General features: G+C 39.7%; 8 protein-coding genes across 17 annotated transcripts in view; 6 read left to right on the plus strand and 2 right to left on the minus strand.

Annotated features, from left to right (window-relative positions):
- The window catches only part of LOC116412373 (extracellular calcium-sensing receptor-like), a 7,910-nt gene extending 2,586 nt beyond the window's left edge, over nt 1–5,324 (minus strand). Inside the window, exons 1-4 of the mRNA XM_031906532.1 lie at nt 5,302–5,324; nt 4,749–4,919; nt 3,649–3,940; nt 1,185–1,994 (exon numbers count right to left, since the gene is read on the minus strand). Coding sequence (XP_031762392.1) covers nt 1,185–1,994; nt 3,649–3,940; nt 4,749–4,919; nt 5,302–5,324 — 1,296 coding nt within the window. The remainder of the gene's footprint in view (nt 1–1,184; nt 1,995–3,648; nt 3,941–4,748; nt 4,920–5,301) is intronic.
- Nucleotides 5,325–50,712: 45,388 nt separating this feature from the next.
- On the plus strand, nt 50,713–55,526 carry LOC116412270 (transcription termination factor 4, mitochondrial-like). Its single transcript, XM_031906136.1, has 10 exons — nt 50,713–50,968; nt 51,387–51,458; nt 51,914–52,009; nt 52,873–52,890; nt 52,979–53,059; nt 53,441–53,510; nt 53,831–54,250; nt 54,893–54,910; nt 54,999–55,079; nt 55,461–55,526. Exons 1-7 carry the CDS (start codon nt 50,719–50,721, stop codon nt 54,150–54,152), a joined length of 909 nt encoding a protein of 302 aa, XP_031761996.1. The 5' UTR covers nt 50,713–50,718; the 3' UTR covers nt 54,153–54,250; nt 54,893–54,910; nt 54,999–55,079; nt 55,461–55,526.
- Nucleotides 55,527–58,259: 2,733 nt separating this feature from the next.
- LOC100489703 lies at nt 58,260–113,770 on the plus strand. Of its 5 annotated transcripts, none has more exons than XM_031906388.1 (19): nt 58,260–58,615; nt 66,764–66,847; nt 67,601–68,663; nt 70,182–70,396; nt 70,723–71,860; nt 72,586–72,803; nt 73,550–74,654; nt 77,209–77,310; nt 89,672–89,898; nt 90,995–92,051; nt 93,056–93,133; nt 94,705–94,931; nt 99,084–100,179; nt 102,799–103,025; nt 104,070–105,141; nt 106,026–106,118; nt 109,499–109,612; nt 110,234–110,472; nt 112,168–113,770. In XM_031906388.1, exons 3-19 carry the CDS (start codon nt 67,674–67,676, stop codon nt 113,510–113,512), a joined length of 9,543 nt encoding a protein of 3,180 aa, XP_031762248.1. In that variant the 5' UTR covers nt 58,260–58,615; nt 66,764–66,847; nt 67,601–67,673; the 3' UTR covers nt 113,513–113,770. The 5 variants fall into 5 exon arrangements, with proteins under 5 accessions (XP_031762248.1, XP_031762249.1, XP_012822854.2 ...); XM_031906389.1 differs by having other exon boundaries at nt 58,609–58,691; XM_012967400.3 differs by lacking the exon at nt 58,260–58,615 and adding an exon at nt 58,622–58,754.
- Nucleotides 113,771–124,961: 11,191 nt separating this feature from the next.
- Nucleotides 124,962–153,825, plus strand: zswim9 (zinc finger SWIM-type containing 9). Of its 6 annotated transcripts, none has more exons than XM_004916203.4 (5): nt 124,962–125,515; nt 127,671–127,869; nt 146,601–146,651; nt 148,436–148,677; nt 151,303–153,825. In XM_004916203.4, exons 2-5 carry the CDS (start codon nt 127,783–127,785, stop codon nt 152,699–152,701), a joined length of 1,779 nt encoding a protein of 592 aa, XP_004916260.1. In that variant the 5' UTR covers nt 124,962–125,515; nt 127,671–127,782; the 3' UTR covers nt 152,702–153,825. The 6 variants fall into 6 exon arrangements, with proteins under 6 accessions (XP_004916260.1, XP_004916262.1, XP_031761298.1 ...); XM_031905438.1 differs by lacking the exon at nt 124,962–125,515 and adding an exon at nt 141,936–142,067 and having other exon boundaries at nt 127,783–127,869; XM_004916205.4 differs by lacking the exons at nt 146,601–146,651; nt 148,436–148,677; nt 151,303–153,825 and adding exons at nt 130,860–131,098; nt 133,784–136,005 and having other exon boundaries at nt 124,963–125,515.
- Nucleotides 153,826–156,621: 2,796 nt separating this feature from the next.
- lig1 (ligase I, DNA, ATP-dependent) lies at nt 156,622–181,451 on the plus strand. The gene is made up of 27 exons (XM_002941883.5): nt 156,622–156,734; nt 157,161–157,219; nt 157,566–157,667; nt 158,305–158,527; nt 159,454–159,592; nt 161,227–161,337; nt 161,904–162,317; nt 163,005–163,116; nt 163,325–163,432; nt 165,443–165,499; nt 166,838–167,010; nt 167,541–167,707; nt 168,609–168,685; nt 168,788–168,879; nt 170,356–170,455; nt 171,033–171,118; nt 172,210–172,325; nt 173,002–173,097; nt 175,076–175,186; nt 175,713–175,784; nt 176,182–176,326; nt 176,419–176,501; nt 177,218–177,370; nt 178,090–178,143; nt 178,545–178,688; nt 179,011–179,103; nt 180,280–181,451. Exons 2-27 carry the CDS (start codon nt 157,203–157,205, stop codon nt 180,355–180,357), a joined length of 3,123 nt encoding a protein of 1,040 aa, XP_002941929.1. The 5' UTR covers nt 156,622–156,734; nt 157,161–157,202; the 3' UTR covers nt 180,358–181,451.
- Nucleotides 181,452–182,899: 1,448 nt separating this feature from the next.
- On the minus strand, nt 182,900–189,087 carry atf5.2 (activating transcription factor 5, gene 2). Its single transcript, NM_001006820.1, is given in 3 exon segments — nt 182,900–184,928; nt 185,488–185,766; nt 188,987–189,087. Coding segments are annotated over 2 exon segments (918 nt in total). The 5' UTR covers nt 185,648–185,766; nt 188,987–189,087; the 3' UTR covers nt 182,900–184,170.
- Nucleotides 189,088–217,652: 28,565 nt separating this feature from the next.
- Nucleotides 217,653–224,825, plus strand: atf5 (activating transcription factor 5). The gene is made up of 3 exons (NM_001126567.1): nt 217,653–217,783; nt 221,867–222,166; nt 222,897–224,825. Exons 2-3 carry the CDS (start codon nt 222,007–222,009, stop codon nt 223,652–223,654), a joined length of 918 nt encoding a protein of 305 aa, NP_001120039.1. The 5' UTR covers nt 217,653–217,783; nt 221,867–222,006; the 3' UTR covers nt 223,655–224,825.
- A 19,429-nt stretch (nt 224,826–244,254) lies between these two features.
- Nucleotides 244,255–249,708, plus strand: sbk1l2 (SH3 domain binding kinase 1 like 2). Its single transcript, NM_001113150.1, has 4 exons — nt 244,255–244,291; nt 245,601–245,803; nt 246,465–246,664; nt 247,005–249,708. Exons 2-4 carry the CDS (start codon nt 245,638–245,640, stop codon nt 247,638–247,640), a joined length of 1,002 nt encoding a protein of 333 aa, NP_001106621.1. The 5' UTR covers nt 244,255–244,291; nt 245,601–245,637; the 3' UTR covers nt 247,641–249,708.
- Nucleotides 249,709–255,098: the final 5,390 nt, after the last annotated feature.

Genomic DNA, 255,098 nt, shown 5'->3' on the forward strand with positions numbered 1-255,098 from the left:
TCTGGAATAACATTCACCTGTAGATATCTGTTAGGCTAATGCCACACGCAGCGTAGGGCTGATTTTTTTTCGGCAAGCGGAAAAACGCTTGCCGAAAAATCAGCCCTACGCCTGCTACTTGTGCCTGCACCCGAATGAATGGGATACGCTCGGGTGCAGGCACATGTAGCCGATATACGCACAAAAACGCGTGAGAATGCAAAGTCTCGCGTTTTCTTGCGTATATCGGCTACATGTGCCTGCACCCAAGCGTATTCCATTCATTCGGGTGCAGGCACAAGTAGCAGGCGTAGGGCTGAATTTTCGGCAAGCGTTTATCCGCTTGCTGAAAATTTCAGCCCTACGCCTCGTGTGGCATTAGCCTTACAGCAACACCTGATAGCAGCTTGTATCCAGCCCAGCCCTAGATTTGGTACACATTTAGGCTGATGCCACACGAGGCGTAGGGCTGAAATTTTCGGCAAGCGGAAAAACGCTTGCCGAAAATTCAGCCCTACCCCTGCTACTTGTGCCTGCACCCGAATGGGATACGCTCGGGTGCAGGCACATGTAGCCGATATACGCATGAAAACGCGAGACTTTGCATTCTCACGCGTTTTCGTGCGTATATCGGCTACATGTGCCTGCACCCGATCGTATCCCATTCATTCGGGTGCAGGCACAAGTAGCAGGCGTAGGGCTGAATTTTCAGCAAGCGTTTTTCCGCTTGCCGAAAAAATCAGCCCTACGCCGCGTGTGGCATCAGCCTTAGTGTTATTCTCCTGCTAAAGCTTTACCAAAGGGCAGATGTACATTTATTCATACATTTATATGCTTTTCATCTCTTGCGGCAGTCACCTACCAACACTTGCTTGCAGGGATGCTATCAATCAGAGGAAACTTTAGTAAGGTCATTTCTTGTAGACAGATTTATCTAATGATACCTTCTAAATTCTGTGTTTGTATCTGAAGGAGAGTTCGATTGACTCAACAAAACCATAAAGGGTGCATTATGCCTTAATATCCATAGAGTCGGGCTTGTGCTCATTAACATAACTTAACATCACCTTTTTAGCGAGGTTGTTAACGAGTCCCTGTCTTACATTGGTCCCATTAATCCAGAGACCTGAAGGGAGGATGCACACATAAATGCACATTGGATCTGAACCCAAAAGCCTACATTTTGGCAACCAATAATATCTCACCTTCCATGGCTGAAGCTGGGTGATATTAAAACCTGAGGAGGAAGACTCCCCAGAAATCATGTCATTTATTCCATGGGCAAGAGAATAAACTGCATTATAAATAAGGATGGCATATCTAACGCTCTCCTCGTTGTAGCCCTTTTGTGCTAAAGTTTTAAGGTTTTCCTCCCCTGTGCAGTATGGAAGAGAAGTATTTGCAGATTGATTCTGACTTTGGTTTGACCACAAGCACCCAAAACTTGTTTCCCAGAATGATTTTATAAAGATATCCTCTGGATATAAGGAGGGGTGAATGCTGTAGAGGAAGTTTCCGAATCCTGGAATTCTTATGAATGGAAAGATGAATCCAATGGTTCCATTTAATGTTTTCCAAAATTCTTTATAGGAAAATATTGGAGATGAGATCCAACTAGCATGTGCAACCCAAACCTTGCCAGATGTTTTCTGCTCTGTGGCCACTCGTATAAAAGGGATTACTTCAGGCATGGAGCAGTAGAAGTATACAACATTAGCTGAGGATTTTCTAATGGCCTGCAGTATAGAAAGTGTCTGATATCTGGTGTGCTGTGCAGAGAGCTTCATAAAGAAGGCCACACAGATTCCAGCTGCTTCGATTTGTTTTCTTACCAGTTCACTACTATAGAGACCAAAATCATTATCAGAAACCAGCAGTCCTATCCAAGTCCACCCAAAGTGGAGCATCAAGTTGATAATATAAATGGGTGCTAACTGATCACTTTGAAGTGTACGTAAGAAAGAAGGAAACTGAATTTTATCACGCAGATCTGATAATGCCGATGCATAGGCTATCTGAAATAAACATAGGATGGTTAGCAAAGTTGCTTTCATCATCATTTAGAAGTTATTAGGGTTCATTAATTAAGCAGAGCTGATAATTCAGTTGTCACTAGAGTGATGCTGCCTGCTTGTTCTGCACAGTACAAAGTCAGTAATATTTTAGCCCACTTCAGGCCCTAATCCCGAATCCTGCATCCCAAATGATCACTTGGCTTAATCTGAACTCTGTGATATCAGGGACCATAGGTTGAGGGCTAAAGGGCATATGCAGGGGCTAAAGGGCCTTAATGTATGCCTGTCGAACATTCCCATACTAATTTATACACTAGCCAACGTCTCCTTCAAAGTAGCTGTCCTTTGTAACCCAAACCTGTGCAACCACTAAGACAAGCTTCAAATTAGAAGACTTTTGGGTCGGCCAATCGACTACTTTAAAAGTAAGCAAGCCAGCAGTAAAACAGGTGTAGGGACCCATAGGGTTAATATGTCCCTTCCTTCTTTGTCCTGTTGCTGGGCAGAGGCCCATGTATCTAGTGTGCCGTTAGCATATGTGCCTTATTGGTTAATAGGTAGACCAGTCCCTTGGCACTTCAATATAATGTTTAGCAAAGGGGTGGGTCTTCCTCTTTGGCTGCATCTGCTGACCCAGGTGGAAGTTCAACTGAGCCTGGGATCAACAGGGCCCCAGAAAAGTGATTACCCTAGAGGCTACGAATAACTCGGGGAACAGGGACCATGTGAATGAGGAGTAGTGAGTATCAGGATAATTTAGAAAGAGCACTTTCTAGCAAAGTGAGATAGTGAGATTAGTTAGAAAGAGCAGTTTCTGGCTCCAACCAGGAGAGATTAGCTGGAAGTACTCTTGCCTACAGGCATTGTTGCCTTAGAGCAGGACACGGTTAAGATGCAGGAATCAGGTCAGTTCCTATCCCTGATCCATAGTCAGCTGTGAGGGATCCTTGGCTGCTAAGGGACACCCTGAGGACACAGATACTTGGCCAGGCTACTCTCCACAGGGAGGCCGTGCTGGTTGGTGGTCCTTAATTTCCCCACCCTCGGCTGAGGTGGGCTATATGGGTGGACACCATATTTTTCTACCTTCTGTGCAATTGCCTGATATCTCCTCTGTGTGAGTATTGCTATAACCCTGTGGACCATTGTCTTGGACAATAAACAAGTTAAGTTCTGGTTTATCACAAAGAACCTTCTGGTGCCCATTGTTTCGTTTGCTTGCACACGCCCTAAGTGAGTTGCAGTTGCACTACACCCCAACTTTGTACTTTTTTGGACTTACCACTTGTAAAACATCAATTTACATACATCTGACTTGTAAGGAGTGTATTGGGGTTACACAGGCATAAGAACTTATTACATTTATAAATGTGTGAGCTGCTTATAAAGTAAGTGACACCTTGTTGCATCACACAACCCTTCTTTGGGCAAGCTTTTTGGACTTTGTACTTTTTTGGACTTTGTACCTTGCCCCTTGTAAAACATCCGTTTTTATATATCTGACTTGTAGGGCGTGTATTTTGTTGTTGACGAATTTTAAAACTCAGGACAATTTGTAATTAATGGGATTTTGAAATAAAAAATTTTATGAATTTGAAATGAAAAAAATCTACCAGTGACAACCTACTGCTTGAGGAGCCTATTATTACTGTACCTGGGGAAATCTGTAAAGTCCCAAAATTCTTGCCATTGCAAGGGATGAAGAGGACTGGAGATCTCCAATTATACCAGCTATTTTAAAATTTGACTCACACCTATAATTCGGGGTTGCTTTCTGTATTCCTGATAAAATTCTCATAGATCCCTCCATAGCTTTGGATTCCTTGTAGCAAGAATCATATATGCGGAAACCAAGAGTTACATTTGGTAGAAGACTGGTATCATTATTAATTTCATTTATGGCATATACCATCGCAAGTACTTCTTGGTAACGCAGAGTATAAAATCTGAAACAAAAAATGGAGCTTGGAAGAGAATGTAATGAGACATGTTCAGGTTTATTTTTTTTAACTCATGGAACAGTAAGGGCTGCAGTCAACTTGAAACTACTATTAGGGTTATAGGTGATTTTCAGCTTGGCAGGTAACAAAATGCTTGGAAACAGTTTCATTTGTAATTGCCTGGACTCATAGGTGCTCTCACAGGTCAGGCAATATTGTTTTGGAAATTCTAATTGTTAATTCATGACTGAAAAACATACTGTGTCAGCCAGTGTACGGCTGCCTTTACTTGTCTAGTTAAATGCTAGTATGTAGCAGTGCTTTAAATCAGGTGTCCCCAACCACCGGTCCGGGGACCGGTGCCGGGCCGTGGCCTGTGCTGAACCGGGCCACCTCTGCTCCCAATTACTTGTGATCCCAACTTCAGCCATGACAATAGCTATGCGAAGCCCAGGAAGATTTCTACTGATTACGACAAGGACCAAAGTACTTTATTAAGCTGTATGTAATAATAATATTAATAGTAAAGTGCATAATATAAAATTTAACTAGTACCGCCGCACCCCCCATCCCCGGTCCTTGGAAAAATTGTCTTGCTTGAAACCGGTCTGTGGTGCAAAAAATGTTGGGAACCACTGCTTTAAATTATATGTTATGGGGCTAAATACTTCCCTGCAATAATTTGCCAAGCTATTTCTGCGATCTTCAAACATCTATAACACCTAGTTCACAATACTACATAGAAAATATAGATGTACTAAAGCTATTTATATACAGATATATACAGTATATAAGAAGGGAAATAGGTCATTACTTATCACATTTTGCAGAGTCAGGCTTTTTGGTAAAATTTACATTGATGTTGTCAGGTCTCAGATGCACAGGGACAAGCCCTCCCATTAGAATGTTTCCATCCTTTTCATAGACCTGCAGATTATCCAAAGGCAGCTTGCACACCGATTCAGCCGTCGCTATAGCACTCCAACTAATAAACAGCAGCAAGCTCAAGAAACATTTACTGCAAAGGAATTAGGGCAAAGATTAGAAATTCTCTGTAATAATGACACAGTGCATTGTACTTAATGGTAACTAAGATGCATAAATCCACATTGGTAATAAACAATCCTTATTTAGTGTTTAAAGGATTAAATTACCTATATAGAACCCTAATCAAAATCCAAGCAGCCCTACAATGTTCTCTGTGTATCCTGCTTTAAATGAATATTTTAGCATGTATAATATCATTTGGTTATGTATCTGTGAGGCCCTGAAGCTATAGATGTTTGTCCCTTGTACTATAATAAAAATTTTTTTATTTAAACATAAACTTTGAAACTACAATTTTTAAAAGAAGAGTAAATTATTACCAGGAAAATTCTGAGAGTGGCATGATAGAGAGTATTCCAACTGCAGTAATGCTAATAGCAAGAAGCTGATTTTTATATTGCACTGAATTCTTAGATTTTCTGTGACATCATACAGATACATATGTTGGTTAATTATTAGCTAATTAAACATGTATAATTATCTTTGTCCTCAGGGTCAGTACATAGGATAGAAAAATGGGATAATAATCTTTAGGGCATTTAATGCACATGGTCACTGCCCAAAAGGGACAAGATACTGATCCGGTGGGGGCCAAATTGGTCCCTTTCAGGCATGGGATGGTGGCACTACATCTGCTCATTATTTAATCCTTCCTATTACTTGCATTGAGCCCACTGAAACTTGGGAATACTCATATTTTGCCAGTAGATGAAACGAAAAAAACAAAAACAAAAACCCCATGGTAAGGTCACAGACATAAGCAAGAAACCATTCTCATATCTGAATACCAATCACAATATATTCTTAGTGCAATGCTATGCAAAAGTTCTAAGCCATTACATTGTCTTACATTCCTGATAATAAATTGTTACATCAACTAATCTGTTTATACTTAAAAGAAAGAAAGGTAAAAACTAAGTAAGCTTTATCAGAAAGGTCTATGTAAAAGCAGCCATAAGCACTCACAGAAATGCTGCACTGAGTTCTCTGTCCAAAGATAAAGGATTTCTTGTCTGTTTGTTTTCCTGTGCCAGAGACACACAGCTCCCCCCTCACTCAAGAATGCTAAGAACTCCCTCCCCCCCCCTTAGGAATGTGTGATCTGAGCCAATCAGCAGGAAGCTGACTCATAGGGGCTGATTTACTAAGACACGAATTCGAATCCGAATTGGAAAAATTCCGATTGGAAAACAAACATTTTGCGACTTTTTCGGAAATTGTTGCGACTTTTTCGCTACCAATACAATTTGCGCAAAAAAACGCGAGGTTTTCGTAGCCATTACGACTTGCGCAAAAAAACGCGAGTTTTTCATAGCCATTACGATTCGCTCGTATCTTGTCACGACTTTTTCGTATTGAGCGCTCGTAAGCGGCGGTCGAAACTTTCAGACTTAGCATGATTTTGGAAGCCTCCCATAGGACTCAATGGCACTCTGCAGCTCCAACCCGGCCCAAGGAAAGTCTCCCATAGGGCTCAATGGCACTCTGCAGCTCCAACCTGGCCCAAGGAAAGCCTCCCATAGGGCTCAATGGCACTCTGCAGCTCCAACCCGGCCCAAGGAAAGTCTCCCATAGGACTCAATGGCACCCTGCAGCTCCAACCTGGCCCAAGGAAAGTCTCCCATAGGGCTCAATGGCACCCTGCAGCTCCAACCTGGCCCAAGAAAAGTCACCATACTGAAGCTTGAATGAATCCGAATGTTTCGTACTCGGCGCGAAAGCTGCGATAAAGGCGCGACTTTTCGCTCAAGTTTTAACGCTACGAAATAATCGCAACATTTTGCGCAACTTTCGGAATGGCTACGAAAAAGGCGCAACTTTTCGCGCAAGTTTTAACGCTACGAAAAAATCACCAGATTTTGCACAACATTCGGAATGGCAACGAAAAAGTCGTGGATAATTTTCCGAAAAATCGCCAAATACCAATTATTACGAAAAAAACGCAATCGGACGCATTCGGCCCGTTCGTGAGTAAGTAAATGTGCCCCATAGTCTTACAAACTGTGCATGTACACCGGTCTTGGTCTTGGTGCAGGAGTGAGGCATTATGGGAACTTTCTTTACAGAGATCAGCATTTTTTTTTCCCTATGAGGCTTCTGATCATCTGAACAGAAGAAATATGGGGAGACTTAAGGGCACTATTGAGAGAACTGAAGGTATGCCTGCAGCTTGAGATTAACTCTTTATTAGACTTTCCTTCTCTTTTAAATATGCATGGGTGCTGTATGTTTAGACCTCGATACAGTGCAACACAAATGGTGCTTTGTCAATGAAATGATATACAGTAGCTCTGTAGAAAACACATGCAGGTATGTAGAAAAGTGGTACAGGTATGGGATCCATTATCCAAAAACCTGTTATCCAGAAAGCTCAGAATTATGGAAAGATCATCTTCTCATCTAATTGGGACCTGGGATTTTTGGATAAGGGGTCTTTCTGTAATTTAAATCTCCACAAAATAAGTCTGTTATAAATCATTTAAACATGAAATAAACACAGTAGGATTGTTTGCCGCCAATATGGATTCATACAGCTTAGTTACTATCAAGAACAGGGCACTATTCTATTATTACAGAGAAAAATGAAATCATTTTAATATTAGAATTATTTGCTTTATTTGCTTAAAATGGACTCTATGGAAAAGAGCCTTCCTGTAGTTTCTAGATCCCATACTACATATGCTAGTTTTTTATTGCATATCTACTTTTTTCATCAAAAAAACTCTTCATTTTTTTCCAAGCTGTGTGTGGCATATTTTGGTATATTTTTCATATATACACCTGCCTCACTGTACTCTGCACTCTCATACACTGTGCTCAGCACTGGACTGTAAATTTGGCACAAGTAGCTGAGCATATCACTCCCCCCTACTACAAGTCCCTAGTGCCTTAGTGGTCCCGCACTTGTGCCAGAGGCAGTAGTAAATGACCGCTACTGTAACTAAATTAAATTAGTAAAGGCAAAATAGTATCTTGCAGGGATAGATAGCATCAGCACTTTTTCAAACAGTTTTTATTAAATACCAAAATAACTGACATTACAATATAAATCATTTATACACATTATTTCACTTTACTATGTTTAAAGCCTCTCTTTCCTGTGAGGAATTCCTTATTGTTCATTTCTGGTCTCAGGATTATAATGTAGCACTTGGGGAAAAAAAGTAAAGCCAGGAGTCCACTACATGAACATAAAATAGCAAATATCTCCACTGCCACCGATTCTTTCCCTCTGGTACTGAGGTAGGTGGAGATGAAGGAGATCCAAACCGCCCCAAATATCAGCATACTAAAGGTGATCATTTTAGCTTCATTGAAACTGCCTGGTAAGTTTCTTGAAAAATAAGCAACAACAAAACATAAAGTAGCTAAAAACCCCATATATCCCATCATGCACCAAAAAGCAACTGGAGAACCCTCAACGCACTCAAGAATTGTGACTCCTAACTTTGATGTGATGTCATCATTTTTAAAAGATGGGGAGTGCATTACCCAGACACTACATATAATGAGTTGTATAGTCATGCAAACAATTATTAATGTGTTGGGGATACGAGAATTTAGCCACATTCGTCTGCTACTCTTTGGCTGAGTGGCATTAAAAGCAATAACCACCATGATGGTCTTTCCCAAAACACATGAAACACACAGTACAAAACTGACCCCAAATGTAATTTGTCGAAGGACACAGATTAGGTGTACAGGAGCACCAATGAACATTAAAGAGCAGAGGAAGCACAAAAACAAAGCAAAAAGAAGAAGGTAACTGAGGTTTCTATTATTGGCTTTTACAACTGGAGTTTTTGAGTTTCTTAAAAAAATCCCCAGGATGCTCAGAGGAATAAGAGACCCGACGACTGAAAGAGAAGCTAAAGTTCCACCCAAGGGATCTTCATAAGCAAGATACTCTAAGGATCTAGGGCGGCAGCCATCGTGCTGTTCAGTGGGCCACATCCATTCAGGGCAGTTCTTGCACACTATTGAATCTGTAATTATAAGGTGGGGGGGTTTTAGCAGTTTTCGTTGTTTAGCGAACCCACAGAAATATTTTCATTTTATTGCCTTGCTGTTGGTCCATTGGTCCCCTGCAAAGCATGTTTCATGTACGGAAGGGAAGGAAAGCAATCTACAAATGGAGGCAATGTAAAATCAAGTGTAGGAGACCAACCTGTAGGCATTAAGAGAAATATTTTTCTTAGAAATTAAACTTATATTATTAAGGGAAGCAGAACAAAACTTGACTTGAAAGTGTGAAACAATGCGTAGAAGATGACAGTACAAGTAACTTAAAAATGCAGTGGAAGATAGAGGCTAAGATACAAGAAACTGGAGCGCAAAAGAGCAAAGGAAGAACAGAGTGCAAAGGTGGTGTGGGGAAGAGAAGAATCCTAAACCAAAAACTCACTGAACATTTTGTTTAAATTAAGATAAGGCTGTTTTGAGAATTAGTTAGAATGGGCAAACATGTTCTATATTGCCTTCTTGGTCTTATTTTATGCTTTTGGATGATGATAATAATAATAATAATAATGATAATAATAAGCATAGAACAAGAAAGTTGTGGCCTGTGCATTTTGATTACCTGTTTCATTGCTAAACTCATTATCTGAGCAGGAAATGCAATCAAAGCAGCAGACTGGCTGTCCTTTTCGGGGGGCTTTTCTGTAACCTGGGGGGCATCGCTCACTGCATATGGATAAAGGCACCTACAAAACAGACATTAGCAGAACGAGAATCAAGTGACCAAGCTATGAACCCTACTACTCTACTACAAACATCCCAGCTCACATAATCATTACCATTTTGGTTTTGCTATCATTCCTGCCCATAACATTTTTCCATTTTAATGGGCCTTTTACATTATTTTGTGTATGCCAATAATGTAAACTCTCTCAGTGAAGGAGTGCTATGATGAAAGTTTCTCTTTTTTCTTTGAAAATAAGAGCTTTGATTTCATACTTTGATAATTCGTCCTCAAACAGACCTATTTATCAAAGCATTTACTGCTGTGCCTACTTTTAATTTGTAAGAGTGGTTTTGGCTGCTTTGACCAGTGTAACTCTATTCTTCAAAATGAATAAGATTTCTGGTAAAATTAAATCAATGCTTTTTTTCAAGCCGTAGCTTTGTAACTATTTATGTGTCAGAATATTTTAACCATTACATTGAGAATTGATATATGAGCCCCTTAGTGATGAATTGTGCCACATCTTTAAGTTGATAAAAGCAAGTTGCAATTGTTTTGGTTCCTTTCATATTTCAGTAACAACAGTATGGAACAATCTGAAATTTCCTGATGGCAGCTTACAGAGAGACAGGCAGGGGTGCCTAGCATGGGGTCAGTAAATTCTCTGCCATCCTGCCTTTATACACCATCAGAGTTTAACCCCAATTCTGCAGCTAGAAGCAACAGAAAACAGAAAATACACATGGTTTCTGCTGACCTCTGTGAAGCCTCCACTCCAGAATATAGTAATGTTTTTGCTGGCCTCATCCCACTGAGATCCTTGCATGGCGTTAATAAGTCTGACATATTTTGCGGTTCCATCAGGGAGCGCTTGCCAATTGACAAAGTCTACAGTTGACGGTTGTTCTCCATTAATGTCAAAGTACAATTTCTGGCCAGCGGTATTGTTAAAGTGTACTTTTCTTAAGTAGTGTAATAACTGAGGAAATAGAACAAAGGCAAACACTAACAATGGTTCAAAATATTAACAGCTAAATGATTGTATCTGGAATAACATTCACCTGTAGATATCTGTTACAGCAACACCTGATAGCAGCTTGTATCCAGCCCAGCCCTAGATTTGGTACACATTTAGTGTTATTCTTCTGCTAAAGCTTTACCAAAGGGCAGATGTACATTTATTCATACATTTGTATATGCTTTTCATCTCTTGCAGCAGTCAGCTACCAACACTTGCTTGCAGGGATGCTATTAATTAGAGGAAACTTTAGTAAGGTCATTTCTTGTAGACAGATTTATCTAATGATACCTTCTAAATTCTGTGTTTGTATCTGAAGGAGAGTTCGATTGACTCAACAAAACCTTAAAGGGTGCATTAAGCCTTAATATCCATAGAGTCGGGCTTGTGCTCATTGACATCACTGTGTTCTAATCAGCCTTTCTAGCGAGGTTGTTAATGAGTCCCTGTCTTACATTGGTCCCATTGAAAGAGAGACCTATACTGAAGGGAGGATGCACACATACATGCACATTGGATCTGAACCCACAAGTCAACATTGTTGCAACCAATAATATCTCACCTTCCATGGTTGAAGCTGACTAATATTAAAACCTGAGGAGGAAGACTCCCCAAAAATCATGTCATTTATTCCATGGGCAAGAGAATAAACTGCATTATAAATAAGGATGGCATATCTAACGCTCTCCTCGTTGTAGCCCTTTTGTGCTAAAGTTTTAAGGTTTTCCTCCCCTGTGCAGTATGGAAGAGAAGTATTTGCAGATTGATTTTGGCTTTGGTTTGACCATGAGCACCCAAAACTTGTTTCAAAGAAAGATTCCATAAAGATATCCTCTGGATATAAGGAGGGGTGAATGCTGTAGAGGTAGTTTCCAAATCCTGGAATTCTTATGAATGGAAAGATAAATCCAATGGTTCCATTTAATGTTTTCCAGAAATCTTTATAGGAAAATATTGGAGATGACATCCAGATAGCGTGTGCAACCCAAACCTTGCCAGATAATTTCTGCTCTGTGGCCACTCGTATAAAAGGGATTACCTCAAGCATGGAGCAGTAGAAGTATACAACATTAGCTGAGGATTTTGTGATGTCCTGCAGTATAGAAAGTGTCTGATCTCTGGTGTGCTGTGCAGAGAGCTTCATAAAAAAGGCCACACAGATTCCAGTGGCTTCGATTTCTTTTCTTACCAGTTCACTACTATAGAGACCAAAATCATTATCAGAAACCAGCAGTCCTATCCAAGTCCACTTGAAGTGGAGCATCAAGTTGATAATTAAAAGGGATGTTAACTGATCACCTTGGACTGTACGTAAGAAAGAAGGAAACTGAACTTTATCGCGCAGATCTGATAATGACGATGCATAGCTTATCTGAAATAAACATATGATGGTTAGAAAAACTGCTGGGCTTCATTAATTAAGCAGAGCTGATAATTCAGTTGTCACTAGAGTGATGCTGCCTGCTTGTTCTGAGCAGTACAAAGTCAGTAATATTTCAACCCACTTTAGGCCCCAACCCACAATGACCTGATCCCAAATTATCACTTGGCTTAACCTGAACTCTGTGATATCAGGGGCCACAGGCTGAGGGCTAAAGGGCATATGCAGGGTATAATGTACATAAATGTATGCCTGTCAAACATTTCCCTACCAATTTCTACACCAGCCAACTTCTTCTTGAAAGTTGCTGTCCTTTGCAACCCAACCTCTGCAACCACTAAGACAAGCTTCAAATTAGAAGACTTTGAGGTCGACGTTTGAGGACTCTAAAAGTAAGAAAGCCAGCAGTAACACAGGTATGAGAACATATTATATTTATAAATGAGTGAACTTCTTATAGAGTAAGTGACACCTTGTTGCCTCGGGGGCATCATACAACCCTTCTTGGTGCAAGCTTTGTGCCTATTTTTTGGACTTTGTACCTTGCCACTTGTAAAACATTAATTTATATACATCTGACTTGTAAGGCATGTATTTTGTAGGTAACCAATTTTAAAACTCACAGAATTATGTTATTTGAGAACTCTGGGTCAATTTGTCATTTATGGGATTTTGAAATTAAAAATGTTTATCAATTTGAAATGAAAAAAATCCACCAGTGACAACCTAGTGCTTGAAAAGCCTATTATTACTGTACCTGGGGAAATCTGTAAAGTCCCAAAATTCTTGCCATTGCAAGGGATGAAGAGGACTGGAGATCCCCAATTATTCCAGCTATTTTATAATTTGACTCACATCTGTAATTTGGGGTTGCTTTCTGTATTCCTGATAACATTCTCATAGACCCCTCCATAGCTTGGGATTCCTTGTAGCAAGAATCATATATCCGGAAACCAAGAGTTACATTGGGTAGAAGATTGGTATCATTATTAATTTCATTTATGGCATATACCATCGCAAGCACTTCTTGGTAACGCAGCATATAAAATCTGAAACAAAAATTGAGCTTGGAAGAGAATGTAATGACAACATATTCAGGCTTATTTCTTTTAACTCATGGAACAGTAAGGGCTGCAGTCAACTTGAAGCTACTATTAGAGTAATACATATTGGGTGATTCTAGGAATTGTGTCACCCCAGGTGATTTTCAGCTTGGCAGGTAACAAAATGCTTGGAAACAGCTTCTTTTGTAATTTTCTGGACTCATAGGTGCTCTCACCGGTCAGGCAATATTGTTTTGGAAATTCTAATTGCTAATTGATGGCTGAAAAACATACTGTGTCAGCCAGTGTACGGCTGCCTTTACTCGGGTTAGTTAAATGCTAGTATTTAGCAGTGCTTTAAATGATATGTTGGGGCTAAATACATTCCCACAATAATTTGCCAAGCTATTTCTGCCATCTTCAAACATATATAACACCTAGTTCAGAGTATTACATAGACATATGTAGAATAAAGTTCATATTTATAACATGCGTTAACATGAGTTCATACTGTAGGTTCATAGAATATTAAAGTACATCAATTACATATGCATTATATACACATTACAGACCAACAAACCTCTGGCTTCATACTGAACCATAAATGAATTCATAAATTAAATCGTAATCTGAACTGGAAGAATAATGCAAATCATTTAATTTGTTATAGGAAAGAAAATATATGTGAATTAAACTATATACAGATATATATAAATATAAGAAGGGAAATAGGCCATTACTTGTCACATTTTGCAGAGTCAGGCTTTTTGGTAAAATTTACATTGATGTTGTCAGGTCTCAGATGCACAGGGACAAGCCCTCCCATTAGAATGTCTCCATCCTTTTCATAGACCTGCAGATTATCCAAAGGCAGCTTGCACACCGATTCAGCCGTCGCTATAGCAGTCCAACTAATAAATAGCAGCAAGCTCAAGAAACATTTACTGCAAAGGAATTAGGGCAAAGATTAGAAGTTTCAGCAACAGATATATTTATATACCAGACACTTGTTGCAGAATTCTAGTTATATCTATAAAGTACAGCTGTGGGACCTGTTATCCAGAATACTCAGGACCTGGGGTTTTCTGTAATTGGAATCTCTAAACCTTATATCTTCTAAAAAAAATCATTTAAAATGAATTAAACCCAAAAGGATTGTTTTGCCTCCAATAAGGATTAACTATATCTTAGTTGCAATCAAGTACAACGTTATTTTTTTTCATTACAGTCGCTATAGCAGTCCAACTAATAAACAGCAGCAAGCTCAAGAAACATTTACTGCAAAGGAATTAGGGCAAAGATTAGAAGTTCTCTGTAATAATTAAACAGTGCATTGTACTCAATGGTAACTAAGCTGCATGAATCTACATTGGTAATAAAACAATCTTTAATTAATATTTAAAAGATCCTGTATAGGACCGTAATCAAAATCCAATGAATATTTTAGCATGTATAATCATCTGGTTATGTACATCTGTTAGGCCTGGAAGCTATAGATGTTTGCCCCATGTACTATAGTAGAAATTTTTTTATTTCAACATAAACTTTGAAACTACAATTTCAAAAAAAGAGTAAACTATTACCAGAAAAATTCCGAGAGTGGCATGATGGAGAGTATTCCAACTGCAGTAATGCTAATAGCAAGAAGCTGATATTTATATTGCACTGAATGCTTAGATTTTTCTGTGACATCATACAGATACATATGTTGGTTAATTATTAGCTAATTAAATATGTATTATTATCTTTGTCCTCAGGGTCAGTACGTAGGATAGAAAAATGGGATAATAATTATCTTTAGGGCATTTAATGCACATGGTCACTGCCCAAAAGGGACACCATACTGATTTGGTAGGGGATAAACTGGCCCGCTTCAGGCATGGGATGGTGGCACTACACCTGCTCCTCATTTAATCCTTCCTGTTACTTGCACTGAGCACATTGAAACTTGGAAAATGCAATACACTCATATTTTGCAAGTAGATGGTGATATTGGAACATTTCTAAAAAAAGAACCATGGTATGGTCAAAGACATAAGCAAGAAACCATTCTCAGCATGTCTGAATACCACTCACAATATATTCTTAGTGCAATGCTGTGTGCCATTACTTACATTAGTGATAAAAAATGTTCACATCAACTAAGCTGTTTATATTTAAATATGCATGGGTGCTGTATGTTTGGGCCTCGATACAGTGCAACACAAATGCTGCTTTGTTAATTAAATTAAACCTGTTATCCAGAAAGCTCAGAATTACCGGAAGGCCATCTTCCATAGACTCTGTTTTAATCAAATAATTCAGATTTTTATAAACTATTTCCTTATTTTTTTCTGTAATAATAAAACAGTACCTAAGATATAATTAATCTTAACTAAATGCAAAACAATCTTATTGGGTTTAATTAATGTTTAAGTAATTTTTTAGTAGACTTAAAGAATCGAGATCCATATTATGAAAATATCCCTTATCTAGAAAGCCTCAGATCCCTTATCTGTATAAGAATAGTTCCTAAAAAATGTTTTAACGTAAACCATTCTGGTAATTTTATGACAAAATTGTATCTCATGTTGAGGTCAGTTGTTCTTTGAATTATTTACTGTATGTAACCACTAGAGTTCGTATTTTATTTTATTTACGATTCATTCAAATTTTTGTGGAAAAAAAAGCATGACTTTTCAGAGATTTATTATGCAACAAAAATGAATGCAAAAATACGCCAGATGAAACCTGTCAGGATCATGTAGAAGCCAATGGCAAATATCCCATTTCAATTGGAAGATCTTTCTTACTTTTTCAGTTCAGATCTTTTGATAAATAGCTGACATTCATTGAAATGAGTTTTTTTCAAGGTTTCTTAAAAATAAGAACATCTTCCCCTAGGCATCAAGCAATGGAGTCTGCAAGGAGTTATGTTATGCTGTGCAGTGCAAGCATTTCATATCATTTAGGGTAAATAAGGTATAGGATCGATTATCTGGAATAATTGGGGCCTGGGGTTTTTGGATAAGGTTTATTTCTGTCATTTAGATCTCCATACCAAAAGTCTGTAATAAATCATTTAAACATGAAATAAACCCAATACGGATTCATGCAGCGTTTACTATCAATTACAGGGCACTGTTTTATTATTACAGAGCAAACAGATATCATTTTTAAAAATTAGAATTATTTGCTTTAGTTGCTTAAAATGGATTTCTATGGGAGATGGCCTTCCTGTAGTTTTGAACTTTCTGAGTAATGAATGCCATACCTACATATGGTGGGTTTTTATCGCATATCTTCTTTTTTCATCAGGAAATTCTTAGTTTTTTTCCAAGCTGTGTCTGGCATATTTTGGTATATTTTTTTATGTTAAGTGTTTAGAACAGGGCTGCCTAATACCTGCCGGCACTGTACTCTGCAGCCTCATACACTGTGCTCAGCACGAGACTGTAAATTTGGCACAAGTAGCTGAGTGTAGCACTCCCCTCTACTACAAGCCAAGTAAATGAGTGCCTTAATGGTCCCGCACTTGTGCCAGGGGCAGTAGTAAATTACCCCTACTGCAACTAAATTAAAGTAAATTAATAGATTTTTAATTTGGCACAAGGAGCTATGCGTAGCAGTTCCCCTACTACAAGTCAAAACTAAAGTAAATTAGTAAAAGTAAAATAGTATCTTGCAGGGAAAGATAGAATTCAGCAATTTTTCAACCAATTTTTATTACATACCAAAATAAATCAAGTTACAATATAAATCATTTGCACACATTATTTCACTTTACTATGTTTAAAGCCTCTCTTTCCTGTAAGGAGTTCCTTATTGTTCATTTCTGGTCTCAGGATTATAATGTAGCACTTTGGGAAAAAAAGTAAAGCCAGGAGTCCACTACAGGAACATAAAATGGCAAATATCTCCACTGCCACCGATTCTTTCCCTCTGGTGCTGAGGTAGGTGGGGATGAAGGAGATCCAAACCGCCCCAAATATCAGCATACTAAAGGTGATCAGTTTAGCTTCATTGAAACTGCCCGGCAACTTTCTTGCCAAATAAGCAACAACAAAACATAAAGCAGCTAAAAACCCCATATATCCCATCATGCACCAGAATGCAACTGGTGAACCCTCATCGCACTCCAAAATTGTGACTCCTAACTTTGATGTGATGTCATCATTTTTAAAAGGAGGGGAGTACATAATCCAGACACTACATATAATGAGTTGTATAGTCATGCAAACAATTACTAATGTGTTAGGGATACGAGAATTTAGCCACATTCGTCTGCTGCTCTTTGGCTGAGTGGCATTAAAAGCAATAACCACCATGATGGTTTTTCCCAAGACACATGAAACACACAGTACAAAACTGATCCCAAATGTAATTTGCCGAAGGACACAGATTAGGTTTACAGGAGCACCAATGAACATTAAAGAGCAGAGGAAGCACAAAAACAAAGCAAAAAGAAGAAGGTAACTGAGATTTCTATTATTGGCTTTTACAACTGGAGTTTTTGAGTTTCTTAAAAAAATCCCCAGGATGCTCAGAGGAATAAGAGACCCGACAATTGAAAGAGAAGCTAAAGTTCCACCCAAGGGATCCCCATAAGCAAGATACTCTAAGGATCTAGGGCGGCAGCCATCATGCCGTTCAGTGGGCCACATCCCATCAGGGCAGTTCTTACACACTGTTGAATCTGTAATGAAAAGGTAATATTTTTAAGCCAATTTCATGGTTTAGAGAACCCACAGAAATATCTTCATATTGTTGCCTTGCTGTTGGTTTTAAGAATTAGTTAGAATGGGCAAACGTGTTCTATATTTTCTTTTTGGTCTAATTTTAGTCTTTTGGATAATAATGATGATAATCATAATAAGCATAGAACAAGAAATTGGTGGTCTGTGTATTTTGATTACCTGTTTCATTGCTAAACTCATTATCTGAGCAGGAAATGCAGTCAAAGCAGCAGACTGGCTGTCTTTTTTGGGGGGCTTTTCTGTAACCCGGTGGGCAGCTCTCACTGCATATGGATGTAGGCACCTACAAAACAGATATTAGAATCAAGTGATCAAGCTATGAACTCTACTACATGGAATGCCTGTCCTGTGTGTTTTCCAGTAGGGTGATGATGGAAAAAAATACCCAAGCTACCAGATACCATCCCCGCTATTTTTCAATTTGAATGTGTCTTTTACATACACTTTAACATACATTTATGAAGCACTGGGCAGGTTGCAAGCTGCAAAAACTGGGCCACAAAGCCAAATTCCACAAGACACAAGTGGATCCTAAGGGATGTAATGGGTTCCAACACAAGCCCACTGGATTTCTATATGAGGCCTGTAGTGTTAAGGGTTTCCATTCCTATGTTGTCTCTAATAACAAACATGGAACCATGGCATGTGCAAAACTTTTTCTTTCATCTCTGTTCACCTTGTTATTCCACTGTGCTTGCACATAGCAGCTGCAAGAGATCCCTGAGACAGGCAAGAAGATGGCAATGTAATGCTTATTAACATAGCACCCTGGGTTCGTGTTCAATAGCACCAGTGATAACAAGATAAAGTTCAGTTAGATACAACTGGTAGTATTTACCTTGAATTCAAACTTCAGCTTATTGCTAATGGAGAGTAACCCCCCTTTATATTACACAACAATGTTCCATACAGTATTTCAACACTTCAGGTGACAATTATTTCTTCTATACACATTACACTTGTAATATATTACTTCAATATTATCCATATATAGGAGACAGATATTTTGTGCATTAAGTTACTAAAAAAATGCCCTCCCATTTAACCACTTACCTCCCAAACATGTAGGTACTACAAGCTTTCAGAAAAAGGTCCTAACTGCCAAGCATGTAGTACCTATGTTTATGTAGTGCGTACATTATTTTGCAGACAGAGGTTTCTCTCTGCACTGGCAGCTTCTGCCACCAGGAGCCACTTACATCCTGCTGCATAGCTGCAGACATGGACCTCCAGGATTCCTTCAGCTAAAAGATCCTCCCTTCTGCTTCAAACATGGTAAGTGGCCTTTATTTACACACTTAGGGGCACATTTACTAACCCACGAACGGGCCGAATGCGTCCGATTGCGTTTTTTTCGTAATGATCGGTATTTTGCGATTTTTCCGGAAATTATCGCGACTTTTTCGTTACCAATACGATTTGCGCGAAAAAACGCGAGTTTTTCGTAGCCATTCCGAAAGTTGCGCAAAATCTGGCAATTTTTTCGTAGCGTTAAAACTTGCGCGAAAAGTCGCGATTTTTTCGTAGAGTTAAAACTTGTGTGAAACGTTGCGCCTTTTAAGTTTTAACGCTACAAAAAAGGCGCAACTTTTCGCGCAAGTTTTAACGCTACGAAAAAATCGCCAGATTTTGCGCAACTTTCGGAATGGCTACGAAAAACTCGCGTTTTTTCGCGCAAGTCGTAATGGCTACGAAAAACTTGCGGTTTTTCGCGCAAATCGTATTGGTAACGAAAAAGTCGCGATAATTTCCGAAAAGTCGTAAAGGCGCCGAAAAAATCACGAAAAAGTCGCAAAATGTTCGTTTTCCAATCGGAATTTTTCCAATTCGGATTCGAATTCGTGTCTTAGTAAATCAGCCCCTTACTGTACATAAACCTTTTAGCAAAGTTTGCTTTTTTTTATTTTGTATACTTTTACACACTTATATCCACACTTATCACACAACTTATAGAAGTGTACACACATGTATACACAAACACCCACAAACAGTTTTTTTTACTTATTCATTTTACCCTTTTGTTTTTTGCCTGTTTATATTGACAGGTATTTTAACCACTAATTACTCTGCTGGATTGGTTATTCTGTTATTTTATTGATTTTCAAGATTTTTGTGTTATTTTGCATGTTTTATCCATGCATTATTAGTCCGTATATGTTTTTTAGCATAGCTTTGAAGTTTGGTACTTTGGTGTAGAAAGGCATCTTTACACATATTGGATCCGTCAAAATCTGTACTTTCCAAAAATATATGTTTTCTGGGGTTTCTGTGCAATCAGGGGGTCTCTCAACACATAATACGGGCTCTGTTTGCAAAAGCTGAGTTGCAGGCGAGAAAATCCATACAGTATGCACTATTTTCATTTGGGGCCCGTACATATAAAATACTTTGGTATATCTATGCATATTGGGCATTAAACTGTTCAGTAGACTTCTGGTGTTCATATTTAGGATGATTTGCCTTTGTAAGAAATATGCAAGATAATTTGGCAAATTGCAACATTTTGGGTGATTTTCAGAAATGCCATCAAAACCACACTTTACCTTTGCTGCTAGCAAGTCTGACATATTTTGTGGTTCAATCAGGGAGCACTTGCCAGTTGACATAGTCTGGAATTGTTAGTTGTTCTCCGTTAGTGTCAAAGAACAATTCCTGGCCAGCGGTATTGTTAAAGATTTACCTTTTAGTACTTTGGAGTAAAAGAAATATTTATCCATTTTGGATCCACCAGAATGTGCACTTTCCAAAAATATAGGGTTTTCAGGGGTCACTGTACTTTTTGCGACTTTGCAGCCACACATAAAACTGGCGGTGTGTTTATGAATAAATGTAAATGTAAGCCATTAGTATCCACAAGGTATATTTTAGGTCTCTAAATGCACAAAAGGAAAGCTATCGGTTTGAGTAAAAAGACATGGGTACCCATTTTGAAATAAGGGGAACGTGTATATTCCAAAAACTTAACAGCTTTTTGGGGCAAACTTATTTTTTTGTAGCTTTATCCCACATAAAATGCTGTATATGTGTTCATTGTTTTAATTTTGCAGTAGCTGAAATGACAGAAATGATAGATCATATGAGGTAAATTCATCTTTGAGCTCCTACATGCCACATACCTAGGTAAACCTATGAACATTGGGCATCAAACTGTTCAGTGGACCCCTAGCATTCACATTTAGAATTTATGGGACCTAATGATCTGTGGGAGATAAGATGCTGCAAAGTGGAAGCTTTAAGGTGATTTTTGGAAATGTAGTTAAAATCGATTTTAGGAAAGCTTTATGGCTTGGTACTTTGGAGTAAAAAGACATGTGTACCCATTTTGGATTTGGGGTTTACAACAACATATGGCATTTTGGGGCACATGTACTTTTTTGTAGCTTTACCCAACATGAAATGCTGTAAATGCGGTGATTTTGCAGTAGCTGAAATTATAAAAATGATAGATCATATGTGGTATGTTTATTTTGGGGCCCCTACATGCCACATACTTAGGTAAATCTATACATATTGGGCATCAAACTGTTCAGTTCAGTAGGATGTTGTATCTTGGCACCTAATGGTATGTGTATATAAGATGGTATATAAGATGCTGCAAAGTGTAACCTTTTAGGTAATTTTCACATATTTTTATAAAAACCAGTAACTTTAGGAAAGCATTGAAACCTGGCAGTTTGGAGTAAAAAGACATATTTACCATTTTGTGATTTGTCAGAATCGGTTCTTTCTTAAAATGTATAGTTTTATAGGGTGAACCTACTGTTAGTAGGATTTTTGGCCTTGACAACTAAAGTTTGCATCTTTCTGGAGCAGTGCTTTGGAAATTTGGTAGGGTACTGCTGGGAGTTTTTGACCTATACAAGTGAGAAATTTCCATAAAACTATATATATATATTTGCTATTGGCGCATTCATGGGAAATTAGACTTTTCAATTCAGTTGTATGTTCATGCATAAAATAAATTATATTTCTGAGATATGTGTACATTATAGAAAGATGCCATTTAGAAGCCCATAATTTGTTACAGAAATTGAATTACACCATAATTCTAGCTAATTTGAAAGCTTAAGCTGTCCTGAAAAAAATTACATATTGTTTTCCTGGGTAAACTTTCCATTAAAGGTCTCTAAAATTAAAGAGTACAAAATGTTGAAAGGGTTGAAAGGGTTAAACAAAACAGGAATTTTTTGTGCATATATTGCAAAATATGAACAAACAATCCCTGTTTTTTTTTTTAAAAAAAGGGTGGAGATGTTTTAGTAGCTTAATGCATAAAATGTCCTATATATATTGCTAATGGGTGAGTGCAGAGAACCTCATTGCACCCCTGCCTTATGCACAACTTTTTTTTCCTTTTGAGCTGCTTTGATATGTAATGCATGTAATTTTTCACAGACATAAAAAGTAAGGGGGTGATGTTAGATACTGATGCAGGAACAGAAAAGGCAAAACCAGCACTAAGGGTGAAGACACACTGAGCTCCTAGTAGCTGCTACTTTTTCACATCTACTATGCCAGAACATACCCTGCCATAGACTGTATTGAACATTGCCTCTACTAAAAAACACATAGAGAAAATTATCAGTTAGTGATCAGCATTGTCTATTTAAGTAGCTGTGACAAGTAGCTGCTACTAGTAGCTCTGTGTGTCTTCGCCCTAAGGGGCAATTTAACAGTCATAAAAGTGTTTCAATTGGTAAGAATGTGTGACTGCTTTGACCAGGGAACTCTATTCTGTTTGCGGCAGCATTGAGCTGCAGCACCCTACTGAATCATTAAGCCCTGAGAATTAATAGAATTTGTGGTAAAATTAGTTCAGTGCTCATTTCTAAAGTGTGGCTTTGTAAATATCTTCATGGATCAGAATACCTTACAAAGTGGTAACCACTGCATTAAAAATTGATATATGAGCCACTTAGTGATGAATTGTGCCACATCTTTGATCTGTAAGTTGCAAATGTTCTGCTTACTTTCATATTTTAATGAAAACAGTATTGTTCAATCTGCTATGCTCTTATAGCAGCTTACAGAGAGACAGGCAGGGGTTTCATTTATTATGGAGTGCTAAGCATGTGGCCAGTAAATTCTATGCCATCCTGCCTCTATTTGCCATCAGAGTTCAAATCCAATTATGCAACTAGAAACAACAAAGAACAGAATATGCACATGATTCCTGCTGACCTCTGTGAAGCCTCCACTCCAGAATATAGTGATATTTTTGCTGGCCTCGTCCCACTGAGATCCTTGCTTGCTGCTAGCAAGTCTGACATATTTTGTGGTTCCATCAGGGAGCACTTGCCAGTTGACATAGTCTGGAATTGTTAGTTGTTCTCCGTTAGTGTCAAAGAACAATTCCTGGCCAGCGGTATTGTTAAAGTGTACTTTCCTTATGTAGTGTAATAACTGAGGAAATAGAACCAAGGAAAAAAATTAACAATGGTTCAAAATATTAACAACCAAATGATTTTATTCATCTGAAATAACATTGCACTTATATCTTACACAACTATATTCAGTTTGTATTCAGACCAGCCCTAGATATGCTACTGATTAGTGTGTTATTTGAATAAAGTGTAGATAGTGCACACCGAGATTATACTGGTGAGGTGCAGATCAACAGGAGGCAACTCAGTAACTGGCTCCAGGAAAAAATCAGTAATTGATCAGAAGATCAAATAAGTTTATTTACCAAAAAAGAAAAATTTCATTGCAAAGACAAGCCCTGTTGGTTCAAACCCATAAATGATCTTCATCAGTGGATTAAGTTAAAGCAAGGCTTTTTAATGTTTTACCCCGATGAAGACCAGTAACCGGTCAAAATGCATAGGGTTTGTCTTTTCAATGTAATTTTGCTTTTTTGGTAAATAAACTTATTTACATACATTTATTTATCTTTTTTCTATTGCTTTCACCTACCACTACCTAACACTTGCTTGCAGGGATTCTATCAACCAGTAGAAGTCATTTCTTGTAGACAGACAGGCTCAGGCCTAGGGCAGCACTGGGGTCTAGGTGCACTGAAGATTTCTGCTCGTCCTGTCCCCAGTGCTCCACGTGCGAGACAAATGGATGCATTTCTGCGCAATCCTGGGGAGGGAGTGAGAATGCTCCTGACAGGAGCAGCCTCTGGGCGCCCATTGGCCAAATCAGGAGCTGCAGACAGATTTGATACATACTAAATGCTGTGTTTGTATCAGAATGAGAGCTTGCCGTGACTGACTGAACAAAACTTTCAAGGGTACACTATACCTTAATATTGAGTCGCTGTCTCACATGGATACTATTGATACAGAGACCTATACCGTAAGGAAGATATTGTCCATACCTACTATGCATACATTTCCTGCACACAGGATCTTAACCCACAAGCCAACATTTTTTGCATCTAATAATATCTCACCTTCCATGGCTGAAGCTGACTGATATTAAAACCTGAGGAGGAAGACTTGCCTGAAATCATGTCATTAATTCCATGGGCAAGAGAATAAACTGCATTGTAAATAAGGATGGCATATCTAACGCTCTCCTCGTTGTAGCCCTTTTGTGCTAAAGTTTTAAGGTTTTCCTCCCCTGTGCAGTATGGAAGAGAAGTATTTGCAGATTGATTTTGGCTTTGGTTTGGCCACAAGCACCCAAAACTTGTTTCCCAGAATGATTTCATAAAGATATCCTCTGGATATAAGGAGGGGTGAATGCTGTAGAGGAAGTTTCCGAATCCTGGAATTCTTATGAATGGATAGATGAATCCAATGGTTCCATTTAATGTGTTCCAAAATTCTTTATAGGAAAATATTGGAGATGAGATCCAACTAGCATGTGCAACCCAAACCTTGCCAGATGTTTTCTGCTCTGTGGCCACTCGTATAAAAGGGATTACTTCAGGCATGGAGCAGTAGAAGTATACAACATTAGCTGAGGATTTTCTGATGACCTGCAGTATAGAAAGTGTCTGATCTCTGGTGTGCTGTGCAGAGAGCTTCATAAAAAAAGCAACACAGATTCCAGCTGCTTCAATTTCTTTTCTTACCAGTTCACTACTATAGAGACCAAAATCATTATCAGAAACCAGCAGTCCTATCCAAGTCCACCCGAAGTGGAGCATCAAGTTGATAATATAAACAGGCAATATCTGATCACTTTGGAGCGTACGTAAGAAAGAAGGAAACTGAACTTTATCACGCAGATCTGATAATGCTGATGCATAGGCTATCTGAAATAAACATATGATGGTTAGCAAAGTTGTTTTCATTGTCATTTATAAGGTATTAGGGTTCATTAATTAAGCAGAGCTGATAATTCAGTTGTCCCCAGAGTGATGCTGCCTGCTTGTTCTGCACAGTAGAAAGTCAGAAATATTTTAGCCCACTTCAGGCCCTAACCTGCACTCACTTGATCCCAAATTCTGCATCCCAAATTATCACTTGGCTTAACCTGAACTCTGTGATATCAGTGGCCACAGGTTGAAGGATAAAGGACATATGAAAGGTCTAAAGGGCATAAATGTATGCCTGCTGGCAATTTCTAGACCAGACAACTTCTTGAACCTAAGAAAGAAGCTGCCCTTTGCAACCCAAACTCTCCAACCCCCAAGACAATCTGCAAATTAGAAGACCTTTGCGTCGACCAATTGATCACTACTCTAAAAGTAAGAAAGCCAGCAATAAAACAGGTATGAGACCTAAGTTCATTAATGAGTGAGCTGCTTTTAAGGTAAGTGGCACCTTGTTGCATCACACAATCTTCCATGGGCAACATTTGTGCCCGCTTCTGCACTTTGCCCCTTGTAAATGAACCTTTACACATCTGACTTGTAAGGTGTGTATCTCGTAGGTGACCAGTAGTTGACACAAGATGTAGTTATTATAATTTATGTTATTTCAGAACTATGGGGCCATTGGTCTTACATAATTTTTATTTTGAAAATTAAAATGTTTCTGAATTAAAAATGAAAAAATAAATCTACCAGTGACAAACTTACTGTACCTGGGGAAATCTGTAAAGTCCCAAAATTCTTGCCATTGCAAGGGATGAAGAGGACTGGAGATCTCCAATTATACCAGCTATTTTAACATTTGACTCACACCTATAATTTGGGGTTGCTTTCTGTACTCCTGCTAAAATTCTCATAGATCCCTCCATAGCTTGGGATTCCTTGTAGCAAGAATCATATATCCGGAAACCAAGAGTTACATTGGGTAGAAGACTGGTATCATTATTAATTTCATTTATGGCATATACCATCGCAAGCACTTCTTGGTAACGCAGCGTATAAAATCTGAAACAAAAAATGCAGTATGGAAGAGAAAGTAATGATGACATGATCAGGTTTATTTCTTTTTATTCATGGAACAGTAAGGGCTGCAGTCAACTTGAAACTACTGTTAGAGTAATACATACTGGGTGATTCTAGGAATTCTGTCACCCCAGGTGATTTTCAGCTTGGCAGGTAACAAAATGCTTGGAACCAGTTTAATTTGTAATTGCCTGGACTCATAGGTGCTCTCACAGGTCAGGCAATATTGTTTTGGAAATTCTAATTGCTAACTAAAAAAACATATTATGTCATATAGTATTTAAGTGATAGCAGTGCTTTAAATGATATTTATGGAGCTAATTGTTTTCTTGCGATAATTTGCCATCTAAAAGTTATTTCTACCATATACAAATACATATATAATAACTCCTAGTTTATATTTATAAGATGGTGAGTTAGGAAACTCAAATACAGGTATGGGATCTATTATCGGCAAACCCGTTATCCAGAAAGTTCCAAATTACAGAAAGGTCATTTCCCATAGACTCCATTTTAAGCAAATAATTCAAATTTTTTAAACATGATTTCCTTTTTCTCTGTAATAATAAAACTTGTACTTCAGCCTAACTAAGATATAATTAATGCTTATTGGAGGCAATCAATCCTGCTGGGTTTATTTAATATTTACATGATTTTTAGCAGACAAGTTATGGAGATCCAAATTACGGCAAGATCCCTTATCTGGAAAACCCCAGGTCCCGAGCATTCTGAGTAACAAGTCACATATCTGCACATAAATTACATATGCATTATATACACATCACAGGCCAATGTCTGGGTTTATACAGAACCATAATAATATTAACTGGAAGAAAAATGCTAATTATTCAAGATAGAAGATAAAATATATATGAATTAAAGCTATATACAGTATATAAGAAGGGAAATAGGTCATTACTTGTCACATTTTGCAGAGTCAGGCTTTTTGGTAAAATTTACATTGATGTTGTCAGGTCTCAGATGCACAGGGACAAGCCCTCCCATTAGAATGTCTCCATCCTTTTCATAGACCTGCAGATTATCCAAAGGCAGCTTGCACACCGATTCAGCCGTCGCTATAGCAGTCCAACTAATAAACAGCAGCAAGCTCAAGAAACATTTACTGCAAAGGAATTAGGGCAAAGATTAGAAGTTTCAGCAACAGATATATTTATATACCATACACTTGTTGCAGAATTCTAGTTATATCTATAAAGTACAGGTATGGGACCTGTTATCCAGAATACTCAGGACCTGGGGTTTTCTGTAATTGGAATCTCTATACCTTATGGGGCTGATTTACTAATCCACGAATCCGAATGAGAAAAATTCGGATTGGAAAACGAACATTTTGCGACTTTTTCGTATTTTTTGCGATTTTTTTTGTCGCCGTTACGACTTTCCCGTAAATTGTCACGACTTTTTCGTAACCGGTACGACTTGCGCGAATTTACTTTTTCATAGCCATTACAAATTTCGTGAATTGTCGCGACTTTTTCATTGCCATTATGACTTTCGAGAATTGTCGCGACTTTTTCATTGCCATTATAACTTTCGTGAATTGTCGCGACTTTTTCATAGCCATTACGACTTTCGCGAATTGTCGCAACTTTCGTATTGAGAGCTCGAAAAAGTTGCGACAATTCGCGAAAAAGTCGCAAAGTACCGATCATTACGAAAAAAACGCATTTGGGCACTTTTCGGACGTTCGTGGATTAGTAAATGTGCCCCTATGTCTTCTAAAAAATCATTTAAAATGAATTAAACCCAAAAGGATTGTTTTGCCTCCAATAAGGATTAATTATATCTTGGTTGCAATCAAGTACAAGGTTCTGTTTTATCATTACAGAGAAAAAGGAAACCACTTTTAAAAATATTTGATTAAAATGATGTCTATAGGAAATGATGGCCTATACGTAATTCTGAGCTTTCTGGATAACGGGTTTCCGGATAACAGATCCCATACCTGTACATATAATTTTGAATACATTGCACAAAGTAAAACGGCAGTAACACGGGGCTCTATTATAAACCCAATAGGATTGTTTTGACCCTAATAAGGATTAATTATATCTTAGTTGGGATCAAGTACAAGGAACTGTTTTTTTATTAGAGAAAAAGAAAACAAATTTACAAATTGGAAATATTAGAATAGAGTCAAGGGGAGAAGGCCTTTTTGTTATTCTGAGCTTCTAGATAACTTTGCCCGATATAGGATCCCATACCTGTATAGACTATATTACACTAATATTAATGACAAATATGACACAAAATGTTAATGAAAGTTGGTTGCCTGTATATAACTAAACCTCTTTATTTCTAAATACAATGTTTATATAAATGTATATACAAATATATACATACCAGTTTATTTTTAAGATCCACATGCTGTATCTTGGATGAAAGATTCTTCACTTGTGAAAAAATTGCGGTTTTGGATTGACATTTTATACTGCAATCAGAGTTCATCTGAGCTATGGCGTCACACAGAGAATTCTCCAGGCCATAACCATAACTATATAATTATGTGTCAGAAAAATGCTGCACCATTTCTCCAGTGAATGCAGTTGAAGCAAATTGAGGGGTAAGACAGAAAGTCCTCAATCCAATCAAGATATGACAAAAATAATAAGGGGGGTAATTTACTATGTCCCCAGGCACTAAGGGGCGCAAGTTGTTTTTGTATGTAAACTGTATGTTTGATATACACATCCATTTTTTGTACAGTGCCGCGAAATATGTTGGTGCTTTAAAAAATAAACGTAAATAATAATAAAGTGCAAAAAATCAATGGAACCCTTGAAAAAGTAAGAGACATTGATGAAATGCGCTGGGTTCTGCTGGTCTTTTATCTGATAAGTGATCATTACACTAAAATTGTAAGAGCAATGGATTTTATTTCAATACATTGCCTTTATAGTGATACACAATGGGAGTGTGCCCTTCTTTCTCTGTTATTACTGGTTAAGCATCATATTTAATGCTCGATAAAATCAGTGAGCCCTCGCTCATGTTTTTCTGGCATCAACCAATTTTTTTTCTTTTTGCAGATTTTGTTTTACCCGTGTTTTTCAAAAATTTCACGAAGGAAAGGAAATTCTATCACCATTTACCACTTGTAAATATGACTATCTACATCAAGACCACTACAACTTTTAAATCTACACAGTATTTTATGCTACAATGAGTTCAGCAATTCATGACACAGTGACCCCAGCATTTCAGGACACTATGGTCTCAACAATATATATGTCTTAGTGGCCCCAAAATATATGGCACATCCATCTCCACTGGCACAGTGGCCCTAGCATTGTAAGGTTTGTTGGCCTCATGATACAGAGCATTTCACTGCTGATAAATTTGAAATATTTGATAGATTTATTGGTATTAATGTAAGCTGATTCAGAGTCAAGAAAGGCACATGAGTATTTAATTTCCTCCAGGTACATAGTCAGCTGCAATTGTTACACACAGTCAAGGGGGCTCCCAGAATCCATGTTTCTATGAAGAGGGTAGAAGATCCTTTTTAGAATTCATAGAACTCGCAGTCAGCATTTCAGAGATGTTATTATACTGGCCTTAAGTGTGTACAAAAAGATTTGGTTGTGGAAAAATGCTTGAAATAGTTTTCCCACAGACTTAAAAGGCCATTGAGCTATCAGCAATTGCACAATGATTAGTACTGCTGCCTTGCAATGCTGGGGTTTGTTTCCAGCCAAGGCACTATCTGCAAAAGGTGTATATGTTCCCCCTGTGCCTGGGTGGGGTGGGTGGTGTGGGTGGGGTGGGTTTCCCTCCCCAAAATCTAACAAAAACTTAGGGACAGGGACTGATATACATGGTACCACTTATGCTTGAAAATGGCGATGTTGTGGCGATGCTACTTCCACACCTAGAATTCCAACTGTGCTCTTCAAAATAGCAAATAAAGATTATTTTCAGGTGGTTAAGTGTTGCAGCTATTAAATACCACAGGGAAAGATTGAGTTTAGCAGGGACTCATTCTGGGCTATAAGAGTTTTTTGTTCAAAGACCCTGTAATGTAGGGCTGTTTGAAAGTTATGCTCGTTGCAATATCTGATTCCAGGCCCAGACTGGCAATCTATGGATTGTGGCAAATGCCAGAGGGGCTGCTGTAAGATGCCACAGACATCATCAGATTAGTACATTGGATTTTTTCTGCAAAGCCTGTCAAGTATTGTCTGGCTGGAATTATTTTCTGATAACAGACGAGACAAAGGGCAATGAGACACAGGGAGATTTGAGTTAAAAAAATTGCTACTGAGGATGACAAATCTTCTAGAAAATGCCTTGCCCTACGCTAACATTGAAATCAAAGTAAATTACATTACACACGGCAATTCAGCTTGATCCCAGGAAAAATGTGAAAGCAGGCATTTCCTCACGCTTAAGCTGAATCACCATAGTTTACTTGTAACAATGCCAATGTTAGTGTAGGGCAAGGCTTTTTGGTGGAAATTTGTCACCCATGGTAGCAAAATTATAATGTAAGCAACAGATCACCCCCTGCCTCACTGCCCTAAATGCTTTCAGCTTAATCATCTGTCTTGTGCTAAAGTGCAATCCTGGTCTGGAACTTTCAAAATATCTTAAATATTTTTCACCAAGGTCTCACATGCTTATTATCACAGTGAAGCCTTAACAATTTTAAAAAGTATTACTTCTGAAAGTTAAGTTTACAGACTTGTGTAGTTATTATTGCTATACAGATTTATCATTGTTGCCAACAGTAATGCACACTAACATTATGTGCAGTTTTGGTAGTATAAACTTTTTACATCAGAAGAAAAGAGTGTGCTCAAGCCACACCAGAAATGCAAGCATGCCTCACTTGTGGTCAATACACAATAAAAAAATGTACAATGGTTCTATTGAACAGGTAATTCACCTTTAAGTTAACTCTTAGGGCTCTGGTACACGGGGAGATTAGTCGCCCGCGGCAAAACTCCCTGCTCGCGGGCGACTAATCTCCCCGAGTTGCCTTCCCCCTGCCATCCCACCGGCGAACATGTAAGTCGCCGTCGGGATGGCAGACGCGGCGGGGCGATTTTGGGAAATCGCCGAAAAAGCCTCGCGAGTCTTTTTCGGCGATTTGCGCGAAATCGCGCTGCCGCGTCTGCCATCCCGCCGGCGACTTACATGTTCGCCGGTGGGATGGCAGGGGGAAGGCAACTCGGGGAGATTAGTCGCCCGCGAGCAGGGAGTTTTGCCGCGGGCGACTAATCTCCCCGTGTACCAGAGCCCTTATGGCAGATTTATTTAAGCTTGAGCCTTTGAGCTTAAGCATCAAGTTCCTAAGACCACACATGAGTTCTTAAACTCACGCATGGATTCCGGATCCAAACCCCTTGGCTTGCTACAGATTAGGGTATTTTTTTCCCGACAAAAAAAAAATAAAACACTCATGAGGTTTTAGGTGCTGAGCTTTTTAGTTTTCTGAAAAAACACTGGGGGGGGGAGTTGAACGATCATCAGGAAACCGAGTTATTTGGATGTAGAAACCACATGTGAGTTTAGGAACTCACGCATGGTTTTAGGAACTGAACACTCAAGCCCTGATTAATAAATCTGCCCCCTGATTCTAGAGCAGTTCTGTGATTGTATACCATTGTGTAAGCTTTAAATAGTATCACTACTGAGATTAACTGTCCCCTTCACATTATTTACACCTTAGATGAAGGATCCCCAACCTTTATTACTGGTGAACCACAATCAGATGTAAAAAGTGTAAGTGAGCCAAATAAGGGCTGTGATTGGTTATTTGTTAGCCCTATGTGGCCTGCTAGCCTGCAGGGGGCTCTGCTTGGAGTAAATCTGTGTCTCTGTGCCACAATCATATGTAAAAAGTGTAGGTGAGCCAAATAAGGGCTGTGATTGGTTAATTGGTAGCCCTATGTGGGCTGCTAGCCTGCAGGAGGCTCTGCTTGGAGTAAATCTGTGTCTCTGTGCCTCCAAGCCATAATTGTTGAAATGTTGAGGCCATTAGGAGCAACATCAAAGGGGTTGGAGAGCAACATGTTGCTCACCAGTCACTGTTTGGGGATCACTGCCTTAGATCCAGGCTGTAAGACCCTATATTGTTCACACCTGCTAGTCCCTGAGTTGGTCACACCTATAAGAATTCTATATGCACTGTTCATCTTGGAGTGGCCATGATCAGTTACTTGCGTAGTCTCTGCACTGTCTGCATGTGCCATGTTCTGCCTGCCCTGTCCTAAGTTGCGTGTGTGTGCCATACTCTGCCTGCCCTATGCTGCCTGTGTGTGCCATACTCTGCCTGTCCTATGCTGCCTGTGTGTGCCATACTCTGCCTGCCCTATGCTGCCTGTATGTGCAATAACTCGGTCTGCCCTATGCTGCCTGAGTGTGCCTTACTCTGCCTAACCAATGCTTCCTGTGGGAGGTGAACCTGGTAGGGGTTTGTTAGCATTTGGGTCCCTAAGGTGTGCGATTTGTGTAATTATTATGTGCTGGGAGTTGCAGTGCTATCCACAGGGAAGGATGAGATATATGGATTTAAGAGTGTGGTTTAATATGCCTTAATACACTTTCACATATAAGTGATGGGGGTATATATATGTAGTGAGCACCAGCCATTTGGATTTTTGCTGTGCTACCACCACTAATGTGGGTATAGCCTTAAAAGTTCTTGTGATAACATGGGTGTGGTTTTAAAAAGGGGAGTGGTCAAAACTGGCTTTCATTATCAGCCCACATAGGCCAGATTCCTATTCTAGAATACAAACCAAATAGAACTGTGCATTGAAAATTGTTCAAAGGCTTGCATATTTTTACATCCTAGATGCATAAATGTTCATTTATTAACATTAAGTCTCATCTGCCACTTAACGATTCCATGTTTGACAAGAAACCCAAGCAAGGATGCCAAATCCTGGATGGATTTAATTGTCTTACATACTGTTGTGTCATCGGCAAATAAGGATATATTGCTAACAATGCCCAACCTCTAGCAATCAATGACCACATTAAATAACAGTAGACTCAATATAAAGCCCTGTTATCACCACCAAGAGCCCTACTCCAGTTAGAAAATCCTCCCTCAAAAACCCCAACCTTTTTACCCTTGAGCCACATTCAAATGCAAAAAGAGTTGAGGAGCAACACAAGCATGAAAAATGTACCAAATAAGTTATAGGTTTTGTTTGGCAGTAACCTTGGTTTTTATGCAACCAAAACTTGCCTCCAAGCCAGAAATTCAAAATTAAGCACTTGAGAGCAACATCCATGGGGCTGGTGAGCATCATGTTTCCCCTGAGCCACTGGTTGGGGATCACTGCTCTATATAGTCTTTTAGCCAGTAACAATGCTTTAGAAAAATCCAAGTAAATCCATCTACTGCAACCCCACTGTCCAACCTCCTACTCACTTCATCACAGATGCAATTACATATCTTCAACATGATCTGTCTGTCATAAAGTCATGCAATTGAAATGTCTTCCTTTTTACGACTTCCCTGCCAAGAATCCAAGAGATGACTGAAAAAGTTGTAACTTATACTTTTCCAGGAATAAAGTCTTATTCTTGCCAAGAACTTTATTCTGTTTCATAGATAGCTATAGTTAGGGCTGACACCTTTTCCTAGTTTATGGCCTTGGGGACAGGTTGGTGAAATCATGGGGACAGCGGGTGATGTGACAAGCAAAGGGAATAGGGGTACCAGAGTCAGATGGGGAAGGGCTTCAATGTGCAGGTTGGGTTGCATAATAGCTCAAGAAGGTGAGTACTGAATGGGGATCACAAACTTACTGGTAAGTATATTGCTGGTAGATTCATAATACCAGCCCTGGTTCTAGCTCAGGGATCCCCAACCTTTCTAACTCGTGAGCCACATTCAAATGGAAAAAAAAGTGTTGGGGAGCAACACAAGCATGGAAAAAGTTCCTGGGGGTGCAAATAAGGACTAAAATTGGCTATTTGGTAGCCCCTATGTGGACTGGCAGCCTACAGGAGGCTCTGTTTGGCTTTACACTGGGTTTTATGCAACCAAAAGTTGCCCCCAATCCAGAAATTCAAAAATAAGCACCTACTTTGAAGCCACTGGGAGCAACATCCAAGGGGTTGGAGAGCAACATGTTGCTCACGAGCCACTGGTTGGGGATCACTGCTCTAGCTGGTATAGGCCAGTTGGGTGGCAGCCCTAATTATAGTATCACATATTTAAAGTCAAATAAAATTCTAACAATTTGGTTTTGTATATCTAAATATATAAATTGTCAATTTGATAAAACCTAAACTACACAACTACATTATAGATTACATCATAGATTTGCCAGCATAGAGCTGAGCTAACATTCACATGCCTTATTTCATCATATTCAATAGATTGCATGCTTATCTGTGTCCCCAAGTTACAATCAAATATTATTGTTTGTGTTGTTCATTCAGGGCCATAATTAAAATGTTGTTCCCTCAAGGCTTGACTAACGAAACAAATCTCCTAACCCTATAATCAGCAGCGATGGTTAAGGGAAAAGGTTTTTACAATTGCTTTAACTCCCTATGGTTCGACTGCTAAAAGTGCTTTCTCCATAAGGAATACCTATAATGTATAGTTCCTGTACTAGTTTATCGACTGAATTCTCCACAGAGTCCCTTAAATTCTATATTATTTAGCAGGAAATGTAATCGTATGGTACAAATGCTATTTTTGTTAGTCCCACGATGAGGTTTCCTTCTATGTGTTTTCTTGCTGATAATTACCAACCAGGGTGTGTTGTCTTGATGCTCAGCTATACTATATATATATGTATATTTCTTACTTTAATAATTTTGTGATTTCTTTTTCTTGCTGGTATTAAAGGAACATATGCATACCTGTATACATTAGGGGACATATTTACTAAAACTAACAAGTCCAAAAACTTCTAAAGTTTTGAAGCAAAAGCAGGTCCTTCAGGAAGGGAAGGTGCCATTGACTTCTACATGATCTTGGCAAGTTTTAGCTGGCGAATTGTCGGATTCAGATTTATAGCCGTTTTGATGTATAGTAAATCTTGGAAAAGTTTTAACTTTTCTTGGAATTTTAGAGCTAAAAATCTGGAAGAAAACCAAATGATGTTTAGTAAATAGCCCCCTAATGTTAGATATAATAAAATGGATATGTGGGTTTTAATAATGGTACAAAAACAACAAATTACAGATGGCAAATTACTGTGCATATTTCATATTTATTTTTAAAAAAATAAAGCTCGTCATAGTCCGTCATACTGAAACTCTGCAACTATCTATTAACATATATGGGACTTTCAGGAGTATATTTATAAACGAGTAAAATTCCCATATAAATTATCATTATTGTTTCACCCTTTGATAAATATGCCCCATAGAGCCTTTTAAGACTGACTAATGCTCACAGGTACAACATCTAACTAAGCTCCCCTAGCTTATACAAAGCTTGCAATGTTTTTAAAAAAAATCATTAACCACCATAACAGAGTTCCAGGATTTTTTCAGGTAAAAAATAAGCATTTAACCCAACTCTCCTCCTTACTGGCCTTCAGGCTGGGCTTACAATTCCCTATTTTGGGCCACTGTTCTATGAACCATTAATGCAAACATTAGAGGAGATTGGTCACATGGAAATGTAACCAAACTGCAGTTTCTACAAGAATCTGCTCTTTATCAGGTAGTAATTTAATTCTTTTCTGTGTGTGCAAGCAGATCCATCCATGGAAAGTTCATAGCCCACCACACCGCCCCGCTCAAGAAATTCATATTTTGGCATGTTCCACCAGTTAGTTTGCCAACACCTAATACCCTGAGATATACAATGGCGATAACCCCCACCGTTCCTGGATGACTACCAGAAATGCTTAGGGGTAGATTTATTATGGTGTAAAACGGCAACAAAATCCACCACACATCACCAGGCTTTACTGTGTAAAAAACAGAGTAAAATCAGCATAACTCTGGTTATACCACTAGTTATATCAGTTTGCAACTCAGGATTATTTTCCTTTTTTGAGGAGTATAAACTGGAGTGGAAAACATCACTGAATATACTTTTTTAACTTTCCAAGCCTCAGCTTCTATGTAATCACTTCCTGCCTGACATTCCATTTCCCTTTATTTCTGGAGGCAATATAGTTTGGGTATATTTTATCCTCGGTATGTTGCTGCTGAAGTAAGCCTAGAGCAGGGGTCCCCAACCTTTCTTACTTGTGAGCCTCAGTCAAATGTGAAAAGACTTGGAGAGCAACACAAGCATCATAAAAGTTCATTGAGGTGCCAAATAAGGGCTAAGATTGGCTATTAGGCAGCCTCTATGCACACTATCAGCTTACAGGGGCTTTATTTGGTAGTAAATGTTGTTTTTATTCAACCAAAACGTACCACCAAGTCAGGAATTCAAAAATAACTACCTGGTTTGGGGGCACGGAGAGCAACATCCACGGGGTTGGGGAGCAACATGTTGCTCATGTCAGGGACATTGGCACCACTAGGTGTGCAGGTATTTGTACAGAAAAGCATACATCTTTGGGTAAGATGACTTCTGGAATAAATATGAAAATTGTGTGTGAATATGAATTCTGTGTTGTAGTTTATAATAAAACATATATGATGTACAAAGTGATGTTGAGACAATTTTTGCTTTTTTAAAAATAAAAATTGCCTTTCTGTTCTCTCTCCTTCTCCCATTCCATTGCTGTTCATGCCACTTTTCAGTTGCTAGGGCAAGTAACGGCTAACAAGCATATATCATATAACAGTTTAAACACCAAACAAGAGGGCAGCCTTTCCCCCAGGCAACTTCTCCAAATCAGGTTCAGTGTGACTCTCTGTGTTACTCAATCCATGTATCAAATATCATTTTCAAGGCCCACCTACTCCGTATCCCATAATCCATCTCTTCAACCATGTGACTAATGATAGAGAAAGCCTCTTTAGCAGCCACAGAAATGAGAAAGCCTATATTTTCATATTAGGGATATCTGGATGATTTGTGGATCTGGATTATTTTATGCAGTGATTTACCACACAAATAATCTCAGGCCAGCCCATTCATATAATTAAGGCCCTATGACTCTTTCCCCCTCCTAAACCACAGGACAGGGAGGCTTATTTATCAAAATTCTATTTTTTTTTTTATTTTAGATAAACAATAAATTATGTTCAGTGGGACTACAAACTAGGGTTTTTAGAAGTGCTGTCTGGGTCAAAAATGCCTGCCTGGTTTTCAGAAGGGCTGTCTGGGCCAAAAATGCCTGTCTGGTTTTCAGAAGGGCTGTCTGGACCAAAAATGCCTGTCTGGTTTTCAGAAGGGCTGTCTGGACCAAAAATGCCTGTCTGGTTTTCAGAAGGGCTGTCTGGGCTAAAAATGCCTGTCTGGTTTTCAGAAGGGCTGTCTGGGCTAAAAATGTCTGTCTGGTTTTCAGAAGGGCTGTCTAGGCCAAAAATGCCTGTCTGGTTTTCAGAAAGGCTGTCTGGGCTAAAAATGCCTGTCTGGTTTTCAGAAGGGCTGTCTGGGCCAAAAATGCCTGCCTGGTTTTCAGAAGGGCTGTCTGGGCCAAAAATGCCTGCCTGGTTTTCAGAAAGGCTGTCTGGGCTAAAAATGCCTGTCTGGTTTTCAGAAGGGCTGTCTGGGCCAAAAATGCCTGTCTGGTTTTCAGAAGTGCTGTCTGGGTCGAAAATGCCTGCCTGGTTTTCAGAAGGGCTGTCTGGGCCATAAATGACTGTCTGGTTTATAGAAGGGCTGTCTGGGTCAAAAATGCCTGTCTGGTTTTCCAAATTAGGAAATCCGGACAGGGTTGGCCCCTTTCATTGTCAGACTGCCTAGACAGGGGAAGGAAAGATGGTGTTTAGGGACAGGGTGGTAACATGAGAGGATGGTGTTATGATGCAATGGCTTGTGATTAGCTAAACTAATCCAAAGTGTGGCAAAAGCTGGGGAGCTGGTATCCCAGGAGGGGAGAGACAGCAGGGCTGAGTGAGTAGAATTTGCCCTAAATAAACCTGTGTTTTGCCTAAAGAAGTGGCGTCCCTGTCTCTATGCTTCAGATCCTCTGCATACCTGCCTACCATAGCTAATTTCCTCCCAAAACTACGTGTACAGGCAGTCACAAACTATATTCACAATTATCTGCTAAATGTACTATTTCTTAATGTAGAAGCAACAGAATAGACAAAGACCTGTCCAGTCTGTTATAGGAACAATTGGGGGCGTATCTATTATGCTGTGTAAAACTAATTTGCCGAAAAAACGGAGTAAAAAGCTGTGTAAAATAAATGGAAAAGATCGCCATCTGAACGCCGGATATTATGCGTTATTTTCCATAAGTTCCGGTGGAAGAAAAAATGCTGAAGCTGCACTTGCATGTGTGGGCTGTGGGCTGTTAATATGCCCTGTTCATGTGGCAAAAGCTGATGATAAATCAAGTTGCTGCTAAAACTGTCCGACTACTTCTCTGCTCAGGGTTAGAATGACTTTATTATATGTATATCATCATGGGCACTGCTGCTATGAGGTGAGCTGAGAAACTTGTTCCTGGTAACTTAAAGAGAGATGCTGCCCCCCTCAAGCCACTCCAACACGAAAAAATAAAGCAACTTGGCAACCTCAGCTGTGTGTCATTGAGAAATTGATGTAAGTAGCAATGAATTATGGGGGCTGGAGTTGTTAAGTAGTAATTTGCAGTGTGTGAATCAGAAGTATCTCTCAGCTTCAGCTACAAAATCCCTCCTACCATGTTGGTGATTCAAAGATAACAGTCTGAAAGTGATTTCTAGAGGACAAAACTGTTTAAATGAAGGATTTTACATACCCAAAATAACACCAGTTTTATACAATTAAGTTCATAGCAAAGCACAGAGCCTTTGCATGTTTGAATGACATCCACTTTAATACAGACATCCCTCTTTAGAGGTCGCCAAATGAGTGGATCTTCTCCCAATACGCCCACGTAAGGTGGGTGATATCCAGACCTAGAGCCAAGTCAGGGGGGCTTATACACAGGCAGAATAGCTGCCAAATCAGTCTAAAGGCCTCAAATCAACAGCTTAATTCTGCCTGTGTATGGCCACCTAAAGTCTAACACAGTAGTGCAGTAGAGACAAATGTTGAGACTTTATGCTAGTTCACATACGCTTAAGTAAAGCACATCTTTTGTCCCAATTGCTGGGGAGTGCCTAACATACTGTTCAGCACCCAATAGGTTATGACATACTGACATCTAGTGGTCAATATATAAAATCACATTAACCACTAACTATTTTGAATCCACTATCAACCTCATTCATTTACAGACATTGACAATAAAACATATTCTCTGTTTAAGCCATGGGGCCTTAATGTTTAATGCATCAGACAATTTAGCATCTTTTAATTATTACTGTTTAATTATATGTCTATAATTATCATGTCTTCTGCTGCATAAGCTCTGTAAAACTGAGCCAAAAGCCATAACATGAGCAGTCTGATCCTTTGTTCGAATATTAACAATGGATTTATTTTCTTGCATGTTTTAGTGGACATGTCTAGATGTTTGATCCTTACACATGATGCCATATGAGCACTTAGGGGCCCATTTACTAAGGTTTTCTGAGATTTACGTATGTATTTTTTGGCAGTTTACGATTGTTTTTGGGTTTTTTCTTCACAAATTCTAGATAATTCTGAGTATTTTCTGGAAAAATTTAATTTTTTTTAAAAACCACTGATATTTGAGATTTATAAAACTTCATGTGATTTTTTTTGACTGACAAAAAGTCCACCAGGTTTAAGCTCACGAGAACCATAGAGTCCTATGGAGGCTTACAATAGTAGAGGAATAGAATTAGGGATGCACCGAATCCTGGATTCATTTGGGATTCTGCCTTTTTCAGCAGGATTTGGAGTTTGTCAGATCCATGCTCCTGGCCGAACCAAATCTGAATCCATAAAATCATACGCCTTTTTGTCACATAAACACGGAAGTTGATTTCCAAACTACAGAGCTGCTGAACAAAAAGCTAAAATAATTAAAAAAAAAACAAGAAATAAAAAATAAAGACAAATTGCAAATTGTCTCAGAATATCACAGAACAACCCCTTTAAGTAGAAAAAAGACAATAGCCCATCAAATCCAACCCTTCCAAATTATCCTACACACACACACACATATATATATATATATATATATATATAAAATCACAATCATAGACAGACAGATTTATACAGTAGCATAGATAGATAGATGGTAGTTAGACAGATACAGGTATAGGACCCGTTATCCAGAATGCTCAGGACCAAGGGTATTCCGGATAAGGAGTCGTTCCGTAAATTGGATATCCATAAATCTACTACAAAATCAATAAAACATTAATTAAACCCAATAGGATTGTTTTGTATCCAATAATAATTATTTATAGCTTAGTTGGGATCATGTACAAGGTACAGTGTTATTACTACAGAGAAAAAGGAAATCAGTTTAAAAATTCTGAATTATTTGCTTATAATGGAGTCTATGGGAGACGGGATTTCCGTAATTTGGAGCTTTCTGGATAACAGGTTACGGATAAGAGATCCCATACCTGTACAATATAAAACTTGATCTTGTGATCACAACAGCCTTGGATACTATGCTTGTTCAAGAACTCATCCAGGTCCCTCTTATAGGCACTAACAGAATCTGCCATTACCACATCCCTAGGAAGGGCATTCCCCAACCTCCCTGCCCTCACCGTGGGAAACCACCTAAAAAAGTTCTGTTCCTTTAATCCAAAGGGGTGGCCTCTGGTTCTAAGTTTATTTATATGCAAAAAAAGATCTCCCGCTATCTGTGTGAAGAATAATCATGTCCCCTTGCAAGCGCCTTTTTTCCAGAGAAAACAACCCCAACCTCGACAGTCTAAACTCATAGCTTAAATCTTCCATCCCCTTTACCAGTTTAGGTGCAGTTTCTGCAGTACAGTTTTGGGCCCCAGTGCTTAAAATAGTTAACTGTGCTCTGAAAAGTAATACAAAGTAATATTGTTGCTTTGGTGTTTAAAGAAGAATTAAAGTCAAATTTACTGGGTGCATTAACTTGTTTCATTTGTTCATTTGTTCATTTGACACCCCCAATGACTATAGGTGGTCATACACGGCCCGATTCTAGCTGGCGATATCAGTCCTTTAGAAAAATTTGGCAGCTTATTGGGCCGTGTAGGGGCACTAACGACAGGCCTGCCCGACCGATATCTGGCCTGAAATCGGCCAGATATCGTTTAGGCAGGTCTGATTTTTAGTCTGATCGGAGACCGTATCGGCTCATTGATGCGGTCCCCGAACCGATGGATGCCTATACCCGTCGTTCTAATTTGATCGTTCGGGTGGGTATATCGGGAGAAGATACCCTCGCTTGATGATCTTAGCGTGTATGGCCACCTTAATATTGGTTACCTGTTACCTTTGCTTTTTTTACACTCACAGGTAACTGATTTGAGATACTGGGGGGTTTCTAACAAATTGGCACCAACCAATTATTTTCATATCTTCCCCTTTTAAAAACAGTATGTGTAATAATTATCACACAGATTAGCCCATGTTGCAAAAAGACTAAATGAATTTGGTGCCACTTATATAGAATGGTTTCGTTATTTTGCCCCATTCCTGTAAATATAAAAGCTAATATTTAGTCAGTCAACAAGGGCAGGGAGCCTGGTGCACAGTAATGTATTCTGCCTTGGTGTGAGCTGTGTTAATTGTAAATGTTAATAAAGTTTGATAAAGCAAGGAAGCAGGAGGTGGTGTCAGCTCCACAGGAGAAGGGCAGAGTGAGCTGTACTGGCAGAGAGCCATGCTTCTTACATGCACAGTATTTAAATAAATAAGTTGCTGATACAAGGCCCAGAATCTTATTATTTAGGAGCACAACACATGGTACCAGGAGTGGATCCGCTCAGCAGACAGAGCCTGAACCATGTCAGAACCTGCAAGAGGTACAGAGGATGCCACAAGCCCATCTCAGCCTGTGACTGCAGTCCCTGCACAGCTAAGGACAAACAGTCTCCATCCACCTGCTCCAGTTTAGTTTGTGGGAAATGTTTGGAAAGCATGGAAAATCTTTAAGAACAGACTGTTGTTATACATGAAAGCTACAAACACAATAACATTGCTTAGTTCACAGAAAGTGGCCCTTTTGCTAACAATAGCAGGGGAAGAAGCCTTGCAAATATTCAATTCATTTCAACTTGATGAACATGATAGTGATAATTTTTAAGTGTTTATGGGAAAATGTGAACATTAAGGTACCCCTAAGGTAAATGAGACAGACTTGGATGTTATGACCAAAAGGTGCAAGAAAGATTGTTAAGGGAACATGATCTTACATTAGAAAAAGCTATACGAATTTGTCAAGCAGCTGAGCTCACAAAACAGCAGCTCAAAGTGTCAACAGGAATAAGAGGTGAAGAGAAGGTTTCTCAAGTGAGCAGATTTGCCAAATCCTCAGTCACACAAAGGGCTCACACAAGTAAATCTGATTTTTAAAAAGGCAAAGGTAAAACTGAGGCAACATTTACAAAACACAAAGTATGCAGTAATTGTGGCTACTCTCATGCGTTTAACAACTGCCCTGCTTTTGCTAAACAGTGCAAGGTGAACCTGAATGCAGTAATGGACAGCAGTAGTGAGGACAATCAGGAGGAGATCTATGTGGGTGCTGTCAGTAAATGGAATGGAAGTGAAAAAAGATGGATCATAGACATTGAGACAAATGGCTCCCTTATTTACAAAGTGGACACTGGGACAGAAACAAACATTATCACAGAAAAAATATGGAGAAACCTAAAAGTGAAAGCAAAACTAAAAAGTAAAACATCAGTGCTTAAGGTGTACAATGAGTCTGAAATCCCATCAGTAGGAAAACGCACACTCGCTACAACTTAGAAGGGCAAGGCAAGCAAGAATGAATTTGCAGTAATCTCTGGTAATTATTTTCCCCTATTAGGTGTACAAACATGTGAACAGTTGGGACTGGTAAACAAATTATTTCTTGTGGAAAACTCACAACAAAGCAGCATAGATACACTACTGAGTGAATATTCACAGGTCTTGGGAAACTGCCAGTTACCTTTGATATTTCATTGAAAGCTGATGCAAAACCAGTGGTACAAGCCAAAAGACATGTGCCAGTGGCACTGAGAGAAAGACTTAAACGTGAATTGCACCTGACTGAATTAGATGTAATTGAGCCTATCAGTGAACCTTCAGCTTGGTATATTCCTTAAGGTGGCCATACACAAGCAGATCCGCTCGCTTGGCGATGTCGCCAAGCGAGCGGATCTTCCCCCGATATCCCCACCTACGGGTGGGCGATATCGGGGAGCATTTAGGTAAAAAAAAAATAATCCGATCGTTCGGCCCTGGGGCCAAACGATCGGATTATGTGGGCGGATTATGTGGGCGGCAATGGGTCCCCGATCCGACCAGATTTTCTAACCTGGCCGATCGAGATCTGGCCAATTTCAGGCCAGATATCGGTCGGCCAGGCCGCTCTGCTCTCCCCATATACGGGCCGATTAGCTGCCGAATTGGTCCAAGGGACCGATATCTGCAGCAATAGTCGGCCCGTGTATGGCCACCTTTAGTCATTGTAGAGAAAAAGGATGGATCCCTGAGATTGTGCTTGGATCCCAAGGAGTTAAATGAAAACATAAGGAGAGAACATTTTCATATTCCCACCCGAAATGAAATCCTGGGTGGAATGGCAAATGCAAAATTATTTACAATCCTAGATGCCTCAAATAGATTTTGGCAAATTCCTCTCACTAAGAAAAGTAGCAAATTGTACATTTTTTGGAAGGTATCAATTCAAGCATTTGCCTTTTGGATTAAGTTCAGCCCCAGAGATTTTTCACAGAACAATGCAGCAACTCTTAGAAGAGGTTAAAGGAGTTAAAGTCTACATAGATTATATTTTAATTTGGGGCACCGCAGAAGTGGAACATAACACAAGATTAAAGCGAGTCTTGCAGACAGCAAAGGAAAATGGACTCAAACTAAATCAAGCTAAATGTCAGTTTAGGAAAACTGAAATCCTTTATTTAGGCAAAATAATTTCTCACAGTGGTGTGAAACCAGATCCTGCTAAGGTTTTAGCAATTAAAAGAATGGCCAGTCCCAGTAAAAAAAAAAAGAACTGCAGAGATTCATGGGTACGTTAAACTACCGTAGTAAGTACTAAGTTACTAAAGCATGCTGAGTGAAAATGAACTGAGAAGCAGGAAAATTAGTTTAAATAGCTTTAAGACATTCTTTGCTGTTAACAGACTTTGCAATATTTTGACATATGTCGGCCTTCAAAAATTTCAACAGATGCATCAAAAGATGGAATAGGTGCTGTCCTGCTACAACAGCATGGTAAGAAATCAAAGCCAGTTGCATATGCCTCATGCCCATTCACACAGACAGAGCGTGAATATGCACAAATAGAAAAAGAGACTCTTGGTATTGCTTTTGGATGTGAAGCATTTCATAACTTTGTTTATGGGACAAAATTTGTAGTTGAAACAAATCACAAGCCACCACTTACAATCACACAAAAAGAACTATGGAAAGCTCCGCCATGCATTCAACGTTTGTTATTGAAATTGCAAACATATGACTATACAGTACAATATGCACCAGGTTGGTTTCTGCTAGTTGCAGATGCCTTATCAAGGACATGGAATGAGGACACAGTTGCATCAAGTGAAAAGGAATCAAGTGTGGAAATACATGTTAATAATGTTATGGCTAGGAAAGCAGTGTCAGAAGAAATGTGGAAGAAATATAAAACAAGCACTGTCTCTGACGATCATCTGCAGGAAGTGATAACTGCAATACATTCAACCAGTCCCAGAAAATATCTTCCCAAATCATATCGGCCATATTGTGATGAACTTTCTACATGGGATGGAATATTGCTTAAAGGATCTCAAATTGTAGTGCCCTCATCGCTGCGAAAGGCCATGCTAACTACATGAAGGACATCTTGGAATTCAAAAATGCAAAAGACAAGCAAAAGAATCTTTGTTCTGGCCCTCAATGAATGATGATATTGCTCAAGTGGTAACAAAGTGCAGTACCTGTCAAACCTTTTCTCCAGCACTCCCAAAGGAGCCTCTAATTCAGAGAGAAATGCCATGTGGTCCTTGGGATACAATTGGAGTAGATATATTCACGTTGAAATTAAAAAATAGCACATCATTTGAGGTATGCAAAATATTTAAAATACCTTTTGGCATATATGAAATACCAAGAGAAGTAAGAACAGATAATGGTCCTCAATTCATGGTTAAAGAATTTGTAAGATTCACAAAAGAGTTTGGATTAAAGCATATCACTTCAAGCTTGAGATTCCCACAAAGTAATGGACTTGCTGAGTGTGACATAAAGATTTTGAAACGTTTGTTGAAAAAAGCTGTTCATTCAGGTCAGGACCCTGTGGTGGCACTCTTAAACTACAGAGCAACAGCTCTGGAAGGCGGCAAATCACCAGCAGAATTATTCTTTGCAAGACAACTACAGACAAAATTACCTGCCTTGGAAATTAAGTGTTACCACAATGATAAGACTTCCGGAAATGCAGAACATTCATTGAAATATCTAGGACAGCGGGATGCGCTGGCTGGAGCCGAGCGCTCTGGCTCGTTCTGTGGCTCCTGCTTCTTATTCGGCTCCTCGTACAGCGGCGACAGGCCCTTTTATAAGGTTGCGCCCGTGCGTACGTGTGACGTCACACGTACGCACGGGGCGCAACCTTATAAAAGGGCCTGTCGCTGCCGTAGGAGCCGCATAAGGAGCAAGAGCCACAAGAAGCAGCGTCTATGGGGAGCACTGTCTATTGGAGGTACTCTCTATGGGGGAAATTGGGGGCTACTGTGTATGGGGGCACTGTGTATGGGGGGTACTGTCTATGGGGGCAATTGGGGGTACTGTGTATGGGGGCACTGTGTATGGGGGGTACTGTCTATGGGGGCAATTGGGGGTACTGTGTATGGGGGGCACTGTGTATGGGGGGCACTGTGTATGGGGGTACTGTTTATGGGGGCACTGTGTATGGGGGGTACTGTCTATGGGGGCAATTGGGGGCACTTTCTATGGGGGCATTGTGCATGGGGGGTACTTTCTATAGGGGCACTGTGTATGGGGGCTACTGTCTGTGGGAGCAAATGGGGCACTGTGTATGGGGGCACTGTCTATGGGGGGTACTGTCTATTGGGCCATTGGGGGCACTAGTTCAACTATTTAAAAAATGAATTTCAAAAATGGGGTGTGGTAATTGGGGCGTGGCCACAAAAGTGGGCATGGTTGGGAGGTATGTAAACAGTACAGACAACGTAAACAAAATATGCATGAGAGACAAAAGAGAAACTATGACAAAAGTACAAAACTACTTGAACATTTACACATTGGAGATAAGGTCAGAATTTAGAATGGATCTACCTGGTATGAAAAAGCAGAAGTGCTTCGCCTAGTCTCACCTCGTTCTTATGAGGTTAAAACAAGTGATGGGAAAATATTAAGGAGTAATAGGAGGCATTTATATTAAATACCCAAAACACAAAGCATGATTCAGTCTGATGATCAGTGCCCTAATCAGTCAGAGGAAGCACAAGACAAATCATGGATTCACGTAGAACAACATCTACCAGTAGATGCTTACTGGCCAGACGACATACATGGAAAAGATGCCACTAGCAATAAACAGGCATCAGTAAATAACCGTGAGGAAAACCAGATGGATGCATCAAAATTCTGTCTGAGAGATACTTCTCCCAGCCAAGGAACACACAACCCAAATCATTCCACAGTTCATACACAAAATGCACCTGACCATAACCAGGAGCAAACACTTATTATGGTGTGCAAACACGTTATGGGCGAATTATCGAAAAATCATCAAGTGACATGGTCAGTTTGTTACAGTAATGTAATTACCGCAAATTAGTACTCTGTTACAGTCCTTATAGCAGTTTGTTATTATTACCATCTTTGGTGTTATTCAAAAGTTAAAAATGTGTTGATAATTGTAAATGTTAATAAAGTTTGATAAAGCAAGGAAGCAGGAGGCAGGGTCAGCTTCACAGGAGAAGGGCAGAGTGAGCTGTACTGGTAGAAATGCTTCTTACATGCACAATACAGGTATAGGATCCCTTATCTGGAAACACATCCAGAAGTTCCGAATTATGGAAAGGCCATCTCCCATAGACTCCATTATAAGCTAATAATTCTAATTTTTAAAAATGATTTCCTTTTTCTCTATAATAATAAAACAGAATCTTTAACTTGATCCCAACTAAGATAATTAATCCTTATTGGAGGTAAAACAATCCTATTGCGTTTAAATGATGTTTAAATTATTTTTTAGAAGACTTAGGGGCTGATTTACTAATCCACGAATCCGAATCCCGAATGGTAAAAAATCGGATTGGAAACGAACATTTTGCGATTTTTCGTAAATTGTCGCGACTTTTTCATAGCCATTATGACTTGTTCGTAAATTGTCGCAACTTTTTCATAGCCATTACGACTTGCTCGTAAATTGTCGCGACTTTTTCATAGCCATTACGACTTTTTCGTATTGAGCGCTCGTAAACGGCAGGAAAACCTTTGCGACTTTGCATGATTTTGGAAGCCTCCCATAGGACTCAATGGCACTCTGCAGCTCCAACCCGGCCCAAGGAAAGTCTCCCATAGGGCTCAATGGCACTCTGCAGCTCCAACCTGGCCCAAGGAAAGTCTCCCATAGGGCTCAATGGCACTCTGCAGCTCCAACCTGGCCCAAGGAAAGTCTCCCATAGGGCTCAATGGCACTCTGCAGCTCCAACCCGGCCCAAGGAAAGTCTCCCATAGGGCTCAATGGCACTCTGCAGCTCCAACCCGGCCCAAGGATAGTCTCCCATAGGGCTCAATGGCACTCTGCAGCTCCAACCCGGCCCAAGGAAAGTCTCCCATAGGGCTCAATGGCACTCTGCAGCCCCAACCCGGCCCAAGGAAAGTCTCCCATAGGGCTCAATGGCACTCTGCAGCTCCAACCTGGCCCAAGGAAAGTCTCCCATAGGGCTCAATTGCACTCTGCAGCTCCAACCCGGCCCAAGGAAAGTCTCCCATAGGGCTCAATGGCACTCTGCAGCTCCAACCTGGCCCAAGGAAAGTCTCCCATAGGGCTCAATGGCACTCTGCAGCTCCAACCTGGCCCAAGGAAAGTCTCCCATAGGGCTCAATGGCACTCTGCAGCCCCAACCCGGCCCAAGGAAAGTCTCCCATAGGGCTCAATGGCACTCTGCAGCTCCAACCTGGCCCAAGGAAAGTCTCCCATAGGGCTCAATTGCACTCTGCAGCTCCAACCCGGCCCAAGGAAAGTCTCCCATAGGGCTCAATGGCACTCTGCAGCTCCAACCCGGCCCAAGGAAAGTCTCCCATAGGACTCAATGGCACTCTGCAGCTCCAACCTGGCCCAAGGAAAGTCTCCCATAGGACTCAATGGCACTCTGCAGCTCCAACCTGGCCCAAGGAAAGTCACGATACTGAAGCTTGAATGAATCCGAAACTTTCGTACTCGGCACAACGGCTACGAAAAAGTCACTACTATTTATGAGCAAGTAGTAATAGCTACGAAAAAGTCGCGACAATTTACGATCAAGTCGTAATGGCTACAAAAAAGTCGCAACAATTTACGAAAAAATCGCAAAATACCGATCATTACGAAAAAAACGCATTCGGACGCTTTTCGGACGTTCGTGTATTAGTAAATGTGCCCCTTTAGGTATGGAGATCCAAATTACAGAAAAAAAACCCTTATCCGGAAAGCCCCAGGTCCTGAGCATTCTGGATAACCTATACCTGTATTTAAATAAATAAGTTGCTGAAGGCCCAGAATCTTATTATTTAGGAGCACAACACATGCAGTTTTGGACCCCAGTGCTTAAAATAGTGAGCTGTGCTCTGCTGAAAAGTAATGCAAAGTAATATTGTTGCTTTGGTGTTTAAAGAAGAATTGAATTCAAATTTACTGGGTGTATTAACTTGTTTAATTTGTTTATTTGTTAATTTGACACCCCCAATGACTAATATTGGTTACCTTTTACCTTTCCTTTTTTTACACTCACTGGCGCAAGGTAGAAGGTAAGTGATCTGAGTTATTGGGGGGTTTCTAACATATTGGCACCCACCAATTATTTTCATGTCTTCCCCCTTTTAAAACCAGAACAATTATCAAACAGGTTAGCCCATGTTGTAAAAAGACCAAATGAATTTGATGCCACTTATATAGAAATATAGTCAACAAGGGCAGGGACCCTGGTGCACAGCAATGTATTCTGCCTTGGCGTGAGCACAGTTTTATAGAACATTATGTAGAGTACTCTGTGTACTCTGAGTATTTGAACAAAAAAACATAGTGGATTTTGCAGTAATTCAGGTTAGAGAGAGAGACTAGAGAAATATGGCTGATTGCTTGGGTTGTTTAAAGGTAGAAATTAATTTCTTGCTCACTTAAAGGCCACACACTGGCATAGTGACATCTTAAGAATGAAGAGGGAAGACTGGCCTAAAATAAGACATGTATTTTATATTTGGCTCTAAGAGCCTTTAGAAAGAAATCACTGACTGCAAGTACAAAAGTTGCAGAGTAATTGAACAGCGGGAACCTTTTATGGTTCTGCACTTATTAGGAAACCTGTGTAGGCTCTTTGTGAGCAGCGCTTTTCTTTCCTTAAAATAAGTACTAATATAAAGGTACAGTATTGTGTCCCTGACACAAGAGCCCTTGAATGCCTTAGTGGATAGAGTTCTGCCTCTTAAACATTTCAGTCTAAACTCCTCCAATCTCAGGTTGCTGGCCTCCAACTCCTGTAAGGGTTGCGGATGCCGTTGTGCTAGGTTTGAATAACAATGCGGCTACAATTCTTTTTTGCAAACACACAAAGGCAGCCCTGCCCTAGTGTTGTCAGGATAATCAACCAAACATCTGCAACAACTGTCATTTCAATTTAAATTCTTACATTTTTTTTAATTTTTAAAACCTGCAGCCAATACAGAAAATAGACTACAGCCAATCACAGAGCTTTATTAGGCTGTATTGAAACCTGGAGGTTAATATACAGATACCAGTTTATAACAGAATATAATATCTGCTGAGGACGGCGCTCTATTGATGTTGCACCAATTTCAAGAAAAGTATACCATTCCAGTTATTGGCTTGTACACTTAACAAAAATACATACTGCCTTTGAAATCTGTGCACCTTTGATTTGTATATGAACAAGTGTTTCTGTGTCCTAAGTAAAAATAATATGAGTGAAATAATGTGAGTTTTGATGCCAGTAGAAATAACTAGGGCTGCAACAGCATCAAAGATGCCACTAGTTTTATTTTCAGCTCATTAATACTGCTCACTGCAGCACAACATAAACTGTCAATTATTTTTCTACAGTGGATGAGAGCTGTGGATGCAGCTGTTCAGCTTGTGTGATGTCACAATGCACAGTAGAGTTGTTATGATGTCATAATGTCTGATGAAAGCTGTGTTGTCTGCACCTTAGGGAGTTTTACAGCTACACATCAGTCCAGTGAGAAGTAAAGAGAGAGACAGTATGGCAGTTATCTGCAGACTGTTGATTTCTTTATTCTTTCCTATATTTTCATTTTTTATCCTAATTTTATCAATTCGTGCTAGTTATGGATGCCTTCCCTGTTTGGAGAATGACATTGAATTTCTAAAATATGATGTAAAAATAACATTGAGTAAGATATTTCCCAAAAAGCAAATCACGGAGGCAGATATTAATCTAGTTATTAATACCTTCTACAATGAGAAAGATGATTACAATGTGAAATATATTGGTAAGACTTGTTTCATCTGACATTTATGTCCCAGGCTGTGAACATGTTCTGTATTTAAGTTTAAAAGATAAGAAATCTGCTCTAATGTAGTCATTCATTTCTTTTATGGCAATGATTTAAATGAGGACCACAGTGTTTAATATATTTGTAAGAGATTCCTGATCAGTTATGTAAGATGTCATTATGCATTCTGTATGCAACTTTATCTGCCCCATATACTGAATGCCATATAGAAACATAAAGGAAGGGGACGAGACTAAATGGATATGGGAGGGGAGAAGTATAAGGAGGCTTAGAGATCTCATCACAGTAATCAACTGGCAATAACAATTCCTCATGGGGTCTAGAAAGCAGCCAACATACACAACAGACAATATGCTGTATAGAAGGTACTAATAACCCAATAACTTTGTTTCAGATCGACGGAGTTTAGAAACTGTGAATGATTGGCTTGCGTCAGAGATCCTAGAATTACTGACAAAATATAAAAGTAAGTAATGTCACATTATTCTATTGAGAAATAGAATAACTTGCTGTGCATGGCTGTTACTAGAGCCCCATAAAATATTTTCCCTTTATGTCTCAGTACACAGAGCTGTTGTACTATTTCCAATATGCTGCAGGCATATACTGCTAATATTATAACCCTTATATGTGAAAACTAAAAGATTAAGTCACCTAAAAGATTGCTGATCGGGCAGTCACGGATTAATGGGAAATGATAAAAAAACAAATTAACTACATAACAATTCAGTAATTTCCTTAAAACTGTAAGTTTGTCAATCAGATTTAGTCATGTTTTCAATCCAATATTTCATGCACTGAATGGATACATGCATTTCAGATATACATAAACCATGAATCATAAATCAACCATTAAATGTGCTTATAGTGTACATTGGTATAGATTACAGTTAGTGGTAATTGTTTTTGTTGCTACATTAGGCCTAGACAGCAAAGATCTCCAAAAAGAGTTTACAGCCTTGAAAAAGAATATTCGAGAGTTACTGGTTAATGGCTCACAAAGAACGAATGAATATAGTAAGTATGAGATCATGTTACATAGTTGTATTAATTTGATTGTTTTAAAGGCATATAGGAAACCAAAACATTTTCTTAACAGATGGATTTCTCTACTTTTCACTGATTAGAAGAGTGATAGAAATTTCTACATATTTTTATCTGATTAACACTTCATACATTTCCTAAAGTGTGAAGTGTGTAGAATGCTGAGCTATGCTGCATAGTGTTTATATTAAGGATGAAAATTAAACTTTTGTGGCTCTGATACCAGTAGTAAGGATAGTGGAGAATAATGTCATTTATTCAGGGCTAAAAATATTCTGGTGGCTTTATTATGAGTATCAGAGTCCAACAGAGATACCATTGTAAGATCATGTAAGGATTCGTTGGTCACAACAATCCTCTAATGCAAATGGCCAGCTGTCATCAGACATCAGTCAGCGCCGGATTTCAAATCTACCCGCCCCGAGGCTGTCCCCCATTCGTGCCCCCCCCCCTCCCCGGCGCGCATGCGCGAACAAACCTCCCTGCCGCGCCACGCCAACGCAAGTGCGCATGCACGGCCATTTAAACTTCTATACGGAGCAGTGGGGAGAAGTCCCCATTACTCCGTATGGCCATTAAATGTTAAAATTTCGTTGCGGCGGGGCGGCATGCCGCCCCTAAAATTGTGCCGCCCTAGGCCCGGGCCTTTGTGGCCTCGCCACAAATCCGGGCCTGACATCAGTTGCCTTTAGATAAATCCAGTGCATTACGATTTGTAATGCATCGATACTGAGAGCTATTGCAAAAAGTTGGTATAGGATATAGGATTAATACTTTGTGTACTTATAATGGCAAAGCTCGATCTAACACTCTGTTTTCTTCTCTCTTTTCTGTAGTGTGTGGAGACAAATGTTGTAAGTATCTTTTTGTATTCTAATGCATCACATTACAATATCCTTCAATAAGAAACATAATTCTCAAGACATATTTCTTTTTTTACAGCTGAGGAAGATTATAGTATTATCAACTGTGAAAGCTGCAGTAAAATGAATGTTTCCTGCAAGGAAATACTGTTCTGTAGCAGTAAGTTTACAGTCACTCTTTATTCATTTAGGTGTTGTTAATCTGTATGGGTATTACAGCCAAATTTCCCATTTGCCAAAAAAAATAAATAAATAAATAACTAGGTATCTGATGCATAAAATTGGATTGGATGGTCAGACACACTCACCAAGGGCCACATAAAACAGCCAGGTGGGACGGATTTGGCCCCCGGCCTTGTGTTTGACATATTACAACTGATGTGTTCTGATTTCATAACATTTGACTATTGAACTAAGATTCTCTTCATTAACCATAAATAAATCTTCCCTTAAATTTTACAATATGTTTATCCTTGATAATGCTGTATTCTCTTAAGTTGATAATATGAATGCTTAATTACGTCTCTCATTTTGTCACTAGGATGGGGCTTTCTAGCGATGGTTGTCATTCCACCGGTTGTGGTTTTGGCCCTAATAATCACTTTTGTATGGTGAGTAATAAGATATTTATGGTAAAAAAAGAATAAACCTGTCATCTAATTTATATTATCCTTTTTCTTGTGATGGGCACGGGCAGTAGAAAAGGGTTAGGCAGTTTTCCTATAGCATGTTATTGCCATTCTAAAAAGCTTATAACATTTTATTAAAGACATGCTGTAATAAGAGCCTTTGTTTCATGAAAGGGACTTATTAACCGACTATTGTACCAATATTTATTATTTACAAGTTATAATTCAATATCCTTTAAAGTCACCTATTTCTTTCTACACTTTCTGTGTATATTTACCTTGTGTGCTTGTGACTTCCTCAGGTTTTTGTGCAAGAGAATACGTGCACGCATACAGAGAGAAGCAGCGGACAAAAATAAAAAAAAATCAACAACTAAAAAAGTTGCGGCGCCGGTAAAAGAGGTCAAAATCTCTATTCCTGAATCAGAAGATGAAGAAGGAGAACTAGAAGAAGTGGTAGTAGAAAAAGATAATGATGATGAAGAAGTAGAAGAAGATGATGATGATGATGATGATGATGATGATGATGATGATGATGATGATGATGAAGTAGAAGAAGAGAGCAGTGAAGCCTCAGATGCAGAGGAAGAGGAAACCTCTGAGGGAGAAGTTGAAGAAACATGAAAGCTCATATGAAAATTCCTTATTTCCCTCTGACAGTCATATTGGAATACATATGTGCACAAATGTGAAAAGAAAAAGAAAAAAATAGAGTGTAAAATGTAAGTCCTTGGTTCTTTGCTTTTTAAAATATGTATTAATGACCTGGAGGTGGTCATTAAAAGTAATGCTTCTATCTTTGCTGATAATACTAAATTGTGCAAAACTATAAGTTCCATGCTGCCAGTTTGCAGAGTGATTTGATAAAATTAGAAATCTAGGCAGCAAACTGGAATGTTGATTTGCACTTTGGCAGAAATAAGATGTTAGGTATCCACTAAATTAATAAGTTAATATAAAGATACCAGTTTATAACAGAATATAATATCTGCTGAGGATGGAGCAACTTTTGAAGTTGCACCAATTTCAAGAAAAGTATACCATTCCAGTTATTGGCTTGCACACTTAACAAAAATACATACTGCCTTTGAAATCTGTGCACCTTTGATTTGTATATGTACAAGTGTTTCTGTGTCCTAAATAAAAATAATATGAGTGAAATAATGTGAGTGATGAAAGCTGCAAATAGCCAGCTTTCATCAGACATCAGTTGCCTTTAGATAAATGCAGTGCATTACGATCTGTAATGCATCAATACTGAGAGCTATTGCAAAAAGTTGATATAGGATATAGGATTACTACTTTGTGTACTTATAATGGCAAAGCTCGATCTAACACTCTGTTTTCTTCTCTCTTTTCTGTAGTGTGTGGAGACAAATGTTGTAAGTATCTTTTTGTATTCTAATGCATCACATTACAATATCCTTCAATAAGAAACATAATTCTCAAGACATATTTCTTTTTTTACAGCTGAGGAAGATTATAGTATTATCAACTGTGAAAGCTGCAGTAAAATGAATGTTTCCTGCAAGGAAATACTGTTCTGTAATAGTAAGTTTACAGTCACTCTTTATTCATTTAGGTGTTGTTAATCTGTATAGGTATTACAGCCAAATTTCCCATTTGCCAAAAAAAAAAAAAAAAAAAATAACTAGGTATCTGATGCATAAAATTGGATTGGATGGTCAGACACACTCACCAAGGGCCACATAAAACAGCCAGGTGGGACGGATTTGGCCCCCGGCCTTGTGTTTGACATATTACAACTGATGTGTTCTGATTTCATAACATTTGACTATTGAACTAAGATTCTCTTCATTAACCATAAATAAATCTTCCCTTAAATTTTACAATATGTTTATCCTTGATAATGCTGTATTCTCTTAAGTTGATAATATGAATGCTTAATTACGTCTCTCATTTTGTCACTAGGATGGGGCTTTCTAGCGATGGTTGTCATTCCACCGGTTGTGGTTTTGGCCCTAATAATCACTTTTGTATGGGGAGTAATAAGATATTTATGGTAAAAAAAGAATAAACCTGTCATCTAATTTATATTATCCTTTTTCTTGTGATGGGCACGGGCAGTAGAAAAGGGTTAGGCAGTTTTCCTATAGCATGTTATTGCCATTCTAAAAAGCTTATAACATTTTATTAAAGACATGCTGTAATAAGAGCCTTTGTTTCATGAAAGGGACTTATTAACCGACTATTGTACCAATATTTATTATTTACAAGTTATAATTCAATATCCTTTAAAGTCACCTATTTCTTTCTACACTTTCTGTGTATATTTACCTTGTGTGCTTGTGACTTCCTCAGGTTTTTGTGCAAGAGAATACGTGCACGCATACAGAGAGAAGCAGCGGACAAAAATAAAAAAAAATCAACAACTAAAAAAGTTGCGGCGCCGGTAAAAGAGGTCAAAATCTCTATTCCTGAATCAGAAGATGAAGGAGAACTAGAAGAAGTAGTAGTAGAAGAAGAAGTAGAAGAAGATAATAATGATGAAGAAGTAGAAGAAGATGATGATGATGAAGAAGTAGAAGAAGAGAGCAGTGAAGCCTCAGATGCAGAGGAAGAGGAAACCTCTGAGGGAGAAGTTGAAGAAACATGAAAGCTCATATGAAAATTCCTTATTTTCCTCTGACAGTCATATTGGAATACATATGTGCACAAATGTGAAAATAAAAAGAAAAAATAGAGTGTAAAATGTCAGTCCTTGGTTCTTTGCTTTTTAAAATATTTATTAATGACCTGGAGGTGGGCATTAAAAGTAATGCTTCTATCTTTGCTGATAATACTAAATTGTGCAAAACTATAAGTTCCATGCTGCCAGTTTGCAGAGTGATTTGACAAAATTAGAAATCTAGGCAGCAAACTGGAATGTTGATTTGCAGTTTGGCAGAAATAGGATGTTAGGTATCCACTAAATGGTAGTGTGTTGTGGGTATCCTTAATTGAAAAGGACTGAAGAGGCAGTGTCTTTTGTGGCTACTTATGCAAATAAAGTAGTGAATTCCTTAACAAAGGGCATTCATGCAAGGCATGATGCCTCTTGTAGGTCCCTGGTAAGGCCTCACCTTGAGTATGCAATGCAGTTTTGGGCTTCAGTCCTCACAAAGGATATTAATGAGCTGGAGAGAGTGCAGAGACTGCAACTAAACTGGTAAAGGGGATGGCAGATTTAAACTATGAGGTTAGACTGTCATTTTGGGACTATTTTCTCTGGAAACCAAGATGCTTGTGGAGGGACATGATTATTCTTTCTTAAATTAGAGGGCATTATAAAAAGATAGTGGGAAATATATTCAATGCACCAAAGGCCACACCTTTAGATTAGAGGAATGGAACTTTTGAAGCAGCTCAGGTGGTTCTTCATGGTGAGGGCAGTGAGGTTGGGGAATGCCCTTCTGAGTGATGTTGTGATGGCAGATTCTGTTAATGCCTTTAACATTGGCTTGGATGATTTCTTGAACAAACATAATGTAAAGGCTACTGTGATTCTAAAATCTACAATTAGTATAGGTATACATACTTTATATATCTTAGTGTATAGACAGGTCAGTATGTGTATATTTGTGCACTAGGGTTTGTTTAGAGGGGTTGCACTTGATAGGTTTTTGTTCAATAAAAAAAAGCAAGATAAATCATGTCAGAAACAGTTTAGTGAAAAAAAGAAATCATACAAAAACCTTGTTGCATTAGTGTGCGCACCTCCTAAACTAATACTTGGTTGAAGCAGCTTTTCATTGTATTACAGTGCTGTCTTTTTGGGCAAAAGTCTATCAATTTGGCACATCAGGACTCTGCAATTTTTGCCCACTCCTCCTTGCAAAATTTTCAGTGGACATGTGCTCTTCAATCTAAACTATGTAACTTCCAAACAGGGCCCTCTGATCCTACCTTTTTATTCTGTAATACTGTTTTGTTAAATTATTGTAAGGCCATTGTTCATAATAAATGAATGTAAGGGCTCTGGCACACGGGGAGATTAGTCGCCCGCGAACAGGGAGTTTTGTCACACCAGTGACAATGTAAGTCGCCGGTGGGATGGCAGGTGATGGCAACTCGGGGAGATTAGTCGCCCGCGAACAGGGAGTTTGGTCGCGGGCGACTAATCTCCCCGTGTGCCAGAGCCCTAAATGTTCAGTGTAACTTGCTGAGGCTATATAAACAAATGTTACAGATAAACTGTGTAGTGGGTAAATTAGGATTCAGGTGCAAATTACTGAAAGTGGCAGGGGAAGAGCCTGTTACTGTCATTGAGGGAAGTTAATTGAGGGTGATAAATACAGATGAGAGGACATATCTGAATGAGCCTAGATACCCTACATGTAGCATTTGTCACTATCTCCATCTTTGCTGTTGGAAGTGTGGGACCTAGGGGGAGGCAGGAGTTTAGGGGACCTAAATAAATAGCAATTTCAATATATATATTTATAACTAAAACAAATCACATTCTGGACGTTTTTTGATGGAGTTCAGCTGTGAGGCCCAGGAACATCTTGTTATGGCTTCTGCAAATCAGCAACTAATGAACATGCCTCATTTACCACAAACATTTGAGCAAACCCTTATCACACACTATTCTGTATAAAAAATAAAGTATCTACCACGACGAATTTGAGGGAAACGCACCCCATAACGGCTCGCTGTAACACTAGGGTACATTCCCACAGCCGTAAAGAGCGTGTGCCTGCCAATCCTACACTGCCCACACAACTATCGTTCCACTTCATGGCAAGCGATTTTCGAGCTACAGGTTTGAAACCAATGCCCATATTTGCTGACTACGTTTGCTTACTGTTCAGCGCCATCTAGTGGCCACAAAGCAATAGCGCCAAGACGCCTCTCGGTTGCGTCACGCTAAGCTGCGGGCCCTATTGGTCGGCCACCTTGCTGTGGCAGCAGAGTTTTATTCAACACGTCTTTATTTTACGGAAGCCTAGAGGGCCGAGAAAGGGCGTGCGGTGCAGCGATCATCTCGTCGAAAGCCCATCACTAGCGGCCGAGAGGGCGGGCACCGCAGCGCTCATTACCCGGGCAGTGAGACATTACGGGGCGAAGGAATACACGCATGCGCGGTACGTGACCTCATGCGACTTTAACCGTTTGGGCTCTGGCGGAGGCGGGCGCCGCACAATGGAGTCGGACGGGCGGGTTAGTAGAAATCGCGGAAGGAAGCTTTCGTGCAAGCGGTGCTGCCGTGTGTAACTTACTGAGGTAGCTGCCTGTAACTTTAATGTTAGTGTTAACTCTGTTGGTGCCGGCCGGGCCTCATGTCTTGCTCACAGGCAGCACAACTGAGCGTCACATAGGCCTTGGGGGCAGCGAAAGCGTTACTGAGAGCGGCCAGCCATGTGCTTGCCTTGTGCGGGGCTGCCCTGTGCGCTCCTACTCGCTAATCCGGGGGGATCTAATGCCGGGGATCTATTGCCTGGGATCTAATGCCTGGGATCTATTGCCTGGGATCTAATGCCTGGGACTAGCCGGCTGGGCAGGGCCGCTCACAGGATAGGGAGATCATTTCCCGGGGCCCCTGTGTCACTTGCGCCCCCTGTAGGGTGGGTGGTATGTAGGTATGGCCATACACGGCTTATGTTATACAGTGTAAGTCTGATATATGCCCTACTTACACCAGGGATGCCCTGCCTCATGCCCTCCAGCTGTTTGTGGCGCTGCAACTCGGGGGCAATTGTTAGTTGTACTTGGGGGGGCTGCAGTCTCAACATCCCTCATATATGAAGCCCCCCTTTCCCCCCACATGTTGGGGGCCCCGACCTGCCTGCATTGCTAGAGCCTCCCTCACCTCATCACAGGCACACGGATAATAATAGGTAGGAAGGCAACTCCCAGCAGCTCCCTGAGCTTGCACTTTGCTTGGTTAGCAGGGAGTTGCCATAGTTCCCTTTCTCATCCTGACAGGGGCACAGCTGGGGAGCAACAGGTACAAGATGAATGGGGATTGCTGCACAAGCTGCCTGGGACTAATGCAGTTACTATAATGTATTTATTGGAATGTTATTATAATGTATTTATAGCACCTACATATTCTGCAGCGCTGTACAGTAGAATGGTGTCAACATTTAACAAACCAATACTGACTGATACAGGAGGTAAAAAGGGCCCTGTTTGCTAGAGCTTACAATCTTTCATCATAATATATACTTTGTATAATATAACAAATATATTTTTTGCTATATATGTATATATTATGAATCAAATTGTATTTGGTTAACTATAGCAATCTTCATTTTCTACGGTTGTTGCCTTTTATAGCTTATCTGCCATTAAGGGGAATGCTTGCCTTATATTATTTGCATTGCTCTGTGCCTATATTGCCAAAGTCTTAATATGGATCCGGGCTGAATGCCAGACGCTGCCTGTCTATACTGTGCTTAGTTATCTTTGCTGTTGCTGTGTTTCTGCAGATATTGTTGGAATTGTGTCCCACGTTGGCAGAAGCAGCTGTGGACGGTTGTTTTAGGCTATGGTGTTGGCTCTTGCAGCCTGACATAGGCACAGGGGTCTGCCCGGGCATCAAGGCCGGCTTTACTTTATTTTATGGTTTGATTTTATTGCGGTTCCTCTTTTTATACTGTTTTGCTTCCTTTTTGTTTCTCTATATTATAAGTCTGTGTTTTGTGTTCTCTAAATGATTAGATATGCTGTATGTATCGGTTTATTATGTTGTACCCATGATGTTGATTGTATTTAGTATATCCTGAGTCTTACAGGCACCTGTACTATCTGAGCTTGTTGATGTCATTATTTCAAGTTTTGGCTCTAAAATAGTACTCAGAGTACATAAAACTAATGAGGAAATTGTATGTGATTTGATTTGGGGGATGGAAATATTAACTGAACAAACCTTTTGTTATTTTTTAAATGCCTGTACATTTATTTATAAAAAAGAAGAATTTACACAGGATCACTATATTGATTGAGTCTATCAATATAGACTCAATAAGACTTTTTAAACTATGTAACTATGTTAATCAATTGGGTTCTGCTACATTGTTTCAGCAGTGCAACTCACCAGCAATTGGAAATAATATTTACAAACAACTTTACAACAACTTGAACATTTTAAACGCAGGTATGGGATCTTTTTATATAAAATGCTTGAGACCTGGGGCTTTCTGGATGAGGGGTCTTTTCGTTACTTGGATCTCCATACCTTAAGTCTACAAAAATAATAGTTAAGACATTAAGTAAACCCAATTTTTGGTTGTTTTTCTTACAGTAAGGATTAATTGTATGTTAGTTGGCGTCAAGTACAAGGTACTTTTTTATTATTACAAAGAAAAAGGAAATCACTTTTGAAAATGTAAATAATTTGTTAAAAATGGAGTCTATAGGAGATGGTCTTCCCATTATTCGGAGCTTACTGGATAACGGACCGTATACCTGTAATGTATATTGGAAAGCTATTCAGTATTACATTGTCTTTCATTATGCAAAAATGTCTTTGGGTGGAGATCCCCTTTTAGTGGTGTAAGTTCTGTATTGCAGGTGTGGTTATATTGGTGACAAAATGACAGGAATTTCCCACTGGTTTCTTATTGGTTACTTCAATGAGCATGTTAGTGTGTAAGGGACCATCTTTCTACAACATATGGTAAAAACCAATATCATTTAAGAAGCGAGTTGCCTTCTGCTGATGGTGCTAATGAAAAAGGGAAGCAGTTTGTCGTCTGCATCTGTCTGCAACTCTGAACTACACCTAAGCATATCCCCTGCCAGCAGCAATGTTTATTTTGTGCAGTCTGTTAATTGTCACATTGTGTTTGCAGAGCAGTGTATGGGACACAGGGATATGCCACCTGTCTGTGCAGCTGTTGAACAACTCCTAAGGCGCCGTAAGAAATGTCAGAGTGCCAACAGTTACCAATCCCAATAAATAGAAACCCACTGGAGAACTTTTTGCGGTTTATTTCCTGCCCGTAATGTTAGAGGTGTATTCTTATATAGTGCCTAGTGCAGTATCTGCCTGGAGCTATGTTAGGGTGTGCTATATTCAGGGTCAGCTCTTTTTTTAACATGTGAAACCTTAGAATTGGCCATGATAAACATGAGAGGTCTTGGAGAAAAATGTGGTACAGGTATGGAACCCGTTATCCAGAATGCTTGGGACCTGGTATTTTCTGGATAAGAGGTCTTTCTGTAATTCAGATCTCATACCTTAAGTCTGCTAATAAAATTAGCAGTAAATAAACCCAATAGGATTGTTTTGGCTCCAATAAGGATTAGTTATATCTTAGTTGGAATCTAGTACAAGGTACAGTTTTATTGTTACAGAGCAAAAGGAAACCATTTTTAAAAATGTGAATTATTTGATTAAAATGCAGTCTAGGGGAGATGGCATTTCCGTAATTTGGAACTTTCTGGATAATGGGTTTCCGGATAAGGTGTCCAATACCTGTACTGTGAAGCATGGCCCTCTCACAGCGAACCTTATTTGTACAATCCATTGGGAAGCATAGTGTATTTCAGTTGTGAAATATTATTAAATGGCATCTGCAGTGCATAGATAGGGTTCCTTTTAGTTGGCAATATTTGGATTCCATGATGCTGCATTATTATGAACAATGTTAAATGCTTGAACAGATGTGTAGATATTTTTTATAAAAAGTCTAATTAATAGTGATACTGACACTTTTCAATGGATCATAGAAATCATGTTGGTATAACTGAAACATTTGCTTTTCATTTTGTTTTACAAAATCCACCCCAGTCCAGCACTACTTTAGCAGTAAGATCTACATTGCCAATTTGACAATGACAGCATGATCCTTCTATAGCTCAGAAACACTGAGTACAGCTATGGGACCTGTTATCCAGAATGGTTCGGATAAGGAGTCTTTCTGTCATTTGAATCTTCATACCTCATCTGCTAAAATAGGATTGAGTACAAGATTCTGTTTTATTATTAGAGAAAAAGGAAAAATTAATTTTTAGAATTTTAATTATTTGGTTAAAATGTAGTCTATGGGAACACATAAAAGCCTACTAAATTCTAAAATATATCTGCCTCCAACTTAACACAATGCTACACTATCTAGATTATGCAAACTAAAACCTTTCATAAATGTACATGACTAAAGATATGTTCTGTAATTTTTTTTCACTGTTATATATCTAAAAATGTTTACTACTCTCTGTGCAAGATGTAACTTTGCTCAAATACTCAATAAACTTTGAGTCAAAATGTAGTCTATGGGAGATGGCCTTCCTGTAATTTGTACCTGTACCTCATTGTCAGTCAGTAAGCACAGTCAAGATTCTTATTCATAGTTATGTGGGGTGATTTCAAAGGTTTTATCTCCCCTCTCATGGGCGGAGAGGGGGCAGGCATACACAATTCTGCGTTTGCTTTAGCTACCAATTAAAATGTATAAATCACCAGTATTTTTCATCAGGCTGCATATAAATGGTCATACATACTGTTTAAATCTGACCACAGATTTATTTTTTAGGGCAATGACAGACAGGGGGATTAGTTGCCCGCGGCAAAGATGATCGTCTGTCACTGCCCTTAGGGTGAAGACACACTGAGCTACTAGTAGAAGCTGTTTTTCATGGCTACTAAACGCCATAAAATACCCTTCCATAGACCGTATTAAGAATTGCCTCTGCTAAAACACACATAGAGACAATTATCAGTAAATGATCAGCATTGTCTATTTTAGTAGCCACGACAAGTAACTGCTACTAGTAGCTCTGTGTGTCTTCTCCCTTAAGTGGCAGCCAATTTTCACATATGTGCAAACTGTTTCCCAAGGATATCGAGGAAACCTTCCTCGTATATAGCAAATTGTATTTTGTATTGCTCAAGTTCAAAATGAACATGCAGCACTTCTTGCACTGTAACTGACATTATGGGTAAAATTAAAAAAAAAAGAGGGTTTTTTTTTTCAGTGACAGTAATATTGTTGGTAAGCCCTATTTAGCAAAGCAAACATGCACCACTGACTAAGTTTCCTTCTCTGGTAGACAACCTTAAAATATAGTAGAAGTTTGTGAATCTTTGCATAGTTTACAGTATCTAATGTTTTTCTCTTCTTTCCAAGAGCATAAATGCAAACACAATGTTTGAGATCAGTTTAAGAACAGATACTTCAGAAACAGAAATGTTCAGATCAAGCAAAATATAGAAAGAGAATAATGTATATGTATGGCACACATAAAGATGTAGCCACCAAACATTCCACAGCAAAAAAAAAAAGCAATATGATATAAGGGGGGGAGCTGGAATTTTAAGGGCAAAGAAAGCAAGAATGGAAGTCAAGGCCAGCACAGAAGTGACTGTAAATTTATTTTAGATCGCCTGTTTATTTGTCATCCCCCTGGTAAATTCTTTCTGCAAACTGTGTCCACCTTTGGCTTACATCAGCCACTGCTTCTGAAAATGCTGGCCGTGACATTTGCTGGGGCTTTGCTGTCAGTCCTTGCTGAGTTAAGCTTTCATAGCCAGGTTATTGGGGAAAAACCAATAGTAAGTGAAACATCTCTGTAGACTCTCAGCTCCCTAGTACGGATACAATATATGTGCAACCTTTTCTGAAAAATCCCAAACTGTGGGGCTCACTTTCCACCAGGGGAGCTTACGCTGAAGGATAATTACCCCTATATGTAAACTTGGGCACTAATTTTGCCAAGTAGCAGTAACCTATGGCAACCAATACAATGCTTGCATTTAAACAGGTGACCAGTAAATTCTACCTGTTGATTGGCTGTAATAGGTTACTGCACCAGAGCAAACTTAGGGGATTATAATAAAAAATTTGCCCAGGAGCAGTAACCCATAGCAACCAATCAGGTAGATTTTACTGGTCACCTGTATAAAAGCAATCATCTGTTTGCTCCTGGGCAAACTTAGTGCCTTGTATTACATATGGGGGTTAATGCCTTATTACATAACCCCCTTAGTGCATAAAGTGGGGAGAATGGCCATTTACTATGCTAGATACATCTGAAAGCCCAGGTAGAACCTCAGAGTTGTAGTGAATATGTATTTGCTGATTGATAAATTGCTAGTTTATTTTTTCTGTACCTATTTCATCAGTTAAGGGTACAGGCCTTTACTAAAGGTTGGACCTTCGAAAATTGCTTGAACTGAGAACATTTGACAACAGATGGCTTATCAATAATTTTTCAGTAAATGCATGCACAGCAGAAGTGAACTCCTATATTGATAGGATGCTGTGCCTATGCTTCTGCACAATCGGATTGTGGGCAATTAGCTGCTCTGCATACAGACTTTGTAGTGGACCATATTCTGGAGGGTATCTCTGGTGCTTGGCCATATGTTACTGTAGCTCCATAGGTACCTCCATACACTTAGCAGTGCTACTACTGATACAGGTAGATGAGTATTCCTATAACAAGCCTTCATCGGTACATTTTACTTTCAAAATCGCTAAATTTCTTTGATCTGGATGCCATAACAGAACCAGCAGCCTCTTTTACAGAAGAAGCTTTTTGCAAAAGGAAGTGACAAATTAAATAGTACTCAATCAGTGACCAACCAGTCACATTTTAGCTTTCATTAAGGTGCCCATAAACAAGATGTTATAAACCTGATTTGGTGCCTGTATGGTTGGTTTGAAGGCACCCGCAGATTGGTTGCTATGGGTTACTGCCCAAGTGGAAATTTGCCCAGAAATGCAGAACTAAAAATCCAATGAAAATACATTTTACATCTTCCAGTGAGATCTTACAAATGAGATCAGGGGTCAGAATGCCAGACTAGCTAGTCACAAAGGACAACAACAGTTTTACAAGCAAAAAGAAGTATTCTTCACCAGTGCAATAAAAAATTATGTAAACTACCAAAATAAATGTAAACAGTCAGTGTGGTTATAGGTCAAAATACGTGATCTTTTAGTCACAGTGTGCAGAAACAAATCTTCAACAGAACTAAAAACTATGGGGGTTCTGGCTTCTAATGACCCTAAAATAACCCTCATAATTCAAAATCTGTATTTTTATTGCATAAAAGTGCGTGCTTGTGGTTAGCCTGTATGTACAGCAGGTACTTCTTCCTTAACATATTTCTCCTGCCATTATACAGTTATGGGATCTGTTATCCAGGAAGCTCCAATTTATGGAAAAGCCATGGCCCATAGACTCCATTTTAGTCAAATAATTATCTTTTTTTTTTTTTTAGAAATGATTTATATTTTCCCTGTAATAATAAAACAGTACCTTGTACTTGATGCTAAGATATATTTAATCCTTGATGGAGGCAAAGCAATGCTATTGAGTTTATTTTTTAACAGATTTAAGGTTTGGAGATCCAAATTTCAGGAAGATCTCTTATCCAGCATTCTGGATAACAAGCATTCTGGATAACAGGGCAAATACATGTACTGACTTAAGTCTTGCCGGTAATTTAGGGCACTGACACACAAGGAGTTTAGTTGCCTGCAATAAATCTTCACTACTATGGGCAACTAATCCCCTCGAAATGCCCAAAATTTCCTGTGAGGCGATTCACATTCTTGCCAGTGGGAAGGCATTTCCCAAGAAATTATTTGCCGACGGTAGCGAATATTTATCACTGGATATTAATCTCCCTGTGTGTCAGTGTCCCTAAAAGGGTGCTTAGAAACAGGTGTCACTCACCAGACAGGGGCCATATTGGCTTTGGGAAACTATATAATTTCATTGAACAGGTGCCCCCTGCTGTGGCCTCTCTGAGAAGTGTCACGCCAGGTGCAGACAACCATATCGAATTATGGATCCTGGGTTCAGTTCTTACCAGGACACAGACTGCATGGAGTTTGTATGTTCTTCCATTCTGGGCGCTTACTTTTTTACTCCAAAAACCTACAGGCAGCTTGGTTCGGTATGGGTGTTGCCTTGATGGGGGTTAGGAAGGTTACGTTCCCAATGCCATATCCTATACGAAACATTTCATTTTATGAATTAAGTGATGGCTTTTTTTTAAATAAATATTCAGCAATAAAAGTATATTTAAGTAAAAAGTTCTAATAATCTATATATTGTGTATAGCTTTAAAAATATTAACAGGCTGTAGTTAGACTGTAAGGATCACATCTGTTGGTGTGTTTAGGGTATTCTTTCTATATACAGCAGTCAGCTATGGAATGAATTCATTGTTCTTATTGAGGCTCATCAACCAAAAGTTTATTGCTGTTAATATTGTAAAAGTATTGTTCTGATGCATCAACAGAACTAATGTGTTTATATGTTTTTGCCAACAGGTACTAAAAAATGATCATGTAGTTTCCTGTATATTACTTGCGCATAGTGATTTGCTCCCTTCTCAGCTACCTTCAAAGAATCAGGTAATTAAATTCAATTTAAAAAAATATTTTTTCCAGCTTATTTTATCTGCTGCATAATTAACTTTTGCTACTTAAGTTAACATTTAATATGTTATAAAATTGTTGATTCTAAGCAATTTTTCAGTTGGTCTTTATTTTATTTATTTATTTTTTTATAGTTTTTGAATTCTGTACCAAATGGTAAGAGTCAAATGCTGGTCACCGATGTTGGGAAGCAAATAACTATTGCTTTGTGAAGCTACAATTTTATTTTTATTTTTTTTTACTGTTTATCATCTTCATTCTATTTGGGCCCTCTCCTATTTAGCTTCTAGTCTCTGATTTAAACCATTGCATGGTTGCAAGGGTAATTTAGACCGTAGCAACCAGCCAGGTGCTGACATTTCAAACTGCAGAGCTGCTAAACAAAAAGCTGAATAATCCCAAAACCACAAATAATAAAGAATAAATACCATTGCAGATTGTCTCAGAATATCACCCTCTAGATCATACGACAAGTTCATTTTAGGTTCATTTTAGGGTTTATGGGCATAGGTGCTGCATTTTGACTTCAGGGCTGCTGTGATTTAAGTTCCTAATACATAGTGCACCCCTTATGCACTACAAAATTGTAGATTAAGATATACTTGTGTTAATTTCTTGTAAAGGCTGAAACGGACCATGGGCTTTAATTATATTCACACACAATCCAATATTTATTTAATTTGGCAATTTTGGAAAGCTGTATATTAATTCCCACCCCCTCTTTTGCAGTTTTAAAATTGTGTATATTGAAGATTAAATCCCACTCAAAGCATCCCCACTACAATTGTGTACGCTGCCAAGCATGGCACTCCAGCCAGAGAAGAGAAAAGTCCGGGCTCTAAGCCTTGCAGGCATTGCCCAAATATCCAACGACATCTCCAGGAAGTTTCTCGATCGCAGTGACCTGTCCAGGCTTTCTCGCATCGATCTGCATTCTCCGAAAGACTATGCTCAGGTTCTGAAAGCTTTGGATGATTTTTTTATTTCGGACCCAAATGGCAAAATTAAATTAGTGTTTGTTGAAGATAAAGTTATAGTAAAGAACATTTTTATAATGTCCTCTGCCATGCAAGAACTGGCCCAGAAATATCCCGAACATCTTTACGTGGATATTTTAAAGAACGTTAGCCCTGGCTTCAACCTGTATAGTGTTTCCTGTGAAGATGAAAACTCTGAATGGAAGATTTGTGCCAGCTGTATATCACAGGCAAATAACCCTGATATATTAAGGTTTATCATTGTTTCTGTTCTGCAAAGCATACCAAAAATGAAGGCTCAAATCAAATACATAACAGTACATCCAGGTATAACAGATTCTCTCGACATGGGTACTTTGTTACCAAATGCAACTATAAGGCTTTGCTATTTGTTAGTCTTGCAAATATTGGAGAACAAATTGTCCGAACTGCAGTGTGCTACCCAGACCCAGATCAAAGCAGTCTTGCATATCCTCCTCCACACGCGCTCATTAAAGGTGTACAACCGTTGTCTAAATGAGTTCAAGACCGTTTGTCCCCCAGAAGTTTATCAGTACTACTATGAAACGTGGCATCCAAGCAGAAAATTATGGTGCACCAAGGACAACAAAAGACTTAAAGCTGAGAAAGCCATCTATTCCTACGTTACGTCTCTACATTATACCCTTGCAACAGAAATGGGCAGCTCATTATCACTCAATAATTGCCTGTGTGTGGTTTTCAATGAAAATCGGGAATTAAAGAGTGTTCCAGAATATTTACCTCCAGTGAATCTGCTTCCTGTGCCTGAACCTCCCCCAGCTGTTCTAGAGAAGGTACTATTTATTTTATATTTTTGGTTAAAATGAAGCGAAAAGAGACTTTTATTTTATTTATTATTTACAACCTCTCATAGTTAAAGGGAAAATACAGGGGTCCTTAGAGCAGGAGAGATCAGTCAGTATCAGATTTTGAGGTTAACTTAAAGGAACAGTAACACCAAAAAATGAGTGTTTTAAAGTAATTAAGACACAATGTACTGGTAAAAGTTGTGCATTTGCTTCAGAATCACTACTACAATAAGGTGCTGTAGCCATGGAGGTAGCCATTTAAGCAGGAAAAAAATTAGAAAAGGCACAGGTTACATAGCAGGTAAACTTTGGTGTCCGTTGTTATGTAACCTGGGCCATTTAGCCTTTTTTCAATTTGAATAGCTACCCCCACCGCAACACAGCAGCTTTAAAATAAGCATAGACTTAGTAAGGACACTAATATTCTAAATTTCTAAGAAGAAAAAGTGTCTGACATGTTTGGGCTACCATATATTCACGTGGGCAGAAACGCTTCAAATCACCTTGTGTACCATTATCCTTATAGATTTTGCGATTGCTGGGTAACAGTATATTAAACTATTATGGTATGGTAAAGAAAGGCTAACTAAGCAACTTTTCAATTGGTCTTCTTATTTTCTTTTTTATAGTTTTTGAATTCTTTGCCGCCTTCTTCTTCTTTCCATTTTTCAAATGGAGTTCTGACCCCAGCAACCAAAAAACTATTGCTGTGAGAGGCTACAGTTTTATTGTTGTTGTTACTTTTTATTGCATACCTTTCTATTCATCTTTCAGTCTCTCAGTTTGAAACTGGAGGGCTAAAAAATTCAAGAACCACAAATGATAAAAGATGACCAATTGCAACTTGTTTCACGCTCTACATCTTACCAAAAGTTAATTAAAAATTTGAACAACCCCTTTAAACCCTTTTCCTCTTAGGTGATGAGCTTGTGTGTTAGCGCATTATTAGCTATTCTCTAAAGATGGCCACACACGTGGCGATTTGTTGCACGAAAGATCGTTAAATCCGCCACTAACCATCGGGGCTGAAACGGCAGATAAGGAGGTAGAAACAATAGGATTTCTACCTCCTTCTGCCGATTCAGCCCTGACGGTAGATTTTGCTCAGGCACCTTCTATGGCGCCCGATCAAAATCTTTTAACCTGGCTGATCGGCGAGTCGACTGATATCAGCAGCCTCCTGCGATATTGGTCGACTTGCCATACACGCACAGAATATCGCACGAAAAGAGGTGTTGTACGATATTATCGTTGCGTGTATGGCCAGCTTTAGCTTGAGAGTTTCCCAAGCAGAGTAAGTCTTCATACACATCCTCCGTTTTGCCAGGATGTAGCCATTACTTTCTTCTGTGGGTCTTAGGGACTGATGTCCCTTCACTTTGCTGTAGTTCTCATTTATTTAGGCAAATTGCTTTGTTCTTGTGTGCTTTGTGCCCGACACAAAATTAACTAATAATAACTAGTAATAGTAGAAAGGTGTAAAAGTCTTGCTATCTTACACAGGCACCTGAAGAAATCACAAAGACAAATGGACTGGAAGACATGGAGTTCTCTAGCTGGGAAGAATTCCAATCATTTCTTATTTCCTGGTGCGAAGAACAGAAGATTATTTTTGTAATCCGCAATTCAGTACCACTTGCTGATGAAGATATGAGCCAAGACTTGATTCAGTCTTTAAAGTACAGTACTGTGAACCTTGGATGCAGCAGTTACACAAGGTAAGTGTAAAAATAAGGGTGCCTGCAGTGGTGGTAGGTTAAAAGAATGTGTAGGTATGAGCAGTGGGGAATCAGTAGTATGAAGTAATATGTTCCTTAATCCAGTCATTCGCAGCAATACACTTTTTGTATTTTAACTGCAAATCTAACTGATAGTTGGTTACTATGGCTTTCTATGGCAGGGTAAGTTCTGCCATTATTTACTAAATATTTACTGCAATCCTCTACTCCACCCCATTTCATAATTTAGGTGTTAATAATATACCTTTCTTTTTACATTTTACATATGCCCCTGGGTGTTTTTTTTTTTTTTTTTATCCCCCTAGGAAACGCTGCCCTGCAACAATTCATCTAAAACTGGGCCCAGACAAAGACAAGCTCATTATTACAAAGGCTGACCTCAATCACAGTCATGACTCTGAGATAGACCTGCCATCTCGTTTTACAAGAAAGCCAGCATTATTCGTTGAATTCCCTGTTGGAAAACCAGCTGAAGTTTCTGATAAATTCATGGACAGAAATGAGTTGACAAAGCTCCTCCGTTTACACTTCCCATTTGGTGGGGAATCCCAAATCCTGGATGAACTGGAATCCCTTTTTAACGCTGACCCTTCTGCGAAAATAAAATTCATTTACACTGAAGATAAATTCATTGTTAAGAACATTTTTTTAATGACAAGTGCCATGCAGGGCTTATTGCAGCAGTTTCCTGAAACGATCTACGTCGATCACATCCCTGCCTTAAACCAGGAGTTTGATTTGTATTCTCTCCTTTGTCAAGATGAGAGCTTCAGCTGGCGGGTCTGTGCCCATTGCATTGGGACAAAGGAGGTTTCAGAAACATTAAGGTTTCTTATACAGACTGTCCTGCAAGTGAATCCCAATATAGGCGCCCAAGTAAAGCATTTCACACTCAGTCATGAAATAAGGAATCCTTTAGACACACAGGCCCTGCTTCCTAATGCCTTGGTGAGGTATTGCTCGCCGTTTGTTTTCGACAGCATGCATAATAGCATTTCTTTTCTAAGTCAGATGGAGCAGTCACAGATTAAGAACCTATTAGTTAGCCTCTCCCAAGCTCCGTCAACTGAGGTCTACACAGAACACTTGGGAGATTTAAAGGCAGCATGTCCAGATGAAGTTTTCCAGTACTATTTTGACACTTGGCATCCACATTGGAAATTATGGTGTGAAAAGGATAGCAGGACAAGTGATGTGGATAACTCAATTTTTGCATACGTTAAGTTAAAGCATGATGAACTAAAAGCACATTTGGGATCACTGCCTTCTTTATATCAGTGCCTGCAGGCTATTCTAACGGAAGATCAAGAACCTGTGGAGTCATCAGAATTGAATCATGTGGAAGAGTTAGACAAAAACACACCTACTTTGAAATCACAAAATGCCATGGAAGAACCAAGCGCTGCACTGGAAGAAAATATCCCTCCTCCCGTAGATGATACGGTAACCATTTGACTTTTGTACTTTTTGTTGTTTTTGCATCTGAAACATTTAGTACAGGTTAAGGACCTGTTATGCAGAATGCTTGGGACCTGGGGTTTTCCAGGGGTCCTTACATAATGTGGATCTCCATACCTTAAGTCTACTAAAAAAACATTTAAACATTAAATAAACCCAATAGGATTGTTTTGTTTCCCAATAAGGAAAAACCTTAAATAGACTTATGGAATCTTTTATCCAGAAAGCACAATGGTATTTACATTTATATAAAATACAGTTTGCTTATGCTTTCCTCTTTTTGTGAGGTTCTAGGCAGACAGCCCAATATATACTCCTGTTTTTGTTTACATAAAATCATCACATGTCCGATTGCGATTACAGCATCATGGCCTTAGATTTAAGGTTTAAGCCAGTTGGTATAGAACAATTATGGCTCCATTTTTCTTTTTATAGTTGTCTGAAAGTTTTGGAGTTACCACTCTTTTAATAAAATATCATGCCTGTTCACCACATGTGTTTAGGAGGAGCTTTTGTGTCCTATAGGTATTTTTCACTGCATTTGTTTTGCAAAAATAAAGGGATGTTGGTTATTGTGTGAAATGATACTCTCATTTGATTTAGTCAATTTTGTGCCATGTATTGGACCTGGTTCTGTAGACTGTGCTGCCATCAAATGAAAGTTAAATATGCAATAAGGTTTTTTTTTTTGTTTGTTTTGTTGAAATTAGGCTAATGAAGAAGTAGCAGGAGACACAGATCAACCGAATGGGAAAGAATTCCAGAGCTGGGATGATTTTTGTGGTTACTTGGAAAAATGGAGTAAAGAGAAATTTTTGGTGCGCTTGTCTTCTGCCGCTGTTAGCGACGAGTCAGAAGGTGACAAATGTGTCACTCCTCAGGTGGCGCAGTCCTTAAAGTACAGCTGGGTGCAACTTAACTGCACTTGGTGAGTTTATCCTTTTACCTGGCATTGATTTTACACAAACTCAGATATACATGAGCAATGAAGGCATCATTTCCCAGTTTTTAAGTCTGGTGTTGATTTATAATAGTCTGAGGGTGTAGCTTATATTGTGTCGGAACACTTAAGTTTCTTGCTTCACCTGCTTACGCACAGGTATAAAAAGTCCCTCTAGGCATGTTTCATTAGCAGGACATCTAGGAAACTAACAACATGTATAATCTCATGTCAAATTTCAAAATTAAATTAAAAAAAAAAAATCTGATTTCAGTGCGGGGTTCTGCTGAAGCAGCGCCATTAATTGGTGCATTTTGGGAAAAACATGTATTCACATGACAGTATTTAATTGGTGACATTTATTCTTAAATCCTTCCTTATCCCTGCTGCTCTTTATTCAGTTTGGGGAAGTGGCCCAGTGGAGGGGGCATTCTATAATAGTATTGGGGGCAATACACTAATGATATGTAGCCTCTACCCTCTCTCATACATTTGATGTAAGGATCATGGCGGTGCTTTAGGGGAAAGACTCCATAAATAGGATTTTGAATTTTCACAAACAATCAAACCTAAACTAAATGTGTGTATATTGGAGTGTTATGTCCCCATATTTATCCAAACTTTAACTTAGTACATTATCCTGAGCATAACATTTTGTTTGTCATAAAAAATGTTTGAGAGGTTTGTTTTTAAATTGCATATATATAATATATGGCTTTTTGCCTTATTTTTAGGAAGGAATGTCCAGCTTTTATTGAGCTGACACTGGGACCTAAGAAAGACAAGCTTATTATTACCCAGAGCAACCCCAGTCATGTCCATGAAGCAGAAGAAACTGCCCAACCTCCACCTGCTAAGAAATGCAAGCTGTCCTCTGCTGTAGGGTTACCGGCTCAGGTTGCCAACAATATCTCCAGAAAGTTTCTGGAACCGAGTGATTTGAAAAGGCTTCTGCGGTTTCGCTCCGGAGCGTTTGAAGATCGCACCCAAGTGCTGGCCGAACTGGATTCGCTCTTTATTACAGATCCTGAAGCAAAAGTAAAGCTGGTGTTTGTGGAAGACAAATTGCTTGTGCAGAAAATATTTCTTATGACGTCTTCAATGAGAGAAATCGCTTCGAAATTCCCTGAAAACATTTTTATTGACCTTTTTACAGACTTTAGTCAGAGTTTTGACCTGTACACCATTTATTGTGAAGAAAAGGGAGTAGGTTGGAAGGTGTGTGCTTACTGTATTGCAAAGAAAGGAGTACCGGGTACCTTTGATTTTCTTATCAGTTCAGTTGTTCAGATTAACCCCACTCTAAGTAACCAGGGCAAACACCTAACGGTAAACCCAGAAATCCATGAACCTATCAGTCTAGAAACCCACTTGCCACACGCATCTTTAAGGTACTGCATGCATTTAGTCTTAGATATTCTGTATCGCAAGATCTCCAACCTTGATAACACTGTAGCAGCTCAGATTAAGAATTTCCTTCATATCCTTTCTCAAACGTGTTCCTTGAAAGTCTACGACCGATATCTAAATGATCTGAAGACCATTTGCCCGCCAGAGATATACCAGTACTATTATGATACCTGGCACCCACGGCGTAAAATGTGGGTCAAAAAGGATAATCGGATCGAAGAGGGAGAGAAAAATATATTTGAACTTGTTTCACAAAAGCATGAGAAACTCAAGCAGGCCCTGGGCTCCTACCCTTCTTTGCATCAATGCCTTTGTGCAGTTCTCGGTGACGGCTACAAGAAAACCGACAATAAGTCTCATCTTCAGGAACTCCATTCATTCTGTGAAAATGAAGAATCTCCAGTTATCTCCCCTGCATCAAACGAACAGGTAGGACTAAAACCAGCATCAGTTAACTCAATGTAAAACATTCTGTAATGGATCTTTGGTTTTTGTGGTTTATTATTTGTTTGCACTTTTATTTTATTTTTTTGCAAAATGAAACATTTTACATAGCTGCTGTTGTCAAGCAAAGTTGATTGGTTGCATTTTTATTATTACTATTCTGACCCTCACCAAGTTATTTTTTTTAGAGCATGTTTTGCTGCTTGTTCAGTGATAATGTAGAATGTCCAGTGATATCGGTTACTGTAGATCAGTGCTGTCCAACTGGCGGCCCGCGGGCCTCATGCGGCCTGCGACCCCCCTCTGTGTGGCCCCCCACCTGTCTGGCTGCTTTGATGGCTTACCTTTGAGTAAGCATTAAATGGTATCAGTACTGAGATTAATTTGCCCCCTGCATGGTTCTCACCTCAGATTCAGGCTGTAATCCCTCTGTATTGTTTAAAAATGTAATCCCCTGTGTTGTTCACACCTTTTAATACCTGCATTGTTCACCCCCTGCAGTGTTCACACCTCAGGCTCAGACTGTAATCACTCCCATTGTTCACTTCTTCACACCTCAGACATAGGTACTGTAGGCAGAGTATGGCACATACAGCCAGCATAGGGCAGGTAGAGTATGGCGCACACACAGGCAGCATAGGTCAGGGAGGGTATGGCACATACAGGAAGGGTAGGGCAGGCAGAGTATGGCACACACAGTCAGGGTAGGGCAGGCAGAGTATGGCACACACAGGCAGGGTAGGGCAGGCAGAGTATGGCACACAGAGGCAGCATAGAGAAGGCAGAGTATGGCACACACAGGCAGGGTAGGACAGGCAGAGTATGGCACACACAGACAGCATCGGACAGGCAGAGTGCTGCCTGTGTGTGCCATACTCTGCTTGCCCTATGCTGCTTGTGGGAGGTGAACCTGGCAGGGGTTTGTTGTGGGAGTTTGTTAGCAGTTGGAAATAGCCATTAAATGGTCCTTAAGGTGTGTAATTATGTACTGGGGGTTGCTCTGCTATCCACAGGGGAGGAGGAGGAGGCATATGGAATTTAAGGGTATATCTTAATATGACATAATTCTTTCACATATGAATGATGGTTGATATCCCCACAGTAAGGACCAAGCATTTGGGATTTTGCTGTGCTACCACCATTGTGATAAAATAGGTGTGGTTTGAAGTGGGTGTGGTTTCAAAAAGGGGAGTGGTCAAAACTGGCTTTCATTAGCGGCCCTCCACCATGTATGCTAGAGAAATTCCGGCCCTCTGCACCGTAGAAGTTGGACAGCACTGCTGTAGATAATGACATCAAAGGACCAGTATCACTAATAATATATTTGTATAAAAAATAATGTAACTCCCTGTTCTAAAATATAAAGATTTTAGAAATCACTGAGGAGTTCCATGCCTATATATACTGTAGGCTGAAGGCTGAGTGCTTTCCTCCATAAACAGCTTATCCCTTTAACTGCTGGGTTGGAGCAGGATCTTTATAGAGTAACCTGTAAATTGCAGAATCTTTATTCTACTACTTGCCCTGTACATAAGGTAATTAGACATGATTTTGGTTACAGGCTAAATGTTATCTCATGTTTCATTATTTCCTGTGCAGTCAAATTGTATGGCTTTGAAGGCCTCATGGTTCAACTCATAGCTCCTAGACTCTAATGGGGGAATGTACGATATGTTACAATGGGCAAAATCTTCGATTTGCAACAGTAGGTTTGAGATTTCTATTTTTTTTTTTAGTTTGCGCAAGTGCACAGTGTAATAAAACTTTTTAACTTTCTTCACTTTAAGATTTACACCATCCTCAAGCAGGTGTTAAACAATCGCAGTGTAATAAATGTTAAGTGAACAGTATTACATTGCTAGCAGCGATAAACATTCGCAAAAAAAAAAAAGCATTTTACACACCACTTGCGATTTTCATTACAATCCCCCTTAAGTCTTAAAAGAATACTACTGGTATGGGATTCATTATCCAGAAACCTATTATCCATTTTTCTCTAATTATAATAGTACCTTGTGCTTGATTGCCTCCAATAAAGATTATTTGTAAACAGTCCTATTGGCTTTTTTTCCTGGGAGACAGGTGTGTGCCCTGGTGGTCACAGATATGAACTGACATGCAATATCAGGCCAGTTAGTGACCATACACGGGCCGATAAGCTGCTGAGTCGGTCAAAGACACCTATATCGGCAGCTAGAATCGGCCCGTGTATGGCCACCTTTAGACTCTTTTTGCCTGGCACAAATGCTTGTTTTAGAAATCACTAATAGGTTCATATGAGCACCAGCAAGTTGTTTTGCAAAACAAAACTGCCTTTGTCTGCGTTCAGTACGTTAAAAAAGTGACCAACTGCTAAGGACACGCTGGAAATGATCTCTCGCTCTTTCATTGAGTTAATTTGAGTGTCAGGGGCCGACTTGTCAGAAAGAAAAGTAGCACTGCTTTCAGATATTCAGAATAAGTAAAGTTGGTAGCAGAGGTATAATAGAGATGTCAGCTTTGGCATACTTTTTATTTAGGTATTTTATTTTTATGACAGGATGGTGATCATCCGATGATGGAAGAGGAGGCTGAAATAATTGACTGTAAACCTGACTCGGAAATGATTGATTCTGAAGCTGATCCATCAAAAGACAATGAGGTAATTATCTAACAAACTCTTTTAAAACAGATAGTTGTTGTTCTGATCTATGAAGATGCACCAAATCCATGGATTCAGCCAAAATACCCAATCCTCCACCTTCCAAACATGAGTATTCATATTAAGACTTGAAAACAATAAAATTGTTTTACTTGTTCAGTTTTACAGCGATTTAAATATATGACTTCAGGGGCTTCATGTTTTGGTTCTGCACTTAGGGACAGATTTATAAATATTCATGTAATTGTTTAAAAACGTGTGATTAAATACGATCGCAACTTCCACAACTGTGTGCATATTTCTCCAAAAATCTCAAATGGCTTAATCACTATCATGTTAATAACATTCTACTGCTGCTAGTGAACCCTGCTGGTTGTATCTTACAGCCCTTATGCTTGAGGTTGCAACCTGCTTGTTTAATAGTCTGAGGAGGAGGAATATATAAATATAATCCTCCCGCTCCCCAGTGATTATAATCACTTTCCCAAGACTCCAGATCAGTGCTCCTGTTCGATAAAAACTGCCCCGACCCAGGGTACTACTCTAGGAGCGCCATATCACCATCTTCTTTCTGGATCTTCTCTGGTCCAAGTGCCCATCTGCTGTACAATGAAAAGCCCAATGTAGAAGCAAAAAGCTGGCTGGCAATTATGCACCTTTTTACAGTTGTACAAAACACTGCCTGTAGGTTATGTTAACTCTTTCCCGTAAGATTGGTTTCTGTGAAATATAATGCTAAGCCTTGTGTGTCAGATTTAGGGAACTGTTAAAGGAAAACTATACCCCCAGAATGAATACTTAACCAATGACCTATTAAAGAATCTCAAACTGGAATATATATATCAGTAAATATTGCCCTTTTACATCCTGTTCCTTGATCCACCATTTAGTGATGGGCTGTGTGCTCCCTCAGAGATCAGCTGACAGGAAATAATGCAGCTCTAAGTGTAACAGGAAGCAGTGTGGAAGCATAAAGGAGAACTCTGTCCATTAATTGGCTGATGGGGCCTAGCATGTATGTGTGCCTTGGCTTGTTTGTGTGCACTATGAATCCTATGATCCCAGGAGGTGGCCCTTAATTCTTAAAATGACAATTTTCTCTTTATGATTACCCAGTGGCACATACTACTAAAAAGTATATTTTTATGAAAATGGTTTATTTAGATGCAGCAGGGTTTTACATATGAGCTTGTTTATGCAATATATTTTTAAAGCAACCTACATTGTTTCATTTGGGGTATAGTTTTCCTTTAACAGTCATATCTGGCCCACAAGGCATAGACTGGTTATCAGAGTAAACAATGTTTTTATGTTTTTTTTCCCCACCTTTAATTATTAGTACAATAATTCGGGTCCAACAGTTTAAATGTTATATTAAGTGGTGCTGTGGGATACCTGAAAACATAAGAATGTAAGTTCATTATAACCTGGCTGGTGTAATATACAAGGCAACAGCTAATTTCTCTCTCTGTATATGCTATGGATAATGTAGGTTGTTTTCGCTCTGCCAGGCCCTTGCAGTGTTCAGTAGCTTTCAGCTGGCAACTTCACCAGGCCATGCCTCATGCTGGTTTATTATAAACTGTTCATCAGACTCACTGAAAAGCATTTGGGAGTAGTAATATGGGAATAAGGAGCAGAGAATTGCTGAGAAATATAAGGCACGCCTTGCATTAATGCCTTTATAGAAGCTTATGCAATTTAATAATAAATGTGATCTCCACCTGTTCCGACAGACGCAAACGGACCAAATGTACTAATTGAGTCCTCGTTCGCATCCCGCTCCATCCTCCGCTTGTCGTGTCTTCCTGTTGATCAGCCGCATGTTGATTGGTGCGCCTCCCTCAGCACCTCATCACATTGAGCATCATGTCCATTCTACTGTGATTTTAGTTCCATTCACGGACTTTACCATACATTCAATAGACTGAATCAGTGTGTAAATACAGAACAGCAACAACCTTCTTCTTTTGGAGTGTTTTTATTATTGTTTTGCTTTTTTAATTATTATTTTGTTTTTGTCTTTTTTTTTGTTTTTTTTTGTTTTTTTTTTTTTAAGCTTTGGTGAGGGGTTACATAGTAGGGATTAATTTAGGGCTAATCATGCCAAAACTTTCTATGAGCTGACTTTGAAAAATGTTGTAAAATGCTGTACAAATAGCTTATTTATATGCATACAAGAAATAAATATTCTTTAACAAATATTCTTGTACTATTCACTATTTAATGTCCATAAGCCTTTCTGTAAAGCTGAACTTAAAGAGATTCTAACACAATGTTAAATTGAATGAGAATCTTCAAATGTAATATATAGCCATGAACTGAGAATCACCGCTGGGGGTGTTTTAATCATGAATGATCTAGCCCCCATATGTAATAAGAGACATTAAATTTGCCCACTAGCAGTAATCTATAGCACCCAGTGTTTGCTTTTAAACAGGTGACCAGTAAATGTTACCTCCTGATTGGTTGCTATGGGTTACTGCTCCTGGGCAAACGTTGTTCCTTTTACTGCAAAACCCCATAAATGTCTAATGTAAAACCGTACTGATACATTCCTATAAACACCCATAGGAGCATGTCCGTATTACTAGACTTGAGGTACCAACCACTTTTGCTCACTGACATTGTGACATAGGGAAAAGCAGACAGGAGGGTAAAGGGGTCCCCCCCCCACTGGCAGGTGCTGTTCAGACCAGAATGCATCAGCAGCTGTGACTTTATAAAGGTAAATATATATGGATCCATACATTTTGGCTAATAGATGTATAGGGCAGAGTTATTCAGATTTGCAAATACAATTTGGGTCCTGTTTGGTTACGTCAGTCACGCTGGCCATAGGTGGCACAATCCACAAGTACTTTATTTGTAGTCCAGCCTATGGTAAGATGCTACAGCCCAGCATAATAGAAGGAAAGAGTGCTGATTCTCCAACCCTCTGTCCCCTTCGGCTGGGCTAGGGGCAGCTTGGAGGTATTGGGGAGGCTATTGACAGAATGTTGTTGGTGCCTTAACTACTTTAGTAATACTGACATGTTGCTATGGCTTTTCATAGGAACATGATCACTTTAATATTCTCTAAAATTTTCAGACCCCATACCCTATTTTTCCTTCTAGATGGTTTTCATTTTTTTAAGATGTATTAATCATATATTAGTATAGTTAAGGATTTAAGAGCACTGACATTAAATTTTTATTTTTTAAGAAAAGAGAGTGTTTCTTTTATTTTATGTTGTAAAAGTATGGTTGTTTTTGTTTTGTTTTTCTGTACCTTTTTATCCCATCTACATTAAACATTACCTTCATATTGCTTTTCACAATAACCCATGGATACTACACAACAACATATACACATATTATACACATTCCCTATCAATTTCACTTTTAAAGGCCTTGTTTGTGCACAGAACTGATGCCCATATCCCCCCCCAACACACTACCATTTAGTACATAGCTCGCGTTTATATTACTTCTACCAAAGTGCATTGGCCACATTGAACCTCATTTTCCAGTTTGCTGCCCAGTTTTCCAATTCTGTCAAATCGCTCTGCAAAGCGGCAGCATCCTGCATGGAACTTAATAGTTTTGCACAATTTAGTGTCATCAGCAAAAATAGAAACAGTACTGTCTATGCCCACCTCCAGGTCATTAATAAACAAGTTAAAAAGCAAAGGCCCAAGCACTGACCCCTGCGGTACTCCACTAACCACACTGGTCCAATTAGAAAATGTTCCATTTACCACCACTCTTTGTAATCTATCCTTCAGCCAGTTCTATCCAACTACAAATATGTTGTAGATCAATATTTATCATTAACCTGTGAGGTAAACGCTTTAGCAAAGTCCAAGTAGATGACATCAACTGCCATTCCAGCATCGAGGTTCCTGCTCACCTCCTCATAAAAGGCGACTAAATTAGTCTGGCAAGATCTGTTACGCATAAAACCATGCTGGCACAAACTAATAGTATTGTGAACTGCAGTGTATTCAAGTACCCTGTCCCTTATTACCCCTTCCAAAAGCTTTCCTACTACTGATGTCAGACTAACAGGCCTATAGTTTTCAGGCTGAGAACGGGATCCCTTTTTAAATAACGGCACCACATTAGCAATTTGCCAGTCCCTCGGCACCATGCCAGACCTCAACGGATCCTGAAAAATTTAGCGAAGAGGCTTGCCAATCACAGCACTAAGCTCGATAATACCCTGGGATGAATCCCATCCGGTCCTGGACCTTTATTTACCTTTACATATTCAAGTATCTTTTGAATTTCCTCACCAAGTGACCCATGTGTCAGTAGCTAAATTACTAGAACTGGGCATATTAAAAGGGAAGCCTTCATTAGCTGAATTGTATGCAGGACTAAGCAGGCAGTTTTCCTAGCTTCATCTAGACAATATCGCTTGAAATTATCACCTTCCTTGATGGACAAATCTTTTATGCGATTGTTTCAGGATAAGCTTGGTCCTACGATAACTCCAGTCCTTAAGAAGGATATTAATGAGCTGGAGAGAGTGCAGAGACTGCAACTAAACTGGTAAAGGGGATGGAAGATTTAAACTATGAGGTTAGACTGTTGGGGTTGTTTTCTCTGGAAAAGAGGTGCTTGCGAGGGGACATGATTACTCTGTACAAGTACATTAGAGGGGATTATAGGCAGATAGAGGGTGTTCTTTTTTTCCCATAAAAACAATCAACGCACCAGAGGTCACCCCTATAGATTAGAGGAACGGAGCTTCCATTTGAAGCAGCGTAGGTGGTTTTTCACAGTGAGGTTGGGGAATGCCCTTCCTAGAGATGTGGTAATGGCAGATTCTGTTAATGCCTTTAAGAGGGGCCTGGATGAGTTCTTGAATAATCCGAATATCCAAGGCTATTGTGATACTAATATCTACAGTTAGTATTAGTGGTTGTATATATATATATAGTTTATGTATGTGAGTGTATAGATTGGTAGGTGTGGGTTGTGTGTGCTGGGTTTACTTGGATGGGTTGAACTTGATGGACTCTGGTCTTTTTTCAACCCTATGTAACTATGTAACTAAAAGATCTTTTAAAAATCTTAACGTGTATGGTCAGCTTAAGTCCGTATAGAGGTAAAAAGTTTTAATTCAGTCTCCCCTTTTCATAGTAATGTTGCAGAAGCTACAGGCGTTGAATCACACTGAGAGCACTGTTATGGTTTATTGGGAGGGATGTGTAAGTGTGTAAGGCAGTTTGTCATGGTTATCAAATTGTTGGGTTCACGATACTGCAGCATTTACACCGCTAAGCTCTGTTCGTTTTGCCATTCCAACACCTCCTAGGCAGTTATGCACACTAGTACTGGCGTATGTATATGGCCGCTGGGGTCCCTCTTCTGTGTGGTACTATATCAGCATTTCTCTGGACCATGTATATTTAGAATATTTTTTGTTCTATACAGTATGGCTAAGTAAATGGTTTTAAATTAGACCAATGGATGTTCTATATATAGGTTAGCATATAAGGCTTCATGCACTCAGAAGATCAGAGAGCCTGGTGTGCTGGATAATTCTAGGTTGCACTGGGGACAAAAAACTCAGGAAACAGTAACTAATAGGAAAATATTCAGAAAAGACCAATAGTGCAATATGATAAATTCATTAAAAGGGAAATCTATAAGGACAAAACACAAAGGTGTCTTGTTGTGAAAACAGAACCAAAAAGCAGTATTTGTGTGCAATCCTTTATTGGTTAAACACACAGAAAGGTGTCATAAAATAGCTTTACTGGATTCCCATCCTGAGCATTAACACATTCAATCCCAGGTTTTGGAGTGGCTGGGTATCAAAAAAGTACTATTTAATTATAATCTGTATGTATAGAAAGTCCATCCATATCCAAAATATCAATATATGCAGAAAGAAACTGAATGTAGTGCAGAATACCTTTAATTACATAAATATAAATGGTACCAAGTATCTACCTATAAGTATCTTGGTACAACACACTGGTTAGCAAATACAGGCCAGACTCCTTATGCAGATCGGTGCTGAAAACCAAAAGGAGGGGGTTATTTATCAACACTGGGCAAATTTGCCTGCAATAACACATTGCAACCAATCAAATTGTTGGATTTATTGTTCAACCTGCAGCTGGCTAAAAAGTCAACCACTGGTTGGCTGCTATAGGTTACTCCCCACAAGCAAATTTGCCCAGTGTGACAGCTAAGCCCTATGTTTTGTGAATGCCCACGGCTTCATGGGGAAAAAAAACTCACTTTGTCAGGGGTAGTGTGCCATGCTATATATTCGTGCCTGAAGGTACAAGGTCCGATTAAGTAACATCAAGTCCGTTCATACACATAAAAGACATAAATGATACAACAAATTAATTAAGAACAGATAAGGTACAAACCTACACTATATACATAGTTATTACAAAGTTATGCCTAAAACCTGAAGGCTCCAGATTTGTAAGGACCCATCCCCTCATCTATACAAACATAGGACAGCAGGGGACTTGTTCCGAGCCCAGAAAACATAGCCCTTCCGGATCTTCACTCTTCTACAATATGCATGGACATGCTATGATTCTTGGGGCTTATCAATGTTACTATTTTTTTGCGATTTGAGGGTTTTTTGTGCTAAAAAAAAAAAAAAAAGTTTGAATGATAACTTAAAAAACATTTGTTTTGGATATTTATTAAGCATAAAAAAACGTGAATGTCAAAGCTTGCGAGGTCATGTAGAAGTCAATGGGAGCCGTCCTGGGAAATATGTAAGCTATAATTAAGTTTTTAAAAATGTTGTTTATGGTCTAATGGCCCAATGATCATTAGGGATAAACATATTGGTAAGTCAATTCCAAACAACAGGCAAAATGGAATTATCCAGAACGTATTCAGAGAAATAATTAACAGTAATGATTGGAGGACCAAGGTGCATCAGCAAGCAGAGAGCAGATGTGACTGTGGAGTAGCAAGCTTTCACAATGACTCTAAACCAGGCTCATAAGAACAAGATTAAGACTAATTTATTGAAAAAAGTCTAGTAGAGCTTAAGGTCTTAATAGTCCAGCAGAAAATGAGGACCTTGTGATGAAACAAGTGGATAAGGGTGGTGGTATCATCTGATTAAAGGGGATGTACAGTCAAAATTTTAACTTAGTGTTTATAAATAGCCCTAAGATAGGAAACATGTTGTTCTAAGAAAATTATATACAAAACAGTTAGGGCTCTGGCACACGGGGAGATTAGTCGCCCACGGCAAAACTCCCTGTTCGCGGGCGACTAATCTCCCCGAGTTGCCTACCCCTGCCATCCCACTGGCGAACATGTAAGTCGCCGGCGGGATGGCAGACGCGGCGGGGCGATTTCAGGAAATCGCCGAAAAAGACTCGCAGGTCTTTTTCGGCGATTTGCGCGGGCGACTAATCTCCCCGTGTGCCAGGGCCCTTAAAACACAGCTAACTGTAGCTCTCTATTCCTTAGTGTCAGCAGCAAAATAAGGGGTGGGTGTCTTTCACTCTCTGTTCAAGTTTCACTTATCTTGCGCTTATCAGCAACTGACCAATGACAATCCAGTAAGAAAATGCCTGTGATTTTTTTTTTTTCTGGTATAGGACAGTAAGTGCTTTTTGATACAGAGCAATCCCTGCTTTTTTTATATCAGGACGGCTGCTGGCCCTGTAGGTTTCCAGGAGCTGTGATCAGAACCCATTAGAGGAATAGCATAAGGTGCAAAATGCAAAGGCTTCTAATTAAAAACTGGTAGAGAGAGAGTTCTTAATGGGTTGTTATTGCAAATGTATTTCATTTGGTCTAAATAATACACACAAAGATTATGATTTTCGACTTTACATCCCCTTTAAATAGATATGATTATATTGAAGAAGCCCAGAGGTTGTTATGGGATGTCAGTACTTGTATAAGAGTATCTCACATGTGTTTTAAGTTATTATTTTAGGCTACTGAGAGAGAAATTTCAGTGATAGACTTTACATTTTTGTATAATGAGCTTAATAGATTGGTGTATTTTAGGTAAATAATGTCAACTAGGGATGCACTAACCCACTTTTTGGGTTCAGCCGAACCTCTAAACCCACCCAGCAGGATGTGCCCAAATCCCGAACCGAATCCAAATCCTTATTAGTATATGCTGATTAGAGGTTTGCTTGTGGCGAAAATTTCTTTTCACTGCCAATTTAACCCTTTCCGCATTCTAATTCACATATGCTAATTTGGTTCGGCCAGGACCGCAGATCCGTCCGAAACCGAATCCTTAAGAAAACGCCGGGATTCTTCTGAATCCCGAACCAAATCCGGGATTTGGTGCATCCCTAATGTCAACCTTAAAAAGAAGCCTCCTGGATGTCCTTTTACATTAATGATATAATCAGTCAGGATATTTAGCTGGGAAAAATCTACCTGTACCTATGTGTTGCTTTAGTTTATTGTAGGAGAGCCAGAACAGTAAAAATATTGATGTTCCTACTATATCAGCATAAGAGTGGAGAGTAATTTCATTGGGGCAATTTTGTTTCATTGTTTACATTGTAGTTCTGTAATTTGGTGGTCTGGAAAAAGGAATATTTTAAACAAGGAACTGACTTGCAAAAGTCAGTTCCTGTAGGAGTATTTAAAAAATATATCTTTAAATCTGCCCGGGTGCTAACTTGTATGTAGGACACAAGGATGGATCTGGGCACAAGGATGGATCTTGTCTGTCTATTTTTTAGAACATCATAGTTGAGGTCTGGCAGGGTTGTGATTTGTTTACATGGGGGGGGGTGACAGGATGTTACAACACAAGAGACGTGATTATACCCTTTAACTTTCAGGTATAAATAAGTAATTAGATCTGGTGATATTTAATTAACCCATTTTAGGTGTCTAATGATATATTTAATATTCAAGCCTTATTTTATTGTATTTTAGGCTTATTAGTTTATGCAGAAACATTGTATATGAAAGGGCTTGAAGTTACTGTGCTTTGTGCCTAATGAAGCCTTATGATAGCAGGTTGAAAAATTGCCCCTTGCCACCATGGTTACTAATCCAGTGTATGTAATATATTGTATAGCAGAATACTAAGAGGCTTGAAGAGCAGCACCGAAGCTGTGAGTGATGGCCATCTTGCACAGAGTTTGCCCAGCAGTGTAGGAAGAGGCGACTATTATACACGGAGTGTCAGGAGTTTAGTGCTGGGTACTTTTGAGGTGTAAGAGAGCAGGGAAGCTTTCTTAGGCTAATGCCACACGAGGCATAGGGCGGATATTTTTGGCAAGCAGAAAAGCGTTGCTGAAAATTCCGCCATACGCCTCGTCTGACATTAGCCTTAGAGTGAACTGTGAATTGCCAAAAAAAGTTACAGCTAAAATATGTGGCTCTGAGATGGATGTGTAAAGGAATTCATCCAGGCACTCTGAGATACCTAAATACAGTAAGTGTTGTTTACCTGGATACTGATCCAATATAGATCTTTTAAGATACCTTTAGATTTTTCTTACAGATGTTTATTTTTATAAATGTATCATATTTTCTGTGCGCTTAGCTTTTAATTACTACTACTGCAGCAGTTTTTAGGAGAGCTTTATGGGATAGCTTCCAGAAAGCCCCATGGAGTGATAATGTGGGGTTTGTGGGGAAAGCTTTAGGATATAGCTGGCAGAAAGCACCATAGAGTGATCACATAGGGGTTTGTGAGGAGAGCTTCATGGAATAGCTGCCAGAAAGTACCACAGAGTAATCACACGGGGGGGGGGGTTGTGAGGAGAGCTTCATGGAATAGCTGCCGGAAAGTACCACAGAGTAATCAAGTGTAGGTTGTGAGGAGAGCTTCATGGAATAGCTGCCGGAAAGTACCACAGAGTAATCACATGGGGGTGTTGTGAGGAGAGCTTCATGGAATAGCTGCCAGAAAGTACCACAGAGTGATCATATGGGGGGGGGGGTTGTGAGTAGAGCTTCATGGAATAGCTGCCAGAAAGTACCACAGAGTAATCACATGGGGGGGGGTTGTGAGGAGAGCTTCATGGAATAGCTGCCAGAAAGTACCACAGAGTGATCATATGGGGGGGGGTGGTTGTGAGGAGAGCTTCATGGAATAGCTGCCAGAAAGTACCACAGAGTGATCATATGGGGGGGGGGTTGTGAGGAGAGCTTCATGGAATAGCTGCCAGAAAGTACCACAGAGTGATCATATGGGGGGGGGGTTGTGAGGAGAGCTTCATGGAATAGCTGCCAGAAAGTACCACAGAGTAATCACATGGGGGTTTTAAGGAGAGCTTCACGGGATAGACTGATCTATGCAATTATTTTTCCTGTAGAGCAGTGCTGTCCAACTGGTGGCCCGCGACCCCCCTCTGTGTGGCCCCCCACCTGTCTGGCTGCTTTGATGGCTTACTCTTGTGTAAGCTTTAAATGGTATCAGTACTGTGATTAACTGGCCCCCTGCATGGTTCTCACCTCAGATTCAGGCTGTAATCCCCCTGTATTGTTTAAACATGTAATCCCCTGTGTTGTTCACACCTTTTAATCTCTGCATTGTTCACCCCCTGCAGTGTTCACACCTCAGGCTCAGGCTGTAATCACCCACATTGTTCCCCTGTTCACACCTCAGGAGCAGTAGAAACCCACAAATAATCCCTGCACACTACAAAAAGAACATATACTGAGGTGGTACTTCAATTAAAAAGTTTTTTAATATATAGTTTTTTTGTGCAGACTGTAGGAGCAGTGCCAGCATTGTGTCACTGTAGGCTGCCTGTGTGTGCCATACACACAGGCATCATAGGGCAAGCAGAGTATGGCACACACAGGCAGGGTAGGGAAGGCAGAGTATGGCACACACAGGCAGAGTATGGCACACACAGGCCAAGTATGGCACAAACCAGCCAAGAATGGCAAACACAGTGAAAGTATGGCACACGCAGGCAGGGTAGGGAAGGCAGAGTATGGCACACACAGGCAGGGTAGGGCAGGCAGAGTATGGAACACACAGGCCAAGTATGGCACAAACCAGCCAAGAATGGCACACACAGTGAAAGTATGGCACACAGGCAGGGTAGGGAAGGCAGAGTATGGCACACACAGGCAGGGTAGGGAAGGCAGAGTATGGCACACACAGGCAGGGTAGGGAAGGCAGAGTATGGCACACACAGGCAGGGTAGGGAAGGCAGAGTATGGCACACACAGGCAGGGTAGGGCAGGCAGAGTATGGCACACACAGGCAGGGTAGGGCAGGCAGAGTATGGCACACACAGGCAGGGTAGGGCAGGCAGAGTATGGCACACACAGGCAGGGTAGGGAAGGCAGAGTATGGCACACACAGGCAGGGTAGGGAAGGCAGAGTATGGCACACACAGGCAGGGTAGGGCAGGCAGAGTATGGCACACACAGGCAGGATAGGGCAGGCAGAGTATGGCAGGTTTTTGCTGTACTACAACCATTAATATGGGTATGGTCATGTGATAACATGGGTGTGGTTTCAAGTGGGTGCAGTTTCAAAAAGGGGAGTGGTCAAAACTGGCTTCCATTATCGGCCCTCCACCACGTAGGTCGGAAAAATTCCGGCCCTCGGTACAACAGAAGTTGGACAGCACTGCTGTAGAGGAACTCAGGAGAAGCACTGTTTATGAAACAAACCACCTTTTACCTGCTGTAACTTCTATATTTAATATAAACCAGTATGCACAATATTAGTTATAACAAATGTAATTGGCTGCTGTTTGGGTGATTTGAGCACCCAGTGTTCATCCAACTGTTGGCTTTATATTGTGACCAGCCATCCATCCGATATTCTAGGCCATATTTAACAGGTATGTGACTTGGAATGAACATAATTATAATGCAGTTTGCAAGTTTCACTTTGCATGCATAATAATTAATAAAATAGTCACTCTTAGATTTTGTGAAGGGAGTTTATGCATAATGAGTTTCTACACAAAGTGTACAGTTTATTTAAACTGAAAAAGAAAGAGTGATATAGTCTGAGAAGAGCATATAATGAGAAATAATAGGAAAGACCATTTGAATAAGTTTATGATATTATTAGGGATACAAATCCTATTATGCAATACACCAAGACTTGGGGAATAACAGCATGAACTGTAATGGCTCTTTGCTTGTCAGCCACTTGTCCAGCTTTTTGAAGCCACTGATAGAAGTTCAGTGCATTTAAGATGCAGTTAAATGTTTCAAGGGGCATAAAGCCCTGGGCATTAGGAATGTAATGGGGTGCAGGTGATTTTGTATATAAGACTCAAAGCTATGTTTACTTTGCATTATAATGTACTGTATTGTTGGAAGCTGTGTTATAAACATACATAAAAATGTACTCAGCAATGTGGCTGGTAATAGTATCACCTGGGCAACATATCTGGACTTTGTTTTTGAATAGGAGCACATGGAAAACCCTGGGACTGGCCTAGAGAGGACTGAATTTTACAGCTGGGAAGATTTCTGTTCCTTCCTGGATGGCTGGTGTGAGGAAAAAAAGACCATGTTTGCAGTTCGTCATTCTGTGTTCCTTCAAAAAAGTGAGATTGAAAATTTTCCACATGGGCCAGAGGTGGCAAAGTCTTTAAGATACAGCAGAGTGATTCTGGGATGTAGAAGCTGCCCAAGGTACTCTGCAAGACGCTTGGCTGTGTATGTTAAGCCTATATTGCCTTTATATATCATTTTGTACCAGAATTTTAAAGCTCTGCATCATGCCATCACATATATAATATAAATATCTTATGCATCAATGTATCTCTGCTCCACAGGCTGCAGTTTACTTGGGTGAGACACAATGGGGCCTATGCATTAAAAGGTTCCAGTCTGCTAAGCTAGCAAGTTATATGTTACCTGAGGCCAGTCCAGTAGATTATTATGAGAGTTCAGTAACTAGAGGCATTTCTGCCATGAGGCAAGGAGAGGACCTCTTCTGAGGTGACACCCATGCAGGGGGAGCAAACAGCCACAGGGTAAATTACATGCACTGCCATGGAGAGCATATAACTTTAAGAGTCAGGCCTCCTTTTATTTAAATAGGTTTGGCACTTGTAAACGTAATGTAATGTAAAAGAGGGTTGTAGTTTGGACAAAGCCGACGTCTGGATCAGGTTGGGGTGCAGCAAGAAAACCGTGGATTAGGTGCACCTGCCTGTAAGTACCCACTTATACACACAGGGCTCTGTTTACTCCAAATAGCAGATGCTGCTTTTTGCCCTTGTGCATATGTACAGGCCTTCTATTCAGTCACTATTCCATTGTAGCCCTCTTTCTCTTCTTTTCAGCCTACTGCTGTCAATGTGTTATGCCAGATGAGTAGCAATTGGTACAGGGATCCACTGAGAGTAAACCCCCAGTATGTAAGGAAATGTTGGCATCATATGCTTCAGGAATGGAGCACTCTGTGGCCTATTTAAGAAAAGACTAATTTAAAGGGGAAGCATTATCAGTGTTTTTTAATTTGTTTCTGTTTTATATCAAATGTAACATTAGAGGTTTGCAAAAAATTGCTATCTAGAAAATATTTTGTGGTGAAATATGGGAGTATATTTTCTGACACATCTTAAGAAGCGACTGCAGTCAACTGTTGGCTGCTATAGTTTACTACTACACAATAACCTGTGGTTTTAAAATGAAAACTAGTTTATCCTAAATGTCTTGTCTTGCAGTTATTCATGCACACATGCAGTTGTTCACAATGATTTACCTATTGTTTTATTTCTAGGAATAAATGTACTGCAATGATCGAATTAAAACTTAGTCCTCACATGGACAGGCTGATTGTTTCCGAAAGAAACCTTTGTCATACCCATGACTGGCCAATCCCCACAACCCATATGACATCACAGGACCAATTGCAGGCCACCCAAGAGTGCCAGCTAGCTATGATCACAGATGATGTCTCCAAGAAGTTTTTAGAACACAGTGATATCAAGAATCTTCTCCCCTTTTATCCTGATTCATTGTCAGATCATCATAAAGTTCTGGGTGAATTAAATGCATTTCTAATTGCTGATCCTGGTGCAAAAATTAAGTTGGTTTTTAATGAAAAGGGAGATGTGGTGAAACATGTGTTTATAATGACATCCTGCATGCAAGACCTGGTGCAGAGATTTCCTGATCACATGTTTGTGGATTGTTTACCCCTGATTGGTGGAACCTTTGGCTTGTATACTGTGTTTTGTGAACAAGAGGACAAAAGGTGGACAACATGTGCATACTGCATTGCACAAGAAGATACCTCTGATATATTCAAGTTTATCCTATTATCTCTTGTGCAGAGCATTGCATCCCTTCAAATGCTATTAAAGTTAATAACAGTGAGTCCAGGAATCCAAGGTTGCATGAACGTTGAATCAATATTGCCGAATGCTTTAGCAAGATATTGTAAGATGATGGTCATGGACATTCTCTTTGAACAGTGCTCCCATCTAGATTTTGTCCTGCAAGCGCAAATCAGAAGTTCTATCCAGATGTTAGCTCAGACCAGTTCTCCTAATCTCTACAGTCAACACCTCTTTGAGCTGGCAGCGGCTAGCCCTCCAGCAGTGTTCCAGTGTTACTATAAAAACTGGCACCAATGCAGGAAGCTCTGGGCTAGTGATTCAGTGGCAGAATCCCCCATGTATTCCTGTGTGAAAGCCAAACAGCGAGAGCTAACTTCAAAACTGAAGGATCCTCTATCTTTGTGCCAATGCCTTAAAGTTGTTCTTGATGATGCTCAATTGATTCATGTTACCAGAGAAACTTGCAGTGACGAAGAAGCTAAAGTAATGTATCAGGTCCATTTTACTATTTTTCTTTTCACACCCTTTTTATACCTTTGTGCCTTACATTATGTAGATTGTCCTTCTTTTCTTTTTACCTTGTGTGCCATACATTTTCATGTTTTTTAATTGTCACCAGGTAGATTCATTATTCAGTATTTTCTGAACTACATGTATGCTTAACTCTATAGATATAGGAAGGCCTGCCCTACCATAGTTACTGCTGGAAATTTACGGTATTTGGTGTCCAAAAGTATATACTGTAGGCCAGTGATCCCCAACCAGAAGCTCGCCAGCAACATGTTGCTCAGCAACCCTTTGGATGTTGCTCCCAGTGGCCTCAAAGCAGGTTCTTATTTTTGAATTACTGACTTGGAGACAAGCTATAGTTGCATGAAAACCAGATATAATGCCAAACAGAGCCTCCTGTAGACTATGAGTCTACATACAGCTACCAGTAGCCAATCACATCCTATATTTTGCACCCCCATGAACCTTTTGCATGTTTGTGTTGCTCTCCAACTCCTTTTACATTTAAATGTGGCTCAGAAGTAAAAGTAAAAGATCCCTGCTGTAGGCTGATCAAATCACAAGGAAATCCCAGTTGAAAAGCCTACTCTCTCCTAACTTTCTGTTTGCGTTCACAGGTCGGCCATTGGAAGACTGGCTTTTTTTAAATGAGCGGTGCGCTTGAATTTATTCAGTTCTGTCTCTTTGAAACCTAACATTTAAAATGCAATTTGAGACCCTTGAACCAATAATTAAAAAAATATCTAGCTAGGTTATTTTTCTTTTTTAGACCAGCTATCGGTCAGTTAGGCCGTCTGAGGTCCACTTCAACGTGCCGATGTGCTCCTCATCCCAAATCAGTTTTTAAACCTGCCCAATTGACACTTGGCTGATTTTCGGCCAGATGTCTGTAAGGTAGGCCCAACTAAGGCCACCTTTATGTTTCTTTTCTTTTAATTGTACAGGCTCCATCCATTGCCCTATGTCATATTGCAGTTATATTCTTGCAGATTGCTGAGCAAAGTATTAAAGGCAGAGACAGTTCCAGCCTGCCATCTTCCTTGGTGTCTTCTGCAGTCAACACTGAGGTAATGTATGCTTAGAAGTCATCATTTTCTTTTTAGTAATGTTTAGGTTTTCCTTTATTTCATGCGTATGGCAATTCTTGTTGTTTAGTGACCAGCTGGCTTCAGTTATTTTTACCTTCCTATTTTCATTTTTTATATAGAGTTCTTATTTGTACTGTCATATTAATGATTATTTATCTGTGATCTTGTATATACACAAGATAATGTTATGGTCTGAAAGTGAACAGATGAACATGGAATATGCAAGTATTTCCTTTGTAGACAAAACAAGAACACATTTAAGGGGGTATTTTGCACTATTTCTTCATTGAGAATTTTGCCTAGGGTAATCCATATTCTAGTTTGATGGTATCTTTCATCTATTAGAAAACACAGGGATTTGTCCCAGCTATGGAGAGAGTAAACTCGTGGGCCAGTTTCAGCTGTGACAAAGAACCTCAGACAACAGACACAAGCTCAGGCGCCCTGCTGGCCTCCTAAATAAGATTATAATCCAGTAGAAGGTCTGTGGCAGGTGATATGGAAAATTGGGACAAGATAGCCAGAGATACAAAGATCATTTTATCTTAAGTCTCATAGGGGCATACTAAAGCTGGCCAAACACTATAAGATCAGCTTATTTGGACAAAGAAGCTAAAGTAATGTATCAGGTCCATTTTTTCTTTTCACGCCGTTTTATACCTTTGTGCCTTACATTATGTAGACTGTCCTTCTTTTCTTTTTGTTGTCCTTTTTTCTTTTGTGTACTATAAATTTTTATGTTTTTTTAATTGTCACCAGGTGGATCCATTAATCAGTATTTTCTGAAATACGTGCATGCTTAACCCTATAGTTAAAAGAAGGCCTGCCCTACCATAGTTATTGCTGGAAATTTTTGGTGTCCAAATACTGTAAATGAGCTGATCTTTCCAGGGCTGGATTTAAATTTTTGCCGCCCCCCCTGCCGCTCGCACCCCCTTTACCAATCACACCTCCTCCCTCTGCTGCTCGCACCTCTTCCCCAAGCCACCATCACCCTCTTCTGTTGCTCTAGCTTCCTCCTGCTGGCTCTGCTCTAGTGTTATCTCTAGAGGGCAGCCAGTGGGTGTGCGAGCAACCGATCTTGGCCGCCCTAGGCCCGGGCCCGGGAACTAAAGCTTCTGTACCAACCAAAGGCAATAACAGCCCTTTATTAGCATCATAATCTAATAATCAGCCCTGTAGAATCAGGTAATCCTCATTTTCTGCTTGATGATTTGTGACTTAGCTTCTCAACCGCTGCCCATAGCACACTAGGCATTTGATTGTCCCTAACAAGCTTAACAAAAAGGTTTGCTGCTGTGCTGAACTTTGAAGGTCTATCATTACTAGATCATAGAGATGATAAACCTTTAAGCTGGTGCAGTAAGATCAGTATATGACACCATTTCTAGCCGTTTTGCGGTCAGGTTGGTAAAGGTAGATGTGCCTCTTAGACAAGGAAGTGGGAATTTGCAGATCTTTTCTAAAAATGGAATTGCAAACATAGCAGTCATAATGAATGTAGACCAACTTTTCATTGTTTACCTATGTGAGCTGCTATTTCTCTTAAGGGAAAGGACATGGATTATGACCTCGTTGGGAAGAAATTTACTTCTTGGAATCAGTTTTGCAAATACTTTGATGACTTGTGTGAAAAGAAAAAAGCATGTTATAAAGTTAGCAGTGCAAGTTACTTTGAAAACACTGATAAGAGGGCTGAGATCTACAAATTTCAAAATGTTCGACTTGAATGTCGGCCATTACCAGATGAGATGGATAAAGACACAGACACGCAAAGGTAAGGTTTGGCAGAAAAAAAACCTAAACTGAGGTATGAATTAAAAGAACCATGCTAGCAAATCGGTAAAGGCGCAAAGTAGAATGTTTTATTGAATAAACGGTTTTCATATATGAAATACTATTTGCTAACAAAAATTTGCAAAAATGTTTAAATTCATTCAATAAAAAAAATATAGTTCAAATTTCAGCCTGCTTTATGATACAATTCAACTTTTAAAAGCTTTCATAATGTTAGTCCATCACTCGCTTATCTCTGATTTGGCAATTTCAAGATCAAGAGCTTCATTGTCGATGGACAGCACCAATTACAACTGTTGCATCTTGTGCCCAAAGGTCAGCATGGATCTGTCTAGCAGTTAAAGTTCAAGCTGAACAGAAGAATTTATTATTTATTTATTTAAGAAAGTATTTTGTAACTTTTACCTTCAGATTCTCAAATAAAACATGTGACCCATCTTTCCTTGTTGAGTGTTGCCTGTTGGGTTTTTGTTTGTTTGTTTGTTTGGGCTACATTCTTCTTGTCCAGCACATGAATGTTAATCCAGAAAATGACTTCTAATCCATTTTTTGAAGGAATTGAGTCAATTATGTGAATGCCATAATGCCTCTACTCTTACTGTGAAGAACTCTTTACATATTACTGAAAGTTCCTAAAGTATATTACTAAGTCAAAAGAGATTAAATAAAATGTGTATAGGACAAAGTCTGATTGAGTTTTTAATTGGCACAAAGCCTGTAGGCAAATGAAACAATGCTCTTTTTAAATATTAACAGAAACAGAGTTATATGCCAATTATAGATACCTAAAGTAGGGACTCCACCTTTATGAAGTAACTGTATAAAAGGTTCTTAAATATAATGATCAGTGTTACATTCATGGCTATATGGAGCATGGGGGAAGGTGCATGTAGTTTGGATACAGTGGAAGGCTCACCTTGGCGGAGAAGCTCATACAAGCTGAGATGGCCTGAGCACGAAATTTACACTTGTTTGGTAACTTGTATAGACTGTCAAATGGAAAGCAGGATAAAAAAAGGAAAAAAACAACCTGTGCTGGATCATTAGCCTTCCTGCTTTTTCCTAGCCGTCCGAGTATCCTGTCTGAGTAAGTTCCTACCCTGCTCTTGTTTCTGCAGTCCCTGGTTTTGATCTTGGCCTATTATTTGGACATTATTTTTCTCCTGGAAAAGTTGCGACTTTTTTCCCGCAACTTTTAGTGCTAAAAAGTCTAAATTGTAAATTAAAAAAAAAATCTGACTGTTAGTAAATGGCTCCCTAAGGAGCAGATTTATGGTTGCTTTAGCTTTATGATTGATTTAGCTTTTATGGTTGCCTTAATAAATTGATGGAAATCACAACATGCCCACAAAATCTGTATTTATATAAAGGTAAAGTTACACAAACTGTAACCAGCCTCCAGGCTGATGTGCTAAAGAACTTTTACCCTCAACAGATAAAGAGCCTTTCATAGCTCTACAGGTCTCCTTCTGCATTAGGGAAATACTAGTGTAAGGTACTGTTCAATAACCACAGTATTTGTTGCTGTATAAATCCTATCTTTGCTAAAAATACAATTCATTGAATGGCCAATGTTCGCTAGAATATCCAGATATTTACACACACCAGCAATATTTGCTGAGAGGTTTGTGGTCAGCACCACCCAATGTGGGGTATCAACAGTACCCCATATCTTGCTATTGGGAACCTTGGAATTTAATGCTATGATTAGGTATGATCATGATCTAGGTCAGGGCTGTCCAACTGGAGGCCCACAGGCTGGATGTGGCTCTCCAAAGGATTTTTAAGGCACCCAGTCTGCTCAAAGGCTCCAGACTTCACTGTATGACATCATTATTTTAATTTAATCCAGGCCTTGGACATGCTGTGTAAGAAATATTGAGCCCGCTACATGTAATAAGTTGGACAGCACTGATCTAGGTAATAAAAACTAAGTTGTCTGGGCTAGGTTATTATTATTTATCAATTACCTGAGCTTAGTCTTTAAAGGAGAAGGCAAGTCATTTTGGAATTTTACTGCCAATAAATTCACCATATTAGTGCCACCTAGAAAACTATATTTATTTTGCAGAAAACATTACTATACCTGAGTAAAGTAGAAGCTCCCTCAGCTCAGATCACACTAGAAGCTCTAGCTCAGATCACACTTTCCTAATGGAGGGGGGAGCAGGAGAGAGGAGAGAACTGCCCAGACTCCGGCCCCGGGAATGAAGGATTTTTCTCAGAGAGACAGTCTGATACCAAAGAAGATGTTTACAAAAACAGAGACAAGAAATCCTGTGTTTCTTTTGATAGAGAACTCAGTACAGTGTTTCTGTGAGTGCTTATTGCTGTATTTACATAGACCTTTCTGATAAAGCTTTATTAGTTTTTACCTTTCCTTCTCCTTTAAGGTTTAATTATGTTATAAACAACAGTGAGGCATTTGTAATCAGGAAAAATGTCTTTTTTCACTTTGCTTTGTGTGATCTTTTTCTTTACTGCATCATTGTTTTCATTGTTTCTCTTCAAAAATCTCACTTTCTTCCCATTTGTATTATTTCTGTTCTTCCGTTCTCCCACCTCGCTTATTGTCTTTCATTTTATTTACATAATATCTGTTTTTCAATTTAATCCACTCAGTTTTGTATAAGCCTTAAATATTAACAATAAAATTATACAATTTTGAACCATCTACGGTTTAAAGAAAAGTATTGTTTCTCCGGATAAAATGTCTCCCACCCTCCCAAAGAGGATCTAAAGCCTCTGAGAGATTGGTCATTCTAAGGTTATTGCATCTTTAAATTATTACAATCAGCTGTATCACCTGGTTTTTACTGGAAGGCAGAGTTGGTTGCACAAGTACAGTATCGCTGGCTATTATATGTTAACTTTTCTTTTCAAGAATCAAGAGGCACTTATTTATTAATGGTGGGAGCAAATGCTGTGGGCACTAATAGATGATAAAGAGCTTCCGTCTGATAGAGCATAATTGTATGAGCCTTGTATGCAATGGAGTTCAAGAGAGCACAAATGGAGGCCCAATAGACCAAGCATAACTACAGGATTCCTAAAGCTTTCTAGCACCTGTAAAATGGCACATTAGTAAAGGGGTGGGCTTGTGGAAACCCACGGGCCTATCATAAGAATGTAGAAAAGGATTAACTGGATACACATTATGAAGAGAAAATATACCCTAATATTTAGTAAGGTTATCATGTTGGGAAAATGCAGTCTTCTACTGATATTGACTTGTTCAGATTTTTAAGAATGTTGGTAGCTTTTAATTAAACCCTAGTAGAGTATCACAGACCAATGATAATAAAAAAGGGGCATAATTAGCTCATTACCCATAAGTCCTGCATGACTACAACTTTGTTTACAAGAAATTAACCTATTGGGGTTTCAGTTACCCTTTTTATTTCTTTTAATATAAGGGGATAGGGATACAGAAAGTAAGAATGGGGGAAGGGAAGGTGAGGGTATAACGCAATAATGCAATACAATCACAGCATTTAAACATTTGGGTAATGTCCCACAAAGAAATTAGTCTCTTGCAATAGATCTCTGCTACCGTGGGCGACTATTCCCCCCTGAAAAGCCTTTCCACCGGCAACAAAGGGAATCGCTGGTAGAAAGGCCTATGCATTGCTTCGGTTTTCCGAAGTCATGCAATGTTTCCTCCTGCAGGCAACTTTGCACAACTTCGGAAAACCATAGCGATGCATAGGCCTTTCCACTAGCAATTCCCTTTATTGTCATTGGAAAGGCTTGTCACGGTAGTACAGATTTATCGTGGGCAAATAATCTCCCTATGGGACATTACCTTTACACAATCACAAGATGCATATGAAACTAGGGCAATAGATGGATAACCTCTTGCCCACAAATAAATCACAGACATTGCTAGGCCCTAGCAAGCATTTTTCAGGGGACAGAATTGGAGGATGGGGTGAAGTCTCCACATTTATGTCTATTAACCATTTTCCAGTATCGGCATATAAGTGGACATGTCCATACTATACAGTAAGCTAGATTGAGTTGATATTGTATTTTAATAACAAATTTAGATTTCCATCAAAATGTTAAATCATTTTCATCTAAAACTTTTCAGCAAACTATTTATATTTCTTCCTTATTTTCACATTTATAGAAAAACCGACCAATTGTCTTGCCCAGCTTCTGTGTTCTTGCAATTTTGTAAGGAAGACAGCTGCCTGGTGGTGACACATGCACAAACGGATCACAATCACAAAACAGACTTTCAAAAATTCACAAACTTTTTCAATCTCTGTAGCCTATCCTCCTACATGCGCTTCTCCACCCTGGCCAGTAATATGGCTCAGAAATTCATTACTCCACAGGACATAAAAGATTTGATGTACTGGAAGAAAATATTAGAAAGTTCGATTTTGGATCTTCTTCAATCACTAAGGACACTTTTGTCTAAGGACCCATTGGCTAAAGTAAGGCTACGATTTACGCCAGAAGTAATGCAAATTGATTATGTGTTTCTCATGACTTCTCAAATGGGTTCCTTAATACAGAAATTTCCTTCTGTCCTCTTTATTGCCAGGCCCCTGGCTTTTTTTGATAACTATGAACTATACACAGCAATGTGTGAGGATAATGATAACACGAGTAGCATTTTTGCTTATTTTTTCACCCATAAAGGAAATCCAGCCCCATTCTGTAAGATGGTAGAGTCTATTCTTCAGAGCATTCCTGAGCTGAATATTAATTCCATTTTGCTGCAAGCAGATATTACAAAGATGAATTCTGTGCGTGATCTTGTACCTTCTTGCTCTGTGCACATAAGTCCAGCATACATGCTTGAGGTCCTACATCATCATCTAAAAGAACACGAACCTTCAAACGAGGAGAAGGTAAAAGGCTTGCTCTGTAATTTAATCAAATATCAAAACTCCTCTGAACTTTACTCCACCTACTTTACAGATCTTAAACAATCCTCTTCAGATCACTTTCTTCAATACTTTCTGCAAAACTGGAACTGTTGTAAGGAAGACTGGTGTCATGGCATAAAAGAAGAACACTTCCTGGAGTGTGCAGCCAGACAGGAAGAAGAGTTGAAGCCTATAGTGATTACTAAAGGTTCACTAGGATCTTCCATCCAAGCTATTGTAAAGGTGTTAGTGGACAGTGATAACAATGCAACTGTTGATGATGATGATGATGATTATGATGAAGGACCTGTACTAATGGAAATTTCAGATGCTAACAATGAAAAGGTAATAGTCCAAAATAATAATTTTATGTACAATTTTATGTACATTTAAGGTACATTTTAAAATTCAGAGTAACTGTGATAATGACAGTTACTTAGCAGTGCTAATGGGAGAAGATGAATGGACATTTATTAGTATGTAAGCAAATATTTTGCATCAATTTTTTACTTTAAAGGAGAAGGAAAGTAATTTGGGCATTTTACTGCCAATATATTTGTCACATTAATTCCACCTATAACAATATATTTATTCTGCAGAAACCATTACCATACCTGAGTAAACAGCTTAAGAAGCTTTCTCCGTTTGCTTAAGATAGCAGCTGCCTGCAGTCTAAACGTTTTAGCTCAGATCACACATTCCTAAGGGAGGGGGGATGGAGTTCTTAGCATTCTGGTGAGAGAGCAGAGAACTGCACAGACTCTCGCCACGGAAATTAAGGATGTTTCTGAGAGAGAAAGTCAGACACTGGAACATAATGTTTACAAAAAAAGAGACAAGAAATCCTGTGTTTCTTTTGATAGAGGACTCAGTGCAGCATTTACATAGACCTTTCTGATAAAGCTTACTTAGTTTTTACCTTTCCTCCTCCTTTAAAGGGATAATATACATATCTAATTAAAGTGTTCGTGAACTATATGCCTTTATTAATTAAGTTGTTAATTTTAATGTCAAAACAAATACCTGATTGAATTATTCATTGTTTGTATAAATGCATTTATTCATATACTTGGAGTTAGGATTTTTCTTGCCTTGACTGAGGCATGGACAACAAGCAATAGTGAAATGAGTTCTGTTGATGACCACTATGGGTGCTGCTTCTTTGCATTGTTAAATACTGTTTTCAAAGAATGATAACGAACTCCTAGAACCTAAGGTGTGTGCAGTTGCTGACAGAGGGAAAAGAAGCAGGTACAGGTTGGGTGCGGGTCCTACAGTGGCAACATTTTTCAGGTTACGGTTGGGTGCGGGTTGAGCATTTCCTGACCTTACATCACTACTGTAGTTATAGTGCCTTATTTATGTAACAAATCTTGTAACACAAGATACTATAAAGCATAATTGCTCCCTTAGTTTTTCAATTGATTTGTAATGCTAAGAAAAACATTGTTAAAGGTGTGGCAATATAGGGATGTGCTTTCATGTTATGTATATGCTGAGAAAATGCAGCAACTGTGGTATTAAGTACCCACAAAGCTTTATGGGTGCAAAACTGTGTGTTGGGATTGCACAATGTGGCACTTATAAATAAGCCCCATTATTCCCTTAAATTCACCTTTGAGTTAACTTTTAGTATGGTGTAGAGAGTAATATTCTGAGACAATTTGCATTTGGTCTTCATTTTTCATTATTTGTAGTTTTTTAAGTTATTTTAGTTTTAGTTCAGGAGCTTCTAGTTTGAAGTTTTGGCGGCTATTTGGTTGCAAGGGTCCAAGTTACCTTAGCAACCAGGGAGTGGTTGAGATGAGAGACTGATATATAAATAAGAGAGGACCTGAACAGAAAAGAAAGTTACAAAAAGTAACAATAACAATAAAACTGTAGCCTATTAGAGCAATAGTTCTGCTGCCATGAAAAAACTGCAAATGGTTTGAAGAAGGCAAATAATTCAAAAACTATAACAAATAAATAATGAAGACCAATTAAAAAGTTGCTTAGAATTGCCATTCTATAACATACTAAAAGTTAACTTAAAGGTTAACCACCCCTTTTTATGCATCATATCAAAGTTTTCCATGGTCAGAAGCCTCAGTACTTTGCCAGAGAAATTGACTGATCACTGACAGAAATGTAACCAAATGTAAAAGGCAATTAAGATTAAGGTAATTAAGTGAGCAAAATTGTTGTCCTGGGCTCATTTGGGCTAAGTAATCATAGATCTTGCATTACTGCTATGTTTTGACAAGTAGTTCTGCTTAGTTTACAAGTGTGTTGCATTTTCTCTTATAATGTCAATGCAAATATACAAACTACAGATTAAAGGAACAGTAACACCAAAAAATGTATATATTTCAAAAAAATTAAACTATAATGTACTGCTGCCCTGCACTGGTAAAAGTTTTGTGTTTGCTTCATAAACATTACTAGAGTTTATATAAACCCTGGTGTGTAGCCATGGGGGCAGCCATTTAAAAGAAGAAAAGGCACAGGTTATATAGCAGCTAACAGATAAACCCTTTAGAATACAATGGTGTCTTATCTGTTATCTGCTATGTAACCTGTGCCTTTTCTCCTTTTTTCCAGCTTGAATGGCTGCCCCCATGGCTACACAGCAGCTTATTTATATAAACTATAGTAGAGTTCCTGAAGCAATCACCCCAGTTTTACCAGTGCAGGGCCACAGTACATTATATTTCAATTACTTTAAAACGCTTTCATATTTTGGTGTTACTGTTCCTTTAACTGTTACATTCTAGGTTTCAGTGTAGCAGTTTTTTGGTGGAATCAGGGCAGCCAACAAGACAGCATTGACATAACTAAGCCTTAGTATAGTGGCACGCAGGACCCCTCATTTACAAACCATTCTGTCACCAAAACATTACAACTCTTACAATGATTTTACAGTTGGAATGCATAAAGATTCAATCAAACTCCTACTTACCTGTATAATCTATGTGTTTTTAGCTAACCATTAAGTCTTCTGATCTCAATGGCATGATTTTCCAAAGCTGGAATGAATTCAGTGAGTTTTTTGATTCCTGGTGTGAAGAAAAAAAAACCCTGTTTAAGATAACAAGTGTTCTTCCCTTGGAGAATGTGGCAGAGGATGATCTGAAGCACCTGCGATACCAGCTAGTTCAATTTGTGTGCAAGGGAACTGGTGAATGGCTGCAACACAGAGATAAGTTAAGGTAATGTCCGGCATTGTATATTTACACAGTAACATTTTATTTTACAGTAGCTTTAAAGATGTTCTTGAGACTGTTCCTAAATAGAGAAATCCAAAGCTTCCCATGTCTAACACAAGCTCACTAAACCAGCACTATAGTTGCAGGCTTCTAACAAGAATTAACTTAATCCAATAAAGCTATGCTATGTGGCCTAGTTGTCAAAACGTGTGCCCCAGAGGATATTAGTAGCTACTGCAGTTGGCTGGAAATAGGTTCCTTTGTTTTCTTTAAAGGAGAAGGAAAGGTAAATATCACTGGGGGTGCCAAAATTTTAGGCACCCCCCAGTGATTGTAATCGCTTACCTAATACCACGGGCTGGTACCCCATATGAATAGCCTAACGCATTTTATGCTTAACGTGTTTTGTACGTACCCCATATAAATAGCCTAATGTGTTTCATGCTTACCTGTTTTGGAGCCTATGATTAAGTGCTGGGTAAGCATGAAACGCGTTAAGGCTATTCAAAAGGGGTTTTAATGTTTTTAATGGATTGAAATAAATCATTTGTAATGATTGTGGAATATTAGAAGTTTATACTTGGTATTAGCCCTTTTTTGGTCACTAGTGGTTCTTCTGATATCTATTTTATATATATTCTGTTTGCTGAAGAATGAAAATTCCCTGTTCCTGTCTTTATTCATTAAATGAATAGGCACATGTTTAAGCACAACTACTTTTAAAGTATAGCATCAGTATGTGCAGCACTCACGGCTGCATAAAGTAGCTCCAATATCTCACCTTCTTTTCGGTTACTTATCTTTCTGTTATCAAATATATAACCCTGTCATTTTTTTTTCTAAAAGTGCCCCCCAATTTGTAACTTTCTACTCATCTTCTAGCATTTTCAGTAAAGGTTTGTCATGCCCACCATCCTGGGTTGAGAATGGCCAACAAACTAATTCTGGTTTGTGGAAGGGTTGGGTGTGCTAAATGAACCAACATGACTTTTGTGAGGACTTTTTGAAAAATTTTTGCTTACATTTTTTTTTATGTATTTCCACCAGCACAACCAATTCATCTTGCCCAGTTTTCCTTACTGTGAGGCATATGGAAGAGAAGAATTGTCTAGAGATTAATCATTCACAACATCTGCATAATCACACAATAGACCAAGAAGAATTTGGTGCTTACTTTCAGTACTGTCGACTCTCATCATGGCCCCGGTTTGCTTCACTGACCAGCAGTGTTGGAAACTGTTTTGTCACTCAACAGCATCTTAAGGATATCCTGAACTGGAGTATGTTTCTAGAAAATGATACTCTGGATCTGCTCAAAGAACTTGACTTTCTGTTCTTAGAAGATCCCAAAGTCAAGCTGAAGTTATCATTTTGTTCAGAAACGCTGGCTCTAGAGAGTGTGTTTATCATGGTATCACATTCAAAGCATTTACTGGAAGCGTTCTCGTCACTACTCTTTTTGGGTCAGTCGCTAACTCTTAATGAAAATTTTGACCTGTACACGGTGCTTTGTGAAGATGACAACAGTAATGGCAGAGAGGTTGCATACTTGATCACAAGGAAGGAATGTGCTGCTCCTGTCGTGTCTCTTGTGGTTTCCCTTATCCAAAGCATTCCTCAAATAAAGGAAAGACTTGAAGGGATGGTACTTCAGACAGATCTGACCCAGCTTGATCTTATTCAGGATCTTCTACCTTCCTGCTGTGTGCGTATGAGTCAAACACATGCTCTAGATACATTATGTTACCAGATGAGAATGGAAGACCCGGCCACTCAGGAGGAGTTGAAGCAAATCATTTATAATTTAGTTCATTCTCAAACATCTTCGCTTTACAACATATATTTTAAAGAGCTGGAAAGAGCAGCTACTAAAGGTTTCTTCCAATACTTTTTGAATACATGGCACATACGTAAGGAGGACTGGGTTGAAAGCTGGGGCCACAGGATGAAGGATGGGAATTTCATAGAGTTTACAGCCTGGCATACAAATGAGCTACGTTCTATGCTAAGCTTTCCTAGTTCACTGGCATCCTGCATTGCAGTCTTGTTAAAAATGATAAGGTCTTCTGGGGAATATACATCACAGAACTACAGCCCCCCTGATATTGATAATAAAGAGGTAAGTAAGTGTAAGCATACACCTTAAAAAGGCCAAACCATTTGTTAAGATTTGCTGTGTGTGTGAGTCTCTATTAGTGTATTATCGACAGAGTGTATCAGTGTGGTGAATTAGTACTGTTATACAGTATATCTATAATGCTTTCCTATGTAAGAGATCTCTGCTTCTGTGGAACCTGCAGTTAAATGCATGAACTATCGTACAGAAGAGTTACTGCCGACCTGTTTGTGGCATGCCTTTCCTGCTTCCCTTTCTCTAGGTGATATTTCTTGTAAAAGTTTCCACCAAATGGCTGTATTATTAGTGAATCCTAGGTACTAAATAGGACCAGTGCAGTTGCCCAAAGCAACCAATCAGCAATAAGTTTTGAAAAGTCTACTTACAGAAGATGAAAGCAAAGACCTGATTGGTTGAAATCTTGAAAAATTAGCCCCCTATGTTCTAAACTCTCTTTCTTGTTACCATGCCTTGTTTATCCAGGACACAGTGTGTGATGCCTGTATTCTTGAGGACATAATTTACATGTCAACACAATCAAATGACTTTCTGTAGTCAATAAAGCACATGTTACTTTGTCTATTCCTTGTTTTTTTTCTGTTTATCAAAATTTGATATCATGGCAGTTCTCTTTCAGTATAGTGCTCTGCTCATTGAATTAACATTAGCATAATCTTACTGGCATCTAATATAAAGGAAAGTCATATATTAATTAGAGAAAGATTTAAAACATTTACATACATCAGTTTAGAATATCAAGTTTCCATAGCCAGAGCAAATCTTTATGTTGCCTGCCACCAGCAACAAGTGTGTGGATGGATGTTATTTAAATTAAGTTGTATACTACCTCATGTATTTTTTTTGTATAATAATTTGTCTATTTTTAGAGTGAAAATGTTTACTCAAGCAAAGTTAGTGTGGACCACAATCCGTGGCCTGTAGTTTCCACTTTGGGGAGTACTGACTGTGTTACAGATGAGGTAAGTCCTTCTGTACTGTAGACTCATGTGCTTTAGCATGTGCCCTTTATCAAGATCTAAACTTAATACATGTGGTCCAGTCATTAAAATAGTAAGTGAGGCAGATTTTATGAGTGAGAATAAGTGATATAAGTTTTTAAGACATAGACATCTGATTTGAAAAGTGTGTTGCACTGCAGTGCAGGCTTCAGTATGATTAAAGAACAGTGGCACAGCTTTTATGAATGGCTGACAAAACAGCAACACATCCATATTGATCCAATGGTCTAATGGCTCAGATAGCATCCTAATGTGCTGACTGGCATATTCACTGGTCTTATTTGGCTGCTGGCAGCAACTGTACTCTATCTATTCTTCTCTTTGCCACAAGCACCCTACCATCTGAGCCCTTGGTGTTTATCCCGGCCATGCACTTCCATGCCACATTGTGACATTATGGCATCACCATGATCCAAACAGAACTTTGCTGGCCAGACTAAGGTATTATAAGAGAGGGGTGCCCAGCTGCTGATGAATACATGGGGTGCATAACTTGTAGGGAACCAGAAGAAAAACCTCTAGGCCCCATGTACACTGTAGTGGACTTTTGATGAATTTGTGGCAGTGTTATTGAATGCTTATTAAGTCAGAAGGTATAGTGCTAACGTTTTTCTATCCTTCAGAATCTCTTGAAACTTGATATTTGTATTCATTTGAGATTTTTCATCTTAACCCCAAGGGTCAATATAAATGAATTTTAAATATGACAGTCACTTTTGTTTCTAGCCATAAAGAGGCAAAATGTTTAAAAAGCAGAATCAAGTTAATCACATTAAAATCCAAGTAAATTTATAGATGATCAGATCCCTTGCTGCCCAATGCAAACTGACTGTGAAATTAAAGCACTGGCAAAGTCAGTGCATCTCACAAAGGAGGACATCTATACAGAGCTCTGACTGAACAACTGGGAATGCATTCGAGCACAGCTCATCAACCACAGTTAGCCAATGACACTGCTGAAATCAATAGAGTTTTTAAGGAAAGCATACTAAATTTTAAATTAAATTCTATTTTAACTTGTAATGCAATATATGAGGATATAATCCCAATGTTTATGCTGTTTTAAAAATACACATTTTTTTCACAAGAGATCTCGGTGTTGTTGGTTATTTCTACAGTATATATTTTATATATATATATATACAAAATCAAAATATAGATGCACACCAGGTATTTTTAGTAAGAAAAAAACTTAACTTTTAATTAGTATCATTAAAAAGAAAACAGGCCAACGTTTTGGTCCCCACAGGCCGAAGTTTCTTACTAAATATACCTGGTGTGCATCTATATTTTGATTTTGTGTATTACTAAGCTTGGATAGCACCCAGGTTTAATGCTTTTTTGTTTGGTGTGCTTGAACTTTCAGACTATATAAATATATAGAGAGAGAGAGAGAGAGAAAGAGAATTTGAAAGGCAGCACACTTAGGGCTCTGGTACACGGGGAGATTAGTCGCCCGCGGCAAAACTCCCTGCTGGCGGGCGACTAATCTCTTTTTCGGCGATTTCCCGATATCGCGCCGCCGCGTCTGCCATCCCGCCGGCGACTTACATGTTCGCCGGTGGGATGGCAGGGGGAAGGCAACTCGGGGAGATTAGTCGCCCGCGAGCAGGGAGTTTTGCCGCGGGTGACTAATCTCCCCGTGTACCAGAGCCCTTAAAGGCAAGAAAGGCCCAGCATGTAGAATACAGAGCACTTATTGGACTTAAATTATGTGCAAAAATGTAATGTTTCAGTCCTACACAGAGGACCTTTACCAAAACATCACAAACAGTTCCCCAAACTGAAATAGTCAGTAGTGGCTGAAAATAGACACCAAGGACCTAGTCCCATAATATAATAGGTGTAGATTGTTAAGCTGATGATCAAAGGGAGATTCGAGTAGGTAAAATAACAATGAGTATATTCAAAACGATCCCTTTGATCATCATTTTAACAATCTACACACAGTGATGTAATCTACAGTGTACACTTTACACCTATTATGTCAAAGGACTGGGTCCTTGGTGTCAGTTTTCAGCCACCACTGACTATTTCAGTTTGCTTGTGGAACTGTTTGTGATGTCTTGATAAAGGTCCTCTGTGTAGAGATGGCCATACACGGGCCGATTGTAGCTGCCGATATCTGTCCCTTAGACCAATTCGACAGCTTATCGGCCTGTGTAGGAGCAGCAACTACGGGCATGGCTTGACCATTATCTGGCCTGAAATTGGCCAGATGTCGATCAGGCAGGTTAAAAGAACTGACTGCGCCCATTGCTGTTGTTATAATTCGATCGTTTGTCCCCAGGTCCCCTGGGGATATCGAGAGAAGATCCGCTCACTTAGTGACCTCGCCAAACAAGCAGATCTTAACCTGTATGGCCACCTTAGATCTGAAACATTGATTTAATTACATTGCAGATAATTTAAGTCTCATGAGTTATCTTTATTTATATATATATATATGTTATACACAAGAGCCAGGAATATCCTGTATATTCTTATAAACAATGCTTAGTAATGTATGTGTCATATGATTCACGGAAACTAAAAAATAATGTATCCCCTATTCCCTGTTTAATATGAGCAATCAAATAGCTGCTGAAACTCCTGAAGAAAAAGCTACATCATTTAAAAATAGCACAAAAAAATCAAAATAAGGACCAATGGCATGTTCAGCATTGATAATGGTTATTGTTACTATTTATTTTGTTTTTTTTCAATGCACATGGCAAACACTAAAACTGGAAGTAAAGCCACATTCTACAAGTGCTTCCTGTTCATACGAGCACAATCAAAACAAATTACTAGTCCACTGAGAATCTTGTATGAAGAGGAAGCAGAATGTGACTTTTCATTGAATTGTATGCTTTGTCCTGTTTAGTGTAAGAAAAATAATAGAAAACGTAGATTTCTATTCTAATCTTACACCTAGCAGCATGCCATCAGTCAGTAGATGTAGACTTTGTTGTACATTTTTCCCTTTCTCAGGTTGAGGCAAGACAGTTACTAAAAGCCTCATTAGAAAGACTGATGTGCAAGGTGCCTTTCTACAATTAGGGGTGTATCTATTAACATTGGAGACAAACATTACATCCCATCAACATCATGTTGCCATTTGTAAGCAATCAGATTTTTACTTTTGTTCTCTAACTTTTAAGTGACCGTCCAAATCTAATTGCTGATTGGTTGCTATGTCTCCAGTGTTAAGAAATATGCCCCTTAGTGGTTTGTAATGCCTCAAAGCAAAATTTCGGGCCCTCAGGGTTTGTGTTCTAAAGAAATATATTAAATAACTCATAAGCAAATGGAGTTTAAATTTATTTTAAAATGTATTGTGTCATCTCGTTTAATTCAAGATGTCTGAAAGTCACATGAATGGGATTAATAATAATCTACCACAAAGCTATGAAAGCTCCAAGCTGTCAGCATCTATATTAGAAGAGATCTCTCATTCCATCCTGAGAGATGAGGTAAGTTGCAACTCTTAATTACAACCTTTATTTGTAACTGAGCCTTATAATTCCAAGGCAGTAAAAGAATAACCTATTGTAAGTTATTGAGCATCTCATGATCACCTCATCTTAGGCTTCATGTTATGGTGAATTCAAAACACAATGGGCTCATTTATCAACACTGGGCAAATTTGCCCATGGGCAGTAACCTATAGCAACCAATCAGTGATTGGCTTTTCTCAGCTAGATGCAGGAAGAACAATGAATGCAACAATTTGACTGGTTGCCATAGGTTACTGCCCATTGGCAAATTTGCCCAGTGTTAATAAATTAACCCCACTGTGTCATAAGACATATAGGGGCAGATTTATCAAAGGTCAAGATGCAAATTTGATTCCCAGTTTGGCCAAAAAATGCATTTTTTGTATTTGTTGGTTTTTTTTAGGTCTTCTCACTGCTGTTTAATCATCTAAAAAATGTGGCTGCTCAACCCTACTAAGATCTATTCAAACCAATGGGCAGCAACTTTTGTTTGAATGAAACTATTTTTGTTACTTGCAAAATCCCAAGTTTGCTTATGGCACTGCGACCCACACCTTTCTGAACAAAAAAACATCACAATCTATTACTTTTTTCTAGAAACCAACAAGCCTGAACATTCTAGAAGGAAAGGAATTCTTAAGCTGGATGGAGTTTCGGACTTTCTTTGACCGATGGTGTGAAAGAAACATGTATCTATTTAAGATAAGATGTTACAGGCCATTGTGCAGAGCAGACTCGACTACTGGCAAAATAATGGCAGTGCTAAAATACAGCTTTATACATCTGGTGTGCAAGTATTCCGTTGTTAACCAGTGTTCAGTAAGGGCCTCCCCTGGGTATGTATGCGCTGCACTATATTTACAATAACACACTACATTTATAAACACAAGTTTGCCAGAATACTTTTGTAGTGACTAAAATTTAAAAGCATTCAGTTACAATCATGATTTACATGTAATTCCTTTTTTCCATATTTCTGGGTTTTTCCCATGCTGGTTCTCTTTGTGCTCTTCCCCATCCCGGTAATCCAATCTTTTGTCCTTCTTGAGGACACATAGAAACTTGGCTCAGGGAGTTTCCAATCCAAATAAACTTAAAATTTTACCAAATGCAAATGTTTGCTTGTTTATTTAAAAACATATTATATAAAGGACTCGGTTGAATTAAACCATGAAAAAAAAATTTGAATGCATAAAATTTGCATTCTTCTCATCATTTTTATTTTATCTACAAACCCTTAGAAAAATCTGAAAAACAGCATACATTTTTAGGACGACTCCCACTGGTTTTAACTACATAACCATCCAAGCTTTTAGGTGCTAAAATTTTGCATCCACATTTTTCAAAATTTTTAAGCCTAATAAATATTAAACATTCGAGATTTCGAAACCATAATTCAAATGTATCCAAAAAAATAATTGGAATTGCTAAAAAAATTGACTTTGAATGTTGATAAATCAGCCCCTTGCTCAGGAGCAACATGTTGCTCACCAACCCTTTGGATGTTGCTCCCAGTAGCCTCAAAGTAGGTGCTTATTTTTGAATTTCTGGTTAGGAGGCAAGTTTTGTTGCATAAAAACCCACTGTACTTGCCAAACAGAGCCTTCTGTAGGCTGCCAGTCCACATAGGGGCTACCAAATAAAATAGCCAATTACAGCTCTTATTGCCCCCCCCAGAAACTTTTTTCATGCTTGTGTTGCTCTCCAAAACTTTTTCAATTTGAATGTGGCTCACTGGTATAAAAGGTTGGGGATCCCTGGATTAGAGTCTATAGCTGAGAGTTCTACAAGTCCTGTAATTTCATGTAACAATATTTATGCAAAGAAAAACCCTCAGTACAGGTCATTATAATTTTTTCTATCCATTAATTTAATTTTCCACTTGTGTTTTAATTAAGGGTACTTAATGTAAGTTCTTTTACTAAAGAGTCTGCTTTTTGTGGGTTTTTTTAAACTGAAACTCACATATCTTGAATGTGTGCTAATTTAATAAAAAACTCACAGTTCAAAATTCAATAGATTAAAAACCTGAGAAAAAACTGCAAGTTTAACAAAATCGCATTACCATTTTCAACGAGTCTACCAACTTTAAAAAAAATTCAAAAGACTCGAATTGAAAAAAACACTTACATTTTACCTAGGAGAACTCCCACTGATTTTTATATGAACACCCAATAGCACAGTTTTTTGCAATTATTAAATCTTAAACATTCCAGTTTCAAAAACCCTAATTCAAGTTTAGTGCAAAAAAATTGATTCATATTAAAAACTTGAATTCTAATGTTAATTAGAAAAGAGGTTTCGTTTTTGCAACTAGGCACCATCAAAATAGCATGTACTGCAATTTGTGTACCGTTTACAGATGCAAATGCACATTAGTATGCTTGTTGATAAATTGGGGTCAAGTTGTTGTTTGCAATTTTCCAGTGTCAGTGTGAAATGTATGATCAGGAACACTGTTGGGGCTATAGATATGTGTAAATAATGCCTATTATCATGTCTGTATTTCTTTATTCTTGTTTCTTATTTAGAGAGCTACCTGCCCCCTGCCAAGCAAATATCATAGTTGAAGCTGGGCAACACAATAACTGTCTGATAGTGACACATGCTGAACTGAATCACAATCATGGAATAGTGGAAGAGGAGTTTGAACGTTTATTTCCAAGGTTCATGCTAAGAGCAAAGCCCTTCCTTTTCTTGGAAATGACTAAAGCTATCTCCAAACAGTTTCTTTTGTTGAAGGACTTGCAGGATCTAGTGTGCCAAAGCTGCGATGAGGAAACCTCCTTAAGAGATCTCCTGGATGAATTGACTGTTATTTTTTGTAAAGATCCCAAGGTCAAGATCAAGCTGTTATTTTACCCTGATATTGCAGAGGTAGAAGGGATCTTTCTGATGACAGCCACCATGAAAAATTTACTCCAACGCTTCCCATCTGTGCTCTGCATTGAAAAAACGATGCCAATTAATAATGACTTTTACCTGTACACTGCTGTCTGTGAAGATGCTGACCAAAGAGGTCGGGCCTGTGCATACTTCATCACTCGTAAGGAAAGCCAAACTCCAGTCAGATTCATGGTGGTGTCATTAATGCAAAGCATTTCAGACTTTGTGAAACCCATGATCAAATCTATGTTGCTACAGGCCCCTTTTGAAGAAATTGAATTGGTGCAGGGTCTCCTTCCAAAAAGAGAAGTGATTATGAGCCAGGCGTTTGCTCTTCAACTGTTACATACTAGGATTGAAGAGGAAGCACTGTCAGTGCAAGTCAGTATTAAGAACATAGTGGGTGACCTTGTTCATTCAAACTCTGCTGAAATATACAAGCAAAATCTCAAAGTGCTGAAAGCAGCAGCAAATACTGCCTTTTTAGATTATTTCCTCAATCATTGGCACATGAACAAAAAGAGATGGGTGGCTTGTTGGGGCCTGCCTGAACCGCATCGCATTAGATTTGATAACCACCTCAGGACAAATCTGCAGTCTCTAGAGTCACTCAGTCTAAGTACTTCACTGGCTTGCAGTGTTAATGAACTTCTTAAACTGCAGAGTCTGAAGGCACTGACCTGTACTCTTGATGAGAATAAGATCACCGACTTTTACAAAAAACTATGCCATCCACCTGTCTTAAAATCCTTGCAAGAGGAGATCGCCCTCACAAATTATGGGCACTTTGATATCAGTGAACTTGATGATGGATTTGTACTTAATGATGGAACATGCTCATTCCTAGTGGACAAATCTCTTTTACAATGCAACTGCTCAATTTTTAAGGCAAGACAATTGCCATGCCGGCATATATTTACTGCACGCGTCTGGACTGGTGAAACAGTGCTGGACAATAAATTAGTACAAGCAGACACAGCTGATATATAACATTAACTGTTTTTATATATATATATTTTTACACTGACAAAAGAACTGCTTTCTCTATAACATTCAGCAGATGTTGTAGTTAAGACTTAGAAACTGACTTCATGAGCTGGCCTCCAGTCTTGGTATCTGTAAAAGAAAAGCCTCTGAACTGAGGAAAGAAGATAAAGTAGACTTGTTTGAAATACACTATGCAGGGTGTGCCTTCTTAATAAATCATGTTAAGCTATTTCTGACTTAACATATATTGAATTAACCACATATTCCTGTGTGGCAACTTATTTGCTTTCATGACTTAAAGATAGCTTCTAATAGAAACATTATTAAGTTATATAAATGTGTTTCTTTTTGTTTAAAAGTGATCATTTTTAACTATATACTGTAGGATCACTGTCTCACAATTAATTTTATAAGTGCATAATGCAAGGTTTGTATTTAGCCTAGCATAAAAATTCAGGTAGAAATTATGATTAATGTTACCACTTATTTGATGTGGTAAATTTTTTGGTATTTCAAAACTCAAAGGAATTCTGGGAATTTGCCATATTCTTTGATACTTAAGTTTCTATTACATTTGTTATAAACAGTACTTAAAGAATGTTGGTAATTTTGTAACCCAAAGCACCTTGTCACAAAACAAGACTCTGAGACAAGGTTCTCTCAGAAAGCCTGAGTTAGACAGACAAAATACAAGTCTTGTAGACGCAGTCTCTGCAACACATACAATCGGAGGCAGCAAGTTGTGATAAGAGAGGCTTCAAATAACACAACAGTGGTACGTGGTTTTATAGGTAACATATACATGACGGTTTACATCAAAGAGCACAACCTTGCAATGATTTCCATAAAAGGCAAAATCATTTTGTAGCTTGTGGTTTTTCCTGTGAATTGCAGGCCTAGCACTGTAACTAACCGTCACACTATTGTGATGGGGGCATCTGCTATGTGTGTAACAATATCTTTTGACATTTTTCTTATTTAGACAGAAACCCCTTCCCCCTCCTTGCCTTAGGTTGCCCTTATTAGGGACACAAATTGGGGCTATTGATCTAAGATTGGGGCAGTGTCTCACCACAGGTCTTACCCGTCTTCGGAGGGCATCTCCAATCTTTTTTACCATCAGGAAGGCTGGTGTACTCAGTGTTGTCTGTTACCTACTTGCTATTGCATGTATCTCTGGGAGCAAAAGAATCTTCCCACTAAAAAGTATTTGAAGGAAATGCTTTTTCTAAATGATTTAACCCTTTAAGTGCCAACGGGATTCCACATTTCAGTTTCACAAAACACCAGACCTTTTTTGAACATTTGGTGCACTCTCATTTTAGGTGCATTTCCTGGGTGGGGTGGGTAGCTTAGGTAGGAAAACTATACATAATTTTTTTCTGAAGAACCTGAGCTTTCTAAATCGGCTAAATAGTAAGTAACTTCTCAACAGAGACGGCGCAGGGCCGGAGGAAAGGGAGGAAGCCCCCCCTTTCAGGCCACCCACGCTGCAGGACGACCCAGGTACCTGGACGGAGACGGGTGGGAAAGGGGAAGAAGGCGTCCCCAGGCCCTTCGACCCCCCAACCCACCCTGGGCAGTTTAAAGACTCTGCCCCCGCCACAGCTGGGGCGCAGGAGGAGGACGCAGCGGGTCCATGCCACCTGTAAACAGTTATAGATTCGTAGACCAATGACCCGGAGAGCACAATGTATCTTTATGCTTTATAGTAGTAGTATTTGTGGAGACATCATTGCATTACATATTTGGGAATAACAGCCTTCCGCAGGCAGTTTTTGTGTATTTCCACTTCTGAAACTTTATACACAAAACATTTAGTTACCACCAACATAAAATTTCCTAAATATGAATGCCAATCGTCTACTAAATAGGTTGATGCCCAATATGCATAGATTTACCAAACTATGTGGCATGCAGAGGCATCCAAATATATTTTTCACCCAGTGTAATCTGCTCACAGAATCACAGTTTGAATACTTTGGCTTGGCCAAATTAGTTTTACTGACAAAATCAAGAAAACAACATCTATGCCGAACTGCAAATGCAATAAAATGGCAAAAAATGCAAAATAACATACAAATGGTATTGTGCAGGCGGAAAAAAAATACGATGTGATAAAACAAAAAATCCACAAATTGTGTGCACTTGCAAAATCCGTTTTATGTGCATATGCACACATGCAAGTATGTGTGAGTGCATACTTGTGTAAAAGTCCCCCAATGCCCAAAAAATGTGTGTGTGTATTAATATAATAAGTGTGTGTGTTGTTTTAACACTAATCTGGCAGGCAGGCAGATTGTCCTGGAGGAGTTGGAACTTTAGCAGTAACTGGAGGATGCCTCTTCTTGCCCTGATCCGGTGAGTAGGTGGCACTGGGGGGGGGGGGTAAGATAAGCAGGAAACAGCAGGTACATAGTTTACAAGTGTCTGATGTTTCCAATGGAGTCTCTGGGCGATCGCACCCCAGGGGACACCCGTTCCCCGCCTCTGCTAATTGCCTAGGGGCTGAAAAATGAGTGGGGAGCAAAGGAGTTGCTTTATAAGCTACTCCTCCACTGCCAAATCCAGAAGTGCTGTAACACATAGAATCTACAATCTGTGGCACTTAGGTACTTTTATCCACAGAACTTAGATTCTACCTTCTGTGAAACTTAAAGAGTTAAAGCACTGCTGTCAAACACAGACTGCATATGGTTCAGATGTTGAATAGCCAAGTAAATGTATCCATGTTTATGACAGAAGCAAAAGTTACAATTGCTGAGGGGTGCCAAAAGCACCTTCCAGTGATTGTATTCACTTACCTGATACTCTGGGCATATAATCTCCTGTTAGTAGAAAACTGTGCTGGCCTAGGGCTCTTCCAGCGAGCACCATGAACTCATTATTTCCTTCTGCTTCTTCTTCCTACCTTGGGGCCAGCACATTCACAGTAGAGTAAAAAATGTCCCCTCTTAACTGTACTGAAGCAGGAAAGAAGCAGGAAAAGGAACTCTCTGTGGTGCCCGCTGGAAGAATCTCTGGGCTGGTGTAGTTTTCTGCTAACAGGAGCACTGGCTCAGGGTATCAGGTAAGTGAATACAATCGCTGGGAGGTATCTAACTTTTGGCACCCCCAAGTGATTGTAACATGATGTGTTCCTATATTGGTCTGGTATGCATCTTTGTAGAGTCGTTTGGTTGCTTTCCATTAATTTTTTCCCTGTATGTATGTATGTATGTATGTATGTACATATGCTAGCTGTCTAAAGATACTTTGCTGTAACCACTAAAAACTGGTAACTATCAAGTTTTAAATCTTTTTTTTCTTGTTTTTTCTTATATTGAGGTAAGATATTTTATAATTTATTTTTTATCTATAATACTTTTTATGTTTTGGTTTTAGGAAGTCTTCTTTTTGGGTTTCTCATTTTGCAAATGGTGTTCTTCATGTGCAGTTGAAACATATTTAGGTTAGGGGCCAAAAGTGAATATGTTGCATACACTTTCTACTGAATATTAGACTCCTAGGTGGCACAGCTTATAGCACCCAGATAGTTGACCTTCCTCAGTATTTATTCTACTATGAACTTTTTAAACTAGTAATTAAGAAAGGCTACTACTCCCAAACCCCTAGTCCTTCTAAGATATATCTTACCAAAGAGGCTGGGCATAACTTATTTGCCTGCATGTATCTGCTTTTAACAATACCCCATTGTTTAAATGTGATCCATTTGCTACTATAAAGCCATTCTGAACTCAACAATTGCTATATTCTCCTTTACTAACCTTCTGCCTTACTTAGGTATTTTGTGGCACAAGCAGAAGCAGCATTTAGTAAAAACAATGGCAGCGAAACACATATTCATCTTAATGGGCCAAACAGAGCCCTTAACATTGTAATCAGGAATAAGGACTGTGAGAAAAACACACAAGCTTTCAAGGTGGACCCCTTCTTTAGGTAAACCTGATTAATAGGTCCTTTGCAACAGCTTGTGTTTTTTTCAGACTTAGCTAATACAATGTATGGGGCTCTATTTGGCCCACCAAGATTAATCTGTGTGCCTCTAGTACTTTAGTGAATTTCTACTTGGAGAAGCTTTTGGGGGTGGTAAGCACCATTGCTTCATAATAAATGTTACAGTATGAGCAAGAAAGTATTATATTGTGTCCTAAGCACAAGCCTCATCTAATCACTAGCTCGCCCATTCTAAAGCATACTTGTGTGTGGAGACAAAGAAGTAAAAAATGTAAGCGAACAAGTCACATGCAGAGACTAGGAACCATGTTCCTTGCCTTCTTTTAAAGCAATTAAACCTGCATCAGCAGAGTTATCAACATCTATAAATGAGATGTCAGGTTCCATGTCCCAGGTTTCTCCACAAAACACATCTACTTCATTGGAGGTAATGACCAAACTCTTGCATTCAGTATATACCTTTATGTGGTTATTTAACATTCTGACTTTTTTTACGGGCACCCTATGCTATGCACCCATCAGAACCCTCACATTATGTACCAGATTTTATTGACAGGACTAGCCTCACTCTGCCATACAGTACCATAGCACCCAATTACCTAATTTTCCTTTAGCTTTTCTTTAGGTTTCAGCTAGAGCAAAGTAATACAGAGGACCCTGAATATTCTGTAAATTATATCTTTATAAAAGGTGCTTAGTGATGTAATTTCTGTCAAAAGACTGAGTGAATTGTGTATTATAATAAATAATGTATCCCCTGCTGTAAAATATGAGGGTTTTAGAAGTCACCTCGGAGACCCATAATCTGCAAAAAAGCAATTAGCCTTTAGTCTGATGCTTTTATATGGTCATGGTACTCCTCAGTGAATATCCTTATTTATTTACCATACTTTTAAGTCCTGTGAGTGCACTGCTTTATATGACGTTCTGCATTACTGCATGGTATATATATAAAAGCAAAAAATATATAATGAAAATATAAATATATGTAAATAAAAGTTATAGCACTCAGTATAAATATATATATAAAAGCAAAAAGGTATATCACTCAGAAGGACTTGAGAATAAAGCAAAAGGGTTTATCTAGTATAAGTAAATCTAGAGCAACTGGACCTGTTGAGTAATCATTGAAGACATTTCACTGCTCATTTTAGCAGCTTCTTTCATTTTAAAGTTACCAGAGGCAGATTTTTGCCGCCCCTGATAACTGGCCACTCCCTGACGCCTAATGGCAGGAGCAGCCTTGATAGTAGGGTTGCCACCTGTTCTGTTTTGACCCAAACAGTTCTGTGTTTCTTAGGGATGTCTGCGTCTCCCAAAATGCACAAACACCCCCAAATGTCATGACCCACCCCAAATGTCATGACCCCACCCCCATGCCACTGCTCTGTTCCTGATATCATCTCTCCCTCTTGTACAGTTTTTACTGAGGTCAAAGGTGGCAACCCTACTAGGTAGCCCATTGGCTTCATTACCTCCATATATTTTATAAAATTTGTTTTTGTTAGTGCCGACTTGTGAGCTAGTACTAGTGATGAATAGTGTTGGGTCAGTTCTCTTACCTACTTTAATCAAGGCTTTTTACTGGCAGTTTAATGTATTTTAGAAATTGTTTGGTATAAAAAGTGGATGAAGGAGCTATGAATAAGTGCTGCAAAAGGCACAAAACACTGTAGGCTTATCTGTTGTCCTAAATAAATAATTTTTTAATTTAACTTTCATTATTTTTTCTTTTTATTATTTGGGGAACCCACACTTCTTTTTGATGAAGGAGCTATGCTTTGCTTAGTGACATTGTACAAGTGCTCTTTAATTCGATGGCCACATTCAGATATAAAATTATTCCACAACTGCTTGTTGTAAAGATACAGACCAGTAGATTAACTAATATTTCTATTAAGAACAAGGTAAAATGTTGCCAAAAAGTATTTTTGTTGTATTATTTTATGTTGGTATGATTCTATTAAACTAAGCACTGAATGTGCAACATCTGCAGTTAAGTGTTGTACAACATGTGATTTATAGTTTTAGTTCCTCAACAGAAATATTTTGGAATACTTGAATTTCTGGGCTAGTGAATGACACTGTTGGTAAAGCTATTCTACATGTATTTTATGTAACCCAAAAGGGTTATTTACTTACCATATCACAGTTGCGCTTGACTGCAGTTGTGTGAAAAATCACATTCATTAAAAGGTACTTGCATCAACATGCATTCCTTTTACTTCCTGCATTCTGTGCCACTGTCTTCTCTCGGTTTCAAATTGATTGGATTTGGACCGATTGATAAAAATTAATAGTATTGTTTGGCTTATTGTCCTTTAAATAAGAACTATGTGTTTGAAGCAGGAAGATAAATAAAATTACACTACAGAACACAAAAATAAGTAAACTCCTGTCTCTAAGATATCGCCTACAATAGGAGGCAAAGTACAAGGTTCAAATGCAGCACATATAAAATAAGATAATACATGATCATTTTCCAGTTTAGTGCTGGGTGGTAGGCACTGTTACAAGTGGCAATAGAACACTTTAAGATGAGAAAATTATTGCACACAAGGCTGCCATCAGGGGTCCAGTTGAAAAAGAGGGCCTATACTGCCAAAAAAGGAGCCGACTTTCCACCATAGAGGTGGGTAGATCATGGGCAGTGTGTGCAATTTGGGCAAAGTTAAAGTGGTTCAGCGGTAAGGTAATGCAGGCCTATGACTACATATCTATGTAACTATTATCACAGCAAACGAGAACTGCATTCATGCGGTTTAGATACTTCAAATCAGTTCATTCTATTCAGAGTTCAAACTTTTTACAACTTCTGTTCTTATCTCTTGTGTGATTTGTTCATTTTAGTACCTTGGCTTCCTGGCGATTGCCGTTTTTGCTCTGAACATAAATAAAAGCTCAGCACCTTAAATCTGCTGAGCTTTTAATTTTTTTTAAAAAAATACGTGAGAGAGAGAGGAAGCCAAGGTATTTGAATAAGGAAACCATGCGAGAGTTTAGAAACTCTCACGTGGTTTTAGTAGCCAAAGGCTTGAGCATTCGTAAATAAGCCCCTATGTTAAGTTCTGGGTGCAGGCTTATGAAGCTTATTTTTGCCCAAAATATGCTCCACATGCATGCACCCATGCTGATGCAATGGCTCTGGGTGCAGGCATAGGGAAAGGCTGATGCCAGCATAGAAGCTGACTCAGCTCCATCTGGGTGGCAGTAAAGAAACAATGGTCATTAGTACATTATAATATATAAAATAAGATTGCAGGATGCCCTGCTTCCACAACATACTTAGTAACTAGGGCTTGCATCAAGTTCAGATTTGGTTCTTTTAATATTAACATACTGCGCATCTGAAGGTGCAACCTTTTCTCGATATGATGCAATAAAATCTTTTTTTAACTTCAATATGCAAAATAGCTTTTTTGTGTTTAGTATTCAACATCATATAGGAAGATTCATTATTCAGCTGCTGTTTTGACGCGCAGAGACCCACAGCAATTCAAAAAGAGTGGAAGGCAATGTGCTAAAAAAAATGGCAGATTGCTCACAGTTTTTGCACATCCTTCCAGTCATAATGACCCCTATTGTTTTCTGTCTGTGGCCAGAGAAGAGATGCATAGCTCCTCCTCAGTAACACGTTACCAGTCCACATATCAAAAAAGATACTTATCTTATGTAGCAAGAGGGTCAGCCTGGCCTGATTATAAAGCAAGGCACCCCCCTTGGTTTCAGATACCAGACTATTTTCTGAAACTATAATATCCTAATTCACCTGAGGTTTTCTCTATAATAACTGGAAACATCTGTGTATTCTTATATAAAGGGGGTGTTAGAATAAGGCAAAAATGAGAATGTTATAACTTTCACAAGATTAAAGGTGGCCATACACACTAAGATCTGCTCGCTTGGCAAGGTCGCCAAGCGAGTGGACCTTCTCCCGATATCCCCACCTATGGGTGGATAATATCGGGCCAATTTGGTCGTTTGGCCCTGGGACCAAACAATCGAATTAAAACGACTGGTATAAGCGTCCGTCGGTTCGAGCTGATGTGGTCCCTGATCTAATTATTAAACCTGCCTGATTGAGATCTGCCCAATTTCAGGCCAGATGTTGGTCGGGCAGGCCCGTCGTTAGTGCCCATACACGGGCCAATAAGCTGCCGAATCGGTCTAAGGGACCTATTTCGGCAGCTAAAATTGGCCCGTATATGGCCACCTTTAGTTTCAAATGTAATTATCTGTTTGCCCTAATGGAGGCACTAGAAACGTGTTAATAAATTGTATTTTGCAAGACCTGTGGGTGGTGATGCACTTCTCTTTATGGAATGAAGGCATGCATTCATACCTCTCTGCTGCCGTTGCTCTCATGTACTTAACTAGCATGGCAGATTTTAAGATATCTGATCTCAGACGATTGCAGCAAAGAACTGAGTTTAGTACTGAGTTTACAACAGTGAGTATATAAGTTTAGAATAGAAGAAAATAATAGAATATTAATGCTAAATGAGTGGAAAATATGTAAAGTTCCAAATGATGCCTTAAATGTCGATGTGCGCTTTCCCAGCTTTTGTATGGATTAACACATTGATTTGTATGAACTGTGAAAAATATGTAATAAAAATGAAAAATAAATGAATGCTTTGCTGAAATTATTCTAACCACAAGAGCTGCCTGGGCCAGGAAACGCAGGAACATATGCCCCCAAACTGATTCAAATTTATTTAATCAAGGTCACACAGGTTAGGAATGGAGTCAGTCAGTTCATTAACAGAGGTGTCTGGGCTTTGGGCTGTTTATTTCCTATAATTTGTGTTTTTAATATTTCAAGGTACTTTTAGGGGCACATTTACTAATCCACGAATCCGAATCACGAATGGGAAAAAAATCGTATTGAACAAAAATTTCGGAAGATCGCAAATATCACGAAAATGCTTACGAAAAAATCGTATTAGTCACGATAATATCGTATTGGCGATCCGAAAGTCACGAAATGTTCGTACCAAACAATTGTAAACAGCGGTAAAACTTTTCCGATTTTTTCGTGCAAACGTCCGAAAAAGTTGTGTGCCGTACGAAAAAGTTGTGCACCGTACGAAAAAGTCGTGCAGACGCCCGAAAAAATCGGCGAAAATACGCTCGGAACGTTCGCATGAACGCTCGAGCGTTCGTGCTTTTGTAAATGTGCCCCCTAGTGTAAGATTGCTGTCAGCCAGAAGGTGTAATTATTATTACTGTACATGAATGCTCCAAAAAGAACACAATGCAGCACAGCCCAGAGCAGGCAGTAAACATAATGTAGTAACATGCAATTATATTGCAGATTCACCTCTAATTTAACGCAAATTTGTCAATAGTTTACTAAAACAATCTGCACTTAATCTTCCTTTGTGGTCTCCTTGACTTAAGGATTTTTTTTGTCTTAAAATCAATAGTTTAGCATTTGAACTGATCTTTGGTTATTAATACCTTTGACCCTACTAAACAGGCGGCAGTTTGCATATCAGAGCTAAACATCATTTAAAGACTGCTAATAATTAGGCAAATAAAAATGCAGGTCAGCTTTAAAGCTGTTTAGATGAGGTACATCTAAAACCACTGGAGGCAAGCTTTCTCTTTAAAGGAAAAAAGAAAGGTAAAAACTAAGTAAGCTTTATCAGAAAGGTCTATGTAAAAGCAGCCATAAGCACTCACAGAAACGCTGCACTGAGTCTGAAAAAAGATTAGTTGTGTCTGTAATTCCTGTGCCAGAGACAGGCAGCTTTCTGTTCTCTGCTCTTTCCTGCTCCCCCCTCCCTCAAGAATGCTAAGAACTCACTCCCCTCCCCCCCCATAGAAATGTTGATCTGAGCCAATCAGCAGGAAGCTGACTCATAGTCTAACTAACTGAGTGTGTACACTTGGTCTGGGTGTCTGTGCAGGAGTGAGGCATTATGGGAACTTTCTTTACACAGCTCAACGTTTTTACTTACTGTTTGGCTTCTGATCTTCTGAACAGGTGAAATATGGGGAGACTTAAGGGCACTATTGAGACAATTGAAGGTATGCCTGCAGCTTGAGATTAACTCTTTACTAGCATTTCCTTCTCCTTTAAATTGGTAATTTAAGTGATGCGCTGGCTCACCTTCTTTGAAAGAGTTATATTGGCAATGATGTCAAGTAGGAAATTGGATAGGTGTGGGTCCAGCTTATAAATATTTCTTCAACCTACACTTTATCAATTAAATATTATGATTTTGCTTTTTTGGTGTGCCACATTCATGGCTATTGTTCTATACAGCCTGAAAGACTTTTAAGGAGACATTTCATATAAAATTATGAATGTACCAGTGAATTATTTTCCTCTAAATACAGAAGGGTTGTTTTAAAAAAAGTTGTGCCCATCTGTTCCACTTCCTGCTGCTGGATGTGCAGGGGAGCTGGCGGCCCTCAGTACACTTGCACTGTAGGATAGGAACCAATCAGCAGCTAGGCTGACCTGATAGGGAACTGAAGTCTGTCTTTGATTGTGTGAGTGCAGGGCTGATTGGCTATCCCCCTCCTGCTGTGCTTCTGGCAGGGACTGTTCATTTGAAACACGGACAGAGAACTGATAGGATCTATAGGGAGCTCCAATAAAGGGGCCATTTTTACAGATAGGATTAATGTTTATCCCAAAGTGAAACCAGCACCATATATCATTAATTGCCTAGAAAATTAGGGTTTTTTCCATTTATCCAATATGTCTCCCTTAACAAACCAGCCGTGATAAAATTGCAGAATGGAGTCCTTTTCTTGATTCACTCAGATGTGGGCATCTCTGTCTCTCTCAACTCCTCCAGTTACATGGGAGTAGGAAAACAATAAGTTACCTGAAAGCAGTTCTAATGTGTAGCGCTGGCTCCTTCTGAAAGCTTAGACTCAGGCACAATGCACTGAGATGGCGCCTACACACCAATATTACAACTAACAAAAAATGTTTGTTCAAAAACAGTGCAATTTAGAAATTATTAATAACATTTGTATCATGCACCATTTTTACTAGCCAGGCCTGCAAACTACCAGCCAAATGCCAACCCTAGAGCTAAGCCTGGTTCCTATTTGCCGCTTTCCCATTTGGGCCTACACACGCACACAACTTTTTGGCCCCCTGTGCCAAAGTTTTAAAGTACCAATGAATCCAGGCACCAGCAATTGATGGACACCATGCCATTCAGGAAATGGGTTTGAGACAAACTTGGAAAATTTTTGAATAATTTTTTCTTCATCCTTTTAAAGTAAAGCATTCCCTAGAGTCCTGCACTGTATGGCAGGCAGTCACTGAGCCTACAGTTTAGGCCCATGCCCATATTGGCGCAATAACACTGCAAGCTTTTGTGGCGCTACTTGAACAGTGAGGCAATTGGCACAAACCCAACTAGAACGCCATCCCAATACGTCTCAATACGTCCCGAAACACAACAGGAGACGCCTGGGCGGCGCCACAAACCCGGAAGTAAACACACACACACACCTACATACGTGAGGCAGTCACAGCCTCATCATAGCGCCTATTGGCAGAACATTTCTCTCATTTGTAACACACGTAATGAATATACGAGACCATTCTACTAACTGAGAGTTTTATTTCACTAGCATTGTAGCAATGTGACTTGGCCTTGCTGGGAGCCATGGGCGCCAGGGCAGAGTGAGGGGGCAGGGCCAAAGTTAGCGGGAAGGGCCCCGGGCACTGCTAGGAGGCTAGGGCCCCAATCCGAGGGGGAATAGACCTATAGCGGAACAGTATTGCCGCTCAGAGCCGCTCTGCCCAGATAAGCTCCGTGCCCGGCTCTTGTATCCAGCAGCTGGGGGCGTTCCTGTCTGCGGACAACAAAGCCTCTTCCCTTCTTCTTTAAGGCCGTGAAATTAAAGGGATGGCGAGGCGGCTGGAATGAGGCTGTGTGTATGGGGGATGGGCACAGGCTAAGATGGCTGAGCTGGGGCTAGTGAGCCTTTCTTCAGTTGGCTGAAAGTTTGCAAGAGCTGCCCGGCCCGGAGCGAACACCCCAGCGCCGCGGGTTCCTGCTGCTTGGGAAGGTGAGAGCTGACGGCCGGGTATGGGGAGCCGGAAAGGCCGGACAAAGGGACAGCTCAGGGGCTCTCCCAGGGCTGACAAAAACAGCCTTGTGACAGGAGGAGCAAACATGTCGGAATGGGGACAGTACTGCTAGGCTTCATGGGAAGGGACACTACACGTGTAACGCAAGGAATGGTGGGGCTACTGGGGTGCAAAATACATCTTCATAAATATGTGGGACTGTGGGTGCACCGCCTGTTATTGGTGGCCTGAGAGATCGGGTGAGAATTGTGGGAGGGGGGTCAGTGGGCGAAACCGCAGTTCTGGGTCACTGAGTAATCAAGAAGGAGGCATTTGAGAGAGACCTTGTTAGTTGTGAGTGGGGGTGTGAGGGAGACTAGGAGTCTGTGAATAGGGGATGGGGCATGAAGGGAGTCTTATGGCCAGTGAGTTAGGGACCTGAGGGCGAATATCCACCAATGGGTTGAGGAGGGGTCACTGGGGGCAGATTTGGGGCCTATATGCTGATGAGGGGTCACTGGGGGCAGATTTGGGGCCTATATGCTGAGGAGGGGTCACTGGGGGCAGATTTGGGGCCTATATGCTGAGGAGGGGTCACTGGGGACAGATTTGGGGCTATATGCTGAGGAGGGGGTCACTGGGGGAAGATTTGGGGCCTATATGCGGAAGAGGGGTCACCGGGGGCAGATTTGGGGCCTATATGCGGAAGAGGGGTCACTGGGGGCAGATTTGGGGCCTATATGCTGAGGAGGGGTCACTGGGGGCAGATTTGGGGCCTATATGCGGAAGAGGGGTCACTGGGGGCAGATTTGGGGCCTATATGCGGAAGAGGGGTCACTGGGGGCAGATTTGGGGCCTATATGAGGAAGAGGGGTCACTGGGGGCAGATTTGGGGCCTATATGCGGAAGAGGGGTCACTGGGGGCAGATTTGGGGCCTATATGCGGAGGAGTGGTCACTGGGGGCAGATTTGGGGCCTATATGCGGAGGAGTGGTCACTGGGGGCAGATTTGGGGCCTATATGCGGAAGAGGGGTCACTAGGGGCAGATTTGGGGCCTATATGCGGAAGAGGGGTCACTGGGGGCAGATTTGGGGCCTATATGCGGAGGAGTGGTCACTGGGGGCAGATTTGGGGCCTATATGCGGAGGAGTGGTCACTGGGGGCAGATTTGGGGCCTATATGCGGAAGAGGGGTCACTGGGGGCAGATTTGGGGCCTATATGCGGAAGAGGGGTCACTGGGGGCAGATTTGGGGCCTATATGCTGAGGAGGGGGTCACTGGGGCAGATTTGGGGCCTATATGCTGAGGAGTGGCCACTGGAGTCAGATTTGGCACCTATGGGTTGAGGAGGGAGCAATGAGGGAGACTAGAAGACCGTAGGTTGAGATGGGGTTACTGAGGTCAGATTTGGTGCCTGTAGGTTGAGGAGAGGACAATGTGTGAGATTAGGGGTGTGTGGATAGGGGGGGGGGGGGGGGGGACTACAGGCCTCTGAGTTTAGGAAGGGTCATTGGGGGCAGATTTGGGGCTTATGTGTTTAAGAAGGGGGCACTTGGGGATACTGGGCTACTACTGCAAGCTGCCTTTGTACAGACAGCTTATTAGAAGCCAATTCCCAGATAATTTCTAGAATTCCCCCATACTGTGTCTGTTTTACTAAAGCAATAGGCACATTTTTACTTCTCACACACGGACATGACTTTTTCCGCAGTAGCACAGCATGTTTTATTTTTATATCATCAATACCCAGGGCTCTCGTGTCTGAGCTTGCCATTGTGCTCTGTCAAGACTCTGCCCAGTTCACTTGGTGCCCACGTTACACTGCTTGTAAGAATCATTGTAGATGGAGATCAATGTAGCCCCTACTGCAATTTATAAAGATATTGGACATACTTTATATAGGTTACATAACTCTGAGGTGACTCTGACAGCAGCCCCCATTTGTTGCCTGGGGCTACTGTCAGCTACGGTGGTCTTGTGTGCAAAACAAGTAGGGACGTTCACACATGAGCATCTCGCTATGCTGTTATGTATGCATGTGTGCCAGTATGAATATGATGCCTCTTTTACCTTTTTTTGTTTTCTTTGTTTTTTTTTAACTTATTTTGTGTGTTTTGTTAATTTGTTTGTGTACTTTATTTTCTACTGCATAGGTGAAGAGTGAGTGACTTTGTGACACAAATAACTGGTGACCATCACCAACTGTCTTTGGTGCCCTGTCTTCTGGAGCAGCTGATAATTTTAGGGCACCAACATCACTGAATAATGGACACAGCTTTTGAAGAGAGTGGAAAAATACCAGGATTGGAACAGCCAATGTCGCAGAGCTTTCCTCATTGCACAATGACGCAGGTAGGTTTTAACTATGACCTCTCTGCAGGGGAATGTAAGATGCGCAAGGTTGGGGGCTCATAATAGTACCCTCTTACATTCCCAACCACAGTAGCTTAGTTTCTGTATTGGTGGTTAATTGTCTTAGCCACAGATCAGATGGTCTTGGTGATGTGGAGTAAAAACATCATGTAGATTTTTTGGCTAAGCTTGCAAGTGAGAGCATGAGTGCAAAAGCTGATATTTGGAATAGACAAAAAGTAATGTTAATTAGTGAACTGACATATTATATATTATATATATATATATATATATATTCGAGTATAAGCCGATCCGAATATAAGCCGAGGTACCTAATTTTACCTAAGAAAACTGGAAAAACTTATTGACTCGAGTATAAGCCTAGGGTGGGAAATGCAGCAGCTACTGCTAAGTTTTAATATTTCAAAGAAAAACAGTAAACTAGCTCTGTAAGCGGAGAAGAGGGTCAACAAAAACAATATGAGTACAATCTCACGCTCATTGCACACTGGCAAACTGGCAGCAGACCCAGTCCTGGAGGGATGTAAAGGGAAATAAGTATTGCTAGTGGGAGCCTAAGCCAGGGCACTGGAGGGTCTGGTTGCAGGTGGCCTAATTTGCACACAAAGGAGAGAGGGTGCTAGTCTAGAGGGACCCATGGCACCCGACTCGAGTATAAGCCGAGGGTGACTTTTTTCACATTTTGGGTGCTGAAAAACTAGGCTTATACTTGAGTATATACAGTATTTATACTATTAATATTGTTCATCCAGAGTCTGCTCTTTTTTTTTTTTTGCCCCTTTTTTATGTGTGTCATACTCTGAATCAAGTAGATCAAACTAGGATTTACTAGAGCAGAAGGTTGAACTACTATGACTTGACTACTATGATATCATAGATTTTCATAAGAAAATTGAATCAGCTTGTGCTAAGCCAAATAAATATAGCAACTTGAAGTCTATGTAAAGGATATATGATTATACTTTAAGAAAATTGTACAAGCGTGTTTCGGCACTGGATGCAATCTTATTAATAACATTGAATGTTATCAGTTACTATAGTTGAGCTACAACATAATTTGTCTGGCCATGGGGTAATGAACTTCTGCATGTATACTTCTCCATATGCACATATACTGATGTATACATCAATATCACTGTCTTCTGAAAAGAATGAAGAGTTTCTTTGCCATGAATAGGGAGCTTAAAAAGTGGAGCATAATAAGATAAGAGGCTGCCTACATGTATTAGAGTGGCTAGGAAGTAAACCAATTGAATAATTGTTTTTTTTTTTTTCTTTTACTGCTATATTTTCGATTCCTTAATATATGTGCCCAGCTCAGTGGCGGAACTACTGGAGGTGTGGAAGGTGTGATCGCACCCTGGCCCACACCCCCTTGGGGCCCACTTGATGCTCGCACCAGTGCAAATTAGGCACAAAAAAGTGTCCATAGGGAGGTTGGGGGGCCTGGCTGCATGCCTAGTTTCGTTACTGGCCCAGCTCACAGAACTTTGCATTAATGTTATAGTGACTGAGCTGTCTTGTACCCTTTGTTCAGCTTCAATGTTTATATACTCATGACTTGGATTAAATGGTAAATTTGTTAAAGAAGTACTGTCATGGGAAAACACATCAGTTAATAGAGCTTCTCAGCAGAATTCTGCATTGAAATCTGTTTTTCAAAAATGCAAACAGATTTTTTTTATATTTAATTTTGAAGTTTCACATGAGGCTAGCCATATTCTTCATTTCCCAGGGTGCCACAGCCATGTGACCTGTGCTCTGATAAACTTTAATCACACTTTACTGCTTTCCCCTCCCAGCAGCTGATCAGCAGAACAATGGGAAGGTAGCAAGATAGCAGCTCCCAGTAGATATCAGAACAGCACTCAATAGTAAGGGATCCAAGTCCAGCTTGGGACTCCTCCAGTTACATGGAAGTAGGAGAAACTAGGTTACCTGAAAGCAGCTCTAACGTGTAGCGCTGGCTCCTTCTGAAACCTCAGACTCAGGCACAATGCATTGAGATGGCGCCTACACACCATTATTACAGCTAAAAAATACATTTGTTGGTTCAAGAATAAAAATTTAAATCGTACAGTGTATTATTTGCTATGTAAACAGTATGATTTAGAAAAAAAAAGTATACCATAAAAATCGTGACAATATCCCTTTAAGCTCATTTTCAGAAAATCTGCTTGTGTCCGATTTAAAGGGGATCTTGAATGTGCTGTAATATGTATTTTAATAAATATTCCATTTAGTATTTGTGTTGCTGCTTTTTTCATATTTTTTACATAAGGGTGTCTTATCATGTGATATGTTTGTGGTCATCTATACTATTTACTGCAAGAAAATTGTGTCTTGCAATCCCGCAGCTGAACATGTCAGCAGGCTAAAGCAAAATCCCCTCTCCCCTCCTGTACTGGAATACATAATTGGAGGGTTTAAGATGGGCATATGCAGAGAGATCCACTTGTTTGGCAAGTTTGCCAAATAAACAGATCTTTGCCTGATGTGGCCACTGGCAAGTAGGGTCAGATTGGGTTGTCCGATTGTTTGACCTGCAGGCAATAGATGAGAACATAGCTGGGTCTGTTAAGAGAACCAGCAACACACCGACATTGTTCTTACCCATCTGGATTTTCAAATTTTTCTGATGTTTTTTTTGGCAGATTTTTGCCTACATAACTAATGTGTGGGCACCATGCATTGGCCTACATACCAATGACTCTTGAGTGGCTGAATCAGCAGCTTTTATCACTGAATGAGTTCTGCACATCAAATCAAAAGTAACGTTTCCATAGGACAAAATGTAATTTATAGAGTGTTTTTCTAAAGTAAATGATTGCAGTTTTTTAAAAAATAAATTAAGTTGGTTTTTCCAGAAAAGAAGGGAATTGCGTTTTCGTGGGCAATATTTGGGCTTAAAATTTGCAGATGAAATAATAGAAGGGTGGCGTTTATGTGTGTTGTATTTCTTTTTTCAGAAACCTGTAGGTATTAATAATTTAGGAAGAAAGGAATTTTTAAGCTGGGCAGAGTTCCGAGATGTGTTTGACCGATGGTGTAAAAAAAACAAGTATCTATTTAAGATCAAATGCTACAAGACATTGTCCAGAACGGACTCAACTTCTGGCAAGAATACGAAAGGAGTAAAATACAGCTTTATACAGCTGGTGTGCAAGTATTCCGTTGTTAACCAGTGTTCATTGCGGAGCTCCAGTGGGTAAGTATGACTGTTAACAATGAGTAGAATGTGCAGTATTTACCCCAAGTAATACATATATCATTTTTTTTTTAATCACTACAATACCATTAAAGACATCAGGGAAGTTATGTCCATTTATGCTTTGTAGTTCAGTGATTAGGGTCTCTCTCCAGTTTGTTTTGGTATATTTTTGTGTATCACAGGGTTCACAGCCTGAAGTTATAAGATGAATTATTGACTGAAAGATTATGAATTCATACAAAATCAAAAGAATTAGTAAGATTGAGAAAGAAAACCTAAGATGTATCTCACTGAAAGGTCCTGAAAATACCATACAATAATTTAACACATTATTCAGTGAGAAACACAACCATTTATTGGCTCAGAATTTAAATACAAAATTAAAAAAAAACAAACAAAACATACTATACCAAATGGAAGGTACATCCCATGCTACCTGGCAGAGAGGGTGCCAGGTAGCATGGGATGTACCTTCCATTTGGTATAGTATGTTTTGTTTTTGTTTTTTGAATTTTGTATTTAAATTCTGAGCCAATAAATGGTTGTGTTTCTCACTGAATAATGTGTTAAATTAAAATCAAAAGAATAAATTTATATTTTAGGGGCTATAAAAACCTATAAGAAAACACATTCTTTACCAGGTAGATGCTATGTTTATTCTGGCTCTTTTCTGCCATCAGAATCATGTTTGTGTTTTATAGACAAAATTCTATTGAAGCATTTTAAATTAAATCACTTTTATGAGCTAATTATAATAGCTATTTTTTGTAGAAAATATATAGTCCTTTGAGTACAGCTTATCGTTTGTTGTGACTGGATTTCTGGAGAATGTGCTCTGCACCCAGCTTACTGTCTTGCTACAGAACGCGAGTGCCTACTTTCCATATGATCCAGAAAGCTCAGAAATATGGTTATTCCGTTTATTACAGAGTCCTATATAAACAATTCTTACATTTTTGACTGGCTTTTTTTTTTTTTTTTGTAGTAGAAGTAAGACAGTACCTTTTTACATGATGCTAATTAAACTAGTAGAAATTTATGTTGGATGGAAAACCTTTATCATTCCAGTGACTTCATAAATAGGGGCAGTATTGTTCAGTTTTACTCTGGTTTATGTAGCCTGCACAAATATGCACTAGCTTTAGATTTTTCTGATAAGAAAACACCTTCCTACCCATGCTAATTTACCCAGACATTATCGGCATTTCCTTGTGGAAAAACACACACCCTAAACAGTTAAAGTTTCCATTAATGCATTTATGTAGGGCATTTTGATCTAATTGGGATCTAGATTTATCAGCAAAAGAGAATTCATTATGTGTTAGCTTATCTCATAGGTTAGACAGTCTTTCGGTTAGCGACTAGTCTCCCCATGTGCCAGAGCCCTTAGGGCTCTGGCACACGGGGAGATTAGTCGCCCGCGACAAATCTCCCTGTTCGCGGGTGACTAATCTCCCCGAGTTGCCATCCCACCGGCGAACATGTAAGTCGCCGGGGGGATGGCACACGCGACGGCGCGGTTTTGGCAAATCGGCGAAAATGCCTTGCGAGGCAACTTCGGCGATTTGCCGAAATCGCCTGCGCAGCGTGTACCATCCCACCGGCGACTTACATGTTTGCCGGTGGGATGGTAGTTCGGGGAGATTAGTCGCCTGTGACAAGGGATATTTGTCGCGGGCGACTAATCTCCCCGTGTGCCAGAGCCCTTAACGTGAAACAATTAAGAAGAACTTCAATTGTGTGGTCACAGTATCTCCTTTCAAGATTTCACCATTTCTGTTCTGATGGCAATGTTTGTTCGTTTGACCTCGAGTTAAAGAGCTATTCCTTATCATAATGGTTTTAAAACATTGCCTTTTTACTGGAAAAAACAAAAATGAATTCCATGCTTAGCAATGTATTATTTTCCAGGATCCCACTATGTGAGTAACACATATTAAGTATTGCAGTGAGGGCCACATTGATCAAAATCATTTTTGCTTGTAAGTTGCAAGTTATCTCCCTTGTGCTGATCAATATACTAATCTTAAATTTCTTCAAGTTTAAATGAAAATGGTTAAGCTTTTTCCAGTTCAATCAAATAAATCTGTACTCAGATGTTTCAGTGTAAATTTTTTTTTTAAATTCTAGCTTTCCTTGCAGTCTCTGGCCATTTAAAGAGTCAGGAGACATTTCAAAATTTACAGGTTTTCGAGTTCTTAAGAAACAAACAAAATTCAAATATCCAGTTCCTGATATCAGAACATCCAATTCCTGTTGATTTGCTGGTATCTGTGTAGGTCTGAACTTACGATTGATTTAAATACTTTGTCCTTCATATCTCGAATATCTGGATCATCTTAAATTATTTACCGCTAACCAATGCTGTGCGATTTATTAATCAATGGGAAACTTGATTGCTTTACTCTTAATAAAAACAAATCTCCGACCTCAACCTTTAATGAATGTGTCCCTTAATTTATGTTGTGCAGCGTTCTTTGCAAAATTGAATACTTTCCAGTGTAATTATAGATATGAGCAGTACTGTGGCCTGAAGCTGACATTCTAAATATTAAAAACATTGATTTTTAGATAAATTTATTTGGTGCAGAATATTTAAATAAATCATATGTATATAAAATAGAAAACAATTCCACTTCCTTTTTAAGTGGACTGTTTTATTTTTGTGTTTTCTTATTATAGTGAGCTGCTTCCTCCGTGCCAAGCCAATATCATAGTTCAAGCTGGACCGCAACATGATCGCCTGATAGTCATACACTCTGAACTGGATCACAATCATGAAATAGTGGAAGAGGCGTTTGAACAATTATTTCCACGGTTCATGCTAAAAGCAAAACCCTTCCTGTTCTTGGAAATGGCTAGCAATATTTCTAAACAGTTTCTGACACTAAACGACTTGCAGGAACTAGTTCAGGAAAGCTACGATGAGGAAGCCTCCTTAAGAGATCTTCTGGATGAACTGACTCTTATTTTTGGTAAAGATCCCAAGGTCAAGATTAAGCTGTTATTTTACCCAGATACTGCAGAGGTAGAAGGGATCTTTCTGATGACATCTGCAATGCGAAATTTACTTCATCGTTTCCCATCTGTCCTCTACATTTACCAAACAATGATATTAAATGATGACTTTTACTTGTACACTGCCATATGTGAAGATGGCAACCAAAAGGGACGAACATGCGGATATTTCATCACTCGGAAGGAAAGTCAAACTCCAGCTAGATTCATGGTGGTGTCTTTAATGCAGAGCATTCCAGAGTTTGTTAAATACTCTATAAAAACAGTGGTGCTGCATGCCAATTTGGATGAGCTTGATTTAGTTGAGACTCTTCTTCCAAATACAACTATATTAATGAGCCAAGCCCATGCCCTTAAACTTCTACAGAGCAGGATTAGAGAGGAGAAGCGCTCTGTTCAGCTGAAAATGAAAAAGATCATTTGTAACTTAGTTTTTTCAAGCACTAATGAAAAGTACAAGCGTAATCTCAGGTTGCTGAAAGCAACAGCCTCTGCTTCTTTTTTAGATTATTACCTTAATGAATGGCACTTGCACAAAGAGAGCTGGGTGGCTTGTTGGGGACTGCAAGATCCACGTATGAGATTTGATAACCATGTCAAAACACACATGCAGTCTTTGGAACCAATTTACATAAGTACATCTCTGACCTCTAGTATTATTGGTCTCATGAATCATCTTCAGAGTTTCAAAGTCCTGACCTCTACACTTGATGAAAATTTGATCACTGACTTTTACCACAAGCTCTGCGATCCTGCATATTTAAAGTTGATACAAGAAGAGTTTTCTCCCATAAAAAAAGGCTTTTACAGTATTGGTGAAACTGTTGGAGGTTTTTCAGTACATGATGGTGTGTGTGAATTTGTAGTGGACAGACTCCAGTTACAATGCAGTTGTCCCATTTTCAGTTTAAGAGGATTACCATGCCGACATATATTTGCTGCACGCCTTTGGAATGGAGAAACTGTGCTGGATAAAAAATTTATACAAAAAGATAATAGCTAATTTTTTTCAGTAAATTGCTTGGTTTCTTGAAAAAACAGGAAAGGGCTTTCCCCAGGCTGATGCTACAAAGTAGGAAGTATGTAATTCCTTTCACTGGAACCAGGGGCCCTAACCCAAACCATAAATAGCTTCATTATTCCTTACAGTTGGCATTATGCATTCTGGCAGGTGTTTTTCTCCAGGCTTCTGCCAAACTTGGACTCATTTGTCAGAAGTTGCCGTTCAGTTAATCCCTCCAGTGAATGTGTTTCTTCTGCTCCAGAGTCCTCCTAACATTTGAATATTAAAAAGTGGGTTACTTATAGGCTGTAAACCACTTCCACACCCAGCTATGCCCAGACCCAGACAGACCCTGACCCAGTGTACTTAAAACCAGACCTACTGCAATTTTGGGACTATCCTTAATTGGTACCATTAAAAGAAATGCAATAGCAGCAACCTTTACACCACACAAGCCAAATCTTGTTCATGCTGATGTTTGGCTGGTGTGTGCAACTTATATTGTTAAGCTCCTAACAAATAGTTTGTGTGTTTACAGGTACAACAGTAACCAATGCTGCATATACATTAGAGCAAGAAAATAATGGATGCTTAAGGATAACTTGCTAGCCATACTATGCGTTATCAGTTACAAGCACTGTAGTCTACCAGGATTCAACAACTTCATAACTTTTTTTTTTTTTATTTGACGTTTTGGTGTATAAAACACCTTCCTCAGACAAACATTGTGGAATTGTGGGTGATCTCTTAAAAAGAGGTTTGTTAGAGATTCATTACCTTGTGTTTTTTTTAATGTTTCTTGTATGCTTACTGTAAATATATTCATTTTTTGTTAGTGTCCATCTTCTGTATTCACTTAATCTAAAGGTGACACTAGAGTATGTATTATTTCTTGTAGTTATCTCTTATGCATGGATGTGGATTTTACTTGCACTACAGGTTTGTCTGAGCAAGATATGTTATACACACAGGGGCACATTTACTAATCCACGAACGTCCGAATGCGGTTTTTCCGTAATCGTTTTTTTTCGACGCCGTCACAACTTTTTCACGAATTGTTGCGACTTTTTCGCCGCCGTTGCGAAACAATCGGACAATCGCGCAAAATACAAAAAAAATGCGACGGTGACGAAAAAGTCGCAAAATTTTCTTTCCAATCCGATTTTTTTCCCATTCGGATTTGTGAATTAGTAAATGTGCCCCCTAATGTCACGTAACATATTGTCTCCAGCAGTGGATTCCATTAAGCACTGAGCTATTTTTTGTTACATAGGTTGCATGTGGGTTATTCCATTTACACTATAACAGATGAGGTTGAGCAGTAGGTTGACTTAACCCCGTTAGCGACTGTACAACTCTATAAAGAGCTCAAGACCAAACAATCTGAATAATGGTGCTATTTAAATAAAGAGTAATATGTATATCTGTGTGAATGAACTCTGTCAGAGTACTGTGTGGTTAAAAAATTCCAAGTGGGTTGAGGATTTGTAGTCAACCTACTACAAAAAGCAACATTTTATGCAAAATCTGTCAAAAAAGGGAGAGAAGGTACAAGCTATTTTTAAATGGAAAGCCAAGGTTGAATCTGCACTAAATAAAGAGGACTGAGGTAATAAATTGGGAAAATATGTGAGGACTACTTGGAAGGCAGTGCATACCCCTGACTTACCAGCAATGCAAAAGAAGTGTAAAACATGAGTTGCCATGGAAGTGATGCCAGCAGCCATGTGGGACACAGAGGAAAGCTGGAAGTAAACACCAAGGAACAGACATACCGGCAGAGGGTGCCATTTCTAGATGTCAGCATGGGATTGAGCCTTCCAGCAGTGGGTCAGAAGCTCCACTAGTGACTACATGCTCAGTAGCAGCAAAGAAAGAAAAGACACCAAACTTGAAAATGAAAATCCAAAAGCATGCAAACATGGACAGCAGTGCCAAGATGTGTGGTTATTAAACATTCCAGATCCCTCACTGACGGTGAGTTACGTGTTTTATCTAGTAGGCTGGCATTTACTTCTACTGCTCACTTTAACCTTTTTGCCTTGGAAATTGAACTTTTTAAAATCTGAACGGAAATGAGCTCAAAATGCACTTTTAAGCAGCGTTACCTCTCATGCTTGTGTGTCCCTCAGTTCCTTTACATCAGTTAAGACTGTAAGATTTGACTAGATATAATATTATATTATTCACCCCTCTTACTAGGGTCACGGTTCTTTTGAGAAGCAGACAAATAATCCACACCAATAAGTGTATATAAAATTAATATATTGAATAACAAATGAATCGGTTGTTACAGTTAAGTGATGTTTTGTTTTAAATAAATATATTTTATATTTACAGTTAGACCTTTATCAGCATGGATAAAGAGTGAAACCTCGGGGGCTGCTAAAATCCTAACTAAGAGCAATTTGAGCAAGGCTATATATTCTGCACTGAAATCAGTGCTTATTATTCAGCCTGCTCATAAAGGGAGTGTGGGATTGTCCCTATGGATTTTTTTTTTTTTTTTTTAAATGAGAGACCATCTATTTATTATGAGCTTGAGGGAGCATACTAAGGATTCACAAACTGTAGAGAGTTTATAGGTGTACATATTGACTGGATCTTATAGGCTACTGTAGATCTGGTAGATAGGAGACCTTTTTTTTCCTTTATTTGTATTTTTAACAAATTAGACAAATGATCGCAATTCTGTAGATTGCTAAAGTAAAAAGAAAAGGGAGGAAAGAAGGTTCAGGAGCAAAGTAAAGAGAAAGAAGAAGGAAAGTGAAAAGGCTGGCACAAGAAGGAAAGAAAGAACAAAAGTCATATAAACAAAATCTCAAGAATTTTGAATTGACATTTAAATTTAGGCCCAGGGGTGAGTTTCTGCTTTATCCAAAGTAGATTTGATAGAGGGGGTGTTAGCTCCAGGTAAGTCAGGCTCGCAGATTTAAGGCTGGTTAGAAATTTCTCCATTTAGAGTGGACTGGACTTAGATGTGCTGCGGAATATGTTGGCCCTTTATAAATAAATGTTAATAATAATAATTTTACAATACGTCGATCGCGGTCCACTAGTCAATCCCTTGTGGTGGACCTAGTAAAATCCAATTTTCCCCTCTGTTTGAGTTTACCAAGGTTTCTTTCTTTTTTAAAGTTGATGATTAGAATGTGATTCAAGTTTGTTGCGTTATTTTTTTTTTCCCACTTTTAAATTATCAAGTTTTCAAGATCTGAGTTGTTCAATAAATAACTGCGCATTCAACAGTTTTGGATGAAAAATTAAATTATGCAGATGTGAAATTAGATTTTGTTGATTTATGTTTCCCCCTTGTTTTAAGATAAAAAAAAATTACTACTGTATGCAGTTCAATGCAATGGGAATTTCAGTATCTTGTCCTATTCAAATTCTGTGTTGGATACCTTGAGAAACAATTTCAATAACTTTAACTTTTTATTAATTTTTTAAACTCTGTTATTTGAAACTTGATGCTCTTGGTTTCCATCTTCTAGTTGTCCAGAATTGCCTGCAATTCAGATAGAATGTTAAGGGTACAAAGACTACATACATCCTAAGGATAGTGACCATAACCTAGAGGCTATAAGGCAAACATTTTTATAGACAAATACTATTGTAGCAATGTTTAAAAATCAACCAAATTTATAGCTTGCTTTATGTGAACTAAACAAGAGTCCAGACCACTCTTTATTCAATATTACGATGTGACAGGTATGGATAGGTTTTTTTATTTTGGAGTGGTTAAAAAGAGACCATTATTTCTTTAATATGACAGGTCACACCATAAGAAAAATACTTCTTAAACTGATCTTGGTGAGAAATCTACAAAATAAACATTTGCTTTTATCTATAAAACTGGGTTGCAACTATAGGGGTACATTATTCCCTATATGGTGCGTGAAACTTTTTTGCACCTGCACATTAGTGAGAGTCAAGATTGCAGGTTACTTTATTTGTCTGGCGCACTTTGTGTATACCTCTTGTACTTCTCCTGTTTTTTAGATTTATGTAGTTATAACAGATCCTTTAAAGATAGGATTCAACGAGCATAAATGTGCAATAAAAGATAGGCCTGGAGCAAGCACAAAATGAACATGATGGGAATGATGTTCCAGTGGTGTTGACTTTTGTAGAAATGTCACCAAGCATGGTGACTGATACAGTTATACCGCTCAGATAGGAAGGGGTAGAGAAGCTGATGTTATTCCATTTTATAAGTATAAGAGATAGGATAAGAATACAAAGATTTTTTTTTTCTAAAGATCAACTGCACTTCTTTGCATAGTGTTTTCAGAATCTTTCATATATGCATTATTATGAGAACTGTAAGTTCCAAATAAATGTTTAACCAGCAGGTAATATATATAGTAATAATTAGTCTGTCACAGAATGTTCTCCATGCTCATCTGCTAAACATGATAGGATAGAAATGCAGAAAGCAGTGCTGGGAGTAAAAGTGCTCATCACTAAATTTTAAACCATTAGGCGGGCATGCAATGAGTGTGACCACGAGATTCATATTGATATAAACAAGAGATTCTTAAAGGGATACTGTAATGATTTTTATTACAGGTATGGGATCCATTATCCGGAAACCTGTTATCCAGAAAGTTCCAAATTACGGAAAGCCCCTCTCCCGTAGACTCCATTATAAGCAAATAATGGCAATTTTTGAAAATAATTTCCTTTTTCTTTGTAATAATAAAACAGTACCTTGTACTTGATCCCAACTAAGATGTAATTAATCCTTATTGGATTTAATTAATGTTTAAATGATTTTTAGCAGAAGGTATGGAGATCCAAATTATGGAAAGATCCCTTATCCAAAAAAAACCCAGGTCCCGAGCATGCTGGATAACAGGTCCTATACCTGTATATACTCTTTATTTCTAAATCATGATGTTTACATAGCAAATTTTTATTCCCAACAAACATTTTTTTATAGTTGTAATAATGGTGTGTAGGTGCCATTTTAGTGCATTGTGCCTGGGTCTGAGCTTTCAGAAGAAGCCAGCGCTAAACATTAGAACTGCTTTCAGGTAACACCTATTGTTTCTCCTACTCCCATGTAACTGGAGGAGTCTTAAGCCGGACTTGGATCTCTTAAGGTCCCCATACACGGGCCGATTCTAGCTGCCGATATAGGTCCCTAATCGGCCGTGTATGGGGACTACAGACGGGCCTGTTGATGCGGTCCCCGAACCGACTGCCCCATTGCCGCCAATGGGCCAAACGATCGAATTAGCCTACACGCTCCCTGATATCGCCCACCCGTAGGTGGGGATATCGGGTGAAGATCTGCTCGCTTGGCGATCTCGCCAAGCGAGCGAATGTTAACGTGTATGGGCACCTTTACTATTGAGTGTTATTCTGATATCTACTGGGAGTTGCTATCTTCCTATTGTTCTGGTGATTGGCTGCTGGGAGGGGGTGATATGACTCCAACTTGCAGCTCAACAGTAAAGTGTGACAGAAGTTTATCAGAGCACAGGTCACATAATTATGGCACCCTGGGAAATGAAGAATATGGCTAGCCCCATGTGAAATTCTAAAATGTAATATAAAAAAAAATCTGTTTGCTTTTTTGAAAATGGATTTCAATGCAGGATTCTGCTGAAGAAGCTCTATTAACTGATGTGTTTTGAAAAAACATGTTTTCCCATGACAGCATTCCTTTAAAGGGGATGGCATATATATATATATATATATATATAATCATGATGTTGCATGAGTGTAGAGGATAGAATATATATATTCTATCCTCTACAGAGAGAGAGAGAGAGAGAGAACAACTGCAATATAATAAACTTTAAAGGAGACATATTGGGGAAAAATTTAAAAAAACCCTTTTTTTTTTTTTTTTTTTTTTTTTTTTTTTTTTAGGCAATTATGAATAAAATATGGTGCTGGTTTCACATGGGTCTAAAATTCAGTACAGTCTGTAAAAATGTCCCCTTTATTGGAGCTCCCTATATATCTTATCAGTTCTCTGTCCCAATAAATACAATAAATATAATACATACAAAATGATAATGTGACAATAAAAACTTAATCAATAATTAATGCACTAAAGTATCATATTAGTCCGTATAAGTGAGTCATATCCAAATTCCACCGTAAGGTGTCACTAGTGTGCCATAAAAGCTTGTGTTTGTGTCTTGTTAAAATCCATTAAAACTCCTGTAGAGAAAGAAAAATATTTAGTCATCTGCCTAAAACAATGTACATAACAAAAAAATTTCATCTAATTTATTATACCCAGTGCAAAAATAAAAAAAAAAAGGAAAATATTAAAACACTCCTCCAAAGTTATTCACTCCGTGTTTACTTGGGACTGTAGTCCACACCCCCCATATTCACAACAAGCACTTTTTACCAAGAAACGGCTTAAATTAAGCTGTCCATTTAAGCCTTTCAGATTCACACAATCCAACTCATCCAAAAGGCTTCTCTCCTCAACAGCATTTTTTTGTTTTTATTTAGTGTTTTAACAACAGCAGTTTAGAGAAAAGGAAGAGAGAAAGAAAGGTAAACAAAGTTTAAGCGAGCCTGGCAAGTTTATCCAGATGCATTTAACCAGGTGTCCCACACCGCATTAACTAGTTTTTTCCAAAAGGTGGGGGGGGTCGTCTATTTCCAATTTAACTATATGGGTTTTTTTTTTTTGTTTTTTTTTTTTTTACATAAAATTAGCAATTGCAAGTAACACAACCTTTGATATGCCGATAATCCCAAGTCCTCTAGCACCCCCAATAAACATCTCCTTAGAGAGTGAATGTTGGGAAATGCCAGTGTTTCATTAATGTATTTCAGTATCGCTGACCATAACTGTTGGATGGCTGGACATTCCCAAAATACATGGAGGAACGAGCCTACTGCTATTTTACACTTGGGACATAGGTCTGATGTTTGAGGATATATCTTTGCTAGTCTGTGGGGTGTTAAGTAAGTACGATTAATAAATTTAATTTGGATAAACCTGTCTCTGACTGACATTGTTTTGGGAATATGGTCAAGAGCATCGTCCCACATTTCATCATCCAGGTCTGGTATAACGCTTTGCCATTTAGCCTTAGGTAGGGGGTTTTGGGTGGATTGCCATAGTAGACTATAAAACCACGACACAGCCTTACTCAAGTCCGCTCTATGCAAGTATTTTTCAAGTGAATATCTGTTACCTGTATCAGTCTAATGGGGAACTGGGCATAGAAGGCATGTAGGTAGCGAAAATACATGGCAGAGGGGAGCTCAGATTCCTCTCTGTGGGCCCCGGATTGTCTCAGTTACCCATGCTTCACAATATCCTGCAATGTTTTGATGCCTTTACCTGCCCATTGACTAATTTCGGGCATAGAGTTAAAGTGGGCCAATGTCGGATTGCCCAATGAAGGAGCTCTGGGAGATTAAGTCTGGAGGGAATTCTGTGTTAGTTGGAGAGATCTTTGAAAGTCCGTAATCACTTGTGAGCATTGGGGTGCAGGTGCGGTAGTAGTGTGAGGGGCCTTCGTAAGGGAGCTTAGCTAGAGCTTCTAAGGAGCGTAGGGCCACGGCTTCAGCATGACAGTGTGCATAAACCAGTGTGCATAAACTAGCTGACTGGCCCAAAAATAGAGTTTGATACCAGCCCACCTTTAGTTCTGGGCGCCTGTAAGATTTTTATATTGAGGCGGGGATGTGCACTAGCCCAGAAACCCCCCAAATTATTTTATTAAGGTGGTTGAACCATTGGGCTCTAGGGATTACTGGGGAGTTGTGAAAGGCGTAATTGATTTTTGGAAGGAATACCATTTTAAGTAGGTTAATTCTACCTGGAAGGGTGAGTGGGAGATCTTGCCACACCTGAACCCTAGAGATCAGGGACTGCATAATTGGTGTGAGATTGCGGGTTTCAAATTTATTGAAATCTTTGTGGATCATAATTCCTAAGTATTTAAAATTAGATACCACTTGTAGTCCCTCAATGTGGGTTTGTAGGGAACCAGGAAAGGGGTCAATTGGGAAAATAACTGATTTGGTCCTATTAATTTGGAGTCCCTAAAACAATCCAAAGATTGAGGCAGCCATCAATAATTCTGTCAAGACCGCATTAGAATCAGTCAGGTAGATGAGCATATCATCTCAACAGTATTTCTATCCATCTCCACCTCTGGGATAAACCTCCACTTGGTTAATTGGCATTCAGCCCAGTGTTTTGCAGTAGGTTGCTGAGCAATTTCTTGCTTTTGTTCACCTTAAGGGCATGCTACCAAATATTAAGGCTTTCCTGCCTCCAGATCTAAAAGGATATGTTAAATTCTGGAATAATAGCAGTTCTGTAATCTTGGTAGTGAAACAAGGAATTGTGGAAACCTAGATTTGGCAGTAGATCAATTTGTTATCGACTAATTTGTGTTATTTGGAGAAAAAAAAAAGGAGTGGGGGGCAAAAGTGCCAATATTAGCCACAACTCTACACTCAACTTTTTAATATTCTAATTTTGCATGAAATATTAGGGAGTGCTGACTTTAATTACACATTTGCTTTACTTCTCATAGTACCAGCCACCTCCAACTGCTATTTGGTTTTCTCTAGAATCATAGTGCCTTTACTCTCCAGATCCTAAAAATAAGGCCCCTAGAAAAGTTGCTATACATAGAATAGAATACATTCATTTATATGGGGAAAAAAAGGATCTGTTTCTTCTTGGCCATTTTTTTTTTTTTTTTTTTTTTTTAAATCACCCACTGTACTTCCCAAAAGGTCTGTGTAGAATATAAAGTGTCTGGAGCAGTCAGCATAATGTACTGTACTAGGGCTCAGTGCCCTACTCACAGCATGGTAAGGGACCTCTGAATCTAGTACTAGGAGACAGTAGTTAGGTCAGTAGTCCGATTCTGTATCCCAATATGATGCAGAGCCAGTTCCTAAAAAAGGGAGATGTTACGCATTTATAAACATAGGTGCTGTTTATGATTGCACAACAACCCCTTTATAGCAGGAGGTGCAAGTATGTCTGAAGAGAAGCATAATTCTACCTATATAAACACACAAATTATAAATTTCATGGCAACCATCTATAGAATAATCCCCTAGAGGGGGCACCAGTAATGCTTATTGCCCTTATTTGTTTTGTGGGATTTGTAGCCTAGTATCGTCTCCAAGCTGCCTTGTTCCTGATTGTCCAGCAAACATTACATATCTACAGTGCTTTACAGGACAACTGCTTGCCTAATTATTGAACAACAAAAAAAAAATGATTCTGTGCTGACCTAAGTGTATAGTAAATGAGGCTTTAAAGGAAGACTATACCCCCCCCCAATATTGCCCTTTTACAGCCTTTACCTTGATCTACCATTTAGTGATGGGCCATGTACTCCCTCAGAGATCACATAACAGGAAATAATGCAGCTCTAAGTGTAACAGGAAGCAGTGTGAAATTAAAAGGCAGAGCTCTGTACATTCATTGGCTGATGGGGCCTAGCATGTATGTGTGCCTTGGCTTGTTTGTGTGCACTGTGAATCCTATGATCCCAGGAGGAGGCCCTCAATTCTTAAAATGGAAAGTTTCTATTTAGGATTACCCAATAGCACGTACTAATGAAATTTGTATTTTTATGAAAATGGTTTATTTAGATAAAGCGGGGTTTTACATATGAGTTTGTTTATGCAATATATTTTTTATAGAGATCTACATTGTTTGGGGGGTATAGTTTCCCCTTAAGGCAGGGGTCCCCAACCACTGGTCCGGGGACTGGTGCCGGGCCGTGGGCTATGCTGAACCGGGCCACCTCTGGTTCCAATTACCTGTGGTCCCAACTCCCCGCTATGCGAAGCCCCGGAAGGTTTCTACTGATCACGGCAAGGACCAAAGTACTTTTATTAAGCTGTAATAATAATAACAATAATAAAGTGCATAATATAAAATGTAATTATTAAATTACATACTATGCACTAGCTGCACCACGCCTCTACCTTCCCCATCCCAGGTCCTTGGAAAAATCGTCTTGCTTGAAACCGGTCCATGGTGCAAAAAAGGTTGGGAACCACTGCTTTAAGGGGTTTGGCAAGATGCAATTGCTCTTGATGATGATAAACTTTATATTCAGCATCCAACAATACAGTAGCCTAAGGCTGTCTGGGTACGGGGAGCTGCAGTTCAGGTACACAGGTTGCTGATCTCTGCATAAGATCCAAGGGTTGGTTACCAGTTATAAAGAAAATGTCCCTTGAGACCAAGGCCCCGATGAGGAACTAAGGTTCAGATGCATTAGAAATACAACTTCCAGACATCCAAGAACACAAATACCCCTTTGAGTTTAGGTTCATTGTTTCATCACACATTTGCACACTCGCACAATGGCTCTGGGGACTCGGTTCATTGGATCATCGACCAGAACAACCAGCATTATAATGTGGGATTCCGTGGGGGCATGGGTAATTAAAACTTATCTGTTAAATCCATATATGCAGATGGGGTAGCAGACTCCATCTTTGTTAAAGTAAAAAGACAACTATAATGCAAATACTGCTTACAGCCACCTGTAATTAAGGAAGGTGTGGAAGGGTTGCAAAGATTTCCATAACACCAAACAATAACAAAAACTAAATGTGAAGTGCAAAAGTGCATTTAATCAACTGTATAATTATTTTTGGTGGGTTAGATCCCATTTAGGGATGATTCCAGTAACCTTTATTATGTTTTTTTTTTGTATAAAGCATTTGGCTGCTGTAGTATATCTGGCTTTTCCAGTGTTGCCCATGTCACCTAACCCTACTTTTAGCTGTACAGAGATTATTAGTGATGAGTGAAATTTTTCACCAGGCATGGATTGGTGGATGAATTCCATGGTGGATTTTTTTGCAAAACAACTGTAAAAATTTGCAGCAGAAAAAATTTGCAGAATGAGGTAAAGGTCATTTAAACATATGCAAGTGCACAGGGGCACCTTAACTGTGGAAATTACATTGAGTGCGGTGAACACTGCTGTCACAGTCATGCTCTGCTGCAGTCTGCTTGGTAATTAGTTAACTGCCCTACTATTTCCATTGCAGGGAGAGATGAACCAGCAAAGCATCGTGGTTAGTGGCATAGGTGTTTCATGTTTGTGTGTTATTGTCTGTTTCAGAATCCAGCGTGATAGACCAGATAATAACTAGTGCTTAGCCCAGTGTATGTGCACCCAGCATCACAGGGGCCTTTGGGGAAGGGAGTACACTTACAGACAAAGGAGATTATAGTATAATTTCTTGCTGTTTTTAAGATGCAACTACCACCCACCTAAACCTGGGGGGTTAAGCCAACTTAAGGTTGGCTGGTTGGAAATGAATTATCTCCCCTCATCCCGAAAGGGTCCTGTGCTTGACGCGTTAATATTAAGGACAAGTAATATATAATTACCTATAAAGACATCTACTGCCAAGCTGCTTAATGGAATAAATGTAATACCTGTAGAAGGCCTACCACCGGAGCATTCAGTTTTATTTTGTGTTTCTTTCTAGAATGGAAGTTGTGACCTGTCAAAGAAAGAAACAGAAAGCAAAACATGTAAGGTAAGTTGACTTTGGTCAGTCTAAATTTCAGTTTAGAATGTGCAGTGTTACCTATGCAGGAAAAGGTGATGTACCCTGTTAGCCAGTCAAAATGTTTACAGGGTAACCCTTTTGAAATAAAAATAACAAAAGTGGTATAAAGGTGATACTTTTATTGACTAACAGAGATAATCATAGCAAGCGTTCAGAACATTTTAGTTCCTTTTTCAAGCTGATTACCAAGGAACTAAAATGTTCTGAAAGCTTGCTATGATTATCTTAGTTAACCAGTAAAGGTATCACCTTTATATCACTTTTGTTATTTTTTATTTCAAAATGGTTACACTGTAAACAGTATTACCTATTAACACTTAACATTTGCTTATTTTATTAATGTGTGGCATTAATCTAAGGGTTAAGGAATTAAAACTTCCCCCTGCAGTGTTGGGAGTGGGCCACCTGGATACAGCAGGGCTGCCAACCAATGAGTGACTGTTGTGTAGTGGATTTATTAGTACTGAGAGGCATGCTTGGATACCGAGGTTGGGGGGGAAATCATGAGTAACAGACTAAAGCTGTAGGTTGTTAAACTTCAATTGTATAGCATAATAACCTCTTTTAAACAAAAAACTCATCTACACATTACTGAAAAATGTAATTCTTTTCGATTGCAACACTACTTTCAAACACTACATAAACAATATGTAGTACTGCTTTTGTGTGTTTCCTCCCATTATACAAGAGAACTGATTTCTCTTCTATATCATATATTAATATTACTATCTGGTAGTACTCCCCCCTATTATATTAAGCACTGGGAACAGGAACTTAATCAAACAACGTCAACCAAAAGGTTGGGAAAGGATATGGGAAAGAACTAACAAATGTTCTATTAATTTGGACCAAGTGGAAACTGCCTACAAATGTTTAACTAGGTGGTACCTTTTTCTCAAATGTGTACATAAAATGTTTCCACTCCACTCTTCCTTATGCTAAATACAAATTATGGTGGAGAGGGAACAATGGCTCACATATGGTGGCAATATCCTTTAGCACAACACTTGTGGTCTAGAGTTTTCGGAATGATTGATTGTTACTCATATTCATCTTAGGAAAGAACCTTGGTTAGCTTTGTTGAATTTACGAATTCCCGGTATAGGCACCAATTTCAGAAAATGTATTACAGGTATTGGACCCCTTATCCGGAAACCCATTATCCAGGTAGTTCTAAATTACGGAAAGGCCATCTGCCATAGGCTCCATTTTAATCAAATGATTCTCATTTTTAAAAATGTTTCTTTTTCATTCTAATAATAAAACAGTTCCTTGTACTTGATCCCAACTAAGATATAATTATTCCTTACTGGAGCCAAAACAATCCTATTGGGTTTAATTATTGTTTAAATAATCTTATTAGCAGACTTAAGGTAAGGGGTCCGAATTACAGAAAGACCCCTTATCTGGAAACCCCAGGTCCTGAGAATTCTGTATAATGGGTCCCATACCTGTACCTTTATTTTTATATATAATATATATATATATATATATATATATATATATATATATACTGTATATTTTACTTACTGCTTTTTGTGTTAACAAAGGAATCAAACACTTTGTTTTGTTAGAAATCATTTATTTAGAAAAAAACAGAGGTAAAAGGGGATTACTTAATATTACAATAATGTACCTATAGTTACCATTCAAATTTTGCAGAATATGAGCTATAGATTTAGCTCTCAAGAAAAAAAAAAAAAAAAGCTTTCAAGTTTTGTTTATAAAATTTGATCTGTTTTATTTTTCAGTCTGATGGTGCAATGGATAAAGCAGACCTGCTGGGGAAGGAGTTCTTCTCTTGGGAGGAGTTCAGCAATTTTTTCGACGCTTGGTGTGAACAAACAAATGGCCTTTTTTATATTAAAAACTTTATACTTTTAAGTAAATCAAAATTTGGCTCTGACCCAGTTGATCCTCAAGCAGTCGAAACTCTAAAATATAGTTCTGTCCGTCTCGGCTGCAAGAACATCAAGAGAATGAAAGGCATTGGGTAAGTGCTATCTGTCACAAATGAGGTGTCTAGATTTAATGTATTTTGTTTATGAAGGTACAAACTTCACTGTTATTGTATTATCCACCTTTTTTCCTTGTTTGGTGTCACCTCATGACTGCTCAGTGTGCCTATGTGTCCCATCCATTCATTTCATGATGAGGCTTTAAAGGGGTGGTTCACCATCAGGTTAACATTTAGGGGCTGATTTACTAATCCACGAATCCGAATCTGAATGGGAAAGATTCGGATTGGAAAACGAACATTTTGTGACTTTTTCGTATTTTTTGCTACTTTTTCGTAGCCGGTACGACTTTCGCGAATTGTCGCGACTTTTTCATTGCCATTACAAATTTCGTGAATTGTCGCGACTTTTTCATAGCCATTATGACTTTCGTGAATTGTCGCGACTTTTTCATTGCCAATACAAATTTCGTGAATTGTCGCGACTTTTTCATAGCCAGTATGACTTTCGCGAATTGTCACGACTTTCGTATTGAGCACTCGAAAAAGTTGCAAAATACCGATCATTGCGAAAAAAAACGCATTCGGACGCTTTTCGGACGTTCGTGGATTAGTAAATGTGCCCCTTAGTATGTAATAGAATGGCTTATTCTTACCAAATTTTCATTTGGTCTTAATTTTTCTTTTTATAGTTTTTAATTATTTGCCTTCCTTTTCTCACTCTTTCCAGTTTTAAATTGGGGTTTACTGACCCCGGCCTCAAAAATATTATTGCTCTGTGAGGCTACAATGTTATTGCTGTTACTTTTTATTACTTATCTTTCTATTTAGGCCCTTCTCTGTTCATATTCCTGTCTCTTGGAAACCAGTGCATGGTTGCTAGGTTAAATTGGCCCCTAGCAACCAGAGAGCTGTGGAAATTCCAAACTAGAGAACTGCTGCACAAAAAGTGAGAATAATAAAACTATACAAAACAAAGACCAAATTGAATAGCATTTTCTACATCATACTAAAAGTTAATTTAAAGTTGAACAACCCTTTAACCTTTGGAACGTTGATTTGTGTTTTGGGGAGACTAAATCATTATTTTAAATAAAGAACTTGAGTGCTTTATTATAGTGTAATCCCAGTGTATTGACACTTTTTTTGTTACACCATTAGCAAATTGCCCCAGAAAGAGAGTCTAATACCAGGCAAGCAGAATTATTGTCTGCGAGGCAGCCAGCACCAACCACTGCAAGTGAAAATTTCCATCTTTCTAAAGGATTTAGACCGTCATGTGCTATAACCATTTGTGTGAGAGCAGGAACTTACTGAGCAGTCATCCTAACAGGCATGTGTTTATTAACATTGGTGACAAAGATTACCAGTGATATTGCCCATAGCAACCATTCAGATCTTTGCTCTTGTATTCTAACTTGTAGGTGACCATTCAAATCTAATTGCTGATTGGTTGCTATGGGCAACATTGTCGGTGACATTTGTCTCCAGTGTTAATAAATAAGCCTTTATTCCATATGTTCTTTCTGTGGTATTGGAAAAAATGATCTCCTTTTACATATTGGCATGTGAAACATATATACACTCCACATTTAAAAAACATACTTATACTATAACTGTCCTTTGTGCTACATTCATAGTATTTAGTTTAGATGTATCATTGTCATTTATAGTGTCAGTAACTTATTTTGAGCTTTCCAGCAATAAAAGAATAGTTTTACCATTACAAGGGTAACAGAATGAAAGAGGAGGGACAGCAGGCCCTGGTTAAGTTATTACAATCAGAAGGAAGATTCAACAGCTAAATCTGGCTATACATGCCCAAATTGTTTGGGCAGTTGGATCAGTTTCTACTATTTGGGTAGTGGCGCAGTCAGCAGATCATCCACTTAAAACAGATCCGCTGTCATCCTTGTAGCCCTTTTGGCAGGCATTGTGTCGGCCTGTGTGGAGCTACACTGGGTGGATATCGGCATGGAATTCATGCATTTTCATGCCAATGTGTAGCTCCACACAGGCCAATGCCGTGTCTGCCAATGGGGCTACACAGAAAAGTAGATAGCAGCGAATCCACTTGCCTAAAAAACACAGGCTAAGAAAAGCAGATGATCTGCTCAGTGTGCCCCTGCCCTTTTGCAACATGTTGACTGGTGTATGGTGTCTAAGGATTCACAATGGGCAGTTACCTGTTTAAGGAGAAGGAAAGTCATTTTGGCATTTTACTGCTAATAGATTTGCCACGTTAGTGCCACCTAGAACACTTTATTTATTCTGCAGAAAGCATTACCATACCTGAGTAAAGAGTAATAGGAGTTTGTATAAGATTGCAGCTGCCATTTTAGCTTGGTCTTCATAGCTTTCTGCTTGCAGTATAGCCATTATAGCTCAGATTACACATTCCTAAGGGAGGGGGTTTTATGAATTCTTATGGGAGGGGAGAGGAGAGAGCTGCGCAGACTCTGGCCCCAGGAATGAAGGATTTTTCTTAATGGAAGTCAGATACCTTAAGAACATGTTTACAAAAAAGGAGACAAGAAATCCTGTGTTTCTTGTGATAGAGTTTCTGTGAGGGCTTATGGCTGTATTTACATAGACCTTTCTGATAAAGCTTACTTAGTTTTTAACTTTCCTTCTCCTTTAACTGTTCACCTTTTCTCCTAGAACATACAAGGTAAAAAAAGAAGATAACGGCTCAGAAGAATGGCAACCAAAGCATCATCGGAGTTGTGGAGCCTATATCCTCTTAAAGCTAAGTCACGGAAGGAACAGCCTTGTCGTCATTGAGTGCCAACTGACTCACAGTCACGAGTTGTGCCCTGTGGCATTTAAATACTACTTTAAAAAGGGGTACCTGCTTGCCAATGCATGTCTGCCTGTTCGGAGTACTAATGAAATCTCTAAGCAGTTTGTTAGTGCTCAGGATATTAAACGCCTCTTATCTTATTGCAAAGGCCCTGACCATGGTGTCATGGACACATTGAATGCACTAGATTACCTTTTCCAAAACGATTCAGGTGCCAAGGTAAAGCTGGTGTTTGTGGAAAACAAAGTTATTGTGAAGACAGTATTTATCGTTACTTCCTTCATGGCGTCCTTATGCCGGCGCTTCCCCATCTTATTATTTTTTGACAGAATTATGAGTTTTAATGAAGAATACGACCTTTACTGTTTCTTCTGTGTAGATGCAAACTCCAAAGGAAGGGATTGTGCCTACGTGCTTACCCAAAAAGGGACTGCCAACCTGCGCTTTGCCCTTGTTTCACTTGTTCAGACCATACCAGAAATTAAGTTTCGTGTCCGATGTGTCATCCTTGGTTTGGATATCAACGAGAAGAAAGTGGTTAAGGAAATATTTCCTAATGCTCAGCCTCGGCTGATACGTCTGCAGGTTCTGCAAAAGCTCTGCAACAAAGCTGTGGAACTGGGGGCTGAAGAAGAAAAAGTAAAGCCCTTGCTCAGCGATATGGCTTCTTCAACTTCCTTGGAAAAATACTTTCAGGCTGTAAAGGATATGGATCTTTATTTTACAAGTGAATTTATTGAATATTTTCTGGATGAGTGGCATGACTACTATGAATTGTGGGTTGATATCTGGGGTTATAAAACCACACACATAGACCCCACCACACTGCTCTCTCATCGTAAGGAGGTGATTACAGCTGCCGTGTCTGATAATGCTTCAGTGGCTGATTGCATACTACGTCTCATGGTGCTGGAAACATTAAAACAGAGTTTCCAAAATGAGGATGATGTAGCCATTGGCTACTACTCTGTGTGTAGCCCCGACAATGCAAGTTTGATTGAGGAGGAGCTGGGATTCTCCAGGCATGGTTCCTATCATATTAAGGACACCTCTGGCGGTTTCTTGCTTAGTGATGGTGTGTCTGAATTTTTCATGGACAGGGAACTAGTGACTTGCAGTTGCACCATTCACAGTTCAAGTTTGCTTCCCTGTAGACATTTGTTCGCAGCTCGTTTCAGAAACGGAGAGGCACTTTTTGATTTAAAACTGCTGGAGAAACACAAAGATGCCTGTACCAAAGCAAGTGCAATCAAATAGACTCTATAGGGCTTACTTACTAACATAGATGCTAAATTACATGACGCAGTTGCCAATAGCAAGCAGTCCGCAATTTGTACAATATACTTCAAATTGGAAAATGCAAGCCACAATCTGATTGGTTGCTAGGAGTAACTGTGTTGGTGTAGTTTAGCACATATGTCCAGAAATCAGACCCAATATAGATTCTCAGTAAAGAACATGGTTAGAGGGGGAACTAAAACCCCTAAACAAACATTGCACCATTCTGTAGTGTTAAAACATAAGCCTAATGTTATGTTGATCAGTTTTTTGTTTTTTTTATTACGTTGCCTGTTTGCATTTTAAGATATTCCAATTTAGTGCTATCCAGAATGCTTGGGACCTGGAGTTTTCCAGATTACAGGTTTTTCCGTTATTTGGATTTCCATAATTTAATTCTACTTGTTTTTCCTCCAATAAGGATTCATTATATCTTAATTGGGATCAAGTACAAGGTACTGTTTTATTATTACAGAGAAAAAGGAAATACTTTCAAAAATGATAATGAATTGATTAAAATGGTGTCCATTAAAGGGACAATTGTGTGAGGACTTGTTAAGAGATTATATAAAACCTACTATAAAAGTATAAATGTTCTCAATCCTTTTATAGATGATTTATTTGTCAGAATTAAAAAATGATGGAGTTCCTACTTCCCTAGCCATAAGCATATAAAGACACAAACCTAAAGGGCACTCATGCAGGGAGTTGAGACAAGTGACTTCACTAAATGCTCTGTGTATGGATTTGTTTACTGGCAGTTCCTGGCTTTTTAGGTATTCTAACTTTAATTCATTTTTCATTAAATATATGCTTCTTAAAAGCTGTCAAAGCTAATGAATCTGTGCCTTTAAGTGAAATGTATTTATAATGCAATATAACTTTTCTTTTACTGGCCGACCTAAAAAGCATATTGTATTTTCTGAACAGAGCTTGGCTATGTATATTTAAATAGAGCATCAGGCATATGATGAATAACAGTCATGGTATGTGACTAGAAACAGGGACATGTATTACATGTGTGGGATTTGTAATGCAGATCTAGTGGAATGGGGTGGTATGCCAAAGTGCAAACATTCTGCTTAATAAAATGTAAAATCTAAGCTGTCTGTTTTCTTTGACTTTTCTGTCATTTCTAGAACTGTAAAATTATTCACTTACCCTTAAAATAGTTTTTTTTTTTATTCTGTTATATTGATAGATTTGACCATTGTTTTTAGACACATGGCGCAGTACTGAGCTTTTCTGTACTGGTGGTGTTACAGGGTTTACAATGGTTAGTACAACTTGACTGGTGTATAATGCCCTCTGCCATGTCATATATGGTTACATTTAGGGGTGCACCGAACCCAGGTTTTCAGATTCGGCCGAATACGAATCCTAATTAGCATATGCTAATTCAGATTCGGTACAGCCCAGACCGTGGATTCAGCCAAATCCGAACCCTGCTGAAAAAGGCCGAATTCCGAACCGAATCCTAAATTTGGGTAATCGCTAGTTACATTTAATAACTAAATCTTCCTGTAGTAGCAGGGATAGTCGAAAAATAAAGGGAGTATAATTAAGGGCGTATATAATGAAAATAAAGCATATTCATTCATGTAAGGATTTTTGTGTTCTCTATGGTACTGTGGTTTTTCCCCCACACTCTAAAAACATACATGAAGGATAATTGGCTATTAAAGGGGACCTGTCACCCCACACATAAAAGCCGTATAATAAAAGTGATGGTTTTCATAGAAAGCTTTTTGGCCTGGTATTAGCTTGGTATTAGTAGTCTACAACTACTAATATCTCAGAAACTACTAAAAACAGAAATTTAATGTAAATTGCAAAAGCGCTCACAAATCATTTTGAGGAAGTTTACACCTGTTCAGTTTTTTGTTTTAGGTCCCCTTTAACCACCAGATGCCAATCCTACATGTAAACTGTCTAAGTTGCTCCCTAGCAGCTGCCCTGTAGAATTGTCACAAGTCTCTGAGTTGCCACCTGGCTCATAAAGATGCTGCTTGATGCCAATGTTATGAGCAAAGAAAAGTAACCGATGGATGGATAAGGATGCTGGGGTTTGTAGTATTCAAGCTGATGCATACAGCTCTTCTACCAGATGTTTTACTTCATTTTCTAACTTCAGACACATACACGATAAGGGTGCTGGGACCTGCAAGTCCAAAGTACCTTAAATGTGACGTCCTTGTTCAAGCACACACAATAAGTAGTATCAGCCAGGAATACATAGGGAATCCTGGCCACCTGGGGGGGGGGGGGTTCAAGTTAAAGTGCCTTTCTATAACACGTAGCTTCAAACCATAATGCTTTGGAAGATTGATTTTTGTACTTATTGTTAAATACTTTTTTCTTTGCCTACATTGGAGGACACAGGCACCATGGGGGATGAAGATCCTGCAGTTTGAGAACAGTCACTCAACAGTCAAGTGACTCCTCAGAGCTTCATCCTCTGCCTGCCTCTTGCTATCCTCTGTTTTCATACCCAAGAGTGAAGTTTTTGCCCCAAACAAAGGAGTCGTCCCACCCCAAAAGCCCTCTACACGAACGGCGGATCTCCAGAAAATTAGTTGAATCGGAAACTGATTTTAGGTAACAAATGAAGATAACAGGGAGGGAAGGCCTGTCTCCCAATGTAGGCAAAGAAAAAAGGATTTACAATAACTCCCCTTGACTTTACTGTCCTGGAAGGAAGATTCCTTTCTTCGAAGGCCTCTGGTTTCCAGCAATTGGTAATGAAGGTCTTCCATACCCTGTGGTAAATTCACACTGATATGGGTTTTCTAGCGTTCAACGAAGTATGTATAATTGCCTGCGGGACTGCTGAGTTGGCCAGAGCCATGTTATTAACTCAATCCATGGTGAATTTGGGTGGACGATTGGGCCTTGGGATAGTAGGTTGTTCCGTACTGGGAGATGGAGGGGTTCACCCACTGCCATACTGATTAAGTCTGTGAACCGTGGTTGTCAAGCACAGTAAGGAGCCACCAGGGTTGTGCATACCCACTCCCTTTTGTTTGATGGCCCGCAGGAGCAGGACCAAGGGGGAAAACACAATACACAAGGCTGAACGGCCACGGTGCCACCAGTGCTATGATTGGTACTGCTAGAAGATCCTTGCTTCTCCCGACTTTTACGGGACAATCCCTCTTTTAACAGCTCAACCTGCAGTCTCGGATTCTTATTGAAAAGTCCCTCATTTCCCTTTGATCTCCTGCACTGCAGCTAAAAAAGATACAAATGTAATTTGCCCTAGAGTACAGAATATTCCAAACACCTGCACTGAGATACAATTGTAACTAATAATCTAAACAGGTCTCTTGGGGGAACTGAGACTTGCATTTTTAAAGGTATATTTCACCTGCATTAGCAAAACTAAAACACATAAAACCCCAAAACCCACAGAAACGCGTTCAAACTTTGAATAACCTGCCAAATTCAGTAAAATGAGATGGGTATTTAGAAGGTATGGTCGCAAAAATGGGCGTGGCCAAAACCACCACACTATGCAGGGCATTTCTTTTTATCCCTCTTTCCATTTTTAAAATGTTGGGAGGTACGTCCAAGTTTGCACAAAACCTCCTTTTTTAAAAAAACTCGGAGCTCTGATGGTTGCAGACAGGCAAGGTAAAACTTTTTATTTATTTATTTTTTTAAAGTTCCCTGGCACAAGTAGAAATTGAGAAAAATATAAATGATTTCCAAAAAAAATGAGAGCAGAGGCGGAGGGGGGCACGGCGCGAAAACTACTTCAGTTCTATTCATTTTAATTGAAGCATTCTCTAACAGAAGTAGGACCTTCGATAAAGGGAAAACAGTTCGGGAGCTGCCGCAACTCACTAGCAGCTTCCAACTGTGCGGCGCGGTGTTACACCGACTTGCCACGCCCACAAGGCGCTGCGTCATACGTCACTGCGCCAATCTCGCGTGATGAGACTTGCGGTGGCGGGACTTTCTGTAAAACAGGAGCTCAGAGTTGTGTGCAGTTGTCAGTTTCGCGGGAGCTGTGAGTAGCGATCCGGGGGTGCGGGGAATTATTGACTCTGTATAGGAAACATTCATTTCAAAGCCTTTTCTTGACATAAGCCTCTTGGTTTCCTGCTAATTGATAAAGGCAATGTTATATCTATGATTTACTGTCCCTTACATATTAGCCATTATGAACATTGTCATCTCATATTTCCATATGCATAGTTGAGCATTTATAAACCAGTATGGCACATCATTAACCCAATTCTGCGGTACTGTATAGGAGGGAACTGTCTCTGCAGTGGTAGCAGCACCCCAGCTGTTTGTACAGGAGTGTTACAATTGTAGCAGGTCCCTTCCTATTTTTGTATCTTTACATGTGCGTTTTTCTTTTGCCTTTTTTGCATTTAAAATCAATTATATTTAGATAACTGGCAATAATAGATCTTATTTTATTTTGCAGTTTCTTAATCAGGAATCTTATAACCAGATATCAACAAAAAAAATGCAACGAACAATCAAGTAAGTTAGCTTTTTTTTCCTTCAGTTTTGGATGTTACATGTGTTAAAATGAAGTCATCCTTTAATAGATTAATAATTTCCTGAGTCTATATACATTCTGTTAGTTTGTATTTGACTGATGAGGGCATTGCTTACAAGTGCATATCTGTTAGGGTAGCTGCACATATTCTCTGGTCAGACTGTCTCTACAGGAAAATGTTGCTGCATGTAACAACTGTCATTCAGTCTGACCAGTCACAATAGGAATTTCATCCCTATGCTTCTTGTAGAGTTACAGATCAGAGGCAGTTCAATTTTCCAAGAGTATATTCTAGGCATATGTTTTTAACAGGTTTTTTTTTATTAGGTCCTTTTTTCAGCCCAAACTTGGGGCTGAAGTAAAGAAAAAGGAAGAGAATGTGAAGCATGATGATACTAAAAAAGAAAAGGTCGAAGAGCCAGAGAAAAGGTAATTGCTAAAATCAATTAAATTTCATTCAGACTGTTGGAATTTTGTGTGGCTGTAAAGACCTACCATCTTGTTCTGGTATATACTTCTGTATATTTGATTTTGTTATATGTTGAATCATTTATCGTGAGATATTCCACATTTCTATATGAATTTGTCTCATTGTGTAAGATCAATTTTCTTGCTTGTTTTCTGTTTTGTTACCTGTAAAAAAGGACCTAATAAAAAAAAAACAAACCTGTTGCTATATTCATTTTTATTTAAGCATCCTTATTAAAGTCCTACTTAATAAAAACATAGTTGTGATATTTTTTTTCCCCTCAATATAACATATGTATAGCCACATTTTACTGGGCATTGTGGAATAATGGCTTTACTGTAGTCAAAAGTGGGGTACATTACCTATGACCTAAAAGTGATTGCTAAAGAAATACATGAAATATGAGTAGAATAATCAAGGGCAAGTGAACAGTCATTAAGGAGAAAAATATTTTATTAAGCTGTATATTTACTTTTGAGAAGGTCATTGGATTGGTTTCTCATGCTTAAATTCATTATTACATGCTACTTCACAGCAATTTTAGATTGGTTTTTCATTCTGGTGAACATTTTGATATGTTTATTTTTTTTTGCAAAGTGTTAATACTGAACGTCCTCTAAAAGAGAGAAATGGCAGTGCTTTGTGTGATGATGCCGAATCACCCGTCAAAAAAGTTTCAAAGAAGTCTGCACGTGTGTTGGAAAGTGATAGTGAAGAGGAAGAGGAAAACTCAAAGGTACAAGCGACTCCTGAAAAAATGAACAATGATAGTGTACCAAAGAATGATGCAGTTGAAGAAACTCCTCAGAGAGCACATAAGGTAAATTACTTTGTAAGCATATAAAGTTGCTGGGAAACTGAAGGTGGGACTGTTTTCATACATATATTTACCTTTGTTATTTAAGAGTGGAAGGACACACTCAAAACCCAGCGCTTCTTGGTGTAAGTCCGTGTGTAAATAGAGTGTTCAGTGTGCTGAAGACCGTAGTCTCGTGCTGCTTCCTGTTGGTGTCAGCTCCCCTTTAGATGAGCCTCAGAAGGTGCATATATTGAATCGTTGGAAGCGCATAAAAATAAAAAATTTTAAAAAAATATATATTTTTATGCGCTTCCAACGATTCAATATATGCACATATATTTACCTTTGTTCATACTGGCAAACCATTTTTAGCTATAGTATCTTGTGTGAACTGTTTTTTAATCATTTTAATTGTATTTTATATGCAAGGGGTACTGTTACATCCCATAAAGCTGTTCCACAGAATAGTGATGTTATCTAATGCTGTAACATATTTCCGGGCTTACCTAGCTTTGTCTTGTTGACCCCTTTTGGTTTAAAGCTCATTGTCTAAGAAATGTTATGTTTATGGCTCTAAGAGTTAAACTGCACAGAAGATTTTGTAGGATGGTGTCATCAACAAATCACAACCTACAAATCGGGAGAAGTTGAAAAATCTGATGTGTAAACTACATAAACATTTGCTATTCTACACAAAACACCTATTGGAACGGAATGATGCATGCTGCGCCTGAATCCAACAAGAAGAAAATCACAGACTTTATTTTTTCTCATTGAGATAAATTGAATGTCGAATGTAGACACATGAACAAAAAGGCTCCATCTGACTTGTTCTGTTTGGACGTACGTTACAGCTGGTGATAAAATCTGACCCACAAAATCAGATCAAAATCTTCCATGTAATGTAGTTTAGCCCTTACACAAATCAAAATATTTTGATCTTTCAGGAAACAAAAGTTGAAGGAACTTCAGAGATGAACACTTCACAAGATTTTACTTCTCCTTGCAGCAGCAAATCTATTGACAGCCCTTTATGTTCAGATTCTCCTGGCATATCTCCATCTGGTATCCCCAAAAGAAAGACAGGTAAGTAATTTGTAATATTTTAATACCTAACAGTTGTAAAATTGTGTAGCAAAATGTGTGTTTACTGTGTAACTATATCAGGGGTGGGCAAACTACGGCCCGCGGGCCACATCCGGCCCGTTAGCCCTTTCAATCCGGCCCGCCGTCTCCGGCCCCCTTAAAAGAATGACGGGCCCTGATTGGTTGCGCCCCGTGCGTGCGCACAACATCAGCACGCACGGGGCGCAACCATATAAAAGAATGCACTGGGGAGCTGGGGAACAGAAGGACTGGACGGAGGAAGCAGCGGGTCGCTGGATGAGGGAGCAGCGTAACGCTGTCCCGGTCCGTCTGTTAATCAATGTGGCCCCTGAGCGAAAAAGTTTGCCCACCCCTGAACTATATACATACTTAAAAAGTTGTTGTTTAACCTTTGTATAGTGTAAAATAATAATTATTATTCATTCATAATAATTCATTCATAATTCATTTTTTTGGCTTTTGAATTATTAATTATAATTTTTTTATTCTGCAGCTCTCAGAATTTTACATGTATCTTATTGCTAGAGGTTAATTACTTTAGCAACTAGGGACCAGTTTTATATCAAAATGGAAGATAAATATTATAGGATCTGAAAAGCAGAAATAAGCAATAAATAATGAAGTATTACAGTCTATAAGGGTCGTTTATGATGATTTGTGCAGTTGCGCTTAAATGCAGATATTTTATATTTGCGCCTCTGCGTGTTTGCACTGAGTGTGATTGTGTCTGTATACCTCTTCTAAAAATTATGTGTAAATGTACCTATTGATACTGCCACCCTGAATGTCTCCGTAATTCACAGCGTGTGTCAGTAGGTGCACTGGACTTGTGGCAAAAAATACATGCTTAATGTTTTTAAGGAGAAAGAAAAACATAATCACTAGGGGGTGCCAAAATGTCAGGCACCCACCAGCCATTAAATTCACTTACCTGGAAACTTCGGGTCGGTGCTTCTATTTGCTGAAAACTGCAAAAGCCAGGGTTGCTGCTGTGTGAGTGCTAAGTTGTCATCTTTCTGGATCCTACCTACTGTCTGGTCAAGATGCTTGCGTGCATTAAAGTAGAAGGCCAAACTTTGCAGTAAAAGCAGCTTTTCCCTCTTCTTCGCATGTGCATCTGGCCTGTGGCCACAGAGAGCATTCAAAGGCCAATGCAGTTATCAGCAAACGGGCGCTTTGACCTAGGTTTTTTGGTAATCTTTTGTAATCATTGGGGTGGGAATTTTGGCATGCCCAGTGTGTGCCTCAATTGACAGAAGCCCCAGACAATTTTGACTGGATTTTGTGTCCAGTTTGTAAAAATGTGCACTTGATTCATCCATTTTGACACATCAGTCACAATTGATGTTGAAATGGTGGGAAAACAATGCAATTTGGGAAATGGTGAATTGTGTTGGAAATTGCTTTTTCACTGCACTTGCTTAAGCACTTTAACTGGGTCAGTGACCCTGATGAACTGACATAATTTTCAGCAGCAGCCTAAAATAAGCTAGAATAGGATGGCTAATAACAAAAATTAATGAACACCAGTTGCTTAGGTATATTTATAATATATTAAAGGTTAATAATAATGAAGGTGGACTTCCCCTTTAAATGTGTTCTTTGTTTAACAGCCCGGAAACAACTACCAAAACGTAAGCTGGAAAATTCTCCCAGTGAATCAAATCCACCCACAGAGGATGTAAAAGTTCAAGGAGCAGTGAAGCGCCAAAGGAAAGAGGCAGGTGAGAGGATGGCACTGGATGTGAGGCCAGATAAGCTAAAACAGGCTTTCTATGATGTATGTCTTGAGACATGCTAGTGATCTTCAAACACTTGCAGGGGAATGCCTCAAGCTTTAGCCCCCACATTGACCCTCACTAGAGGAGACTCCATAGTATTTTCTTAAGTTCATTGTCATACTTGGCTGTCATTAGGATTTATGCTGTCTTCGTTAACATTAAGTACAGATTACTGTATTATTAGAAAAAAAGTGATTCAGGCATAAATAAAGAATTTTTTTAAGAGAACACTATGGGAAATGGCATTACCATATTTTTGGGCTTTCTGAATGTTTACAAAATGTACCATACCAGATTTATAAAGTTGTATTTATTCGTATGACTAGGTTGACATGAAATGGCATAAGCTGCTTTTCCTGTGCAAATCTATCTAGTATAGCCATCATGTGGTAATGTCTACTATTTATTAAAACCTATTGTGAGTGAGAACCTTGTGCAGAATCACAGCTTTTACATAAGCCAATAATTGATATACAGAATTTAAGTTGATAGTCTTTGTATTTAAACAGAGGGAAATGTTCAACAAGAAGAACCCATGGAGACAGGTCACAATATCTCCATGGAAGAGGAATGCTCCATAAAGAAAGAGGCAAATGCTGAAGTGGTTCAAGAAGAAAAATCCAAAGTGGATGATCAGAATGTGGAACTTTTAGACCAAAAGGATGATGTTTCAGGAAGAGAACAATCTGAGCCTAAAGATAAAGAACTGCAGCCTAAATCTACCAGTCCTAATTCCAAGCCAAAAACGCCAAAGGCAAAGTCAGGAAAGAAACACAGTCCATTGCAAAAGAAAGTGAAATTTAGCGATAAGGTATCTTCAAAAGATGACAGTGAAGGAAAAAGTAGCGAGGAAAAAAGTGATGAGGAGCCCGAGAAGAAAGCAGATCCTGCTAAACCCGTGAAACAAATAAGCAGCTTCTTTGGTGAGTACTTTATTCCACTGTGAGCCATGGTCTTAAAACTGTAAAAGCTAAACGTTTTATAAGATTGTTGGACATCCCTAATATTCCTTATGTACACAATACCTTTAAATAAAGGGTGGGGTGAAGGTTATCTGCAGACATCACTGACAGAGTTTGGTGTCTTTGCCTGCTGATGCATTGTTCCAAGCAGCTTATAATGCAGTTAAACCAAAACCATGCATCATTCTGACTGGGGAAATCTTTGTGCATGTTAAAAAACCAGAAGCAAAAATCTAAAAGTACAAATTAAATTTAATTTTATAAAGAACAATAAACTTTTTGTCAGGAACTGGTTTGGGACCAGTTATCCAGAATGCTTGAGACCTGGTGTTTTCTGGATGAGTGGTCTTTTTGTAATTTGGGTCTCCATGAAGTCTAATCTTTTAAACATTAATTAAACACAATAGGACTGGTTTGCCTGCAATGAAGATTAATTATATTTTAGTTGGGATCCGGTACAAGTTACTGTTTCATTATTAGAGAGCAGAGAAAATTAGATTTTTTTTAATTAAAATGGAGTCTGTGGGAATTGGCCTTCCTTTCAACTGGAGCTCTCTGAATAACGAATTTCTGGATTTTGGATCCCATGCCTTAATTACCTTTGTAACGGCTAAATGTGTTTTGTTTTATTATTTTTTTCACCTACAGCCCCAAAGAAACCTGCAATAAAGACAGAAAAAAAAGAGGAAATTATGAATGAAAAGAATGCAAGTGAGACCTCTTTGGAAGCATCCCCCAAACCTAAAAAGACAGTTAGCAGGTATGGCCTCCAAATAACTGGTATAATTTGTGAAAAATAGAGGAAAGACATGCCATGCAATTCAAAGGTAACTGTCAATAGTTACAGGGCAGATTTGTTAATCTTAAATTATTTACTTTTTAATTACTTTTATTTCTAAAATGCCTCAACATTTGAAAACATCTTTCTAGTACACAAAAACTTACTGACCTTTTTATTTCCATTTCAGTTTCTTTGGAGCAATAAAGCCAGAACCATCAGAAGACCAGGCAGTGTATAACCCATCCAAGAGTAGTTATCACCCCATAAATGATGCTTGCTGGTCTAATGGACAGAAGTAAGTTTTGTAGCTGTTGCTTTTTAATGTTCTTGTTCTCTGATGGGATTCTTATAACTAAATTAGATCCCAGAACATACTTATCTGCAGGGGGAAGCTAGTACCTGTCCCTGTCGTATATTCAGGCAGACTGTTTATCTGAAAGAAAAATTATAAGAAACAGGCCATGTTAGTCCTCATTTAGGCCTCAGTTAGTCCTCATTTAGGCCTTTAGGATGTCGGGATTGTAATAACCAAATCAAAACCAGTAGAATTCGCTCTGAAGCAATATTGTCTTTTAGTTGTACCCCTGTTTAGTAACAACTTGTTCAAGTATCTGCCATCTTACTTGAGAGACTATGTCCATGAGTAAAAACATGTTTTGCCAATAAAGTTTCTTTTTTGTTTTTCTCTGTATCTTTGCCTTTTTCAGTTTTGGGGGGTGGAGGATGATAATTGCATATAGTTGACTGTGCTAATTTAAAGAGGTGACCAAATTTGGGGTCTGTTCTTAAAATTCACCAATGCTTCAAAATAATGTTCCTACACGCTCTAGAATTAGTATCATAGGAGGTAACAGGAAATTCTTTGAGATTTATCAACCGACTTTTTCTCTTGAAAGCCTCTGCCCTTGAAATTGATTTAACTTCTTCCCTAGCAACCATTAACTCATGGTTATACTGATTATATTGTTTTTTTAATAAATTTCTGTACTGTTGCCATAACTGATTTTGCCCACTAAGTTCATGCTTTGCTTTGATCTGTTACAAACCTTATCATACCCCTAGCTTAACTGCATCTTGGGTATATCTGAGGCCAAACCATTATCATATAACAGGCACTAGGTGTGAATTCATGTCCTGTTCTTAGATTCATTTAATTCATCAGTCTGGGGATGCAACATAGCAAATTACAGTATAGCGATTTTAAATACTGTCAGTCAGGGGTGGACAGGGTTTGGAACAGCACCTTTTTTTAACCCATAAAAAAAGCGTTTCCTTCTACCATTCTTATTCACATTTCTGCTCTGGCAACTTCAGTACGATCTCCCACCTACAATTCTCTTTAACTATTGGCCAGTCTGTCACCTTCCTGTCTCTTCAAAATTTCTGCATGTACAGCACATACACAGTCACATTATATCTCTATAATCTTATTCTCTACTAGACCCACTGCAATCTGGTTTTTGCCCTCACCCATCCCTTTCTAAAATAGCAAACTATTGGCACACTGCTATATCCAGAAGCCAATACTATGTCAGTTCTGCTAGACCTATCTGCAGCCTTTGACACTTTATTATTCGTTGCTGTCCCATATTTAGTGTTCATTGGAAATCCAAGAAACTGCTTTTGTCTTTCTAATCAATCCTTAAAGGGGTGGTTCACCTTTTATTTAACTCTTTGTAGGTTATAGAATGCCCAATTTCTAGCAACTTTGCAATTGGTTTTATTTGTGTTTTATAGTTTAAAATTATTTTCCTTTCTGTTCTGCCTCTTTCCAGCTTTCAAAACCAAAAACTTGCTCTGTAATGCTACAATTTTATTATTATTGTTACTTTTATTTATTTATTTTTTTACACCAGAGATGGCCAAAATTATCAACCATGTCCTCCTCACCACCAATCACCTTGTTGTTTCAAGGCAAGCACAATGCTGCTTTATATTTATGGTGAGGGAGGCTGAGATGTATATAGTATTGTATTGGGCAAAATTGTATAGACCAAGGGGGATTGATCCATAATGACCAGCACATCTCTTTGTTATAGTTATATACATTATATATATTTCTATGGGCATATTTTCTGCTTATAAGAACTATTCTGCAAAAGTAAATTGTATGGATTTTTACTTTAATACTTTTGGGTTCTTTTAGAAGTTGAAAGTGATAGTGATAACCTCTTAATGCAGTTTTTGGTTTAGTGTGACATGCTAAAAGAAATACCTTCCCCTCAGCAATGTTAAAAAGACATGGCTTTTGGCAATCTTTGTGTTCTTTGGATCTTAATGCTGTGTTTTATTTCTTTTGTCCTAGGGTGCCATACCTTGCTGTTGCACGAACCTTTGAGAGGATAGAAGAGGAATCTGCACGGTAATTAGTTTATTATTAATACAGGTGATATGCCTTTTCTATGAAAATTACACTAGTGGGAAAAACCCAAGCGATCCACAGCTTGCACTCACTTCTGCCAGATCAGATATGTGACTAAATAAAACTTTGTATGTTGACTGTGGCGTTCAGGACACCTTTAGTATCGGCTACCACCCACCTAACACCCTGCCTGTCTACCCCCAGCTAAAAGCGCCTGACACACGTTTCACTCGGTCAGCCTTTGACAAAGCTTGAGCTGACCGAGCAAAATGCGCGTCAGCCACTTTTAGCTGTCGTGAACTTCATCGTTGTTGATGGGAGGTATAGGGGGTGGATTTTTGATAGAAGGGATGGCTGTAGGCTGGATGTCTCAGAGTGCCTAATTGATTGTTGAAATAGCAGGTATAGCATCAGAACAGATAGGATTCTTATTGTGCCCAGCTCTATTTATCAGTTGCAATATGTGGTAGCTGATATCGAAGGTGTCCTGAACGCCATAGTCACTATTATTAAAATTCCCCCCATGAACTACCCTCAAGACATTATTGGTATAGGAATATGACTACCAATGATCCTGCCTCTACCCTAGAATTTTAATCTTTTTCCCTTTTTTTTTCTTTTGACATACGGTATTTTAATCTGATCTGGCAAAAGTGAGTGGTGGAAGCTGTGGATTGCTTGGGTTTTTCCCATTAGTGTAATTTTCTATATTGACTTTGATCCTGTACACACTCTGCACTTTACTTTGTCTCTCTACAGTTGGTAGGTGCTCCCTTTAACAATTTATAAAATTCAGAGTGGAAAGAACAGGTAACAACAATAATGCCGAAACATGGACACTATTAATACAGCATCTTGTCCATAATGTAGACTATCGTGTTTAGCATATATTTGCAACCAAGAAGAGGACATCTCTAAAATGACCTTTAATAGCGCTTTATAGATGCCATGCAGCAGAAGTAGATGATGCTGTCTTTAGCATTGCATTTACACCCCAGAATATTTTAAATTTTTCATGCTCATGTGGGGACTATCCTAGCATCAGTAGTGTCTTATTATTTACTACTTGGAAAACTTCCCATTGGTTTCTTCTTCTTGGGCATTCAAGTCACAGTCATTTTAGCATTATTAGCAGTTGTAGTAATTGTTTTGGTCAGTAGATGGTATTATTGCTTTTAGAGGAGAGACTTCTATTTAATTTTTTAATTCTAAGTTCTATAGTGCCTACTGATAAATGGCTTGTGGTAATTTCACTTACTATGACCCATATGACCCGTTTTTTCCAAAATAAATGAAAAATATTAAAAGTTCTCTTTTAAATATCATTCTGTGCTTCAGACTTAAGAACATAGAGACTCTCAGTAATTTTCTGCGCTCCGTCATTGCTCTCACTCCTGGGGACCTCTTGCCTTGCATCTATCTTTGTCTGAACCGCTTGGGACCTGCCTATGAAGGACTGGAGCTCGGCATAGGAGAAACTATATTGATGAAAGCAGTTGCCCAGGCTACAGGTATGAGTCTGTCTCAAATTGTCCTTTTTAGTTTTAAGGTTCCACTCGTTTTATGTTCCCCTGGGTGTAGTTGAGATGCAGTCAGGTTTCTTAAGAACAAGACCGAATTCCCTACCTTAATTACCTGCAGTGCACTTTGGGACCTATTAAAGAACAGTGTGTTGCGTTTCAGGTTTGGGTGGAGTCATTTTTCCACCTGTGCCTTTTTGTTGATCCACTTTGTTTACATTGTGTATTTTATTATTCCAACAGTAAACTATAGTATTATAGTTTTTACAGGGGTTAATAGGTTGTTGCCTTACTACCCTTTCTATGTCTGATGAAAAAGTGCATTTCTTCCCATTAAAGAGATCAATTTTATATTTGTTAATGATGCATTACAGGGTTGTCTTGTAAATGGTAAAGGTGAATATAGGTCAAATTATACTTATGTCCTGTGAAATCTGATTTGCTATGCTGTTCAGAGGATTTGTTCCTAATAAGGCAAATTCAGTCAATAAATCTGTAAATGTCTTTTTTTAAATCCATAGGACGCCAGCTTGAGAAAATAAAGTCTGAGGCACAAGAGAAAGGAGACCTTGGCCTGGTTGCTGAAAGTAGTCGTAGCAACCAGCGCACTATGTTTACACCCCCAAAGCTCATGGCATCAGGTGTTTTTAGCAAGCTGAAAGATATAGCCAGGATGACTGGCAATGCTGTAAGTACAAATTTAGCCCAAGGGAATTAAAAATATAAATTACCTACCATTGTCTGAGAAGGAAACACCCATTTGCTCTTGATCCCACATAATTAGTTAAAAAAAAAAAAGGCTTTCTGCTTATTCTCTTCATGTTCATGTGTAGCCAAGCCGCAGATAAGCTGGTATGCTGCAACCCTTGATGTTATTTTTCCTCCACAAATTCAGTTATCTCCCATTTAGATTGTAAGCTCTATGGGGCAGGGACCTCCATCATCTTGCCTTTGTCATTTAGCTCTGTGGAATCTTTAATGCAACTGTACTTTTTATCTATTTGTATTCATTAATATACTTTGTATTTATCTATTATTGTTAGTGCTACGTACATAAGCTATACATAGCCACAATCTGTTTTTTTCTGCACTCTATTAACCATCAATGATAAGATTTTCTAAAACCTATATAAGGGCTGTGGCACACGGGAGATTAGTCACCCACGACAAATCTCCCTTGTCACGGGGGACAAAATCTCTCCAAAATGCCATCCCACCGGCGAAAATGTAAATCGCCGGTGGGATGGAAAATTGCAGCGCCGCATATTCTATCCCACCCACCAACATGGATTCATGCAGTTTTTTACCATCAATTTGTATCAACAGCTGGAATTATTTGATAAAAATAGAGCTATGGAAGATGGCTTTCCCATAGTTCCGAGTTTTTTGGATGATGGGTTTGCGGATCAGGGATCTCATACCTGTATATACTGAACATTCCAAAGGAGAATGAATCCTTTAGAACATATTAGGCTTTAGTACAATATGCAATGTGATTTTTCCCAATTCTCAAAAATGCGAAACATTTCTGAATTCAGTAAATCTGTTTAATTTGTTTCTAACTATAAACTTTTTTTTTTTCCCCCCAGTCTATGAATAAAAAAATTGATATTATTAAAGGACTGTTTGTAGCCTGCAGGCATTCTGAGGCGCGTTATATTGCCAGGTAATATGCCTTACTGCTTCATTAGTGGACATAATTATAGTACGTTCTAATTTTTTTCAAGCAATTTAATATAATGTTTACATGTAATTTTAATTTGTCTAGATCTCTTGGAGGAAAACTTCGGATTGGTCTGGCAGAGCAGTCAGTGTTATCAGCAATTGCTCAGGCAGTGTGCCTGACTCCTCCTGGGCACGGTGAGCTTTGTTTTGATATTAGAAATTATTTTTGTGTTGTGTCGCATCCTACAAATAATACAAAGTTTATATGGCTTCCTGTTTGGAGTGAAGTTTTTTGTGTATTTAGGAGACTTAAAAGGTCCCCATACACGTTAAGATCCGCTCGCTTGACGAGATCGCCAAGCGAGCGGATCTTCCCCCGATATCCCCACCTACGGGTGGGCGATATCGGGGAGCTTGAAGTTAAAAAAAAAAAAAAAAATAATAATCCGATCGTTTGGCCCTGGGCAGCTTCTATCGGCCTGTGTATGGGGGCCTTTAGTCACAAAACACGGCATGCTTCTTGGCAGGACTTTCACTCTTGAAAGACCATATAATCTATATAGTTGCCACCGTACCCCTTTCATACCTGCCACATATTGACTCCACATCCTGCATGACTAATTACTAGTTAATTTAAGTTAATACTGCAGACTGAACCAATTTATGTGCCGTCATGCAACATGACGGCACATCTCTCGGGTCATCTATGGGACACAGGGCTTGCCCTCCCAGGAAACGGGCCTATTGATCTACATGCTTACATGTACATAGTTTTGGTTAACTTTGTTTTTTTATTCTCTTGTTGACAAAACAGGCAGTATCAGGAAGTGATGGGGGATATAGTAGCAGGGAGGGAGGGGGTCTTCTTACTCTTCTAGTGTCCTGCCTCCTGCTGGTATATACTTTACCCCATTATCCCTGTGTCCTGCAGACCTACGAAATAAAAGGATTTATCTGAGAGCATCAAAATCCCCTTTTTTGCCTATTGCTTTTATTAGGAAATATCTGGCACTAATTCTGGCACTTGATGTACAAATTAAGGGAGCACTCACCGGCTTGGTTCCATATTAGCAGTACCCCGTGCATACACACTAATTCTGGCACTAAATGGGACAAAATCTGAAATTCTAACTAAAGTCAAATGTAACTTCAGGTTTATAGTAGAGCTGTCAAAAAATCAGCAGTCCACTGTACAAAGAAACACTGTAAGAAAAGGGGCAGCTCATTATATATTATTAGTGGACTGATGATTTGTTTTGATTGTGCTTGTATGAACCAAAAGTAGATTGTGTCTTTACTTTACTTAAAGCACAATTTTTTTAAATTTGGGAATGTTTGATCATCCCAAGCCAATTAAATCAGTTTGTACTGCCCCTTTGAGGATGTTCTGGCAGAGGTTGCCAAGTTGTGTGCCTGAATCTTTTTTCCTCCTAACCTTGTTGAAAGCCAACATAGTCAAGCCAGGATGCTTATATTACTGTATTATTATTCATTTTTTAGTCTTTTATGTTTAATTTTTTCAATTATTTATTTCTAACTGAAGCCAAAGCAAAACTCGGTGCACAAACAACTGTAAACTCATGCATAGGCTAATTTAGATATTTGTATAGTTATGGTGTGGATATTGTTACATAGAGCTACACACATTAATGTTTATTATTCAACCTCTAGATGCCCCTCCTACTGTGATGGATGCTGGAAAGGGAATGAGTACAGATGCCAGAAAATCCTGGATAGAAGACAAAGCAATGATCTTGAAACAAACTTTTTGGTTAGTGTTTTTTATAAATAAAAATTGTGATGTTTATGTAAATGTAAAACGTCTCTAAATATAAATTGACTCTGTTAATTATGATTTTGAGTTGTTTAATGATTTTAAAGGTTAATATTTTGCCTTGCCCCCCACTTGCCTCGGCATTTGCTCACTTGTTGCCGGTAGCTCTGGATCAGTGCACCATTCAGTACTTATGATCAGGATGTGTAATCTGCACTTTGGTACAGTCAGTATTTATAGCTGTATTTTTAAATCTGTGGTCAAGTAGGAAAGGCAATAATTTTAGCAAGCCATGGTTTTTAGTGCCTTAAACAAAAATTAACGAAAATGAAATTGCTCCTACAGCCACCCATGTTCACATATGTGAGAAAGGTGGCAGGTAAAATTCCTGAATGTCAGCAGAGAAAGCTATATAGCAGCTTATACACATTATTATTCTACATGCAAATATATAGGTAAAAAGTAAGGAAACTGATAATGATTCATATTTCACCAAGCATGGCTGCTATTTGTTTGCAATGTGTGTCTTTGTTACATTTACATATACCCAAACCTTTTCTTTTGTTTGTCTTAGTGAGTTGCCGAACTATGATGCCATAATTCCTATCCTTTTGGAACATGGTATTGATGACCTCCCAAAACACTGCCGACTTACTCCAGGTAACACTCTAGTCTCAAAACACCTGATTGCTAGGATGATTTGGACCTTAGAAACCAGGGCTGTGGAGTCGGTAGATAAATTCTCCGACGCCCAGTTTCTGATACTTCCGACTCCACGACGACTCTGTTTTTAATATGCTAATGTATTTTATACATCCGGGAAGGGGCACTTAAAACACAACTGAACTGATAATAAACTGACAGACAATTTTATCTATACTCCTACTCTTAATGATTTCCCTAGAATCCCAGTCATGTTTAAAGTTTAAGCTAACATTACAGCTGAATTACAGCAGTTTTTCAAATGTTTTAAAGTTTCAGTCTTAAACTATTGACTATCCATTCCCTTCACGTATACAAGTATTTTTAGTCCTACAAATTTTTTTTACTTAGTTATCAGTGAGAGTTAGGCTAGGTTCACAGTGGGCATTGGGTTTCCTGTAACAGAGGAACACGACGCAGTGGAGCTGCCGAACCTTAACTGTGCATTACGTCCCATTTAGTGAAGCATACAGTCAATGACCGTGCTTCATGGTCACTCAACGTGTTCGTTTATGCACTGCGTGCATTGGGCTTTATTCTTATAGCAGAGAAGTAATTAATTATGCCTGTATGTGAATTGGGTCTGTTCATTTTTTTCCGACTCCAGGTACCCAAAATTGCCTCCGACTCCACAGCCCTGTTAAAAACCAGATAGCTGTTAAAATTCCACAGTGGTGGTCTGCTACATAAAATGCTAAGTCATTCAAAAACTACAAATAAAAAATGAACTCTGACTGCAAATTGTCTTAGAATATAATTGTCTACATCATACTAAAAGATTTTAAGGTAAACAACCCCTTTTAAGGTTAGCTTTTTAGTATCGGCCTAGGGCACATTGAGCTTGTGCAGTGTTCCTGACACTCAGAAGATGAACTAACAAGATCCAAGATGGCAAGCTCATTTATGTTTTAGGGCCAGTGCAGTAAATTCAGTATATAAAATACAGCATTTTTAGCTGTATTCATTTTATAGGCTTTAGTCCTTATGGTTCATTGATATTTGTATAAACTAAAATCTATTGAAATAGCCTTTTTTTTTTTTTTTTTTAGGGATCCCTTTGAAACCAATGTTGGCGCATCCAACCAAGGGTATTGGGGAAGTGCTAAAGCGATTTGATGAAGCTGCCTTTACGTGTGAATACAAGTATGATGGGGAGCGTGCACAGGTAATGCAGACACATTTGCAGTTTGCCCCTTGTGTACAATCAAAGTCAGATTTTATAGTGTGTGATAGGGTGATCAGGGGCAGTCGTGTTCAGAATACTAAATATGTTATTTGGTGTTTTTATAGTACATGGTTTTTCTTCGTATAATGAGACATAATCATCCAATACAAAAGATTTCAATCACTAAACATAACCAACCGAAGGCAGAATGCTGAGGACCTGGGGTTTTCCGGATAAGGGATCTTTTCATTATTTGGATCTCTCTACCTCACATCTACTAAAAAATTATTTTAAACATTGAATAAACCCAATAGAATTGTTTTTGCCTCCAGTTAGGAATCTATATATTTTAGTTGGGCTCAAGTACAAGGTACTGTTTTATTATTAGAGTAAAAGGAAATAATTTTTACAATTTTTAATTATTTGATTAAAGTGGAGCCTATGGGAGATGGCCTTCTTGAAACTCTGAGCTTTCTGATTTATAGAAAAACTGATCTCATACCTATAATACACTTTTTAAAATATAAGCAATTCTAGTTGGGATAATATGATAGTTTCTCAGCCTTTGTACCTTTTATCTGTACAACATGTTTCCAGTGTTATCTTGGTAAGTGATTAAACTTTTTTTTAGCAAGATTCATACAAATATACTGCAATTTCAATTTTTCTTCCATAGATACATATTCTGGAAAATGGGGAGGTACATATATATAGCAGAAACCAAGAAAACAACACCACTAAATACCCTGACATCATCAGCAGAATTCCCAAGGTAATTCCTTGAGTATGGTTTTACTAAATATATGCTTTGCATTGGAAATGACTGAAGGGTTAAAGTTTATGACTGTGCAAGGTATAATATAGGTTTAGTATTCTGCAAGCTGTATGTCAATGTTATTGTCGATTCTTGGATTATGCTTTATAAGCATTTTTATATGGCATATTTTCATTTGTAAATAGCTTTACAAGTACAGCTAAATAATGTACATGTCAACCCCAAAAATATTTTTTTGCCCAATAAAAAAACATAATTCCAAACAGCTTTGCGATATACAATCATTACAAATTTGTAATGGTTTTTGATTTATTTGTATATATAATTGCTATTAAAACAGTGTTTGTCAGTCCTTCTCTGTTCTCTGCCCTGGTGGCTCGGCACTTGAAACAATGTAACACAAGGCAGCAGACTGACAGACCTGACTCGCTGGAGGAGACTGACCTTTGCAACATTGTTTAAAAGTCATAACCAGGAGTTCAGCAAATGCTGCTTTCAATAGAAATTAAATTTACAAATAACTTTTAAAGCACTAATAATTTTTAATAAACTCATATTGGAAAGTTGCTTAAAATGATGTTTTCTTTTATTAGGCTAAAAAATTATTTTGGGGATTGACATGTTTAATTTCTTTTTTTGACCCAAAATGACCAGAGTTTGTATCCTTTAAAGTGGACCTGTCACCCAGACATGAAAATCTGTATAATAAAAGTCCTGTTCAAATTAAACATGAAACCCAAATTCATTTTTATATTAACACATCCAAACCCATTATAAAGGCTTTTAAAAATCACAGCTGTCAATCATATATTGCTTGCCCCGCCTCTATGCCTTAGGCATAGAGGCGGGGCAGACAGTAACTTTAGCTTTCCATTCAGCACTTCCTAGATGTCACTGCACATCTCACTTCTCCCCTCCCTCCTCCTCATCTAATTGTGTAGCCAGTGCATGGGCCAGGGCATCAGGCCCCCCATTCTATCACATAAACAAGATTTTGGCATGATACAAAGCTTGCCTTAATAACAGTGTCCACAAAATGGTGCCTTCCTGCTTGCTTTGATTGAGTAATTCCAAGACGGAAGGAAACAAGATTTATATTATTTATATAGAGTAAGTAAAGTTTATTTTGCTCAACTAACAATATAGAAAATAATTTGGACTTATTTCTTAGGGTGACAGGTCCGCTTTAAGAGCAAACCCAAGGACTTGGATTGTACATGTGTCTGATAGGTTAAACTTAAAGGAGATGGAAAAATTCAATCACTGGAGGGGGCTGGTTATAATACCCTGGGCTGGCGCTCCTGTTAGCTGAAAACTGCACGGGCCCGGGGTACATGCAAATGAGCCCCCCCAAAGTGATTGAACCTTTCCTTTTAGCAAATTCCTTGTATGGGTGCTTGTCACTAGTGCTGTGTATGCATGATGGCACAGGTAAGTGTGTACACACCTAGATGAGATTAACCTACACAATGCATTTGCTATAACAGGTAGGAGGGGGCAGGGGGTACATTTCAGCATAAACAGAAATATCTAATAGTTTCATCCAACTTATACAGTTTGTTATGTCACAGTGGGGTTGGGGAATTTTATGCTAAATCTGGCGGATATGGATCAGAGGGCTCAGTGTCCCTCTAACCAGTTACATCAACTGTATGTTTAATATTTCTAGGAATTATGCAACTTGTGATTATTTGCTCGCAATGAAAATATATTTGCAGTCCTCAAACACTACTGTTGGTGCCTAAAAAATGTAAGGTTTCTCAAAATGCTGGAAAATCATATAAGAATCTAGGTCTACAATATTTTATAGGTTGAAGTAATTATATTAAAAAGTGTACATTAAGCCTTGTCATGATTTTGCCAGTGATTTCATTTTGTCGGTAAAACATTGTTTCCAAATGTGTCTAATGAAATACGGCTAAACCATTCCTTTGTTTCGGAACTGTTAAGTTTAATCTTGCAAATGTCCTTTTAGATTAAAAAAGAAAGCGTCAAATCCTGTATCCTCGATACAGAGGCTGTAGCCTGGGACCCAGAAAAGAAGCAAATTCAGCCGTTTCAAGTACTGACTACTAGAAAGAGAAAGGTGTGTGCACTAACATCGCACTTGCGTGTTCGGACAAACGTTATACGTAAATATAGATATAGTAAGCCATCACTCAATCTGGTAATTCGCTTGAAAACGGAACTAAAATGTTCTGAAAGCTTGCTATGATTATCTTAGTTAGCCAATAAAGGTATCACCTTTATACCACTTTTGTTATTTTTTTATTTTAAAAGGGTTACCCTGTAAACATTTTGACTGGCTAACAGGAAACACCTTTTTCTGCACTCAAGTTTAGGGAGTCCCTAAAACTCTTCTTTTGGCCCAGTAACTTCCAGTTACACCACTGGCAGAAAGTATTGTAGATCTGTGACTATATAATTCTTAGATGCATACAGTAAAGTTATATGTAAGTTTAGCTGTCCAAATGTTTAGAAAATTTCAAGTCCATGCAGCTATCCTGCCAAACAGTCACACTTGGACTTGTATTTCTGCAACATGTGCTTATAATATGGCTTTTATTCACTTCCCCTACATCCTATTGTAACTTCATTCTTATCTATTTTAGGATGTGGATGCATCAGAGATTAAAGTGCAAGTTTGTGTGTATGCCTTTGACATGCTTTACCTTAATGGAGAGGTGAGTCTTTTGGAGAAAAGAATTTAAGCATTTAAATATTAACTGCGCCCTTCATTTTTATCCTCGCTGTGGCTCAGCCTAATAGAGATATTAAAATCACCGGCGATCCACATTTCTTTGAAAGTAGCTTACATTGTCTAAGGCTTCCTGCCCATGAGCTTTATTACCTCTCATAGCTCTCTGTTGACTTAGAATCCCCTTACAAGCTTTTTTTTTTTTGTGAAGGCTGCTTTGAACTATCCATACCTACTGTACTGCTAATAATGGTTAATTATGGTCTTTACATTCTTACCATTCTGTAAATGTGAGTCCATCATGTTTTACACTGCTGACTGTGTGCAAGATCCATGGTATGTGGTTTTGTTACAGTAATGTGTTGAGTGATATTTTTGTTTAGTCCCTAGTGAAAGAGCCATTTGCTAAGCGACGACAGCTCTTGAGGGATTCGTTCCTGGAGACAGAAGGGGAGTTTATGTTTGCTACCTATATGGATACATCAAATACAGATGAAATTTCTGAGTTTCTTGATCAGTCTATTAAAGGTACACTTGGAGTGGCATATATGTAAATAAAAAAAAAAAGGTAGATCTGATGTGTGGCTATAAATAATTCTATTCTATTCTTTAAATATTAGATTCATGTGAAGGACTTATGGTGAAGACACTGGAGCAAGATGCTACATATGAAATTGCAAAGCGATCTCACAATTGGTTAAAAGTGAGCAAAATCAATAAATATTTACACATTTGCATTCATTATTAGCATGGTTAAAGGTATTGTTCACCTTCAGGATATAGAATAGCCTATTCTTAGCAACTTTTCAGTTGGTCTTCATTTTTTTACTTTCTATCATTTTTAATTATTTGCCCTCCTCCTCACTGACCCCAGAAGCCAAAAAGCAGTTGCTCTGTGAGGCTGCAATTTTATTGTTACTTTTTATTACTTACATTTCCAGTCTCTTTTAAACCACTGCCAAGTTGCTAATGTTAATTTGACCCTAGTTCTGAAATAGCTTCAGAAATTCCAAACTGGAGAGCTGCTGAACAAAAAGCTAAATAATTAAAAAACCTCAAAAAAACAAAAAAAATTAAGACAAATTGCAAATTTTCTCTTAATAGCCCTCTCTACATCATACTAAGAGTTAATTTAAAGGTGAACAACCCCTTTAACATGCAGGCATTTGCTTGTACAAACAAATGTAATAAGAGATGTTTATTCCAGTTGTGTAGGTTACTGATTCATCTTGGTAACACAATTAAAAAGGACTGCATTGTACCTATTCTTTTATATTTCTTGAAGTATCAGAAAAAAATGATAATTTGGTATGAAGAGAGAAATTCAATAAAAAACACACAAATTGGTTCCGTACAGTTTAATAGATATAAATACATTGCCTGATATTTCATAATGACCTTTATTATTTTTCTATTTAGCTAAAGAAGGATTACCTGGAAGGTGTGGGTGATACACTGGATCTGGTTGTTATTGGAGCTTACCTAGGAAAAGGAAAAAGAACGGGTATTTATGGAGGCTTCCTGCTTGCGTCATATGATGAGGAAAGTGAAGAATATCAGACCATCTGCAAGGTTAGAATTGGTATCCTGGCTGTTTGTCTTTTATGAATACAATGGTGCAAAGTAGGGTCTGTCTGTATCTAATAAGAAAATAAATGTTGGTCCTGAAAAGATGTAAGAGATGTGAAATTAATCAACCTACTGCTCATGGAAATTATAAATAAAATCCTAAATGACTGCATACTGTCCTCATGCACTGTATGCAAGCCTACAGACCATATGTAATTGGTGGAGTTTTAAGTTTCCGAAATAAACACATTTCTCATTTACCTGACAGCCTACACAGTTATCCTGCTGCAGTAATTACAGCAAGTTAACTCAGAATGCTCTGGGAGGAACTGCTTTGTATGCTTGCCTTGCATGTGATACACTATTGGCTCCCCTACTGTGTAAAAGAGGGTCGTTTCCAATGATAAAGCAGCCTAACAGAGGAATAGTTTTGGCTGCTGGGGGTCAGTGACCCCCATTTAAAAGCTAGAAAGAGTCAGAAGAGGAAGACAAATAATTTAAGAACGATGAAAACAAATCAAGACCAATTGAAAACTTGCTAAGAATAGGACATTCACAACCTACTAATTGTAACCTGAAGGTGAACCACCCCTTTAAAACAAAGTATTATTGGCACATATATGGCCAGCTTTAGGCTTCATAGAAACAGGACCAGAACACCATGCAGCTTGCTGAACAGTACACTTATCTAAGATTCCTACTAAAACTATTTGTTTTTTCAGATTGGAACAGGTTTTACTGATGAAGACTTAGAAAAGCATTACAACTACCTGAAGGTATAGCATTTTATGTGTACAATGACCCTAGTCTGTTAACACTGGCAAAGCTACACTATTTTTAACTGGATGTACTGTACCTATATCCTAAAACTTTATACGCTGTTCAGTTTATTGCAATGGTTAATGCATCTTAACGTCTAATTTTGTTTAACAAAAACAACTATTCCCTAATCTGTCATTTCATCTATAGTTGTTTACTGTACTTTATCTGCTGTGGAGCCCTATCAGACTTTGTAGCTAAGCTACTACTTCATGATATCTAAACATTACAGCTTTGGTTACTTTCCATAGTGTCTGTCATTTGATCTGGACATGTCTGTATTTCTTATTTAGTGCATGATAAATCTGTATGCCTGTTTGTTGCCCTATAGTTAGTCTTATTGCTTATCCTTTTTCAGGATCATGTTATTGACAGCCCACGGAGCTACTACCGGTGGGACAGCGCCACAGAGCCGGATCACTGGTTTGATCCTGTACAAGTCTGGGAAGTGAAATGTGCTGATCTGTCCATTTCTCCAGTACATAAGGCAGCTCTTGGATTGGTATGTTTTATGCTTCAGATTTTTGTTCCACCACCACTTTTGCCAATATAATCACGCAGCAAACGTGTTTGGTTTGCAGTATATCACTGATTCAAATACGCACCTAAAACAGAAGATTCCTGTTTTTCTTACCTTAAACAACCTCCACATGTGACATTAACAGAAATTATTTGGAGTTTGTTTTGAAATAAGATTGTCACAGAAAAGAAAATGTTAGTGTCGGACTATCAGTAAAATAAGAAAACTTGTCATTTTTATTGTATTTGATCAGATGGGAGTTTCTTCTTAACCAGTACAGTTGGCTGACTATATTTCTTTTCAGGTGGAGGACGAGAAGGGAATTTCCCTGCGATTTCCTCGCTTCCTTCGGATCAGAGACGATAAGAAACCAGAGGAGGCCACAAACAGTTTTCAGGTCAGTTTTACCTTGGTAGTGCTGTGTTGATGTACTCACTGTGCTCCCCCAGCTGTGATCTGGCTTCAGGGACTTCCAAGCAGGAGTTAAATGAATAGTTCAGTGTAAAAATGAGACTGGGTAAAATAGATAGACTGCACAAAATAATAAATGTTTTCAATATAGTTAGTAAGGCAACATAATAGCCAGAACTCCTACTTCTTGCTTTCAGCTCTCTAAGCTGTTAACAGTCAGTAACCAATCAGTAAGAGGTTAGAGAGCTGAAACCAGGAAGGGGGGGCATATGGGACATAACTGTTCAGTTTGCTATTGAATCTGTCCTGCATGCTCACAAACTAACTGAAGTTATGTCCCATGTGGCCCCTGTAAAGTCACTGACTAACTAAGAGGTTAGAGAGCTAAAAGAAGGAAGTAGTGTTCTGGCTATGATGTTAGACATCTGTTAACTCCAGATTTTATAGATTACATTTTTGCCTAACTATATTACAAATATTTTTTTTATTTCACACAGTCTATCTATTTTACCCAGTTTCATTTTGGCACTGAACTGTCCCTTTAAAGCAAGCCATACATGCCCTAATTTCTTGGAATTCTTAGGCTGATTTTGACAGTACAGCCAAAACCTGACTATCTGGGCAAATATGGCAAGTTTCCAGTTCCTATACTCACTCAGTCTGTCCAAACATCATAATTCACCTTTTTAATGCACCTTTCTAATGGTGAATAGTGCTCCTCATCTATTTGTTAGATCTACTAGTTAGGGCCCATAGGTCCCTCCAGATGGACAAATCAGTCACACAATATCCATGGACTGATTGGCCAGAGAACCTAAAGTTCTGTATGTGGACAGCATCATGTACATGCAATTTGGGGGCATATTTATCAAAGTGTGAACTTAGAGCTCACCACAGTAAAATTCCCCCACTGTCTCTTCATTCCTAAGAGTTGTATTTATCAAATGGTGAACTCTAAACATTCCATAGGAATGAATAGTGAGGGAACTGCAGTGAGCTCTTATTTCACAATTGGATAAATCTGCCACTCAGTGTTCTATCCCCTTTCCACTCTGTTCCCCCAACCAACCTGCACTCCTCCATGGTTGCTTCTGAAGAAATAAAAGGTGCCAAAGTGAGTTGAGCTGCAGGAATGATATATTTTTTTTTTCTCTCTTTTCAGGTAGCAGATCTTTATAGAAAGCAGCAACAAATCCAAAACACAACTACAACAGAGAAGGGAGAAGAGGATTTCTACTAGAATTACACCACCTTATCCCCAGCTTTTTTTATCTCTCCAATGTGATTTCCATATTGAACAATGATGAATTGAAGTCCATGAACTTGATGAAATTGAAAGCAGCCAGCTGTAAGATTGCTTAAGCTATCCTATAGCTTTTCAGCAGTTCTTTGACACATTTCCAGGAAACCCCTCTTTCCGATTGTCTCTACTGTACATTTCTATGTTGACCCGAGAAGCAAAAATTGTCACCTAACCCACCTATCGTGTCTCATTGGAATGGTTGTGAAGACAAAATGGAATTGGCCCTTTTATTACTACATTGTTGATGTCTTTTATTTTGTAAAAGCTGTGTGAGCTAGAAATATAGAATACTTGATAAGCAATGTTAGTCTGTACAATATTGTGATATTAAAAGGCCATAATAAAATAAATACTAACGTTAAGGATATATATATACATTAAGCAGTATAGACTTGTACATACTAGAAAGTTCACTGCAAAGTATTCCTACACGTATTTGATTGCTTATGTACTGTCTCGGTATCAGGAATGCTCCAATCCAGAATTGGCAGCCCACAGCTGACTCCTAAATCTTGGAAGCTGCATGGGAACCCCATTCCTTCTGACCCAGAAATGAATGAAAGAGACAGCGTTATTCTCAAAGCAATGTTAATGTAAACACATGTATTGTGGGGAAGCCACCTTATTTGACCATTTCTAGATCACAAGGATTTTGAACAAGGGGCCCCATTTACTGTGCATAGGTACCAATTAATATTTCTTTAAACCAATGAATGTGCTTTTTTGCCTTCAGTGCTTATGTTTGGTATATAAGTAAAATATGAATATGAAATGTTTGTGTCCTGAAAGAAAACTTTACTTTGCATTGTTATTATTTTTTACACTGTTTCAGAACTAGTTTATTTTTTGTAGCAGACCAGCACTTATCTGTGTTTATTTAGCAATGCTCTTTTTTTTATCATTACAAATATGCCCAATATGTGTGTGTTTTTTTGTGTACAAATCATGTTTCTAAAACGTCCATCCTACATTATAAAAGAGCAATAAGGGTCAGTGCAACAGGTGTGCAATAAACAAGGCTTTTGTTAAAATGTTGGGTTTTTTATAGATTTGGAGTTTTAGGTTCATGTTACTGTTATCTTCAGCCTCTTGGGACTCTTCATATTATAGAAAGTATTAATAAGGTTTTTCCTCCCAGTTAATGATCCCCTATAAATCCATGATGAAACACAGGCATCAATAACAGAGAGAGTTCAAAATTCTCTTTGTGTGTGCCAATTGTATGTGAAAATGATACTATTATTGGTCAGTAAAAAACATGCACAACTTTTTTAGGCAATTAAACAATGTATGGCCCCCATTTTTCCTTTGAGTAGGGTCCCCCCCTTTATCTCATATATTGGTATATTTGTATGTAACCTGTATGTTTGTATTGACCGCATATTGAACAGCTCTGTAGAATGTGGTAGCATTTTTACATAAATGTTACTAATAGTCTACTGCTCTCCCACCCAGCATCATAATAGCCAATATAATGTGAATGTCCAGTTCAGCAAGCTCGCTGTGGCAGCTTTAAGAGCTACATCATATACTTTTCCTGTGGCAAAAGGGAAAGAGGTGGAATAGAAAAGTCAGACCCAGAGGGTAAGTAGGGTACAGAAGTGAGGCATTCAGAATCATAATATGAATAAGGTTTTGTCTACATGGGATGCCGTATCTTAGATGCATGCACAGAAAAACATTTAAGGCTATAGTTCCCCTTTACAGAGCAAATAATTGGCCTAAAGGCAATTTTAAATTCCATCATCCTGCACTTTAATTGAAACCATTTTCTAAACGATCTGCCTTATTACAAACCAAGTGGGGAAGCAGATTGCAGTTTATCTGTACATGGGATGCTTTCTGCTTGCGACCACATTTTGATTACTGTAATGGCTTGTTTATACCAGTTATGGTGGTTCAGATATTGTAAAACTTTTTCAAACCATTTTCAATATTGGTTGGTTAGTCAGACATGTCAGAATAATCAACCTACCAGCGTATGGTACATCAGATGGAGTGGAGCCACAACTTCTCTTTACAACCTGTTGTTGGCCTGAATGAGCCAAACAAGGTGACCACATTGTGTATGGTCCCTCATACAGAATCAGTCTGTAAATGTACAGGATCGGATATCACCAATTTTTTGAAGAGCAGGCACTCAATGAGCAAATCTTAAGGCAGATTAAAAAGTAGCTTTATTCAAGTTCCATAATCACTGTATGCGTTTCATGTTTATAGACATATAATAGGCCTGTGATTAAGTGTCTATGAACGTGAATACGAAGTGGTGATATCCACTCCCCTACCTGAGCCTTTCTTCCTTTGTGGTGACTTGGACATATGCTACAATCTTGCAATTTACAGGATTGGCCCATGTCTGCCCTCCTTTAGATCGTTCTTCATATGGTTAAGTTGAACCTTATACTGTACTCTAGAAAATTTAGCTTAGTCTTGTATGCTTACAGCTCTCAGAATAAAACCGTGCCAAGACAGTATATGTTCATAAATATTTATTTGAATTGTTATGAATAGCAGTAATACACAGAAAATAAAGCAAAATATGTACTCTGTTTGAAATAGCTATGAGTATCCTTATTTATATTGGTATTCCAGTGCACAAGAACTGCCACCCTGCTTGGCCACACTACTGCCAATATGGGATGTACTATATGTACAACTGCAATAAGTACATAGGAATTCAGGCTGAAGCACCTGAGTGTGCTGCTATCTTTCTGCTGTCTTGGTCCTAGTTATGCTCCTGTGTTCTGTAATGAGAAGAGTAGTGTCACAGAATAAACGGCAATGGCACACTCTTCCATAAGCAACTCCTGAGAGGCATTTCTTGAGCATAGGGTACATAAATACACATCTAACAATCTGGTCTGTAAACATACACATGTAACCTAAGCACAGAAACCAAACCATGTCTTCCCCTATCAGAGAATATGTGAATCTTGTGCCACCAACAAATCATAGTTTGTGATTAAGATGCAGCAAAATGTTGCTTAGTGACAATTTTTTCCCCCAGTAATAATGTATGTTCTTTAATGTCATAACATATCGGGTGCCCCCACTACTATCATCCCATTCTAAAATTAAATCCCTTCAGGCTTACACTCATCAAGTGACAAGACTATGCATAGTTCTGGCAGTCCCTGCAGCCATAGCCAAGCAAGGGATCATTTCACTAGACTTTTTGTAAATCTGAGCCCTAAAGTAGATTTTAAACCTCCCAAATCCTCCTTTTCCACAAGACTTTAAAGGTTTTCTGTGAAAGTAACCTGCAGTGGTAGTTATTCTACATCTAGATGGGTTTTTTTTCTAGTATGCTTTCTTTCAGTCTTGATCCTGAAAGCTTATTAAATCAAAGATACTTTATATCATTTCAGGAAAAACCTTTCTAAGCCTGGGTTAAAGTCACAGTCTAAGCAATTCCACATACCACGCTCCTTTAATAACACACACATAAATAGCAAAACCTCCTTAACACCACAACAGTTAAAAGCTTTAGCAATGTCCAACTTCCATGGGTGCACCCAATCATATATTTAAGTGCTATAAAATATTTGCCCTGCATCTGGCTTCTGAGAGAATGGCTACTTCGCATTAGTGGTAGGACTGTTACATGTCTTTTCAGCTGCTGTTCATGACAGCCTTGTCAATTTCAGGAAGGTACAAAATGAGTCTCTTTCTGTAGCCTGTATCTTCAGAGAAAGTTTTCTAAACAAATCAGTTTCTACAGTGTCATACAGATATGGTAACTGAGCTCTAATTACTGCGGAGTCTCTGACTCCTGGCCTTGTAGACCTCAATGAGTAGGTCCTTTACATATTGAATTTCTCTTTCGATGGAATCAGATTTTTCTTTCAAATCTCTGTTTCTGACCTCCAGGCTCTGGCACTCATCATCCAGTGCATCATATTCGGCTCTTTTCCTCTGCCGATATCGTAGTGCCGCCGTCTTATTCTGGTCTCTCTTCTTCTGTTTGCGGTCACCTTTTTGACGGGGTAAGACACTGCAGCTGGAGCTTGGGCGGTCATATGGTGTAGGCCTGTTCAGTTGTTTTAAGAATTCTGGCGGGTCAGTGGTGTCTTTCGTCACGGACAGATCCTGCAGCTGTTCTCTATGGAAATCACTAGGAACATCAGAGTAGAGATTCAAGAGCTCCAGGCACCCAGAATCCAATGTTTCCAGGGAGGCTGGAGCGGGTGGTGGGGTTTCTTCTTCAACGTAGTCTTGAAACTCTACTTCACTTCCACCAAACTGATGGTCTGGCGTTGGGAAGAGGAAATGCACTTCATGTGATGGAGGGGTGCAAGGGGCCACTTGATCAGGAGGTGTTGGCTGTGATGGAGAAACCGTCTCCTCCAGGAAGTAATCTTCCATCTGCTCCAACTCCTTCTTTAGAAGAGTAGCCATGATCTCCAAATCAGGGGCTGAAGGACCTGGCAAAGATGGATCCACTGACACAGGATGGTAACAGGAGAAGTCAACCCTTTCAGTCATCCAGTCTGTGAATCCATCGCCTTAAAAAGTAAGAATAGCAGACAGTATTAAAATAAATTGCATTAATCAACATGGCTATTCCAGCTGCTGTATATGCATTTTACATTCCTAGTACAAGAGTTATGTCTTTTCTTTATCTGTATTTACATATGTGATTCATATACATATTCTTCCACTGCCTGTCCAATCAGTTCTCCTTTTGGCAGGGCATGTTCACCACATAGCACCATATTATAATTAACATGCTCATGTTTCTTTCTATTCTACCACTTAAGATGCTTCCATTCAAACCTGGACTGGCAATCTGTGGGTTCTCTCAAATGCCAGAGTGGCTACTGTAAGATGCAATAGAAAGTCACTATTCAGTGCGCTAGTGGGGAATGTCTGGGCCTCTTTTGGCATCTGGGCCAGACATGCTCTCATTGCACGATGGCCAAAAGTGAATATGATCTTATTTCCCATAGCTCCATTTATTGTAAATGTGACATGCAGATACCGCTATAGAGACTTCTGGTTTGTACCTTTGTGTAAGCTCAGGATGTAAAGGTAATAGTAGAACTATATTCAATAACTCATTACCTGCCGGGCATCCTGCTTCAGCCCCAGGCATGTTCACCCCATCATCCATGGGCAAGGAGGGATGTTCATAGGGATTTCCATGAGCAGGGATCTTAAGGAGATCCGCCCGCCAGTGCAGTGTGCTAACTGGCAACATAGACATCTCCAGGTTGAAGTTCATGGCTGCCATAAGAGACATTTCCACCAGAAGGTTCTATTTCCACACCAGAGATGGGATTGTAGGAGGCACGATTCCTGCTGGAAATTGCAGCGGAAGGTGCAGAGTGGGAGGTAAAAAACCTAGAAAATAGAGAGTAGAGTTTTAAAATGTTTCTGATTCAAAAAGCAAAAGAGTTGCCAAAAGATGGACATTACAGGTTAAACCAAATATCAAATGTAGATGTTACTTATCCTTATTTATCACAAAGGTTTTTACTAGGAACGGAATAGGTTGGATGATGATCCATTTACATACAGAAGGGTTTAGAAATTTTATATTATGGGCTCAGGCCATTCCTGTGCTAAAGTACAAATAGTGAAATACTATGAGGCTGTTCAGTATGACTGTATCAGGCCAAAGTCTGTGTGAGGCACTGCAGGGAGGTTTATTAAAATGGACACTGACATATACTCGACTTCAGCATACCTAAACCTTAAGGGTGAAGACACACAGGGCAATTAGTCGCTGCAACTTTAAAAAAAAAAAAAAAAAAGTTGCTGCAACTGATCACTGTGATTTTGCTTATACACATATAACTCTGAATGCTCAGTCTGTGCCATCTTGCTTGCTGGCAGAAACCTTAAGGTGGCCACATTAGGGGGAAGCAGGCATGGTATTAGATGGATCCTGCACAGGGGCCACAGCGTGGCTGCCTTTATACTGTTCCACTTGTTCTGGCCATCAGCTAGAATGAACAAAACAGCAAGAAATGCTGAGCAGCTACAGCTTATTTTATCTGCTTTTAGCATTTTTTTCTTATAACATGCTCAATTATGAACTGCCCCATATCCATAGCACGCTGATATCCACCAGATATTTGTGCCACAAATTGCTCAAAGCTCTAAATGTATGGCCAGATATACAGTAGATGTAACCTATTTAGTCTGTTGCTAGTCTTGTCCCCCCATGATTCCTCAACTGGGGGCTGAATTCCAACAACAAAGACAGTTTGGGGGGCATCTCTGCATAACCCCCATGCTTTATGGTAACCAGAGTTCCATACCATGGACAATTGTTTCCTGGTAAAGATTTAGGCCTCTAATATCAGGATTTTGCTTCTGGATTTTTCTCCTGCCACAGGATTTCTTAAAATAACTGAGTAGAAATAATGTGCTTGGGGTGGAATGCTACAGTAGAATAACAGACTGATCACTGTACAGGCCTTTAAAACTCAATTTCACACCTCTGTGCAGTTAACACCACTTCTCCCTCACAAATTCACTGTGCGAAGCTATGTCACACTTCTCCCATGCTGTGGGGCCATAATCAGATTTAAATACATGCTAAATAGAAATACACTAAATATAGTGTATTAATACAGTAGAACCCCCACTTTATATTTTTTAGGGGACCTGGAAAAAAATAGTGTTCAATCTGGGAAAATGTAAAGTCAGGTAAATGTGTTAAAGCAACTTGTTCTTTAAGCATTCAAAGGTTCTAAGCACAGGAGTCACTTTTACTCTGAAATATAATATTTACTGTATTAATAGTAAATTCATGTTACGTTATGGGGGGGCAAGTCTAATGCCCATCCTACAGCAACAAGTGATTAGTTATGAGGTGCAGACTAATTGGGACTATTTACAGACAGAACCATGGCAAAGTATGCGTCTTTCACTAATAACATTAGCCACTTTGGTAACAATATAAATAGTCAGACCACAAAAAAACAACAATGAAAATGCAAAAATATTTGAAATCGTATGTAAAATTGAGGTTTAACTGTATCTATTTCCCATAAGTTGACAAAGGGAAAGAGTGATCTGCAATAAACAGTATGCCTGCAATAGGTTGTGCAGGGTGCCATCTGTTACCCAAGGATCCCCCTGGGGCCCATGCTTAAGAGTCAGAAAACAGCTCAGAATGTGCCCCTGGGAGCGCCACCATTTCTCCTGCATCTGGCAACAAATGTGGCCACACAAACCCAATCCAGCAGGAACTACACAGGAATCCTATGAGTAGGGGGGTTTATCAGATTATGACTACATATCTACAACTCTAGTTGCCTGCACAGCCCCTAGCATGCCAATGGCTACCTAGGGATGTTGGGAGTTGTAGTCATTTACAAGTTAATCCAATGACAACACACAGGGCCGCCATTAGAAACTTTGGGGCCCCGCACAGTTATTTATCCTGGGCCCCCATGAACACAAATGCGCAGTGCCAAAACATTAGCCACGCCCCTTATGTGTGCAATATGAACGGCTAATGTTATAATAAGCAGTTCCGATGTTTAATGTGCTACTAAGTCATTCAGTTTATAGGGGGTCAGTGGGGTTTGTCCTAAGTTTAACCCCCTCCCTACCTACCAGCCACTTCTTTGCGCTGTCATTGCTTTATATGGAAGTTATGTAAGTTTTCGAACAAGTTACATAAACTGCGTAAGTTTAGGGGCCCCATAATGTTGCTGTGGGGCCCAATGTTGCAAAGTTCATGTAGAAAAGTAAATAGATCCCAGTTCCAGCTGATGTTACTCTATAGTAAGCAGTTCATACAAATAGTTAAAATGAATAATGAATGTGCTAATACGTCAGATATTTGGGGGCAGTGGGATTTACCTTCAGTTTTTTCATTGATTCATTGTTGGTCAGTGGGGTTTGTCCCCGCAAAGCTTCTCTGCATTGTCTTTTGTTTTATACACAAGTTACGTCGTTTTCCAAGCTGCTTTTGTCAAAGTGACGAAAATTGCTTAACTTTATTGGTAACTTACATAATTTGCGTCACTTTTGCAAAGTTACCGGGACCCCTTACAGAAGAAGGTTTCACAGGGCCCTGCACAATTGTACCCCCTCTCCCCCCCTGATGGCAGCCCTGACAAAACATAAAAACATCTGCTTATAACTAGTTACATTATCAGTACTGGCTGGGTGCCATAATGCTGTCAGTGCAAGGAGTGACCCTGCTGCCATACAGACACATGGAACGATCACACCCACTCACTAGTGAAAAGCACAACTGTCAAATGTTTCTCGTTTTATCTATGGCCATGCCCATGCAGCCCTCCAGCTGTTATATCAGCCTCACACACAGCCTATTAGTGCCACCTACATATCAGTGGGACACATGGATGGGCACTTCAGCACACTGTCACTTAACCTGCTGGAAATTCTTCTTCTAGGGAACAGCTGTAAAACTACAAATCCCAGCATGCTCTAGCAGTGGGCACAATGCATGGAACTAAAGTTGACTTCACTCACAGGGAGACAGGATTTCTAACCTCTGGATGAAACCTTCCACTGCCAAACATATGGTTTTATACTATCCAAAACTCAAGGCGAAAAGAAATCCACATATACTTACACCATGGTTGCAGTCGTTCTCTTGGTGTTGTACAAGTGTTGGTTTACACTTGTTCTGTTTGTGTGTTCGGTTAGAGAGCCATAGTGACACATAGGAGAAAGTGGAATTCCGTGACAATGACAATAGCGACTGTAATGAAGTATGAGTAATGCGAAGCCAAGGCTCGGCACCTAAAGCGCCTCTGCACACCGCGTCACTGAATATCCCTCCGCTGCTCTCAAACTCTTCCGCCACAAACAGCGTCCCTTGTGTGTTCCCCAAAGGGCCGTGCTTTGTCAGTGGGTTTGGAATCCCACCGATTGTTGCTGAAATAGTAACGTTACATTTAGGTCTATATGATACCAAAGCACTATATTGTCGGAAGGAGACAGAGGTGGTGTGACTAGTATTGCACAAGTTTGCATCAGCCAAATGGGAGGAGGGTGGCGGGAAACGGATCATCCCGGACTCTGTCAAAAGTTCCACGAACATAGCCTTGTGATTGGTTGGCTGTCACTCTATTCGCTCTATGATTGGCTGCTTGTGAGAAAGCTTGGCGGCCCGGTAGGCCGGATGCAGTTATACTCAGGCAACTACAGTATGGCAGGCGACATGCCTCTACCGCTCCTGTCCTCAAACACTTTATTTCCTTTACCTCTGAGGGCCCCAACTTTGAACGACCAACCACCATCCCTTTTATGCGCCGATTACTATTTATCCCGCCCTTCCCTTTGTTCAGCCAATAGGCATGAAGAAATGTTTCTGCTCAGGCGGTGATTGGTGATTAGAGGGCGATCTCAAAAAGTTATTTCACTTAGTACTTCACTTAGTAAAGTGCTTTCGTTTCGATATGTATATGCTTCCCCGCCGTGGTTTTCTTACCAGTAGTGTGTATAGAGAAGAATTTTTCTCTCAGTTGGAATACATAGACAGGGTTTTTTTTCACTTGTTCCAATTTACAGTGAGACGTGATTTCAATATGCTTTAACAATTAAGTTCTCTGGTAAGCTTATAATCTTAAGGCAAAAAATGAAGTAAACCATGGGTGCCTGACCTGAACGCTGCACCACAGCTTGTCTGATAGTTGGAATGGTTCTGTGTGTTTCACATAATGATCCCCTGCAGAGCAGCAGTTGTAGGTACAGAAGGGAGACCAAGGTGCTTTAATAATGTAGCCCTACCTGTAGCCCTTTAGCAATGTAGCCCTACCTGTGGCCCTTTAGCAATGTTCCCTACCTGTGGCCCTTTAGCAATGTAGCCCTACCTGTGGCCCTTTAGCAATGTTCCCTACCTGTGGCCCTTTAGCAATGTTCCCTACCTGTGGCCCTTTAGCAATGTTGCCCTACCTGTAGCCCTTTAGCAATGTTCCCTACCTGTGGCCCTTTAGCAATGTTGCCCTACCTGTAGCCCTTTAGCAATGTTCCCTACCTGTGGCCCTTTAGCAATGTTGCCCTACCTGTAGCCCTTTAGCAATGTTGCCCTACCTGTGGCCCTTTAGCAATGTAGCCCTACCTGTGGCCCTTTAGCAATGTTGCTCTACCTGTGTCCCTTTAGCAATGTTGCCCTACCTGTGGCCCTTTAGCAATGTAGCCCTACCTGTGGCCCTTTAGCAATGTAGCCCTACCTGTGGCCCTTTAGCAATGTAGCCCTACCTGTAGCCCTTTAGCAATGTAGCCCTACCTGTGGCCCTTTAGCAATGTTGCTCTACCTGTGTCCCTTTAGCAATGTTGCCCTACCTGTGGCCCTTTAGCAATGTAGCCCTACCTGTGGCCCTTTAGCAATGTAGCCCTACCTGTGGCCCTTTAGCAATGTTGCCCTACCTGTGGCCCTTTAGCAATGTAGCCCTACCTGTGGCCCTTTAGCAATGTAGCCCTACCTGTGGCCCTTTAGCAATGTAGCCCTACCTGTGGCCCTTTAGCAATGTAGCCCTACCTGTGGCCCTTTAGCAATGTTGCCCTACCTGTGGCCCTTTAGCAATGTTGCTCTACCTGTGGCCCTTTAGCAATGTAGCCCTACCTGTGGCCCTTTAGCAATGTAGCCCTACCTGTGGCCCTTTAGCAATGTTGCTCTACCTGTGGCCCTTTAGCAATGTTGCCCTACCTGTGGCCCTTTAGCAATGTTGCTCTACCTGTGGCCCTTTAGCAATGTAGCCCTACCTGTGGCCCTTTAGCAATGTAGCCCTACCTGTGGCCCTTTAGCAATGTTGCTCTACCTGTGGCCCTTTAGCAATGTAGCCCTACCTGTGGCCCTTTAGCAATGTAGCCCTACCTGTGGCCCTTTAGCAATGTTGCCCTACCTGTGGCCCTTTAGCAATGTTGCCCTACCTGTGGCCCTTTAGCAGTGTTGCCCTACCTGTGGCCCTTTAGCAATGTTGCCCTACCTGTGGCCCTTTAGCAATGTTGCCCTACCTGTGGCCCTTTAGCAATGTTGCCCTACCTGTGGCCCTTTAGCAATGTTGCCCTACCTGTGGCCCTTTAGCAATGTTGCCCTACCTGTAGCCCTTTAGCAATGTTGCCCTACCTGTGGCCCTTTAGCAATGTTGCCCTACCTGTGGCCCTTTAGCAATGTTCCCTACCTGTGGCCCTTTAGCAATGTTCCCTACCTGTGGCCCTTTAGCAATGTTGCCCTACCTGTGGCCCTTTAGCAATGTTGCCCTATCTGTGGCCCTTTAGCAATGTTGCCCTACCTGTGGCCCTTTAGCAATATTGCCCTACCTGTAGCCCTTTAGCAATGTAGCCCTACCTGTAGCCCTTTAGCAATGTTGCCCTACCTGTGGCCCTTTAGCAATGTTGCCCTACCTGTGGCCCTTTAGCAATATTGCCCTACCTGTGGCCCTTTAGCAATGCTGCCCTACCTGTGGCCTGTAGCAATGTTGCCCTACCTGTGGCCCTTTAGCAATGCTGCCCTACCTGTGGCCTGTAGCAATGTTGCCCTACCTGTGGCCCTTTAGCAATGCTGCCCTACCTGTGGCCTGTAGCAATGTTGCCCTACCTGTGGCCCTTTAGCAATGTTGCCCTACCTGTGGCCCTTTAGCAATGTTGCCCTACCTGTGGCCCTTTAGCAATGTTGCTCTACCTGTGGCCCTTTAGCAGTGTTGCCCTACCTGTGGCCCTTTAGCAATGTTGCCCTACCTGTAGCCCTTTAGCAATGTTGCCCTACCTGTAGCCCTTTAGCAATGTTGCCTTACCTGTGGCCCTTTAGCAATGTTGCCCTACCTGTGGCCCCTTAGCAATGTTGCCCTACCTGTGGCCCTTTAGCAATGCTGCCCTATCTGTGGCCTGTAGCAATGCTGCCCTACCTATGGCCCTTTAGCAATGCTGCCCTACCTGTAGCCCTTTAGCAATGTTGCCCTACCTGTGGCCCTTTAGCAATGTTGCCCTACCTGTGGCCCTTTAGCAATGTTCCCTACCTGTGGCCCTTTAGCAATGTTCCCTACCTGTGGCCCTTTAGCAATGTTGCCCTACCTGTGGCCCTTTAGCAATGTTGCCCTATCTGTGGCCCTTTAGCAATGTTGCCCTACCTGTGGCCCTTTAGCAATATTGCCCTACCTGTAGCCCTTTAGCAATGTAGCCCTACCTGTAGCCCTTTAGCAATGTTGCCTTACCTGTGGCCCTTTAGCAATGTTGCCCTACCTGTGGCCCTTTAGCAATATTGCCCTACCTGTGGCCCTTTAGCAATGCTGCCCTACCTGTGGCCTGTAGCAATGTTGCCCTACCTGTGGCCCTTTAGCAATGCTGCCCTACCTGTGGCCTGTAGCAATGTTGCCCTACCTGTGGCCCTTTAGCAATGCTGCCCTACCTGTGGCCTGTAGCAATGTTGCCCTACCTGTGGCCCTTTAGCAATGTTGCCCTACCTGTGGCCCTTTAGCAATGTTGCCCTACCTGTAGCCCTTTAGCAATGTTGCCCTACCTGTGGCCCTTTAGCAATGTTGCCCTACCTGTGGCCCTTTAGCAATGTTGCCCTACCTGTGGCCCTTTAGCAATGTTGCCCTACCTGTGGCCCTTTAGCAATGTTGCCCTACCTGTAGCCCTTTAGCAATGTTGCCCTACCTGTGGCCCTTTAGCAATGTTGCCCTACCTGTGGCCCTTTAGCAATGTTCCCTACCTGTGGCCCTTTAGCAATGTTCCCTACCTGTGGCCCTTTAGCAATGTTGCCCTACCTGTGGCCCTTTAGCAATGTTGCCCTATCTGTGGCCCTTTAGCAATGTTGCCCTACCTGTGGCCCTTTAGCAATATTGCCCTACCTGTGGCCTGTAGCAATGTTGCCCTACCTGTGGCCCTTTAGCAATGCTGCCCTACCTGTGGCCTGTAGCAATGTTGCCCTACCTGTGGCCCTTTAGCAATGTTGCCCTACCTGTGGCCCTTTAGCAATGTTCCCTACCTGTGGCCCTTTAGCAATGTTCCCTACCTGTGGCCCTTTAGCAATGTTGCCCTACCTGTGGCCCTTTAGCAATGTTGCCCTATCTGTGGCCCTTTAGCAATGCTGCCCTACCTGTGGCCCTTTAGCAATGCTGCCCTACCTGTGGCCTGTAGCAATGTTGCCCTACCTGTGGCCCTTTAGCAATGCTGCCCTACCTGTGGCCTGTAGCAATGTTGCCCTACCTGTGGCCCTTTAGCAATGCTGCCCTACCTGTGGCCTGTAGCAATGTTGCCCTACCTGTGGCCCTTTAGCAATGTTGCCCTACCTGTGGCCCTTTAGCAATGTTGCCCTACCTGTGGCCCTTTAGCAATGTTGCTCTACCTGTGGCCCTTTAGCAGTGTTGCCCTACCTGTGGCCCTTTAGCAATGTTGCCCTACCTGTAGCCCTTTAGCAATGTTGCCTTACCTGTGGCCCTTTAGCAATGTTGCCCTACCTGTGGCCCCTTAGCAATGTTGCCCTACCTGTGGCCCTTTAGCAATGCTGCCCTATCTGTGGCCTGTAGCAATGCTGCCCTACCTATGGCCCTTTAGCAATGCTGCCCTACCGGTTGCCTGTAGCAATGTTGCCCTACCTGTGGCCCTTTAGCAATATTGCCCTACCTGTGGCCCTTTAGCAATGCTGCCCTACCTGTGGCCTGTAGCAATGTTGCCCTACCTGTGGCCCTTTAGTAATGCTGCCCTACCTGTGGCCTGTAGCAATGTTGCCCTACCTGTGGCCCTTTAGCAATGTTGCCCTACCTGTGGCCCTTTAGCAATGCTGCCCTACCTGTGGCCTGTAGCAATGTTGCCCTACCTGTGGCCTGTAGCAATGTTGCCCTACCTGTGGCCCTTTAGCAATGCTGCCCTACCTGTGGCCTGTAGCAATGTTGCCCTACCTGTGGCCTGTAGCAATGTTGCCCTACCTGTGGCCCTTTAGCAATGTTGCCCTACCTGTGGCCCTTTAGCAATGTTGCCCTACCTGTGGCCCTTTAGCAATGTTGCCCTACCTGTGGCCCTTTAGCAATGTTGCCCTACCTGTGGCCCTTTAGCAATGTTGCCCTACCTGTGGCCCTTTAGCAATGTTGCTCTACCTGTGGCCCTTTAGCAGTGTTGCCCTACCTGTGGCCCTGTAGCCTTTCACAGGTAGGGATGATAATTATACTCCAACAATAAATGAAGGATTGCAGATTGGACAGTCCTATATAAGTCTGGCTGCAAGAATATTTTGGCAGACGAGGGCTGTTAGATGCTGTGAGCTGAAACTGCTTACAAAATGATAAAAAATAAAATAAATGTTAGTCCATACTCCATACTATGTGATCCCTGCTTTACACCCAGGCTATTCTCTGGCTACGGGGTCCCTTTCCGCTGGGGCCAGCAGGCATTGTGGGTATTAGAGTCTTGGTAGTAGGACAGTTTGCTTCTGCTACATTGTTACTAGAGACCTACAACTACAGTTTTTAACAAAAGTATTAGAACATTTCTTAGAATTATATTTAGGCAAATGTTCTTTTTGACTTTTTATCACCTTTAAAATAAGGAAAAGTTGTCTGTTGCCACCTGTTTTTAGAAATGTTCTGTGTCTAAAGCCGGCCATACACGAACCAGTGATATTGTATGAAACCTCGTTTCGTGCGATATTCGGTGCATGTATGGCTCCTCGAAGAGTTGACCGATATCACAAAAGGCTGCGGATATCGGTCAACTTGTTGTCTGGCCAGGTTAGAAAATTTTGATGGCGCCCGAGCAAAATCTACGTTCAGGGCTGAATTGCCAGATGGAGATAGAATTTCTATAGTTTCTACCTCCATATCTTACGATTCTGCCCTGAACATCAGTGGAGGGTGGGAACCACTTTTGTGCGACCAATGTATGGCCACCTTAACTTGTTCAAAGACCCAGACTGGCAATCTGTTGGTTTGGGCAAATGCCAGAGGGGCTGCTGTAATATCCCATAGACAGTCACTATTTATTGGGCTGGTGGGGGGCTGTTGGGCCTCTGTGTACTTGAAATTCCAGGGCCTAGTTTGAATCTCAGTCCAGTTGTGCACCAGTGTTATATTATTTATTCTATTTATATTAATGTATTCTACTGTACAGCGCTGCGTACATAAGTAGCGCTTTATAAAGATGTACATACATACAATGGAGCAACCTGGGATCATGGTATTTACACTGTGAACATTATAAAGACTCAGATATTGCTGTGCAGAACCTCACATCCTACCAGTCTTCAAAATACAGTATCTGTACATTTTAAAAAATCTTCTGTTTGGTTTCTGCCTTCAGTGCCACAGAAATGTCAACTTATTTATGTAAACTCTGGGGTGACTTGCAGGGCAGAAAAATTGTGCTTGTGGCTTAGTGGGCAGTGATGCCAGTGCATCCATCCAATGTCACCAACACTAACTGTGCGCACTGGACCTTCCATGGCACCTAAAACTCTCTGTGCTGGGGGAGCAGACCTAAAACAGGGTAACTCCAGGGAAAACAGTAGTGGTGTCCTTTCTGGTGCCACCAAGCTACTGCATACTTTGTCTTGTACTTTGCATGCTGGAATGGCTGCAGTATTCTGTTGTACTGAAACACAAGTCTGAGTACAGGAAAGGAATTATCTCCCCCTTCCCTTAGTTCATGTTGGTGGCTGCCCCATCAGATTATTACTTTGTGCTTATGGTATATGCAGTGCACACTAAAAGAAAACACACACATTATTTTTTGGTTTCAACAGTTTATTAAAGTATGTGAGTTCCCGGATAACATTTTTGTTAGCTGGAGTATATTGCGGTGAATTGAAACAATTTTAATCATTCTTCAGCTTAACTGAAGATTTCGGAGACGAACTGTTAACCTAGAAACCTTCCATACATGTCACCTTGTGCTCTTTTACCAAAACGTACGTGTTAAATATTTGGTATTGCAAAATTGGTTATACCCCAGGCCTGAATGGTTACAGAATGTTTAATTTGTGCACTCACGACTTGCCATTCACACATCAGTTCACATACCCCATTGTTTCTTATGTCTGAAATGTGACTATATTTAGAAAATATATGGAATATTTTAGGGGTAATGTAGTATGGGGAGGTGTATCCCACAGAGGGTGTATATATCCAGTAACCCTCTCACACTCAGATACTCACACACAGCTCAGACACATGCATACACTTAATACATTAAATGAATACATACATATACTTTGTATTATATTGTGGGGATGCACGGAATCCACTTTATCGGGTTTCGGCTGAACCCTGAATCCTTAGTGAAAGATTTGGCCAAATACCAAACCGAATCCAAATCCCAATTTGCATATGCAAACTAAGGTGTAGGAGGGGTAAAAACACACAAAAAAACTTCAGCTTCAATGTTTATGTGGCAAAAAGTCTCATGATGTTAAGGATTCTGTTCAGCCAGGACCATGGATTCGGCCAAATCCTGCTGAAAAAGGCTGAATCTTAGCTGAATCCTGAACTGAATCCTGGATTCAGTGCATCCCTATTATATTGGCAAGCTGTCAGTAATGTAATTTGACTGGCTAAATATTTGGTAATTTGTACGTATTTTCTATAACTTACTTCCACACATTAAACATACTTTAAGTATCCCCTTGGTCAAGACAAATGTATTAAAGATACAAAATATTTCACAGTATATATCTCCCCAAAACCTTGATAAGGATCTTTATTCATGCACATATACTCAAATTCTGTGTCAGTCCTGATCCTCAAGGTAGTTTAATATATAACAATTTATTTCTGTGGCAACACAATTCGTTTCTCAGCATAAGCTATTTGCATTAAACAGCACGGAGCACTGCCACCCCATACAGCACAATGGAATTCCATTGTTTAAAGCAGCTGAATACAATCCAATGGACTGACATACGGCAGGTAATGTCACTCTGTACCTGTATTACTAGATTAATACATTAACTGCTGGGACTCCTGGATTCCCAAATTCATCTGCAATAAAGCAGCCCAAAATTGTTTGCCATTGCAGAAGTACCTCATCCCTTATCTGGCAATTAGGTATCCAGATATTATGAAAACTGTGGAGCCTGCTGCCTGCACCCAAATTGGGAAAGTCTGCTCCAGTTCCAGGATACTGCCAGATTTGGAAATGGGGTGCTGTTTTTTTGCCCTTTCCTCCACCCTTCTTCCACACAGAACTAAAGGGAGCATGAAGCAGAGGAGGCCAGTTTAACTAAAGTCCTAGTCCTGCCCAACTGGTCGGTTCAAATGCAATGTTAAAATACATTTAATCATATTAGAAATTCAGTATTCAGAAATACTCCTTATCCAGCAAGCCTTGCACCCAGAGAATTCTGGAAAAAGTCATACCAGTCCTTTTTTACTTCTCCATAAATGCTAAAACATTATCACCACTGACAAACAAATCATCAAATCTAGTATTGCTTGGCGGGCTAAGCACACAATCCAGGGTGACGCTAATCTAACAGTATAATTGAATGTAATGCTACAATGCATATTACAAAACAATGATCCTAAACATACCTCAAAAGCCACCAAGACAATAAGAAACTGATGCTTGCTAGATGTTTAGAATAAAGCTGAGAAAGCTGATATTGCTTAGAATAAAGTTACTTCGAGACTATTTTGTGCAATTGCATAAGTTTGATAAGAGGATGATAGATGACAAAAGACATTGTAACCGTCAGGAGGGGACAGAACTCTCCAAGCTACCAAATTCTTTTGTATTCTGTGCTTCACCAATAAAGTTTCCTTCTCTGATGAAATAATTGCTGCCGCTCTGATGAAATTATTTGGGGAAGCAACCACGAGGTACTGGACCTCACAGCCTGCACTCACACAGGCGCATAAGCAGAGGAATAGGTGGAACACAACCTGCATTGAAAATCTGTGAAAATCTTAAACATGCAAGACTTTGGCCCAAAAAGATGTTGGAATTAGAAGCGATCTGCAAGGCAGAGTGGGAATAAATTCCCACTACAAGAATTTAAAGGGATAGTGGCATTTTTCTACTTTTATCAGATTTAATAAACCCTCCTCCCCACTGACCTGCTTGTCCCTCTGCCTCCCAGCGGCCCCCTGTTATGGACCTGTGCCAGAGTCCGACTCATCTCCTTTCCTGATGTCCAAGCAGTCAATGTTTAATTTTGGGTGGACCAAACTCCTGATAGGCCGCCTCCCTAAACCTGACATCAGCTTCTGAGGCGTCAGGAAGAAGAGCTGCCAATGAATCAGTAGGGGGTCTGGGGGGAAGCAGGGGGGCAACAGGTAGCAGTGAGTTTCTCACTAAAATACTTAACCTTATAGGGACGCTTTCCTGATAAATATGGAAAGTGTTGCTATCACAAAGACTCTAGCTGGATGCAAAGGCATCTGATTCCTGCGGTAGGTGAGCACTACTTTTCACATACAGAATGAACCAAATAAGCTATAGTACGGTTCTTAAAAAGAGCAACACTAGGGGAAGTACCTGGAGAAGCCCCATGGTATGTTGGTTGTGAGCAAATTCTGAATTGTAAGGATCTGGAAATATAATTAAACAATAAAAATAAAAAAAACGAAAACAGAATAACAGTTTCAAAATGTACTATTCAGAGTTATCATTGTCCCCTGGCAGGAATGTGGACCTTTTCGCTGGCATCTAGGGCTGCACTATGAACGACATTTATAGGAAAAGCAATAACTCTTTGGTAACTTAGAGCAGATGCCTTCTATTAATAGGAACCAGAGCTATTTATTTATTTATCCTTTATTTATATATAAATCTATATATATAGCAATATGTTTACACAGCTGTTGTTTTTACCCTTGCGAATACATGTTCTATAGGTTTTGTTATCCAGAAATCCACTATCCAGAATGCTTTGAAAACTGGCAAAGCTCTAACCCATTGTATATTATATAAACCATATTTCACTCTTGCTGTGTAATTATGAAAGAATCACAGATCCATGTTTTTGGCAGAGAAATTTGTACTGAATGTAGTTTCCCTCAGGTTCCTAAAAAGCTCCTAGGCACCAAGCCTTCTGAATATTTGTTCCTATCCTGTACAACATCATTTCCACCTTATAAATGATTGCCAATTCAAGGTCCCACAGCTATGGACAATATGTACATTGTAGCTACATATTAACCATGACTGTACTGGGCTGGCATTGCATTTTCTTTGTTTTACTAGGTTATGTCGCATAACTATACCCCAGTGGCGTAACTATTCAGAAAGCTGACCCTGTGGTCGTGGGGGGCCCGAACTGCGGGGTCTGCTTCCTCTATAGGTCTATAAAGTCCCCCCTCCCCAGCCACTCTTACCTACTCAGCTCGAGCGGCCAGGGAGTGGGGGAAATAGGTGGGCAGGTGGAGGGAGGGGGGAGTAGGTGCACTCCAGGCCCCTCTGATGATTTTTTTTTTCTGCAGGGGAACATGCGTCATTGTTACGCCGCTGTTATACCCCAACGTTTGCCATAAACATGTTCCACAATTGCCAGCACACAGCAAATGTGTCGACAGCCAAGAACGATGAGAACAAATTGTCTTGGGTATTTAAACTTCCTTTGGAAGTTAGCCATACATTTTATAAACAAATGGTTGAACTCAACAGGATGATTTCACTTACCAAGACCCAATGTGCAAAGTACATTTTAAGTGCAATTGCCATGTTTTTTTCCACACAATTCCACTTTCCTGCATCTTTGCAACTGTAAATGAGTGATTCTCTTAAAGGTCCCCATACACGGACAGATTCTAGCTGCCTATATCGGTCCCTTAGACTGATTCGGCAGCTAATCGGCACATGTATGGGCACTACTGACGGTCCTGCCTGACCGATATCTGGCCTGAAATCGCCCAGATATCGATTGGGCAGGTTAAAAAATCTGTTCGGATCGGGGACTGCATCGGCTCGTTGATGCGGTCCCCGGAGCAACTTTGCCTATACCCATCGTTATAATTCGATCATTTGGCCCCATTTGATTTGCCAAATGAAAGCAACTGCACATTTGCTTCATTGCAAATAAGTCAGCCTGGCATCATTTCTGGTGTTCGGTGTGCAAATGATGAGTGTACCCTGTTCTTTCACTGCAAGTACTGTGCCTATTGACAAAGGGCACTGAGGGAATCCTAGAGCTACTGTACCACCTGGTCAGAAGGTAATGGTAGCTCCACGGTTCCCCTGCATCAATAGCCGCAGGAACTCCTAAATTGGAACAAAAGGCAGGAAGGCTGAGCACCGCCAAGTGCAACTATAAGAAAGTACGAAAAGCACAATTTCATGCAAGGACCTTTAATTCAAGTGGTTTTAAGCACAACTGCAAGTTGCCCACTGCGCTTGCGGACATAAATGAGCCCTAATATACCTTTTCAAACTCACCTTCTATGGAATAGACATATATATCAAGTGTTTTGTAAATGGGCAAGGCAGCAGGCTGTAATACAGGTGGGGACCTAAGGTATTGCAGAGATTTTTTCTATAATTATCATGTCTTTAAGGACATGTTCACTCCCATTTTTTTTTTGCATAATAAAAAAAGTCACTTGTCAGTATAAATATAATTACAAATTATCATTCTTTTTAAACGGAATTGCAATTGCTGCCTTCTCAATTTGCTGGGCGACAGAAACAATTTTGTAGTAATCACAGCACATGTAAGGCACTGTGGGAGAAGTGATCTTCAAAAATATATCATTAATCCGCATTGGGAAGTTGCATAGAATTGCATTTTCTTTCATTATGCAAAAAAAAATTGTTTTTAAATTGACATCCCTTTAAAGCTAAATCCACCAATATGAATTTATGCAGCTCAGTTATTGCCAAGTACAATTTATTACAGAGAGAAAGCAAGATGAATTGCTTGTAGGACCCTACGGGAAATTACAATGACATTTATCAGAGCTTTCTGGATTACAGGTTTCCAGATAATAGAAGTATACTCATATTTTAAAAGCAGGGGTTTTATTTTTTTAATGTCTTATGTTGTAATGAGTCATATAAAACAAGTGATATCACTAAGTGCCAGTTATAACAGATGATATCACACTCAGCACTGTTTATAAGGATTTTTTTATCCACTAAAACGAGAAAATTTGCCATTAGCCTGAATAGTCAAGGAAAAGCGTGTGGCAGTATGATATATACACATACACAAAATGTCTTTAATACTGTATTTAGCTTTAGGCAAGTGCAGAGTATCTATTTTACTGTCTAAATATATTTCAGTATATGTTTTTATTTTTTTTTGTGGGTGTTGGTCAAGGAAACCTTAGCTGACCATTGGCATTCTGGGAATTGTAGTTCCAGCACACATCTGCTGGGCCCTTAACTACCTATTTTTTGGTATAGGCTAAAAGGTTTCTATCATGGCATAAATATCATGCTGAAAAAGAAAGTTTCTGGCTTACCTGGAGGTGGCAGCAGCTAGGGAGGGTTGCTCCTGCAGTCTGGTGTGGTCAGGTTTGGGACCTCTGCTCTTTATGCTCTTTGAGACAGAAACTGATGTCACTGTAGCAGTTAAGTCCTGTCTCGCATTTGCTTGGACTTTGCCTTCACAATGGCACAGCAGACATGGAGTCTTCAACAACATCAGCTGGCCTTATGGCAGATAAGAACTGGTTTTTAGTGGCTCTACTGCCAGTCTTAGTTAAACATTTGCCACCCGAACATGCCACCTTTAGGACACTTGCTGTACCAACATCTTCTTACTTGTGTCTACAGGCTTTGAAGTGAATGCAATAAAATGCTTTTATGAAAGTGTCACCGTTCATTAGGCTGGGTCTGGCAACTGCTTTATTCCAGTAGTATTCAGTGTAAAAAAATGTCCTTAATGCTTGTTGGATAAATAGTATTCTGCCCTTAAGATGGCCATATACATGGCAATCAGACAGTTCAAAAATTTCTGACAGATAACGATAATATCTTTGCATGTATTGCCTGTCTGATGATATCGATGGGTGACCTATGATTTATAACTAAAATGCATACACCCCAGAGGAACTTTGTGTAAGTTTGACAAAGTTTCACACTTTAAATCCATTACTCTAACAAGAACGCTTTCTCTTATTCTTTTCCTGATGTGCTGTTGCCAATACTATTCAAGTGCTGCTCCGTATTAGATTTTGTTTTCTGTTTTAAAATGAGTCCAATATGTATAAATGCCTATTTTTATTTTTCAAAATAGAAACTGACTCGATCGTAGCAAAACATCATTAATATGGCCTTTGGGGATGAGTGCTCCCATTGCCTAGAAGAGCTCACCCTTTCAAAATAACCATAATTACTGTCTCTCTATATGCAGATTTTGTGCTGGAGTCGGTTATTTGAGCAAGCTCTAACACATTTGCTAGGAAAGGGAGTAGTAAAGAGTAACTTGAATATTTTAGAAACAGGACAAACTTTTTCATTGATTACACGTAGAAAGTTTTTTTTTATTTCCAAGAGATAAAGCTTATATTGACTGATCATTCTTGCGATGTTTCAGCTTTAACAAGAAGCAATCAGATCCTTGCTGCTTGAGGTTGACTGATCAAAACAAATTATTGTTAATTAAATGCATTGGTCTTATGTAAATCAGCACCATAATTTGGCATGAACGCCACAAGCTGAAAACAAACAGTGCATTATAGGGACATCAATAAAAGATCCCACTCCTATAGCAAGTTCTGCTTTTTTAGTTAACAGTGTGCTTAGAAAACATGAGTGGGCTCCTATATCAAGACCAAGATGCACATTTAGGAGTGCCAAGGCCTGCAAACTCATTACCTTAGGAGCCCTGTATACAAAGCACTTGCAGTTTAATCTGTGATGTTCATCTATTGTGCCATTTTGATACAGAGCGCAGCCCTGTACTCAGCACGTGCCATAAGGGAGTAGTACCGACAGAGCTCCCTAGACCCATGCAACTCCACTCCAGGCCTGATTGATATGCTAGCTGGGGGCAGGCTTGTAGAGGCCCACCTGTCTTACTTGTATGCACTGCTAAGTGCATGCACAATTATAAAATAGGGACGCATGGGTCAGTAATTTCCCAACCTGTTCCTGCCCTAACCTTCCCTGATGGTTTTGCCCCATTTTTGCACTTTGGACTGTGCCACTTGTAGATGGCCCTGAAACTGTGATAGGATCTGCTCTGTTTTGATCTCTTTGTAATGCACAATTTTCTGTCCAACACCATGATGTTCATGGTATGAGAACCCCTCTGCCAAGTCATTTGGTTGCTCTAACTGTGTTGCAAATGTATGACAGTTATTAGCCAAGACTGGGACTGAAGGCTATCACTGTACATGGGTTTTTGACTGCATTAAGATTCCTAGTAGTGCATCCAATCATCACAAACATTCCTTCTGAAGTCGAGGAGACTCGCTTTCACTACCCTTCCTTTTGCCTGGCACCGTTGTACCTGGCTATTTACAGCAGGCTGTGCTTTGCTGGCCTACATGCTCACCTGTGTGGCCCCAGACATACACTTTATAGTATGTGTGTCATTACAGTGGTCTGCTAGGTGAGCATACATTTGTATATGATCATTTTTTTTACATAATATGAGTCTATATTGTTGTACCATATCTATAATTTCTGCTCAGATCAACTGAAAACTCAACAACTTGTATCTACACGCCAAACATTGTCCTGATTATCCATGCCTGACCAGAAAACAGAAATGTGAAGTAAATGTGGGCCTCAGGAGAAGTTTGCACACTCTGCACTTATTAATCTCCTCTTGGCTTGCTCTCTCATACCATAAGAGTTCTGCCCTTGGCACAGAGCCATTTGGCTGACTTCCCAAGCTCAGTTCTGACAAGCTAATGCAATATCCCCCCAAGGATTACAAATACGGTCAAGCACCAGCAGTCAAGTTCATGTCTGCACTGCCAGGAAAAGGTCACTGAGTTTAGGATGTAACGTAAGCTGCACACTGCTCTGATATTACCCTGTCCGACTGGTGCAAGGCCCACACAATATTGCCGGATGAAGAAAATATTGATTCTAAATCAAAAACAGAATTTTTCCCGTGTTTTGCACATACTTTCATAAACACAAAGCATGGAAACTGTTCTTCAATGGGCATGATAGGAGAAACCAGCAATTGCACTGATGCAGCAAAACAAACACAATTATGTGAGTGTTTGCCAACCAGTTGCAGCTAACATATTCAGAAGGGCCACAGGTTACAGGCTACAGGTTTACCTAGCGTCTATAGGTGCCTTTGCGCACTATTCAGTAAAAGAGGCAGGACGGATGCAACACCACTTACACTCTTTGCACTTTAGTATAGTTTTGTGTATTTGGACACAAGTACCTTTAATAATCGTGTCAACACATTCAAATGTTGTAGCCAATTTTAGTACGATCACTAAAACTCAAACAAATACAATGAATATAAATTCTTAATTAATCAGATGAGAGTGAGTGTAAAGGTGGCCAGACAAGGGCAGATTTAAGTTGCCGATTTGGGCCCTCCAGACCGTTTGGCATCTTATCTGCCCATGTACGGAGGCCTTTTGATAGGCCTACCCCCAAATATCTGGCAAAAAATCATCCAGATGTTGATTGGACAGGTTTAATTTCCCCATTGTTGTAAACTGATTGTTTGGCCTTAGCACCTTAGGTGGGCAAATCGAGTGAAATATCCAGTATTTTGGTGACCTTGCCAACCGAGCGGATCTTACAGTGTATGGCCAGCTTTAGACTGCCCAGACCATGATGACTTGAGTATATTGTAATGTATGGGTGACCAATCCCTGGCCCCATTAGGGCATTTAGGTGACACCTTGAGGGGAAATTCACAAAAGTGGTGGTATTGAGACAAAATAAAAGTGGAGATAGATTTGTCGGATTTTCCACCTAATTCACAAACCTCTATCTCCACTTTTGTGAATTTGTCTTTTCAACAGACAGTTTTCAAATTTTGTCATTTTCCCGAAATTTTTTATGAATTTGCTTTTAGCTGCTAGTAAATCTGTCACTGCCATCAAACCCAGTCCCACATCTACATGAGCCTTGGGGTAAGGATTTTACCAGCAGGATTTTGCATTTTATATGCCATTTGTCATTTCACTTTGGGGGCATTTCCTGAGGGGTAATATTACTTTGCCCAGGGAAACTATACATACCGTCTTCTCTAGCCCCTACTCATTACTGGGCAGCAGCAATCCGGCCCACACACCAACATGCCCGGTGAAAAGAGGTTCCACAGGACTAGGATCCAGCGGATTTTTATCCTGTGCCCTGTTGGGCCAGTCCAACCCTGTACCCCAATATCCCAGTGTGGGTGCCAGTGTATATGTGCTGTTTGCTGATCACCAAGATGGCTGCTGGGAACAGGTGGGAGCCAATGCTGTCAGGCAGCTCTGTAGTTCTGGACATGCTATGGGGGCACAGATAAGTTGGGGCAAATGTCAGTGAAGTGATTAAAGGGGGGCACTGCTGCTAAAACTAGAAATTTGACTGGGAGGCTTTACTTTTCCTTTAAATAAAAATGTTTACAATAAATTCACACAAAATGTTATTATTGCCTCAATGATTAAGCTAAAACTAGCATAACAATGCAAATGTGAGGTAAAAACTTTTTATATATAAGATATAAATTACTTTTTTTAATCAGTTTTTTACTTGTTTATAAAATGTTAATGAGGCTTTTTGCACCTAATATTCTAGGGTAAAGGTGGCCATACACGTGGCGATCTGACGATGTTTCGTACGACCATCGGTCGCACGAAACATCGTAAGATCCGCCACACACCATTCAGGGCTGAATCGGCAGGTAAGGAGGTAGAAACAATAGGATTTCTACCTCCTTCTGCCGATTCAGCTCTGAAGGGAGAATTTTGGTCAGGCGCCTTCTATGGCGCCCGATCAAAATTTTCAAACTGGTCCGATCGGCGAGTCGTCCGATATCAGCAGCTTCCTGCGATATCGGTCGACTCGCCGACATGCCATACAACGCACCGATTATCGTACGAAACGAGGTTTCGTACGATAATATCGGTGCGTGTATGGCCACCTTTAGACAGAGATGTGTCCCCTAACAATAAGATGCTAATCCCCATTAATATGTTAATGATTCCCTCATGGGGCCCCTACCAGAGGTGTGAAATTGAGACTGGGGGATACAAAACAAAACAGAAGAGGTTAGAATTGATCTGACAGAGTTACACTGAGCTTTACTCCATTTTGAAAATGTCGGGGAAAAATGTCGGGAGAAAATGTCGTTAAAACGTTGTATAAATGTTGTTTAAAAGACAAATTCACAAAAGTGTCTGTAAACTGTCTTTCTTTCACCAAAAACAGAAAAGTGGCGGTTGAGTCGGAATTTAGGCGGATTTCTGTTTGTGAATCTGGAGAAAGTGTTTTCCACCAGTTTTTCCACCACTTTTACTCCAAAAAAGGGCTCTCTCCACTTTTGTAAATTCCCCCCCTTGAATTAATTTGTAAAAGACTAATATTTTGCTTTGGAAAATCATTTCGCTTGCACAACTTTGCTTTGTTTCAGAGAACAGTATGAAAATGGTATCTGATTAGTGGGACTATTTAACCAGGTGAAAATCAGTGAATGCAAAGCTTTTTGTCTTGCATATTCAGTAACATAATGTCCCAGTCCTGCTGTGGGAGGCTGATGAATTTTAACCTTTTATCCAGGTGAGAGGAAACTCAATTTTCTCTTTTGTCTTCTGAATTGGCCCCTGAAGATATAGTCACCCTTAAAAAATAATTCTGCTCTGTTTTAGACCTTGTGGCTGTCCCTTGGAAGCTGCTTTCAGGACATCAGCGCCACCTTACTGGCTTTCCCTGTAAAAAGACTACAACAATTTTATTTCCTGTTAAAAAATATGAACCTGTTACATTATAAACTGGAGATTGCACACCAGAAGCAAACAGCTGTGATGTTAATAAGTTGCCTGGTATTGGCTTAGTAGGAAGTTTCTGGGATGGCTAGATAGGCCATAGTCACATGCTCAGTATTGTGCACAGTGCATCACTCGAATCGTTACAAAAGAGAAAAGAGAGAGAATTAAAATTAATAATTCCTTGAGGTTATTAATTGCCTAAATGTACCATGAGCATCAGCAGAATGGGTGTGATCCAACCCTGCTGTTCCATGCCACTCCCATTGCTCAATGCTGTGATAAAAGCTGTCTCATAGGTTCTATCCTCTCTCTGGCCAATGCATCCTGATAGTTTTATTTGTTCACAGCCATTGGTCATCATTCCTCCTTCAGAGTTCCAGTGCTGCTCTTTCCTTCGATCTTACTAAAGCAATGGCTTGTCACACCCTGATCACACCTCCAGTTCTGTCCAAGGCTGTCTCCAGCTTAGACAGATGTGGGGGGATTTAGATCTATTTAATGGGGTAGATAAATTAATGTACATGCAGAGAGGAAACAGGACTGACAGTGAACAAAACGGGGGGGGGGGGGGGGGGGTCAAAAACGACGTTTCTGTAAAGCTCCATATCCCCTGATCTGTAACATATGTAATCCACAAGGACTATGGTGCACAAGTCAATAAGTTATGGCATTGGCCAATAGCCCTTCAGCTGTGAATATTTCCTGGAAATCATAAAGATGCACATTTGCAGAGATCGCCAGAGCTATCAATGGCAGTGACTCGCCAGTACTAGTAGAGGCAATCAGATGCACTTGGATGTGTACTATAGCCCCATTGGCTGGGTACAGTTTACAGGAACATTTCCTATCTGTAGAGAAAGCAAAAGCAAGTAGGAAAAAGCCCACTGGGACCCAAGTTCAGTGGGTTTATGTGCACCTGCTGCTTCTGGTTCAGGGACAGCCTTGGACTTTATAGAGATATTAGCATGCGTGTTCAGAGGAGGAATGTGCATGATCACCACATTCCCCTAGTGATTACAGGCTACACTGAGCAAACATGTCACTGAACACAGAGCAACAAGGAACAATTCAAGGGACAAAAAGTACATATGTACACAGTGTTCACGTTTTGCATTTCTCTGGGTGCCAGCAATTCTATAGTTTAGGGCCCATGGGCTCAGCTGAGCAGGGGCACAAATAAATATTTCTATACCTGGCTTCAGTTTATAGCAAATTCATTTCCACAACATTTCAGAAAATTCCCTGCCTGTGCCTGCAGTGCTGGGCTAACTTACACCACCTGACATGGCACTCTGCACCTAGGGTTGCCACCAGGCAGGTATTTCACCGGCCCAGCTGGTAAAACACCATATTACACTAATAAATTTGCAATGCCTGTTTGTGCTGCTTCTGATCCACCCCAATCCTGCCTCCCTTTTCCCCCAACCTGTTTCCCCTCTATCCCGCCCATCCTCCTCCTCCTCACAATTCTATGTCCACAGATGCCACAACCTGCCACCATTGCATCATAGCACTTCCATTTTATGCCATGAATCCTCCCTCTTTTGGCCCCACACCCCACTCCCTCGCCAGCTGGTAAGGAGCCCATGAAAAGCTGGCAACCCTATCTAAACCTTGAGCCATATTTTCTTATCCAGTACATGATGCAGATAGATTGGGCAGGCAGCATTGTATTTAAGGGGGTAGCCAGCCACAGGTTTATGTGGACTTCACACACTGCCTTAGAGGTTGTAAATGACCCATCTAATCTGGTGGTACACACTTTCTGGTGAGAATTAGCATGCTTCTTATTTACAGAGCACCCACATACCCAACAGGATTGAAACTGTAGTACAATTATGGGATTTCTTATTCAAAAACCTGATATTCAGAAAGCTCTAAATTATGGGAGGGCATCTCCCATAGAGTTCATTTCAAGAAAATAGTCTTAGCAGACCTAAGGTATGCTGATCCAAATTATGGAAAAACCCTTACTCAGCAACCCCCTGGGGCCCAGCTTTTCTAACTCCAGCCCACGTTTTGGTTTATCCAATATCTGTGCAAGCAGGGTATTTCCTTTTCTTGTTCAGCTTCTGCGGTCTCTGTTATACAGCAAGTCTTGTAAATACAAAGAAGGAAATTCCATTTATCATGTGGTTTGTGCTGGTCACACATAAAAACAAGGGAGTAAAGATTTTAGTCATCGTGATGGGGCATTTTTATCATAATCGATCACTATCAATTCACTTCTATGGGATTTTTAAGAACACAGTTATCAAAGAGTGAACATAAGAGTTCACCCAATGATAAATACAAGTACTATGATAATACAAATGAATAAAGAGTGACTGAATTCGCCCTTTAGTTGCATTTTCTTGATGGAAAAAAAATCTGCCTGCAATCTAACTGATAAAATCTGTGAACTGGGGCAGTTCAGTCATGGCTGCCTGTTTTAGTTTAAGGTAGAGTCCTATGTGGGTGTGGTCAAGGAGACCCTTGCCCAACCTGGACCCACAACCTGACCCACACCCACAATAGCACTATACCCCCTACCTAGCCCCGCTACCTGACCCTAACCAGAAGTGAGGCCACTATGGAACAGAAGTGGCGGATCAGTTGGGTAATGGGGAACAAATGGGGAACAAATGGGGTGGGAGGTATCATAACTGCCCTTTAGCCAAGTACTCATGGACTGCCCACACAGTCAGAGAATTGGGGACTTTCTGGCAGAAATCTGGCCCCTTTACAAGTATTCCTTAGGTACCTGAACTGATGCAGGTTTTTAGTTTGTAGCATGTTGTGGTGCCTGTTCCCCTGAAATGATTGACTGCACTAGTACACTAGTCTTTTTTATAAAAAATGATTTTGTAGTGGGGTCTTCCTCAGGCTTAGCCACCAGCAACCAGCGCCAGATTTCATATAGGATGCCTATAGGTCGCCCCCCTTCTCCACTCCCACCCGCCTCCCGATCGCACGTATGTGTGTTTATTTCGCTCACATACGGAGCACTGGGGATGGAAGGCGCTGAAGTTTTCTGCGCGTCCCGTTCCCTGTGCTCCGTGTGGGAGCAAAATTTACATGTGGCTGGTTGGCATGCTGCCTCTAAATTTTGGCCGCCCTAGGCCTTGCCACAAATCCGGGCCTGCCAGCAAACCCACAGACCTCCTTATCTTCCCTAAGCTCTCAGCACAGGGGGTCAAACAAACAGAATCTCAAAACCAATCTCAACATTTCAATCTCTACATTCACTACGTGAACCTCTACAGAAAGATGGCAGCTTTTTTTTTTTTTATAAGAAAAGGCAAATAAAAACATGTTGCTGAGTTCTTCCAGCTGTTTACAATGAGGGGTTCTGCTATTGCATCAGTCAAAGCTCATTGCAGATGAAAGGGCTCCCTGTCTTGGTGGTGCTAAAGTGGCTCTGCTATAGATCTGGAAACTAAGCTTAAGCTGGCCATACACTGAAAGATCTGCTCATCTGATGAGGTTGCCAAATGATTGGATCTTACCCCCATATGTCCACCTCTTGAGGTGGTCCTTGGGCCAAACGATCATATCACACCGCCAGGATAGAGGCTGTGGGGACAAAGACCGCATCAATTAGCTAATGCTCTTCTTGGTCTGACAGGAATTTAAACCTTCCCAATCAACATCTGCCCAATTTTCAGCCAGATATCAGTCAGGTAGGCTCATCTAAGGGCCAATAAACTGCCGATCATCTGCAGCTTTCATTGGCCCATTTTTAGGGCCCTCAAGGGGTGTTTGCCAGGCAATATTTGTTCAGGATACTATCTAACCTGGCAAGGGTTGGCACAAGCTTAACAAAGTAGATAATGAAATGTGATGTTTTCGGTATTAACTATGAGGTTTCTGAAACTGTCGCTTTAGTCTTATCTTACATCCGGCACTTCCAGACTTCTGACAGCAGGATATGGTTAAACTGAGGTTGCATTCAAAAAATGTTTTTTTTGCTTTTTTATGTTTCCCTTCATATTTTATTTAAGAGAAAGTGCAGGAAATATCATTAAAAGAAAGAAAAATTTACAGAAAAATGTCAGAAGTTAGAGAGATGTGATTCTGAGTGTATGCCTTCTGTACAAATGTGTGTCTGCTCTAGGGAATGTATTAGCATTTGCTTTCCAACACGCAACTGAATATCTGTGCTGGGAACAGCAATGTGGGTGAAAGGGCAGCGAGTGCATGTGCGGATCAGCAAATAAGCACTTTCCAGTTGCCGCTCTTCCTCCATTCCTGGTGATACACTGTAATATCATAGAAATGCAGATACAGTGAAATACATACCATGTATGCAAAATGTGCATAGAAAATTTGGTATAAAACATGATATTTGCATTTTTCTGTGGTTTTGCAAATCACAAAGGTCACAGGAGCATCAAAAAAATATGTGTCCTGCTTTCCTGGAGCTGATACAAGTGCCACGGATTTGGTTCTGTGCCAGAGGCAATGCTGAGACCTAGTTTAATCATCACTTATGTCAGTGCTGTCCAACTGGCGACCCCCCTCTGTGTGGCCCCCCACCTGTCTGGCTGCTTTGATGGCTTACTCTTGTGTAAGCTTTAAATGGTATCAGTACTGAGATTAACTGCCCCCCTGCATGGTTCACAGTTTTTTAATATATACAGTGGTGTGAAAAACTATTTGCCCCCTTCCTGATTTCTTATTCTTCTGCATGTTTGTCACACAAAATGTTTCTGATCATCAAACACATTTAACTATTAGTCAAAGATAACACAAGTAAACACAAAATGCAGTTTTTAAATGAGGGTTTTTATTATTTAGGGAGAAAAAAAATCCAAACCTACATGGCCCTGTGTGAAAAAGTAATTGCCCCCTGAACCTAATAACTGGTTGGGCCACCCTTAGCAGCAATAACTGCAATCAAGCGTTTGCGATAACTTGCAACGAGTCTTTTACAGCGCTCTGGAGGAATTTTGGCCCACTCATCTTTGCAGAATTGTTGTAATTCAGCTTTATTTGAGGGTTTTCTAGCATGAACCGCCTTTTTAAGGTCATGCCACAACATCTCAATAGGATTCAGGACTTTGACTAGACCACTCCAAAGTCTTCATTTTGTTTTTCTTCAGCCATTCAGAGGTGGATTTGCTGGTGTGTTCTGGGTCATTGTCCTGCTGCAGCACCCAAGATCGCTTCAGCTTGAGTTGACGAACAGATGGCCGGACATTCTCCTTCAGGATTTTTTGGTAGACAGTAGAATTCATGGTTCCATCTATCACAGCAAGCCTTCCAGGCCCTGAAGCAGCAAAACAACCCCAGACCATCACACTACCACCCCCATATTTTACTGTTGGTATGATGTTCTTTTTCTGAAATGCTGTGTTACTTTTACGCCAGGTGTAACGGGACACGCACCTTCCAACAAGTTCAACTTTTGTCTTGTCGGTCCACAAGGTATTTTCCCAAAAGTCTTGGCAATCATTGAGATGTTTTTTAGCAAAATTGAGTCGAGCCTTAATGTTCTTTTTGCTTAAAAGTGGTTTGCGCCTTGGAAATCTGCCATGCAGGCCGTTTTTGCCCACTCTCTTTCTTATGGTGGAGTGGTGAACAATTACCTTAATTGAGGCAAGTTAGGCCTGCAGTTCTTTAGATGTTGTCCTGGGGTCTTTTGTGGCCTCTCGGATGAGTTGTCTCTGCGCTCTTGGGGTAATTTTGGTCGGCCGGCCACTCCTGGGAAGGTTCACCACTGTTCCATGTTTTTGCCATTTGTGGATAATGGCTCTCACTGTGGTTCGCTGGAGTCCCAAAGCTTTAGAAATGGCTTTATAACCTTTACCAGACTGATAGAGCTCAATTACTTTTGTTCTCATTTGTTCCTGAATTTCTTTGGATCTTGGCATGATGTCTAGCTTTTGAGGTGCTTTTGGTCTACTTCTCTGTGTCAGGTAGCTCCTATTTAAGTGATTTCTTGATTGAAACAGGTGTGGCAGTAATCAGGCCTGGGGGTGACTACAGAAATTTAACTCAGGTGTGATAAACCACAGTTAAGTTATTTTTTAATAAGAGGGGCAATCACTTTTTCACACAGGGCCATGTAGATTTGGAGTTTTTTTCTCCCTTAATAACGTAAACCTTCATTTAAAAACTGCATTTTGTGTTCAATTATGTTATCTTTGACTAATAGTTAAATGTGTTTGATGAGCAGAAACATTTAAGTGTGACAAACATGCAAAAGAATAAGAAATCAGGAAGGGAGCAAATAGTTTTTCACACCACTGTAGTTATTGTACAAACTGTAGGAGCAGTGCCAGAATTGTGTCACCTGTATGCTGCAGGCAGAGTATGGCACACACAGGCAGCATAGGGCTGGCAGAGTATGGCACACACAGGCAGGGTAGGGAAGGGAGAGTATGGCACACACAGGCAGCATAGGGCTGGCAGAGTATGGCACACACAGACAGGGTAGGGAAGGCAGAGTATGGCAGGTTTTTGCTGTACTACAACCATTAATATGGGTATGGTCATGTGATAACAGGGGTGTGGTTTCAAGTGGGTGTGGTTTAAAACGGGGAGTGGTCAAAACTGGCTTAAATTATTGGCCCTCCACCACGTAGGCTGGAAAAATTCCTGCCCTCAGTACCACAGAAGTTGGACAGCACTGACTTATGTTATGTTACTGCTTCCATCTTTTTAAAATAAAATTTTGTGTCTTCTGTCCGGCTCCCCTTGTCTTCTGTATTGGTAAAATACAGTCAGTGCTGCTCCTGCCATGGGGCCTGGTGGTAACCTTCCCTTAGTAGGCAGTGCCTGGTAACTTAAAGAACTGAAATGTCCTTTTTTTAACCAGAAATTCTTCTGCTGCAGGGAGTGCAGTTCTCAGTGCCTCACATGTCCTGTGACTGACAGACTTGTGAGGAAGCTTTCTGTGCACTGTAGAAATTTCAGTCTTGACTAAAGGAAAACTGGCTTCTGCTACATTGTTTCTAGGGCCAGAACCAGCAATGCAATTTCCCAATAGCAATTCCATATATCATATAAATGCCTTTATGAAACTATTGCAAAATGTTTCAGTATTGTGGAAAGAAGCATTTGCACACAGAATTATATTTTCTGTCTTTAGGCAAAAATTCCTCTTTTATGAATGAGGTTCTTTTTGTGTTGTGCAATTTTTTGTTTAAGTTGAAAGACATGATTTGCACATGGGTGTGTATAGGAATGAGATGAAAGGTACAGAGAAGAAAGGTGGCTCCTTATATTGTGAATAAGCATCTGCTGCTCCCTATTTGCTGTATTACCATTTATAGTATTGCAGCTCCAGCAGGCTTCTTACCCACCTTTCTGCAACAAGGAAATTCTGGTTTAAATGCTTTGCATATTCCTGATGTACCGAACATAAAGTCCGTATGTCTACACTAAATGACTGGAGCAGAAACATACAAACTGCAGATCCAGAGGCTACCAGGGGCCCTGTAATTTAGTTTTGGCAAATACACATCTTAAAAAATCAAGATATTTACTTGTTGATTCGGTTAAAGTGGCTGAACAAAGAATATCTGAGACAGGCAACCTCAGCGTGCACGTAAATATCTGCTCTTGCCTAGGGCCCATTGCACCACGTAATTAGCACAGCATTTAATAGCACCTGCCATTTGTTTCTATGGAGTGTGTCCCAAAGAGATTCTTTGTGCAATAAATTACCACCTCCCCCACTTGAATGGAAGAAGAAACGGTGTCAGGCTGCATGCAATCTAATATGTATTAACGAGACTTAAAACAATACTAGAGAGGAAAGCGGTTCAGGCTTTGGGCAAGAAGCTCTCCCACCTTTTTAGCACCAGACATAGGGGGTCTTTAGCTTTGATCCTCTCTACCCCTTGCACAGCTCTGTGTTAAATCCTGTATAACTGGCCACACTAGCTCTATATAGATTTTAAAAGTTAATTTACCTCAGAGATTGTGTGCTTGATGAGCCAGGGCGATGCATTACTTAGAACTAATTGTAGCATAATAACAATGGCTTCTCTGTTTGTTCTAATTATTCTATACTAAACAGATTTAATGTTGTGGTAATAAAAAATAGATGACCTTATGAACTTATGTTCTTGATATTGGTATTAATAGACAGTTACTAATTGCATGACATGCATGATGGGAAAAAAATGAACTTCTGAAAAAACATGGAGGAATCTGCCTCAACATCACCAAGTATTCATATTACTTCGGTAATCAGAAATTAAAGTAAAAAGGTTTATTATACTGCACATATTGGTAATTATAGTGCTCTGGATTTCATTTAACGAGTTAGACTATTTTCATTTTAATCCACATATTAACTCATAAAATGATAAATATCACTAATATCTCTCCTTATCGTTAGTCTATTCATCAGAAATCTTCCTCTGAATCCATTATCACCACTTCCTGTGATGCACACAAAATGTTTCTATTGTTTCTCCTACATTTGGGGCCACCCTACTTTGTTTTTTCAGTTATTAAAGGGGTTGTCCACTGCTTAGTTAGCTTTAATTATGATGTAGCAAGTAATATTCTGAGACAATTTGCATTTGGTCTTCATTTTTTATTATTTGTAGTTTTTTTAGTTATTTCACTTTTTGTTTGTTTTGCTAGGAACCAAATTACCTTAGCAACCAGGGAGTCCTTTGAATGAGTGATATATGAAGAGTAGAGGACCAAAGTTACAAAATAAGGTATAAGAAGTAACAATAACAATAAAATTGTAGCCTTGCAGAGAACAAGAAATCAGAGCTAGAAATCAGAATAAGAAGGCAAATAATAAAAAAAACTATAAATAATAAAGAATAACTAAAACATTGCTTAGAATTGGCTATTCTATAACATACTAAACTTTAACTTAAAGATGAGCCATCCCTTTAATGGAGAAGGAAAGGCTAAGTCACTTGGGGGTGCCAAAATGTTAGGCACCCCCAAGTGACTTAAATCGCTTACCTTTTACCCCGGCTGGTACCCCTGTTAGGAGAGAACTGCACCAGCCTGGGGTAGCTGCAGCGCTTCCACCTTCCTGCTTCGCTCACGCGTGCATGCGTAGAGTGAATAGTGGAACTCTAACAGAAAATTCAGCCTTTCACTCTAATGCCCATGCCCGGTCCCGGGAATTTGCCGGCAAAACTAAGCAGGAAGAGGAAGTGCTCCGCTACAGGTACCCCGGGCTGGTGCGGTTTTCTCCTAACAGGGGCACCAGCCTGGGGTACAAGGTAAGCGATTAAAGTCACTTCGGGGTGCCTAAAATTTTGGCACCCCAAGTGACTTAGCCTTTCCTTCTCCTTTAATTGTGCATTTTTGTCTTTAAAGAAGAAAGCAAATATACATACACATAGTAACAGTAAGTTAGGTTGAAAAAAAGAAACAAGTCCATCAAGTTCAACCTTTTATGTCTATATAAAACCTACCTGCTAGTTAATTCAGAGGAAAGCAAAAAAAAAAACCCTACTGTAGCCTCTTTAATTTTGCCTCAGAAGGGGGGACAAAATTCCTTCCTGACCCCAAGATGGCAATCAAACCAGTCCCTGGATCTATGTGTAACCCTGTATTTCCTCATTTGCTATTAAGAACCAGAACCTCCTTTCTTCAAATCGGAATGGATGCCCCTGTGTCTGCTGGAAGCACATATTGGTAGATTAAGCATTAGAGAGATCATCATATAATCCCCTTACATATTTATGCAATGTTATCTATTATTCATTTCGGAACATAGGTTTATCTATATCTCTTATGGGCCAATAGAAAACCAGTAGTTTCTGCTATGGAAAGGTCAATTTGTGGCCCTGTTGACTGCCATGGATGCCCCCCAGTGATACTATGCAAGCTGCTTTGCAAAGGTCATGGAACTCTGAGGTAACGACTAATATCCTCATATTTTACAACAGGGGGTACATTATTTTTATACTGCACACGTTTCAGTGAGTTGTGTGACACAAATGACATCAGTGAGCACCGATTATAACTGCTGACATCACTCAGCTTTTTATAGGGATGTATTTTCCATTATACTCCTGTTTTTGTGTATTATCACCTTACAACATGCAACATATATTCTACCTTAGCAGGTTCCATATAAATTGACAATATATGCTACTTGTATCATTCATAAGGGCTTCTAGCTAAAAGTGTTAGTAAAGGTAACCTTAGGAAAATGGAAAGGATACAGCAGAGAAGTTGGCACAGAGGTACTAAGGAGACAGGACTACTTTGCTGGCATGTTAGGGTCAGAGTAGGAAAGTTAAGGTACTATGGATACAAAATAGATCTGGATCCTTAATGGACGATTAAAAATACAACAAATCTTCCTTTTCCCAGCAGACTCCTAAGCTCACAGGTCCCTAAGGCCTATGGCACTTCAGCAGCATGGCCGGAATGTTTGTGTGGGCGGAACAGTGAGAGAGCCGCGGAGGGATATTCAGTGAGGCAATGTGCAGCGTAGCTCCATATCCCTCTCCCCTGACTTGAGTTCCTCACACCTCTCTCACTCACGCAATTGTCACATCGTAGCGGATTCTGCCTTCTCCTATGTGTCACCATGGCTCTCTAACCGTGCAAACGCACAGAACAAGTGTGAACCAGCACTTGTGCTGCACCAACAGAACCACTGCAACTATGGAGTAAGTATAAGTGCATTTCATTGCGCATTAAGTTTTGGATAGTGCAGTCCATATGTTTGTGTGGCATATTCAGCAGGTGGTTAGGAGAACTGGGCAGCCTGTGGTACCGAGATGCTTATAAACTAGGGCTCATTTACCAGCGCAGGGTAGATCTGTTGCTGGGCAGTAACCCTAAGCAACCATTTATTGATTGTTTTTTTAATTCAACAGGGTTACTGTCCAGGTACAAACTGGCCCAGTGCTGAGAAATGACCCCCACCAAGATCCACTAGGTGTCTTACCCTTGCCAGTAATATATCCATATGCCTGCCAGGTTTTGTTGGACTACAACTCCCAGAGGCTGTAGCTGAATGCTAGCCATTGTAGTTCAGGAACAGCTGGAGGGTTGCAGGTGGAACACACTTGACAGAGGGCTAGATGGCTAGTGATATTGCTACTGACTATGATAATACTTGTATTCAGAAGCAGACTACATCTCCCAGCATCCTTAGGAAGCCGTTGCAATGCTTAGGCTGTGCATCAGCAACTAAAGCTGAGGGCTTGTGAATAGCTAACATGGTGCTAACTGTAACACTGCCCTGTACAAGATGCATTTAGCCTATTTAAAATGAAAGTGGGGGTGAAAGCCAAGATTATTATATATATTTTTTTTTTTATTTTTTTTTTATCCTTGAGAAAGGTCCTAATAAGGACCGAAACGTTGGTTTTAACAATATATTTAAAATAAAAATTTTTTGATGAAACATTGAAGGGTGTGCTGGCCACAGATAATTATTTTCTATACAGACATAATTTTGGCTAGCACCCCGCAGAACTTTGAGCCTTGGAGTGTGGACACCATTTGGATTGATATATATATATATATATATATATACATACAGATGTGTGTGACTGAGGGACAGGGTACAGTTATCAGCTGGGGACTGTGTGTAATCAGTCTCGGTAACTTACAGTGCAATGGTGCGTGTCTGCTTAGCAAACACAAGAGTCTGTCTGTGTATTTAATGTATTTCTGTCCTTAATGATGTGTGTTGGGGGGGGGGCAATTATTTATAATTCCACCTGATCCCTCTAGTTGTTGTTGCACTACATATCCCAGCAGCTCTTAGCAAATTCTGTTTATTGATAGATGCAAAATAAACATGTCTATTAATGATAAATAAAAAACACAAATACAAAAGTATTGTAGAAATGATACCTATATTGGCTAAATACATTGTAAGCTTTCGGAGCTCTAAGGCAAAATAAAAATGAAAGCTGGAATGGCACAACATATATACTGTCAGAGAAAAGTGTTCATTATTTCAACAAGTTATCTCGTTCATAAGTGTTCATTATTTAACAAGTTGCTCGTGAACACTTCTCTCTGATCTAACAGTATATATGTTGTGCCATTCCAGCTTTTATTTGTATTTTGCCTGATGAAGGGGCCTTAGAACAATGAACGTTTGCAATGTTTTTCTTATTGTTAGCCAATATAGGTATTGTTTCTACAATACTTTTGTATTTCTGGTTATTTATTTATCATTAATAGATGCAGGGATTGCACTATAGCGACCCCTAGTGGCAGCCTGGTGTGATGTCCTGCTATTAACTGTTACTTACTCCGTGTGACCTTACTAGATTATTAAAGGGTGTCCCTTATGAATGATAACATCACGTTGTAATATGTTGATAGTGTCTATAGCAGGGATCCACAACCTTTTATACCTGTGAGCCACATTCAAATGGAAAAAGTGTTGGGGAGCAACGCAAGAATAGAAAAAGTTCCTGGGGGTGCCAATAAGAGCTATGATTGGCTATTTGTTAGCCCCTATGTTTACAGAAGGCTCTGTTTAGCAATCATAATTGGTTTTTATGCAACCAAAACTTGCCTCTTTTGAGGCCAGTGGGAGCAACATCCAAGGGCTTGGGGAGCAACATGTTGCTCACAACCCACTGGTTGGGGATCACCGGTCTATAGGATTCCTCTGTAATTCTTGCTGGATTGGGTTTGTGCTGTCACATCTGCTGCCTGATGCAGGAGCAATGGTGGGGCTCCCAGGGGGCAGATTCCAAGCTGTTTTTCTTCATCGTGAGTGTGTGCCCCAGGGAGCTGTATGCATCATATTGCAAACATGCTGTTTTTCTGTACAGAGAGGGTGCTTGCATATATATAGAACTTTTTTCCCAGTTGCATCCTCCAGTTGTCCCTTTGCTAGCCCAGTCTGCATTTCTGTACATTTTACTGATGGCTTTTTCTCACAAGGCTTTTGGAAGCCATCAGTGCAGTTGGGCTTATTAACCACCACTCAGCTCTTTGAACTGTGCCCCGCCAGGGTTTATGACTTGTAAGGCAGATCCATTAGCTGACTGGCACACAAAGGGTTAACAGCAGCTGTTTGGGCATTCCACTAATATTTGTACTTTTATAACATTTTTAAGCCAGGGGGCCCTTTTGATGCCAGGAGCCCAGTACTAATGCCTTTTGTGAATAGGAATATTAATTTTGGCCGGGTTACAAATCTCAGAATTATTTCCCATTGTTGCCCATTGTATTGAGCCCAATACTGTTTCTGCTCCTCTCCTGTCCCATACAGCTGATTTACCCCCTTATTAAGTATATTAGTTCACATTGTTGATCTAACAGTGGCTATGTAAGGCTACAAGGGGCAGCCCTACCCTGCCTGTGCCCAGTACATAACTTAGTAGGCAGATGGTGCACAGGGGTGCTTGTTTCAATCTCAGAGGATAACCATAAAACCATAAAAGAATGGCAAAAGGGATTGGGAAACCAATATCTATTGCTATTCTGTGAATTGTGGCTTGTATAAATGTATCATGTATTCCAGTGATCCCCAACAAGTGGCTGAGAAGCAACATGTTGCTCACCAACCCCTTTGAGTGTTGCTCTAAGTGCCCCCAAACCAGGTAGTTATTTTTGAATTCATTTAGATTGAATAAAAACAAGATTTACTACCAAATAAAGCCCCCCTGTAAGCTGATAGTGTGCATAGAGGCCCCTAATAGCCAATCTTAGCCTTTATTTGGCTCCTCCATGAACTTTTATGGTGCTTGTGTTGCTCTCCAAGTCTTTTTACATTTGGCTGTGGCTCACGAGTAAGAAAGGTTGGGGACCCCTGATGTATTCCTTCACAGACTGTAAGAAAACATTATGGGTTGTACCTACTGAGGTAGGATTACCCCTATGTAACTCCCTGCCAAGATGGCTTCTAATAAGGCAGAGGTTTTTAGACACAGTGAGGCACACTTAACAATGGGCAAATTTTCCCTTGGGCAGTAACCTATAGCAACCATTCATTTTTCTAAGCCCCCTGCAGGTAAAACATTTAATGCAAATATTTGATTGGTTGCCATGGGTTACTGCTCATGGGCAAAATTGCCCAGGGTTGACAGATGACCCCCAGTGGGGGACTGTTTACTGGGTACGTTTGCTCAAGTGCAGTAACCCATAACAACCAATCAACACTTAGGCTTCAAATGTATAGTGTAGGAAGAATAAAAAAGTGGCAATTGGTTGCTATGGGTTACTGCACTTGAGCAAATGTATCCAGTAGTTAGTAAATAAGTCACAACGAGTACAGTCACTCACAGGCCCCATCATATATATATATATAGACACTAAAAACAAAAAAGTTGTTAATGTCAGCTTGCTATAGTTCCCTGAATATCCAGGACCCAAACGTGTCATTCACCCCAAATTTCAAACAGCTTCCCTTCCCCATGCACTTTGGGAAACACCAGCAGGCAACATTATGGCAATCTGTATTAAGGGTAAGTGGCTAGGAATATTGTGGTCAGCACCTTCATTGAAGCAATCAAAGCAAAATGAAAATACTCTGGGCAAATAAAAAAAGTGTCCAATAGGGGGTCAGTGGGTTTAACTGTTGTCTCACTCTTTGGCTTACAGCAGCCTCAAATGTTGCCGCAAAGTATTACACTTTGTACTTATAAACTCTATGAACTCTTCTGTATCTGAATGATCCTCCATTCCTAGTACCTAGATTCCCTGATAAGAACATGGAGTTGTGACTTCTGGTCAAATAAATGTTGTTGTTTATTTAACTGTCTACCCTTTCCTAGGTCATTTACCTCCCGCTCTGCACCTTCCGCTGCAATTTCCAGCAGGAATCGTGCCTCCTACAATCGTGCCTCCTACAATCTCTCAATCATCTCTGGTGTGAAAATAGAACCTTCTGGTAGAAATGTCTCTTATGGCAGCCATGAACTTCGACCTGGAGATGTCTATGTTGCCAGTTAGCACACTGCACTGGCGGGCGGATCTCCTTAAGATCCCTGCTCATGGAAATCCCTATGAACATCCCTCCTTGCCCATGGATGATGGGGTGAACATGCCTGGGGCTGAAGCAGGATGCCTGGCAGGTAATGAGTTTGTCATTGTGAAGAACACAAAGATTAGGCTGAATGTTGTCCACCAAGGGAAATGTATATTCCTCAGCATGTACAACCTCATACTATAACATTAGTGCACCATAGTTGGAAATCATTTAATATGCCTTGCATTCAACTACAGGCACTGCTATACACAAACAGAGCATGGCAATGGTAAGCGGCTCTGCGTGGAAAGTAGTAGTATAACTCGACATTTACTTTCAGTATGATGTAGTCGGTGATATTTCTAAGACTATTTGCAAGTGGTCTTCATTTTTTTGTTTATTTATTGTGGTTTTTAACTATTTAGCTTTTTATTAAGCAGTTCTCCAGAAATTTCAGCAGCTACCTGGTTGCCAAGTTCCCGTTTACCCTAGCAACCAGGTATAAGTTTGAACGAGAGACTGGAAAATAAATAGGAATGGCCTAAAAAGAAAGATAAAAGTAACAATAACAATAGAGTTGTAGCCTCACAGAGCAATCAGAAAGAGGCAGATAAATAATTAAAAAAGCTAAAGATATAAATAAGTTATATTAAAGGTGAACTACCCCATTGACTTACTTGTGAGAGATTAATTTCCTAAATGCCAAGTTTTGGCCATAGCAGGGTTATAAAGCACAGATAATGTTTAAGGAATGAAGAAAGAAGGAAATAGGAATTTATTACTGCAGTGGGAAAAAAGCATTCTAATCTTTAATTTTTTTTTTATTCCTTGTCAAGGTGATGGATTCACAGACTGGATGACGGAAAGGGTTGATTTTTCCTGTTACCATCCTGTGTCAGTGGATCCATCTTTGCCAGGTCCTTCAGCCCCTGATTTGGAGATCATGGCTACTCTTCTAAAGAAGGAGTTGGAGCAGATGGAAGATTACTTCCTGGAGGAGACCCTTTCTCCAACACAACCAATGCCTCCTGATCAAGTGGCCCCTTGCACCCCTCCATCACATGAAGTGCATTTCCTCTTCCCAACACCAGACCATCAGTTCTGTGGAAGTGAAGTAGAGTTTCAGGGCTACGTTGAAGAAGAAAACCCACCACCCGCTCCAGCCTCCATGGGAACCCTGGATTCTGGGTGCCTGGAGCTCTTGAATCTCTACTCTGATGTTCCTAGTGATTTCCATAGAGAACAGCTGCAGGATCTGTCCTTGATAAAAGACACCACTGACCCGCCAGAATTCTTAAAACAACTGAACAGGCCTACACCATATGACCGCCCAAGCTCCAGCTGTAATGTCTCAACCCATCAAAAAGGTGACCGCAAACAGAAGAAGAGAGACCAGAATAAGACAGCGGCACTAAGATATCGGCAGAGAAAAAGAGCCGAATATGATGCACTGGATGATGAGTGCCAGAGCCTGGAGGTCAGAAACAGAGAGCTGAAAGAAAAATCAGATTCCATCGAAAGAGAAATTCAATATGTAAAGGACCTACTCATTGAGGTCTACAAGGCCAGGAGTCAGAGACTCCGCAGTAATTAGAGCTCTGTAACGATAGGTGTATCACATTGTAGGATTATTGGGATAGGTAAAAACTTGTTATGTGGCCTGTAGGACATGGGGAGATTCTCAGCATTTTGTGCACCAGATTAAAAATGCTGCATCAAAATGCCTAACATCCCCCTCTTCCTTTTGTAGTAGTAATCACATAGAAGCACTGGCACGTTTCACAAGATTTTTCCCTGGATAAACGCTGCCGGATAGTTAATAAGTAGCTTTGAACAGACTTGTGTTGGGCGCTCCTGTGAATTGTTTTTGATTTTTGTATAATTTAGAGTTAGGAGTTCTGCTCCCACATATTTATAATCTAAGATTTTGGCCCTCATTTACCAAAGTACTAATTTAAATTCAAAGTACTTTTTTAATTACAGAATTTTTACACTAGGCCATGGGTATCTTATAACTGCCCCTTTTCTCCAATGCTCATATATAAAATATATAATATATAAGATTTTCCAACATTATAGAATATATTTAAGGCACCTTGTTTCTGTGATCTGTAAGCCACATATGTTTATTTAAGTACCCTGTGTTCAAAAATTGCCTCCCTGTAGTTATTAATGCATAGGTGCAGCACAGCTTAGTGGGTAGCTTTTGCAGCACCCGAGTTCAATCCCAGCCAAAGAACTATCTACAAAGGGTTTGTATGTTCTTCCTGTGTCTGCGTGAGTTTCCCCCAGGTACTCTGTCTTTTTTTCCACACTCTAAACACAGGCAGGTTAACTGGCTCCTAATAAAATTATGTATGATTCTGCTAGTTACCTTAGCTTGTAAGCTCCACTGGTGCAGGGGCTGATATGAATAATGTATATGTTTCTCTGTAAAAGCACTGCAGAAATGTGTTAGTGCTGTATAAATACCAGTAAATAAATAAATACATAATGTGACATTTCTCATTACAGGGTACCGAGGAGTATAACCAAGACAGCAGAAAGATATGAATCTGAATTATTATTGTAGATATATCCCATGTTGGCAGCAGTGTAGCCATCAAGGGTGAGCAAGCTTTGAGTAGTGGAATACTAATTTAGCTGAGGATTCGGGTAGCTACTTTTAATATAGATTTACAAATAATGTGTGTGTGGTTTTTTTTTAATTTTGGCATGCATTTTCACTATTTATAATCAGTCAAATAAATATTTCTGAAAATAAACTGCATTGGAATGGTTTTATCCCCAAGGTTATGAGCATAGAAAAAAAGCTCTCTATATTTAGACTGGATTGGTGAACAAGTGCTAGAGATGTTGGATTAAGGTAACCCATCAAGTACGATGATAGGTCAAAGGGGTGATTCACTTTTAACACTAGCCCCCATATGTAATAAAAGGCACTAAGTTTTCCTAGGAACAGTAACCCTTAAACCCCCTTAGTATATTATGGAATGCCCTATTTATAGCAACTTTGCGTCTGGTCTTCATTATTGATTTTTTTTAGTTTTTTAATTAGTTGCCTATTTTTTTGCCTCTTTCCGGCTTTCAAATGGGGGCCCCTGACCCCAGCAGCCAAAAAACTATTGCTCTGTGGGGCTACAGTTATACTGTAATTGTTACTTTTTATTACTTATCTTTCTGTGCAGACTCTCTGCTATTCATATTCCTTTCTCACTGAACAAGTAAAAAAAGTAAAAGTTTTCATGAACTACCTGCCGGTGTAGTACCAACCTAGCATTCCTCTTGCTCACAGATAAATAGAGAAAAGCAAGTTATCCAACAGCAACTGCACGCAGTTGATTTATTCAGGGATTCAGCGGAACGGTATGCAAACAGCAAACATATTAAGGGCTCTTAGAAGTGAGGAGGTGCAGTAATAAGTGTGACTGCTCTACCTCTTCCACAGAAAATGACAGCTGTCACCTAAATGTACCTTAGCAGTGGGTGGAACACGTAATTCCCACAAGCAGATCAGGGCTCCAGTTCCTTATCTTACATACCATAAAAACATTTTATTTTAATAATTATGTGGAACATGAGCACAGTTAAGTGTATTTTTATTCCTCTTATTGGAGTCCTGCAGCCCAACCTGTATGTCCACCTATCTAGGGTCAGACTGAGCTGGCGGGGTACCAGGACAAAACCATGTGGGTTCCTGGTACTCTTGGGCCCCATAGCCCCTGCTGGTAGGTGTGGGCATTGGCACTCCCCATCACAAGCCACAAGTGTGTATGCAGTGTTCATGGGAGGGGGGGTTAGTGGTGAGAGTAGGACCATTCGACTAGGGTGGGGTGGGGGGGCCCCAGGTGGCAGCACCAGTGTCACACTGACACTGCCCCTATTCACTCCCGCTAACTGACCCGGACAGCAAATAGGTAACTTATCTTTCGACCCGGGACCTGTGATACCAGAAGTGACGTCACTCTGGAACCATATCAGAAGGGCAATATTTAAAAAATTGCTGTATCCTCAGGGGAGGGTGGGAGAAACCATTCTTGCAGCTTACCCAGGTTACCTGTGGATTACTCAGGAAAAAGGGACTTTGCCGATCGCTTTGTGGGTACCCCACCTGTACCTGACCTCATGAGAGTGGATGGCATTTTGCATATTTAATTCCCTTGGGCGGCACTTGTGTTTACAGTATTGCCAGTCACCCTGCCTTTATTTTTCTGCTTGCTGACAACACCTGATGCTGGGGTGGAAACAGCCTTGGATACTGCAACTTCTCTAACTAACCTCTAACTACACCGGCAGGTAGTAGTACCTTCATAAACAGGTCCCAAGTGGTTTAAGCGAACATAGACGCAAGGCAAGAGATCCCAAGATCAATGAAGAAGCACAGAGACTGATTCAGTTTGAACATAAAAAGTATTTGAAATACATTCCTATATTTTTGCAGGACAAGGGCTGTAGACTGTTACTTCATGTTTGTGGCTCGGTTCCTGCAAAAGATGGTAGAATTTTATGTTTTTATACTAGATTGCAAACTCTTGTGAGCAGAGCCCTCCAATCCTATTTTGGTCCTTGTTTGTTAAACTAATATATGACTTTTGCTTTAAAATCTAGTAAAGCTTTTGTGCCTCACCGGCTTACAATGCAGCATACGGTGTTTGGGGGCACAGCTTAGTCAGGCAGCCAGCTTAATACCCCTGTTACTGTATGGGAGTGTGATTATTGCCATGTCTGCATTATGTGGCGTGAATCCTCAGACACACACAGAGGCACTACTTTGCTCCCACAGCTGAGATGTGTCTCTCAAAGGGATGCAGTTCAACTACTAGCTCACTGATGTTACTAAGCTGGGCTGTTGCTCTGTAAGGCTATACTTTAATTGCTATTTATCTTCCTGTTCAGGCCTCCTTCTATTAAATTGGACCCTAGCAACCAGATAGCTGCTGAAATTCCAATCCGCATAAAGCTAAATCATTAGAAACCTACAAAAATGGATCTCCAATATACTGAAAGTAGTAGGTCACTTTATATTTGTGGCAAAGGGGCAATAAAACACTTTAAAGTCAAATTAAAATAAAATATTAAAATAGTGGAGCCTTAAATATTCACAAGAGGGGGTGCTCCTGGCATAAGCACAAGATGATTCCCCTGCCCCCCCTCCCCAAATATCTGACAAGCACACTGTAAGAGTAAAGCTTATGGCCCCCAGGTTGCCGAATGATCATTACATTGTTTATACCAGGGTGCCAGCAAGAAAAGGACAAAAGTGATTTTATTGTGCTATTACAAATAACCTGGTATGTTTTTGGAGCTCACCCAGTTACAGGCATGCCATTGCAGAACCTGAGCCCAAGCAGCGGCAGCAGCAGCGACCACAAGACCTCAGACCGCTACATCAGCAAGGCTCATTTATGGGGTGATAACTGCCCTAGAATGGTTTATCTTCTGCCTGCTCTCCTTACACAGCTGGTTGGGATCCACTGCCAAATACACGGAGGTGTAGCAAGGGAAAGGTCAGTGTAAGCTGCTGAATAGTACAGAGGTCTCTCAGAATGGTGCGACACATTTCTGCAGTGGAAAGCCTTATGTTACATAACATATAAAGCTAAAATATTTACAAGCTGCTTGACCTGTAATTAAGCAGAGAGGGGAATATATTGGCGCATAAAATGCTAAGCTTCTAGACCAAAAAATCTCACGCTAGGGGTCACGCACCTTCAGTTGGACATTTTTTCGCACCCTGCACACTTGGTGGGGCATTTTAAGAATCTCCACAGGCCTTTGCGCTCCCTTTTGAAGCACCTTGAGTCAAGTGCTTGTGTTATGCAGTGCTCCTTAGAAGAGGGGCAGGTGGGTGGAGCCCCATAGGGTCCGTTAAAGAATGGCCTGTTCTAAGCAACTTTTCAATTGGTCTTCATTATTTGGTTATCAATTTTTATTTATTTGCCTATAACTCTTCTCTATTTTATGTTCAGCCCCTCCCCTATTCATATACCAGCCTCTCATTCAAACCACTCTCTAGTTCAGTGTCGGACTGGCCCACCAGGATACCAGGAAAACTCCCGGTGGGCCCAGGTGTCAGTGGGCCCTCGTGCTCCTGACCATTTGGCCTGCTTCATGGTCATTCTCTATTTCTGAATTGAAACAAAAAGGAGAAATAGATGGAAGAATAAATGCTAGCATGTAAATAAAAGTGACTAGGAGAATAAAGAGATTGGATGAGGAAAGGTGGAAAAATAGTTTGAAGAGTGGGCCTATGGTCTGAGGTTTTCTGGTGGGCCCCTGGGTACCCAGTCCGACACTGCTCTAGTTGCTAAGATAACTTGGACCCTAGCAACCAGATAGCTGCTAAATTCCAAACTAAAGAGCTGCAGAACAAAAAGTAAAATAACAAAAAAAATCTATTAATAATAAAAAATGAAGACCAATTGCAAATTGTCTCAGAATATTACTCTCTACATCATACTAAAAGCAAGTGCATCTTATGAGAGCACTAAGGGATGCATATTATATGCCCTGGGGTACTGTTAATGACCCCTTCTGTTTTACCTGTACAGTCCTCATCTTGAACTCCAAGGGCTCTCTCACTTTGCTGCAATAATTAGCTCTGCTGTGCTCCTTAAAGGTACCTAAAGAAAAGGTGAAATATACCTGTTAGCCAGGAGCCACCCTTGGAGTCCTGTACAATATATATATATATAGGAAATAGGTAGACTTACACAATATATTGTGGTTATTGTCTGGCATGTTGGTAGTATGTACTATTTTTATTGGTTTGTATACAAATAAAAAAAAGCTAGTCCTCCTCCATGTCTGCTACAGGTACCAACTATCCAGAAATCTTTGCAAATCTGGCATTATCTATTCATATAGTCATTTTTCACTATCTTTTTCATTTTTTCTAATAAGATAGGACTTTGTATTTCATATTTACTGTGTAACATCAATCCTCATTAATGACACAACAATGCTATTGTATATTTTATTGTAAATGTTTTACCTTAAGACAAACTTTGATTATTGTGTATATAGCAAAATTCTAAAAAAAAATGAAAATTGAAAATGCTTTTTTGTTTTTTTTATTTATTTTTTTTTCTGCATGTGTAAGATAGCAACTATCTGGATACTAGGGGTTTATTAAAATTATAAAAAAATCACTCTGTTGTACTTTGTTAGGGTTTAAATACCCTAACAAGCAGAGGACAGTCTTAAAATCAGTATAGAAGATATATAGTAGAGACCCTGAGAAGAAAAACAAGCAATAAAATGAAGTAAATGGGAAGCTTTGCAGCTTGGTCCCTGGAGTCAGTGACACCTGAAACCAGACATCATTAAACCAATTATGTAAAGCTGTAGTTCATCTTTGTTATAGAATATCACTCTCTACATCATACTGAAGGTTAATTTTAAGGTGAAAAACCTCTTTAAAAAGTGGACACTTTTCAGGCAATAAAGCCCCATGCAGGATGACCGATACACTCCCCAATTGCCCCTATTGTCTAAGGGACACAGTCCCCAGCAGGCAGCCTTTTGTCTTAAAAAAAATCATTTTGTTTGTGAAGAATTAGCCATTGACGTCAGTTCTGGTGAAAGAATAGGATACATTTACATTGTGAATTTCCCCCTAAGAATGCATTGGTGCTCACTCACCACTAGGTGTAGCTGTTGAAGTAGGAAACAGGGGGAGCCTGTCCCACAGTGGCCTTGCCTCAAGCACAAACTAGAAAGCAAATGTCTGACCACAGAGCAGGTAAGGGCAGTCACAGTCCATAGCCTTCAGCCCATAACCCAAGGGAACCTACTGTAGTGGCCTAACTGGAACTTACTGGCCAACCCAACATGCAATTACCAACTTTAACTTTTGGCATCTGCTTAAAAAACTCTCTAATGGTTTTATCCAACAAAGTAGTGGGTCTAAGACTGTGGGGGATTGCAGGAGAAGCTGGTGGGCACATGGTTACATGCAACAAAACACTCAGTATCAGATCCCTTTGTCCTAACAGAATTACACATGAATTTACAGCTATTGTCCCCCTTTCAATGGAAAATTGAAACTATTCTTTGCTTTACTAAACAAGGCAGGGCTCTGCGCCCTCAGCTCCAAGCACCTGCTACATTTTTTTCTGTGTAATGTAGGAACTGCATTTGGCCTTTCTTAGAGTTCTGCCTAGCAAGCATGGATAATATAAATGTATCTAATGTACAATATAATATGGAGCTGCTACAAGTGCCATAGGCAGGCACTTTATAGCCTGCAGGGGTAGTTTGGGCCTCAGTCTATTTGAAATGCCTATTTTGAATTTCAGTCTCGCCTTGCCCCCTGCACTAGCCCCCCTATCACTAGCCTATGTTTGTCAGAGGAGTAGAAGAATTTCCTTTGCTTCTCTGTTATGATTTTCTAACTCAATGGGCTTTTAGTTGCCTAATGCTCTTTCTAGGACCAAGGCCAACAGGAACAGCTTTGACCTTTCAGCGCCAAAATGAATGGGATGTAGGCTTAGTCATGGAGGAATCCACAAGGCTGCTACTCGGCCCTAGCTCCTGGGCACCCATGCCAAATTAAACTAATTGTAAAGTGTAGGGTGTCGGTCTGCAATTCAAATGACAGATAGTGTATCCTGGAGCTCACATCTGATAGTGGCGCAATATATAAGAGATTGACTAATAAATAGCCCACCTGTTGGGTATATCCAGTGAGCTTCAGTCTAAATACAAACTCCCACGTGATAAAGTGAAAGGGAGAGAAAGAGCAAACACCAGAGCGTTCTTACTTTATGGTGCATAATGATATTATGCAAACGCTGAAAAACAGATTTCAAAAACATTTTATGGCCTGTGACAGTTATTGGGGAGACTCTAAAGGGAAGGCAAATCTCTTCCCAGAATGCTCTTTATTAAGAGCAAACACGGAGAATAACAGGAACAGGGGCTGTATTCATTGAGGCTGGAAAAGCCAGTACAGGTGTTGTGATTGCTAATCCTTTCCTGGGAGTGGAGGGACTGTGAGTGAGCTCTCTGTCCAGAAAAGTGAAAACCAAGAAATGAGCAGGTATGGCTTAGAACAAAGCTAACACAAATGTGACTGTTAATTGGCAATAGCAACTTGAAGAACTACTTGCAGCACCCCCTATTGCCCCATCATTACTGAGCGGCAGCAATTAAAACAGCACTAACGCTAATTTCACATGGGGTGTTTGGGTCACTACTGCCATGGGGTAGAAGGCAATGGTGCCCTTTCCACCTACCAACAGGAAACACACTTGTTAAAGCACACTCAGAGGAGACAGACACATGCTTGGGCAGGTAGAGGTGTTGTGACTTCCACTGTTTCTGCTGAAGGGAGCAGTAGACACCCCCTAAAGGTCTAAACGTGACCTTCTTGGAACAGCCTTAAGAGATTGCGTTTAGATTTTCCAGACTGATGTAGTTAGTTTTAAGGTGTCCTAAGTCCAGTTCCAGTAGCACAACTTTCCCCTAGTCAGTTGCACATAAAACCCCATGCAATAAAAGTACTTGTGTCAAAATGTGCTTATTGCACTCCCCTATAGTTGCGCTCTGTGCTGCTCAGTCCTCCATGCCCCCGTTCCTAATTGAATGCAGTTGCACCTATTGACTCAGGGGAGCCCTGGAGCCACCTGCCAAGCCAGTGACTTTCTATGACAATAATATTATGCACACCCTGAAAAACAGATTAAGAAAACATAATGACAGTTACTGGGAAGACACTAAAGGGAAGGCAAATTTCTTCCAGAATGCTTTATGGATCAGATCAAATGTGGGGAGTAACAGGAACAGGGTCTGTATTCACTAAGGCTGGAAAAGCCAGTACAGATGCTGGAATTGATAATCATCTCCTGGGGCAAAGTGCAGGGACTGTGAGTGAGCTCTTTGTCCAGTAAGTAGGTGGGGGGCAATGCCCCCTGGCACACCAATGATGCTGGAAGTCTGGGAAAAGATGCTGCATTATGGGGGGAAAAAATGAGGCAATTGCGCTTAACATTACACTTTGCTCACTGCACTTGCAGTCATAAATGAGCTCTTTAGTCATGGAAGCATTAGCCTTCTGGCTCCAGACTATTCAGTAAGAGAACTAAATGCACAATAAATGGGTGCATACATTGAGCAAGAAGATTTACGTACAAAGCAACCAATATCTGATACAAGAGGTAAAGAGGGCCCTGCCCAAAAGAGCTTAGTGTGTAAAAATTTCATTTTTAACTTAACATTTAATAGTGCTGGGAGTAACAAATGGAAAAATTGAAACCAACAAGGAGCTGAAAAGATGAACCGTTGGCTGTGGGATTATGTGATTATGTTGGTGTTAAACCAGGACTAATGGGGCAGCGGCAATATATCTCCTGTCAGCCGGGGTGAAACGGCAAATGTGTTAACTGCAGGTGCTGAGCCAAACACATGTCATTGTCCTGTTACAGAAATATCTGCCCTCACTGCAGCACCGCAAGGAAAAACAGCACCATGGCAACGTGTATCGCACACAAGTAAACAGTGCAATGCACAGTCACACAATGGGACACGGCTAGGGACATAAAGAGATGTTCTCTCTTCTGCTGGAACACAATGCAAAATGTTTCATAATCATTTATACACTTCTATTTGCATTCATTCTGGAAAAATCACAGATACTATCATTCCTGCACGGGAAATAGATGTAACACAATGTGGTCTGTCTGTGTAACAGAAAGAAAGAAAAGTTCAGCAGGCCTTATCTGAATCACTTGATATCATGGTAACGGCAATGGCACAAAACTTTCAAACTTTTTAAACTTAACTTCTCGTATGTTATACAATGCCCTATTCCTAGAAACTGTCCAATTGTTTTCCATTTCAGTTATTGGACCCCTTATCCAGAAACACACTATCCAGAAAGTTCCAAATTATGGAAAAGCCAACTCCCACAAACTCCATTTTAATCAAATAATTCACATTTTTAAAAATGTTTTTCTTTTCTCTGTAATAATAAAACAGTACCTTGTACTTGATCCCAACTAAGATATAATTACCCCTTATTGGGGGCAGAACAGCCCTATTGGGTTTATTTAATGGTTAAATGATTCCCTTTTCTCTGTAATAATAAAACAGTACCTGTACTTGATCCCAACTAAGATATAATTGGGTTTAATTACTGTTTAAGTAATTTTTTTTTAGCAGACTTAAGGTAGGAAATCCGATATAACAGAAAGACCCCTTATCCGGAAAACCCCAGGTCCTGAGCATTCTGGATAACGGGTCCCATTTTATCGTTTTTGAGTTATATGCCTTCTTCCTTTTGCTGTCAAAAAGTTTTGCTCAGCGAAGCTACAATTTTATTGTTATTTATTTATTTTTTGTATTTTATCTTTCTATTACTTATCTTTCAAAGCAGACCCTCTCCTATTCATATTCCAATCTCTCATTGACACCATTACCTAGTCACTAGGGTAAATAAGACCCTAGCAACCAGCTAACTGTTGAAATTTCAAAGTGGAGAGCATTTGAACAAAAAGCTAAATAACTGAAAACCCATAAAAAATGAAAATGAACTGCAAATTGTCTCAGAAAATCAATGTCTACATCATACTAAAATTTAATGTAAAGCTTAACAATACCTTTAACTTGTTTATAGGTTTCCCCCTATTTGCTGGATGTGGACCCATGTAAGTTATGTGTGATTGGTTGTAACTGATGTTACACTGCACTATATTATGGGTAGGTGGCCCCACATCTTCTTGTGAACAGAAGCACCACTGGTCAGCCTGCCACCCAACTGGCTTACGGAACTGTGCCCACCCACACTAAAAAGTGCTATCTACATGTGCTGGGAGACCCATGGTGTTTTCTATTTAATAGAATGGGAAGCAATAGGAATATAGTAGTGAAAATCAAAGCGCCATGTGTACCATATCCCTAAAGATTGTATCCTATGTTGCGTTTGCCTTACTAATGCTCATCATAATACAGACTGTCACTGTAGGTCACATTCCATAGGGAGCCAAGGGAAGCCCTCCCTTCGAGTGTTCACTAATTCATGACAAAAATATAAATATGCATTGGTGTGACATTTAAAACACTACAAACCTAAGGTGATACGATAAAAGAAAGGCAGGAGCCAGAAAAGAAAGTCTCCAAAAGTGCTCCCCAGGGCCCCCCTTTGGCTGCACCATGGCTGAGAGCAAACAAGGGAGTGACAGCTGAGACACCCTCGGGGAATGCAGCAGCTAGGGTTCCCTGAGCAACACTTCTGAACACTGAATTTTCATTGCTGGTTACAGACCAGTGGTGGAGGGATTGAGTATGCAATTCCAAACAATCTGCTTTTGGTGCAGCCTCTCTCCTTAGCCAGGATAACAGCAGCTATTCCTGTAAATGCACCGCTGGCCTGTCCCCATGCTTTTTCTTGCTCTGCAAATCAATATCTAATCTAGGCAATGTCTAAATCTAGACATCGAAGTCCATGGGAAAATCATGAGAAGTTATTTCGAATTCACTGTGATTCTATTCTAATAGAATCGGTAGGAGGCCGAGAAGGCTCAGAAGCTTCAAGTCTTTCTACTAAACAGCTAAATGTAGATACAGATCCATTTGAAATGGATTGTAGTGGGGCAGATACATGTTTGGAATGTCTCTTAGAGGAGGCAGCAATAAAAAAAGTATGGGGGGGGGGGCTGAAATAACAGATACTTAATCTGCTTGTGTTTTGCTTCAGAGAAAGGCGTTTCCTTCCGAGTAGGCTCTAGATGGCATTTAAAGCCTTAAAAATAGTAACTGTACTGGCCATGCATAAAGCCCTGTTGTTCTTTTATATATAAATATACAAGCAATTACTTTGAAAGAACATTGGATACATGAAACGAGAGCCTCATGGTGGAAAAGCAGTCTCACAGGTCACCCACTCTCCACCTCTCAGCTTATTCTTCATCCAACTCTGACCTCCATCCAATCCCAGTGTGCGTAGGCTACTGGCATAAAGCCACACTGGTACCACTGGATTGATGGCTGCACAGTGCAATACAGCTTCCATTTCTATGTTATTTCAGTTTTCATTGCTTGTCAAGAACTATACCACCAGGAACATTTTAGTGGCCACTATGAAAGTGAAATGCCATGTAATGGTTAATGAGTAATGGCTCTTAAAGCTGCAGTGCCCCATTTCTGAATTATAAATGTCTTTGCATAGCAGCCAATGTCACTTTCCACTGAAGCCAATGAGATGACAGTCACAGCTAAAAGAAACTTTAAACTCGCTGTATGATATTGCCCTACTGGTAATCAAAATTAACATGCAGTTCAACCAGAAGAATAGTCAGCTTTACCATGTGAGAAATTAAGGGCCTCATTTACAAGTATCACAAAAGACTGCAAGCCATCATTGATGCTAAAAGGGGCAATATGCAATATAAAGACCTAAGGGTATTATTTCCTTTATTGCTGTGGCTTGTGTAATTACGGTTCTATAATATCTAATGGGTAAGTAGACTTATGGGCACAGCTGTATAGGAACTCTCTGTATTGTTTGTTTAGTTGTTCTAAAAGCTCTGTAAATGTTGTCAGCCATGCCCTGATGCCATGGAAAGGGGCATCAGAAGTGATGCCTAATATATTTGTTCCAGTAAGAGGTTTCAAAAGGACCTGCGGCCTCTAAATCCTGCCATGTGTTGTTGTTACTAGCACTGTTAACACCGAAATCCTCTGATGCATTTCAAGAACTTGAAAACTGTACTAATCAACACCAGCAGCTGAAGGGTCTGCTTTACGGGATGACTGTTATTTTAAGCTGGTGTATGTGTGGGAGAAGTGCTGAACTTACAACCTCTCCCGAAGGCCCCATGGGAAAAGAGAGAATGCCTCACCATGGCAGCGAGCACTACAACATGGACACATGAGGCTGCTAGAATGAAGGCAGAGATTCTCAACCGGCAGCCTGGCACAGAATGGATCAGATAAAAGCCCTTTGCATTAGCCCACTGTAATTACTGCCTACAGATTATCTGGCCATGGAGTCCATAGGGGTCATATTCTTTATGACCATAGTTTGCAAAGTGTAATTTTCCAAAGCAATTACCGTGTATATTACTCACAATGCATTGTTGCTTCTCAGAATTCCAGCGAGAAGAGAAGTTGCACCTGACACGATTGTGGGCAATAAGACAAAACTGCAACCGTTGCGCTTAGATTGCACTTGCACCTGCAAGCACGCAGGGTTGGACTGGGCCACGAGGAAAAAACACGGTGGGCCCTGGCAGCCCAGACCCAACCCTTGCCGGCGCTCCCCCGGCAGACTGTTCCTCCCCTGACTGTTAAACTTATGTGCGCTCAGGGCAGGACATCGGGTGGGGAACCCCGTGGGGGGTTAGGAAGGCTCAGCAGGAGGTTAGGGGGTGCAGGGGAAACGGTCAGCGGGTGCCCTGCACCCCGCAGTCCAACCATGCAAACACTAATAAAATGGTGCTGAAAGATTTGGTTGGTATCATTTCTGGCATTTGGTGTGAGAGTGCCATGTCCACCCCATGCTTTTGGTGCATCTGTGCTGTAGCTATTGATACAGGGAGCTAAGGGAACCCTGGACCTACTGCCTGGCATGGAAGTGGCGATGGTAGCGCCAATAGGCACTAGCAGCACCTAATCCAGAACAGGAGGCAGGAGTAAGGCAATACACCAAGCACAACTGGCACATGTACATTTAATGCAACTGACTGTGATTACGGTCATAACACTGGAGGAACTATGGTACCACTCATGTAGTCTGGATCTTTATGTGAATTCATACTATTATATTTTTTGTTTAATCACAGTAGACAAAGCGCTTTTTGTTTTGCTTATTTTGTTCCTTATTCCTTATGTTTTCCTTATGAGAGCAGTGGCCCTGGGCCCAGCATTAGAGGGGGCGCAGCAAATTACATATTAATATATATGTTTTTTAGGCCCTTCTGTACTTACATCAAGGATTTCAATCATCCCCCACTATGGTGCCAATATGTCAAAACAAACAGCTGCTCATGCACATTTTGACAAATTGGATGAAGGTTGCAGTAGAAATTGTCAGGACTGTGTGATTATCAGCACTCAGTGTTTATATGACATTTGAACATCATACTTTAGGTGCCTATTATCACAGCCCACAGAAGGTATTCTGGTTTCAGCGTGGTGGTACCTCCGGGGCTCCCCTGCATCAATAGGGGCACTTGTGTGACATTCATCAGAATGGACTGGAGAGGAAACAACTATATGACGTTAAGTTTGAGGAGTGTGTTGGGATACAAGTATCATTAATGAACTGAGGATTGAGTTCATTTAATGTAGGGATCTCCAACCTTTTTTACTTGTGAGCAACATTTAAAAGTGAAAAATGATAGGGAGCAACACAAGCATGAAACAATTTCCTGGGGGATGACCAATAAAGGCTGTGATTGGTTATTTTATAGCCCATGATGGCTGGCAGACTACAGAAGGCTCTGCTTTGACAGTGCACATGGTCTTTATGCCTCCAAATCTTGTCTTTAAGTCAGAAATTCAAAAATGAAAACCTGCTTTGAGGCCATTGGGAGCAACATTAGAGGGTTTGGTAAACAACATGTTGCTCACAAGCCACTGGTTGGGGATCACTGATTTACTGCAACCACTCAATCAACAATGAGCTCTTAGGCCTCAAGAACCTTATTAGCAGGCCAGTTGGTATGCAAAGTTAGTCAGATTGCCCGAATCACACATATTAGAGGCCTGTTTCATAGTGGCCTTCTGCAGTGTTGCAGAGATAGCAATTTCTAGGGCAATGCCCCCTTTTTTTTACCTCAAATGCAGTGTTTTCCCCCTGATTCCAGTGTCCACTGCAGCAACCAGGGAGAGATGCACCTAATGCAATCATGGGCACAGGCCTGAAATTAGATACAAAATAGGCCCTGGCATTTCAAGTACACAGAGGCCCAAACAGCCCCCCCCCACCACCAGCCCAATAAATAGTGACTGTCTGTTGCATGTTACAGCAGCCCCATTGGTATTTGCCAGAATTCATTGATTGCCTGTCTGGGGTTGCATGTGTAAATATTAGCACAATTGTGCAGGGGGACGAGGGGGGGCGGCATATCAGCAGCCTCCTCAGGGCGCTGTTGCCAGAAACGCCCCTGGCAGTCACACAAACATACTTGCTGTCATAAATGACCCCCCTTATGTTTTTAAGGTTTCTACCAGCTTTTCTGCCTGGATGAAGACAAATCCTTTGAGCGAGCAGGGAGAAGTAGAGGGTTGGCTAGTGCTGGTTTAAGGTTTATGGAGGGCTGGAAAAAACAACAGAACATATATAAGGTCACTGCACTGTAGGAGCCAGAAGCAATTACACGGACTAGGAAGCAGAAAGCACTAAAAATGGATCTGTTGTACCAGCAACTTGCTGACCTGGATGTTTGTGTGTCGCAGTTTGACATTTAGAAACTCAGTCAGGACCATTTTGCAAAGCCAAGTGAGCGCAGGCTCCCGTGGTGCGGCTGTTACCGAGGCTGCACGTGTAACCATGTGTTGACAGGTGAGCTGGCCACTGGCCAGCAGTGTAAGTGATCCCCCCAACCCATTTTGCACATTGCTACAGGGAAAATACCACTAAGATAATGTTTATTATCTGTCACACAATGTATATATTAAACACTTATTATCTTTTCCTATTGGGTGGAATGAGGGCTTTTTGGGTGATTATGTAAATTGTGATTCTGTCTAAGGGAAGAGGAACAATTTAGTCTTTGGTTTATGGCAGATACCCTGTTAGTTAGTGTTCATATTATTGTTATTATGCTATATTTATAGAGCACCAATATATATTACAGAAATTATAGCCAGTGGCAAACCTGGACTCACACCTGGGCGCACAAAAACTTTTTCGAGGTACCCTCCACATTGTGCAACCTCCCAACTCGTGAGTATGCATTAGCCAGTACAGAGTATGCATTAGCCAGTACAGAGTATGCAGTCGCACATTTTGGCATTGAAGGGGGATGCGAATAAAACAAATGCAGAGAGAGTGTGGGGTGGGTAAAATGCAGGACTGGGTCCCTCTCTACCCCCAGCCTGTATAGTTTCACCACATACCGTATATACTCGAGTATCGGCTTATACTTGAGTATATGGATTTGAAGATCTAACTTACTGGCTTGCATAAGTTCATTCATTCTTTACGCGCACCAACCCCCCCCTGGAAGAGCGTGCACGCACGTCCACGGGGGGGGGGTGCACGCATATGAATGCCAGGGCAAGGGTCTGCCCCCCAAGCAGGAGGGCTCATCCTAGCCACCAGAAGACCAGGGGGGGAATGGAACTTGGCTGCTCTACATCTCTACATTTTCCAGGTACAAAGGACGGTGGGTGCGCGCCCGTTTCCAAAACTGATTCCAGTCAGTGTCGCTACTCCTCCCAGGGCGGCTCTGTACATGGAGCATAAATGATCAGGCATATTGCAGATGTTCTAACATACACCTTGTAATGACTTGGCTAACCCCCATAATTGTTCCTTGGTATAAAATGAAATAAAATACAAGCCCGATAAGCTGGTACATGAAAACACTAGTTGCCAACCAGGAAAAAGTCAGTCTTACTGCACAGTGCCCAAAATAATGCCATGCAAAAAAAATGGAATGACAAAGCAAATAAACACTATCATGTTTATGGACTGGAGACGCACGCACGTCCACGGGGGGGGGGGGTCTTGCCAGGAAGACAAACTTTTCTGTTGCATTTTTCTTTCTTTTTTCTTTTCATTTTTTTTATCAGCAGTGTTGTAACTCTTCAAGGCAGGAGGGTAAAAGGGTCCTCAATCCACCTTTCCCTAATCACCTTTCCCTAATCTGCAGCTGCCAACATGTTATATTTATGGAGAGTTCACAGGGGGTCACGCTGATTATTAGTGTCCTTTTATTATTTATTTGATTATTGAAACTTAGCAGTAGCTGCTGCATTTCCCACCCTAGGCTTATACTCGAGTCAGTACATGCATAATGTGGGAGCTGCATAAGAAAATAGAATAATCCCAGATAGATATACTGGGCCTTACACGCCGACTAACACTTCAATGCCGCACTTTCTCAATCTGCCCCAAACCCCAATGTTTTTTTTCACTCTGTACCTTTTGGGAATGTGATTCAGGACTGTCCTGGAAACACATGACCATGGGCAGTTACAAGCAGGTCTATGCAAGGTGCAGGGGCTGCTGCTGAGCTCACAGGGGATTAAATGATTTCAGATACTGGTTTCTGTGTGATGCTTCATTTAAAAATGATGCCCATTTAGCCCAAATATTAAAGCTTATTTAATTCCGTTTGCAGACTAAGGCAGGATGTCTAACTGAAGGCCTGCAGGCTGGATGTGAGCCTACGAGAGATATTATGGCTCCCATAGACATCTTTGAATGAAATCATCATTTTAATATAACCTGGTTCTCATATATGTAGTATAGTAAATAACTGACCCATTATATGGAAACATGGACCACACCGGTATCTGCGTGGGTTTAAGACCCACTTATCTCATAACAAGATTAACAATATAGAAAGAGAGCTAAGAGTTAATGTTTACTCAGCTAAAGTAAAGTATATTCTCAGTAAGGGACCCTCTATCTCATTTAACCACTTGTCTGTTGCTGTGTGTGGAAAGTACATTGCTGGCTGTCAAAGAGCTGCCTTAGGTGCCATAGGAAACTTATAGGGTAGCAATGTGTGGTATCAGCCAGGGCCAGCAATAGACGGTATGGCAAGGTATTTACCTATTTACTTGCATGTTGTGCCACCCTACCGGGACCGGTGCAGCTTTACAAAAGACCTTTGCAGAGATTTACAAAGGGGAGTCATTTTTTGAAGACTTTTAGAGTGACTTTTCTACTTTCCCATTGAACCGTGACTGTGATGGTGAAAGTTCTGCCACTGGCCAAATACCTCTTGGCAGGTATTATTATTCCCACGCCAGTCCTGGAAAGAGCTAGGGCCTATTTACGTCAGTATAAGACGTTATCTCTATGACATTTCATACATGTCTGTCAGTTGGTTTCATCAGCAGTTACATGTCCCAAGGACCTGGAAAAAGTCCAGGAACTAAAGGTTTTCAAGTGTTTACACATGGCAGTTTGCGTACGGTGAAAAGAAAGCACAGGGGTGAAAGAGGGATCACCACATGCACCGAACACTTACAGCATTCCCATATTTACTTTACTTACTGCTTATTTTCTTTGCCTTTGCCCTTGTTTCTCTGTATGGACGTTCCAGGTCCAGTAGTCTTCTGCACGGATACAAAGAAAGCAAAAAAGGCTCTTTTTTGTTGACAAGAGCAGTTTTTAGAAGAGCTCTTTCTCATAACTGAGACGTGCAAATCAATAGTTATACCTCTAATATTGCCTTATACTTGTTGTGGTTTAAGATTTTTACAGGGCCACTTTAAGGTACCAGTGGTGGCATGCAGCCATACTTAGTGATTGTGGCAGTCCTTAAGGCTCACTTATAGACAAGCTCAACAAGTTAATTAAAATGAGGAGCAATTTGTGGGGGCTGCCACACGCAAATAGCAGATAAAAACTGATGGTGGGCCCCCTGTCCTCCTGGGCCCAGGTTGACGGCTGCTTTTGCCCCCTTTTTTGGCACAATTGTTTTTTTAAAAAAAAGAATGCCCCCTGCGAGCTGGCACAGGGCCATGTTTAGTGGCGCACACGTGCATAACCAGCACTTCTCATGGTGAGCCCATGATGCGCACGCGCGACATCACACATATTAGCAACATTTATGCCACAGTTCTCTGGTGGCAGAAAAACAAATCTTTAAGCATGGAATACTGTTCATATTCCATACTCAAATTTCTACAGAACTGGAATTGAGAACTAGAAAATGACTGATACTTGTGACTTCATATTCCAGTGTAAGTATGTGCAATGTAACGGAATTCGTGTTAGCTGCAGGATGGGCACAGCTTATAATTTGTGTTTCCATGTCCTTTAACAAACCCCCAAACTTTACACAATATCACAACAATATTTTATGAGCCGTGACCACATTTATTAAGCAGCACTGGGGCTCATTTATTAACACTGCGCAGTAACCCATAGCAACAAATTAGTGATTGGCTTTTTCAGCCAGATGCAGGTAGAACAATGAATGCAACAATCTGATTGGTTGCCATGGTTTACTACTGCACATGGGCAAACAAAATTTCTACTGCTGCCCTGAATGCCAGTCTTGTCCCTGATAGCTCTGAATTTCCCCCCTATAAAGTATGTTTTAGCACTTGTGAGGCACAAATATGCCAAACTGGTCTGTACATTTACAGTCAGTGCAGCGAATCCAAAGGTAACTTGCAACTGTGATTGTGAGGGCTGAGCTCTAACACCCTATAGAGCAGAATGGTGTTCGACAACTGAAAGTAGCTGAACTTTCTACTCTGCCGAACTGGCACCTGTATGTGCATTGATAAATGTGCACCTTCTTGACAGTCAATAAAATGTTTTGTAAATGTGATAAAACTGCCCTGAAACCTTCCCAGATTGAATTGTAATAATTCTGTCTCTGCGTCTGGTCTATGTGACCTTTTCTTTTTGGCCATAATGACTGTCAACCAAACTATAAGGCTTATTTATGTCTGCAAGTGCAGTGAGTAAAGTACAATTGTGCCAAGTGCATCACCCCCTTGTGACAGCAATGTCGATGGAATTCTGAGAAAAAATGCTGCACTATGCGTTTTTTCGTAATGATCGGTATTTTTGCGACTTTTTCTGCGCCATTGCGACTTTTTCGTCACCGTCGTGACTTTTTCGTCACCGTCGTGACTTTTTCGTCACCGTCGTGACTTTTTCGTATATTTTCCACTACTTTTTCGTCGCCGTCGCGAAAAAAATTGGTTTTTCTGCCGTTTACTATCGCTCAATACGAAAAAATTGCGACGGCGACGAAAAAGTTGCAAAATTTTCATTTCCAATACAATTTTTTCCCTTTCGGGATTCGGATTCGTGGATTAGTAAATCTCCCCCATGCTGTTTGCACTCAAAATTGCAGTGATTATGCCTTTCGTTATCCTTTAATGAACTGGTACATTTATCAAAGAGACATTGTGTTCAACAGGTTGTTGGAGCTCAATGGAATCACTGAGCTCTAACACCCCAATGAATCATTAAAGGGGTGGTTCACCTTTAAGTTAACTTTTAGTATGTTTTAGTATGTCTTTATTTATTTTTTTTATAGTATTTGAATTATTTGCTGTCTTCATATGAATCTTTCCAGATTTCAAATGGGGGTCAATGAAACAATGAAACCGTCTGTTCATATACCAGTCTCTCACTTAAACCACTGCCTGGTTGCTAAAGTAATTTAAACCCTAGCAACTCGATTCGGGGTTCGGAATTCAAGATTGGGATTCAGTCAAATCCATGTGTCTGGCCTAACCAAATCCGAATCCTTGAAACCATGTGACTTTTTGTGAAAAATTTTCATCATGCACAAAGCGGTTCTTTTTTACGGTTTTTTTTCAGATGCAGTTCGTTATTCAACCAAATCTTTCATGAGGATTTGGGGTTCAGGCAAGTCACAAAATAGTGGATTTGGTGCATCCCTAAATGTAATGCAATCTGTGTTTAACAATTCAGCTAAGTGTATTTACCGACCATTAAAAAAAAAAAAAAAAAGGGTGGCACATTGTCTCTGCAAGATAAACTTATGTCATTCAGCGCAATTGAAATAACATAAAAGCAAGAATTTGTTGTGCCCATGTGGGAAAGGCATCGGCTAAAGTGCGCAAACATAGAGCCTGCCAAAGAGGAGGATGTGTGAAGTGAAGAGTTCTGTGCTGGGTCCATGTTCCAAGTACCCTGCGGAAAGGTCTAAAGCATCAACATCTATTAGATAGATTATAAATAGAGCGCTTGATAAAAAAGATGGATAAGCTGCAGCCTGAGAACTGGCACTGGTTTCAACTGGCCTAAAGTCTGTTATCAACAGCGAGGAACATGAGCAGAGGGCAGAAGTGGGGGCTAACTTTAGAAACAAGTTTTGGAAAGAACTCCACAGATGATTGACATGCCTTCTCTCCTCCAGGTCTGCATGGTGCAACCTGCCAGCAATAAAGGGTGGCCAAGGGTTACAGCCTCGCTAGAAGAATAAAAGGCTCTGAGGCAGCAGGAAGCACAAAGCATTCAGCAGAAGCAGAGGCAATAGGGACAACACCGAGGTCTTTATCCCCAAACTACACAGGCAGCAAATATCCAAAGCCAAAAAGCATCACATCATATAAGGTACAGGTTTATTTTCATTCTTACAATATCCATGGAATTGGTTAACGTATAAAAAATATAGACTGCAGCATGCAAAAACTCAATGCATGGAAATTTTCCAGTCACTGTACCCATTAGTTATTTGTGCAAAATGAAAATTCTGCTAAAATAAAAAAGTAATTTTTTTCGTCATTTAATTTTATTTATAGTGCTTTATGTACTGGCCTGCACATATTGCAAGGGTAGAACACAAATAAATGGATATAAAGCTAGCTGCAGCAAAAAAAAATATTGCATATACAATTTCACCACTGCAGAACCTCACTGGTAATGTAGATATTAAAGACATCAGCAGTTGGAGTTCTGCACCGCTATACTCTGCATATTCTACCCATACATTCATGGTGCCATTAGAATTATGCCCCAGCACACCAAGCCGCAAACACTTGACACAAACTCTGTGTGTGTCAGATGCTCTATATTAATAACTCTACGTGTTTCCCAGATGCTGGTTTCAAATATATTGCTGCAAAATATGGCAATAATACAATATAAAATATTATATCATATATTGTATATATAATTGAAGTTGAATTCACCTGCACATAAAGTTTCAAAATATATCAGGTCAGTTGCTTCAATACCAGTTTTTAACTTTTGTTTTGAGCATAAAGGAACTTTAACAAATGTTATTTCTTTTCATTATTTATTTTATTTGATTATTATTAAAACAATATTAATCTTAATAGAATTTCACTTTTGTTTTGAGTATAAAGGAATTTTAGCAAATGTATTATTTTATTATATATTTAATTTTATGTACTTATATTATTATTATTATTATTAATAATAATAATAATAATAATAATAATAATAATAATAATAATAATAATAATAATAATAATAATAATAATAATAATAATAATAATACCAATTTTAATCTTAGCAATGTTTTCAATTTTGAGTATAATGGCATTTTTACTTTTTTTATTTTAATATTTCTTTTTTTTTATTATAAAAAAATTAAAATCTGTTTATTAGAAGTTCCATTCATGCAGGTTTTAATATCTTTTCTTTTTTTTGAAATAAAATATATAACAGTTTACGGACAATATTTAGGGCTTTAGGGCTCATAATAGTTATAGTGAACACAACCAAGAGATGGTTACATGAGTAAGTCATATAGAAACTGTTTAGATTTGTTTTCATGTAAGACTTGTAAAAGGGATAAAGAGTTCAGGAGAATTATATCTACTTGTAGATGCACATGTATTCAGTTAGTATTAAATTACTGACATATATGTATGATATTTCCTATTAATATATATAGGCTCCTGTACACAATAAAGTGAATAAAACCAGAAGACATGAATCTGAACCAAAGGAGAAGAAGTGAGATTCACCTGGAGGAGATGTTGCTACTTACTGCCCAGAACCTGCCTGAAGTAGAAGTGAAGGATAATTACACAATTCTCAAGGAGCTGGGCAATGGCTCTTATGGTCAAGTGCTTCTCGCAATGAACCAATCACAAGGTAAGTAGATGCTGATTATGCCACACACTGGGCAAATGTTCAGTACTACATGGAAAGGTAGAATATTATCTTATAATCAAGTATTTCTATTTATGAACATTAAGTGAGCTGTAGAATTATAGTCTTTTTTGTTAACCTTTCTCATCTCAACACATCACCAATTAAGGGTTTGTAGGGCAATAGCACATGGGATCAGGGGCAAAGCTGCCCTTAGGAGGTGCTGCCCTATGAGAGGAGTGCACCAATCATAACCTGCCATGTGATACTGTCATAAAGGCTTCAGTGATTTTAAACATGGCTTACTCTATGACAGAATGCTTTGTTATAAACTTTTCTGTGCTGTAAAGTATGAAAGGAGTGACCATGCAGAGCTCTGTCTGTAAGGATGTGCCCCATTTACCTCCAGCCAACCCTCCCAACATGTTTGGAAACAGCACCTTGTTACCCTCATTGTTTTCCTGTTTAAAAGAATCAGTTTAGAAAGTTAGGTCTGTTTTCTTATAAGATGCATAAATATCTAGAGCTGGAATCTATTGTGAAGACCCATGAGACTTGTCAGTAACTTCCACCTGCTTGTACTATTCCATTTCAAAACATATCTGTTAAAATTCTTTTGTCAAAACTTTGAAGAAGAGCAGTTCTAATTTTGTTGTTGTTGCAGGAAATCTAATGGCGCTAAAGTTTATGCAGAAGAACATTACAGACCTTCAAGTTTTCCTTGGGGAATATTGCATCTCACTAATTCTGGCAGCTCATCCGTGCATTATCGGGACCTTTGGCATTGCCTTTCAGACGGACAGCCATTATGTTTTTGCCCAAGAGTTGGCAGTGGACAACCTCTTCTCCCTCATGAAACCTCAGGTTGGTGTACAAGGAGTAGAATGGATAGATGCAACTTAATGTGGTTTGCAGGGGGATAGACCAAAGAAAACATAAATCTGCTTGGCAGATGGGAAGTTGTGTTGCCCGCCCTAAATCTCCTCAAAAAACCTGAAAAAACATATGTATTGAAGTCAATCTGAATCTCTGCCTGTAAAACATTTGATTTTGAAAGGTATAAAAATGTATTTTGGGACATTTTATCACCTGTGCTTGGGGAGATTTAGTATGGCAGACAAAATGTCCCGTCCAGAACACAAGTGCATGGAATCTTGGTCACTATGAATGGTATTCTCCTCTTATTTTGAATGTCTTTCTTTAGATTGGAGTGCCTGAGATGGCAGTTAAACGCTGCGCTATACAGATTTCCAGTGCTTTGGAGTATATGCACCTAAAAGGACTGGTTCACCGTGATATAAAACCTGAAAACATCCTTATCTTTGACCGTGAATGTCGCCAGGTCAAGTTGACTGACTTTGGGCTCACCTGTCCTAAGGGCACCTCAGTGGAATCTCTGTCTGAGAATTTGCCTTATACCGCACCAGAAATGTGCAAACTGGGTGCTTCCGACAGACTGATTGTGCAAACCAGCCTTGATGTTTGGTCATTTGGGGTGCTCTTATTCTGTATATTGACTGGATACTTTCCTTGGAACTCTGCAGTGCCAACTGATAAAAATTATTCAGATTATACCAAGTGGCACAGAAGCAGCAGGATCTTTCAGCTTCCAATGCAATGGAAAGTCCTTACCACAGAGGCTGTAGAGATGTTAAGGAAGATGCTTGTTCCAGAACCAACAAAAAGGTGCACCCCTAACGAAGTCATGAACTGTCTCAAGACACCTTGGAAAAGTCACCTTGAAAATAAAAACCAAAACACCAGCAGAGGGAAGTTGGACAATTCCAACTATTTAGGAGATAGGCTGGACAACAAAAATATTCGGAGGAGGGCAAGATGATATTATATGGTCTATGTGATGTAATATCATTGCTGTTATATCATTCTATATAATCCGGTGACACACTGCCAGTCTGCTGGAAGGTCCTGCACTTATATTCTAAGGAGAGATTGTAGGAGCAGCAGTAGTTATGGAGGACACACAGTCCTAGAGGTTGTAAAGAATAGGTTTGTTGGAGGTTTTGAAAATGGCAATGACAATCCTATCCAATGCTTTTAGCAGTGAGTTATATTACTGACTCCAGAAGGACTGTACCTGTAATTCAGACATACTTCTGGGCAACAAAACACAAAACTTGATTATTTGGTACAACCCTCTTTGTAGAAGGAAGAGTTCCAGAAGTATATAAGGCTCCTATACAATATAATCTACTAATACACTATAAGTTAGGGCCCTGCAGCAGGTCAGGTACTGTACCTGCGGAATACCAGCAAAGCAGTAGGGTATCGGGTAGGAAGTTCCCAATTCCCAAAGCCCCCCTCTTACCCCCAACAATGGAGCATTTTTTCCCCTTTACATGTTTGATGTGCTCCTGGAGTGACTTAATTTCCAGTCCATGGTGATTGTCACTTCCGGTCACTTGGGTCCCCAGGTCAGGTGTGGGAGTGAATTAATTTTCAGTGCATGGAGATTGTCACTTCCAGTCACTTGGGTCCCCAGGTTAGGTGGTAAATATATGCATTGCAGGAGGGGTAGCGGGTCTGGATAGGGAGCATAGCGGGGTGGCAAGGGAGGCTCGGGTTGTGGGTCAGCGGGTCCTGCTCGGGCACTGTCCGACCAGACCCCTACAGAGCTCTACTATAAAGTTCTTTATTTTACCATAATAGAACACAATCTTCCTATAAAAAATAAGCAAATGAGAAAGATCTACCTAGCCTCTATAACCAGAGTAACTTACTTAGTAATTAGCCAGTGAAGAACATGGAGTTGCTCAGCATGTGTCCTTAACATGTCTGCATACTTGCATTAATACAGGAGTGGAGCTTGACTAAGGGATTCCTTATAGAATTTTTTTTGTCTTCTCTTGATCATCAAATAAAAAATATTCTGTTTGAGTGCAGCATGCAATACAGCAGTTACACTCATAGTTTCAACTGCAATTATGCTTAAAAGACTTGTTATATGCACAAATAATTCATTGTTAATATATGATAACAATATCAAAATGAAGGTAAACTAAATATGTATACAGAGTAGTCCCAAAAGGCAAGCAATCAGTGTAATCTGGCATCTGATTGGATGCTCTGCATAACCACCCTGGAACACTTTGTGCCTATATTTGTCAATTATTGGTCTGTACTAGACTAAATTATATTAAAAAGAGATGGTAATGTACATTCAGCATATAATGCTGATTGTACATATATGTTACATTCATGTATATACACATACATGACAGATCCTATAAATCCTATGGTGTCTAAGTATGTGAATGATTATTGGATTGAGAAACCAAGCAGGGAAGAGCATTTTATAGCATTGGGAAACCTTTTCCCTGCTCGCTGTAAATACAGTACAGTGTCACCCAAGATACTCAGTTTAAGTTTTACAGTCCCTTTACTCAGTGTATACAATGGAAGCACTAGCGGTAGTAAAAATGATACAGAGACTCTAGTCTTTGGAATCCAAGTGATGAATCAGATCATTAATATGAGACAGAGAGCATCAGTTTACAGGCTGGGTGACCCATAATTAACTTGAACATATTAACCTTATGTGACATTATAAAACATTAAGGAATGTTTTACTCTAGAATGTCTGACTGGCAGTCCTGCCCATTGTTAAACCTAACTCTAGTACAGCAACAGCTGGATTGGATGTGCAGGGTTTACAGGAATTTAGTCTAAAAAAATGACAATAATGTATATCATAGAAATGGCCAGGGAGAGCAGTCGCTCACAAATACAACTCCTGTTGCCAGTTCTTTCTGCACTTTACATTCAACACAAACTTATAATGACCTTTGTTTGTTATGGACCAGTCATTTGTATCATTTGCATAATTTGTCCCAAAGGCCATTTTTTGTATTTATGTATTAAATAAATATTCTGAATATTCTGAACATCAACAGCTGATTCACTAGTTTTGTGTTCAAATCGTACATGTAAAAATAAAGTCATGAGAGCATTTATTTGTGGATATAAAATATTTTTTAGGGATTTCCTGATGAAATAGCCAACCCAAGATGATATCTTGCCATGGATATGCTTATAAATCTAGGCAACAGCTTTGTAATCTTTAATGGCATAGTAGCATAGGTTGAAAAAAAGACACACGCCCATCTAGTTCAACCTTTTATGTATATACAAAACCTACCTAACTGCTAGTTGATACAGAGGAAGGCAAAAAAAAACCCTTCCGAAGCCTCTCAAACTTGCCTCAGAGAGGGGAAAAAAAATTTCCTGACCCCAATCGGATCAGTCCCTGGATCACTTTGATACTAAGAGCTATTTTCAATAACGCTGTATTTCCTCAATTGCCAAAAAGCCATGCAACCCCTTCTTGAATCTAACTAATGCATCTACCATCAGTCTTGTCCTTTGGCAATGCTGACATCTTCCTGTTGCAAAATTCATGTAATAAGGAACTTGTCCCTAACAATTAGGGAGAGCACAGTGTGGCCAGACCTTGTCTTTGCTTTTACCTCTCTGCCTTCTCCCCTATATATTGGGGCAGGGATCAGCAACTGAAAGTATGTTCTGCTTTCTTATTCAATCTGCCTGGCAAATGCCCTACCCTCCACTATACTAGACACTTTGGCTTTATTAGCGTATGCCACCTTCAGTGTGTTCTACTGCATGTAGGAATCCCTGACAGTCTGTAATCATGTAAATAGAGCCAAATCCTCACTGCATAAAAATTAGGTTTTACAGATAAAGGGATAAATCAAACAAACTGCTACCCATGGCAATTTACAAGCTTCTGCATACAGTTTCTAATTAGCAATCAGAAGTTGTTGTTCTACCAATCTCAGAAATGTTGTCCTTCCCATTCTCTGTGCCAAAACTCAGCATAGAAATAGTTCTATAATGTTGTGTCGAAATTTCGTACAAATTTTATGTGACACAATTCCATGTCTGACATGATAGAACATTTTAGTAACACGATTCCCTGCTCCCACTCTTGGTCCTGCTGAAGGTAAGACATGATGTACCAGTTCTGACTGTCCATTCATTCTAAGACCTGTTGACCTTATGTTAGGTGAGGTCCATTTTTAAAAGAGGACAAATAAAGCTCCATTTATATTCCAGAATATTAGTTCCAAGAAGATGATCATGTTACTTGCGCCATTCCGCTGATAGTGATCATGGCTGAATATGGAGCCAAGTTTTGCTTGCAGAGATACAGTATGTATTTTATATCTCCGTGTTCTCACATTACCTGCGGATTCACTGAGCTTGTATAGGTCACGGAATGGCAACTCTCACCTATCCTGCTGTGACTCCTCTGCAAGGCCAGGTTCTCCATGCAGTAATTAATCCAACATTTCTTCTCTAGAGAAGATATAACTATACATAAATAAATTGCTATCCAGATATCTGGAAGTTTATTAGACCTCTTTAGCTCTTTTATACACTATTATAACTAAGCACATTAACCCTTTCTATTATAAAATATCATTATGCTATATAAATATGGGCTTTCCAAAGTTCTACATTAATTGTTCCTTCTTATGCATTGCTGCTTTCATTACTGACCAAATGCTGGGAGACTGATTTGGAAGGAAATTCATAAAAGCAAAACAAAGCCATCTGTACTTGCATAGGGGAAGAGTAATGTGATGGAGCCAGAAGGGTAAGGATGGAATTTCTTAGGGACTTAAAAAGCCCAAATTGAAGGTCTGTTAGGGTTTGATTTGAGGTAGATGCTTTTTGTTGGATACGAAAGTGGGCCTAATAAAACAATGTGGTGAATTTGTAAGGGTGACAACCCCCTTATAAACCCCTCCCTTCCCTAAACCTCTCCATAAGTTGAGGCCTGTTCTGCCCTGCCCATTTCACCACCAATCCCTCTGCCCAACCCACCTATTCCCCCACATAGCCTGCCCATTTCCCCTCCCTGTTACATCCTCACGCTTCCCCACAAGTGACATCACTGACTGCCCCCCAACCCAAACGCCAGCACTGACGGCAAAGGAAGGTGGTAACCCTAGTGGTTGCCCATTGCATTTATCCCAAAAGGGTCTCAAATTACTAGGACTGCCAAATGTATCTTGCATTGTACCTTACTAGGGTTTACCCCTTAGTTGGAAATTCCCTAGAGGCTTTGTATTGCATTGGAGTATTTAGGGGGTCATTTACTAACGATCACATTTTTTTTTCTGATTCAGATTTTTATCGCATGGACTTTTTCAGTTCATATAAATGTCAGATATTCGTGGAAATTAGTTTATTCAAATTTTTCAAAAGAAAAGAATGAGAAATGTTAGAGTTTTCGTAAATCTGCCCCTTGTAGTATATATTGTGATACATATTATGTTAGTTTAGTTTCTTCAATACTCAGTGAGACCACAAATAGTTCCAGCCTCCCCCAGGAACCTTCAGTTTATTCTTGTAAGTTAAAAGGTAGGTGGGTGAGTTTGTTGATTGCAGTAGACCCAGGGTAGAGGTTCTTCACTGCAAACACCCCTGGGAGAAATGATATGCGATTACACGAGATTCAAGTACAATATTGAGACTCCGTCTTTATGACAAAAATAATACATTTGACAGAACCTTGTGGTTTTCGTCACTGCATAAAACTGCCCAGCACTAATCTAAAGCTAGTTTATTATACAGGTATCGGACCCCTTATCCGGAAACCCGTTATCCAGAAAGCTCTGAATTACAGAAAGCCCGTCTCCCATAGACTCCATTTTAATCAAATAATTCATTACCTTGTAATTGATGCCAACTAAGATAGAAATAATCCTTATTGGATGCAAAACAGTCCTATTGGGATTAATTAATGTTTTATTGATTTTTTAGTAGACTTAAGGTATGGAGATCCAAATTATGGAAAGACCTCTTATCCGGAATACCCTTGGTCCTGAGCATTCTGGATAATGGGTCCTGTACCTGTACTACAGTATATTATACAGAACGGTGCCCATTTGCCTTACAAGCACCTTTTGTAAAAGAATAAGCATATGGCCACCACAGAGAGTAACATGGCAACATTTCAAGGAAAGCAGCTACTGGGAAACAGTACAGTTTACAAATAGCTGTCATCCTACTCTTTAATGGGCATAAGAAAGCATTAACAAGTTGTAATGCAGCCCAGGCCTGGAATACTATATGACACAGGGAGAGATCCCGTAGCTGCTGGTGGCGAGATCTTGTATCTTGATTTCCCTGTGCCAGGCAGCTTGAAACATCACAAGATAACTGTCACGCTACATTCACTTTCACAATTTGCAACAACTTGAAGTAAAATAATAGGAAAGGACATGAGAACTACTTCGGGTTCATATTTCATATGTTGAAAAAAGGGTGTACCCTAAAATGAACACGAAATAGTCATAGCCTAAAACAAACTGGGGTTTAGGATTATTTGTTGTCTGTTGGGGTTTACAGATCTCATGTAACAAGAACAAGTATATTGGTACAGGTATGGGACCTGTTTTCCAGAATGCTGGGGATCTGGGGCTCTCTGGAAAAGGGATCTTTCTCTAATCTGGATCTCCATACCTTAAGTCTACTTAAAAATAATTTTAACATTACATAAACCCAATAGGATTGTTTTGCCTCCAATAAGGATTAACTATATCTTAGTTGGGATCAAGCATAAGATACTGTTTTATTATTACAGAGAAAAAGAAAATCATTTTTTAAATTTTGAATTATTTGATTAAAATGGAGTCTGTTGGAGATGGGTTTCCTGTAATTTGGAGCTTTCTGTAAAATGAGTTTCGGGTTAACTAATCCCATACCTGTATTGCAGTGGGAAGTTTACTAGAAAATGCCTAAACAAGATGGCTATGAGCTACACAGATGCCTGCTGTAGGCTGGTACAGGGGAGTGTGAACGAACTTCTTGCCTCTGCAAGGATCTGAACATTTATGTTACACAAATCAGCAAAATAGTACAGTGGGCTATATCTGGTGTAGTTGACTTGTTTAACGCAAACTCAAGACTCTTGGGCCTAGACCTTTTTCTCAAATACTAGCTAACCCTAGTCCTGCTAAAGTGGCCTCTAATTCTCTTTTTCCAGCTCCTGTAACAAACACCAGCACCTACTGAAAAGTTGATGAGATGGTGCAGCAACAGTAATATTAGCAGTGAACAACAAAGTTCAATAAGGGCATCCCAAAGCACAGTTCAATCACCTTAGGAGATTACCTAGCTTTCATGGAACCATGTCATATGCAGCTGAAATAACTATTAATTGGTAAAGCAGCCCACGTATTTTATAGGTGCCATATTTAAAGGCATTATGCTGTAACCATAAAAACCCCAAAAAGACCTATTATATGTATGTTTTCCAGAGATTACTTGAGAAGCGAAGTATATAGCTGCTGATTTTATATGGATTTCCTAAAGTGAAAGTTTCTCCTCTTTGGGATTCCAAGAAAGTAGAGAAATCTTGTGGTACAGATTTTCAGTTCTGCCACTGTACCTAAAGGTGGCCATACACGCTAAGATCCGCTCGTCTGGCGAGGTCGCCAAGTGAGCGGATCTTCTCCCAATGGTCCCACCTATGGGTGGGCGATATCGGGTGAATCCAGGCTAATTCGGTTGTTTGGCCCTGGGGCCAGCTAGAATTGGCCCCTGTATGGCCACCTTAAGCCGTGTACATCAGATACACCATTTCTTTTATTACTCTACTAACCATCACAGAACTGTTACCTGGTCTGACATTGCATGGTATAAGCCCAGTATCTGGAGGACTACCAAGAGCTGCCTTAAGGTCCCCATACACGGGCCGATTATAGCTGCCGATATCGGTCCCTTGGACCGATTCGGTAGCTAATCGGCCCGTGTATGGGCAGAACCGAGCGGCCTGGCCGACCGATCTCGATCGCCCAGGTTAGAAAATCCAGTCGGATCAGGGACCGCATCGGCTCGTTGATGCGGTCCCCGAACCGACTGCCCCATGGCCGCAAATGTAATCCCCAGGGCCAAACAATCGGATTACTTTTTTTTTTTAGTTACTTACATAGTTACATAGTTACATAGGGTTGAAAAAAGACCTGTGTCCATCAAGTTCAACCCATCCAAGTAAACCCAGCACACCTAACCCACACCTACCAATCTATACACTCACATACATAAACTATAAATACAACCACTAGTACTAACTGTAGATATTAGTATCACAATAGCCTTGGATATTCTGATTGATCAAGAACTCATCCAGGCCCCTCTTAAAGGCATTAACAGAATCTTGCTACCTGACATCACCCACCCGTAGGTGGGGATATCAGGTGAAGATCCGCTCGCTTGGCAACATCGCCAGCGAACGGATCTTATAGTGTAT

The sequence above is a fragment of the Xenopus tropicalis genome, chromosome 7, assembly GCF_000004195.4.
Source record: "Xenopus tropicalis strain Nigerian chromosome 7, UCB_Xtro_10.0, whole genome shotgun sequence".
In the NCBI taxonomy this organism is placed as follows: domain Eukaryota; kingdom Metazoa; phylum Chordata; class Amphibia; order Anura; family Pipidae; genus Xenopus; species Xenopus tropicalis.

Coding starts and splice junctions, on each gene's coding strand:
- zswim9 (XM_002941884.5), top strand. CDS start 136,977: ATGCTCAGTAGCAGCAAAGAAAGAAAAGACACCAAACTTGAAAATGAA. Junction 137,100..146,600: donor TTCCAGATCCCTCACTGACG/GTGAGTTACGTG, acceptor GTTTCTTTCTAG/AATGGAAGTTGTGACCTGTC. Junction 148,678..151,302: donor AAGAGAATGAAAGGCATTGG/GTAAGTGCTATC, acceptor CTTTTCTCCTAG/AACATACAAGGTAAAAAAAG.
- atf5 (NM_001126567.1), top strand. CDS start 222,007: ATGAACTTCGACCTGGAGATGTCTATGTTGCCAGTTAGCACACTGCAC. Junction 222,167..222,896: donor TGAAGCAGGATGCCTGGCAG/GTAATGAGTTTG, acceptor TTCCTTGTCAAG/GTGATGGATTCACAGACTGG.
- LOC116412270 (XM_031906136.1), top strand. CDS start 50,719: ATGGCAGTTATCTGCAGACTGTTGATTTCTTTATTCTTTCCTATATTT. Junction 50,969..51,386: donor TTACAATGTGAAATATATTG/GTAAGACTTGTT, acceptor ACTTTGTTTCAG/ATCGACGGAGTTTAGAAACT. Junction 53,060..53,440: donor GGAAATACTGTTCTGTAGCA/GTAAGTTTACAG, acceptor TTTTGTCACTAG/GATGGGGCTTTCTAGCGATG.
- LOC100489703 (XM_031906388.1), top strand. CDS start 67,674: ATGGCACTCCAGCCAGAGAAGAGAAAAGTCCGGGCTCTAAGCCTTGCA. Junction 74,655..77,208: donor CCCCTGCATCAAACGAACAG/GTAGGACTAAAA, acceptor TTTTTATGACAG/GATGGTGATCATCCGATGAT. Junction 77,311..89,671: donor ATCCATCAAAAGACAATGAG/GTAATTATCTAA, acceptor GTTTTTGAATAG/GAGCACATGGAAAACCCTGG.
- lig1 (XM_002941883.5), top strand. Junction 161,338..161,903: donor GCGCCAAAGGAAAGAGGCAG/GTGAGAGGATGG, acceptor GTATTTAAACAG/AGGGAAATGTTCAACAAGAA. Junction 175,785..176,181: donor TGCTTTACCTTAATGGAGAG/GTGAGTCTTTTG, acceptor ATTTTTGTTTAG/TCCCTAGTGAAAGAGCCATT.
- sbk1l2 (NM_001113150.1), top strand. CDS start 245,638: ATGAATCTGAACCAAAGGAGAAGAAGTGAGATTCACCTGGAGGAGATG. Junction 245,804..246,464: donor CGCAATGAACCAATCACAAG/GTAAGTAGATGC, acceptor TTGTTGTTGCAG/GAAATCTAATGGCGCTAAAG. Junction 246,665..247,004: donor TCTCCCTCATGAAACCTCAG/GTTGGTGTACAA, acceptor GTCTTTCTTTAG/ATTGGAGTGCCTGAGATGGC.